The 288,358-nt window shown below is 38.1% G+C and overlaps 6 protein-coding genes across 10 annotated transcripts; 2 read left to right on the top strand and 4 right to left on the bottom strand.

Annotated features, from left to right (window-relative positions):
* Positions 1-65,045: 65,045 nt before the first annotated feature.
* Positions 65,046-79,007, bottom strand: iftap (intraflagellar transport associated protein). 3 transcript variants are annotated; one of them, XM_081356811.1, is made up of 7 exons: positions 78,867-79,007; positions 73,141-73,283; positions 72,883-73,049; positions 71,311-71,385; positions 70,232-70,286; positions 66,098-66,237; positions 65,046-65,972 (listed from the first exon to the last, which is right to left on the bottom strand). In XM_081356811.1, the coding sequence occupies exons 2-7, from the start codon at positions 73,271-73,273 to the stop codon at positions 65,871-65,873; spliced, it is 672 nt and encodes a 223-aa protein (XP_081212937.1). In that variant the 5' UTR covers positions 73,274-73,283; positions 78,867-79,007; the 3' UTR covers positions 65,046-65,870. The 3 variants fall into 3 exon arrangements, with proteins under 3 accessions (XP_081212937.1, XP_081212938.1, XP_081212939.1); XM_081356812.1 differs by lacking the exon at positions 78,867-79,007 and adding an exon at positions 73,423-73,466 and having other exon boundaries at positions 65,047-65,972; XM_081356813.1 differs by lacking the exon at positions 78,867-79,007 and having other exon boundaries at positions 65,047-65,972; positions 73,141-73,475.
* Positions 79,008-79,149: 142 nt separating this feature from the next.
* rag2 (recombination activating gene 2) lies at positions 79,150-80,742 on the top strand (the record flags this gene model as incomplete). The annotated part of the gene is made up of 1 exon (XM_081356810.1): positions 79,150-80,742. One exon carries the CDS (start codon positions 79,150-79,152, stop codon positions 80,740-80,742), a length of 1,593 nt encoding a protein of 530 aa, XP_081212936.1.
* Positions 80,743-82,924: 2,182 nt separating this feature from the next.
* Positions 82,925-88,006, bottom strand: rag1 (recombination activating 1; the record flags this gene model as incomplete). The annotated part of the gene is made up of 3 exons (XM_081355372.1): positions 82,925-84,672; positions 86,432-87,567; positions 87,693-88,006. 3 exons carry the CDS (start codon positions 88,004-88,006, stop codon positions 82,925-82,927), a joined length of 3,198 nt encoding a protein of 1,065 aa, XP_081211498.1.
* Positions 88,007-103,656: 15,650 nt separating this feature from the next.
* On the bottom strand, positions 103,657-108,636 carry LOC308685262 (uncharacterized protein). Its single transcript, XM_081356930.1, has 5 exons — positions 108,569-108,636; positions 106,952-107,176; positions 106,654-106,847; positions 105,068-105,259; positions 103,657-104,982 (listed from the first exon to the last, which is right to left on the bottom strand). The coding sequence occupies exons 3-5, from the start codon at positions 106,841-106,843 to the stop codon at positions 104,672-104,674; spliced, it is 693 nt and encodes a 230-aa protein (XP_081213056.1). The 5' UTR covers positions 106,844-106,847; positions 106,952-107,176; positions 108,569-108,636; the 3' UTR covers positions 103,657-104,671.
* Positions 108,637-112,254: 3,618 nt separating this feature from the next.
* accs (1-aminocyclopropane-1-carboxylate synthase homolog (Arabidopsis)(non-functional)) lies at positions 112,255-132,681 on the bottom strand. The gene is made up of 15 exons (XM_081356576.1): positions 131,788-132,681; positions 129,482-130,086; positions 128,237-128,296; positions 126,031-126,101; positions 125,848-125,917; positions 125,654-125,720; positions 124,253-124,350; positions 124,043-124,120; positions 123,127-123,227; positions 120,572-120,661; positions 120,200-120,245; positions 119,973-120,114; positions 115,696-115,838; positions 115,427-115,580; positions 112,255-114,486 (listed from the first exon to the last, which is right to left on the bottom strand). Exons 1-15 carry the CDS (start codon positions 132,383-132,385, stop codon positions 114,080-114,082), a joined length of 2,730 nt encoding a protein of 909 aa, XP_081212702.1. The 5' UTR covers positions 132,386-132,681; the 3' UTR covers positions 112,255-114,079.
* Positions 132,682-134,183: 1,502 nt separating this feature from the next.
* furinb (furin (paired basic amino acid cleaving enzyme) b) lies at positions 134,184-220,115 on the top strand. 3 transcript variants are annotated; one of them, XM_081356817.1, is made up of 16 exons: positions 134,184-134,655; positions 139,041-139,319; positions 182,036-182,134; positions 186,556-186,651; positions 188,510-188,638; positions 191,002-191,078; positions 202,725-202,813; positions 203,920-204,092; positions 207,458-207,670; positions 211,160-211,260; positions 213,513-213,616; positions 213,725-213,842; positions 214,033-214,212; positions 214,822-214,946; positions 215,422-215,550; positions 216,985-220,115. In XM_081356817.1, exons 2-16 carry the CDS (start codon positions 139,140-139,142, stop codon positions 217,635-217,637), a joined length of 2,466 nt encoding a protein of 821 aa, XP_081212943.1. In that variant the 5' UTR covers positions 134,184-134,655; positions 139,041-139,139; the 3' UTR covers positions 217,638-220,115. The 3 variants fall into 3 exon arrangements, with proteins under 3 accessions (XP_081212943.1, XP_081212945.1, XP_081212944.1); XM_081356818.1 differs by having other exon boundaries at positions 134,641-134,733; XM_081356819.1 differs by lacking the exon at positions 182,036-182,134 and having other exon boundaries at positions 134,231-134,655.
* Positions 220,116-288,358: the final 68,243 nt, after the last annotated feature.

Raw genomic sequence — 288,358 nt, 5'->3', positions numbered from 1 at the left:
GCTTTTATCTCATCCAGACTGGATTATTGTAATGTTAATGTATTGTACTTTGTTTTCTCACAGTCTTTACTGTCATGTCTTCAGACTTTTGACTGGAACAAAGAAAAGGGAACATATTTCGCCAGTGCTGGTCTCTCTTCACTGGCTTCCAGTCAAATATCATATCCAGTTTAATTAAAGCAATATTGTTTGCTTATAAAGGTCTAAAGCATCTAAAACATTAAACCCAGAATGGTAGGTGCAGGTTTCTACCTTGAGAGCTCATACTGGCCTCATCTCTTCCTTTTCCTGTCTGCTTCTCCCCGTCTCACCTTGACTCCTGAAGAGGGTGACACCTGAGCAAGGGAGAATCAAGCCCTGCATTTGCATTTACCAAAAAGCCTGTGTGATGAAGTGCTCTGACAGTCTCGTCACTTATGCAGCGTGTGCTGTAAAGAGTGGCTGGAAGCAAATATAACTCACACTCACAACCAGTTGACAATAAGCACACACACACGTACACTCACAGGAAGGTCTATAAAAACAACAGGCTGATTTAGATGAAGTGCAGATATTTCGTACAAACTGATTTCAGATCAGGCATGATTAAATAACCCACTTCCGCAATGTTTATTTCTTGCACGTTGACTTCCATCACTATGGCTGTTATGAATAGCATAGTACTCTTAGTATTTTGTTCAATACTGCAATAAAATTAATTTTGTGACATAAGTAGAGACACATAATACAATAAGTCGATAATTACTTTTTATATAATGTAAATTAGAGGTACTCCAAGTACTCTCTAGCAGTTAAAACACAAAACTGAATGCATTTTACGGAAGAACATTGTTTTGGTGCTTTGGCTCTGCATGACCCTTTAAAATAGATCATGCTTTACAATGAACTCTGTCAGAGAGCAACATAATCTGCATTTTTATTTATCTGTTTAAAAAAATACCTTACTCGTCTGTTGAGTAATAAAAACGTCATCTCTGCGTTGCTTTTACAGCATTTCAAATCCTCCAGTTCTCGCCATCACTGAAAATAATAAAATTCTCGTTTTATTACAAGCCATTGTAATGTTACACCGTAGGGGGCGCTATTATGCATCTCCAGAGAGAGTACAGAATCTCTGGATCAAAACGCAGGCGAAAAAAGAAGCAGAAACAAGCAATAAAAGCATTACTTATCAAATATTAAACAGCATATAAATCAAAACTGCCTAACATTACCGAATGAAATGTCAACCCAGGACGAGTTATAGGACTGTGCAAACTTTTGGGGGGTTGATAGACACGATCTAGGCTACTCCATCTATGATTGATCATCATTCTGAATCCGATTCAGACAACAAAAAAGCTTCTTTGAAAAAAAATTGCTTTTTTATGAAACTTACCCACATTCGAGTGTTAATAAAAGAGATGTTTAAAAGAAAACACTGGCAAGGAAAGAGTTAAAGATTAGCTTTAAGTGAACATTAAAAGGTAATCTAAATGTAAAAACATGGGAAAAGAGCATGCACGTATCTAAAACTGGCCTATATAAATCCAAAAAATCAACAAATACCATTGAAAATCTTTAAAGGTGCATTGCGCAACATTTCATGTTAAAAATACCCGTTTTTCTAACCCATGCTTAAACAATTGCCTGATGGGCTGAATGAGCCCTTCTCTGATCACTGCGATTGCCTCTATAATCCTGTACAGTAAAATAAATAAGAGGGATTCGGGTCGAAATTCGAGACTGGGCGTGACGTCATGCGCGTTCAGTTGCAGTGTTGCAGTTTCGCTTGTCGCCAGAGGGGGCATAGTTCTGCAAAAACAAAGAGACTTGCACCTTTAATATATTTTTATTTTTGATTACCAGTATGATACAAGTATAGTATGCATTCCTAGACTTGATACAAAAATGTCCAAATGCATGCAAAATAGCTATTTTATCTGAGATAATAACTGAACTCTACTTACTGAATTACATATGCACATATTTAATTAGATTTAACATACAGTATACTGTTTGAAACGTGTATTCATGCATAAAATGCAAAACAATACCTCATGGCTGTATCAAGTGTGTGTAATATGCTAGTATTCCACTGTGATCAGTCTGAAGTGCATTCAGGTATCTAAAAAGATAAGCAGCCAAACAAGTATTCCTGCCGTACCAGAAACCAGATCAAACCAGTATTTTCATTCTGAACATAAGAAGAGAATACTTTTGAAACGGCTTCAGCTGGCTTACTTTCAAACAACAGTGTTAAAGCAAAAATGTGGCTTGTTGTTTTTGCATGAATTATAGTGGCAAGTACACTAATCTACCATCCAGACAGCTTTACATATTTGTTTCCTTCTTATTGTAATATCAATTCCTTCTCTGATTTGGTGGGAAAGTGGTATAGAGATCCAGCTGCACAATACATTAACATACAGCGTATGTAAATAGATTTAGTCCTATATGTATGTTTATATTCTAAAACAATATTCTATGAAGACACTATAAAAGATATACAACCGTGCAAACATCTCTCGCATGCATGTAAATATCTCTTTCCTTTATTTCCCCTGTCTAAATTCACCCGGTTGAACACTTCCAGATCCATAAAGCCCTTGGCAAAATACAAAAATAAACCATGTCTACAACAGCATTGGCAACAGAACCTCAGGTGTGCAACAACACTTCATAGATGATTCATGATTACGATTTATACAGTCTTCACAGTTTATGATTCATTTAAAGGAATAATGTAATAATAAAAGGAAAAGGAAATGAAGAATGTTCTCCCCTATTAAGCTTTTGGTTAAACACGCTGCAGTTATAAAAAGGTTATATCATATATGTTTTTATTTATTTTTTCCCTGAAGTCCACTTTGTGTCACTTTGTTTTTTCCATTACAGTGTTATTTTTTTCTCTATCATTGTCCAGATCATTGCTGCTGTGCCTTTAAGAAACTCTGTATGCAAAATAAGAATTAAGCCAAATTCAGAATTCCTAGGTATTTCTAAATGATTCACTAAAAAGAACTGGCTCATGATAGTCATTTTTGTGGTTGCATTGTTTTTGATTCACTAACAATAATTGGCCCATTTGTGCGTGAATTGCATTATACTGATGGCATTGTATGGTTTTAATTCACTCAAAGGAACATAAGAGTCATTTGTTTGTGAATCAGACTAAACAGTCGCGTTGTGTTTTTGATTCACTAAAAAAGATCCAGCTCATAAAAGTAATTTGTTCATGAATCAGATTACACTGGTAACATTATACGTTCTGATTCACCAAAAAGATCCGACACACAAGATTCATTTGTTTGTGGTTTGGACTACACTGTTTGCACTGTATGTTTATGAGCTGGTTCTAAAAAGAACCAGCTCATAAGAGTCATTTGTTGAATCAGAGCTCACTGTTCACATCGAGTCATTTGTTTGTAAATGAGAATTAAATAGTAAAGCCTTGTGTTTTAGATTCACTAAAAAGAACCTACTCACAAGATTCATTTGTTCGTGAATCGGACTGCTATGTTTGTTTTTGCAGCTAACAGTGACAAACCAATAGAAAAATGCATTTTTATTCCATTGCGATTTACATCAGTCTTTTTTATCAGATCACATTCCATTTAGACTGCAAACTCGCATTTAAAGCTTAAAATATGATTTATGTTGCCGTGCCACTACACATTCAAAAAGCGAGGAAAGGTGGCTTGTTCTGAATCAGTGTTAAAGGGCATCTACCACTTTAGTGCCATTAGATGAACACGGCTCCATGTATCTCGGGAATGGATGCTTGCGCAGGTGTAAGTGTGACCTTTCACTGACCTTCAACAGACCTCAACATCACCCTCGAATCCGGCATCACACCTGTACGACACAACAGAGATTTATTCCTACTTTCCAGACCTCCTCTCTCCCTCAACATGCAAGGGCACGTTACCGAAAAGAAAGAGCATGAACGTATGTGCATTTTCATCCTCATCTCCAGCACGCGCGCACACCTGCCCACACCTGCATTCAAATGGCAGCTATGAATCTTCATTGCATCTATCGGTGTGGAAAGCGTCCCTTCTATAAATGACTATTGATGATGCCGCTGCATTGTAAGGAAAGCGACTACGGAGGCTTCAGGGAGAGAGAGAGAGAGAGAGAGTGAGAGAGAGAGAGCAGGGTCATTCTACTCAAGTCTGAATCTTAAGACAAACCCTGGAGGTAGCGACATCACCTTGATTTATGTGTGTATGATGTCATATCGGCCTGCTTAAATCAAATTGAACGTAATCCAAAACGCACAGATCAATGCTGAGACAGACAATAAGGTGAGCACATCTTTATTTGCCGCTGATATATAACGGTCATAATCCAATTGAAGTAGCATTAATTAGCTTCGGTTTGAAGTCTTGAATCATAATACCCTTTAATATATATCATAGTTGCCAAGGTTACAGTCTGTTACCGAACAGCCAAGTGAAATGATTCTATAGTTGCACAGGAGAGATGTAGGCCTCATTAGCGCTGATTATAAAGCGCTAAACTGCAAGAACTTGCTCTCTTTTCATTCCTCGCCAAGTAGTTTCCTCTTATCTTCTCTGATATTCCCAAATGAAAACTAACGGCCAGCATTCAAGGACTTCTGCTGCTCTCTGAAGGTTTTCTTCTTTTTGGTTTGCTTAAAACTGTGGGGCAAAATGCGTAGTGGAGAAACTCGTTGATAAAAATGCCACATTCTTTCCCGGATAACAACATAAAAGACGCCCTTGACAGTGTAAGTGAAGAAACAAAAACATCCTTAAGACTGGGTCACCGGATCAACGCCTTACTGCGTGCTGTGATGTCATTTCGCCGCCGCTTAACAACATCTAGCAAGCTTTTAGCGGCAGCTGAAGACAGCCTGCATGAACGCGGCTGCCTCACAGTCAACAGCAGCACAGGCAAGTCTTTGGCACGCTTTAGAAGCAAATAATGCATGCTAAGGTGAGAAAGAGTTACATCATTATTTCCAACACTTTCTATTGCATGAATTTACCAAATCATTTCTAAAAGGGCACTGAAATGTCACTTTCTTGCACTGCCTTGAAATGTTACAGTTAAAATCAGTCATTATTTACTCACCCTGCTATGTATTCGCTAATCTTATTTCCCTGGAACACAAAAGGAAAAGTATAACAGAATGTCAGAAGGATGTACCTTAAAAAAGTAGTTAATCAACAATAAAGACATCTTTCTGCCGTTGTTTTGATTTTAATTGCCCTGCCAACATTTTCACTGGCCCTACCACAAATTAATTATTATTATGAATTATTATAAATATTACACACTTTGTGGACAGACGGATGAGAGATAGATGATTCAAGAATATTACACATATAATAAATGAATAAACAAATAATGATATCCACAAAGAAATAAATAAATCTAAAACAATAATGTAAAACAACCGATATAAAAAAAAATTGTTAAATAAATTCATAAAATAAAATGTAGAACATAAAAATAAAATAAATCGACAGATTATTACACATGCTTTCAAGACTATTTTTTGCAATTTTGAGAAAACCTCATCTATGTTAGCCAGCTAGCATTATCTTGGCGACAAATCAGCAGAAGTTGCAATGTAGAAAACATAGAAAAACCAAACGTTATACACAAAGCTATCGTTTTCATATTTGGAGCTTGACAGCATCTGTCCCCTTTCATTTGGTGTAACGAAGGTGACCACGAAGGTGAGGGTCAGTAAATGACGACAATACTTTGATTTTAGGCCGAACCAACCCTTTAAACCATGAAGCAATTCAGCCCGTCGTAGTGCTTTACATCTATCCTAAGGGGTTGTTCTCTGTAAAGTGCCTTTGCTGAGAAATCCCGACCAGAGCTTACACGGTTTTCCTTCTGCTAAGTCCGCAGTGTCAACCACAGGTGACTTTATAAAGTGCGACGGCGGATTCCGGTCCCAATCAAGACCTTATTACTGTACCAAACGCACAAATCTTGCCTTGCAATTCACCAAACCGTTCGGATAGCTCCTGTTCTGTCTCTTTCCCTCTCTCTCTCTCTCCTCATTTGACACCACTAAGGCTGTGCGCAGAGAGGAAAGCAATCGTGTCAGGGGAGATTTTTGAGAAACCCTAGCAGAACCGATGGTTCTCCATTAAGGTAATGAGGCCCCAGGAATGGCCATGTCGGCTCTCTCATTTGCGCCGTCTCCAACTCCGCTGCCTGCTCATGAGGATACATTCTTCGTTCCATAATGGCCTTCTCAGTCTTGCTTTTCTCCCTCTCTACCTCCTCCCACATTCCTGCCCTCGCCTAATACAACTGGAGAGGGAGGGCTGAGATGCAAGAGTCCGCCCCATCGATTCCCGCACATCATTCCCAGAGGTTACGTGGGAAAGATGGTGGCAGATGACACTCGTGTTTGCAGAGGCCCTGTCTCTCCCTGAGAGCGGTGTCTTAAAGCTGCCCCCGCAGATCAATTTGGGAAGTGTTAATTTAGTAATGCCAGGCTCAGTTTAGCACTTTCCTCACTGGCGTATATGTCAACCGCGTCAATCGATCACAACAGGATTCTCCCAGCTCTCTCCCACACATAAACACACACACACGTCAGCTGAAATAGAGAAAAGAGATCTACCAAACATATCTTCCTCAGAGGTACAGTACAGACGTGGAGGGTGTAGGAATGACAAATGTGTGCTGAGGGGCGGCTACTCAAGACGCTCGATGACTATTGCACTGGAAGCAACACCAGGGAATGAAGAAAGCTATTTTAAAGTGTTTTTCAAAGGCAAGACGCATCACTAGAGTGTTATTTTTGTCAATGCAATCATAACACACTGTATAGGGACAAATGTTTGTGGACACTCAAACACCACAGCCATATGTGCTTGGTGAAGATTTCATTTCAAAACTTTTGGTATTAACAGGGAGTGGGGTTCTGGATCCCCTTAATGATTCCGGTTCTTTAACAATCCCATTAATTATTCTCTTAGTACTTCTGAGGAAGAAATATTTGGAAAACATGAACCAAGTCCATTGCTTTTTTTTATGTTAAAAAATAAAATAACAAAAACTCAGCCACTGTTCAATGCCATTACAAAGCTGGGAAGATCTAGGATGATATTTTAATATAACTCCAATTTTGTTAGGCTGAAAGAAGAAAGTCATATACACCTACTGTAGGCTTGAGGGTGAGTAAATTATGGGATAATTTTCCTTTTTGGGTGAACTATTCCTTTAAGTTCACCATAACACAGTAGGTTGTATACATTAATGTGTTTGATTCACTGACAAGAACCAGCTCATAATAGTAATTTGTTCTGGAATCAGACTACACTGGTCATGCAGCATGGTTATGAGTCATTAACAACTCATTCATAAGTTGTTCATTTGGGAATCACAAAATACCCGGATGACCTACGTACTACATTTGCCAAAATGCATGCACTACTTCTGACTTAACCTTCATTTTCCAATTTGATGAATGAACCAATGGTATTACATCTGCAACTTTTAACTTTCTAACTATTCCTTGACTCGTATTTTGATCAGACTGTCAAAAAAATCATTAAAAACGAAAAGTGACAATGTAGTGTTCTAGAAATGTCAACTGCAACTAAGTAGTACACGGTATTCATTAGTGTAGTAGACTAGTATTCCAAACATAATGATACAGCCTAACAAATAAAGCCCACCAGCCTTGTTTCTGGGCATGCCGAGAGGAGAATTGATCTGTTGTACCATGTGTGCGGTGGCAGAGGCCTGCCATGATGGCGAGGGTTCAAACACTATCGATTCCTCAAGGGCCATGGGAATTGGCAGACCGAGCAAAAGCTGGATAAGTACTTCATGCCCCAGCAGCTAAGCTAACACTATAGTCTAGACTATCTACCTCCAAATATACCACTTGATTGTTTGGTTAAGCTGGTACCTGCGCTGAAACATTTAGAGTCTTCTGAGTTAATTCCAGAGGAATGGGCAAAGACAAACAGTAATGAAAGGGTTTATGCATCACTTTGTTTGACTGATTCGTAGAACATGTTGCATGTTAGAAAGATACACCACCGAGCAAAAGGGTAAATCTCTAATCTTCTGTAATCTTTTAGCATGATAAATTTAGTGAATTAATTAAGGTAATGACTGAAATCAATAGCAGTTCATAATTACTTTCAGGGGAAAAGGCCTCAAGTGTATATGGCCTACTAATTAACTGAATTCCACAGTGGTTTGGGTGTTAAATTGCCTTTATTCTTGACTTTCTTTGAAGGAAAAAAACTGAAATGTCAAGATCGAAGAGCTCTTGATAGATCCCATATGTGAAATAAAACAGAACGGAACCAATCTTGTTTAAGAAAAACACCATATTAATTTCATAAATAAAAAAGGGGTCTTGACAAACCAAATCTGTAGTTGTTCCAGCCCTTTCCTCTTTGAGCAGATGTTTTTATGTCCCACTGAAGTTTGAATTTATTTCTCTTTCATTGGTTAATCAAAAGGTCATTACCGGGTCATCTAACCCTTTCGGTCGTCCTTTCTTTATTGCTGTAATCTATTTGCGTCCTGCGCCCCAATCCTGCTGATCCACGAGACACGATCGTTTCTTTTTGTGGCGTATCGTTAGTCATTTTTATAAACCTCTGAAAGGACGAGCCAGGTTTTGATCAGAGCAGAATGAGGATTGCCGCGTCGGAGGAACCATCAGTCACAATGTCATACATGTTTAAAACACGCAACATGGACGTGATGGATGTTCTTCCCCAGCAAACTCATCGGTGAACTTCCACAGCAGTCGGCAGATGAGAAAGATCCATTATCTCTTCTCGTTGAAGGTCGGCCAAACGGATGCGGCCCACATCTCGAGAAAACACCCCACGTGGATGAGGCGGAGCAGAAAACATTTCCACTCACCTAACAGGTCTCTCCAGGAAAGCGAGATTTCTCATTTTTGCAGCTGACAGCTTCTCTGCGGTCGTAGGCGCCCCTCTTGCTCCGGGACTCTCGCCGTTAGGTGCTCCATTCCAACTCTGAAGACTTCTGCCGGTATTTTATCAAGTGCAAAAACCTGCCAAACACACAAACGGAGAAGATTCGAGGCTGCCGCAAGTTCAGCGTGCTTCGAAAGAATGATTGTGCCCTTGTCCAAAGTAAACTCAATTTCAGACTTGGACAGCCTGTGTAATGAAGCCCAGAAAGAGAGCGGTCAAGATAGAAAGCAAAGAGAAACGGAGAACACAATAAGACTCCTCTGATGAGTCGAAAGTGAAGAGATAGAAAAGAGAAAGTGATCGAGCCTTCAAGTGAAGTACATCAGGTATTTTCTTTGACCCCGCTTGTACGGATACAACCGACACCTGGTTTAATGAAAGTAAAAGTGTCAAAGACTCTCCAATAGTTACCTATAGGCGGTCAGCGGCGACGTTGCATCCGTTTTCACAAGCTGCAGTGTACATGAACCGGTAATAAATATTTATCTCCTAATAGCATCAGTGCATTTTCAAAGGGAATGATGGATTCCCCTGTCTTTGCCCACCTTGAAAAGCCGCCTCATGAATATTTAACATGCTCCTCCAAACAATTTTCACATTTTGTCATTGTTAATAATGCATGCCATCAAACATTCCACAAGCTTTTTTTTAACCCATAGATGCATGTGTGAGATTATAAATTTAGGAAGGAACCCCCAACTATGCATTTCTTACATGCACTAAACTGAAGAGAGGATTACTGTACATGCATGTTTCAAAAACACTCCACCGGCAAGTCACGTAATATCACACTTTGTACATTGCACATCCATTTGCGCAGCAGTTTTTAGTTTTTTGGGGGTGTTTTTGCCTCGGACCAGGAGAGAGATGCTTTTTTGTACAAAAGCCATTTTGATGAAGCCAAGCCTCCCTCACCCAGAGCAGCTGTCCCCCAAATTACCTCTCTGGTGCGTTAGCAAGAGGTCTTTGGCAGATTCCATCATTGGCACTGACAGAAACACCATGGTAACCCAGCCAAAGGGGAAACCATGCAGAAAAATATGGAAATTGCCACTTAAAGCCGTCCATCGGCCCCCTTGTCAGCATTCGGGCCTCTGCACTCTCGTATTGTCTAGCGCTTGTATCTGTTTGTCCATCGTCCAGAAACAGCACTCAACTCCACTCCAGGCGCTTTTTGTGACATCGCAGTCAGGCACGAAGAGTGTGAAATAGCTCTGAAGTGTGTTTTGACAACCTTATTGCTGCGGTCAGAGAGATAGGGGTCCAAATGTGGGGCTGGCTAACAACTTATCTTAGCAGAGCAGACCCCCTGTTTTTCAGGAGAATAAGAAGCGGGTAACTGCTGGTAACAACGATACTTATATTTATGCCTGTGCCTATGCCTGTGATTTTAATTCGATTTTGAATTACAAGGTATTTTCTCTCTCAAAAGTTTTGCTTATTTTTGAAATCCTAAAACTTCACATTTATTTGGAAAGGGTTTCCAACAACACATATATTTTCAAAACTGCTTTACAGAAAATGCATGTTTCAAATATTAATCCACTGTGAATCTTTTTTAGTGTTCATGTGGGCTATACGCTAGCCCTTTTTCAGTGCTGAGAATCAATTCATATAGAATGTTCGGACAATATTCCTGTTTCTTCAGACCTAAATGGCTGGTCACGCAAAGATACAACTGCAAAATGAAAAATATGCGGTTTAGGGTCCAATACGCAGTCGTGCTTTAAATTTCCCCAGTGTAAATTCAAAAAGACTATTTCTTTCTTTAGAAATAAACAGCATAAATTCATAAATAAATGCTGCCTCGTTTGGTTGAGCAAAAGCCAAAAAGCTATTCAAAATGACTTTTTTGCAACATAATGGTGAAGGGCAGACGGATGTCTGTATATGGAACAACTTCAGCTGTGTAAATGTATTTGTCAGGGGTCATATTTATGAGTATTATCAACAGTTCCATCCTAATTACCGGCATCATCACAGGCCATTGCTACCAGTGTGGTGCCCTCAAACACAATCCGTCTGTCCTGTGACACCAGGGATAATTTTGATATAGCACGTAATGAGTGAAACGAGAAAAAAAAACGGGAGCAAGAGAGGGAGGCCAGCTCGAACAGCGCAAACAGATAAACAGAGACCATAATGGCAGGAAGCCGGCTCCAAAAAAGGTCCCCTATGTTTGTATGTAATGCAATCTAATAATTAGGATCAAATTCCATTAACGGAGGCCTGTCTTCAGCAAAAATTCTGCTTCATTAGAAGGAACGAGCAGCCCGCACCCCTCCCAAACTCAAATGCGCACCCACGCGCATTTTGCTTGCATGCCCTCCGCATCATACGCAATGCACTGAAACTGTCAGGTATAAATTTCACCTTGTGCATCTCCCAGCAGCCTAATTACCATGCTAATGAACAACTAAAAGCTGCAAATTAGGATGGGAGTAGCATTGGGGCTGTACCACTCTCTGCCTCCCAGTACCACCAGGATGAAATAAGCACCGCAGCTGAAAAGCAACAGGTCATTCTATGGTAGAGGAACTGGATTTATGAGCCAAAGGATCTAAGGGCCCAACCGGTGATCAGGTTTCAGCCCAAACAAGCCACCGTTGAAAAACCTAACCCTAATTTGATTGGTCTAGTCCAGATTTATGGACTAAGACAAAGATTAATTACATCAAGGATCAAGGATCTAGCCAAGAATGTGTTTGTCGAAAACAGAGCATGTGGAGTCAAGACTGAAAGCATGTAAACAGAAATGTAAACAATTTCTTATTTATCTCCAGTTTATTTACTGCTGATCTTACATCTCTCCACGGAGTTTGTGTCGAAAAATAATTAGCATTTCACGGTTTCTCACAGTCAGAGAACAAGGAAACATCAACAGAGAGGGAGGCTAATGTGTACTCTGCCAAAGACTTCCAATTTTATGTAATCAATATATCAAAACTGCTTAGAAGAAAGAACATCATGGCAGTAGTATATCCGTTACTAAAAATTAACCAATACCGTAGCAATTTGTGGTACAGACATGGTATCATTTGGTAAAACCATTAACCGTATAAAAGTTTGGGGTCGGTAAGATTTTTTAAAAACGTTTTTTAAAGAAGTCTCTAATGCTCACCAAGGCTGCATTTATATGATCACTACAGTAAAACAGTAATATTGTGAAATTTTAGTTTTATATTGTATTATTCCTGTGATGCAAAGCTGAATTTTCAGCATCATTACTTCAGTCTTCAGTGTCACATGATCCTTCAGAAATCATTCTAATATGATGATTTGTTGCTCAAGAAACATTTCTTACTATTATCAATGTTGAAAACAGTTGTGCTGTTGTTATACATTTATCTGAAATAGAAATCTTTTGTAACATTATGAATGTCTTTTCTGTTACTTTTGATGCTTGCTGAATAAAAGTAATTTCTTTTAAATAGGTCTTACTGCCCCCAAATTTGTCAACAGAAATATATATATATATATATATATATATATATATATATATATATATATATATGTAAAATACTTAAATATATCAATATAACATAATACTTAAAGAACAAAATGATATTACCATAGTAAACCATTAAGTGTTTTTGTAGTGTTTTGATAAAAAGCATCTTTACCTGCAGTATAGTCATTCACAAGCTGCATGGTTTTGATCTTAAGCAGGTTAGTTCACCCAAAAATGAAAATTCTCTCATTAATTACTCACCCTCATGTCGTTCCAAACCTGCAAGACCTTCGTTCATCTTCGGAACACAAATTAAGATATTTTTTATGAAATCCAAGAGCTTTCTGATCTTAAAACAAAGACCTTCTTTATCAATGGCAAATTACAGGATGCATTTCCAGATTTTCTTTCAATTGATCCAAGGAAAATATCCACCTCATCCAGCGCTCCTTTTGTTCCCCTGAATTCTGAAAATTTGAGAAAACAAAAAAAAGGTATGCTAGATTCATGAAAATAGTTCTACTTGAATCGAATCTAATAAAACACATCTAATAGATCTCACAACAGCATACAATTTGTCATGGGGCACCAAAGTTTACTGTATTTGTGAAAAAAGACATTAATATTTGATCGGAACTTGAAATAACTCCTTTTGCTTTGGTAAAGCAATAGATTGGCAAACTTCATTGCATTAAACATTACAGAACAGATGTAATCTCACTCTAACACACACACATACACGCACATACAGCTAAGCTGCATGAATACAGCTTCCCTGGGATAAATGTCAAAACAGACATAAAATGTGAGCGGATGCAAATTCGCATCAGTCTCATTGGTCGGGTTGATCCGTTCACGATTTACAGGGTGATTCAAGCAGCGCAATGCTCACAGTGAATTACGGTGACAGAGATTCAAAGAAAACAACTGTAATCCTTGTGAAGTGTCGCACTGCATTTGTGGCGGAGCATGTGAAACAACACCGATGTTCCTTTGAAACCATTTTGTTCACAATTGAAGGTATTGCATTCTCTGTAATAAGAACAAGCCACCATGCTGTCTGCAGCAACCGATTGTTTTGTATCTTGTTTACAGCGAGGAAAAAAAGTACTTGTTTGAAATCAACAGCGGAGACATGGCCTCACTGTCACTCGAGTGCCAAGTCCCCCAGTAAATCAATTACAAGTGTATTTGCATACGTTGACGTTTCACAGGAGTGGGATGTGAGAGGGTTACAATCTACTCTCTCGGGGAACCCGTTTGTGGGGAAATAGAAAGAGGCTGTCAATGTACAGGCATGTAAGATTATGATTTGCATAGCCATGATTCGCATTAACCATGTTGCCTTAGCAGCAATTATACGCCACTATACCAGTTCAAAAACACTGACAACAAAACACATTGTCACATCTCAAAAGTGCTGTTTCCTTGCATTTTAATAGCTGTATGGGTTCATAGTAAAACAAGTTAGAGAACACACCTACAGAAACTGAGAAAACTGTGAGCCTTGTGCTGCTTCTGGATCAATAAAATTCCTTTACGCCCATATCTCATTGTCATAGCAGCTCAGCCAACTGTGTAAGTCACCAAACTGTGTGATTTCAACTCAGAATTGGATTGAATCGGTTTTGCACCGCCTAAATCCACGCTGGGGAGAGTATTTAAGTTTGGGCAGAACTCAGGGACTCAAATAAATGAGGTTCAGGAAGCCTTGATTTAAACTAAGAGTCCCATTGATGCTAATTACTCTCCTTAGTTATTTGCCACTGGTAAAGCCTGTGATGTGACTTAACATTCCCCACTGACAGTAAAATAAGCTGCTTCTTTCTTTTTTGTATGATTGTGACATATTCGGCCTTCCCACTCCATCAGGGCGGGAACCCAGTCACTGTTGTGCAATCGTTTGAGCTTGAAGTGATAGTTCAACCAAAAATTAAGATTTTGCCATAATTTACTCACTCTCATGTCGTTTCAAACCTGTATGACCTGATTACTCAAGAAAACACACGACAATATTTGGAAAAAAAAATCAACTTTTCATCCATACAAAGAAAGTCAACAGGGTCCAAAATGTAAAAGGGTCCAACTTTTTCAAAATATCTTCTTTTCGGTTTCACAGGATGAAGTCACACACTAAAAGGTTAAATGTGTAACAATGTGAAATGTGTAATAAAATAAATTAAAATAAAGTTTCACACTCCGCTAAAATAGACAGAATTCTACTTCATGCTGCTAGCGATGAACAAATTACACACTTCACCTTTAAGTAAACATCCACTCTCTTGTTGTTGTTAGCAAGCAAAAGTCTTTGTTCGGTTTATGAGATAAGTACCACCTTCTGAATAGTATAGTATGAAAAAACAGGCTTTGATCGCTGTCGGTCCACACAAAACTGTACATTTTGCCCCTTGATTCTGTTAGCAAACTAGTCTGCAAACTCTTCAAACAAGCCCCTAATGTAATTGTCCACTTTGTGGCTTAGAGCTGAATCTTGCAGTGTAAGGAAAATTGTTCAGTTTATTGCCGGTCAGGGGTCAGCGTCAGTCATATTTTGTTTGGCAGTTTGTGCTAACAGCTTTGTTGTGAAACGGCGAGAGGGCAAGCAAGAGATCAGGGCCCTCATCGCAAAATTGTTTACTCGTACCAAAAAAAAAAAAATGATAGACTTCATGGGAAACCCTCAGGATTTCAGGGCACTCAAACTAGAACATAGTTGTAATGTTCCTAACATTTTACTTAAAGTTAATAGGAATACCTGAGATTTCAGAAAAGCCATTTGCCAACAAAAAAAGAATTTATCAAATAATAAAGAGTACCTACATAAGGAATTAAAGTGTTCTATTGTGGAAAAAAAGCATGATTTCATAAGGGTTGTATGCCTAAAATTGAAAACCTTGAATCCACAGGAAGTACTTACTGAACGTTCAGGACAGCTATGCTAGTTTTCTTAGAATAACAGAATCAACCATGATAAATATGTCCATCAGTCTATAGTTTCCTTATAAAAAGCTCCTTTATGTTTGAGCATACCGACCCTTCGGTACGATTCTGCGAATCCAGCAACAAGAGCACAAAGACAGCTGGACTCATGATCTGGCAGATTGTGGGCCGACCATAGCCACATGTGTTCTCAAAATTACTTCATCATCATTCATTTTCAGAGAATTGCCATATATTTCATCAGCTAATGGCTTGCTAATGTCAGCAAAATTAGAATTGAGGATGAGGGCATTTCAGGACTGCACTAATGTCTGGTTGGGGTTAATCAAAGGTTAGCATGAAGATGCTTTGGCGTTTGACACGGTAGCTATGCATTAGCTGGGCATAAATCATGTGGCGAATCAACCCGGGGATGACAAGAACAGCTTTGCAAGACAGATCAGCACAATTCCCTGCAAACAGGACAGGACGAGGGTTTGAACTAGCTTAGCCCAAACTACATCTGCTGGAGTAGGCTATAGTGGCTAGCAAAGGTGATAAAGCAGTTCCTCCAGGGATTGTTTAATCCATCCACCCTCTCAGCGCCGTTCAATAACTGGAAGGCCCATCCGTTTGTTCGTTCATTACCAGCAGAGAGAAAGGGAGGGACGGACTCCAAGCTTTTTTGTTCCAAATATTGAAACGGGGCCGAAGCTACTCTCAGCTATTAAAGTCTCAATGCATAAGTGGAAGTTCAGCTCACGCTGAAAGCCAAGGCAAATGGAGTGGATACTAAGCCTGCTGAAATACAGTGAATTTGAGTCGGCTGCTAGAAGTGATTAATGGACGTGCCGTCTCGGAGAGGACGAAGGATTACTGCGCTGTCTAGTAACAAGTGATTACTTGCTACGGAGGTGAGTCTTCTTTATTTATCCTCATGTATCATCTAACACTTCTTTAATGAAGACTTGACAGGGTTGTTTCAGAGTCTGAAGGCAAAAGATGAAAGTGTTGAGGAGGAATATATCCCAGCCATGATTTTGTGCCAGCGGTCAAAGGTTAAATCGGCTAAGCAGCAGAAGTCAGACAGCGGGGCAGCTTTGTCGTTTAGGTCCAATGGCGTGAATTATGGCAAGTCACCATTGATTAAGTTTCTCTTTAAAAATACTGCACAAGGATCTGGAAGGCAGGGGCTCTCCTTCAGAAGGAAGGAGAGTGAATTCCCATTTAAGAACATGGATGTAAAATTCCCAAAATCAATCAGTAAACTTCTTGCACTTGGTTTCCAATACCCATCCCTGAGAATTAGGTTTTGGGTTAGAGTTAGAGTTAAGTCTTCCAGGTAGAATTGCATCTCTGAGTGCAAAAGAATACAATAATGGTTAGTAACAATATTAGAAGCTACATGGCTATACCTTAAAAGACAATGAGAAAAGTATCCAAATCCCGCTTGTTTTAGAGGAACAATTTGGCAAAAGCAGGCAATTCTAAAAAAGTGTGTTTGACCCTTTACTCTCAATAAATTTGGGAAGATGTGCTCTGAAACGATGTATCAACATAATCAGAGTCTGTTATTGTCTTTTGCAAACTCCACTCTGAAGAGCTTGCACATTAACACTGTTAGAAAGCATGTATTAAACAGGAATCCAAAAAAAAGCTAGCACACACTTCATCATGAGTGCTACACTGTTATTCACAGTGCTGTGCTGCCCCCTACCAGGTCTGCTGGGTACTGCAACACTATAAGCTGAATGGAGAAGATAACAATGAACCATAATCCAGTGGTCCTGTTTCCCTCTGAATGCATTAAACAGCCACAATCAATTTGGGAGATACCGATGCACATCACCTAGATTGCAGCAAGCCCCCAGCTGGTGGAATAGCAAACATGTACCATTATTTATAGCATTCTGGTGAAATGCATTTGAGTTAGAGCCAGGTAAAGCACAAATGTGAATTGATCTGGGCAATCACATTGATGAATGAGGGAAGAAAAAAGCCTGGGATTTCAAAGCCAAAAGCTCCTACTTCTGGTGCTGCCCTCTTTGCTATGGGTTTTAAAAGACAATGCTTAGGGAGCCCCATCTGTAGGGCCACAATGCAGTTTAACTTAAGCAATTTACTGTACACAAAATCAGTCCCAATAGAAAAACCGGAAGTTAAGTGCCTTGCTTCAAGGCCAAAATTGTATTAGGGTAGGATTGTGATCCCTGGAACTCCTGAGTTGCTTAGGTACATCTAACTGGGAGTGAACGTACAACCTTACTGATCTGTATCTACCAACCCTTCCTCCCGTTTCCACCACCTTCATAACTCTTCAAGAGACTGTTGCATAGCTAGACAGCCACCCATGGGCAGAATTAGATTTTTATGGGATCCAGGGCTGTTTTCTGGCCTGTCCAAATCCTAATCTTAACTCGTAAATGAGAAACTGCTTGCAGCAACTATAAATCTTACTTGAAGGAGAGAGGTTTTGAGGAGGGGGAAAAATCTCTTGTTAAAATCTCTGGCTATCAAAACACCATACGAGTGTAGAAAATGAAAATATTCCAGTAGCACTTGGAAGCTTTATAAGGAGAACTTTATCACTTTGTTTGCACATTAAATAAGTTGATAATTGCATTCATTCATGCTGTCTTGAACACTTCAAGTGTTCCCATGGGCAGATGACCATGAAGCAAGATTAATCGTTGAACAGAGTCTGATTAAAGAACCAAAGGCTTCTCCATCTCCAGGCCTCCTACACACATCCTTTTACTTTGTTCATCTTAATCTACAAAACAAAAGTGAAAGCACTTTCATTTCCTTCGACCAAAAAAAACTTTTGGAAGCAATGAAGATTTTTAATTCAAACACAGAACAAGGCTGCAATCTGTAAAACATGCCATGGATTACTAAAACGTCCTTTGTTTTCTCTCACACAGGAAAGCAACAGATGGACTTTCTAGTTCAGTCCATCGACTTCACAATGGGAAAAAAAAGCCTGTTGTTTTCCCTCTCCACTGATGACTCGCTAAGTGAGAGGCTTTCATGCCGTCTGTGTCCCTTCTCCCTGGGTGAATGTCATTGCATTAGGACCCTTCAGAGTGGATCAATCGTACCACATGACATACATCAAGTGGACAATTAACTCTGGTCTAACATTGAGTCCCCTGAGGATGCTGGACAAAGAGGCTTACAATTAGGGTTGATCTCCAGTGAAATATGCATGGTGTGCTGCAAAATGCTGATCTGAGAGCAGCTTATATAGTTAAACTTGAACCTCATTACAAAAAAATGACAAAGCTGGTTTGACATCAGTGGCAAAGGGCAGACTATGACAATTTACGTGGTAAACATGACTCTGAAAGCAGATTGCTGAGCACTATCTGTTAAAACCGATGGTGGTGCAATAATTCAATCCGCTATGACCGCACCATAGCTCCTGATGGAAGGTCCGTCATTCCTGGTTCAGAGCACAAGCCATATTTCTTCATGAACTGAAAGAGCATCAGATTATGAGCGGAAGCAAAATAGAAATCTGACATGAGAGAAGGCAGCAGAGATACGATAGAAACAGAACAGCTTAAAATCAAAGCCCAAAGGAAAGCCAGCCTAAATTCCCTTTCACATGACTTGCATTAGGTTTTCACTGTAACATGCCTGTTGAAAAAAGCAGATTCAAATATATCAGTGCACATTTCTGATGTTTCCCTTATCTGACCCATACATTTCTGGTCTAAAGAGTCTCTACTGCTGAGCTGATTAGTTGAATCAGATGTGTTTGATTAGAAGGAGTTTGAAAATATGTAGGTTTGGTGTGCCTCCTGGAACAGGGTTTGGAAACACTGTAGACTAAGGTGTTTTTTAACTGCGCTCGTTAAAATCACAAATGATTTACTCTTAGCTTCTGACCAAGGCTGTATCTCAATACTAGTTTTACTTGATCTTAGTGCTGCGTTCGATACTATAGATCACACAATACTCTTAGATCGGCTACAAAACTATACCGGTGTTCAAGGACAAGCATTAAGCTGGTTCAGATCATACCTATCTGACCGCTACCATTTTGTCTATTTAAACGGAGAAAAATCGATCATAACTCCAGTAAACTATGGAGTGCTGCAAGGATCTGTGTTAGGCCCTCTATTATTCTCAATATATATGCTGCCACTTGGAAATATTATAAGGAAACATGGAATTAGTTTCCATTGTTATGCTGATGACACTCAACTATATATTTCATCACGGCCGGATGAAAACGCTAAATTATCCAAATTGACAGAGTGTGTTAAAGATATAAAAGATTGGATGACGCACAATTTTCTTTTATTAAATCCAGATAAGACAGAGGTAATACTTATCGGTTCAAAAAACCGCCCACAAAACCTCTTACAATACAACTTTAACATAGTAGGGTGTCCTGTTACTTTATCCTCTACAGTAAAAGACCTGGGTGTTATATTAGATTGTAACTTGTCTTTTGAAAATCATATTTCATATGTTACAAAAACAGCCTTTTTTCACCTTAGAAATATTGCTAAATTACGTAACATGCTATCTGTTTCTGATGCAGAAAAGCTAGTTCATGCATTCATGACCTCGAGACTAGATTACTGTAATGCTTTATTAGCTGGTTGTCCTGCATCCTCAATAAACAAGCTACAGTTAGTCCAAAATGCCGCCGCTAGAGTTCTTACTAGATCAAGAAAGTTTGACCATATAACACCAATTTTATCATCACTACATTGGTTACCTATAAAGTTCCGTATTAATTACAAGGTATTGCTACTGACTTATAAAGCCCTAAACGGCTTAGCTCCAGTTTATTTAACGGATCTTCTATCGCCCTATAATCCATCGCGCTCTTTAAGATCACTAAATTCGAGGCTTCTGGTCATACCTAGGATATCCAGATCCACCAAAGGAGGGAGAGCATTTTCACATTTAGCACCAAAACTCTGGAATAGCCTTCCTGATACTGTTCGTTGCTCAGATTCGCTCTCCCAGTTTAAAACTAGATTAAAGACGCATCTCTTCAGCCAGGCATTCATATAATACTTTTAATCTTACAGTTAAATCCGGTCTCTACTTCATAAACGCCAGAGGAGAACTGGCCCCCGACTGAGCCCGGGTTCTCCCAAGGTTTTTTTTTTTCTCCATTAGGTCACCTGATGGAGTTTTTCGGTTCCTTGCCACTGTTGCCTTTGGCTTGCTCAGTTGGGGATACTTAAATTGATTAATCGATTCACCAGTGCTATTGATCTGCATTACCAAACGTGGATGTTTTACACCAGAAACAAACACTGATGTACTATTTTATTTAATACTGTGAAGCTGCTTTGATACAATCTGTATTGTGAAAAGCGCTATATAAATAAAGTTGACTTGACTTGACTTGACTTTGCAGGTCTTTCCTAGTCTAAGCTTGTTTAGAGGGCTTCACAAGGTGGTCTTTAGCAGGTTTAGATAATCAGACCATCTGAAAAGTGTCCAAAAATGCAGGCTGAGATACCAACTAACCAATTTAGCCTGGTTTAAGTTCTTTCAGTGTGAATAGTATCATGAAAATGAGATGTTACACTCTCAGATTAAAAGGTACAAAAGCTGTCACTGTGGTGGTACCTTTTCAAAAGGTACACTTTTGTACCTAAAGAGTGCATATTAGTCCCTCAAAGGTACATATTGGTACCAAAAGTGTACATATTAGTACCTAAAATGGTACATTTTAGAACCTTTTTGAAGGGTACTGTCCCAGTGACAGCTTTTGTACCTTTTTTTCTAAGAGTGTATGAGACTCCTTGCTAGCAAGAAAGCTGGAAGTGTGCACAGTAAACGGTGAAAAGATAAACAAAATCATTGTTTACCTTCAACTGCCATTTACATGAATGGAGATGCTAACTGACAACCTTTCCGTTTTGTTCCTTAGCGCTTCACTCCTTAGTCATGTGAAAGCGCATTTAGACTTATTATACATGAGCAGTAGCAGAAAACGCAAGAAATAAGACTTTAGTGTTTGAGTCAAGGATAAATGTGGCACATGGTGAAATCCTCTAGGAGAATGTGATGTGGAGAGGAGGCAAAGAAAGAGTAAAAGTAAAGTATGTCTTGAGAACAATGTAAAATAGATCAAGATACTCTGCGAGTCAGCCAGAGACGTACACTAACTATTTAGCCTGTTCACTTCACTCAGCCACGGCAGAGTCCTTACATGACACCGTCGCTGATCCCTGGCCTGTTTGAAATCATCTTTATAGACTGGGACGCATCACCGTGGTAACGTCTGCCCGGCCACCGCTGTCACTCCTGGACAGAGGAGCCAGCGCAACTGAGAAGTGATTGCTTACACACACAGCAAACATTAATCACACACCCTCACAAACACACACACCGACAGCTCAGCAGCTGAAAGCGGTGGGGAGAAATTGGGAGGACAAGGAGAGATGGAGAGTGAGGCACAGAGAAAAAGAAGGTGCTTTAACAAAAGGGAGGGCATGAGTGCTGCAAGCAATGCTAATATCTAGTCTTTTACCGCAGCTTGGCTCAGACAAGACTCAACAGCAGAGATCTCAGAGCCCTGTCATAACAGCAGACCTAGGCCTGCACTAATGTCTTTACATTAAACACCATGTTCAACAAGGTCAGAATATGTACGAGCGGGGACACTGATTAATCACACTAAATGGATTATGGACCTCTAATTTTCATACGTCCACTGAATAGAAGCTAATTGAACGCAGTGAAGATAACATATGAAGCAAGACTGTAATAAGAATGAGCTTCCGTGCGAAGCAAATTGATTGCTATTATGAAACTATATAAAATAATGGCAAAAAAAAAATTGTCACTGAACGAGACTTAACTACAAATAAACAAAATAAAGTGCATGACTGAGTTCTGGCCTTTCTGTAACATTCGTAGACTTCAGATTCAGATATCTGTGTAATTGACTTTCACGGTAAAGCGATGCTTAATTAATGGGAATTCTGCTGTGCGTTTGTGGTGTTTATGGACCTTGACGAGAAGGATCGATACACATGGAATCTGTATGAGGGGAATTGGCACTCTTCTGAGTAGTTTGGTAAGAAACATAGTCAATGCAAGTATGCAGACACGAATGCTTCACACTGAATGGCAACACATTGAAAGCATTCTTGTTGTTGTTTTTTAACTGAAAAAAAAAGCAGAAATAAAATATAATATATTAGATAAAAACTTGAAATACATGAAAAGTTTGCAGCCTTGGCAGCTACTAAAGTACTAAAATGAATAAAAAAGTAAATAACAAAACTATTTAAAAACTAATAAAAATTACAAAAGCACATAAAATGACTAAAACTTAACTGGTAACTGGAAACTATTTTTTTTATATATATAAATACTATATTAGTATATATATATTTAACTAAAAAAGACTGATTGAGATATTTTCATTACCGTTATACATACTTTACATCCATTCTTCACACACAAACCTCAAACTTTTGTTATTGTTTTTTGTAATTTCATCAGAACAAGCATCAAAATTAAAGATATATTTACAAGAAAGCTATATACAAACTTAAATATATCACTAGACTGAATTAAATATCAATTCAATCAATGTGACTAATTGTTAGACACAGTTGAGAAGCACAATTTTAAGGGCAAATCCAAATAATTGATTTGCTTCAAAACCATCTACTTTACATGGCAACTTATTTTAATGTTAAATAGTAGTTATATGTTTTATGTCAGATCATAGTAGATAACAGATAATCTAACATCCAATAGTTCTCGCAACAAAACCATAGGATTTGTTCCTCTAATGCTTTTTAAAACATGTAACAGGACAGCAATTTGTACCCTATTCGTGGAACAAGGTGTCATGTATACACCCACACAGACTGCTCATGGGCAAATAAACATCCTACATGCAGTAATCAAACAACACAAACAAAACTTGCACATGAGAGTTTTTGTAGAATCAAAGTGATGAAAACCTAGAGTGAAAAAGCACAACTCCAAAATTTGACTTCTGTTCCCTGACCACAGTGCCCACGTAGTCAGATTCAGTGGCCGACCGTCTCATACCCATCGAGGATGGAGCGAGAAATACATATTTAAAGCGATTTGCTGTCTGAATTCCATCATCCATCAAATTACCGCGGGTATTCACGGTACAAGAAAATTGTGTGTTGATGCGTTGTTCTGCCCTGTAATCTGAGTGTGTTCCCAACCTGTCACATAAGAAATGTGAGTCACCAACAACGCTGCACACAATATAGTGCCCCTAATTACCGATGTCGCCTATTTCTTCCTGTCAGACGTGGCTGAAGAAACATCCCAACTCAGCTCACTCATACCGCTTCGTTTACATGCTGTTCTGGGACCAGCCGTAATTATCCGAAGCCTTAAACTATTACGAGACCTTCTGCAATTCTGACCGCGGATCAGATAGGAATGCGAGCCAACTCCCAGAGGGAGGCAGACTGGATCTTTTCTTTTCCTAGGGCTTAAGGTCAGTGGCGTTCTGCCTGACTGGCTCCAGGATTGGTGTGGATTTTTCTTTATTAATCCACAGCTCCTGATGTGGAGAAGTGACAGTCTCAAGCCTGTCTCCAAGCCAATTTCTCAAGCCTACGGATGGAGCTGTGGGTCTGGTCTCGCACAGGAAAAAGGAAAATGTGTGAACAGAGAATGGAATGGAATGGAGAGAGAGAGAGAGAGATGAATGTGACAATAAGGCTATTACTTTGTGAAAGGTCAACTGTGATATGTGCTCATCAGGTCCCATGACCCTCTGTTGATACTGCCCAGTAGAGCAGTATCTAAGTGCATGATGTGTGCCATTTTATTTTACTAATGGACGAAAATAAAGGGGTTGAGTGTGTGGGTCGGGTTTTGTCACTGTATCCAAATATCCCTGCAAAGCTAGCAAAATCTCAAATTACTTACATTATGAGGAAAACAGCTTAATTAAAAGACGAAATAATTAGGTCTGCCAATCAATTACATTTTTTAAAGCAAATGAACGACATAATATGTAGTATAGTTGATTGAATTAATCATAAGTATCAATATTTAATACATTTTTAATTGCATTATTTTGTTTATAATGAATTGCTGTAAATTAACATTCAATCAAAAATAAACAACAGCACACCAGCTCAAGACACACGACGACACTAAATCGTCCTGTTACTCTAGCTATCATTACAACAACAGCATATCTTGGTTCTGTGAAAACCAATATTACTCAAGTATGGTGCAGAAACCTGGACATCCATTTTTAGGCCTTCCCGTTTAGGTCTCTCCAGCGCTGGAAAGCTTTTCCACTATTAACACTGGTCCTAAAGCCTGATCTTAACCCTTCTTTTCCCAGTGAAATTCCTCTGACCTTATCTCTTTTGTAATGTCTCTCAGCCATCTCTCTTTCAACAATCTTTATTCAAATCTCCCTCTCTCCTCCCCTATCATGAGTGGACACGCCCCCTCCTGCTGATTGGCTACAAGTGTGTTGAGGTGCTCTGTCCGATCCACTTTCAACAGCATTTCTCAGAAATCACTTACTGTACCTTTAAAGGGTTAGTTTACCCAAAAAAAAATAATTATCCCATTCTCAAGCCATCCTAGATCTATATGAATTTCTTCTTTCAGCACAACACAATCGGAGTTATATTAAAAAATATCCTGGCTCTTGCGAGCATTATAATGTGAGTGAATGGTAACTTTAAGCCCAAAAAAAGCACATCCATACATCACAAAAGTAATCCATACGACTCAAGGGGGTTAATAAAGGTCATCTGAAGCAGAGCGATACATTTTTGAAAGAAAAAATGCTTATTTATTTATAACTTTAGAAACTAGAATCACTGGCTTCCAGTAACAGCCGTACGCAAGTCAAGATCCGGCCGAAGAGTGACCTCTGACTCGACGCATGACGTATTGACGAATGCGGAAGCGCAGATGGTAGACCAAAACTAAACACCGGTCACGAATTAGAAGTCCAAAACAAGAATTTTTAAAGAGAAGTGTTGGATGAGCTTGAGTTTGTTGCCCTATTTGTTTGCATACGGCCATTACCGGAAGCCAGTTATTATAGTTTATAAAGTTATAAATATGGATTACTTTATGGATGGATGGATGGATGGATGGATGGATGGATGGATGGATGGATGGATGGATGGATGGATGGATGGATGGATGGATGGATGGATGGATGGATGGATGGATGGATGGATGGATGGATGGATGGATGGATGGATGGATTTTTTTTGGGCTTCAAAATCTAAGTTACCATTCACTCACATTATAAAGCTTGGAAGAGCCAGGATATTTTACTCCGATTGTGTTTGGCTGAGAGAATAAAGTCATATACATCTAGGATTGCTTGAGGGTGAGTAAATGATGGGATCATTTAAAATTTTGGATGAACTAAACGGTTCTTTATATTATTCAAATGTTCTTACCATTAAGAAAAAAATCATTCTTTTACGAGCGGTTCGCTGAAAGGTTCTTTGAGGAACCAAAAAATGGTTCTTCTGTGGCGTCACTGTGAAAACCCCCTTTCCGAACCTTTATTTTCAGGAGTTTAGTTAGATAGAAAACATCATTAGCTCAGAATAAAAACAATATAAGATAATGGAAAGTCCCCATGATAGAAAAGCATTTTTGTGCGAGTTTGAACGGGGTAAGGATGAGAGTGAGAGGGGTTAAATAAATGAGAGAGAGGGAGGTTAAATAAATTAAAACAAATTTGGGACAGAGCAGATTTAACTTTTAAAAATAACTGTTTATAACTATATAGCAGATATAACAGTTTCGCCATCACTTTAGTTTACACATATGGCATAAAGACACAAATAATCTAAGACGACAAGCTCTCCCTCTCTCTCTCAGGATGTGTGTGTGTGTGTGTGTGTGTTAGCAGGAGCTGTCTAGGGAGATTAAGTTCCTCTCAGCAGGCGTGTATTTAGTGATGTCAGCATCCCTCCACATCACACACACTTACAGAGAGTTTAAAGAAAGTGGTCAGCTGCAGAGCTGTGGGGTCTGTTATTGACCGCTCAGTCCACATACAGTCCAATCTAGTAAGATTTTTCAAATGACCAGGCCTCTTTTAACACCATTTTCTCACTTGTTAAGGATGAGTAATATTATCCATTGCAAACCAAGACAGATAAACACATATTCAACAACATAAATTGGTCTACAAGCTGCAAAAAAAAATAATAATAATTTTTGAAATCAATATTTTTGTCTTGTTTTCCAGGAAAAATATATAAACATCCTTACAGAAGAATTGAGCAATATAATAAGATGACAGAAGAACTGTTTTCAACACTGATGATAATCATATGAAGTGTTTCTTGAGCATCAAATTATCATATTAGAATGATTTCTGAAGGATCATGTGGCACTGAAGATTGGAGTAATGATGCTGAAAATTCAGCTTTGCCATCACAGGAATAAATTACATTTTTAAACATATGTAAATAGATAAAAAAAATTATTGTAATGATATTTCACAATATTACTGCTTTTACTGTATTTTTGATCAAATAAATGCATCCTTGGTAAGACTTCATCATAAGAGACTACTAGTCGAAAATGTTATAAAACGTGTGTGAAATGTTTTGAATTTAAATATTCGCAGCTTATACATACAAACATGTTGAATTTCAGCCCATAAAAATGCAACAAGCTTTTTTGTTTCAAAAACATTTGTCATCATTTTACTTCCATATATAATACGAATATTCTTAAGTTCAGAAGAATTACGTTTTTTTTCTCTCTCTCATTAGCATGTTTTGTTTGTTTTAGGCAAAAATCTAATTAAATGAAGATTTGTTACAAAAAAAAACTTCAAGGCATTAAAATCCAAGATATATTTTCTAACACAGTTTAAAGTTAATGTATGTTATTTTAACCTGTTCACTAAATGAAGTTCAGATATGAAAAACAAGTTAAAAAAGTACTGATTTCTAAATTATTATTATTTATTTATTTTTTGCTGTGAATATATTCATAGCTTCTCTCAAGCTCCTCCAGATCCTCCACAAGGACCCTCCTCTGAGTTCACGGATGATTAGCTGGCCCTGTTTTTGAAACCGGCACTTTAGGAGAGCTAAAGGGGTTCTGCTCTCCCTCACTAACTGGGTTCCGCTCTGAAAGCCCAGACTCCCCAGGATGGTGCTGGCCTCGAAGGACCAAATGCTCATCCTAGTAAGAAAAACAAAACAAACAAAGACCGCCCTCTCTTCACCTCCATTTTAATGAGCACACAACTTGGTCTGCAGGAGATTTTATACTTCTCTCTTTTTCAGGGATATATTTCAAATAAAGTCAACATTAATTTAAAATCCCCATTTACTTCACGTTTCTGGAGTGCCTGATTCATCGTAGCATGTTATATTCTAAAGAAGAAAATAAATAAATCATTCTCCACACTGTGAAATGATTTTCATTTCCAGCTAATGACAACTGATGTAACTTAATGTAGTAAAGGTTATGGGAACTTGTTCAGACTGTCCAACACATTCTCATCCTTGGGCATCATATACTGACACTTTTGACATTTCGTCGTCATCGAACGCACATGGCACCCTTTAGCGTCAATATGAGACGCACAGAGCTTTGTACGGTTATGGGTAGGTTTAGGTCTGGTGTAGGGTTAGGGTTAGAACACTAGGAGGCGCCTTCTGGCCCATTTCTATCTGCGTCTCATATTGACGCTAAAGGGTGCCATGTGCGTTCGATGTCGACGAAATGTCAAAAGCGTCAATATATGACGCCCTAGGATGAGAACGGGCTGGACTGTCAGTCCAAATACGATTTCTGTGCATGAGATGACTGAAATCCGATCCTATTTAGCAAATGTGAACAGCAACATTTTTTGTAAAAATTCACATGAAATCTGATTTCTACCAGTTTGTTTCAAGCTATGTTCATATGTGGTTTAAAAATTATGGATCCACTAATGAAACATGGGTGTGAAAAAAAAATGAGATGAAGGAAATTTTTGTCAATGCTATGCTCTCTAGCAAATGACCGCGAAACTTTGCATTCCGCCAAGAAACTAGAGAGATCTAAGATATTCGAACGAACGCAAAGTTTCTTGGGGAACACAAAAAGTTTTGCGAGCGAACGCAAAGTTTCTCGGGGGAACGCGAAACGTTTTGCGAGCGAACGCAAAGCGTCAAAGTTGAGATATGTTTAACTTCATGCAAATGAAGAGTGATTTTCGGGAGCGCCAACCAATAGGAGTGAAGTCAGTGGAGCGCACATGATCCGCCACTATATCCTGTTGTAAAGTGTCAGCGACAAGATGGAGAAGTTAATTCGGTGGTTCTCGCCGTGCTGACTCCTAGCCTGAAATAGCCGCGGTGGCAACAAGCATTTTATGTACTGATTGAAATGTTTGTTTGTAGCGACAAGAAAACTGATTCATTGTCTACAACATGGAGAAACATCTGTGAATTTCATCCACAAACATTCCTATACAACCACTAGCGACCGCATCGCCAGCCACTGGCGACATGCAGCGATAGAGTTGCAGGCAGTGATGGGAATAACGGCGTTATAAACAGAGCCGGATTAACGCAAAGGCAAACTAGGCACGTGCCTAGGGCCCGATTGGCGGGATGGGGCCCAGACAGAGGGACAAAAAAAAAAAAAAAAAAGTACAAATGTCCTATCTACAATTTATTTCAATATTTATTAATTCACTATAAATAGTGACGATGTTTATCTTAACCATAGACTGTTACATTACTGCAGTTAAACCAATTAATGTGTGCCGGCTTCTGAAAGTATGTGTAACGAACGCATCCATCAGATGCTGCGAGGCTAAAGCCTAATAAGCACACAAAGAAGCACAGCTCATAATGCAGGTGTGAGAGTTGTCGTCATCTATTTTGGAGTGATTGCAATGTATTCTAAATATAAACTTGTACTGTAGATCAGCGTCATTTCTGGAAAAATCATTCACCGTTTTATTACGAGTTTAAAAGAGCGCGAGCGTCATTAACGTGCCCAGACGCGACGCTTTGAATTTGCGCGTACAATGAATAACATCGCGTCGGGAGCTGACTAGTAAAAAAGCTACAAAATTAAAAGACAAGACGTCTGTATTCTAAGTTAAAAAGCCAACACACTACAACATTTTTAAATGTTTCAAATAGTCTAAAGGATCTCATATCTATGGGTCTATCTTCTAAATTCTGCTGATGATTAGATTCCTGACATTACGCCAATAATTTCACTTTATATATTTTTTTCTGCTCAGTAGCGATCGTGTCTTTCTCTTCCACTTGATTTGTGTATAGCATATTTAAGGTAGCAATGCAATATAAAAGCACTTATGCTCATCTACTGAAGTGGGATTCTGGAACTGTGAATAAATTGAATAAAACAGCAAAATAACAACAACAACAATAACATCTTCATTAAACAAAAAAGAGATTACCGTAGATAAAGTTTGATTAATATGTACAGTACCGGTAAAAGTCTGGACCCATTACTATTTTTAATGTTTTTGAAAGAAGTTTATTATTATGCTCTACAAGCCTGCATTTATTTGATCAAAAATACAGAAAAAAAAATATATGTGTTAAATATATAAAAAGTGATAGTGAAGACTTTTTTAAAACAACTCTTTAATAATCAAAAATCCTGAAAAAAAGTATCACAGGTTATAAAATAAATATTAAGCACCATTTCTAACATTTGATAATAAATCAGAATGATCACGTGGCACTAAATTCAGCTTTGCATCACAGAAATATAAAGTATAGTAAAATAGAAAACCATTATTTAAAATTTTAATAATATTTCACTTTATTATTTTTCTGTTTTTTTTTTTATCAAATAAATCCAGGCTTGATGAGCATAAGAGACTTCTTTCAAAAACATTAAAAATAGTAATGTGTCCAAACTTATGTACTGTGTAAGTAAAAATATACTGCTTTTAAAATTAAATGTTGTATAAATAAAAAGGTTAGGAATCATATTTGTTTCAAGTGTTTTTTTTATTGGGGGTGGGGGGCCTCCAACATGAATTTTGCCTAGGGCCTCCTAATGTCTAGAACCGGCTCTGGTTATAAATAAACGGCGTTACTAACGGCGTTATTTTTGTCAGTAACGAGTAATCAAACTAATTACTGTTTCCTCCGTTACAACGCCGTTGCCGTTACTGTCAATAAAAATGCGGCGTTACTATAATTGAGCTCACTGAAGCGGTTTTCATCCGAGTAGGCTCTCTCTAAGCCAGCGCGCTCGACAGTGCGCGAGAGAGACTGAGTGTGTCCACGTGCTCGACAGTGCGAGAGAGAGACCGTTATCCGAGAAAGCGCTCGACAGTGCGCGAGAGAGACCGAGTGTGTCCGAGAAAGCGCTCGACAGTGCGCGAGAGAGACCGAGTGTGTCTGAGAAAGCGCTCGACAGTGCGCGAGAGAGACCGAGTGTGCCCGAGAAAGCGCTCGACAGTGCGCGAGAGAGACCGAGTGTGTCCGAGAACGCGCTCGACAGTGCGCGACAGAGACCGAATGTGTCCGAACAACGAGCATAAATACTTGAATACTTTACTTTATAAATAAATTACACATTTCAGCATTAGAATAATCTCTGTAGCATATTGGTATCATATGCAATGTTTTAATTAGTTTATATAGCCTAACATAAACTCCAAAATAACCTGCAGGGAACGTTCAAACATGGCTATTTGTTTGACCGGTTGTTAACACGACTAGAATTTGGCTAACCTCTGATGATGACGTTCTCTGTAGGTTATAAAAATAAAGCCCCAAAAGATTATATTTTATTATTATTATTTATGTTGGTACATTGTTCAGTATTATATTGAGAGCACTTTTTGTTAAACTTAATATTGTGAGGAAGAAAATACTTATAGGCAATACAGTCTACCAGTTGTAAAGGTGTGGGAGTTTTATCATTTTAATGATATGCACTAGTGTATGTGTAAGAAGGCTATATTTTCTATGACAATTTATTTATTTTTGGTACATTTCTTAAGAAGCATGTTCTATTTAGTGTCTATTTAATTCATTTAACATTTCATATTGGGGTATCCAAGAAATTTCTTATATTTACACTTTTTTTTTTTTTTAAGTAACGCAATAGTTACTTTACCCGGTAATTAGTTACTTTTGTAATGATGTAATTCAGTTACTAACGCAGTTACTTTTTGTGAGAAGTAACTAGTAACTATAACTAATTACTTTTTTTAAGTAACTTGCCCAACATTGCAGGTAGTGTGAACGCAGCTTTATTGTTACCAGGCCCCCAAAACGCTGTCGTCATGTAAATGAAACGATCAAAACGCAAAAAAAGTTTTAAGTTTTTAGTTAAAAACGATGTCATGTAAACAGCCCCTGATTCTTAGGAATCAAACCCATAGGCCTGTTGCAAATGAATAAATGCTGGTTCACAATTATTTTTTCAAGACTGCAATATATTACATTACATTACATTACATGGTTTGCTGGGCTTTAGTGCGAATGTAAAGTGGACCAAGTAAAGTAAAGTTGCAAATTGTTAAATTGCAATTCATGATCCAGGATAAAATCAAGTTTTCTCATTGAATATCTAGCATCTCTGAAATGCATCATATTACATGGTAAAATGGGTTTAAAATGCTGTTTCATGTTAACTCTAAAAACCAGTATAGATTAACACAAGCCATTTAAATGTGTCATTTAAGAGCGCGCATTTAAGGTGCTTCGCAATAAAAGATGCCAATAAAAACACCAAGAAACACGTAGACAGAACCATAACGTGACATTGTTATATTCACATTTAGCCCTGAGCTACTTTCAATTGTTTCAAAATGTCCGGACTGATAAGATTTCAGTGGAATGAGAGTATGAGGCAAAGCATAAAGCTTTTCAGAACAGATAATCAGATTTACCGCTCGTATGTTTTTTACGCCACCCAAGATTGCATCTCTAATTCAGCATGATAGGCTACAAAAAAAATCTGGAATATCTTCTTCAATATCTTAGAAAATGAGAGGAAATAACTTGCAATCTGATACCCAGAGGACGGAAACAAAGAAGAAGAAAAAAGAAAGATGAGATATTATCTTTCATTTTAATTATCCTGAATATTGCATTGCTTTTTCCGAATGAAGCTCGTTCACGGTTCACGGCAATGAAAGGATATGCGAGAAAGGTGTGAGGAGGAGTGGAGTGTGTTGGCTGAGGGACTTGAGTGTGTGTGTGTCTGAAGCTCGGCCTGCACAGTATGACTAGCACAGACTGTCACCTCCAGCGGAGCATTCTTACCTCTGACAGCTGTATGCCGACACCATCCACCATAACGCCCACTGAGAGAGTGCAGAATGATGGAGGAAAAGAGAGAAGAGCAAAAAAAGACTAAAATGAGTGGGGAGAGAGGACAGGTTTTTTTTTTTTTTTTGCCGTTAATTTTTTTTGCGTATTGAGTATTATTGAGTATATAATTGAGTATTAATGCATATAACTAAAGCATAGTATAATATATAGTTTAAGCTTGTAAGAAAGAAATGTTTAAACAATATTTATTGCATATGTAATATTTATACAAAATATTCAAACTAGGGCTGTCAATCGATTAAAAAATTTAATCGCGATTAATCGCATGATTGTCATGAGTTAACTCGCGATTAATCACAAGTTTTTTATTTGTTCTAAATGTACCTTAAATTAATACTTTTCAAGTTTGTTATACTCTAATCAACATGGGCATGGATAAATATGGATGCTTTATGCAAATGTATGTTTATTATTGAAACCATAGTCAACATAGAGCATGAAGACGAGACATATTTCAAAGGTCATAGATGTTTTTCAAAGAACTTGTTCATGTCTATTAGACACATATAGAAAGAACAAAGAAATACCAGGTTCCCATTACTTCTCTTTCTTTGCACTGAGCAATTCACTAACACAAACATGTTGAGATTTTTGCATGACAGGGCAGCTCTTCTGAAAATGCTAAATGTACATTTATTATTTATTATTACATTAGTGTGTCTCTCTCTATGCCCATTTTGATGAAGCTAAATTCTCAATAAAACTGTTTTCATTGGTATATTTTACTGTTTCTGTTGTCAAACAACGGAATGAATATGAAATAGTGACTGAAACGCGACCCATTAAGACATAACCAGCTCTCAGCGCGCGCGCGAGAGAGAGAGAGAGAGAGAGAGAGAGAGAGAGAGAGAGAGAGAGAGAGAGAGAGAGAGAGGGGTGCGCGCGTGCTGGGAGAGCAGTATACGACCGGCGGTACCGGTAGATTCTAAATATGGTTTGGGCGCTTTTTTGAAGGGAAAAAATCGCTAAAGGGGTCTGCAGTGTCGCTAAGTTGGCAACACTGTGTATCTCCATTTCTCCAACTAGGGGTTGGGCCACGGGTCAAACAGAAAATACGCGCTGCGTTAATCGCGCGTTAAAAAAATTAGTGCCGTTAATATGATTTTGCGTTAACGCGTTATTAACGCGCTAACTTTGACAGCCCTAATTCAAACACAAATACAGTAAAATCAGCAAAACAGTGAAAAATAGCTGTTTTCTATGTGAATATATTTTAAAGTGTAATTTATTCCTGTGATCAAAACTAAATTTTCAGCATCATTACTCCAGTCTTCAGTGTCACATGATCCTTCAGAAATCATTCTAATGTTGATTTGATACTCAGTTATCATCAATGTTGGAAACAGTTGTGCTGCTTAATATTTTTTGGGAAACTGTGATACTTTTTTCAGGATTCATTGATGAATAAAAAGTTTAAAAGAACAGCGTTTATTCAAAATAGAAATCGTTTCTAACAATATAAATCTTTACTGCACTTTTTTATCAATTTAACACATCCTTGTTGAATGAAAGTATTAATTTCTTTCATAAAAAGAAAAAAAATACTGACCCCAAACTTTTGAACTGTAGTGTATATTGTTAGAAAAGATTTCTATTTTGAATAAATGTAATTTATTTGAATACATTCTTTCTTAACTTTTTAACGTTCTCCTTTTTCCAAAGCGCTCGGGTGGTTGCGCTCCGGAGGCGTCTGTCGTTGCTAAGCTTGGTTCTTGTCACGTGACCTGCGGTGCGCTTGCGGCATTCTGAAAAGTTGAGATGTTTTTATCTCGATGCGGCGCGGACGCGCTTGGAAAAAACGAGCGCGTCGCACCGCGACCGCGTCGCTTCCATTATGAGCGCGCATACCGCGCGGCTACATTTGAAATAACGAACTTGCGCGCGCAAAAGACGCGATATGTGAGCAGGCCCTTATTCATCAAAGAACACTGAAAAAAGTATCACAGGTTATAAAAAAAATATTAAAGCTACACTGTGTAGGATTTTCTCCCATCTAGCAGTTAAATTGTTTATGACTACCAACTGAATATTACTTTCTAGCCCCTCCCATTCCACTGAGTGTCAAAACGCGAAAGGCGAAGCTTGAATTTCCAGGTATGTCCCTCTTTGGCTAATGTATTTTCAAGATGGAGGCGCAACATGGCTGCCGCCAATCGAGCGACTCGCTCGTATGTATTCTAAATGGCAGATTCTATGCTTACAAGAATGCTTGATTAGTTGGTAGAAGTAATTACACATTAATGAGCACATATCATTTTGAAAGAACAAAGTGTTTTTTGCTAAGAATCAACTTAAAAAATTACTCAGTGTAGTTTTAAGCAGCACAACTGTTATATATATATATATATATATATATATATATAATAGTTGTATTTATTTATTTAAATATTAAAAATTCTCTTTGCTTCTGAGGAAACAACTGAAAATCAGGCCTCTCGCTGGCTTCTTTGGTATATTTTTCCTTATTTCTCAGATGCTGCTATTATAGTGCATCGTTAAGTAGGACAAATACTGCTGTGTGAAAAAGATCAGAAACTTCACATAAAAGTTTAGCAAGTGGACGCCTTGATTTCAGGGGCATCACACGGGGAATAGAACAAGACGGCAATCTGTGTGGAGGTATTGCATTTGTCGGGCCACATAAATTCCTCTGTGTGATGAATAGAACTGAGAAATTAAGGTTGCATTCAGGCAACAAACAATGTTGTATATTTTGCCTCATGAGACGTTAGAAGAAGTCAGAGGCCATCTTAAATACCATGTATTTTAAGAATAAACATGAATTTCACGTTAGATGCCACAGGAAGACGTTGCGTTACAGTTGCTGTTTTTGGAAATGGGGGAAATGAGTAATTGGAACTGGCGTGTTGCCTCCTTGCGAGATCAAACAAAGAATTTGGGAATCAAAAGTCACCTGAGGCACCAGTGTGTGTTCTGATAAAGACCGCCCCATCCTCGTCTTTCTCCTTCAAACAGTAATTACAAACACCCTTCTGCTGGATTCGCCTGGATATGCGAGTGGTTGAAGGAACTCCATGCCTGTTTAATGTGATAAGATTATTTAATCAGTTCAATTATATATTCATATTAGGTGATTAATCATGCATTAGTATTCGCCCACAAGTACTTTCATTTTACATGAATTGCCCACTGTGTGAAAAAAAAAGTATTTTCTACTGTACCACATCTACCATAAATAAACATGAGTACTTTATGCCTCAAATCATTACGCAAACCGTAAACAATTATTTAAAGATCTCCAGCTCTGTATCTTCACTCGTCCTTCCCAGAATGCACTGCAAAGTGATTTATTAAACTGAAAGATAAGGGTCCAACAGAGCACATGGCGCTAAAAAAACTGGCAAAAATTAAATATGAAAAAGTCTAAATTAAGAATTTGGCTCCAGCTGAGGCTAATGTTCAGCGTCTGTACCCCCAGAGCCAAGCTGCAGTCAGTCTCCCTCCTGATGGTTGGCGGCTTCTGTACAACATGTTCCCAATGAGCCTTAAAAATTCGCTCTGCAGAGAAACTCAGGAACATATTGCCATTGAGAAACAGCTGTGGTGGGACTGTTTTACTGCCAGAATGCTTATAACTTACACTGACCCCAAAAAGTATTTGGACACTTAGGCCTAAGTCACACTCAAAAATGTACGAAGGTCATAGCATCAAAAACAAATATTGCACAAGCTTTTTTCAACTGGTTTCAAAATGGTTTTTGAAGTCAGTTCTCAGTCAGACATATTTTGCTAAATGTTATTTATATATATTAGGGCTGCACAATATATCGAAATGATCAAAATTGCAAATGTATTAATCGAGATATGCATATCGCAACGGCTTGCAATAACTGGGGTCCTGAACAAAAGACAAAGAGAAAATCACTCACTGCTCTTGGCTGAATAACTTTTGTAGCTTTAATAATAATCAGTATATATATTTAATTCATACAGTGAAAACTAAGCATTGTTTTATTTTTACATGTGATTATTCAGTTTCTGTTGTTAAATAAACCTAATGTAGGATAACCTGAACCCCTTAACCCTGTGGTTTACACTGATGTTAAAGTAACACTTCTTATGCTACAGTAAAACCCTGTTGTTCATTTTCAGAAGTTGTAGGGATGTTTTCTTGTCACAAAAAGAATGTGAAACGTGTATGTATGTTATTTCATTTTATATATATTTTAAAGATAATTTAAGTTTATTTTACACACTTTAAGCATTATCGTATCACATTATTTAATGAGTTATCACATTTTTCTTCAATATCATGCAGCCCTAATATACATTTATGTATATATGTATATACATCTATATCATTAGCCATGTTGCACTAAACCTGTATGACTTTCTTCTGTGAAAGACAAAATGATGGAAGCTTCAACAATTATGCAAAAGCACCAGAAAAGTAGCCCGTATGATGGAATTATTTAGTGCATATAGTCTGAAGTCATCAACTGACATGATGATGTCTGTTAACCGCTATGATTAGATCATTGAGTCAGTGGCTGCGTCCGAAATCTCATACTCTCTTATAGGTACTAATTTTGAATAAGTAATTACTTTGCAGCCACTAAAAAAATGTTCTGTATAGAATGAATGTGTGTAGAATGAATTAAGGTGTTAATGAAAGTACTACATTTGCTATGTTGTCATTATCATGTGACTTCACTGTCATTCACAAATCCTCTCCCGTGGCCTCATGAGATAGTAAAGTGTCCATCATGTGCACACTTCAGAATCTCGCCGGAAGAAGAACTGTAAGTGATTAGATGAGTAGGTGAATTTGGACATACTTCATTTGTCACATACTGTTTTTCGTCTACTGTATCCTAGGGAAGTGTGTGTTTTCGGATGTAGCCACTCAGTTAAATTTGATGTATGAATCATTCAGACCAGTTTTGTTCAGACAAGAAAGATTTAGACTCATCACTACTTCTCCCATGAAAGCACCCAGGACAGTCAGGAATATTTAGTAACATTTGTTCCTTTTGCAAACTTTAAGCTTCAACGGTTCAATTATCAATCAATGTAATTGTATGGGGGGAAAACAACCTGTACATCACAATTTTTATTTTTGTTCCACAGAATAAAGTTACAGAGGCTTGGAATGACATGACGGTGAGTAAAATGATTTATAATTAATCATTTAAAATAATTAATGAACTATTCTAAATAGTTTTTGGGGTCAATGCATATAAAACCCTATCGGTAAGTCTTATTACACTGCTGTTAAAGTTTCATTTCACGTTAGTCCTCTATTGGAGTTTAGTGCGGTGGAGAGCCCGGAGCTGCGGTGTTTGTCGAGGAGGGTTAAGGGGAAAGACGACTTCTAATTACATTTAGCCTCATTAGTCGGACCCTCTGACTCTGCCTCGCCATCAAGTTAATGTATGTGGCCCTTCAGTATTGGGAAGGGAAAATGGATTTGCACTGCATTAGTTGATGAAATGTATAAATTACATTATGAACCACAATGTGATCTTAATGTCCCTCATTCAGCCAGAGGGAGGGCTTTTACAGCAGACTCCGCCCACGGCCGTGGTCAAGAGACTGTCCTTCTCACTGGACAAGAAGGATAACTAAAGATTTTTAGTTTGAACTGAAACTTACATACTTTGTGTAACTTTTGGCCCTCTAACAGTTAAAAAACAAAACTGCATGCATTTTGTGGAAGAACATTGCTTGGTGACTTGCTCTGTGTGACTGTGCGGATGAATATGGTTATCCTACTGCTCATAAAATATTCACTACTAGGCCCTGATTACACTTAACGTGTTTTTTAGGTTCGAAAACGCGAGGCACACAGCACTGCCAACTGGCCTCGATCACACAGAACTGGCAGTGCGCTGCGATTTTGTTGTTGTTGTTGTTGTTGCTAAGCAACCACCGAGTCAGCTGTCCTGTCAGTCTAATCACGAGTGCTCTAAAAAACAAACGCAATGACGTTGGCCGCTTTTTCCGCTCGAAGTTGCTTTTTTTTCAACTGTAAAAACACGAGGCACAGCAGGCGGTAAAACGCGAGGCGCCTGGGGCGCATAAACAGCGCGCAGAACGCTCACTGCCATAGGAAAACCATAGAAAATAGGTGCCTCTCACTGCAAAAAGTTAGGTGTGATCGGGGCCTTAAGAGATATAACCAGATTAGATCTCAAAAGGAGAAGGATCTCAAGCTGACTAGCTGAAGACGTTACCGCAACTATACCCATTAAAAGACACAGTACTTCCTTGAAAATAAATTCCAGCACAGCGCTGCAAAAGCCATAATGAAATGAGCCTTCACAAAGTAATGCTTCACAATAAACTCTGATAGAGAGCTACAAATGGAAATGTATTTGTTCAGTAATATACCTGACTCAACTGTCGAGTAAAAAAAACAACATCTCTGCGTCGCTTTTATAGCATTTCAAATCCCTTAGTTCTCGCCATCTCTGAAAAGCCAAGTCAATGTTGGTTCTTGTTTTATTACGAGCTCTGTCGCGCTCTCTTTTTTCCAGCAGAGTCTCCTCTGATCGGCTTTTTTTTTTTAAACGGGTGATTCTGTGGAGGTTCGAGGTTTAGCTGCGTTTTGACAGCTAACCAATGCCACTCCCACACCATCCACAAAGTAGCCGGAGCAACTGTTCTCAATTTACGGATATGACGAGATACACACAGGTGGGTGAAGCATGTACACAATTCCCCACAAAAACCATCCTGACAGGTCTAAAATTATAATATGTAAATACAAATAAAAAAAGTTACATACATTCAATAATATAATACTACAATATTTATTTATAATTAAATATATTTTGATAATTATAATAATATGATAATTTGATGTGTACATGAATCATATTAAACTAAATATATAATTAGTCATAAAAGTTCAATATACTGTATATTAAAAAAATGCCCAATATACAGAAGATTTCTTGTTTAAATAAATGCTGTTCTTTTATACTTTCTATTAATCAAAGTATCCTGAAAAATGGTTACAAAAAAACTATTTTCGACATTGATAATAATAATAAATGTTTCTTGATCATCATATCAGCATATTATAATGATTTCTGAAGGATCATGTGACACTGAGAAATATATGCAAATAGAAAACAATTATCTTAAATTGTAATCATATTTCACAATATGTTAATGTTATTATTACTGCATATTAATAAATAAATTCAACTGGTGTGTTTTCAAAAAAAGTTAAAAAAGCTCTACCAATCCCAAACCTTTTGAATGGTACTGTATAAATTTGAACTTAAAATTGAATACAACACCAGAAAGACAGACAGACAGATTATATAACACATTTTCTTTGAGCAACCCATAAATTATAGCAAAGTCATACAGTCATAGACATAGTCATTAATGATGGATTGTCAGCATCCAATGACGGCAAATTTGGAGTGTTTTGACTAGAAAGGCATGGAAAACAACTATTTAAAGATCTTTCAAACCATCAAGACCACTCTGGCTTCACGTTATGGAGTCAAAACCCACTCAGAGACCGAGAGCATTCAACCCACACAGATATGGTCTGCAAATCGCAGGACCAACATGTCATTGGTGACAGTGTCAAGGTGAAAACCAGGGGTATAAATGAGGAAAAACATTCATCTTGCCAGGCCCGGAGTGGGTAATCGGGAGAATCGGGAGTATTCCCGGTGGGCCGCTTCACTTTTGGGCCGGTCGAGGAATTTTTTTTTATTATTTTTTTTACATTTCAATGTCACATTAGTTACATTAGGATACACACGTTCCGCATTCTGCCACCACAGCGCGCAACTCACATGGGTTGTACCATGTGAGGGAGTTCTCCCCTCCCCTCCTATAGAAATGGTTGGGTCCATAGCCCGTCTTTTCAAAACGTTTTCTCAGGGAGGCTACCGCGGCTCCGCCGGCGCCTACTGAGCTGGGCCGGGCGTAACGGTACGCGTCAGGGAGGATGGATGGGAGGAAGAGGCCAGGAGGTAAGCTATGGAAGCTTTGTTTCCGCCACAGAATAAAACATTTTAAAAGATAATTGCGACTTTTTATCTCGAGTTTACATCTCGCAATTCTGACTTTTTTTCTCAGAATTGCGAGATATAAAGTCAGAATTGCCTGAAATAAAGTCGCAATTGCGTGTTAAAAAGTCAGAATTGTGAGATATTAAGTCAGAATTGCCTGAAATAAAGTTGCAATTGCGTGTTATAAAGAATTCTGAGATATAGAGTCAGAATTGCGTGATATAAAGTCGCAATTGCTTCTTATAAAGTCAGAATTGCAAGATATAAAATCAGAACTGCCTGAAATAAAGTCGCAATTGCTTATAAAGTCAGAACTGCAAGATATAGAGTCAGAATTGTGTGATATAAAGTCATAAAACGTGTTATAAAGTCACAATTGCGAAATATAAAGTCAGAATTGTGTGATATAAAGTCGCAATTGCTTATAAAGTCAGAACTGCCAGATATAGAGTCAGAATTGTGTGATATAAAATCATAAAACGTGTTATAAAGTCAGAATTGCAAATTATAAAGTCAGAATTGTGTGAAATAAAGTCGCAATTGCTTATAAAGTCAGAACTGCAAGATATAAAGTCAGAATTGTGTGATATAAAGTAGCAATTGCGTGTTATAAAGTCAGAATTGCGAAATATAAAGTCAGAATTGCGAAATATAACGTCAGAATTGTGTGAAAAAGTTGCAATTGCTTCTTATGCTTCTTATAAAGTCTAAGTGAATTATTATTTAACCTTTACATTATTTGTTAACCCATGGTATTAATACTAACTACACAATAGTACGAGCTGAACTGTTGCTTCATTTATCCAATTTTAAAAAAGTGCTAATTTGGAATTCCACCATGGAAAAAGTGGGCCGGTCTTGGGCCTGAAACTCCTGGGCTGAAAAGTGGCCCCACTCCGGCCCTGCATCTTGCTCTCTCTCCACCCCTTTGACTTTTTCGAGATGTCTTTGGCTTGTTTACATTATTCAAGTCAATATGAGATTTCTCAGTGAAGAGATGCCTGGCCTTTCAAGTGATGAATTTAACTTTAACTGTTTGCATTTTAGTCCATCTGTACTTTAATACAGATACACAAATATCCAACCCACTTAAATTAAAGGGGTGGTTTAATGCCCTTTTCACAAGATGCAAAATAAGTATCTGATGTCATCAGTGTGTGTATGTAAAGTTTTAGCTCAAAATACTCCACAGATATTTTTATATAGCATGTTAAAATTGTCACTGTTTTAGGGTGAGCAAAAACGCACAGTTGTGTGTCTGTTCCTTTAAATACAAATGAGCTGCTGCTCCCAGCACAGAGGGCGGCGCTTCAAGAGCTTGTGTCCTTTTACCTCACACAGACATGCATTGAAAATTTCTAAAACTTTTAGGCCCGGTTTCACAGACAGGGCTTAGACTAAGCCAGGATTAGACAATAGATCAATTAGGACATTTATACTGATATATTTTTAAGATCAGTCAGTGCAAGTTTATTTCAGTGGAAACAGCTCAGACTTACATTTTAGTCTAGGACTAGTCTTAAGCCCTGTCTGTGAAACCAGGGGTTAGCCTTTTATGTTCAAACCGGATTCAGAAAGATGGAGAGACTCAAGAAGAAGTGAAACCATGTAGACAGCATTTCTGAATGGTTAGTTGCTGAATTTATGTAGCTTATGTGTAGTTATCTTCTAGTCATTGATTAGCATATTCTGTCATGATAATCTATAAATCGTGGGGGCGGAGTTTATGTAAATTTTAGGGTTCAAGATGTCACTAACCCGGGAGGAATGTTGTGTAGTCCCTACCAGCCGTTTGTTGTAGTCCTTTAAAAGCAATTTCTTTAAAAGAAAATATCTCCCTTTGCTTTGAACTTTGAGCATCGTAACTTTGCAGATGTTGTTTATGATCAAACAGCAACATTACACACTAACTAAAGTTAGAAAAGTGAAATCATAATCAACCACCCCTTTAAAATAATCAAATGTATTTAATAAAAAAATGTGTGGTATCATCCGTTTATGACAAACCACCATTAACTTTAATTTGAAATTTGGAAATTTGAAAGCTATAGTGTATAGACTAGACCATTTTAAAGGATGGATGCATGTGACTGCCACTATTTGTAACCAAATGCACTCTTAAATAAATATGCCATTTGTGATTCATATTTGAGATTACAAAAATAATAATAGAAAACCCTCCCAAAACAATGACAACAAAATTGTATATTGTTCTCACCCGAGCTCAGCAGAGCACAGATGAAGATGAAGACATTGACATGCATCACGTAAATGGCTGATGGTCTGGGAAAATAAAGGTTTAGGCGAAGACGCCGCAACTGCACACGGCGAAACACCCGCCGACCCGCAAACACATCACAATTCCAGCAAACAAGCACAAGCCATCTCAGAGAATGACAGATTACCAAAAACACACACTGTTGACAGGCAAATACTGTAAACTCGCTCACATGATGAATAGCGTACACGGTATCAGATTATTGCAATGAGTAATTTAATCAGCTATCGAGTCAAAACAACCCACCTCCAGTTATTTACACACAGAAGGTGAAAATGAAAAGCACATGCTTGATTTCTAGAAATAAAATTATGGGGGGGTTTCACTATTTCCCCTTTTTTCATTGCAACTTCTTACAGTAAGACCAAATACAGGTTTTAAAGGCAGTCAACAAATGCAGTCTTACCTGACTGTGACATTTTGTGGTCAAATAGTTTTATAAGAGCAATGACCGCTGACCCAAACAACTAATTTTCTAGTTGTGCAAATTACGTCTCGCAGACCCAGACTTTTGAAATAGAGAACAGCATTCGGTCCAATTAGCAGCTTATTTGGTGACATTTGGGTTCTGAAATATACAAGAATAGACACACACACACACACACACACACACACACACACAAAAAAAATTATAATGTCATACCAGTCTCTGTACACATTTTCCTTTTTCTATTTCCAGTCGTCTTTTCCAAAATTAGCCTAATAATAAAAGACATTACTTTTCCTTTTTTACTCTTCTTCCCTTAAAGGGATAGTTCACCCCGTTTGGTCGACATTCTTCAAAACATCTTCTTTTGTGTCCAGCAGAAGAAAGAAATTCATACCGGTTTGAGGGCGAAATAAATGATGGCAGAACTTTCATTTGGGGTGAACCATCCCTTTAAAACTGACTTTAGCAGTGTCATTTATTTTATATTCCAAACCCTTTGAGATTGTGCTGAGCCGAATGCTCTCTCAGCATGGGCACCCTCAGTGTCAGATAGCCTTTCGTCATTGTTGTTACTCTGCGGTTAAGTGAAAAGAGCTGCGACGCTCCAAAATTACAGCTCTGTCCCTCTCACTCGCTTTCTCTTTCAACGCGGCAACATTCACCGCTTTTTCTAACAGCGGGAAATGCGAGCATCTTTTGTTGAAGGCCTTTGTCTTTTCAGAGCATGTTATCAGCGTACGACACTTTTCAGACATCACAAAATAGGTATTTAATGGGAGTCCTGTCCAAAGACAAGACCTAGGACAATACATTTGAAATTGTGTGCTGAAATTCATTCGAGAGCATTTTTCATGAAAACAAGGGAGATATTTTGTCTACAAAGACTTATTCAAAATAGGAGTTAATAGTTAAATGGATCACTTAAATTAGTGACATTCATCATTTTGTCATCTTGTGTGTCCCTTTTTCCTTTTAATGTAATGTAAAGGAATAGTTTACACAAAATTCAGAATCTGCCATTATCATTATCTACCTCACGTCATTCCAAATCAGTAGCCTATGACTTTTTCTTGACAAGAAAAAAAAAATAGATCAACAGACCAAAAAATATAAACTGTCAGATCTCATTTGTAGGGATTTGCCAATACAGATTAGTTAATATTTTAAAGGTGGTATCAGTGATTTCAGGCCCAAATTTTTTTTTATCACATTCAGCAAATTTTTCCTAACGATCCGCTAGCTGCCCGCCCCATAAGCATGCCGTCAAATAAAAAGGCGTCTCTGTAGGCAGCCTAGGCTCTGAGATCTGCACACAAAAACAAATGGTTTAGCCAAACACTCAAAACCAAAACAAATAGTGTTCCAACCAATCACTGACAGGGGGAGGGTATTGTGAGTGTTTGGCTAAACCATTTGTTTTTGTGTGCAGATCTCAGAGCCTAGGCTGCCTACAGAGACGCGGTTTTTTTGACGGCATGCTTATGGGGCGGGCAGCTAGCGGATCGTTAGGAAATATTCGATGAATGTGATAAAAAAAAAATTGGCCCTGAAATCACTGATACCAGCTTTAACTATATAAACTATAACTGGCTGATATGCCATTTTATCTAAATTAATGAAAAATAAATAAAATGCTACAAGTGAATTTATACATCACAACATCCTAATGTAGGCTACATTATGAAAAATGCATATTCATTTTGAGATTTGCTAAATATTGCTTTTAAAAGTTTTTTAAAGATTAACTTTGAGTTAATCTTTTTAAAACGTTTAAAACGTGCTAAATATTGCTTTTAAACGTTTTTTTAAAGATTAACTTTAAGATTAACTTTAACTTTAAGTGAGCATTAAATAAAGGCAAAGGTAATCTAAATTTTTAAAAATAGAGTAAATTACCATAAATATCCAATAAAACCCCCCAAAAATTACAAATCTGTAAAATATTTCAATACATTACCATTTAAAAGTTTGGGGGGGTTTTTTATGTGAAAATTTCATTTATTTACAAAAGACACATTAAATAGCAATCAAAAGTGACACTTAAGACTTAGATTGTTGCAACAACAAAACAAATCAAATAAATGCTGTTCTTTTGAACTTTCTATTCATCATAGAATACTGGAAAAAAATTATTACGGTTTCCACAAAAAAAAGAAAAAGAAAATCAAGCAGCATAACTGTTATCAACATTGATAATTAAAAAAAATGCTTCTTGAGCACCAAATCAGCTTATTACAATGATTTCTGAAGGATCATGTGACACAGAAGATTCAGTTTTGCCTTCACAAGAATAAATTACATATTAAAATATATTCATAGAAAACAGTTCTTCTGAATTGTAATAACATTTCACAATATTACTGTATTTGTGATCAAATAAATGCAGCGTTGAGGAGCAAGAAGACATGTTTACAAAATCTTACCGAACCCAAACTTTTGAACAGTAGTGACACCAAACCCCATTGTTTGCTTCACAGAAGTTGAAATTTTAATATGAAGTATTCAAAAGATATTTAAGAGTTGCATTCGTGGTTTTAACATTCTGACAAAGCTCTTCTTTTGTACATGTTCCACAGCAACAATTTACATTTTTGGTCGAACTGTTTCTTTAAACAAGTCGTGTTGTACTAGTCACATCACCACTGAGCTGCTGCATCTAGTAAATGCAAAACAGTGACTCATTCCAATTTCACAGCGAAGTGCCACCGCACACGGGCGAAAGGACATTCTCATTCTCTCGAGGATGGTGCAAATGCAAAAAAAAAAAAAAAAAAAAAAGTTTCATTTATCAACGAAAGCAATCGGGCCAAGTACAGTCACACTCGTGGGTTGGATGCTATTGTTGGTGTTTACATCTTAAAAACAAAAGAACAAGTCACCTCTCATATTTCATTTCTTTTGAACCGCTCCATTCGCAGCGCTCATAACAAAAAAAGCCAAACACAAATCCGCAGGAAGCGTATAAAGAAAACTTGCCTGCTTTGATCCATTTTAGGAAGCAAGATGTCACCTTAGTACCATCTTCACCCCTAAGCATTTATCAAAACTTTATCGAAATGTCAAATGGGCTTCAGAGATTTAAGAAAAACAAATATAGCCCTTTCAGAAAGCAGATTCTTGTTCCCGATGCTGTATTTAAGCCACGTTCTGAAACAAAACAGCATCGGTGGCCTAGTTATATCGCTTTGCATTCAGCCCTCAGCTCAAAATTCAATGGTTTCGGGTCTCTGCGGGATAACGTCTCTATGTTAGCTTTAAATGAAAAAAAAGAAAGAAAGATGTATGCCATAAGTCCCGTGGAGGAAAGTAGGAAGTGTTTGATAAGGTTGTGCCTTTTTAAAACTATCTCTCGCTTCACTGTCAATAGTGCGGCTGTCTTTAAAAATTGAATGATAAATCCTGGCTTCTTAAAAATGATGATCCCCTCACGACAGCTTTGAAAATAAAACACATTATTCAGTATTCTTCCTATTACAATATTAGGCAAACTTTCCCCTGTCACGGGTCCGGCCAGCAGGGCACACTTTTGCGTTCAGAATCAATACATCTTCTTTGTACTCATTGTCTTGAAGTGCTGGATGAGTGACAGATGTTATCCTCGGATGCCAAGCACAGAGGTCTCTCAAGCAAGCCATACAATCGGAACAGCTGCCAGAAGCCCTTTCCATCCCGTTCTAAACAGAGCAAAGGCTGTTGGAAAGGAAGTTTGGCAATAACAACCGGGCCGCCACAACGTCCTTCGGTTTCAAAAGCAGCCGCTCAGAGTACTCTGCCATTAGCGGCTGACAGGATAAATGCACAGAAATGCTGCTGTGCATTCGCTTTGTGTCTCACAGTAGCAAAAAGAAAAAGAAAACAAAAAGAGTGAAGTGTTTTAGAGCCTACCTACATTTAAGCCATATTACAGGCATCATGCGCTTTATATTGACATGTGGACATGTTTCAGGCCCACTTAGACCCAGGTGAAGTGCTTTTTCAGCAAATGACACTGCTGACATACAGTATATGACATCTATAATGCAACAACGTTCAGTGGGAAGAACTGATGGTTTCATTTTTGTTTAATATGTTTTCATTTCACAGTTCACCAAAGACAAATCACTAGATTTGTTAAAGATTTGGGCTAGTAACTGATATGTCACAAGTAAAAAAGAAAATAATAATGATTAATATATTTAGTTTCACTCTAAAAGCCCTGTTACAAATGGTCACTGAAGAAACATTTACATTGGCAAACAAAGATGGACGTGCTATGGATTCATTAACATAACCATAAACAGAATTTAAACATAGACCGAATACTATGGGCAACAAAGCATCTCTAAAATGCTTTTAAAATGGTAGAACACAGAAGTCTTAAAGGGCACCTATTATGCAAAATTCACTTTTACATGGTGTTTGAACATAAATGTGTGTTGGCAGTGTGTGAGCAAAACCACCCTAGAATGATAAAAATCCACCCAGTAGTTTTTTTACTATCTCAATAAATCATAAGCACTGTCTCAGAACACCCTGTTCTAGATTTCCCTCACTGTGACGTAGAAATGAGCTAAGCCCCACCGACGTGATTTGATTGACATCTGGTTTTGGCATAGACCCCGCCCTCGGTGATCTGTAATGTCTCCTAAGAAGTGTGTTGTGGGATGTAAGAATGGACATACTAGTCTTCACTGACATCAGAGCCACTGAAAACGCAGCGGATGGATTCTATTTATGAAGAAAAGGCACCACTTAAACTTCCTAAATACGAGATTCATTTTCTGACTGACTGTTTAGTGAACGAGGGTCAAAGTTAATCCTAGAGTGTGGATCGTTGCCTACAGTTCGCGATCCAACGTCACCTCCAGAAAAAGTAAGTGTATTTTATGATTTTTGAGCAAATAGTCATTTCAATCGATGTCAGCAAGTTCAACAACAAATGCGTCTAAAGCTATTTATTGTCGTCGTCAACTCGTCATAGGATGTCTCAACAAACAACTTCAGACAGTTTTATGTCACGTAGGCATTTTTTTGCAGCATTTACAAATGTAAATAAATTAAGGTCTGCTCTATCTCCATAGACAGTAGGCTATATAAACGTCTCCCTCCCCTTAAGAAATAAATAAAAAAAATTGTTTGTACTTCACAGTAGTGTGTGTGTGTGTAGTTTCAAAAAATTGCGCGAACGTTATCACAGTTCGTGTGTGTGTTGCACATCCATAATGGCAAAAGGGACGCGATTAAAACTTTGTAAGTACATAAATGTATCAAATAACCATTCCGATACGTTTAGTCCATTCTCATTCGTGTTTATTCTGTGCCAGAGTCTCTTCATCATCTAGGTCCAGCAGGGCGGGGATTATGCAGCTCATTTACATTTAAAGTGGTACACCAAAAACAGGTCTTTTTAAAACAGGCCCCAAAAATGACATTTTCAAATGGTTATAATAAATTAACTGTGGCGTATTTTGTGCTGAAACTTCACAAATGCATTCTGGGGACACCCAAGACCAATATTACATCTTCTAAAAAGGGGCATAATAGGTGCCCTTTAAAATTGCCTTTCAAAAAAGTAGCCATTTATCATTGATAATACCAGTAGGCTAATTATATCAATAGCGACTTATCAGACATTGTGGCGAATAATTACTGGTAATTTTTACGGTATGTAGGCTATAAAAATAATAATAATAGTAAAATAAAATAAAATAAACATGCAGTGCTTAAGAACTTTTGGTAATTTGCGTACTAATTTGATAGAGTTTTTGGCGAAAAATGTCTTTACCTGCAAGTAGAGTAGAGTCGTTGTTGAGTAGCTGCGCCAGCGGCTGTTGTTGAAATTAAAGATCTTCTACATCCCTGTCAAACTTATTTCCAGGTTTTGTGAATGATTGTCGATTAACATTCACTTAATACAGCGCTCCTTTTCTCCCTTCCGTTTTGAAGTAAGTTTTACTGTTTCATTGGTAGAGAAACACTACTTCAAACGATTCAGTGCGTGACTGAGTTGATAAAATGACTCAGATTAGCGAGCCGATTCAGACCGTCTTAGCCAGTTTATTTTCAGTTTATTTTCAACTGAAAGGAATCGACTCGGAAGATTTGTTCATTCACGAATCGTCCACCGCTAGTTCAGATTCCAAACAACTGACTGGGAAAAAACGAACACGCAACTTTACTGTTGAAATATAGTGAATGAGGTGAAAATCTTTCGCTACCTCGTCAGGCAAGGATTTATCAGTAAAATTGTAGCACGAGCCACATTTTATTCGACACATTTTAAAATTGGTGCGTTAAATCGCCGCCCGCCAGGAGATGGCGCTCTATGGAAGTCTCTATTTGGGAAGTAGCCAAAGATTATACAAGGGGTGGTTTCTTTCAAACATTGTAACATTAAAGAATATCTTTTCATCTTTAATTGTACTAATATAAGACACTTTAGATTCAAGTGTCAGATAAACTACAATTATATTTGAGTATGCGTAATCTGAGCAGCCTTTAGAAGCTGTAACTTCAATAAAAGCTCACATTCCATGTCAAGGCATGAAAGCTAAGACTTTTGACAAAAGTGTTACATATAACCTGAACAAAGTCACTCAGTTATTGCTCTAGACGAGGATGAAAGCATGCAGGGGTTTTAGGCCAAAATGGGAGAGAGGAAAGTTTCTTAAAGAACAAAGTGCACTACAAAGTGGCCTCACAGAAGGAAAAGTATAGGAAAATGTTAAAGTAAAATGCCCATATATTCCATCACACTTCTTTGGGTGTTATTTCAAGATTAAGGGCAGAATCTCAAGGAGATGTACGATGCCATTTCCTGACTCTGTTCCTCAGTGCGCCGTGATATTACAGAAAACAAATAGGCTTGAAGAGCAGAAAGGAGGGGAGGGGTGCCGCTTTGTTCGTGCGTATGTGTGAAGAACGCATCCCTTCCTCTCCCATGAAGGTTGCAGAGCAACAAGATTAAAGGATTGTCAGTCAGCACTCCTAAATGCGAGAGTCTTCCTCCAGAAACAAGAGAGGAGAGAGATTGCAAAGGGCGGATGGAGAGAGGTGTGAGAGAGAAGTGCAGCGAGTGGAGATATTGTGGAGGAGATAGAGGAGTAATTTGGGTGAGATGGACGGAATGATGATATGTGAATAAAGGGGTGACGGACACTAAAGAGACGGAGAGAGCGAGGGATGGGGGAGAGAAATCGCAATTGTGCAACATTTGACACCTCTGCAGAAAACACCTTGCCAGCCTGTCAATCACAGGGGCTCTGTTGATTGATTTTCTCCTGTTCTCAATCAGGTTCTTAAGAGGGTCCTTCTTCTTCTCTTTCTTTGTTTGCCTGACAGCTTTTCTTCCCCATCTCTTTACCGCTCAGGCCCTCGCCCAATCCAAAATATCACCTTATCCTTTGGCACGTATCAATCAGAGCCATAAATTGGATACTTGGTAGAAAAAAAAAACATGGTTAACTTAAAAAAAAAAAAAAAAATATATATATATATATATATATATATATATATATATATTCTCGTGTTTTAAATCAGTTTAAAGTAATTTAAGTTGAAATGACAAGCATACAAGTTGATTGTACTTAAAAATTTAATGCAGCAACTTTTTACAGTGGGAAATAATTGTGATGAATGCATTATTATTATGCTATTCATTAAATCATCATTCATTACAACATTTTTGTACAATGATGTAACAAGCCACTTAAAGTAAACTAGGTGTGTTTTTTTAATACAGTTGTTAGAGCTACATGTGATATAAAGTGATTCAACTGTGGTAGATTTAGTTCAAGTTAAAGTTCAAGTTAATTTTATTTATAAAGCACATTTAAAAACAGCCACAAGACTGACCAGAGTGCTGTAAAAAAAAAATAATAATAAAAAAAAAACATTAAAATCCAAATATAAGCACTTAAAGGCAGAGTACTGACACAAATCCACAATAAAAAACACCAGTTAGTAAGCCAGGGAGAACAGATAAGTTTTTAAAAGAGACTTTTAAAAGGTGGCAATCTAATCTCTAAAGGCAGGTTATTCCATAGCCGTGGCCCAATTAATAATGAATAATTAGATTATTATGCAATTTATTAAATCAAAATTCTCGACAATGATGTAACAAGCCGGTAAACTAGGTGATTTTTTTCACACAGTTGTTATGTAGAGCTACACACAACATAAAGTGATTCTTTAACTGTGGTAGATTTAGTTAAAGTTTAATAAAAACAATTAAGGCAAATACAGTAAGACAAAAGAACAAAAAGAGGATGGGGAATGAGAAACATTGGTAACCTTTTCATCTTTGGCTTAAAGGTTAATAAGCAGCACACAAAACCAAAAACTTCCCTTCTGCCTCATTTACAGAAAAGACAGGACACCTGCAGGTGTGTGTAACTTCTTTCTCTCTCTCACACACACACACACACACACACACACACACACACACACACACACACACACACACTCACACGCACACACACGTTGTGTTTTATTGGGACTTTCCATAGACATCATTATTTTTATACTGTACAAACTATATATTTTATCCCCTACCCCAAAACCTACCCATCACAGAAAACATTCTGCATTTTTACAGTTTCAAAAAACATCACTTAGTATGATTTATAAGCTGTTTTTCTTATGGGGACCAAAAATGCCCAAAAATTCCAAAAATGTTGGGTATTGCCATCTCAATAATCAATTTCCCTGTTTTGTGTTTTCCGTTAAGTTCCAATTGATTTTATTGTATTGGGCACCAAAATATCTCTCAGAATGCTACAGTCAACATTTACACAAACTAAAAGAATAAAGTTTCTTTTTACATATCAGGGTGAATCTCAGAAAACATGTCAAGAAAAAATCAAAAAGTCTCAGACACTTCTTTATGGGAATATACAGTTCTTGCTTTCCTTTTTCACCTGTTTCACCTGTCAACAAGGTTTGCAGTTTGCAATATATATATATAGTAATTTATGTGTCTAATCAACCAATCACATGGCAGTTGCTTCAATGCATTTAGGGGTGTGGTCCTGGTCAAGACAATCTCCTGAACTCCAAACTGAATGTCAGAATGGGAAAGAAAGGTGATTTAAGCAATTTTGAGCGTGGCATGGTTGTTGGTGCCAGACGGGCCGGTCTGAGTATTTCACAATCTGCTCAGTTACTGGGATTTTCACGCACAACCATTTCTAGGGTTTACAAAGAATGGTGTGAAAAGGGAAAAACATCCAGTATGCGGCAGTCCTGTGGGCGAAAATGCCTTGTTGATGCTAGAGGTCAGAGGAGAATGGGCCGACTGATTCAAGCTGATAGAAGAGCAACTTTGACTGAAATAACCACTCGTTACAACCGAGGTATGCAGCAAAGCATTTGTGAAGCCACAACACGCACAACCTTGAGGCGGATGTGCTACAACAGCAGAAGACCCCCCCGGGTACCACTCATCTCCACTACAAATAGGAAAAAGAGGCTACAATTTGCACGAGCTCACCAAAATTGGACAGTTGAAGAGTGGAAAAATGTTGCCTGGTCTGATGAGTCTCGATTTCTGTTGAGACATTCAGATGGTAGAGTCAGAATTTGGCGTAAACAGAATGAGAACATGGATCCATCACGCCTTGTTACCACTGTGCAGGCTGGTGGTGGTGGTGTAATGGTGTGGGGGATGTTTTCTTGGCACACTTTAGGCCCCTTAGTGCCCCTTAAATCTCCATCAACTGCAAGATGCTATCCTATCAATATAGGCCAACATTTCTAAAGAATGCTTTCAGCACCTTGTTGAATCAATGCCACGTAGAATTAAGGCAGTTCTGAAGGCGAAAGGGGGTCAAACAGTATTAGTAGGGTGTTACTAATAATCCTTTAGGTGAGTGTATATGTATATATGTATATATATATATATACTTCAGTAGTTTATACATTATATATATTAAATGTATAAACTACTGAACACAGAAACATGTACAGCAAGCTCTGAGGTTGTCACATAATTTATGTTTCTATGGAAGCCAGCGGTGTAATTCCAAATTCACACACATTAAAAATGTGTTTAAATGCTGATTCGCCATGGAAACAGGAATGAGAGGAATGATTCAATGACTATAAATAATAAATAATATTAATGATGATTTAAAATTAATAATTATGTAAGATTCTCCAATGTTTCTTTACTAAATAAATGCATTACATTGAATGCTGCTGCTTACAAAGACATCTTTTAAAAATAAACGTTTCTATATTACTTGTAATGAAAACACGTTTAAAACAAAAAAAGAAGAAAAGTAAATATTCACTTGTGGTCTCCAACTTTTGGACCCCACTGTAAGTATGCTATATGCTAATGAAGCTAAATTGAAAACCTGATACACAAACCGACATAGAGCAAGAGAGAGATTGAAGATAAGTGTCTCTGGCTCCCCACACACATACAGATCTGTGTTCGCATGATAAATTAAGATATGAAAAATGGAAATATTTCATTTTCCACCTCAATCCCCTTTCTGAGGAATGTAAGCGGCTGTTCGGGGCCGGAGGGGATTTGTCATGTGATATGCGAAGGAATCGATGGACGAGGGACTTGAGGACTGTACATTTACTTAACAAGATGAGGACCATCTCAGCCTCCGCACTATCAGATACCGTGTGGGAGAACGAGAGACACAGCCAGCTAATTGAGGAAGGAAAGAGAAAAGAAAAAGCTGAATAAATGATACGCACATAGAGGAGAGCATGTTGCGATTCTCTCTTTCTCTTTCTCTCAGCTTGACGCACTTTCGCACCAGCCCATTTAAAACCTCTCTACTGTCAATCACCTCGTCCAATCATTCAGTCGCCATGGCGAGGGCAGGAATCAATCACCTAGGCGTCCTCTCGGCTGGGATCTCAATCATGCAGTCTGTGAGCCTGGCATTTACCAACAGATATTACATACACGTATAAAATATATGACACAGATTAGATATGTGATTACAGAGTCGGTCCCACCTTGCCGGGACCAGAACAGCGAGATCTAATCGAAGGGCCGGGCTGAACACGGCCTGTATTCAGTTAGGAGGAGGGGACTACTGAAGCAGGGAAATGAAAAAGAACCTGGTCTCATTTCCTGTGCACTATCCGGCAACCTCCGACTCACCGTTAGGGGCCTGAGAGCTTATATATGCAGGTGATACATATCGCTAAGGATGCAATTTTAAATACAACTCAAAATCTCTTCCCTTTTCTGTCATGAGGTCTGTAACAAACTATGTTATTTAGTAGTTGTGACACCCTGGTAATTGTGCGACCCTGAAAAGGCGAGAGCCTTAGCATCTGCTTGAGACGTGCGAGTTGCATATATTGTTGAGAACAGAATTAAATAATAGAGGTGTGTGCGTGTGTGTATATATATACATATAAAGCGAGTACTGCAAGTTGCTGTTGTGACGTCACAATCGTCTTGCACTGTGGTCTATGGAGCTGCTATAGTGTACGCATGAGTAGACTCGCTCCCTCTGTCAAAATCAAGGGGTTGAGGGTATGTCCAAATAAATTTCCCTCGTCCACTTGACGGAATTGAGAAATCTGTTCAAAATGGTGGCTTAGGGAAATTCGCAAGTGTATGCAGCCTAACTAGCAAGATCTTAACCCCTTGGCCTTGGTTGAATTTTTAATAATGAAAATGTGTGTGAAATGTTTTGAACTGAAATATTCACAGCTTACATATATAACCATGTTGAATTTCAGCCCATAAAATGCAAGCACGGTTAATGCAGTGCATTTTTTTTTCAAGTAGTGCAGTTCAATAAGCTTTATTGTTTCAAAAACATTTGGCATTATTTTACTTCCATACTGCGATCTTCTGGCGAGATGCTGGAATTCATTCGGCGTGACCGTTACAATGCATTATGGGTATTCTCTAGCCAATGAGTTGTAAACTCCTTATTACGGTGCATTATTGGATTGAATTAGTGCACTCGGTAACGTCCACTATGGTTTCGGACACCACTTCAAATGGCTGTCCCTTCAAATAGTGCCCTATTTAAGGGTATAGGGGGCGATTTCGGACATATATGTTCCGCATATCTTTTCATATGATCTTGATAAATTCAATTTATATGTTGCTTTTAAGTTATAGTTAGTTTGTGATTTGTTTACTTTTTTTAACACTTACAGACAAGGACAGGAAGCTATTTAGCACTAGTTCAACAAGAACAAAGGATGAGCATCAATGTAATTTATGCTATAAATAGACATCATCCTGCTGCTGATATTTGTCTTGCTTTTCTTTGTCAACAGTACACAAAATGCAAAGAAAATAAACTGATACAGTCAACCTCAACAATTACAGGATCCATTTTCTTCTTAAAACTGCAGTGAACCAAAGACAGTCTCAAAAACACGGTTTAAAATCGCTGGTGTTTCTGACGTCACAAACTACCTTGTAACCAATCAGGTCAACGTGTGATCGTCAACGAGTGGACCTCTGAGCTTGTGTGAGTGAGTGGAGGCGGGGCTAATTTGCATATTCATATGACCATGTACACTAAATGAGGCAAGAGTGTTGAGATACATTCAAGTCATTTTAAGGCATGAAGAATTTTTTACAAGGAAAATTTTGGTGATCAAAGATGAGTTTTGAGGGATAAAATTATTGACTACAAGGGGACTTTAAGTAAACTAAAATATCTCTATCTAGGTCACTCTTATGACGATGGCTGCGTCTGAAATCGAATACTCTCTTGAGTAGGTACTACTTATTTAAATTAGTAATTACTTCACAACCGCTAAAAAAGTATGTAGTATGAATGTAATCCATACACAATACATTCGCCTTCTTGTCATTATCATGTGACCTACCAGCATCAGTTACGTCACTTCACTGACATTGACAAATCCTCTCCTGTGGCATCATGAGATAGTAAAGCACACTTCAGCATCTCGCCGGAAGAAGTAGGTCACCCGGGTACCTTTTGCTTACTCTTTTATGAGTGCTGTGAATTCAGAATTCAGAATACTTCTTTTGTCACATACTGTTTTTCGCCAACTATATAGTAGGGAAGTATGCGATTTCGGATGCAGCCCGAGTCTTCATTTTATGCAAGTGAAAAGTACTTTTGTCAAAAGTACTACTTATTTCTTTAGATGTAAAACCTGCAAAAACTAAAACATTAAATACATTGCAGATGCTATAAACCCTTCAGTCCATATTTTATTGGTCTTACTTGGTCATAAAAGTTACGTTTGTTCAAAACGGGTCAATAAACCAATGAAACTTCAAAAAGAACTTTGTGTTTTCTCTTTAGAGTAGAGATGCGAGTCCCGTAGTCGCTGAGTAAATGCCACCGAGACTATCTCTTGACAGGATTTATTTTGATGTGCTTTTGCATGGTTCTTCAAGATTACAATGTCTGTTTTTACCCCACACTCAAAGGTTTGCCCAATGTCATCCCTTGACTATGTGACTGGGAGGAAGTGGCGAAAAGGAGGGAGAGAGCAAAGGAGAGAGTTTTGGAAGTTCGCCATATGCTGCGTGACGCATTTCCCCGGCTTGCACGGACTGATCCAGCACCAAATCCCAGCTCACGGAGGTGCTGAGCCCCCATGTCGCTCCCTCTCCAACTGTGGAGGGCAGCCGCGTGAAGGCGGCCAGACCAACGCCGCCTAACTGGGCCTTGGCAAGGTGACTGCCAACCCTAAGGGGAATGAGAGAGAATTTACATAAACTGCTTTGGAGATCATCAGACCTTCCCCTCCTCTATCTCCCGTCCCTCTTTCGCTCATTCTCTCTCTCTCTCCCCTGCGGCATGATGCTTTATTATCAAAGGCTTTTATTGCGCCATGATTTCACCTGTTGTAAATCAATGCAACCTGAGTGCCGGACACAGGAGTGGAGACGCATATGGCGGAATACAATCGAATAACACACAGACAGTGTTAACTCCTGTTTTCCTCCACTGTAAAACCTGATGAAAGGAAACTGGCATAAATCTCAGCACCGCCATTCCATTAATCCAAGCTCTCCCACAGGAATCCATCAAGGGCTTTGGCACCGAGAGCCATTACTGCAATAATGCAGTGAGGAGAAGATGAAAAAAATAGAATACTCAAAGGCTGTACTGTTAATTTAGTCACTGTTCTTCCAAGACCCGCCGTTCAGGAGTGCACTCAACCTTGAGCCAGGCGAGTTTTGTGTTCCCTGACGTTCCTGGCAGATTATTTATTCATGGAGGCAGATTGGCAAAGGCGTGTAAGTCATGACAGTACACAATCCCTGTGCACTGATACTTTTCAAGATTCTTTTTAGTCTTATGGTAGCACAAGGCACACTGCTCTTGTTTGCACTAGTAGAGTGCTGGAAAATTACATACTTGTAGGCCAATATGGAAGTTAGAATCACCCTGGTTCCCTTGACAACAGCCAATAGGATTTTTTCTATTGATTTTGGGGTAAGCAGACAATGAACTGTGGCCAAAAAAAGTTTTTGTTTACTTAACCCATGGTAATCCTCACAAATTAACACAACTATAAACTATAACAATTGGTACTAAAAAATCTTAAATTAGGGGACCGTTTACACAACACCGTTTTCAACTAAAAAAATTAATGCGTTTTGGCCGGTCATTAAACTTTTGAAAAGGGGATTCATTCAAAGTGTACGTTTTTGAAAACTATACCATCATTGTCTCAGTGTAAACTACAAAAACGCTAATTTTTCTTTACAAAGTGACATTGCCATCTGGCCTGGCAGCATTAACAGCGTTTTTGGTCGTTTTCACAGATCCGTGTGAACGGGGATCGCTTTGACAACGTTGATGTCTGTACACGAAAAACACAAAGGAAAAACTTTTTTAGTTTTCATGTAATACCCTTAGGGTATAAATAAACTACAGAATGGTTGCACTACTTCAGACAATTCTTTCAAAATCTTCAATTTCTAAAGTTTGAGGTAGAATACTTCATGTATAATGCACATGTATAAACACAAAAAGGCTGTAAAAGCAGACTAGTGAGTAAATTAGTTTTCCTGTTCGGTGTAATCCCATTGAATTTTTTTGCAAAATTATTAAATTACACTCTTGATAGCCCTAAAAATGCAGTTAGCTAACCTACAAGCTATACTAAAAACGCAGCTAACTACATTGCTAGCTGTTTGCATAAATATCAGAACAATTTACGGCATAAAGCAGACTGTCCTTTGCAACCCATATGTTATGGAGTGAAACAGGATATTCAACAAGAAAAATCTGATTTGAACCTAATTTTATCCATCTGGAATTGACTGGATAGTAAACAGTGTGCCTAAAAGGTCAATTTTGGGCTCATATTGTCTTTAAAACATAACTAATCACTATTTATACTGCAAAACAGCATCAAAATTAATCGATCTTGCCAATGCTATTTGATAGAGCACTGCACAACAACGTAACTAAATGCATTTACAGCAATAGGTCATCCAAAACATCCACAACATAATTTGAATATTCAGTTTGGAGTGAACTATTCCTTTAGGTTAGTAGCTTCAATGCTTTTAATTTCTAACTCTCCAACACTGGCATACACATGTACGGATAACCAGCACCCTTCGGTATGTAAGTAATTAGCATCTAAATGTGATTTCATTCGGCGCATGGATGCAAATGGCGTCCATTCCATACCCAGCAGGCTCCACATCCCTCAGCTCTGTAGAAGAATAAGGCAGAAAATGGAGGGGAATTGAACCTTTGGTGTCTGCATCTGTCTGAATTAATGTTTCAGCTGTACTACTGGGCTGCCCACTAGCTGGCCGCATTATCGGAGGGAATATTCAGACGAATAAGCTCCTGCCAGCAGATTTTCCTGAGGTGTACGCCGTATGTTCTGCAATAGTATGATTCATCAAGGGCACTGAATGCTAGTCAAGGCCCCAGAGGAAGCATTTATACATTACATGGATTTGTTGGGCGGCACAAAGTTTAAAACCCTCTGTAAGGACCTGATTAGCCCTGGATGGTTGATTTTCAACAGCTTAGCCAAACTAAGACTAGAAAAGACGCATTTAACAGTGGTTTTCTGTGATTACAATTAAGGCCGTTTTACATGCTACGCAATAACCGCAATTTGTTCATTGTCAATAGAACATTGTGTACATCTTAAAATGGAATAGCATGCACAACTTCTGGCGCCAAACAATGAAAAAGAAAAATATATTACATGCCATTCACAACCAATCAAATTATGGTTAGCTTTTATGTGGTCAAAGAACAACATGGAGGAGGTTTCATCCCAGCTAACAAAAATAATGTTCGAAGAATCTTTTGCTAACATTCCCACGTTAAAACATTTTTCAAACATTATTAACGTTACATTTGAATGTTCTCTGATCATTCTGAAATAAGTAGTAACATTCATAAATGCTAGAAGAACATCCAACTTCAATGCAATTTATAGGCAACCTACAGTAATCACCTCACTCAGAAAGTCAGCATTTTTTGGTTAGTTAGCACGTAGCTGAAGAAGCTAGTTAGCATCCTTCTGAACCAGTGGTGGACTTAGCTGTTTGGATTCTAGAAGAATCAGTATTAGGCATTGCGTCTGTGAGGAAAATGTTAGGTCAAGGGGTTAAAGTTGCTAGATGTCAGATTTTAAACCTTATATTTTCAGGTCCTGCACTAGCTGAGCAACTGCCTTTGAGATTAATGGGAATGGTAACAGTTAGCTTTCTCTAGGTGCTATCACTTTATTTTTAACATAAGAGCGGGAGTAGTAATTTTTAACTTGAATGTGCAAGGCTTCCGGTGTCAGTCACTTCAAGTTATTTTAGCTGTATAAAACAGGGTTATGCAACTTGATTTTGTAAACTGGTATCTGTTGTCATAATTCAACAGATCAAATCAAATTACTCATAAACGCTCATAAACGCTCTTGTTTGTAGCGTTTTACCGTTTACTCCAGTTTGTTGTTATTTAGCCGCTAGTCTCGCGTAGCCAGACAGCAGACGTTCTGGACTCTGTAGCGGCTTTCATTGGCCAATGACTGCCCAGAGGCCGTCTGACTGACATGTAAAGCAAACCAATCACCGTTCGTTTTGTTCAGCGTCATGTTTAGGGGTGTGAAAATGTAACATTGATGTCCCGACAAAATCCAACGTTTAGTTGATACTGATAAGCGCTCATTGTCACAGTTGTTAACATGATGGCTTTCTTCTTCCATGAGGGGGTTTGGCATCACAACAGCTTTGTTTCCAGGCGGACCGTTAAGAACGTGACACACGCGTCTCCCGGACATCCTGTAGAATTAATCAGATTACGACTTTGAAACTCCTGAACTTTCCAGTTTTTTGTGCCTTATGCTTCAAACGTTCAGCCAATGGTCCGTGGGTGTGATATCTGAGGCTGAGACTATTTAACAGCTAATTTAAAGGAAGTCTTGTACATTCATAGTAAATAGTTTACTTTCGCATTGAATAATGTGTGTAGGTATATAGACCTTCTTGGAAACTATAGTAGGCTGCTTTTATTTATTTTTTTTTTTATTTTTTTTCATTTAAATGTATTCAAAAAGTTTTAATTATAATTCAGTGGTCATTTTAAATGTAGAAATTGAGCCTTGTGTGTTCTCTTTATGTAGATTTATGTAAATATGCTATATGTGTTTGTGGATGTGGGTTACTTGGTTGGGCTCAGCTCTGCAGATGATGCTCCTGGAAGACAGACAAGAACAGTCTTGAGGCCAACTAGCAACACAACAGTGACACCCTCAGGAGAGAAATACTGAAAGAATATAGCCCACATCTCACTCAAAAAACACACATGGCTGCTAATAACTCAAGAGGATGCTGAACGACAGCTTTAATCAGGGGCAGAGCACAGGCACTCAGAAATAACAGTTAAAAGAAAGAAAATGCAGAGTGCAGAAAGGCTCGCTTGGTCCGATATGCTCAAGCTATTTAGAAATGATTGGCATGTTCAATTAAAGCAACAGTTGCTGGACGCTGGTTGTGATACTGACCGAGCAAGTTAGTAAATTAGCATATGCTCAATGATTCGAGAAATTCAATCAGTGAGGGGTCGTGGAAATTAAAGTCACATTTGGTTCTTCTCAACTATGTTAAAAATAAAATTGCTTTAAAGACAACGTGGAAATAAAATTGGTTTATTTACTATCTTAAGAAATGTCCCTGATTCCTGTCCCTGCACAATTCATCAATGCACATTATTCTTTAGAAAAAAAAACACTTTCTTTCTGCACAACTAAAACATGATTTTGAAAAATCATTTTAGAGAGATTGCACTAAAAAAAGACGTTTTATTTATTAAAATATATATTTAATAAATACATTTAATATATATACATTAAAATGACATTTAAAAAATGTATAATTAAATTATAAATTATTATAAAAATGTCCCTGATTTCTTAAGATTTTATGTATGATCTAAAAGAAATCACAAATTTACAATTCCCTAATATTCTCTGGTTTTCCATGACTGGGAATATTCTAATAATATAAAACTTTGACGCATACTGTAGGTCAACCATAGCACTGGCTAAAGTTAAGTTGCCTCATCCCAAAGAAAGTTTCTTTATCCTTCGAATCATTCCCTTATTATGCGTGGATGAGCGTGTCCTTGATAAATCCTTAATTTAATTAATGGATAATCAAAACTTAAACAGCCTATTAATGAGCTATTAGGGATATGATTGGGTTTTGCATTCCTGAGGATGTAGAACAAAATGGTGAATCTGGCAGCCAGCCTGGAGCAGAGCAACAGTTTAAAGAAACATCTTTTAACTGGTTTCTTAACTTTTTATCACCTGGGAGAGACTGTTGGTGCCCCACAAAACCCTTTTTTTTCTCGTTCTCACGCACCTGTTTCATATTGCGGGGGAAGGAACGGGGTTGCCCTCTTTATCTCTCCTGCAATCTCTCTGGTTTCTCTAACTGAAAGAGTTGAGGTTGTGACAGCGGGAACCCCACCTGGCAAACAGGAGCATCCACCTGGTACTGTAGGCCACTCGAGTCGAACCCTGCCTGGAAAAGGTCTCGCAGACTCACACACACATCAGAAATCTTTCTAAAACAAATCATGAACAGATCCAAAGCTGCAGGCATGGTTTGAGCCGAGATAAAGTGCTGCCGTTGCAGTGGTCTGCGATCTTCCACATGCTCGTTTTCATTGCTCAACTATTGCTTAGCAACAAGGCCAAGTCATAGAAACTGCTTTAAGCTGACTTCACAAATCAAGGAACATGAAGACAAAGTGTGCAATAAACACTTATTTTACAGTGTCAGTGTATAAAAGCATTTATTTGATTACATATTGTTCAAGACCGAAGCAGAGGCATGGGCGTTTATGGTCTTTAATGGGAAATTATTTACTCGACCTCATTGTTCAATGCTGTTATTTTTCTGTGGAACACAAAAGAAGTTTTCTTCCGTAAAACAAAAAGGCCAATTCACACTGCACCGACAGACGCCAACCAATGCCGTCAGTCAGTACGTCACTTCTCAGACATTCCATGACACGACAAAGGGGTTAATTGCTTTGTTTCCACAAAAAAAAAAACATAATTTACCAGTTTATTTACAATGTCTTAATCTCGAACTCACGTTAATGAGAGCACCACAGCGCATGCGTTCTGTGTTGACACGAGAGCAGACGTTGATGCATGAACAGGCGTTGGAGATTAATATTTTGTTATAATTTTGGGGGGGTTTCATGGATTACTGTCTTTATACCTTTTTGGGGCTTGAAAATGGTAGTTGCGTAGCTGTTAATGGAGGGACAGAAAGCTTTCAGATTTCATCAAAAAGATCTTTATTTGAGTTCTGAAAATGAACGAATGCCTAACATATTTTGGAATGACTTCAGGGTGAGTAATTAATGACATAACTTACGTTTTTGGGTGAACTATCCCTTTAAGACAACAAATATGGCACCTGGGTTGCTAACTGTAACATCAAATGTCATTGATTTTCACTTGTTTTGTGACCAAAAACATCATTGTCAAACCTGCAACATATTTGAATCGAGAATAAGTGTCATGGATGAATTGCTTTGAGGGCGAATCATAGCAAATAAATCCCACAATGACTTCAGAGCACTTGGAATATAGCACACAAGTCATATGGACAACTTTTAGGGTGTTTCACAGAAACAAATAGCATCTTATTAGCCTAGAAATCTAGACGCACCCTAGCGGCAGCAAAATGTATTTTGCAGCCAGGGCAGTCTAGCAACTCTCCATTGACTTTCGAGCTGGAAAAACCTAAATTGGGTCAGGCCAATCACGTCGTGTATAGAGTAGGCGGGGCGGGCTTAACATAATGACGACAGAGTTGCGACGGTTCCCTCCCACTTGAAAACAAAGAATGGCGGCTGCTGGCGAACATCTTTCGAATCGGCTTTGTCCGCGACTCTGGAGGACTTGGAGTTAAGTTCTTCTTTGAGAAAGAGCAAAGAACGGCACTTAAGTCATTCTTAAAAAAGGAAGATGTTTGTAGTTTTGCCAGCCAGATACGTTAGCTTCGCTGTTGGGAAAACGCTCTGGTTGGTTGAAGCGCTGTCCTATTGCGTGCAGAGGGAATTTGAAAGACAGCCGTTTATCCCGCCCCTCGGATTGAGCCGTGTCTATGGTGAGTTGCCGGACCAAACATCTTGATGTAGGTCTGGCTTGCCAGGCTAGCATCTTATAGGTTTGGAACTAAATGAGAATGTATATTTTAACAATCATGTTAACTTTTAAAATCAGTTAAGCTCTTTGCAGTGCTCTGAAAAGGTCTTGATGTCTACCAATTACTTGCCATGACAGAAGCAGACATTACAAATGCATGGCTGAAGAGACAGGGGACACTTTAAATATGCACACTTAAGCTCTGTTCCAAGTCTAGTCAACTAACTGCATAAACAGCAAGATAAGTGATATCTTAACAGTCACAGAACCTCATAAGTGAATGATGTGCAACGCTCTACATAGGCAGCAACTCACAAATAGTGTTTTGGACAACAGACTTGACTGATTTCAGTGAAGTTTGATCAAAGTCCCTTTCAGGCAAGTCATTTCACTCGGCGGCCATCTTTGAAATGCCCCTCGGGCAGCTATTTCAGTCAATGCAAGTGCAGCTCCTCTCTTTGAATGGAGAAACATCAAATTCTCCAAGCTTATGATAGCTTTTCATATTTCCATATTGGCTCTTTTATTTAGAAGGCAGGACTTATTCCTCCATATTACATATTATACTTTGTCCCATGCATCCGAGAGCTTAAAAGGATGGATGCAAGGTAGGAAGGCATCATGGCACGTTCGAATCCAATGTTAGTTTCACTTCCTGTCTCCTGAGATACCTTCAACTGACAGATTTTTGAAGGCACCATAGATGTATCCTTCGCTGCCTTTGATATCCCACAATCCTGTGCTTTCCATTCTGTGACAGTTGAGCTAAAAAACAAAGATGGCGTCTGAAAGTTGCGGTTGGTGGTCAGTTTTTGCATAAATGTAAATTTTGACCAACATTTTCCACTTTTTTAAGTCATTTCTAGTGAGAAATTACTATTACAGTAATTAAATTTTTACTTAGTTCTCATCTTCTCACACACACACACACACACACACACACACACACACACACACACACACACACACACACACACACACACCTATATTGTGAGATTTCCTGCTGTGTACATACATATATCATTTATATGTCATTTAAATGCTTAAAAACGCCCCCTCTGTAGGGATTTCAGGTTTGGGAATGTTTTATTGATGAGTTCTATTGATGTTTTAGTACAGGTAAACAACAGTTAAGTGTTGAAGAGTACTATTTTTTTGTTTCTTCAGAAACATTGGGTCACAGGGTAACAGGGTACAAAGAAAAGGAACTTTGAAAGTAGGGGAAATGAGAGGAAACATGCTGGGAAACAGCAAGACAATTCTTTTACGGCACGTACGGACATTCTCTGAAACGTCTAAAACGATCAAGTCAAGAAAAAAAAAGGGACAGATTCTTTTCATAGACATGTTGTGGGCTTTTATTCACGTTATGAGGTTTGTACGGAGAACAGAAAGAAAGTCCCTGAGCGTTTTGTTCAAGTGAATAAAACACAGTTAGACAGAGCGAGCAATTAATTACTTTTCCAAGTACATCAGAAAAAGAGTTACACCACAGGTCGCCTATTTGAGCTGTTGAGTCAGAAAATGAAAGCGTCTGAGCTTAGCTAGTGGTAAAATAATAACAATAATAATCATAATGACTACAAAACGAATACACATCATACGGTTTGTTTATGCAAAGTGCTTTTAAAGTGAATATACACATTAAAACATGCTCCTGGTCTTTTTATGAAGGATTCATCAAAGCAATTTTGTCTTCACTCAGAAGCAAGTCACTTTATGGAAGAAAAATGGGTCGTTTCTTAGTTTCTATGAACTAACATTAGTTTACTGAGTAGTACAGTTTCTGAAAACGGCAAAACAGCTGATCCATCGTTCTTTGGCGAAATGAAAACATTTCTGATCGCCTCAACGAGGACTTGAGAGATGTTAAAAGCATTTACAGCTCAAGATGGTCAGCCGTTCTGTTCCTGGATCACGTATTTGTGAGACAGCACAACGTTGTCGTAATCAAAGTCCTCATCCAGATGGAAAGGAACAACCTCTTCACTTTCATCCTGGAATAAACATTTTACAGGTTAATTCTGAATTTTACAGAGTCTCTGTGAAATGCATCAGAAAAGCGCATCTCAGTCTCTGAGTTACTGCCTGAGCTTGACTGCTCTCAGAGAGTTGTGTGTACCTGATTCTCAGCGGCACTGGGTGTGTGTGTCATCTGGTCTGTGAAAGTCGAGGAGATCTCCAGCAGTGTGTGGTGACAGAGCGATGAAGAGGAGACAGCTATCAGATCTTCTTCAATCTCACCTGGCAGTGCACATGTACCTGACAACACACAACAAGACACGCATGAATAATCATTTTCTTTTACCCAAAGCCATCCATCAGCAGTCATTTACAATCAGTTTCTTCTTTTACAGAGAAACTTCTGTCATTATTTACTCACTCTCATGTTGTTCGAAATTCTTTCATTCTTTCTTCCCGTGGAACACAGAAGAAGATATTTTGAAGAATGTTTGTGCCGCCGGCGATTACAATATAATGAAAGTGGATTGTGACTGATATTGTCAAGCTCCAATAAAGAAAAACAATACGACTTACTCACTCTATGTATGATATTATGAGTCTTCTAAAGCAATTCGGTACATTTTTGAGAGAAAAAAGAAAATTCCAGTCATTATTTGCTAAATATCATCCCCTCCCTTTTATGCAAAGTGAAATTTGCACAAAAACATAAAATAAACTTTTGGTGTAGACACAAGAAACTTTCACGTTAATGGTTTATTGTGCGCACATGACATTTAAAAAAATAAATAAAATGACATTCAACAAAAAAAAAAAATGCATTTTGAAAAAAGTCTCTGCATAGGGGAAGATTTATTTATTTTTTTGATAAGATTTTTGGCAAATAAATTAAATGTCGTAAAAATGTTTTTCGCACACATCAAAGTTTCTTGTGCAAATGTAAAAGTAGAAAAAAATATTTTAAATATATTCAGAAAAACGTTCATGTTTGAGGTATCTCGTGTGCACAAGAAAGTCTGAAATTTAAATTTTTAAAAAGTCTCATCGTTGGGGAAGATTTTTTATTTAGACAAGGAGATTTTAGGCAAATAACAAATTAAATGTCGGAAAAAAATTTTTTTGCACACATCAAAGTTTCTTGTGCAAATTTAAAAGTAGAAAACGTTTTAAATATACGCAAAAAAACGTTCATGTCAGAGGTATCTTGTGCGCACATGAAAGTCTGAAATGTAAACTTAGAAAAAAAGTCTCATAGGAGAATTTTTTTTTTATTTTTGAGATTTACAAAAGTCACAAACAGTGAAATTTCTTTTGCAAATGTAAAATTTTACACGCACACAAAAAAAATTTCATGAAGTTTTCATGCATGTTTAGATAAAATTGTTTAAAAAGTTGTCACGTGCACAAATAAATGTCTGTTTTACTCAGCAAATGTCTCTAGGAGTTTTGTAAAATCTTCAAACATGTAGCACACGTCACAACAGATGTGACAACTGATGTCAAACACAACTGATTAAACTCATCTTGTGACTGATTCATTGAACGCAAACAAATTAGATTTGTGCTTGCGTTTTTAGTTTTTTATTGTGCTTTTTTGTCCCTTTTAGAGCCTTCTGGAAAAGACATTCAGCAAAAAAAAAAATTACGTTCTAATGAAAACAAATGTGTTAGGAGTCTGGAACAACATTAGGATGAGTACATTTTGATTGAACTTACACTTTATGTTAAAAAGGAAGGATTAATGTGCCAACAAGCAGTTTTCATTTCCTGCATCTCTGGATTTGTGCAGTAGCTTATGTGTGAGTGAGAAAGACATAAGGCCTGGCAAGAGCTCGATTGATGCTGATGTTAATTAAACAGCTAATTACTGGCACAGTGAAAGTCATAGTTTCAGCTGCTGGGTGAGGACCAGGCGTCTGGGGTGTAGCATGCATTTCTGCGTGTTTGTTTGAGTGTATACAACACCATGTGTGTGTATGTTTGTGGACTGCACACCACTAAAGAAACCCCACTCACCCACGGCTTTCAGAGCAAGGTGGTCTCAAAAACAAGACCATTAACCAGCTCACTAAGGAAACACAGAAAGAAGCTTCACGCAGCTAATGAATCTGAAGGCTGTTGTTGTGATGCCATGTCGTGAACCTCTCTGACCAGCATGCGGAGGCGTGTTTCATTAAAACCGTAGGTACCCTGTAGCTCTTTTTGAGCTTTGATCCGCTTTAACCAGAACCGCCTTCCCCTCAACCCATTTTAAGATTCATCTGGATGGCCGACGCGTCACTGAACCCTGAAGTGAAGACCATTATTACTGTTTACCTGTACTGTACGTTTCTAGAGTTCACATCAAGGTTATTATAGTTTTGAAAAATTCACTTTACCTTTTTTTCTTTCATTTTGCAGTTGGGTTTAGTTACTTTTAATGGGGAATAAATCGTTTTTTATTTTGTTACTATTTTTAGTTTTTATGCATGCATTATATATCGTTTCATCCCTTGCAACGCCACAAATTGTTCTCGTTGCGCATTTCTAAGCAACACACAGAAACAGAAACGCAATAACTATAAATTATGCATAATTAGATGCAACTAACCCTAAACCAAACCCTAACATATAAGTAAGTACATGTAGTTAATTAATATTACTCAGTACTTAAAGGGATAGTTCACTTTGAAATTAAATTTTGGTATGTTTTAGCTTACCTCAAGGGCATCCAAGATGTAGGTGTCTTTTTTTCCGCAGTAGTTTCAATTTTGATATTTTTAGGTCAAACCGTTCTTGTCTGTCAGTTGTAAAATGCAGGTCTATGGTCACTGTCTCAAAGAGCATGCACAGAGTCCAAATTAAAACAATTCCTCATATATAAATACTGTTCGTTTTCTCACACAAATCGCTCGTTTCGTGTCTTAGGCCATCAATGTGTACTTACGATGGGGAATTGTTTAAATTGGACGATGGGGAATTGTTTTAATTTGGACTCTGTGCTTGCTCTTTGAGACAGTGACCATAGACCTGCATTATATAACTGAAAGACAAAAACGGTTTAAACTAAAAATATCAAAATTGAAACTACTGCGGAAATAAAGACGTCTACATCTTGGATGCCCTTGAGGTAAGCTAAAACATACCAAAATTTTATTTCAAAGAGAACTATCCCTTTAAATGCATAATTACCCTGCACCTTAAAATAAAGTGTAACCCAACACACTATAGTTATCTTTTATTCTTAAATGAATGAGTGTTTTTGATGGAATCCATTTGTTTGAGTGAATGGTTCAATGATTCTCTCATAAAGACGTCACTTGTTTTGTTCCTGAATGAAACGGCATTTTTGAACAAATCAATTTGGTCGACTGAATGATTCACTTATAAAGACAGTCACTTGTTTTGATCCTGAATAAATCAGCAGCTTTAAACAAAATGATTCAGTCAGTGTATTCATGATTCAAATGATTTACTCATAAAAGGCATTAAATTCATCATGAAAATATGAAACTGAAATAATGTTCTCTGTAATTCTATTTAGTTTTCATTCAGCTGTATTGCACTTTTATAGTTTCAATCATACATTTTTTGCCAATTGCCATTTTTATTTTGGTTACCAATTTTACCATTTTAATACCATTTTAGTACAGTTAGCAAACTTGCAGCAATAAAATGGCTGGAAAGTATTAATCTTATTCAACTATTTTATTTATTTTTGTATTAAACTGGTCATTGGAGTTTAAATGAGCCTCTCAGGCACTCAAGAAAAGAGCGACTCATTACAAGCCTGCACAGCGAGCGCTAAGCCTCGCCAAGCGAACGCTTGCCCCCGGCTCTAATGATGAGGGAGCGGTTTAGAATTTGCATGCATTGAATATGTGTAATAAATGGTAATATATTTAAATCAAGCTGTATGACAGCTCTAATTACAAAACATAGCATGCACATGATATCCACTAAACCCTATTAAAGGTAAAGTGAGACCATGCAATCCGTACATATGCACATGAAAAGAATATTTATGCGAGCATGCCGCACTTAAAATACATCCATACAGGTGATGCCAACATGTCGATGTATATTATGTGAATATTATGTGAATTTGTGATGGATCCAATTCCATTTGAAGCTGTTGTGAAATATGAAAAAGATGGCAAGAATTCACACCGATGTGCTTTACATAAGAAAAAAAGTGTAAAAACTTAAATAAAGACTCCAAATGTGCATCTAGGCCAGTGTAATCTAGCTAATCTAAACTGACTCGGTGTAAAGTGACATGTCTTTAAATGATGTTTTTTCGAGAAATAAACACCTGTAGCGTCAACATTTTCCTCTTCGTCCTCCGAATCTCCCAGATAATTGTCAAACTGCCAAGGAAAGAAAAAAGACAAAACAGTAATTAAATATACATTTTTACAGACAGTTATTTTAGAATTGATTATTAGCTTCACACAAACGGGTGCTCTTCACACAGAAAAGTTCATTCACAACTAACTTAAATAGAGTTTGACATTTACATACTGCTAAGCTAACATCACATTACTATAATAAGCATAAACATATAGGCCTAGCACACACCTATTAGGTAAAATAGTCCATTTTCATTAAACTGATTTATTAAACTGTTTTGGCTAACAATTGTTTCCAATAAGTTTGATAGTAGCATGTTGCTAAGCTATGACAACAGTTCAGTGTTAACAGTTAGCTTAGCATACGTTGATAATCTTAAAAAGGCACTGTACAGATAAATAATATGTAAAATACTCCTTTTATTTTAGATTAAAGTCTTGATTCACTTGATTCCAACAAGAGTTTAAAGTTAACATTAGCTTAGCATACTCTAATGATCTTAAAAATGCATAGCACAGACGTAAAAGTCCTTTTTACTCAATTGAATTCTTGACTATTTCCAACACTTTAACGTTATCGTTAGCTTAGCATACTCTGAGTTTAAAAATGCATAACACACAAATGTTGTCTTTTTTTATTAGACTGAAGTCTTGAGTTTAAAGTTAGTGTTGGCATACTCAAAGGTTAAAATGTGTAACACACAAACATTAAGTAAAATAGTTATTTTATATTAGATTGAACTTTTGACTTTATTCCAATAATTTAATGCAAGTGTTAGCTTATCACAATCTAATGAGCTTATATACACATAAACAGTAAGTAAAATAGTTCTGAATGAAATAAGAGCCTGTTTATAGGCATCTTGCATGAATTTTCACTAAAAACATTCTGAGATTGCATTCTCTGTGGAAGATATATGCAATGCTGCCTTAGAATATATGCAAAATAAGTTTTCTTCAAAGGCAGAATTATGTTGCTTTCAACCTTAAAATATTGTCTCTGTAAGTAGCTTGTTAGGTTTCGAATGTCCTGACCGTTTACCTTCACAGGTCTGTCTGGAGCAGAGCTTGATGGGCCGCCCAGTCTTCCTCCAACACAGCCGCCATCCAACAGCACCTATACAAGCACACAAACTCATAAACTCACTATCTCATTTCCTTTAATGATGCTCTGAAATGACAGCAGCTATGAGAATTGGTGTGATTACAATCAAAACAACATTATAATCAATACAGCTCTTTTTCTCTCCTTGTGGCGGAGAGCTAAATAATGCAGAGGCTTCTTTTTTTAGCATTGACTGCCCTGGGATGTTGGCTGATGTGCTTTGCGTTATTGACAGTAACTGGTGCTGTGGCTCGCCAGAGCCCCACTGAGATCAATACGCAAGCCAGGCGGGAGTCTTAAGCACCGTTCACACACACACACATACCGATAAGCAAAACACACATTGCAATGAACCCATTCAATACACTGAGAGGAGAATTCCAAAAGCCTTGAGGAAGAAATACACCAAAAAGAGGGAAAATAAAGAAAAATGGCCAATGGCTTGCCCACAGCTACAATGCTAACTTGGTTGCTAAGAGGTTTTAAGCTATAATTGCTATAATAATTTCTGAGTGAAATTAAACATGTTGATATGTGGTTGCTAGGTAGTTGCATTCAGAAGAAAAATGAGCGTGCTTACCAGTACAAAAATCACCACCATAACGCAAGGCTGTTATGCATGGTGGCCAGAGCATTGCTATTGCTAAGAGGTTCTAATTGGATTTAAATATGTGGTTGCTATGTTGTTGCAAGGCTGTAAAAATATGAGTGGCGCTTAAACATAGAAAAATCATCATAACTCTAAGTTGTTAAGCATGGTTGCCAAAGCGTTGCTATATGATTGCTAATAGATTCTGTTTGATTGCTAATAGATTGTGGATTTTATCCTGTTGATGTGTCATTGTTAGGCCATTGCATTCTGATAAAAATATGACTGGCGCTCATAGGATGTTTTGCATGGTTGCCAGAGCGTTGCTATACGGTCACTGAGTGAATTTTAATGTGCTGATATGTAATTGCATTCTAAGGAAAATGTGAATAGTACCCTGTTCAGTCTCTATGAAGCTCCTCCTTCCAAAAAGTGTAATGTGCACTGATTGGCCAGCTGGACCAGTGTTCAGTGATTGGTGTTTCTGAAAAGTCACGCCCCTTACCATAACCGCGAGTTTCAACACACTACTAGCGCAACTCAACTACGCCTTTTTTTGAGTATGCCTTGGGCTGGAAATTTTTAATAAGGAATATTGTGACGCGTTCGTTCCCAGAAGAAAACTCAAGGTTACAATCGAGGCGTTTCAGGGAGTGCAGAAACAGTGCTGGACAGTGAAGGACCTGTGTGTGTGTGTGTGTGTGTGTGTGTGTGTGTGTGTGTGTGTGTGTGTGTGTGTGTGTGTGTGTGTGTGTGTGTGTGTGTGTGTGTGTGTGTGTGTGTGTGTGTGTGTGTGTGTGTGTTAAAGCAGAAGGCTTAATTATTTTTTTAAACTTTGACTGAAGAGAAGGAGAGGTCTGCCTGAACCTCTCCCAGTAAAGACTGACGGTTCGAGCGGTTTGAATCTATAAGGCTGTGACCTCTTCCTGATCAGCAGTCGGTGAGCAGCCATTCGCCTGTCCCATCCTTCGGTATACGCTCTCCTCCATCTCTGTCACTCCATCCTCTCTTTGTCGCTCTCGGCTGCTGTCCATCTCTCTGTCTCCATGTCCTCTAGGAGCAGTCAAACGCGTATCCCTCACGTTCTCTGCAATGGGAAACGACAGTGAAGACCACAGGCGAAGGGTTTACGGACGTATCCGAGGAAAGAAGATGTATGTGGCGTTCAGTATGCTCACCTGGGGTCAGGTTCGTGAAGGTGGACAGGAACTGCTCATACGTTTGCTCCGGGGAGTTGCAGAACTGCTCCAGAGCTTCAGTCATGGCTTGGTCATGGTTGTCCACAACCGAGCCATTAACTAAACCTGTCATCCTGTCAAACCTATCCACATTGAAAAGAGATACAGAAAGAAACAGAGAAAGAGATATTAAAAGAGATATTTGTTTACACCACGCAAACCTTGAAGAAAACCAGAGAGCCTGAACCAAGCCAAATGAAAAGGAAGTATTGGTATAAAAACCTGAGAAAAAGAATGATGAGGGGATTCTGCTAGGCTGCACTTTTTTACAGGTCACTTATCATAGCGATATGCATTATAGCTGCATTAGCCCTGATTGGAATAAAATTATCATTTTGAAGTTCAGCTTAATTACAATCAATGACGGCTGGGGAGGGGGGCGGGCAGTGATTGCCGTGACATTAAAATATAATGAAGAATGGCGTGATAATCGTCAGAAACTACGAGCTGTCGCCGTGTCATTCATCACGAACACGCCCCAGGGAGAGCCTTCTTCAGGCGGCACAACATTAGCAGGGACAGAAACAGGTGCTACACTAGAGTCTAATTACTCTCCTCTATCAATAATACAGCGCAAGTCCTTGCAGGGCTTCAGGCGTCAGCTGCACTGCTGGTCCACTTCTTCCTTCTCTCATGGAATACAGCTTGTGCCAGCACAAATCCCAAAATGTTGGCGTTAAAAAACTACGGTCAGGATTTACTAAAGACACGCAGTAAAAAATTAGCGATGAAAGCAGTGGGCACAGTTATTGCATATGCATTTGTAGGAGTTTCTCTTTCAGGTGCAAAATTCATGGGAGGAGAGTATTTAAATGAATCACGCAAGGTGATTTACTAAAGTTTGCCCTCGTCAATTTACTGTTGTTTGCGCCATTATTTACCTGCCAACCTTAAACCAAACGCTAACTGGTAGATTGCGTTGGTTATTATGGAACTGATCTGACAGCGTCTGTGTTCTTTTATTTTATCAGAACTTTCCACTCCCATCGGCGGTTTTGGAATTGTGCTCTCACGCTAATTTGCCCTGTTTAGTAAATCTGGCCCATAGACTGTTAGTACTACACGTATGGAATACCCAGATTTGCTAAAAAGTGCAGTATAGGAAGTTTGCGAAGTCCTGTATTCCACAATGTTCTGCATTTAATTTGACTTTCCATTTCAGTCATATCAGCTTAATTTTATATCCACCTAAAAAAAGGTTAAAATGTGTATCCTTGCATGCATACTGTTTTTAAAGAATAATACAGTGTATATCAATGTTGTTTTTGGTAACTAAATTGTTTATGTTTATTGAAATAAAGCTGAAATATAAATATTAGATGAAAAACTTAAAAAAACGTACAAAACAAAAATCAGAAAGGTTGCATTCGCAACAAACTGACATAAAACAGGTTTAAGTTAAAGGTGGTATCAGTGATTTCAGGCCCAAAAATATTTGATCACATTCATCTAATCTTTCCTAACGATCCGCTAGCTGCCCGCCCCATAAGCATGCCGTCAAAAAACCGCGTCTCTGTAGGCAGCCTAGGCTCTGAGATCTGCACACAAAAACAAATGGTTTAGCCAAACACTTTTTGTTTCAAACACTGATTGGTTGGAACACTATTTGTTTTGGTTTTGAGTGTTTGGCTAAACCATTTGTTTTTGTGTGCAGATCTCAGAGCCTAGGGTGCCTACAGAGACGCCTTTTTTTGACGGCATGCTTATGGGGCGGGCAGCTAGCGGATCGTTAGGAAATATTAGATGAATGTGATCAAATATTTTTGGGCCTGAAATCACTGATACCACCTTTAAATGAATTAGCCAATTACAATTGAGCCATCTCCTGGAAATTAGTTTTTGCAGGGTTGAATGTCTGATATCCAATCATTGCATTTTGTGGTCCTACGCCTTCTGCAGACGATATATAAACATATAAATACATTTAGACCACTTTACTTAGTGATTGCTATCAGGATGTGAAGAGACTTTCAACCAGCATAACAAACAATGTTTCTGGAACAAATCACCTACCCTGCTTTTAATGATTTAAACAAATTGATTCTTTAAAATGAATCGGACACCAAACACAAGAAACTGCATGCTATATTATTATCAATGAGGTAGTCTGAAAGTGATATCTCCGTTCATTAAAATGCAAGCATTGTAGTTTTGTTGTGTTGTGTTGCGTTTCAGTCTCCCTTCCGTCTCTTTGTGACAGAGCTGGCAAACAACAGCATTTATTTGCCTGCGCCGTATGCAAATCCGCGAAGGGACTCAACAGGTTTATTTTACAGCATCTGTAAGTGTGAACACCGGCATGTAAGTGCACTTGAGCGGGAGGATAAAGCTCTCCTATGCGCTTGGAGACACCGGAGGAATTCTTTCTGTGTGTGTTGCGCCTCAGGGGAGTCGCTCATCCTCCTCTTCATGGCCCTGCTCTTCAGACACAGGTGCTCCGCTGTTTGTGTTTTTCACTGTTCTTCCAGGCACTCGTGGTTACGGGTCTTTGTTTTTGCACTCTCGCACACACACACACACACACATTTCTCGGCCTCCAAAACAAACACGCAACTGCACGAGGGCTCTGAAACACAAAAACATTATGCTAATGAGACCGGCACAGCTGTTCCCTTCTTCTCCCTCTCTCTCTCTCTTTCTTTCAACACCAGTCGCCTAATTTCTTTCATTCCTTTAAAGAGCCGCCAAGCAGAAACAGTTAATGCAAATATAAGCCTGCGGGAAATAAGGAGTATTTTTACAAATCCGAGCTACCCCTCCTGCCAAAATGTGATGTGTGACTCACGCATTCTGTATTTGGTGTAATGAGAGTGAATCATTCTGCTCCTCACTGAACCTGATTGCACACAGACCACTCAGATACACAGAGGAGACCATTTTAACAGCACATTACATAGAGACGGGCTACACTGTCACAGATGCGATTATGAAGAGTGTGATTTTGGTGTCGAATGCAGGTCATAAAAGAACCCGAAATCTGTGTGATGGCAACGTGCAACGTGACACAATCTCAGCCAGTAAAAGATATTTTGAGACTTTACAATTCGAGTGCTCTCATATGCATTAATTCAAGCTTAACTAATGCACAGATAATCACATGTTAATGTAAGACTCATGAGGAACTAAACCACTCATTAATGATTACTCCATCAGCAACTAATAAAGAGTCTAAATGATTGACAGATTAAGTAATATATGAATTGCTATTGACTAAACGCTTCATCATGTAATAATTCCTTAACACAGGGGTCTTCAATGTTTATCAAGGACCCCTTAACATAAAGGTAGGGTACTTTTTGTTAAACTGGTTTAAACTCTCTTCACATCCTGATAGCAATCGATAACAGAAATGTTCTAAATATTAAAACATAAATATATCTTCTGTGGAAGTCTCAGGATCAAAAAAATTTCATCCAATCATTGCATTCGGCTTATGCAGCGTTCACACCATGTCCAAACTGTAATTACGTTCTACCCTGAGTTGATCACGTCCTCAAACACGTCCATGTGAACACTATCAATGGGGAAATGAATCTGTAGCAGTCATGTTGTGCAAGTAAGAGCTCTGTTAGTTGTTTATGTTAATGTTATGTGCTTTTGAGACATGAGGTGATTTAACGCCGTCTCTTGTGACGCTTTGCACAAACTGCTGTGCGTTCATGTGTTTTGAAGGATGCGTGACTTTGGAGACGCTCTGAAGGGAGGGTGGGATCTCATGCTTTCAAAGCTAACTTGCTATTGCTAGCCTCTCTGCAACTGCCTACCTTTAACTAATAGTGCAAATGAATGCGTTAATTGCCACAATTGGTCAAAGCTATGTACTTCAACTTTCAGTTGTCTGCTTTAATTAATCATTAGCTAATGATTTGCAAATTTGGCACGACTATTAACTAATTGTTAAGTAATATGGTTATGGGTTTAGACATCCCCTCTAAAGGTCTGTAGGGCAGTTGCACAGTGAATGTAATGTCACAGAATGTGTTTGAAGGATGGGTAAGTTGGGCAGCACACAAATATCAGCACACCAGAATCTGAACTACTGACCGCTGTTACACCGTGATTAAACTTGACGTGACCATTATCGCGTCACCATTATTATCACCATTGCAAGTCCATTTGTCCTTCGTAACTGAAGTCTTGTAATATGAAATATAATGTGGCATCAGTTTACTGTGGGTTGTGTGGCGTCGCACCACATCCAGTGTAGTATCATTTATTATAATGGGTTCTATTGTCTTTGTCCGATCTAGACACAGTGTTATGAAAAAGCAGTGCTTGGCCGCATGTTCTCAGTATCCTGCTTTTAAATCCAGCTGGACCTCAAGATTAACCTGACATATTCCTGTGCCATGAACAACAAGGTACTGGATGGGGCAGTTCATCTGGCACAGTGGAATCCCGGTTGTAGACGGCTGGAAATTGAAATCCATGGCTTAGTGTGGATGTCAAAACCAAAATGACATATTACTTAATTAGTTTATGTGCCACAACAAGTAAAGACATAACATTATAATACCTTTGCAAATCATTAGCTAATGATTAATTAATGCAGATGACTGGAAGTTGAAATACATGGCTTCGACCCATTCCGGTAATTAACACATTAATTTTACGCTATTAGTTAATACTAAGGAATTAACATATTATGACACATTTAATTAATAACAATTCATATATTACTTAATCTATTAATCATATAGAATCGTTATTAATTGCTGATGCAGTAATCATTAATAAATGGTTTAGTTCTTCATGAGTCATACATTAACACATGATTATCTGTGCATTAGTTAAGCATGAATTAATGCATATAAGTTGTGTAGTGACAAAATGTATATAACTTATTATTATTAATATTATTATAACTGAAGTGCCAATCACGCTACATAGTGTCACCATGGTAAGTTTACATTTTGGAAGATAAAAGTTACATCTGGGAGATCCATAATGTATGAAAAAAAACAGCAACTCAGCTGATTTGCAAACTGACAAGTGAATGAATCATCAATTGAACTGTAAAACACAAACATAAAGTCCATATACACAAGCCAATAATACACCGAGTTTGTACTTGTTTTCATTCAAATTTGTGCGAGTTGTGTTCAAACACCTGTTGTTAGCAGCAGTTACAGGCAGTTAACCTCAAGATGAGCCAGTCAACCTTCACAAACACTGAACCTCAGCCACTGTCACTAAACCATTTGCTTTAATATCTCAAATAAAAGTTAGCAGCACCAAACAGCTCCCAGATTTCGGAGTGCATTGACCAGGAGGTAAGAAATATACATATTATAAGGATGAATATTGTTAAGACTATATTCTAGATATGCAATATTTGGACTGTGGTAGGCTATTCTGGTGCCATATAGAGTAGAATTAAAATAAGCACGTAGGTTAATGACGTGTTTTTATAATATAATTATTAAAGTATGTCGTGATTTAAAGATTGTTATTTTCAACTTGTTGTAGTGTATCACTAGTGTTGACAGCCAGCGCTTGCTTAACGTACTTGTTTAATAACGTTAAATAAAAATTCTCTAATTTGATTAGCTACCTAAAGACATTAAAACGAATCTAAAACGTGTAAAAAGAAAAAACGCTGCTAGCTTTTAGAAGACAGTAAGAGAAAAGGAGAGAGGAAAGCTTATAAAATATCTCAGACGTACCGTTTAAATGTAGAACGAGAACCCCCAGTTTCGCATTGGATGCTGGGTAATGTAGTCGTTTTATTGCAAGCTTAACGCGATCATCTAAGAAAAACGGCAATAAAGAAAACTACAACTTGTTTCCTGTGGGAATGTTTCTGTGGTATTATGGAAACAGGGAAAGGGTTATATGGTTCCGCATTTTTTTTTCATACTGAATTTTATTATGTAATATTTCATTTATCATTAAAAATAATGTTGTTGTTGTTTTTTTATTATATTTCACACAGCTCACTGCAAAAAGATGTCATTAGAGCCTATAACTGCTGTGAACTGTGCTGGCCTCGTGCAGCCAGGCTTCTCCTTACTAGAGCTGGAGGGTGATGTTTACCTCTTTGGTCAAAAGGGCTGGCCGAAACGCTCATGTCCAACTGGTGTATTTGGTGTCCGCATAAAAAACGGAGAGCTGAAGCTGCGAGCCATTTCATTTTCAAACAACTCCTGTTATCTACCTCCCCTCCGATGTCCTGCGGTAGCTCATTTTGAGCCTCGTGATGGCAGCCCTGAATGTTACCTCATTCACGGTGGCCGAACTCCCAACAATGAACTGTCTTCAAGTCTCTACATGTTGAGTGTAGACAGCAGAGGATGTAATCGTAAAGTCACATTGCAATGTCAAGAAAAAGAGCTGGTTGGAGACGTCCCTAGCGCTCGTTACGGCCACACCCTCAGCGTGATCCATAGCCGAGGGAAGACCGCCTGTGTTTTGTTTGGCGGCAGGTCCTATATGCCCCCCACCGAGAGGACCACGGAGAACTGGAACAGTGTGGTGGACTGTCCACCTCAAGTCTTTCTTATTGACCTAGAGTTTGGTTGCAGTTCAGCCCACACCCTCCCCGAGCTCACGGATGGCCAGTCATTTCACGTAGCTCTAGCGAGAGAGGACTGTGTCTACTTCCTGGGCGGTCACATCCTCAGCTCCGATTGCCGACCACCTCGTTTGATCCGCCTACGTGTGGAGCTTCTCCTAGGAAGCCCTGTCATCACCTGTAATGTTCTTCAAGAAGGTCTCTCCATCACCAGTGCCATAACCTCTCCCATTGGCTATCATGAGTACATTATTATCGGCGGGTACCAGTCTGAGACTCAAAAGCGCATGGAGTGCACCTACATTGGCTTGGATGATGTCGGAGTCCACATGGAGCCACGCGAACCTCCACAGTGGACCAGCGAAATAAGCCACAGCCGTACTTGGTTTGGTGGCAGCCTGGGCAAAGGAAGTGTCTTGTTTGCAGTCCCATCAGAAGGAAACCCAACCCCACCAGATGCCTACCATTTCTACCAGGTAAACTTCCAGAAGGAACCAGATGGAGAAGCATCAACTCAGGGATGCAGCCAGGAGTCCACTGACTTTGAGGACTCTGCACCTTTGGAAGACTCTGAGGAGCTCTACTTTGGCCGAGAGCCTCATGAGCTGGAGTATAGCAGCGATGGAGAGGGTGACACCTACAATGAGGAAGATGAAGAGGATGAATCTCAGACAGGCTATTGGATCAAGTGCTGCCTCTCCTGTCAGGTGGACCCCAACACCTGGGAGCCCTACTACTCTACTGAGCTCACCCGACCTGCCATGATCTACTGCTCCAGGGGTGAAGGTGGACATTGGGTCCATGCCCAGTGCATGGAGCTCCCTGAAAGCCTTTTGCTTCGCCTCTCTCAAGGCAATAGCAAGTATTTCTGCTTGGATCACGGAGGCCTGCCCAAGCAGGAGATGACTCCACCACGCCAGATGTTGCCACTGAAGAGAGTCCCAATGAAGATGACCCATCGCAAGGCTCCAGTCTCACTGAAAATGACCCCAGCTAAGAAGAGCTTTCTGCGAAGACTTTTTGACTGAATTGTTGATGTTCTGGTCTGTTATATATCATGATATAATATCATTTTACATTGTTTTTGAAGTTTATTTTGTGTTCATTTTAAGAATATTAATTGATTTTTATATTTACAAAAATTGGAGAAGTGTATTTTTTCATACTGATAAAAACAACAGAAATGAATGGTTAAATCAATGAAAATGCTTATGGCAGTATTAAATGCATTTTTTTTTTTTTTACAAGTCTTGTTTATTATTACTAAGCTGATGATTTGTTGCTTTTTTAAATGTGTGGAAAAGATTGCAGAGTATGATTTTCTGTTTTAATAAAGATAATTACACAGAGTTTACATTTTAACCTCATGTTATGCTTATAATTATAATATATGCACATATTATGCAGACACATTAGATAAGTCAATAACGTGTGTGTGTGTGCATATATATATATATATATATATATATATATATATATATATATATATATATATATATATATATATATACATATGTATAGGTATATATACACACAGACATACATGTTCTTGACTTATCTAATGTGTGTATATATATTTATATATACACATTCACATTCAAGAACATACATATATACTGTATATGCATGTTCTTGAATGTGAATGGAACATCCATGTCAGTCTTATCTACTCTATTTGTCTCCAACCACATACAAAAGGACACACACACAAAAAAATTACAATCTCAATTAAATTTTTGGTGATTTTTTTTTTTATTTACCAGATGGAACTGGAGAAAAAAAGTCATTTATTACAAACCAATTATATTCAGTTATTAAGAAAAAGTCCATAAGTTCATGAATTACAACAATCACTGTAATGTTCTTGCACAATGAAAGAAAAAAATAACGATAGGTCATTACAAGAACATCACCAGTGCCTTTGTGCAAGTCTACACAAATTTTGTACACGTGTAGACAAGTGTTTGCGAACAGTGCAATGCAGTGTTTCATTTCAAATTAAAAAAAGAACATAAAACAATTTAAACATATGTAAAGTTTTACACACACTACTTACATCATGTTTTTAATAGAATGATGTGAGGTACCTTTGGTTTATTTATTTTAAAAACTTACCCAAAGTACAAAGAAAAAATTCAAGCATTTAGAAATGTTGTATAATGTATAATATCAAAGAATGCAATGACATAATTCAAATCATGACAAAGAAATCAATCAAGTAAAGACACAAAGAAATCAGTAAAATCACTTCATAAAGAAATCAATCAAGTAAAGACACAAAGAAATCAGTAAAATCACTTCACAAAGAAATCAATCAGTTCAAGTCGAAGTAAGAAATGGATCACTGAAATCCTCTCGTTTTAAGAGAATACAATAAACACAATGAATTAAACCTAATACTATTAAAAAATAATAATAATCGGAAACATAATTAATAAATTGAGGTACAAGTTTGAGATGAACAGAGCTCATATCTCTGAACTGCAACATAAAGAAATTCTGACAATAGTCAATAGGTTTTATCGAGTAAAATACGCTGCCATTTCTTCAAGAATATTTGAAAATGTGTTTGTGTGAATGGATATGGTGCAAATGTCCTGAGGGACCTGTAGGATTGAAGACTGAGGTAGAAATATAAGGTAAGGTCTAAATAACTGTGCAAATGCTGTAGCATAGTGTCTATGGGAGTCATTTGTGGACCAGTTGAGCACCATTCAAAACACTGCATTGATAAAATAATCCTTCTCTCTAGACCTCCTGCAAAGAAGACAATTTGTGTTTTCTAATTTCATTTTGTCTTTGTCCTGTGTGATATATTAGTACAGCCATCATAAATGTGGGGCTCCTTTAACACAATTTCACTGACTTACAACTCCCTCATAAGTTTTCATAAACAACCCTTCTGGATGAATTCGTGAAGTTGTCACAACCTGGCAATACAATGAAATCCCTCATATTTCACAAGCAGCAGGAGATAAAACACAGACAATTTGTCTGTCAAATCTGGGGAGAAAAAAAAGCTCTGCCCATATAATTTTATCTCTGCCATAAAACAATTTAGCTCACGTTTATGCACTGGCTTCAAAAAAATAATGAAGTGAATAATAAAGCCATTAAACGTGATATTACATCTCATCTCAAGAAATAAAATCAATTACTGAACAATATTTTCATTAGCAAGAAAAACGGTCCATTAAAGAAAGTCAAAACTCAAAAATCTGGAACTTCAAGAGCCACATCAAATTCATCTGTGGTTTCTTCTGGGTTGAATGTGGCTTGCATTGCTTTTGCTGAATTCTTATGAGCCTCCATAAACTTCTGAAGAGACTTGGAGGTGTACAGCCAGTGGTGTTTCAGTACATCTTCAAGTTCAAACGTTTTGGACTGCCTCGCATTCATCTTCCGAAAACGTCTGAACAGCTTGTTCCCAGACTCATTGCCTTCACTGGCCCATGCTCCGATAGACCCGTCTCTCTCAACAATCTCAGGAACATGCGCCAGAGTCTTGTGGAGGTAGTTGGTAATCTTTCCATCATAGCGGTACTTAAATGTGGTGGAAAGGAGGTCAGCAAATTGCTGAGAGTTGTAGCTATATCGACAGAGTTGGTCCGGGCAGTCTCGGGAGGGACAGGTGGATCGCCACACAGGCTTCATCTGGATGTAGAGTTCCATCAGTCTCTGTAGAGCCTCACGTCGTTCCTCTGAAGGAACCAACTCACAGACCACCTCCACAGCCTCGCGTGTCATCAGCCGGCGCGCATAGTTTCCATTCATCCTCATCACAGGCTTGAGTTTCAGTTTGTTTCTTAGCTGTTTGTCCAGGGTTGACCGCCAACGGCGGCGCTCCTCTCGACTCGGATTGCTCTTCTGGTAGACTTCGCCGATCTCATCCTGAAAGATCTTATAAAATTCAGTCGCATTGCCAATGTCGCAGTGCAGGGCATCCAGAGTAGGCTGGGTCTCCATGAAAGGCTTTGCGGAAACCCCTTTGACCCGGTCACGGAGTTCATCGGCGGACTCTGAGAAAGGATTTTTCCTCCAGATCTCGTAGCGCTCAAGATTTTCATCGTGGCTACGTGTGATGGAATGAAGCACCATGTTTTGAGAGGCTTCAGCTCGGGTTGAGTCGCAGAGTGTGCATACATAAGTGGAGCCTGATGCTTCTAGCCCTTCCATTTCACGAACCATCTTCTCATCGTAGCCTGTACCCCGGAAGAAGAATCTAAATGAGCGTAGCAGACCACCAACAGATATGATAAGTCGACTTTCCATCATGGCTTTCCGCTCTGCTACCACAGGTCCCAAGATTGCTGTCAGGGTCTCGTGGTCAGACTCATCCACAAACATGAGGCACAAAGGTCTACAAGAGAGCTCAGAGTTTGGCTTTGGTTCCTGGAAGATGGTGATGCCATCATCCTCACCCTCAACTCGGATGGAGATGGACATGATTGTGAAGGAAAACCTCACCGCCTTCTCAGGAACCGCTGGACCGTTTCCATGCTTCTCGCTGACATCTCCCATACCATCACATGATTCTTTCACCACCACTGTAAAGCCAGAGGTGCAAATGCTGTCATCTAGCCCCCTCTCTCTGAGTCCTTCCATTATGTCCTCCTCCAGGTCTTTTAATGCAGAAACCAGTGCCACATCGTAGCGGAATCGTCTGGAAATGGTATCCGCAGGGACATCCTCAACAAAGGTTGTCCAACCGGAGAGGCCATCAATGATGCCCACATCCCAGGAGCTGGAAACGTTTTTTAAAGCTGGCTGCCATTCAAATTGGTGGAACCCGGGGAGAAGCTCTTTCTCAGCATTGCGTAGTGTGTGCAGGGGCTGGAATATCTGGCGGCCACTAGTGGCCTTCACAGTGCGATACATCTTGTGGTACTGACTGCAGCTAAGGAAGGTGTTGACCCTTATAGCCAAACACACTGCAGGATGCAGACCAAATCCCCTGCCTGAAAGAGAATACAGAGGGAAAACAAAACTGTGTGAGATGGAGTCAGAAGTTTGAATTCACATAACTGTGTTTCCAGAATAAACTCAAAATAAGTGAGACTGTGAGCCTGAATGTGGTTATGGACTGATTTCAGAGCACCAGCAATTGAATGCAACAATATCTGTAATTCCGATTATAACTGCAGCATGAAATATGTCCTAATTGTTCTAGATCAGAGAGATTATTAATGCTTAAGTTAGAAGAGAGGTGACTCAGCTGGGCTGGAAATACTGATATTGGCTGCTGATGAAAACAGGCACCAGCTGGACCCTGTTCCCCTGGGGGGTTTAGACTGTATCTATGTCATTTGCAGATACAAGGGCTACTGATGTTGTTTTCATCCTAACAGGCTCTTTACAAGAATTGTTATTGAGTATTGAGTTTCACATACACTACCAGTCAAAAGTTTTGGATCTGTAAGATTTTTAATGTTTTTAAAAGAAGTCTCTTCTGCTCAACAAGGCTACATTTATTTGATAAATAAATTTTTTTTTAAAGTGTAATATTGTGAAATATTATTACATTTTAAAATAGCTGTTTTCTATGTGAATATATAGTAGTGTAATTTATTATTGTGATCAACAGCATCATTACTCCAGTCTTCAGTGTCACATGATTATTCAGAAATCATTCTAATATGAGGATTTGATACTCAAGAAACATTTCTCATTATTATTAATGTTGAAAACAGTTATTTGCATTTTTATTTCAGGATTCTTTGATGAATAGAAAGTTCAAAAGAACAACATTTATCTGAAATAGAAAGCTTTTGTAACATTAAACACTACCGTTCAAAAGTTTGGGGTCAGTAATAATTTATATTAAATTTTTTTGGGGGGGAAGGAAATAAAATAAATCATTACTTTTATTCATCAAGAATTAATTAAATTGATCAAAAGTTACAGTAAAGACATTTACAATGTTACAAATGTTTCTATTTCAAATAAATGCTGTTTTTTAAACTTTCTGTTCATCAAAGAATCCTGAAGAAACATTTTTTTTCAACATAATGAAAATATTGATAATAATGTTTTCTGAGCATCAAATACGCATATTAGAATGATTTCTGAAGGATCATCTGACACTGAAGACTGGAGTAATGATGCTGTAAATTCAGCTTTGATCACTGAAATAGATTACATTTTAACAGTTATTTTCAATTGTCATAATATTTAACAATATTACTGTTCTTTTCTTTTTTAAATCAAATAAATGCAGCCTTGGTGAGCAGAAGATACTTCTTTTAAAAACATAAAAAATCTTACCAATCCAAAAATTTTGACTGGTAGTATATGTGTGTGAGTGTGTGTGTGAGCACATTCAGTAAAGTGGTGCTTATTCTATTTAAATTGACAGTGAGGCACATAGGAAAATAATTCATGATTTTTTTTGTCAAGATAGCCTCGTGGATGTGTTTAATTTTTCATATCTAGTTTCAGGTAGTAGCCTAAACATGAACATAATTGTGTAAAATTACATGTTAAAGCTGTTGTTCCATGAAAAATGAATACAATTAACTGCAGTCAGGCATTGAAAATTAGGCTAGTTCATTATACAAAACAAATGATGCCATATATTAGGTTGTAAAAACGTTATTCTTGGTTGCTCTCAAGCTTATGTAAGTCAATAATGCATTATCTGTTCATTCTATTTGTATTCATCTGACAACAACTGCTTTGACAGTCACATATTGTGGGTGACGTGTTTCTTGGCATTACCTTGCATCATAGCTTCCAGTTCATCTGCTTGTTTGTGTTCATTCCCGGCTCTCAATGCCAGAAGGAAGAGCGTCAAACAGACAGACTTCACATCCCCTCCTTCTTCCTTTTCAGCAAACACCTTCACCTGGTTCTTCAAGTCTCTCAGCCTGTGTTTTTGAGCCCGACGGGTCAGCGACAACAGGTGCTGTCTAGGGCGCCCACCTTTGTTGACTGGCAAGTAGCCATTGAGATTTTTCTCTGAAGGTGTTTGTTCTTCCTGAGACTCTTTTTCATGGTAGTGGTTAAGGCAGTGTTCCCTAAAGGAGTCCAATCGGACCCAGTCGCTGCATCCTTCGCTGGGGCAGAGCAGAGGAAGAGAGCTGAGGGTGGCAAGGAAAAACTTGGCTGGCCTGGTCAGGTGGGTTGGGTTCAGGTGTTGGCTACAGGTGGGACAGTTCGGGCCCAAAGCTCGACTGTACCTTACTATGCAGACCCGACAGAACAGGTGCCGACACGGTGACTGGACAGGGTCGGAAAGCAGGTGATCACACACTTGGCAAGTAACAGCACGTAGCAAGTCCGCTGGGACTTCGGGAGGGATGAGCTTAGTGCTCAGATGGTCCCTCTGGCATTGTGTGATATTCTTTACCCATTGTCCTCTCTGCACTGATAGTTTTAACCATTCTTTCCCACCTGATCCCACAGGATTCTCTGTGGTCTGTCTCCACAATCTATTGGCACCTGAAGTTTCTGGAGAATCCCTCTTGATTCTCTTTGGAAGGCTGTGTGCACCTTTAAGTGGTTTGGCCCGCTTCCTTCCCATTCGCTGAAAAGAGATCTTTTTAGGGAAGCAGAGGTTGCAGTTGGAAGTGTGGGACTTCCAGTCTGGGATCCGGGTCCTAGTGAAAGAACAGAAACCCCCTCCCCTCATGGCAGCAGTCCAGCATCTGTGACAAAACAAAGACGGATGTACCGTCTCCATGTCGGTTGTCACATCCACCTTGAAGACCTTCAAGATCACCTCCGGCCAGGTGACGAACTTGCAGCCCATTTTGCGCAAGGCACACCGGCTGGACTCTTCCAAGTCTCCCTGGACTTCATGCGATGGACCTTTAGTCTTCCGTATTGTGAGGCCACAAAGACGACACAGGCTTCTGCAAAAGACGCAAGAAAAAACTAAGCTTGACTCTGATTAACAATGATGCTTTCAAATACAGTATGCACAAGTCAACTGAACATCCAGAATTCATAAATCACTCAATATTATCATTAGACTCACTTGAGAAGATTCATATGTGTATCAATCTCCTGCAGCTTAAGGTCCACTCTCTCTCGAGTGCTCTCCACGTTTTCCTTACTCTTCCCTCCAAAACAGAGCTTCATAACACTGCCTGGAGAGCCTGCCATCTCCATCTCCACCTCCACCTCAGGCTGGTTTTCCTTTTCCACCGGTGTTTCATTAGACAGAGGGGCCTTCTCCATGGACTTGACCCGAAAGAGCTTAAACTTCCATTCCGAAAACTTAGGATGAGACAGTTCGTCAGGCATGGAGGCTCTGGGAGCATCTTCAGAACTCCACCTCCCTTTCTCCATGGCGTCAGCTTAGATTCCGCTGCTTTCAAGAGAGAGAAAAGAAAGTGAGAAGGAATAAGATTAATTCTTTATGAATCGAGAGTTTATGAGACTATGAGATTATGAGATTAGTTTGGCTGCCAAGGAATATTCTTAGGTGTAATAGAAAAAGGGGGTTTCAGGATTACAAATCCACAAAAGAAGAGGAAAACATCATTATTTCCAAGGCTGTGACACAATCAGACAGATTTACTTAAGTCTGCTGGCATTGTTTGTTAAAAGCAGCCCTGAAATCCCAGCCCAAGTGTGAGAGCTTTGCTCTGACCCAGAGTACAGCATTATACCATAAGTGGCATTTAGTGCCTCTGTAAAATGCATGAGACAAGCGTTAAGAAATCGATCCACGGCTGAAAACTTCATTTCTCTCCTTCCTAACACTCTCGCTCAGGGACCCACCATGTCCCTTTTTCTATCCCTCATCTTTTGTTTCATTCCCCCCCTTTGTTAAATGGACACCTCTAGGGCTGTCAATCAATTATAATAGTCATTTACTGTGCTGAAACAGGAGTTTAAGTCCGTAGAGGAGCTTGCTGGCATTTAACGGAGAGCTCGAGAGAAAGAGAGAGAGTCCAGTCTTGTGATGCACAGCCATTGACTGAAGTCGGATGAAGAGAAATTGTAATGCCAGCCATTCCCTATGAATCAGACCCTATCCTGTGTTTCAACCATGTCACTCACCGAGTACGAAGATATGCATAAACAGGCAAATAAAAACAAGGACTACTGTAGCTCAGAAGTCACATTACTCGGACTAGCAGTAGCTGTCAAACCCTTGCAGATTCACAAAACAACTGTCACGATGTGACACTCCTCTCTCATCCCATCCGCAAGAAGGCAAAACGGTCCTCTTCCCTGATCAATAAATCAACAAGGGCTTACCATAACACTCCCATGGTGAATACATGCTGGCATTTTCTCTTTTTTATCTCTCTCTCTTTTTCTTTTTCTCCCTCTCAGCTTGTGTTTGCACCCTGGGTTTCTCCAGCTATCAGCTCTGAAGTGAACTATTGAGACATGCACACACAAAAACAGCTGAGAGCATTCAGTTTGTCAGTCAGCTGGGTTGTCCTACCTTGTTTTTGAGACTCAGCTGGTGAATTCTCCCCTGGGGTCTTTCCGCATGGGGGCACAAGGGAGGCCTAGTGGGTTTCTGTGTGCGGATGTCTTCCAGGCTCTCGATTTAAGAGTGCCTGGCTGGATCTCAGTCACTTGATGCTCCTATAAAAGACTGTGTCTCTCCATAGGAAGAGAGTCCTATTTATACCTCACTATGGGGTCCCTAACCGACACATTTTAGCACCTGAGAAACATTGGAGGTCTCGGGACGGGGGTGGGGGTGATGCTAACCACATTCACACACAAACACACACACACACACACACACACTTTTACTAAGCTACCTAATGAGGGCATGCCATAGATTTCTTGTTAGTTTTTACATTATGGTAATTATAATAGGCATACATATTAACTCTAACCCTAAATTAGAATAATTTTTCCAAATCAAGACATGCCTAAAGGACAAATTGTGTAACATTTAGTAAACTTCTTGGACATTTTTTTAACAAACTATTTTAAAGTAAACCCTTATACACATATACACCAATGTGAGACATCATAGACCTAACATCTGAACAACCGTCTATAGACACTGGCAATACACAGCATAATACACAGGCAATACACAGCATAAATCATGCATTGAGACACACAAACATATATACACATTCTGCATAGTAAATGTGTCAGTACAAGGCACATGGATACAAACTAACGCATCCCCCTGCTGTTTTCCCCCGGTGCTCTCTGAAACTCATCTCCAGCAGGTGGTCCAAGCCAACATGCTGCAGCTTTGCTATTTGATCCCCCTCTATATAGAAAAACAGACACCGTTAAAACACATCAGATCAAAGGAATACATTTAAAAGAGAGCTGACAACCATCTACTCGAGGCTGACTGACTAAAATGTCCTTTATGGTATATTCAAAAGTTGGAAAAGCATAGCAAATATAGGGTATAGTCCAATTGCATTTCACAATTTCAGAATCCTGCTGAGACATGGTTATTTTTCGTTGACTTTATAAACAAATTATCCATAGTAGGGGAAACTAGGATGTCACTATAATGAGCATTAACTCTACAAGTGGGCCTTGGTGCAGTCCCATTATGATCTGTGTTGGCGTCATTAGCAAGTATGAATTAAATGGATTTATTCGTTGATAAATAAAGCAAGGGTGTATTTGCAGAAGAGTTATTATGCTGTAATTGGTCCTGTGCATTTCTGAGGCGATTCTGTCTGGACTTCTGACAGACTAGTCATTAAATAGTCACCAAGTGCCTGCAAGCATTGGGTGGCCTTTCTCATCTGAGAGTCACAAATTCTGCAAACCAAACAAAGAGAAAACATCATAAATAAACAAGAGAAAACAGCATAAATAATAGGTCATTCTACAACATGGTTGCTATTTGTAGCCTATATAAATGTATAAAAAATGACTGACTCTGTTAGTATTTACAACAACAACCATAGAACGACCCATATAATACTAAAAATAAATAATTATTTAAATTCACAATATTTGAATACCTTTAAATGGACGAACAGACAAAGAGAAAAAAAAAAAAAAACAGAGGAAATAAATAAAGCCTCATTATTGTAGGAGTAGGCTAATAAAGGGACGGAAAGTCATTTTTATGCAAAATACTTTGCTTTCGGCCAAATTTTAATAGCCAAGTCTATAAACTGAGCAAAATTAGAAAGGTCATTGAAAATGCCAATTTTTACAAGTGCTCATTCATCCTAGAGGACTTAAAGAAAAAAAAGTATTTATCACGATATGTCACATGTGTGCATGTTTATTGATATAATCTGTCATTATTTACTCACCCTCAAGTCGTTCTAAACCTGTATGACATTCTTTCTTTTGAAGAATAACCTACAATAGAGGTATTTTGCTAAATGTCCAAGCTGCTCTTTTCTATACAATGAAACTGGACTGTGATTCACACTATTAAACAAAACAAAAAAGTGAGAACAGTACATGCAATTTTTGTGTTTTAATAAAGGAAAAGTCTAATGGGTTTGGAACAACATAATTTCAGGGTGAAATTTGCACTTTAAAGCAGTAGTTAGGCCTGCCAGAGCCTTCTGTCTAACCTAAAGAACGAGACAGAAAAACAGAGAGAAACTGTAGGTCTGTTGCCATGGCGAAGCAAACAGAGCTGCAGATGTCCATCTAACAAACAAGCGGTGACCCCTAGAGATCCGCGCCTCTCCCCGCCTGCTAATTGACTTGTTATTGATAAGCCCAATGGCAGTTTGATTTATGTGAAAAATGTCTTCAGTCGACAGCCACCTGGCATTAAGCAGGGTGTTTATTCTCCACTGAATGTGTGAGTTTTAGGGGATAAGTTGTTGAGGTGTTGTTATCACCATCTGAGGGGACACCTGCATGTGGGGTCAAAGATGTTGGTGTCAACGCAGAGGGCAAAAAATCAAACTGCACACCAATCAAAAACTTTATTTGAGTGAGAAGGTGGATCATTGACACACATCTCTTAAAGATCACAAATCTTTGTTTAAACAGCTTATCGTCCACGGACATTTATGTGATGTTATGACGTCAAGCGGCCATTTTTCGTCTTTATCGTAAACACCTATCCCACAATGGCATGCAGTGCTAGGAAGTACATAGCTCCACTGCTAACAAAGCATTGTTATTATAAAATAGCATCTGTAAGCTACTTGCTTGTTTGGGGTAGGGTTGTCAAACGTAGCGGTACTGCTAGAAAAAAAAAGTTATCGGTACCAGCATTTCTGCAGTAAGCTTCTGGTAGTACCGAGTACCGGGAATATACGGTACCCGCAGATAGGCGTCGCTAGACGTGTTTGTTTGAGCGCACTCTGAGTGACAAAGGTTTCTATTAACAGCGTGTTTTTACAAGCGTTGAACATTGCAGCCAATCGCAATCATATCTGTTGAGCACATGAATGCAACAGCCAATCAGAGATACTAATAAGTAAGTTAGTCAGAATATGCTGAAATATTTACTGGTAAATTTTACTGGTATTGGTACCGACTACTAAAATGTTAGAACCATGATAACCCTAGTTTGGGGGGAAATGTTTAGCATGTCTGGCTAGTTAGCCTATAGCCCTTTCTGTTGACAAAAAAAAAAACACATATTTTGGCCATCTAAGCGTATTCTGCGTAATTTCACAATAAAAACGTAATTTCACAATAAAAACTCACAATAGTCGATAATGAAGTGCTTAGCTGTATGCAGTCTTGTGGTGATATTTGCGGACCAAGTGAATAGTCCAAAACTGAGCATCCAAAATGGCACATTTCAAAACGCACATTTCCTGTGCTAACCGAGCACTTATGCTACAACTATATTTCTCCGGGTATATCTGATTTCCTTGTTTGAAAATAGCTAAATCTAGTGGTTCTAGAAATGACACTCATTATTAAAACTCATCTTTTAATTATAAAGAGGCATAAAACCTAAAAAGCTATCATTTTAAAGTAGCTTCACAAACAATAATGCAATGCAATTAAAATATGTAAATACATCTGTGATGTTTTTCCAAAGTGGATGAGGCCCTGTTTCAAGGGGTTAAACAAATTAATTCTTCGCAGACCTTCCTTTTTCCTCTTTCCTCCATCTCTGCTTCCTTAAAGTTTATTTTGTAAATTAATATTCCAAGCAGTGGCCCCGAGTGAACAGCCATTAGTCAAAGTTAGCTGACAGAAACTCTCCCTCTCATCACCTTCCCCTGAGCTCTGCCTAATAATCATTAATGCAATTATCAGGACACACACTATTCATTACTGTCCTTCCATCCCTCTTTTTCTCTCTGTCTGTCTGCCTGATCTGAAGGGTCTCTCTCACGCCATGTAGCCGGGGCCTGGAAAAAAATAGACATGCCATTGTTTCTGTCTGGCCGTCTCTTATGCTGCCTTCAGGTTCTGTCAGGTTCTTTACTGTCACTCTACCGAAATTTAATTAACTTCCAACATTGTGCCAGTCTGTGTGTCGTATAGGCTTTTCTCATTATCCAATGATACAGAATTAGACTCAATCTACTGCAGAGAAGATGGCGTTTGTATTCCTCAAACATGTAGTAAGACCTGCATGTGTTTGCGTGTGTGCTCAGGAGATCACCAGATGCACGCTATGTACTCAAGTAAACCTTCAACGACAAACCCCGTCAGCTTGAATCCGGGACAGTCGGGTGAGAGAGAGTGGAGGGAAAGGAGCCGGGTGTCTTCAATCAAAATAACAATGCTCTTTAATTCTGATTTAATTAAATCTGCTTTTTCCCCCCCGAGTGAGGCGCAGGATCAGACAGCCGCTGGAGACTCGCAGCCCCACAAAAGTCTCTCCTCCTCTGGGTTTGTGTTTAATCATTGCTTCTTTACACTCCGTCAGAGAGCTTTTTATTCCAAACTAATGCTGGTTTACACAGCTGGCCTTCTGAAATAGAAAAGCTTAGAAAAGTGAACATTGAAACTACAGGATTTCGACTTGATCAGCACACAATGAAATGTACATGTACAGGGTCTCGACTTTGCATGCACACGAGAAACTTCTTGTGCCCTTGAGAAACTATTCACATACACAATTTCTTACATGCTTACGCAATACAATTTTGTTTTATATATACTATAAGCTATTTCCTTTGTGCGTCACTGCCATCTTACTAATAAGAAAACAAGAGCATGGATGCACATTAATTAATAGAGATCTATTTGTTCAAATTTGGCTTTCCTTATAGGGTAGTACCTCTAATACCAAGGGCTAATGTCCAATCTAACGCATCGAAAGGGGCTAATGGCACAATACGGCTGTGTGCATTGTCTTATTTGGCATGTTCAAGGGTCTATGAAAAAGAAGAGTACTGTAAAAATGTGTTCAAAATCTGGCTTTCGTAGAGGCAGTATGTCATATTTCAAGACCATAAATCTGCTTTAACGCATACTCTTTGGTGAAACCACACCGTGCGAAATGGGCGCAATAGGTGGCTCAGTGTGCATTGTCATATATGCTAAGTTTAATGGTTTCTCATGCGCACATGAAAGTCTGTATATATAAAAAAAATTATTGTTGTTGTTGCAAAGGTCCTTTTAGAGGCTCTGTAATATGGTGCTAAGAATATCATGAAAATAAAACCAAAATGCTTATAACCTGCATTTTTGCATAATGAAAAACCGCACCTTGAATTCATTCTATCCTGTTTGACAATCACTAAACAGTTGCCATAAAAACACACATTTTGTGTGATAGATTTATTTTCATTAAATTCTTAATTTTCTATTATAGAAAAAAAAAACTAAATAGGGGCAATGCAAATATTTGTTCCATACTCTGCTTTCTTTTTTCCATACTTTTCCAGACGTGGTATTATGCAAATTACGTAAATTATGTAAATTACTGATATCAAATTCCATACTTTTCTATACCTTTCCAAACCCTGTAGTGAGACCAGCAGATACACACATATATACTATATACTATATACTATATATATATATATATATATATATATATATATATATATATATATATATATATATATACACACTAAACAGCTGTCTTTGTGTTCCGGTTGTCTTGTGTGTGAGAATGAAAAGATGAAAAGAGCAGCCCTGTCTCGTCATCACAACTGAACCTCGTTTGTCCCTCCAAAGCTGATTCCGCAGGAGTGACAAACGACGTCCGCTTTCCGCGATTAAGTCTGCTTATTATTTTCCTGTCCTTTAACTAAAAGTCTATTATGAGAAATGGCAGGGCTGCTGTGGCCTTTTCAGAGGCGCTGGTGTCACACCGCAGCCATGAAGACAATAGACCCCCTGACAGCTGTTAATTCAGGGCCACCTTAAACAGTCTGATCTTTAAATCTACTCGCTCTGTAATCATACTGGAGGAAGGAGGGGTGAGGGTCCACCTGTCAGAGCACAGAACTGTGTCCAGGGCACCGCGATACGGTCAGGCAGGGCCTGAGATCGTGGCAAGTGAGCATCTGTCAAAATATATTGTTTGTTTACAGCAAGAGATGGCCGCTGGGATAGCATATGGCGGCCGCTGATGGGTACAGCGTGGCAGTCGATCAGAGACGGAGAAGCCGAGCAGATGCTGGGTGAAGGACTCAGGAATGGGCCGCTTTGTGGCACCCAAGAGGAAGATATCATTGCTCAAGCGTTGCTCAGAGTTCTCATTTATGCATCAACCTAAAAATAGAGAAATAAAAATGAGACATGCAGTAAGAGTATATAGCACTATAAAGTTAATGTATATAGCAGCTTAGGTAATTTGATCTTGAAATTTGAAATAAAAGTAGAGTTTGAGTATAAAAAAGTAGTATTTTAGTTTCCACCTCAGAGAATTAGAGAATAAAAAAGTAAGTATTAAAAGAACAAAAAAACATATAAAAGCTAATTGTGATATAAAGTTTAAAGTATAAAAATGAATACATGAACATTATAAATAAATAGGTAATTGTGAACAAGTTTAAAATATAAAAATAAAATCTGCAAATGTGACATTAAGGTAGAGTGGGGAGAAAAAAAAGTCTAAGTAATAAATAAAGTTTTAAAAAAAGATAATTACAGGCACAACTAGAAAATATAAAGTTGCAATCATGACAAAGGCGCATTTCAATCTATGATAAACAACCAAGAAGTGATTTTCCTTTCATAGGGACGCTGTCTTGGGAATGGCATTATGAGTTCAGAGGATTGATGAATCATGGCAAGTTTGTTGTGACTCCACATTGCTGACAGTGGTACAATTACTGAAGCGATGCTTCCTGTTACAACCACACTGCAAAATCAGCCACTTATTGTAATGATGGAAGGAAACAATTCTTCCCCTTTCTGTCTCCCACTTTCTTCTCTACATTTCCTGTTTCCTCTCTCGGCCCCCTGGGGAGCGCATCGTTCTAATAAAAATGGCTTTTCATTCTCTTCCACTAAGCTGATGGATGAAGGAGGAACGTGTGAGTTGTTTATTCTAAAATAGGAGACTGAAATAGATTTGATTTGTGGTAAGCAGCTTCCGAGATCAGGCCAAAGTGACACAGCTGACACAACGGCGGACGATAATCAACAGTATACACGTTTGCGTGGTTGTAGGTATGAGTATGTAATGCCAGGAGCATGTGCTGGCCATGTTGCAGCCACTCTCAGAGTCAAGTTGACATATAATCTCTGTCTACACTACTACAAATCAAATCCTTTTATTCACTATCACGGTAGACGAGATTTGTCGCTTGCCTTACCCTAGCCTGTCTGTCTGATTAGCATTGCCTGTTTGATAAAGGTCTCTAGGCCTCTGAAATGAAGCAAGTTGACAAAATTGTGTTTGGAATGAGAAACCAGCAAACAATTTTTGGTTCTTTTTTAAGGTCTGTTTTTGGTTAGCCAGGAAAGTTTTCTTAACGGAAATAGGGAGGTAGTTTTTGGTTTGTAGTACGTTATTCTAACGTTCCCTTAACGTTATTCAAACATTCCCAGAACATTCTTTTGTTTTTGGTTAGCCAGGAAAGTTTTCTTAACGGAAATAGGGAGGTAGTTTTTGGTTTGTAGTACGTTATTCTAACGTTCCCTTAACGTTATTCAAACATTCCCAGAACGTTCTTTTGTTTTTGGTTAGCCAGGAAAGTTTTCTTAACGGAAATAGGGAGGTAGTTTTTGGTTTGTAGTACGTTATTCTAACGTTCCCTTAACGTTATTCAAACATTCCCAGAACGTTCTTTTGTTTTTGGTTAGCCAGGAAAGTTTTCTTAACGGAAATAGGGAGGTAGTTTTTGGTTTGTAGTACGTTATTCTAACGTTCCTTTAACGTTATTCAAACATTCCCAGAACATTCTTTTGTTTTTGGTTAGCCAGGAAAGTTTTCTTAACGGAAATAGGGAGGTAGTTTTTGGTTTGTAGTACGTTATTCTAACGTTCCCTTAACGTTATTCAAACATTCCCAGAACATTCTTTTGTTTTTGGTTAGCCAGGAAAGTTTTCTCAACGGAAATAGGGAGGTAGTTTTTGGTTTGTAGTACGTTATTCTAACGTTCCCTTAACGTTATTCAAACATTCCCAGAACATTCTTTTGTTTTTGGTTAGCCAGGAAAGTTTTCTCAACGGAAATAGGGAGGTAGTTTTTGGTTTGTAGTACGTTATTCTAACGTTCCCTTAACGTTATTCAAACATTCCCAGAACGTTCTTTTGTTTTTGGTTAGCCAGGAAAGTTTTCTTAACGGAAATAGGGAGGTAGTTTTTGGTTTGTAGTACGTTATTCTAACGTTCCCTTAACGTTATTCAAACATTCCCAGAACATTCTTTTGTTTTTGGTTAGCCAGGAAAGTTTTCTCAACGGAAATAGGGAGGTAGTTTTTGGTTTGTAGTACGTTATTCTAACGTTCCCTTAACGTTATTCAAACATTCCCAGAACATTCTTTTGTTTTTGGTTAGCCAGGAAAGTTTTCTCAACGGAAATAGGGAGGTAGTTTTTGGTTTGTAGTACGTTATTCTAACGTTCCCTTAACGTTATTCAAACATTCCCAGAACGTTCTTTTGTTTTTGGTTAGCCAGGAAAGTTTTCTTAACGGAAATAGGGAGGTAGTTTTTGGTTTGTAGTACGTTATTCTAACGTTCCCTTAACGTTATTCAAACATTCCCAGAACATTCTTTTGTTTTTGGTTAGCCAGGAAAGTTTTCTGAACTGAAATAGAATGATAGTTTTTGGCTTGTGGAACGTTATTCTAAAGTTCACAGAACGTTCATTTATTTCCTCCCAGTCACAATCAATGTTTTTTATATGAAATTGATTTAAATTTCAGACATTAAAAATATATAAATAAATAATAATTTGACAAAGTAGGATATCATTACATTTATTTCTTAACTCTTGTACAGTTTAGCGGGACATGCTTCTTTTGGTCCGTAAACACAAGAATTTCTTGATTAGGGTTAGGGTTAGGTTCTCTTCAATAAGGGTGTCAAATCTCTCCGAAATCATATTTAATCTCATATCTATGTTAATTAGAAGTAATTATTCAATAAAGAGATAGATTAATTAATGATAGTCAGTACACCAGTAAAATGTACACGAATACTAACGTAACCTCGGTGCGTCGCTAGAAAAAGTTATAAAAAGAACGGTTCCTAGAATGTTATCATTTGGTTCTCAAAAAAAAAAAAAAAAAAAAAAAAAAACGGAAACCAAATACTAACATTAAGGGAGCAATCTGTGTTTGGTAGGTAAAAACATCAAAACCTTGCAGTCAAACAGATGTAAAACAGACGAGTGACACGTAGTACAGAGCTATACTCTCTCTTCGCTATTGAGCTGATTATCAGCAATGCACATTTCAAAACACGCCCACGTGCTCATACACTTATCCGCCGCAGATCCGCCCCACAGCGCCCACTCTCTGTCATGAAGCTGTCCTTCACAATTAGCAACAGACAATCTTGAAGTGAGCTGACTTAGAATGGAAACACGCAAAACAACTGAGAGAGTAGCTGAGGTTAGCACAAGAGTGTCAGCAATGGCACACAGCTCTGATTTATCCTGTATCCACATGCTTGTGGATGAGTCAAAATGCATACAATCTTAGCTAATCATAGCAATTACTACAACTCTATGAAATTCATAAGCCTTTGGATGTACAGTATACAGCACTGAAAAATGTATGATATGAACGCGAACGCTAGCTATGCAAGTTTGATTTCACAGTGTTATTCTAAAATGTGTCAGAACAATTTAACACAACAGAATTGCACTCTTAACAGGCTTTAGCATAAACGGCTTCGAAGCAAGCTTGATTTAGATACATTATTGCAATTCATAACACAAAAAAGTTGCATTCTAAGTGGTATAATGGGCTTTAACGTAACTGTCTGCTTTTATGCTAAGCAAACTTGATTTAGATAGGCTATAGTACATCAACAAAGTTGCATTTATAGCGGTTGTGACCTTTAGCGTAAATTGTCTACTTCTGCCAAGAAAGGTATAATTGGGGTTTAGCATCTGCCATACACTAAACAAGTTTGATTTAGCAACACACAGCATTTAGCTACGTTATAGCAATTCATAACACCACAAAGGCGCATTTTCAGCAGTGGGCTTTTTACCTCTAGCTTTCTGTCAGCTTCTACTCAAGCTTGATTTAGCAACATGAGCTTGCTTTCATGCCAAACTGCATCCCTAAAAATGTGTCATAGCAATTCATAACACAACAACGTTGTATTTTTAGTGGTATAGGGGGTATTAGCATAAACCTTTTCTTCAGTTTTTTCTACAACAGTTTCAAGAGAATGTCAATGTGAGCTAAACAGTTGAAATGTTTATAACTATAGCATCCCCAATAAGATTAGTGTTTAATTGAACTCAATTACCCTATTAAGCGCTAAGGTTTGTTAGCGCAACAACAGTACATAAATGCATACCAAACAGGGCTGCAACCTTTGCACTGAATTGAACAAAGATTTGTGTCTATATTTACGTTTAACCAGCAAGCAACACCCTGCATAACAACATGCTAAAAATCACTCATAGCATACTAACAGCTACATTAGCACCACTCACATTTTCTCCTGAAAATCTAGTTATTTGTCGAAAATAGTGAAGCCATAAGAGGAAAACATACTGTATAAGAGCTAGTCTTTCTTTTTCCTGAGACCATGTGACAATGATAGGCATGAACTTCAATTTATTGGCAAAGTTACACATTTCAGAAAGCTTTTCTGCTGTGTAAGGATGTTTCGTTCCCATCAAAAAGCCTATAAAAGAAAATACTGCCAGCACTGAAAATATGTACCAGGAAGCTGATTTAGATCCTTTTAATACAAGCAGTTGTCAGTGGACTTGCACAAAGGTTTTACACAAATCCTTAATCAGCATTTTTAGGTAGAAATGTCTTCGGTATCGACCTTTACTCGCTCATCAAAACACAAAGTCAAAAACAAAACAAAAAGTCACATTTCTTTAAAACTCTCACGATTACTGTTAGCTATAGTGTTTGCTAGAGCAATCATAGCTATCATTGCTAACTTCCAACAGTAACCGTTCACTTGTGCAGCGATACGGACATAAATGATACTTTAAATCATGTAGCTATTCGAAAAGAGGTGTGCCAATACTTACTGATCAGACTTACATGCTAAAATATAAGCAAGTAACATACATTTTAACACATTAGCAACTACTGTACCTAGCATTGTGACAGTCTTGCTACTCGCATTTTCTCATCAAGTTCACATTTGTAAACAGATTGCCAGCGTAACTATTGTTTTAATTATTGTAAATAACTATTAGCTAAAAGTGTATGCATTAGCACCTAAGCTACTCTATTCCCCTGATGATAAAAAATCCAGGTGACAGATTGAGGGCTGTAAGGTATTGAGATTTGGTTTTGTTGGTGGAATAGCTCAATCCCAAAGCTCTTCCCCTGGTTCCCCACTTCCAGATAAAAAAGCTTTAGTGTGCTAAAAAGAAACGAGTATGATCAATAACAGCTGTTAGTGGTGTAGATGATCAGCCTGACACCTTACATAAGACAAGTCATAAAAATGATCAATGTAGGGGCCAGTCTCACAGGCATAGATTGATTTCAAGTCTAAAGCTAGACAAGATTAACCATTAGCAAGGACACGAAGTGGAAAAACTAGCCTCATCTTGCACACAATCTGTTAAGAAAGACAAGAGAGGAGGTTAAAGGGGATTTTTGCAAAGTGAATTGTACTTCAAAGTCCATCTTAGCAAGGGAACAAGGACCTGCTGGGAGACAGGTAGTCAAATATAATCCAAATTTAAGGTGACACTCGATGGATTTTATCCTATTTTACACTCATCTCCTCTGTCATATCAGGTTTTCCCTCTTTCCATCTCTCATCACACCATTTTTTTATACCAATTTATCTAGAATCGGTGGTCTCTCTCTTGTTGTTTGACTCTTTGTGGTTAAAGCTGAAAGCATGCCTGGTAAACCATTAAAATAAAAAATTAAATAAAAAGTCCAATTACACCAGGCTGAAAACATTTTATAAAAAGCTAATGAATATTTATTATTTATTATATTCCAGAATAATGAATACTGTCTGGTTTTTAGGTGACATTTTGTCCAAATGTGCTCGTCTGAACAGATGAAGCAGTCCACAGGTGTAGGCACACTTTTTTCTCTTTCGCTACTCATACACGTACAAGCAAACAACCTCTCTGCATGAAATAACCTTCTTGATTTCATTATTCTTCAAATAGGAAGAAATGAGACATGGAATTGGTATCTTTTCACAAGACACGTTACAACACTGTCACCAAATGGCGATGTCATATAATTACACCTGTTTCGAGCACAGAGTAGAGAAAATAAACACACACACACACACATGCAGAGGGAGAGAGAAAGCACTGAAAATCTGATTAAGGTCGGCTCGCCTTGGCAGCCTGTGTCTTTATTTATTTATCTCAGTAAACACACGCTCACTTTATTCTGGGAATGTGAAGCGTAGCATAATTAGCTGAACATGGCTCCCTAATTGGGCTTTAATTGATATGAAGAGTGTCGCCAGGGCTGAGGCCTTGCGTAGCAACACATGCTGAGCAAGTGGGCGTGGCCTAACTGCCAATCAATCCCACTGGCACGGCTGATGAGGAGCCATTAAAATGGCCGCCTCCAACCAATTACTGAGTGAGGTTCAGTTTACAAGCAGAACACAGGTATTATAATTGTGGATAAATGTTTATAAAACTAGAATGATTCTAATAATACTATCAATATACTGCAATCACTCGGTTTAATTGAACTAATTTCTGCAAAGCACCATAGTTAGCAATTTGCTGCAGTCCATTTAAAGTCAGATCTGAGATAGCCTATTCCTACTTGAAATCTCAGAATAACGATATAGAAATAAACTCAATGGCATATTGCTTGCACTTATTTTGCAGGAGTTAGATTACTAACAGAGAAGCTCATTAACTGTGTTTTACATGCCCATCTTTGCAAATGTTTGCTAAATAGCTTTTATCATAGCAGATAGGTAAAATATGTCCTTATATTAATGTTTTATCCATTTGAAACTGATTGATCATGAAAACAGGGAGCCATATATTGAGCCATATGATTTTGAAGAGCAGGCCTGAAAAGTAAAAGGGATTTGTGAAAAAGAGAATCAGCTAAAGAGAAAAAAAATAATAAAAAGTTTCAAAAATGTAAGTTTTAAATAATAGCAACGTTGAAGGAAACTAAAAAAAAAACAACATGATTTGTGCATTACTTCACCACTTGTCCAAATTGGAAATTCTGATTTACGAGTTAAATGGAACACAGTAATATTACTACTGTAAAACAATGGCTATGTCTCAACTAGCACACTTCCCTTAATACAAAGCAAGCAAGATCAGAATTAGTGTGTTAGTATGCCAAAGGCACCATTTCCAACAGTATGTATGCTTTTTTAATCAATTATTTATTTCCCACAACATCTCTTGCATTGACATTGAGGAGTTGTGACAGTTCTATAGAGTGTTTAAAAACAGCAACATATGCTGCATATGTAGGCTACAGTTGAACTAGGCTACTAACACTAACATGGAAATGAAAACAGTATGTGTCAGAAATAATAAAATATCATTTTATGACATTGTCGTATGTAGCCTACCAATAAAGTGAATACAAAGTCTTTGCAGGGAACAAGGACCAAATACCAAATTACCACAGTATTTTTGTAGTAGGCTAACTACTGTAGGAAATTTGGCTGTCCTGTTATAAGGGTAATCAGAAGTTAATTTTGAACAGTAGACCATGCCCTGCCCCTGACCAACGGGGGACACTTAAGGCCAGGCTAAAGTTAGCAGTCTTTTAAGTGGAAAAAGAGGTGCCAGCCTGGGAACAAACGATCATAAATAACACTCAAAAGCGTAGCCTACACCGCAGAAAAAGAGCACACCTGCTTGTCAGCATTGTGGACAGCGAGTTCCTCTGCTCTGACAGTTGCACTGCACTGAAATTCTCCTCAAACGAGCATTTAAGTGGCTTCTTGCATCCAGAACACACACAGCACACCAACCGTCGATGTCAACCGGTGTGCTCTCAATCTCCCGGCGTTACAACCTTCAAGGACACTCGAGTTGTGTTCTGACTGAGGGTCAATTAATCGCTTTCCTGATAGTAAAAATAAAATAAAAATTCTGTTGATTTAATAAGCACTTTGTTAAGCACTTCTAAAAGGACGGAACCGCATTTTAATTAGAGCCGTACCTGATTAATGCACAATTAACACAGCCAGTTCATTCATCTCGACGTGGTGGGATCAGAATGTAAACACAAATAAAATAAAATAAAAATCAGAAATTTTGCTTTAATAACTAACTGAACTAAATTAGTTTAGGTTGATTCACTAAAATTAGCCTACTAAAAACAAGCAGAAATAAATTCAAGCTAAATTAAAATAAAATTTATATTTATATAAAATATAGCAAAAATAATATAACAAAAAGAATTTAAATACACGTATTTACGTATTTAAATACAAAATATAACCGCTTCTAATTGTCTCAGATGTTTGACCCCACCACCAGACAGACGGACAGATGGACACTGACTCAACTTAATGTATTCATTTCATTTATTAAAAAAAAAAAAGTACAAAAAGATTAGTTTATATAGACATGATGCTCTTTGTACTATCACCAGTAGAGAGCACTGTTGACACTTTTTTAAAAAAAAAAAAAGATCAACTCTAGCACCATCAAGTAGTGTTGAATTCTGCATTAGCACCTGGGAGTCCCTCACATTAAGTGTTAGCAGTATAAAAGTGCTTTGAGACTATTTGAATCAGGATATTCTGTAAAACTGTAGAAAACTCTGGAATAAAAAAAAAAATCACAACTGCCAAATTAGATAGAACAAAAGGTGGATCTTTAAAGTGTGTCTTGTTAGAAGAACATTTATAATTCTTACGGTTTTTCAAATGTTTCAGTAATGAAATTAGTTATTCAGAATGTTTATTATCAGGTATCAAGGAATGTGTTTGAGGTGACCATAACAGTACACTGCTTGAATGATTCCCATCGCAATCTATTTCAGCCATTACGCTGATAAATTATTGCTAAGCATCACTTTAATATAGGTTTGCAAAAACAAATTTAGTGTTTTTTTTTTTTTTTAAGATAACTGACATTTAATTATTTGTACATGCATACATACTTTATGTTAGATGCTTAAAATGCATTTAAACTCATGCATTTAAGTTGACCTCCCTAGAAAAAATAATTCGCTCATTGACAACAACAGGCGACTATGAAAAGTTATGGAGAAATAATCGTTTGAAGATCCTTTCAACTTTATGTTTCACACTTAGATCGTGAACTCTAAATGAGTAAAAACCACATTTCGGGGCATCCTCGTCCAAGTACAGCTGTGAAATCACTGCCAAAGCCGGCACAGAACCTTAATATATCCTGTAGCTTTGTGTCCCATATCCTGGAGAACAGTTACAGGTTTCTTATCCTGGTCCTTGACACCTGTTTTGAGACATTATGCTCTGCTCATATATTTGGCTACAAGACCAACGAGATGAGAGTCTCTTCTCTTGTGCATTTCCTTGCTACCTCTTTCCTCTTGTTCAAGGCATTGACATGTACCTCCTGAAGTCAGGATGAGACTTGTGCTGTGAATGAGGGCAACCTTCACTAAGCGATCGTGCGTGTGCAAGTTCTGGGGCCTTCCACCACATATCGGTGGACTTTATTAGCTCCGGCAGAATGTCAGGAACCACAAACTTCTCCGCCAGGAAGACTACAGGCAACACAGCCAATAGCAAACTCCAACCCACCACTCCCAGCCAATAGGACAGTCCAAGTCGAGTGATGTCATCCCTGATCTCACCAATATGTTGATGGGTGAAAAGCGCCCAGCTGAGAAAAAAGAAAAATCCTGTGGGGAGGAAAAAGAAAATGGGGAGAAGGTTAAAACATGTCCATTACATTGCAAAAAGAAAGCTAAATATGGAGGTACTGACCTGTAGGTACTAGCGTGAGCATTAGCAGGGTGGTCGGGTCAAGCGCCTGGCCTGCCATCAGCAGTGAGCGAGTGTTGGAATAGGAGCGCACCGTCTGAGACGTCCAGCACAGGCCGAACATGAGACACAGCACTCCAGAGCTCACAGACATCAGGAAAGCGACCACAGCAAACACTCTCTCAGCCTCCAGAGCTGTTGAAACCAGACCAAAACACCTTTAATATTCAAGAATATTATATACAGCGAATGTGGTTTGGTATAACCTGCTCACTAGGGCCCAAGGAAGGGGGTACCTCTATTAACACTGAATTTAAGTGATGACCCTGTCCAGAAACTAAACAGTTATTGAGTTTAGACTAGAGTTAAATTATTTTATGATGATGATTCTACACTGAATGGACCCTAAGTATATAAATTACCTAATTAATTCTATACAAAAAAGACAACATTACATACAATCATTTATATATAAACGCACATACACATTTATATTATGTAATGTTAATGCAACATATATCTTAGTCTAACATATGTATATATATATATATATATATATATATATATATATATATATATATATATATATATATATATATATATATATATATATATATATATATATATATATATATATATATATATATATATATATATACACACACACATATATATACACACACACACATATACATATATATATATATATATATATATATATATATATATATATATATATATATATATATATATATATATATATAAAATACTATCCCTTTAAGAACATCCAGCATGAAACCATGACAAGTAATTTCAGTTTGAGTGCTCTTGAAGAACATCACATTATGAAACTATTTAAAACTGAACTGATCTGTCATAACGTCATCCTTTTCATTTGTCTTGTTATGAAGAAGAAATGAACTGAGGGGAAAACCAGACAGGCTACAACTAATAAAACATGCAAATATTTTGAGTTCAGCATCTCATAGCCTGTCTGCTGCAGCCCACCGAAGTGTAGAAACCCCACCAACACAAAACCATATCATTACTTTACATCAACGTTGGAATTTTCAGAAAAATTCAGGAGATGTTTTCACAATTCCTCTCATTTGGCTGCTCTGTACTTCTCAGCAGGTCAAAACTTGCAAAAAATGCCACAATTCCACTAAAGCTTTCAGCTCCCATGATCAGACCGTATGGTATTTTTAGACTCAAAAAAGCAATGCTAGCAAAGGACTAAAAAAGTAAGATACAACAGGAATGCATTATTAATAACGTATCTTTTATAGAAGCCACATGAATGCAAGTTTCTAAGACCCAAAGCAGTTTTATAAAATGAATGTAGGCCACATGAGGGCTACTGAAATGTTTCTGTCCCCCACGTGTATTTAGACAGGTCAAAGCCAAGTTAAAGAGCTTCGGAGGCGTCATGAACATATGGTTTTAGAAGGAGCACTAGTAGCAGTCATGATTCACTTCTTTCCCAATGCAAGATAAAATATGACTAGAAATATATATATATATTGAATGACACTTCTGAATAGCTTTCATTCCCGAAGGTATGTGAGAAAAGCAGACACATCACACACCTTTAGTAATGTCCTCGGTGGACCAGCTGTTGTCCGGTGTGGTCTCATTCTCTGAGGACCACAGACCCCTGTCATCCAGCCATTGAGGTGTCCAGATCGCATAGCTGATACACAAACAGCCCATCAAGCCAAGACATGATTCAATAAATCGAAAACGACTCCTCGAGTCCACCAGTTCTGGTCCTTGCATTGCTCTGATAATTAAAAACAAATAATGGTTAAACCTAATATTAACTGAACAAAGTTGATATTTAGGCTGGAAACAATACAGTTGTTAATCGCTGATGGGTTTCCTTACCTTGACTGGCTGTGAAGTCTTTATGAATTCAAATGATTTGATTCCACACAGTACAATGACAGTGACTGTTCACGTTCAAATATCAAATGAGTCAGAGGCGCAGAAACATGAGATTTAAGAGGATGTACAGATACGTTCTCACTTCCCCCTCACGATGCTGTAATATGAGACTGTAAAGATTTCCCTCTGCCTACAGTGGAGACCCACTCGCAATGGAAACTCCCCCTTGCATAAACATACACAAAAACACAGGGCTTTCTGGGGGAATTTAACCACTCGCGTTATGAAACCGTTACAGAAACCCCTGTGAGTCAGTGAGGTTTGGAAAGTGAAAATGATATTTTATAAATCAGTCCACAGTGCTCAGAGAAGAATGTGTAGCCTATATTTGACTATACTTGCATCAAACATCGAGAACTGGATTATAAGAAACATACTATCACAAACTATATAACATACACACACATATATACTGTGTATGTGTATATATATATATATATATATATATATATATATATATATATATATATATATATATACTGTGTGTGTGTGTGTGTGTGTGTATATATATATATATATATATATATACATATATACTGTGTATGTGTGTGTGTGTGTGTGTGTGTATATATATATATATATATATATATATATTAGGGGTGTAACGATACACCAATGCCACGGTTCGGTTCATATCACGGTTTTGGAGCCACGGTTCGGTTCATATCACGGTTTTGGAGCCACGGTTCGGTTCGGTTCGGTTCTGTTTGCTGTGGGGGCAGGGTTCATGGCAGGGCACAACCAGCAATAATAACACTAGATTCACTTTTAACTTAATAAAAACAACAACAACAATAATTTAACTTAACTTTATTCATTTTATACATTGGCTTCATGTTTTCTTTAGAGCAGTTAGCACACCTGAGTTAACTAAAATGAAATAGCCTAAATGTCTCCACTGACTAGTCAGAAATAAACTGCACACCTGTGTAGGGTTGCCAACTTCAGAAAAGTAAAATGCGGGACAATTGTGGTTCTTTATAGGAAAATGAGGGACACTCAAAATATTTACTGTATCGCACAATGTACATAATTTCAGTGTCTGCAAACTGTAGTTAAGTATAGGCTATGTTTAAAAGGTTATCAGACAAACACATTTGTATTGCTTAACCTATTTATGTTCAATCTAATTCTAAAAATAATTTTAATGTCATACAAAAAAATATATGTCACATTACAAACAAACCACCATTCAAAATAACCGCATTTATCTGAAATGGAAAGCTTTTTTAACATTATACATAGGCCTACAGTTCAAAAGTTTGAGGTTAAGATTATTTTTTGGGGAAAGTAATTAAAGAAAGTAATTGCCTACTTTTATTCAGCAAGGATGCATTACATTAATCAAAAGTGACAGTACATTTATAGTGTTATAGTGGACAAAACCGTTTTAAACAAATAATAATCAGAAATGTTTTGTGAGCATATTATTCCCTCAGGTAGATTACATATTTTCTTGCGTGGCTGGATGTTGGACTCGTGAACAATAATCACGTTGTTTGCATTCGCCAAAAGTGATTTGCCGAAATCAAAACGTGGACAGTGAAAGGAAATTACCGTTAGCGCGAGACGAGTCCGGCTTGAAGCGGAAGCGGCCAGACGGCAAAGGATTATGTTCGCAAATCAAACAATGATTAAAAAAAGCTGTGATATGTCATCATATTGGATGATGACAGGTGTCGGTGATCATTCTCAAGATTCGTGATCAGCACTGCTGCTGTTGCTGCTGTATCAATATCAGTCAGTGGTTGTGACCGCAGGGTCTTCAATCACAATATGCCGTGGCGCGGAGTTGCCATCCTGAAGTGCGTATGTAAACTCCCGAGCGTGATCGATCACCCAAATCACGTGACATGCACTTTATTTAGTAAATAATATTATAATAATAATATTTATTAAAACTACAGCTCTTATTAGTTGTTAAAAGTGTACTCATTAATTACTATTTAATCAAATGTCAAGGAAGAAAAAATAGTTTTGTGACAAAGTGAAGTGAGAGTTGGGCAGCAGGGGGCGGGGCGCGTTCGGTTCGACATGAGAGTATCGCGGTTCGAACCGTGGCTGTTGTATCGCGGTTTTTCGGTTCGGTTCGAATATCGTTACACCCCACTGTGTATGTGTATGTGTATATATATATACTGTGTATGTGTATATATATATATATATATATATATATATATATATATATATATATATATATATACACATACACAGTATATATGTGTGTGTATGTTATATAGTTTGTGATAGTATGTTTCTTATAATCCAGTTCTCGATGTTTGATGCAAGTATAGTCAAATATAGGCTACACATTCTTCTCTGAGCACTGTGGATATATATATATATATATATATATATATATATACACTGTGTATGTGTATATATATATACTGTGTATGTGTATATATATATATATATATATATATATATATATATATATATATATATATATATATACACTGCTCAAAAAAATAAAGGGAACACTTAAACAACACAATGTAACTCCAAGTCAGTCACACTTCTGTGAAATCAAACAGTCTACTTAGGAAGCAACACTGATTGACAATCAATTTCACATGCTATTGTGCAAATGGAATAGACAATAGGTGGAAATTATAGGCAATTAGCAAGACACCCCCAATAAAGGAGTGGTTCTGCAGGTGGTGACCACAGACCTCTTCTCAGTTCCTATGCTTCCTGGCTGATGTTTTGGTCACTTTTGAATGCTGGCGGTGCTTTCACTCTAGTGGTAGCATGAGACGGAGTCTACAACCCACACAAGTGGCTCAGGTAGTGCAGCTCATCCAGGATGGCACATCAATGCGAGCTGTGGCAAGAAGGTTTGCTGTGTCTGTCAGCGTAGTGCCCAGAGCATGGAGGCGCTACCAGGAGACAGGCCAGTACATCAGGAGACATGGAGGAGGCCATAGGAGGGCAACAACCCAGCAGCAGGACCGCTACTTCTGCCTTTGTGCAAGGAGGAACACTGCCAGAGCCCTGCAAAATGACCTCCAGCAGGCCACAAATGTGCATGTGTCTGCTCAAACGGTCAGAATCAGACTTCATGAGGGTGGTATGAGGGCCCGACGTCCACAGGTGGGGGTTGTGCTTACAGCCCAACACCGTGCAGGACGTTTGGCATTTGCCATAGAACACCAAAATTGGCAAATTCGCCACTGGCGCCCTGTGCTCTTCACAGATGTTGCAGGCAGCAGAACGTTCTCCACGGCGTCTCCAGACTCTGTCACGTCTGTCACATGTGCTCAGTGTGAACCTGCTTTCATCTGTGAAGAGCACAGGGCGCCAGTGGCGAATTTGCCAATCTTGGTGTTCTCTGGCAAATGCCAAACGTCCTGCACGGTGTTGGGCTGTAAGCACAACCCCCACCTGTGGACGTCGGGCCCTCATACCACCCTCATGAAGTCTGATTCTGACCGTTTGAGCAGACACATGCACATTTGTGGCCTGCTGGAGGTCATTTTGCAGGGCTCTGGCAGTGTTCCTCCTTGCACAAAGGCAGAAGTAGCGGTCCTGCTGCTGGGTTGTTGCCCTCCTATGGCCTTCTCCATGTCTCCTGATGTACTGGCCTGTCTCCTGGTAGCGCCTCCATGCTCTGGGCACTACGCTGACAGACACAGCAAACCTTCTTGCCACAGCTCACATTGATGTGCCATCCTGGATGAGCTGCACTACCTGAGCCACTTGTGTGGGTTGTAGACTCCGTCTCATGCTACCACTAGAGTGAAAGCACCGCCAGCATTCAAAAGTGACCAAAACATCAGCCAGGAAGCATAGGAACTGAGAAGAGGTCTGTGGTCACCACCTGCAGAACCACTCCTTTATTGGGGGTGTCTTGCTAATTGCCTATAATTTCACCCTGTTGTCTATTCCATTTGCACAATAGCATGTAAAATTGATTGTCAATCAGTGTTGCTTCCTAAGTGGACAGTTTGATTTCACAGAAGTGTGACTGACATTGTGTTGTTTAAGTGTTCCCTTTATTTTTTTGAGCAGTGTATATACACACACACTACTGGTCAAAAGTTTTAGATCGGTAAGATTTTTAATGTTTTTAAAAGAAGTCTCTTCTGCTCACCAAGGCTGCATTAATATGATAAAAAAAACAATAAAAAAAATATATGAAATATGACAATTTAAAATGTAATTTATTCCTCAGACAAAAGCTGAATTTTCATCAGACATTACTCCAGTCTTCAGTGTCACATGATCCTTCAGAAATCATTCTAATATGCTGATTTTATGCTCAAAAAACATTCATTATTATTATCAGTGTTGAAAACAGTTGTGTACAATTTTTTTTTTCAAAATTCTTTGATGAATAGAAAGTTCAAAAGAACAACATTTATTTAAAATAGAATATTTTCTAACATTATAAATGTCTTTACTGTAACTTTTGATCAGTTTAACTCATCCTTGATGAACAAAAGTATTGATTTATTTTATTTCTTTCCCCCAAAAATAAAATTAAAATTCTTACTGACCCCAAACTTTTGAATGGTTGTGTTTAATGTTACAAAAGCTTTCCATTTCAGATAAATGCTGTTCTTTTGAACTTTCTATTCATCATAGCATCATGAAATAAAAATGTAAATAACTGTTTTCAACATTGATAATAATCATAAATGTTTCTTGAGCATCAAATCATCATATTAGAATGATTTCTGAAGGATCATGTGACACTGAAGACTGGAGTAATGATGCTGAAAATTCAGCTTTGATCACAGGAATAAATTACACTTAACTATATATTCACATAGAAAACAGCTATTTTAAATTGTAATAATATTTCACAATATTACTGTTTTTGTTTGTATGTTTAATCAAATAAATGCAGCCTTGGTGAGCAGAACATACTTCTTTTAAAAACAGTAAAAATCTTACCGATCTAAAACTTTTGACTAAAACTTTTGACCGTGTGTGTGTGTGTGTGTGTGTGTGTGTGTAATCTGTGAAAACGACTAAAAACACTGTTATGCTGCTAGGCCAGTAGTTAGTGGTCACTTTGTAAAGAAACACTATGCGCCTATAGACTTAACACGTAATACGCATGCACATGGCGTCACAGTTTTCACAAATTCACGTTTTTTTTAGTTTACACAGAGACGATAACAATAAAAACTTGCACTTTTAAAACGTTTTTTAAAAGTTTGCATTTTCAGGTCCCCAAAAAAACAAAATGCATTTCATTTAGTTGAAAACGGTAGCATGTAAACGCTCACTTCATCCTTCTTTTGCTTTTATTGTCATAGTGGTGACACCAGAGTCTGAACCACAGTAACCATAGGAATACATCACGTGTTGCTGTGTCGTCACGGCAACGGCTAAACGGCACAGGAAAGAAAAGCTCTCCGGCAAGGTGGGCTCACCGGAAACCCCTAAAAATGGTTACTTCCTGTTGCTTGCTTTCTGCCACAGAGCTGAGATCAGTTTTGCCATAGTCTTACGAATACATGTGAGACAGTTCGTTGTAAAGGAGCAACATAACACAATGAAAATATAATTTAACATAAAACATTTTAATTGACGATGAATTCATTCGTTCAGTCAGGAGCCCTTCAAACATTTAACACCAATGAAGATTTCAGACACCAAAACAGCTTCCAAAGAAGTTTTCCTTAGAAACTGAAAAAAAACCCTTGATGGTGTCAAGAACAAGGCATTTATATAACAAATTCATCTTGTAAAGATAAGTAGTGCTGGAAAGTAAAGAAATATTTCAAACGTGAACTTTTATCCCAAAACTGAGAGCATAGTCAATTAAAAAGCTTTTTTTTTTCCCCAACAAAATATTTTTTTTTTAAATCAATTTAGAGGGGTCATAATATACATTATCATTTCACCTGAGGTTCACTTTATAATGTTAGTAACATTTCATCTTTCTTTTTTGTACATTTTGCACTCTCTCTGACACTTAATTAGGTCGCTCGCAGCATTCAGTCAATAAAAGTTTTTAATTTAATAAAAGTCTCTTCGCAAAGCTGCAACAGATTTTTTTTTTTTTTTTTTTTTGCAACAGCTCAAATTGTTAACATTTTACTGAAAAGTTCAGGGGTCTTGTAAAAATAAATATCCGTCTCTCGTTTCAAATGTTGGGATCTTTAACAGGATAAACTTACTTGAAAAGCAATAGCATAAAATATTACGCCTTGACATAGACTATCTTGAATAGACTTTAGTCTTGCTGCACTATCAAATACAGTTTCACTTATATTAATGATATATGCAGTAATGCTTAAAGGGATAGTTCACCCAAATTTTTTTATTTTGTCACCATTTACTCATCCTCATGTTGTTCCAAACCTGTATGAGTTTCTTTCTTCTGTTTAACACAAAAGAAGATATTTTAAAGATTATCAGTAAACCAGACACTTGACAGTAGCCATTGACTTCCATAGTATGAAAAAAATAAAAAATACTATAGAAGTCATTGGGGCCCCATCAACTGTCTGGTTACTGGCATTCCATAAAATATCTTTTGTGTTCAACAGAAGAAAGAATCTCATACAGGTTTGGAACAACAAGAGGGTGAGTAAGTGATGACAATTAAAATTTATGGGTGACCTATCCCTTTAAGTAAATTCCTCTTATTTTAAGGATTTCCTTGACATTTTAAGGAGGAAAATTAATAATGGGATTGTTTTTGCAGCGAATAGCACTGAGAAGCAAGTTTTAGGTTCTGAAAGTTACAATATATATTTTCATTTTAAAAAAAATAAGATCAGTTCCTTATGATAAGACCCATTTAAATCAATTTAAAGACAACAGATTGGATACTTAGAATTTGAAATGAGCGCAATTAAAGGGCCAGTCTCCAATTACAGTGATGGCCAAGGTAATAATTGAAGTATAAAAACACATCCAAGAATAACACCACCTTCTTACACTGCTGTGGTGACTCTCCACAATTCTGTTTCAATCTCTAATAACAGGGTTTGCAGTGGTGCCGTTTCTGCAATAACAGACTTTGTCTTTAAACTATACATAAGGTGAACATACCATTCATTAAAAAAGTATTTGTTTTGTAACTTGTTTCTACCAAATGTCACTCTATTTCCTGGCTTTTTCTAGCAGGTCTGTGAAAACATCCAATTGTGTTGGGTCCTTTCCGGCAGCCAGCTCAGGCTTGTGCTTCTCCAGCCAATCAGACGAGCGGATCTGCTGCCGCAGAGTACCAATCAGAGAGTCCAGACTCTCTGAGCGGATGTCGGATTGGCCATTTATAATCACAAAGCTCTCATCAGCCAATGAGACAGGCTCTGCCTTAATGTGCACAGTGTCATGTTTGGTTTGAACGCTTGAGTTCTTGAGTGTTTGTTCTTTGCACTCATCTATTGTCTTAGCGTCTTCCCTCCTCGCTGTCCCGCCGCCGTCATCCCGTTTGTCTGTCGTCCGCTGTGTTTCAGGTATCAAAGAGTCCCGAAGCTCTTCTAATGCATTTTTAATTCTCTGCACACCTGAAGAACAGTGATGTGAGAAGAATTAATGCCAATGTCAGATAGTTTGGGTTAAGCTATGCCACTTATTTAAATTGCTGCACAACACTTACTTGCATTTTGATAAATTAGGAAATGGGTTTTTATTCAGAATATTTTGAAGTTATAAGCGATTTTCATCAATGTGCAAAATTCATTTTTAAATAATAGGAGTATTTGTCATAGTATTTCCTGCTTTGGAGGCAAAACTTAGTCATAAGTTTACTCCCTGGCACAGTTTACCCCAAACCCTGTGAAACACTTTACCCCACAGATACCTTTTTTGGATACCTTCTTATCTTTCAAATAAAAAGGTCTTAAATAAGGTCAACAGATAAATAAAAATATACTAATAAAACGAAAAGGTACAAATAAAGCAATGACAATGACAGTGGCAACTTTAACCATTGAAAGGATAACTATGACAAAGGTATCGCTTTCCTTATTCAAACTGATTTTTTTTATGAATATATGATGTACCTGAAGAATGAAAGCTGTGTCAAATACTTGAATATTTATATGAGCAATATAATGCCCATAGTCATGCGAAATATCTTCATATCTATATCAGCAAGCATAATTTTGCATGAAAATATTGTTTCATTGAAAAAATTAAACATTACTTTCATATATATTGTCTTTCAATAATCCAAGGACTTTTTAAGTACCTCTTCAAAAATATGGCTACTTTCAAGAGTTTCCCAGGATATTTCATAAAGTCAAAGTACTTCAAGCACCTTGTACGAACCATTTAATAATTGTATCATTATTAATATTAATAAATAAAATGGTCACAAAAAAAAGAAAAGCAAATTAGTGACACAGCTCACCCACTGACACATCTTACCCCACTCCCCCTAACTACATATAAGATACTACAAGAAGACCGGAACTAAAATGTAAATGAGATTGATCAACAAACCTAGCTGTAGTTTGTGCTGTTGATCAGTGAAGATGATTCTGAACCAGCCTGGAGACCCACAGCTGAAGGCCTGACCGCAGCTCAGCAGAACCCTGTGCTTGAGGAAACACCTCCACACAGACAGCTCCTCGGCAAACGTCTTCTCCTTCAGAAACTACACAAACATCACACACAAACTCGTTGAACTTTAAAGAGTTTAGATGCAGACATCTGTTCTAAAGCTGCTGTGAGAGGTTATTCTGTAGTGTAAACGCCCCCTGTGACCTCACCTTACTCAAATCTGCCCAGATGAAGAATCCCCCTCCCCTGTGCAGGAAAGGTATGTCCAGTTTCTTCAGCTCCTCTGTCAGGAAGATGTGAGCCTCTCTTAGTCTGCGTCTGTTCTCCGGGAGGAACTCACTATTCAGCCAGTCTGGAAACAGCAAGAAAACTCCCTTAGTCATTTTCTGTTGTGAACGAATCATTCTTTTGAGCAAACTATTTGTTCATGAATTAGGCTCCTATGGTTCTTGAGTTCAACTCAATGACTTATGATCCAGTAGCAATGGTTAATTGCTCACTGGAAGGAAAGATTATTAGGAAATAAGGTGTTATATTTTGGCATTTCCATGGACCATAGACCATTTTAATTATACTTGTATGGTGCATTTTGGAAGCTTGAAGGCTAACATTTTAAAATGGAATTCATTCCTGTTTCAAATAGTGGAGCGGCTAAGTGCTTATGCTTGGCAGAATCGTTCAGTTTATGATACAAGCGTGAAAATTGGCATGAGCAGTCTCCATGGGTCACTTGACAAGAAAATTGTCCGAGCCACTTGAAATTTCAAGATGGCGGCCATTTTTCAAGATGGCCGACACCTTAGTGGAGCAGTTAAGTGATATAGTGGTTTATTTGGTGATACAAGCATGAAAATTGGCATGAGCAGTCTCTGTGGGTCACTTGACAATAAGCCACCTACAGCTACTTGAAATTTCAAGATGGCAGCCATTTTTCAAGATGGCCGACACCTTAGTGGAGCAATTAGGCTTAAGAAATCATTTAGTTGGTGATACAAGCATGAAAATTGCCATGAGCCTAATTGCTCCACTAAGGTGGTGGCTAGTGCTGCACGATTAATCGTATCGCAATCGCAATCGCGATGTCAAGCCTACGCGATTATATGACGCAAAATGTTGCGATTTTATATTAAATAAACAAATTAGCGCTGTTAACGCACTTATTAATGCAAATGCTTTTAAACCATTCATGCGCGATAATACATAAAAGAACGAGCTGCCTGTGAATGTCCTCCACACACACACACACACACACACATACACATACACACACACACGTGCCAGTATCAAGTTCTCTTTCGCGGTAGAACGAACAACACACGAATGCCAAAATGAACGCGTTGCCTGTGAATGTCTGACTGTGACACACAGAAAGACTCGCGCTAATATCGTGCCTGCGCACAAAACAGCATGACAGAATACAGTTCTCTTTCGAGCTTGAACGAACAATAACACACACAATTATGCCAAAATGTCTTTTTGTCGAGTGTCTTCATAACATAAGAGTAGTCTTATGATGAACATGAAGAGTTGTGATGACTCGTGAGTCGTGAAAGAATGAGGCGCGTGTGAGATCCGCGTCTCTGACAGCGGCTGGTCTTAAAGGGATAGTACACATTAGCCACTAATTACATCTGTCGCTAAAGTTATTCTATTTTTTTTTTTTTTTGCTTTTTTTTTTATTATTTTTCTTTACCCCTGACATGTATGGTTATACAGTCCCCTCCAAAAGTATTGGAACAGTGAGGCCAATTCCTTTCTTTTTCCTGTAGACTGAAAATATATGGGTTTGACATCAAAAGATGAATATGAGACAAGAGATCAACATTTCAGCTTTTATTTCCAGGTATTTACATCTGGATCTGATACACAACTTAGAAGATACAATCTTTTGTTTGAACCCACCCATTGCTCATGTGACCAAAAGTATTGGAACATGTGACTGGCAGGTGTGTTTTTTTTTTGCCCTGGTGTGTCCTATTACATTGATTATTCAAACAATAAATAGCACTGAATGTCTGCGCTCAGTTTCAGATTTTGGTTTTACCTGTGCAGAGTGCATTTATAATTAGACGTGTAACCATCATGAAAACCAGAGAGCTGTCTATGGGTGAAAAACAAGCAATTGTGAAGCTGAGAGAAGATGGAAAATCAATCAGAGCCATCGCACAAACATTGGCCATAGCCAGTACAACCATTTGGAATGTCTTGAGAAAGAAAGAAACCACAGGTGTACTAAGTAACAGACCTCGAATGGGGAGACCAAGGAAAACATCAGCAGTTGACGACAGAAACATTGTGAGAGCTGTAAAGAAAGACCCTAAAACAACTGTTAGTGACATCAGCAACAACCTCCAGAGGGCAGGAGTGAAGGTATCACAATCTACTGTTCGCAGAAGACTTCATGAACAAAAGTACAGAGGCTACACAAGAAGATGCAAACCTCTCATTAGCAAGAAGAATAAGAAGGCCAGGCTGGAATTTGCCAAACAGTACAGAGACAAGCCTCAAACATTCTGGGGCAAAGTTTTATGGACTGATGAGACAAACATTAACCTTTACCAAAGTGATGGAAAGGCTAAAGTTTGGAGAAAAAAAGGATCTGCTCATGACCCTAAACACACAAGCTCATCTGTGAAACACGGAGGAGGTAATGTCATGGCTTGGGCTTGCATGGCTTCTTCTGGGACGGGCTCATTAATCTTCATTGATGATGTAACACATGATGGCAGCAGCAAAATGAACTCAGAAGTGTACAGAAACATTTTGTCTGCCAATTTACAGAAAGATGCAACCAAACTGATTGGGAGATCCTTCATCATGCAGCAAGACAATGACCCAAAACACAGTGCCAAAACAACAAAGGAGTTCATCAGGGGCAAGAAGTGGAAGGTTTTAGACTGGCCAAGTCAATCTCCAGACTTAAACCCTATAGAGCATGCATTTTACCTGCTTAAAAAGAGACTGAAGGGAGCAGCCCCCCAAAACAAACAACAACTGAAAGAGGCTGCGGTGAAAGCCTGGAAAAGCATTACAAAAGAAGAATGCAAAAGTTTGGTTATGTCAATGGGTCACAGGCTTGATGCAGTTATTGCAAGCAAAGGATTTGCAACTAAATATTAAGTCTTATTCACTTTAATCTATTTTAAGTTAATCTGTTCCAATACTTTTGGTCACATGAGCAATGGGTGGGTTCAAACAAAAAGTTATATCTTCTAAGTTGTGTATCAGATCCAGATGTAAATACCTGGAAATAAAAGCTGAAATGTTGATCTCTTGTCTCATATTCATCTTTTGATGTCAAACCCATATATTTTCAGTCTACAGGAAAAAGAAAGGAATTGGCCTCACTGTTCCAATACTTTTGGAGGGGACTGTATGTACTCTTGTATGTAAATTATGTTTTGTTCTTGTTAAAATGCAATAAAAAAAAAAAAATCTGTCGCTAAAGTTAATCAAAGAACAAAGGGAACAGAGAAAAACACTCACTGCTCTTGACTAAAGAACTTTTTTCTTTAGGCTGATTATCACTAATCTGTGTGTGCATTTATTTTCCTTGAGAACCAAGCAAGTTGACTCATGAAACTATTTGTTTATTATATCGCATATCGCAATCGTAATCGCAATATTGACCTCAATTATCGCAATATGACATTTTCCCCAAATCGTGCAGCCCTAGTGGTGGCCATCTTGAAAAATGGCCGCCATCTTGAAATTTCAAGTAGCTGTATTGTCTAGTGACCATCAGAGACTGCTCATGCCAATTTTCATGTTTGTATCACCAAATAAACCACTATATCACTTAACTGCTCCACTAAGGTGTCGGCCATCTTGAAAAATGGCCGCCATTTTGAAATTTCAAGTAGCTGTGGGTGGCTTATTGTCTAGTGACCATCAGAGACTGCTCATGCCAATTTTCATACTTGTATCACCAAATAAACCACTATATCACTTAACTGCTGCACTAAGGTGTCGGCCATCTTGAAAAATGAAAAATCTTGAAATTTCAAGTGGCTCGGACAATTTTCTGGTCAAGTGACCCATGGAGACTGCTCATGCCAATTTTCACGCTTGTATCATAAACTGAACGATTATATCACTTAGCCGCTCCACTAAAAGCTGAATTTTCAGCATCATTACTACTCCAGTCTTCAGTGTCACATGATCCTCCAGAAATCATTCTAATATGCTAATAGAGAGACAATTTTCAAACTTCTGACCAGTAGTGTAGATACTCTGAGTAAGAATTAAGACAGTATGGCAACATTTTGGAATTCCACAACAGCATAAAAAACTTTTTAATATAGAAAAAGAGAGGGTTTAGTCCATAAAAGCATGGGGAAAAAAACAACCAGAAACATTACTATCCTTTTGAAATAATGTGATTTGGGACACACTAATACTAATCTTGCATAATAGACAGAAAAGAAAATATGGGAACTGTGAATTGTGAAAATGTTAACAAAGCAAGGGAAAAAAAAGTGTGTACCTCTATCTCGGAAAAGCTGGGCCATCTGGTATTGTGTGAGTCCCGGGACTCCGTGGAAGGCGCCCAGCTGATCCAGGGCCTGTACCAAATCTCTGTTCTCCGAGTGGACCACGCCAACTCGCATCCCTGCCATTGCAAAGTCCTATATTTGTACATAACAGAAAGTCTGAATGCAGTGCTGCAATGCCAAGAATCCGAGGAAAGGCTTTTCTGACAGTCCAAATTACCTTACTGACGCCCCACATAACATGGGTTCTCTGGGGATCTGGCAACCTGTGGAAACATTTGTGTAGTTTGTGATGATTAATACAAACACACTCACACACACCCTGAATAAAAGAAGTAATTTCTGACATTACAGTAAAGATTAAAATAATCATTAAAATTTTAATTTGGACAACATTTTCCTTTATGGGTGAAGTACACTTTTAAGTGGTTTGACTTGAATTCATTAAAATATTCAATTTAACTTGACAACTAATGATGTATACTTCAATTTAAGCAAAGGGCATATCAGATAAATATACGCAAGACTAAGTAAATTAGAATAAACAAAACACAGAAATAATAGAGAGATAGTTTATGTGCATGTCTCTCACCCGTCCAAGCTGAGAACGCTGTGAAAAGTGTCTGTCTCGCTGAACACAGAGAGCATGTAAATCTCATCTATGATCACATGAAGCTGGTGCCTGGAGCATGTGAGAGAGAAACAATGCGTAAATGAGTGCAGTTGAGGCTAGAAATTAAAATTCAAATGACATGCGTGAACACAAATGCAATTTCTCATCAATAATGTGCAACTTAATGAAGCATATGAAAACATTTGGAAAACAATGTGTGATCAGAGACCCAGTTAGTTAGCCAACCAAAAAATGAAAATAGATTTTTTTTAAATCGTTTACTCATCCCCATGTTGTTCGAAAAAAAAAGAAGTTTTAAACCCTGCTCTCACTATTCGCTTTCATTATATGGACAAAGAACAGCATAAGCATTCTTAAAAACAGCTTTTGTGTTACACAAAAGAAAGTCTAAGTTCGGAATAAGGGTGTATAATATATGATCATTTTAAATTTTGGAATCACTATCCCTTCAATATTTTTATATTGACAAAATTTCACTGGCTTCCAGATATCAAAGATCTGAATCTGAATGAAACGCTAAGCGCTGGTTTCACGGACAGGGCTTATATTAAGCCAGGATTAGGCCTTAGTAGGGGTGGGCGATATCTCGATATTTAAAATATATCGAGATATTTTTTAAACATCGATATCGATATATTGTTTATATTTATAAAAAATGTCGTTATTTCAAATGTAGGCGCGTTGCTCGTGGCCAGCGCGCTCATAATGTAAGAGACGCCGGCGCGACCACAACATTGCCCAACATCAAATGGCAAACGTAATGCAAGCGGAACGAAACTGCTCGTTATTATGTGGTTGAAGGACCGTTTATCAGTTTGGACCAAAGCAGCACGAGCCAATCGTGATCATGCGACACTGTTACTAAACGCTGCTAATAAGAGATTCAGTAAAGAAAGCATTTGAATTCGCCACAGAAGTAATAACATCGCTGCTAGATCTAGTGAGAAACATTCACATTTCTCCGTTATTAACAGATCAAACAGCTCTGACGTGGAAACCAGGAGAAACATTGTGCCATGAATGAACTATAGTGTCCACAGATCAGCAACATTCACCATGGATTTACTGTAGTAACACTAACTGCAACCATGGAGGTTTGGCAGGAATAGTAGGCTATAATGCCTTCAAGTAACATTACGTCGGTTTTATTTTGACATTATGAATACAATTGCCTCCAATGTTAATCTGAACAGATCAGCAACATTCACCATGGATTTACTGTAGTAACACTAACTGCAACCATGGAGGTTTGGCAGGAATAGTAGGCTATAATGCCTTCAAGTAACATTACGTCGGTTTTATTTTGACATTATGAATACAATTGCCTCCAATGTTAATCTGAACTAAAATAAACCTTTATTTATAACTACTACAACATTACATTCAATTTTTTCCAAGGAGCTGTTTTGTTTTATATGCTCCTAGAGTCAATTATAGCTCCAGAATTGCTCAAAGTAAAAAAATATCATACTTGATGTTAGTTTTAATTATAATAAAAAAAGAAGAAAAAAAATATATTATTTAAAAATGTTGCAGAAGCACTTGTTCCTATGTGAACTGCCTACCTCTTTGCACTTCAATAAAAAAAGACTTTGTGGTATTTGGCATATTTGTTTTTGCAATAGTTTTTGGGGGGTTCTTTTTCCTGTAAAGATAGAGATATATTTTTTGCTCCATATCGCCCAGCCCTAGGCCTTAGTTCAATTAGGGCATTTAAGTATCTTTAATAAACGTACCTTAGAAAAAACATTTCTGGTTTGCATCTTGAGACAAAACAATGACACTGGCATATTTTAAGATATGTCAGTGTATGTTGCTTTCAGTTAAAACAGCTCAAAAATGCATTTTAGTCTGGGACTAGCTTAAGCTGTGAAACCGGGGGTAAGTGCGTTCGACTTAAGGCTGCACGATTATGACAAAAATCATAATTGTTGATTATTCCCTTGAAATTGTAATTGCGATTATTAATTATGATTATCATAATTTACATTGAATGTTTTGAATAGCTTTATGCCATTGTTTGAAGCAACTGCATGTCATTTTGTTATATCAGAAAACAAGCTCAAAACACTCTTCCTGAAAAACTTTTTTTTGCTTTTCTATAGCATTAAGCCTCAAATGCCAAATATATATATTTATTTATTTAAAGAAACCAAACCAAAGTAAAAATAAATAAAAAATAGATAAGCTGTAGAAAGAAAAAAAAAACACATCTTAAGCACACAGAATATTGTAAGTGAACTTTTTTTGTGTAATTGCACCTTTAAACGATTACATAATTGTGGCATACGTAATTGTAATCGCGATTACAAATTCGATTAATTGTGCAGCCCTAGTTTGACTTGAATCAAAGCACTGTTAAGAGCGATTAGAGAGCCGATGGCTCCATATGCTTTCGAATCGCTCTCACTGGACTTTGATGTCATACATCGATTGGTCTGTGCAGTGCCGCTTCAAGTCAAACACACCTAACTGTTTTAGTTCAATGCTTGTGAGAAACTGTTTGAACTCACATTTTGGCAAACTGTAGAAAGCTGGTCATCTCTTCAGCCGAGTACACTTCTCCAAGTGGATTCTGGGGGTTTAACAGGATAAGGGCTTTGATGTTCAATCCCTATATAAAGAAAATAAAATTTTTAGAGAGCCATACATTGAGTTTTAAGTGTGTACATTTGTTTGTATCTTTAAGTTAAAGTGTCTTCATTATGTATTTGAAAAGCTCCTAACTGTGTTATGGAGGTCGCCTACAATAGGTTTCAATACATTAAAAGGTCAGAAAACACTTGAATTTTCTCATAATAAACATTGCACATCACCTCATTTCTCAAGAGTCTGAAAATGGTTAGTTCGGAGATTCAGTCTTTACATATCCCTCCTTTCCGAGAGACTGCTCTTATTGGTCAGACAACCCAGTCTGTTGTGAACTTGTGATTGGTCTACCGTTTACAATGAGTGTCGAAAACGAAACGGCGATCACCATATCTGAAGTTCACCACTGGATCTTCCTCAGCACTTGATACACAATGATACAAACCGTAACGACAGTGTCAATTCCAACGCAAGTCCTCATCCGCAGTGCTAAAAATGACCTTCTCGACATGTTGACAACACAAACCTAACTCTTCCAGGCTTCAGCTACAACTACAGAGTTTGAGGGTCAAAGCAGACGTTGTTCACAGGCAGCCAATGAGGACCATAGGCTGGCATTATGCAAATTTGTTACATTGTTACATACGTTTGTAACAGGATTGCTGACGACTCGTTTCGGCAGTTCAGAATCTATTCTTTCTTTTGGAAGACAATAAATGTATTTATCGTGCACTTCTTAAAAACTTTGCAGACCTTTTACATTCACAAACATCTACATTACACACTGCATGAAAGGTAATAATCAAAAACGCATAATAGGAGCGCTTTAAATAAAATAACCTCTTTTTGGGCATCTTTAAGGGAGTTCTCCAGTTTCTCAACAGTTAGCTGGAAAGGTCTGACATCACTTCCTGTGAGCTGCACAAACACAAAAACATACAAATAGAAAGATAAACAGAATAGCCACACGGAACAAAAATAAAACAGAAAACCACTGTAACATGTCAGTGTTACATTATTAAATCTTACACCTGAGCTTTCGCTAAGCACCTGATTATAAAGTGGCACATGGTGTAGTATGACACTGCTGTACAAGCCTACGTCCTCCGTTATAACACCATAGAAGGGCGACGGGATGAGAATGGCATCTGTAAAACAAGCACACACAAAAAAAATGAAAAATGTCCTTCAATTTGAGATTGATGCACTGTTAAAGAAAATCACTGAAATGGAGAAGCTGAATTCATTCGGCTGAGAAAAATCGACTGTACAAGTACTTTCTGTATGAAGATATCTTACACAGAAAAGTTAAAAAGACTGCAGTGAGTAACGCACAAGACAGGGAACGCATCAGCAATCGGTCATGTCACCGACACTGATGGTTATCAACCTAATTGAATCTATTTGAACCAAACTAAACAATTACTGTCTAACCTGCCAAATACAAGCGCTGAAAAGTGATTTAGAGTTGTTCCATGTGTCCCCTGTGGTTGGCTGATGCTTTTTTCGAGTTAGAAACAGAAACTGATGTGTAAAATTCCCAGATAACTCAACACAGATTCAGTTCACATAATATATATATAAAAAAAATAAGAAATCAAAGAACTTCAAAGTCCAAGATCCATTGAGAAAATGTTACTTTACATGAGAATCTTCAGTAAAACATTTTCTCGATGGATCTTGAACTTTGAACTTGTTCTTTATATCTGTAAAACAAGCACACATTATCAGGTAATATTTTCAGACACATATGGTCACTTATTTTGTTTAATTTCGCTCAATTTTGATTTCAATTTTTACACAATTACTAAAAAAGCTAAAATTTTCAAATTAAAATATAATAAAATGTACATATTTTCTCAAATCAATCCAACACTCTGGAAATACTGTAGAAATTGTTTATCCATATCCAATGATTTCAATATATTTTTTAAACACAAAGGAGAACTAACGTTTTGTTATTCGGAAAGCAGTCAATGCTACTGGTCTATGCTAGTCATTTCAAAATGGCTAAATATGAACTGATTAATTAGCCTGGCCAATATACCCTACCATTCAAAAGTTTGGGGTCCGTATGATTTAAAAAAAAAAAAAATAATAATAATACTTAGATTCAACAAAATGCATTAAATTGATCAAAACTCACAGTAAAGACCTTTATAATGTTACAAAAGATTTCTATTTTAAATAAATGCTGATATTTTGGACTTTCTATTCTTTAAAAGAATCCTGAAAAACATATTTAGCAGCACAACTGTTTTCAACATTGATAATAAGAAATGTTTCTTGAGCAGCAAATCAGCATTTAGTGTGATTTCTGAAGGAAAATGTGACGCTGAAGACTGGAGTAATGATGCTGAAAAATCAGCATATTCAGCAATTCATAGTAAGTATGAGATTGAGAAGACAAAAAGTGCAGTTGTATTCTGTAGTGATCAGATGGTCTCATACCTCCTGGGTCGCAGAGCGTTGCTGCTAAAGCCGAGAACAGAGACCCACAACCGTTCATAACAACAACCTGCAAAAAAAAAGAAAATAAGCATGTGGACTGGATTTCTCTTTCTAAAGAAAGAGGAAGACTAACAGAAATAACACAGATGCTTTAATAACATCATGCTGATGTGTGCAAAAGCAGAAAAACTCACATTCTCTGGTTTTAGAGGTTTGGGAGAATGGCAGTAGTCTGACAGGAACTTAGCAACTTCCTCTCGAAGGCTTTGGGGGAAAAGAATTCAGACACAAGAACATCAATACTGTGAAATAAAAACCTAAGCACTTGATTTCAAGGAATTATAGTTTCAACACAGTTGTGAGTTAGGTAAACTTACAAACTGTGGCCTTTCCAATCGTGGTATTGTAAGAAAGCAGGGTCAATGTGAAGCATGTCAGGTCGCATCAGCTGTCGGAGAAACCAAGAATCACAATGTGCAACAAACATTGAAAAGTGATATCCAGGCACTGAGACAATTCTTTATATTTTTGTGCATGCAAAGATTTTTGAAAGGCTTTCTTTTTGTAATAACACTTTATTATTCTTCTGAAGACAATGCAAGTGGCACTTGCATGTCCAAAACTTAATAGAGTGGTTGCTAAGACATTGGTATGCTGTTGCTAAGGTGCTCTGAGTGGCATTTAGCTTGTTTTTATTCATGGTATGCGGTTGCTATAGGGCTCAGAGGCATTCTGAGAGAAATTCTGAGACATATACTGAGAGATATTCTGAGAGATATTCGGTTGCTAGGGTGTTTTGGGTGGTTGCTCACTGGCTAAAATAGCACATCCTCAAGACTCCATGATATTGTGATAAGCCGCTTTCCGACCAAGTAGTTACAGGAACTTAATTCTTGGAACTGTCCACTTCTAAACAGTTCTAAGAACTACTCTCCCCCAAACTCGGTTTTGCTGTTTGCGTTCGCACTGGCCAAGTGGCCATAGGAACTGGTAAGAGGGGTAAGGAGTGACGCAAGCACGGTGACTTTTATTTTGACGGTGCGACGGACCTTTATTTTGGCGGCGCTGAGAACGCCAGAGCAAACAATGCTTGCATTCTCTGTGTTTATTAGTTAGCGATCTGTCTAACAGTACTGTTTAATATGTTATTAGATAGAATTGTTATAGAAAGTAGACAGTATATGAAAAAATTATTTATTATTTATTATTTAGGTTATTAGCCTATGCCGTGTGGTTGATGTCCAGTGTTGCTAGCTGGGCAGATAAACAATCATGTTTGGCTTGGTCCCCTCAAAGCTGCGTTGGATTTTTTCTTCAGCATAAAGGTTTAGAGACCCATCTATCACTGTTTTCCATGTTTGTATAGTTAGTTTATGGAGTAAATATATAATGTGTTTACATTCTAGCTGTTTTAAAAATGGCGGGTGCTGGTGTTCCGCGTGCGTTCGGTCAATCAGCGTACACTAACATCACGGGTAGTTCCTATAGTGCTGGTTTAGACCCTACTCTGAAGTAGGACCTAAATTAGTTCCTCCAAATGATGTTCCTAGAACTAAAATCGTTCCTGCGGTGCGAACACGCCGACATCCGGGTACTTCAGCCAATAGTTCTAGGAAATGTTAAAAGGTTCCTCCGGTCAGAAAGCGGCTATATATAGCTCACATTCTTTTTCTAAAGTAAGGGAGTGCTTACATGACACGGCTGTGTGTGAAATCGCCCCCATAGCCTTAAATGGTGCACTATTTGAGGGGACAGCCATTTGTAGAGGTGTCCAAAACCAAGTGGACGTGGACGTTATTGAGTGCACTCATTCAATCCCCCAATGCACCACCAAAACGAGTGTACAACTGATGTATGTTCAACAGCTAGAGAATACCCATAATGCACTGAGAGAGTCACGCCGTATTAATTCCGTGTCTGACTAAAAGATGGCGCCCGCAGCTGAATCATCCATTCATTTTCCAAACTGCTTGTCTAATGTGGTTACAGCGTCATCTCATACAGGCATAAACCCAACTTAATTATTACATTCCTTAATTAGGGTTTCCATGACAGAGTTAAAGATAACTCTTTCCATACTACTGGAGCTACCAGTTTGCAAAGTTTCAAATGATTATTAAACAGCAAGCACAAACTACGCAAAACTTTAGCCCTTCAAGCACACTCATTGTCTGAATTCACTCACTCGTTTACATTCACTCCTCTCAAGTGAACTATATATATAATATAATGTAGGGAATAGTGAATGAGGGAAAAAGGGGGCGATTTCAGGCACAGCCACGGTTTTCAACTAAAAAGCTGTCTTCCTTTACAAAGTGACATCGCCAACTACTGGCCTGGGAGCAGAATACAACCTTTTTTGTCATTTTCGCGGAACCATGTGAACGGGATCGTTTTGACAACGTTATCACCTGTATGCAAACATTTTCTAAAAAACTTAACTTTTCAGTTTTTAGTACATCGTTGTCATGTAAGCATAAGTTTAACAGGTTTTATTCACCCACCAGACGAGAAAAAAAAAAAAAAAAAAATGAAAAAGGATCTTTGCTAATGAATGCAAAACAAGTAAATCACATCTCTTACCCTTTTCTGTAGGAGGTCAAAGCATAGCTTGTTTTCACTGGTTCCCAAGTTTATAATGCCCTGAAATAAATAGAATAAAAAACCACAGCAAATTACCACATAGCAGAAGCTAGATAAACATACACACACACACAAAAAAAAAGTGTATTAAAATGAGAAAAACCACACAGATTTTCAGTTGAGTTTCCTAGAAGTCCCTAGAAGTCCCAAGAGACTTGTGGCCACTGCGTCAACCAAAGCAGTGCCGTAAAACCAAGACTTGCTTTATACAAGGCTTGTAATATCAGAACAAGCGTGAACTCTCAGACAGAGACCAAATTAAGCAAGTGACTACAGATGGGTTGTTGACATGAAATGCAGTAATTTGTCTCAATAATCTCTAATATAAGCAGATTTTATGAAATAATTAAATCAGATATTACATGGAATATTATACTGTAATTGGAATATTGTTTTAAAAATGTATGTCAAACTGCAAGATGATTTAAAATAAACTAGTTAAAAAAAAAAAGATTATTAAAAATTGTACAAAAAGGACAGGCACAGAAATGTTCATTTGAAATTAAATTTTGAAAATATGAAATGTTCAGTTAATTTAAACTAGGTATAGCCCCTCCTTACTAACTCATTCTTATTCATTACTATGATTTACTACCATGTGGGCCTGCACTGTGCAGTAAAATGTTTTTTTTGTTTTGTTTTGTTTTTTACTGATGGTGTACAGTATGTCTGGATTTGGAAAAATTAATTATACATTTTACACCTTTATATACTTACACTACGTTCAAAATTGTGGGGTTTGCAAGACATTATAAACGTCTTTAATTTCAATTTTGATCAATTGAATGCATCACTGCTGAATATATATAGGCTATATTATATATATATATATATATACATATATATATAAAAAAAAATTGTACTGCCCCCAAACTTTTGAAGGGTAATGTATACATACTACCCTATCTATCCATCTATCGGTGCTGTCTAATTGATAACTAATCACATCTAACATAAAAGTTATATTACATATTTACAAACCTTTATGTTAGATGATTTGACAGCACATACATATATAGACTATGACACAATAAACTTTACCTAAATTTTTATGCTGATATGATTTGTAATGCAAATAAAAATGCATTAAATTAAAAATGTAAACTTGCAACATTTTCATTCAATTTTGAAAACACTGATGATGAATAATAATAATAAAGTGGTACTGTTTCCAGGGAGACTAACATGAGGGTTTGAATTCTCGTCGTATTTGTTGTCATGATACTGGTTGAAGCCTTCCTGCAGGATTCCCTGGTGCAGCCGCATGCTGTTGCCACGGCGAGACAGGTATGGGCTGTACTGGGGTGTTTGATCACCCCAAAGCATGTTGGGTACAGCTTTGGCACTGTTGGGTATCAAGGTTTGTGAAGAGCTGGGCACAGGGGGCATTTCCCTGCTGGTGATGGGGCTCTGGTCTTCCGTCCCACGTGCGGAGCTCAGGACTCTGGTCAACATGGACATAAGCCGAAATTCATGTTCTCTCTCTTGCTTCGCTCGTCTCTCCTCCTGCTGCTCCCTCCGTTCCTCAGCCCGCGCCTCCTGCCGCATCCGGGCCTCCTCCAGAGCGAGGAAACGCTCTTCTGCTGTCTGCTGCCAGCTTAGATACCCAGCCATAGCGCTTGATAACCCCCCATCTGCCCCGCGAAGCACCCGCCGACGCTTCCTCTGATGGAACGAACCGGAAACCCCTTCCTGTTCACCATGGCTACCTCCGTCTCTCATCGCCATGGGAGCAGTTGCCGGGGATACACCTGCGCCGGAGGAGCCAGTCATGTTCTGGTCACTGCAATCTGTGGTGTGACATATATATAAAAAATTTACATTAAATCAGTCCTGTTTAAAGTAAAAAATATAATAGTAAAAAACTCATCAACTGATAACATAATTAAGGATTAAACAATCCTCTCAAAATTCTATTAAAACAACAGTTGGTGTGATAACATGCCAATGCTGTCGAGAACATCTGCGGTGCTGAAAGTAAGGCACTGGATAGCACACAGTGCCAACAGCAGAGACAACAATTCACTTGGCATAAACACTGCAATGCCTATGCACTTTTAAACCACACAGTCCGCCTAAATGATTATGGATTATCAGTTAAAACTGTTAGGTCAGGTCCATAGATATGTATAGACTTCAGCACGTATTCAGCGTGTGTCACTCGTAATGAAAATCAATAATGCCACAACATCCCACAGGTGAGAATGTGTTGGGTTTGTGCTATTACATGCATTAACAATATTACAGGTTTTTACTATGGTAGCCTACTTATTAATGGATTTACTTTTACTATGGTAATTTTTTAATGTTGTGTGCTGCTGAAGTCTTTTGCAGATATAGATATTCATATTCCAAACCTCTAAGACTTTTGTTCATCTTCACAAAGGAAGAACTTTCTGATGAAATCTGAGCCAGTTCTGTACTCTCCATTGACAGATACGCAACTACCAGTTTGATGCTTCAAAAAGATCATAAAGAGATTGTAAAACTAGTGGTTTAGTCCAAATTTACTGAAGAGACTTGATTGCTTTATATGATGAACAGATTGAATTTAGGCTTTTTATTCACATTTAATTCATATGGATTAGTTTTACGATCTCTTTATGAACCTTTTGAAGCATCAAAGTGGTAGTTGCGTAGCTGTCAATGGAGGGACAGAAAGCTCTCAGATTTCATCAAAAATATCTTCATTTGTGCACCGAAGATGAACAAAAGTCTTACGGGTTTGTAACAACATGAGGGCGAGTTGATGATGACAGAATTTTCATGTTCGGGTGAACTATCCCTTTAAAAATCTTGATGTTTTTCAACTTCAAGGCAAAAAAAAATAAATTAAATTGAGCAAAAAAATTAAAGTAACTATATATTGCTACAAAAAGATTTCTATTTCAAATAAATGCGGTTCTTTTTTATACCGTCCTCTGTTTATCAAAGAATTAAAAAAAAAAAAAAAAAAAAAGTATTATGGTTTCCACAAAAATATTAAGCTGCACAATCAGTTTCAGCATTGATGATAATAAATGTTTCTTGAGCAGCAAATCAGAATACTAGATTAAGTTGTCATCACAGGACATAATTACATATTTAAAAAATATATTATAATAGAAAACAATTATTTTAAATTGTAATAATATTTCACAATATAACTGTATTACTATATTTTTTTATCAAATTAATGCAGCCTTGTGAGCATTCGCGTATTTTTATCATTAATTAATAGAATAGAGTAGATTAGAATAGATTATTACACACCAATTGGTAATAGTGTTACATCACATGCCACATGTCAAACCTACTGTCTCCTCAAATAACCCTTATTATTGAGTCACACTCATTTATATCTTTCTATCCATATAGGCAACAAGTGCCTGTATTGTGCAATATCTGTGTATACTGTGTTTGGTTGCTGTTGTTGCACTGAAATCACTGACATATACATCCATAAACATCCATGTTTGTTTATCTATTCATCAACTGATTGTGTATGATACCTGATGGGGAACAGATGACATGCGTGTTTCCCTGCTCTCCGTCCATCTCAGCCTGTTCGTCTGTGTTTGGACCAGCATTTTTGTGTTCAGCACCGGCTTCATCCTCCTCATCAACAGGTCCGAACTCGTAGAGCATCTCGGGAGGGCCCGCCGCTTCATCATCCGAGCTCATCACCTCCGTCTTGATCTCCAGGATTTCACCTGGTCTGGGCGGGTTAGTCTCTGACCCCTGCAGCCCGATGACCTGGTTCGCAACCGAACCGCTCCACAAGGGCAAAGTAGAACCCGAGGTTGCGGCCGATCGGTTACTCTGAGCCCTCTCCATCAGCTCGTAATACCTCGCGGATCTCAAAGTCTTCTGTTTGTACTCAAGCTTCAACTTTTTTATCTTCTCCCTGCATTGATCCCCGGTCCGGTTGATGCCCTTCTGCCGCAGAGTGCTGGCGATTCTGTTGAACACATGCTGGTTTCTGAGACAGGTTACCAGCTCGGTTTGGACCGGCACGTCCGACCAGATCTGCAGCAGCTCCAGTACCTCTGGTTCGGACCAGTTGCTGCCGCGTTCGTACTTTTTACCGTACACGTGAATCAAATGCATCGCAGCACTACAAATAAAGCTACAGTGTTATATTTATAGATTGCTGCAAATATGTTCACGCATTGGTATGGCACCGCGTGTATGTGACTAAAAGCAAATGCATTAAAATATTACAACTCCAGCGTGTGTTACTGTAATCAATCATCTAGAACGCGCACTGGTCGCCTACTTTACCCAGACCGGAACCAGATTCCTTTACTTTCTAAAACAGTCTTGGTGCATTTTCAGCTCGATGCTTTTGTTCTTTTTTGAAACAAGTCCTGATACATCCGGGTTCACGGCACATGCGTGCTGTCCTTATTCCGGGATAAATTTGGACCGTGACAACAAAGAACGGCGCTGCGCATGCGCTGAAAGAGGCCCGTTGAGGAGACTCACTTGTTGCTCGGGCGCGCCATCTAGTGCTAACATTAGCATTTTGAGCCACTGCGCGATATTTATTCACATTTACTTATTAGCGAGATCGTGGATTGGCATCTGTTTATATTATTGTATTAGACAACAAACAAATTAACATATAATGACAATTAAACTATTTTTTCCCCCTAATTTCCTCAGTGTGTATTTTATATTAAAGTTACAAAGATTAATGTTGTAATAAATGTAATGCTTATTGTTAGTTAATGTTTGTTAATTAATGTTAACTAATGGGACATTATTGTAAAATATTGAAAGTTTTCTTATGGTGATTTTTATTATTGCAGTATTATTCCTACTGGACATACCTTCATTGTTGTGCCCCTGATATTGCTCCAATTGGATTGCCTGTGAAATATTTGTTTTCTCCTCCTTTTTTCTAAAAGAGATTGAAAATGTGATGTAAATAAAGCATGGTTTAGTATTTGAGGGAGCTGCAAGGTTAAGACAAGGTAACCTGTTTATTTATTTTGTTAAAGGATGCAATTTATTTTGTAGAGATTATTTCATAAAAAAAAAAAAAAAAATATATATATATATATATATATATATATATATATATATATATATATATATATATATATATATTTTTTTTTTTATTATTATTCATTTTATACTTGGGGCTTTTCACTCCTAGCCTATATGAACTATAATAATCCTGTACATTTGCATTTATTCTTCATTTACATTTTTTTTGGTGATAACTTTGGCAATAAAAAAATAAATCAAAAAAAGTTTCAAAATAATAATAATAAAAAAAGAGCTGCAGGGACTAATAAAATCAGCTTAGCAGGAGTAGAGCTGGGTCAGCGAAGAGGAATCCTTGAGTGAAATTCTGTTTTCTTTTTATGACTTGAATGCTACTGCTTCTGGAGTAAAAAATATTGACAAAACTGTTAATCTAATTTATGTCTGTCAAAGCAAAAACGATGCTGGTGATTACATGTAGCCCTTGCTCCACATTGAGAAGGATCCAAATATAATCTAATTCATTCACAGCACAAAAATTATAATTATGTTATCATTTACTAATACCCTCAAGTTTATGAATTTGACTTTCATTGAGTGGAAAAATACTCCATAAAAATGAACAGTTCCTAACCTTCCTAACATTCCCAACATATTTCCAAAGTCTTCGAAAAACATAAGGATGGGTAAATAATGGCAACAATTTAAATTTTTGGGTGAAATGTTTCTTTAAGAATTTCATTTCGACGCTAAAAGTAACGTTAAATACATATTTGAAAGAGCTTTTGCGATGAGGGAAAATAATAATTATTTTATTGAAACAGTGTGTCTGAATCCTGCAGATGGAGCCCAAGAATAGCAGACCACAAATAGTCCAGAAGCCTCATACCATGACGTACTTCCTGGGAATTGTAGGCCATTTGTGATTAGTAGAGATTTGTGTACGGATGTATCCCGTTATTTCCATAGAACAATAAAGCAGACGCGACCGATGACACATGACACCGGCACAGGGGTTTTCATTTTATTTGCAAACATTTAGATAATAAGTATAGCACGGAGATCTGCAGACACAAGATTTATAAATAATTAAAATAAAGGAATAACGTTACATTACAGGAAGACGCGCGCACTGTTGAAAGTTTCATCGATCTGCGCGCGCTCGCCGCGTGATGCTGAGTTGAGTTCGCGGGGTGTCGCGGAACGACGCGAATATACTCCGTTATGGTTTCTCAGAGGATATACTTAACATTTCTGTCGTGAATGGAGTTCATTCCGGAGCTGTGGAGAGAAATGTGAGCTCGTTACCGGATTCCGAGGCTGTGTTGAAGCGCAATGACAGCTCGGTCTGTGCTCGAGGAGGGGTCAACGGTCTCATTTCTGAGGTAAATGACAGTTCGTGTGTCGTCTTTATTTAGCTAACGTTAATCTAATAAGAACGGAAAACTGAGGTGAAGTTAACGGTAAGAAAGTTTTGATTTATTGAATTTCTGCCATGGTAAGCTTTTACGTTTTCGCCCAACTTCTGAGAGACATTTCTTACAATTTGAGTGAAATAATTTGTGAGGTTTTTTTTAATCCCTTTTTATTCATTCGTACAGTAACGTTAGCTGCTATATTTGTGTTTTTTTTTTGTTTTGTTTTTTTTGCGACTGGCAAGACAACTCGACCGTTAAGTTTTGCCTTAACGTAACGTTACACATTTCGTTAAACTGTTCTGAGATGTAGCTATTATTTTGTAATGTCAAAAAAGGTGACTTAAAGACATAACGTTACTTCTCTCAAAAATGATAATTCGGTCATCCTACTCACCCGAAATAACGTTGTTCCAAACCAATAGCCTATGACTTTATTTCCAGTTAACACAAAAGGAGGAGGAGATGCTCGGCACAGTAACGCTCACCGTTCACTTTCATTGCACCTGTTTTCCATACTACTAATATGAATGGTGACTGGTCTCTTTTTGTCTTCCACTAAAGAAAGAAAGTCATTCTAGCACATACCAATATTTTAAACGTACACACAATCCGTCATAGATGTATCGTCGTATTGCACGCTCAGTGCTTTCAGCGTAGCTAATTGAATGATTTCCGTTGGTCTGACTGATTTACGGTGCACGTGAGCTCCTCTTAACGCGTGAACCCAATGAAAATTCATAGCGTTCAGTGCAATAAATGAATGTAGTATTGTGCTATTCTTTGTGTCATGTAGTTCATATAATGACTGTGATGATCCTCAGAATAGAAAAGCATTATTATTAAATGTCTTTTGACCTCGAAACATTCATTCTGTTGGCAGGTTTGATTATGAAACATGTTTTGTTTGTTTTTTACCCACAGGGTTTTTTTTATAACAGGCAGTGTGGTAATTTTCTGTATTGATCCTAACAAGAGAGAGAGAAAACAAAGAGGTAACGCTAGAGATAAACAGTATTTGTGCGCTGTCTGTCCCTCTCTAATGAGTGACTAAGCACTTCGGTTCCTGCCCTTACGCCCATCATGGATCATAAAAGGTTTAGTTGTAGTTGTGTTTGATGAGGAGTTACTGAGGCATAGTAATTACTGTTCTTTCTTCCCCAGAGAGCACGCTATAAAAATTTGGCCCTCCTAGCCAGCATACAGTAGCATCGCCGGCCGGTACTTCGCCTCTTGCAAGCATGCAATCTGTCAGATCCTCAGAGACAGTTAGATAATCGTACTCTCCATTCGATTCAGGCTTTAATGGGAGCTCAGAGTCATTAAATATGAAAAATAAGTCATTTGAAGTGTTGAACGAGATTGATGGCCCGACCTCCAAAATGTTATACGTGACTGGCTTCACATTTGAATGTCATTTTGGCTTTGTGACCTGTTCCTGAGGCACCAAAAATTCATGATTTACTAGAAATGCACAGATGTTCAGTTCTAGGAAGGCTGTTGATAACCAATTATTTTGATTCCGTTTCTGGTCAGTGTTGCGGTTGCAATGCAATTACCAGAATTCCCTCTGGACTGGTTCCACGTTCTGCTTGTAAGCTGAAAAAAAGTGGTCTTCTGTGTTTTTTTCCAAAACAAAAAGCAGCACAAAGACCTTGTCAGACCAAATAAAGAGAAGAAAGGACAAGCCACAAGCCCTGTTTGTATGTCAGAACAGCAACAGACTGTCAACAGCCTTTCTGTCACATCTTACATATGTTGCGCTCTGAAGGTGAGCCCTTCATTACCTCTAACATTTATCCATTAGAAGAAGCTTTCACAAGTGGCTGCATTATTAAATTAGTCTTGTTGAGACAGGCGAAAGATTGAATAAGGGGGATTGGTTAACCTGAAAGGGAGTTATTTGACAATACTGAAAATGTCTTATGTTTCAGAGTGCTAGAGGCGGTGAATAATTTTCCAAGAGCTGACCTCTCATCCATTACCTTTTGTAGATTTGTCTTAGCTGCTAATTGACTCAGTCTGCTTAAAATGAGCTTAATGAAATCTATTAATTGGTTCAAACAATCGATTAGGTTTAGATATGACAGACATTGCTTTAAAATGTGCAGGTACAGTATCTCTCTCTCTCTCTCTCTCATTTTCTGTGCTTGCGGAGGTGTGACATTCACAGGTTTCATCAGTAAGACACACATGGTTTTCTCCTCATTCCTCTCCAGCTCACTGCACTGTGCCAGCCCTTAATGAGCTCTGTAATGCAGATTTTAGACGTGACGATTTGTTTGTTTCTTCAGCAGGCCTTTTACCAAGATCCTCACTTCTTCCTACCAGGAGCCGCTATTTAAATGCTAAACTCTGCATTGTAGCCGTCATACTCTGAGGAATTGTTTTGCTAATGGCACTCTCTTGTTTTAAACGACATTGTGCAGGTTGGCGATATAATTTTAACACTATTCCTAGACCTCATGTGTTATGCCTTTACTCTAGCAGGAAAATACTATGAATTTGCACGCTTGCTTTCTTTGAAAGCACACGCCAGGCTGTATTGTTCATGCTCTGTTTTGTTGTAGAGGGTGTCTGGGGTTGTACACCGTGCCCTGAGCCAAGCTTTGAGCTTATTTACACAGTCAGCAAGAACTGAGCTGTCTCTAAGGAGCTGCTCAACTCTCACGGGACTCCCTCTTGCTGTCGGAGAGAGCTTCTCTGACGGATGGTGCAATACTCAAGCTACATGGTCATCATCCCAATGTATATGTCAAACCTTGAATAAAACACATTCTGTCTTTCACAGACCCTGACTGCTGTTCCTAAAATGTTCTTCAGGTAGAAGAATTCAAGGGCATTCTAAAAGTAGTCCATACTTATACTGTATGTTACCGGCAAAGTGTGAAATCCCGGTATTGTATAGAATGCCTGATGGTTTTTGGCAAAAATACATTACCTAATTCTATACATTACCTAGGCATTCTATAGAATGCCGGATTACACACTTTGCCGGTAACATATACACTACCATTCAGTAGTTTTGAAAGAAATTAATACTTTTATTTATTAAGGATGCATTAAATTGATCAAAAGTGATAATAAAGGCATATATATATATATATATATATATATATATATATATATATAATTTTTTTTTTTAAATCTATAAATTATATAGGCCTATATATATATATACATATGTATATAATATTGTTATTATTATTATTACTATTATTATTTTTCATTTGAAGTCATACTATAGCTTTGAGAACAACATTAATTTGATTTCTGAGAGAATCTTTTTGACCAGTTTTGTGCATTGAAGCAACTGATTCAAAAGTTCATTTATCCAGTTCAGAAGAATAACTTGTTGACAAAAACTACTTTTTATTAACATTCCAGAGCTAGGGCAGATATTAAAGTCCAACTGAAATCAAAATTGACCCTATTTACTTTGTTAGCGCATATTACTAGTCTTGTGGTGAACAATTAATCCGTGCAAGTAAATACACAGAAAAAAATTGTTTGCCGTCGTAATCTTTAATCAAAGTCTGACAAGTTACAGTACTTCCGGTCTGGAATGGCGTTCCTTCTCTGATGACGTAGGTTTGACGGCTTGGTTTGGGAAACGCTTAACCACTCCCCTCAAACCGTTAGTCTGTAATGAGCAGAGATGGAGAGGAGGAGCGCTAGAGTAAAACCCTGCCCTCTGTTCAATATTCCTTTTCACTGGGAAATACGTCACAACACTGGAGAAAAGTCGTTTGCAACTTCCGGTTCACGCGGACTTTAAGGTTTTCAGTGAATAATTATTTGAATTTCCATCTATATCTCACACACAGCTATTAAATGACAGATCACACTACTTTTATGATACTTTCATGGTGCTTTTATGCCCTTTTGATATATGAAAGCTTGTAATTTTCCCTTGTGATTGCATGAAAGAGCATAGAAAACACTGCATATTTTTATTTCACAGAAGAAGGAAAAGTCTTCTAGGTAGGAAAGGGGAGGAAATGATGACAGGATTGAATTTTTTCGGTGAACCGTTCCTTTAAGACAAGCAACATCAGCATGTCCTTTTTTGTGAACTTGCTCTAGATACAAGCACATAGCAAGTGGGTACAAGTTGTGCAACACACATTCTCCTCCTCGTCCTACAAAGTGTTGTTTGTATCCCAGTTTCCCTTTGTGTAGTGCTATCAATAGCACTCAAGACACCTTTATGAAAATATATGACTCGCCACGGTCCCTCTGAGGATGTTTTCTGACAGAACAGTTATGCTTAGATAACCTGAGCTTTATAGAAAACGATGGGCCTCCTGGTGCTCTAGTATTTCTTTTCTGACACTCTGTCTTATCTTCTCCAGGTTATTACAGTGCTGAATTTACAGTGCAACCCACAGATGCATTAGAAAACAAACTCCATCTAGAAGACCAGAAGGCTTGGAGACGAAGCACTCCTGTTCATGGAGGGCCGCTGGACCCTGCCGCTGTTTCTGGGGGCGTACCTGGTCCTCCTGGCTTCTGAGGTACGCTTGATTACAGGCCAAGGCATCTACACCAACACGTGGGCCGTCCACATTGAAGGGGGAGCCGAGGAGGCTGAGAGGATTGCACAGAAACATGGATTCATCAGTCATGGGCAGGTGAGTGGTATCAATGCTTTATCAAAAATTCATCTCCTGTTTCTTGTGAGAGTTGCTATGTTTGTGTATGTGGACATAATGCTGCATGAGGTTTGTAGTGATGTTCTAGTACATGATTCACCTTCTTGCTGTCAAGCTCTGTTGCTTTACACAAGAGAAAGACTGCACAAACACACATGCTCACACAATTGCGACGGCCCCTCCGAGAAGTCCCTGTAGATGCTTGTCGAGTCGCCTTTCCCTTGCATCTGTCACTGTTCAATTCTTTAGAATGGAGATGCGTCAGCTGTGATTGGGGAAATTAATTTCGGCTTATGTTGTATTCTGTTTCCCTGCTGCCCGCATTGTCTCATTTGTCTCGCCAGATGTTCCCTCTTCTGTTGTTATGGTATTAAACGCTAAGCTGGGAAACGAAAAGCAGGAATGTATCTGACAGCTGAAACATTGTATGTGAATTAATCCCTGTGAGTGCAATGCCCTCTGAGCTCGCTGTGAGGAGTCTGTGAATAGCACATGTGGGAGGACAGGAGTGGAAAGAGCTGCCAAAATGAAGCTCTCCTATCCCTTCTTCTCCTCTCCTTTCTCCTTCCCTCTCACATTTAACCTACTGTAAATCAGACCACAAACAATAAACACTTCTAACTCTGCTGAAATCCAGATTATAACAATTTAAAACATTTCTTGACCAGTAATTCTTTTTACTTTTTACTTACCCACCACGAAATTATCAGTTCTTATTTTTATCATGTAAGTTTTTACAGAAATAATAATATATCTTTATTAAATGCTTTGTTCTTATTTTTTCCAAAAAAGAAAATTTGCAATAAGAAATTAAACCGCAGTAATGTAACTCCATAAAATCTTCTGTCTTGTCTGTCTGAATTCTCCTTTGGGTCTTCTTGTGCTTGAACAGACAAATACACACAAAATTGTCAAAATGTCTGTCTTGGCAGGTATTAGGGCTGCACGATATTGAAGAAAAATGCGATATGGGATAACTCATTAAATAATGCGATATTCGATATGCGATACGATAATGCTTAAAGTGTATAACATTTACTTAAATTAGATTCAAAATTATATAACCTACATACGTGTTTCACATTCTTTTTGTGACAAGAAAACATCCCTACAGCTTCTGAAAGTGAACAGCAGTGTTTTACTGTAGCATAAGAAGTGTTATTTTAACATCAGTGTAAACCACAGGGTTAAGGGTTTCAGGTTATCCTACATTAGGTTATTTAACAACAGAAACTGAATAATCACATGTAAAAATAAAACACTGCTTAGTTTTCACTGTATGAATTAAAAATATATACTGATTATTATTAAAGCTACAGAAGTTATTCAGCCAAGAGCAGTGAGTGATTTTCTCTTTGTCTTTTGTTCAAGACCTCAGTTATTGCAAGCCGTTGCGCTATGCATATCGCGATATATACATTTGCGATATTTCGATAATTTCGATATATTGTGCAGCCCTAGCGGGTTTCCTCGTAAACACGGTTGGTTATTAGTGTTGGGCGATGTTCTACATGGTCATATCATCCTATCGTCAATAGTTTACTTATTTGATTATTAATTTACTTATTTACTTGTTTATTTATTCATTTATTTAATTATTTACTTTGTTTTATAATCATGGAGAATGATACTCTTTTTCCATCATTTTGCAAGCAAAGATGGAATTGGTGTTGAAGAAAAATGTCATGTTGCTTAGAAATATTTCATCTAAAAGGCGAGGCCTTTTCATTGATGGCTGATTTGTGCTGTGTTCGGACCTAAAGACTGTTATTAGGCCTATATAATTTTAGTGATATTATAATTATTAGTAGTAGTATTAATAATAATTGGTAATTGTATTGTTATTATTGTCTTTAAAGGGTTTTGTTTATCTATCCATCTATCACAAGTCACCTCTCAAATGTAAGCTGACAAAGCTGAACTAATTAAGTCACTCATTTTTGACCGATACAAACCAGCGATTCTGATACGCACATCTCAGAGCAGTAGCAGTATTAGATAATTCAGTTTTAATTCCTCTGTTTATGCAGTGTCAGAAGTCAACCAAACACATTAAAATAACTATTCTGGTGGAACCTCAATTATTCCTCTGATCCAAAGTCGTGATATTACGCTGCATGAAAAACAAATAACTGGTGTCCGATCAGTAGGAAAGGGCTCTACCTATTAATAGAAGCATGCATGTAAAAGTTTCCATTGGAAGAATGTCACATTAATGGTTATGTGTGTGGGGTGACAAAAGGCAAACAGTGCCCTACAGTGCCAGTGAAAATTAATGTGAGCAAATCTTGCCATTTTTTTTATGCACACCGTTTCAAAAAACTGTGCACTTGTGTATATAATACCTTCAGGGTAAACATGTGTTATCATTTAGTTGTTGGTCATAGCACATGCATAGCATGCATGAATGTCTTTGGCCATTCTATCAAGGCCACCGAATTCTTTACTTTAAAAAAAGCATCTCAAGACCCTGTATTTTATTCTATTCCATAATGGTCTGTCTAGCATCTGAGGTGATTTTAGGGCCTATTTACACTTGTCACTTCATGTGTAAGATAGGCCTAGCTCTCTGATTTGTTCAAACTGTTCCATTTACAGTTGGCCTCATAAATGTGTTTCCGATAAATCCAATCTTCAATTCCCACACTATATGCAAAATGATGCAGTGCCGAACGTTGAGTTTCATTTGCTGCAGTTTGCACCTCTGCTTGCTGAAGAGAGATGCTCATCTCAGCAGGCCATATCTGTGGAGATGCGTGTCGCAGTCATGCTGTGGTATCTGGCTACTGGGAGCTGATAACACTCTCTCACACCTTTATTTCTTGCCATTTAGGGAAGAGTAAATTTACAGATGCCAGGCTCCAGACAAAAATAAATAAATTAAGGATCCATTGGCTCCTATAAGGGAAAAAAATAGGCGCCAAATACTGTCACAAAGAATTGTTCTTTACACAGAATCTGAGCCAGTGTCACAATAAAAATGTCAGCATCACTTGGCCAATGAGTATAGTTTGGCCTCCTCTTATGCATCCTATAAACGTTGTAGTATGTCTTGCACACACCCAATCTATTTTCTTCATTAGTAATATCTGAGAGGTATATTTGGTGAAAGGCAGGTCTTCATATGCTAATATACGGGCGTTGTTGAATTGAATTTTTTAGCTAATTTAAAATATTAGTAAAATATAAGGATTATGTGATATAGTCCATATATTTAGCAAAATGCCCCTTTGTATAGTTTTTTTTTCTTGCTGACTAATGAGTTTATGAGCATTGAATGGCTTTTCTGAGGTAAATTTGACGTTACGTAACAAGATTGTTCTCAAGCTGTTTTATACACGTTCTTTTCAAGGTCAAAATGCTGATTGAACATTCAGGACACTTTACAGAGCACCAAAACGACATTTATTGCTTGTGTATTTTGTGATAAAATTTACAGAATTTTAAAGCTGAAAACAGCATGAGTGATTCAGTGGTACCAAGGGATGCACCGAAATGAAAATTCTGGGCCGAAACCAGCAATTCTGAAAAAATAAAAAAATAAAATTCACTGTCCAAATATTTTTTGGAGCCACCGTAGCTTTCATCTATTTTCTCCTATTGTCTTGAACTTTAAGAAAAACAAAAATTTTACTTTAATGTAGGTATATGAGTGCTCTTAAACAAAAATGTGAGTGTAGATGACCCTTTAATGACTGCACAAACCACCATTCTAGGTGCACACGTAGACGCATAAAGTTTGATTTAAACAGCTTGAAAACTTTTTTCACTCCATCCTTGTTAAAAAGCTTGCATTGTGATAGATTGTAATGTGTGTACGTGCTCTTTTTGTGTTTGCACAGAATTTCTGGCGTTCATTAGTGTGGCATAATGAACAAGCTCTTCCTGCATCTCCATTTATTTATGCCTGACACTGACCTGTCAATCAAACACGGGACACTTTCACACCCAGCACGGCGGATTGATTTTTCATTATTCATTTCAGACTCTCAGACAGATTGTGAGAGTCCTTGAAGGATCCCTGTGTTCTGAGTTGAATTTTTGATGCCATATGGTGCTTTCTCTCGTCTCCATCTCTCTCTCCTCCATTTGATGTTATTTTTTTCTGCTCAGATAGTGCAACTTTAGCTAAGAGATTTGCGATGCAGCTCTCTGGGTAAGAAGACGTGGCTCGCTAATCTGAGCCACTGCCGTGGCCGTGTCTTGGCGTGGAGCTTCCTTGCATTAGAAATCCTACACCGCTGAAATGATATTGCTTCAAAAATGTGTTCTATAGAGGGAGGAACAGAAAGCGAGAGGCTGTGATGAAAAGTAGAGAGATTGTGAAAATGGGAAGAGAATAAGTAGGAAGAAAATTATTCAGAGAGAGCTGAGCAGTAAGGCTCTGAGATAACAAGAAAGTTGAGCAAAAAATAGACAGGATATAAAGACCAAGATATTAGACATAGACCAAAATACTGCAAGAAGAGATGGAGATTGTGGCCTGATTAAAACAAAAAGTAATAACACTTTTTATTGAGTCATGCTTGGTTCAGACAAAATGCACCTGTTTAGTTTGTAGTGTCTTTGGTCGCCCCTGAGGCTCAACATGAGCCCAAAACAGTGATTACGGCTGACAAAAGTGACGTCAGGTCAACAAATGACCCACCCGAAATGACAGAAGACATCTTATTCATCTATGAAAGCTCCTGTCACTCTCCTCTGAAAAACATGCAAGACATTTATCCAAGACCATAATTGCTTGATTGCCTGTCCGGAATCCTGCGGGGAAGGCTTTGGCCTGTTTGCAGACGAGGATGGAGATAGATGGAGATGAAGGAGCGAGAGCGGGGCTTAAATGTCATGTTTCTAGAGCTGTCATCCCTCAGAGCGATAGGATGTTCCTGTGAGGAGGTGGAGGAAGGTGGAGGAGACTCGTGGGGTAGTAAGACTGAGCTGCACACGCTCTCATGCTGGAGGCTGTGAATGTCACTGAACAGGTGAAGAGTGTGTGTGTGTGTGTGTGTGTGTGTGTGTGTGTGTGTGTGTGTGTGTGTGTGTGTGTGTGTGTGTGTGTGTGCATTGTCTCTTAAGCCTGCTTTCAACACCTTACCAATCCCTGGCCATAACTAAAGCAAAATTCCTGCTGAGCAGGTAATTGTACAGTTCAGTTAAATACATCTTGACCTGTTCCCTGTCATTTCCAGCACCAGTTCAAGAGCTCGCACAAGTGCACTGTATAACACTGTGTCCTGTATAACACTGTGTCCATTCTGGCTGACCATAGTCGTACCTTGTGGGATGAATTTATGCTGCTGCCATCCGGGCGCAGATACAGTTTGCCACGATGCAGAACAAACAGATTAAAAAGGTAATTTATCCCGACTGCCATCACCATTGTTAACAATACCCTGTAAATTCAAATTTAAATTATGTTCTTTGGTGGTTATGTTCATTGTTGTTGTTTGATTGTTATACTGTTACTGCTGGCTGCAATCTAAATTGCCCCTCGGAGATAATAAAGTTACCTTGTACCTAACTACACGCACCGCGACAAGCGATAAAAGGTATCTTTTCCATGTTAATCAGAGTTTTTGTCCTAACCAGCCGCGACGGCGACACGCGACGATTGTAACAACAAACACAAAGTGTGGCAATGATATCTCAGGTACTGTTTATGTGCTTTATTTAATGTTAAAAGCGTGGAATGTTACTCTGAATATCATTTAGTGCTCCAGCTTTGTAGCTGTAAAAGCAACAATGGATAATTCACCTCAGATCTTGAAATTAAACAAATGGAAACAAGAACGTTCAAACTGTGAACAAACAAGTGTATTATTTGACAAAGATTGGTTTAGTAACTCAGTAGCCTATGTATTTTATATTTGTGAATTTGATCATGTAGCTACTAATCCATTTTCTTGCGAGTGCCGTCAAGATTACTCTCTGGTGCTGTGCACTCGCCACGAGACTCCGCCCACACACGCTGTCCTGATTGGCTGTGGGTTTTGATTGATTTTGACGCATCTCACAGTCGCATCGCGTCTAGTGTGGACAGACAAATTATTTGTCGCTGGAATCTTATCGCATCGCGTCTGGTTAGGACATGGTGTAACACACAAGCTGAGTCAAATTGACTTTCCCATCTTCATGACTACTAGACATTTCAAGGTCCGCCTATTGTCCACAGACCTGCCACTTTTCTCCACCACTGTTGTAATGAGCATACCTGAGGAATGTAGACGTTCAGATGGGGAATAAGGAAAAAAAATTAAACAACTGGTTCTTTTCACTGACACTAAAAGGAATGAGTTTAGGGAGCATTTCAGGAAAATGAATCCTCAACCTGAGAGTTGTGAACAGCTGCTGAACTCATTCAGCGGAAAAGAGATAAAATAATTAGCAGCAGAGTAACGCCATATGCTCTAGTTGTGCATTAGGGTGGTTCGCTGCTGTAGCTTCAGAAACCATTGACACCTTCTGTGTCTTAAAGGTCAGTAGTCATTTAGCATACCTTTTTATCTGTAATGATTTGCTATACATAGAAAATGGATAAAATATAGCACCCTGATGGGTTTTTATCCACTACCTTTTGCTTTTCTACCGCCTGAGGTCCCACAAGTCTGCCACTCTACTTCTTGTCCCCAAAAAGCATTTTATTATATTTCCAGTACCCTTAAACTATTCCAGTTGCTCACTGGGCTAAACCAAAGACTGTAGCGCTGAATGCCGAAGGCATTGTTTCAGAAAAGAAGAGGAGGGTTGGGGATTTGCATTTGGAACAGGATTCTAGCATTTGTGAGGGTTTAATTTGGGATTTGAGCAGCTTTTCATTGTCCTGACTGCAGTTGGTGTTGTTTTTGCAAGTGCTGCGTTAATGTTGCGTGTGTGTGTGTGTGTGTGTGTGTGTGTGTGTGTGTGAGAATTGCAGCTTAACAGGCAGCTGATCAGCACACTTTAGTGACGCATTTCACCCATCTCTCCCCACCTCTCTGCGTCTGCACACAAAAACACTCGTGATTGCTCCCATCGCTGAGCACAGCTCTCAAAGGCCTCTCTGCGCTCATAGCTGTTGGTGAGGGAAATGGTGGCTGGTGTATTGTGGGCTGATTGCTTTTGCTACAGTGCCTCAATATCATTGTCTTCTGTTAGTTTAGAATCAGACAGGTCCTGACTCCTGAGATTTGGTACACAGATCAAGTCTTTGGTGTCTTGCCTCCAGTGATTTTAAAGTCCCACTCCGATCATATTTTGAGCTATTTTTAAACATTCTCAGTGGTCTTTAAATTATGATTATGCCGTTTTTAGCCAAAATCACAAAACCTGTGCCGTTTTCTGGGACTTCGCTTCAGCAGAGCGGCAGTAGCTCATTAGCAATTCGCCTCTGCGTTGTGGGCGGAGCCGTTGGCACGGAGACGACCCTCCCCCTCCTCTCCCCGTTGCTGAGAGCTCTATCTGAAAAACTGACTGACTCTCTCACGAGTGATGGGCTTGACACACGAGGGGACAAACGACTGCGACAGGCAAAATTTGTCGCCACCCGGCGTGTGCAAGTCTACTTGAACGAGCGTGGAATTTCACATGCACGAATGTCGCATGTTGCTTCGCTGGAGGGGGCTGGCTGCCCTCTCTCATTATGTAATGATGTAATTACTGACGGGATCAGTCTGTGTTCTCCAAACTTTAGTTTTGACGATTGATAGACGGTGAAAAGTGACTTATTTGTTACAGTATGTGTTCCAATTTCAGCGCCACTATCGGAGCTCTGTTCACAATGACATGCAACAGCTTGTGTGTGTGTATCTGACCCTGCTCCTGAGTAAAATTAAACACAAAACACAACTTCAAAAAAGCCCCTGTAAAACGCATTACATTACATTACATTATAATCTACATCGCTTTAACACAGATGAAGTTAAGTTAACAGGGTGGCCACATTATGCAGCACTGGCGTTTTTGCCCGGTAGAGGCAGAGGGGAGTATGAGCTTGTGGCCCCGCCCAGTGGAGTTAGTAGGTCACAACTCCAGTCTATTTTAGCCGGCATTTTAGCGTCTGCTACTGATTCACAGCAATTTGAATGCAGAAATACTCAGAAATACAACTTTGAGCTTATTTTTCTCAAGATATGTCCTCTAACATCAGAAAAATGCCACAAGAACATGTTAAAGGAGAACTCCGGTCAATTTTAACATTGAGCTCATTTTTTTGTACATTTGGAGTGCTGTCAATACAGAGAACAACGACAAAAATCGGTGTCGCCTACACCGTGTTATCCTCTTTTTAAAATTTGCACCCTGTTGACTTCAATGGGGCGATATTTAAACCTGCTTTTAGCCTCTTAAAGGTCCCGTTATATGCCCCTTTTCACAAGATGTAAAATAAGTCTCTGATGTCCCCAGAGTGTGTATGTGAAGTTTGAGCTCAAAATACCCAACAGATCATTTTTTACAGCATGTTTAAATTGACATTTTTTTGGGGCTCAGAAAAACGAGCTGTTTCAGTGTGTGCCCTTTAAATGCAAATGAGCTGCTGCTGGACGGCACAGGGGGCGGAGCTTCATGAGCTCGCGCTCAGTCTGTCAGGAAAAATTCATCTCACGGAATGATGATAATATCAGAAACTCTCAGTAACGGCGTTCATTTCGAGTCGGACAATAATGCCTACAGAGTCAGAGTGCTGTATAGAGATGAAACAGGTATGGTTTAGCAGTTTAATTACGGTTATTATAACGTATTTGTCATCTGCTTGTATGTATCCATTATTTATTAACAGCCTACAAGTCTGCTGTTTCGGACCAGGTCCGAATGATGATCAAACATGTACTGATGAGTTTAATAAAGTTTATTGTACATCACACAAAAGATGAAGCGTCAGTTTTACTTCAGAAAATAACCGTAAGAGCTGAGTAAACACAGTAGCCTAAGTTATAAGAAGTGCGCAAGTAGCCAGTAGAGTTGAGGGAGCATTCCTGTGGGCGGAGGTTAGTCTAAACACGGTTCTGGTGATGTCACTAAAGAAGGAAGTAGAGGGGTGTAGTCCAAACGAGCCGTTTTATGTAGTCAACTTCTGTTAAATAAAATATCTCGCTTGGCATTGAACTTTGAGATTTATAATTTTACAGATATTATTTATACTCTAACAACAACATTACACACTAACTAAAGTTTGAAACATGGGATCACGTAGAACGGGACCTTTAACATCCTTGATGTGTCATTACAAGTGCACAGGTCATGTGAGTGATTCCTTCCTTGTCGAGTTCACGCGCATTGGTTTAGTACCTATGATCACGCGCGTGAACTCGACAATCGATTACTATGGACTTCGACCGAAAACAGGATGTAAATACAGATATTTGCGCTGGCTGAATAAACATCATTTTTATCCCTATCTTTCACATCTACTGCAGTCAGATTGACTCGCGTTCACTCCGAAGGAATCACTCACATGACCTGTGCACTTGTAATGACACATCAAGGATGTTAAGAGGCTAAAAGCAGGTTTAAAACTTGCCCCATTGAAGTCAACAGGGTTCAAATTTTAAAAAGAGGATAACATGGTGTAGGCAACACCGATTTTTGTCGTTGTTCTCTGTATTGACAGCACTCCAAATTTACAAAAAAATTAGCTCAATGTTAAAATTGACCGGAGTTCTCCTTTAACACCTAGAAAAACATGATTTTCATCGGAGTGGGTCTTTAAGTGTTTGTCTGAGCGCACAAGTACACGTAACACCTAAAAGGGACTGATGATTTGGTGCTGAAAGACTAAAGGAAATGTATATGTGATGTTGAAAGATTCTCAAACGACTCCAGCATGATTTCAAATCATAAAAGTGGTTGAAACAACCACTGTGAAGATAATGTTATAGAAATAGTATTATTATAATATATCAAAACAGCAATGTGTGTCCAACAGGGAAAACAAGATCTCAAACTAGAAGAGTTAAGTTTCTAATCAGCATGTGGCACTCTGCAATTTCTGTGCAATTTCTCATTGTTTTTCTCAACATGAACATGAAACAATATAAACACGATAACCAAATGCCGACTCGAGTCTATGTATGTTCTGTATGATAACTGGCGTAGTCTCTGCTTTATTAGCGTTTTTTCCCCCGTTCGCGCTGCTTGAGCTTAAATGCTTTTGTTCTTTATATTTTTTTGTTTACATATATTGTTCAATGTTTTCAACTAAAAGAAAACCGTAAGATATATCATAAGCTTGTTGTGTATATTGTCTAATCGTAAGCTTGTTCAGAAATGGTGACAAAAACTTGAAAAATGCCCATCCCTAATTTACACAGGGCTCGACAATAAAGACTGCCTGGGGCCAGTGTGAACGACTCCACGACTGTCACTCTGCATCATCACGAAAGTTTATCATTTACACATGTCATTTACAAGCCGTACCAATTAAAATATTCAGTCGCAAGTTTTTTGTGTGCAACACACCCGAAGGACGCACACAGAAAGCCATGTCTCAGACACAAATACTCATTGCAAAAATACTGAATTGAGTTCTCTTTCTTGTCTTCTTGTGTTTGAATGGACATATTCACACAAAATTATGTCAAAATGCCCGTATTGGCGAGTTTCCTTGTAAACAGTCTGTTATGTCTGAAGTGAACATAAATAGTTGAGAAATAAAATGCATGTTTATCAGTATATTGGATCCGTGCAGCTCTTAAAGTGAGAGCAGCCTAATAAACCTGCAGCGGCCTCTTTTTAATGATAAAAAATCACTCACTGCTCTTGACTGAATTAACTTCTGTAACTTTAAGGATTAATTTATATTTAATTACACAGTGAAGACTATGCAGTTTTATTTTACATTTGTTTACTTTATTCAATTTATGCACCTGAAAACTACTGTTAGGCCAACCTAAAAAACCTGAACAGCACTGTTTATTTCATTTGTTTGTTTGTTCTATTGTATCTATTTGTTCTATTGCTCATAATTTGATTATTTATTTTATGACGGAGCATTTACTTGTCTTTAACAACATTTGAAATTCATGAGTAAAGGCCTGTTCACACCAAGGTAAGGGTGTAAATAAGTGTAAATATAACAATAAAGATATAGTTCTAAAAATCGTTCTCAGTATTAAAGAATAGCAGAGTTCACACCACAGCTATAACGATAACGGCACAGTATATCGTTGGAATCACTTTCAGAACGATTTTATCCACCTGATGAATTATAAAAACATTGACAGCCAATCAGAATCAATCCTGCTGTAACGAGCTCAAGCATTTAAAGTGACAGAGATGCACACGTTTAGAATAAACAGAACGATATTGTCTGCTGGTGTGGACGCTAATACAGTTATCTTTATAGTTATCATTCTTGGTGTGAACAAGACTTAGCCTATCAGTGTTGAGCCTTGTTACATCATTTACCCTCATGTTGTTCAATATTTGTATTCCTTATTTTCTTCTGTGGCATGCAAATTATTATTATTATTATTATTTATTTATTTTTTCACAAAATGAAAGTCAAACATTCTTCAGAATATCTTCTTTTCAAATTTTCATTTTTGGGTGAATTATCTATATAGCATATGTGACCAATTGTCTACAAGAAAAAAGTTGTATTAAACATTTTTAATATTTAATCTAAATGCAGTAAATTGCTTGCCTCTGAAATTACTTTCCTTTTTTTCCTACTTTTTTTCCTTTTTTCTCCCTGCTCTACATTCACCATGAATCTCCAATTAATATAAAAACAACTTCCAATCAATTTCTGATGGAAAAAAATGTCTCGGCCTGGGTTGTGAGCACTGTTTTTTGTTGACTTCATTATAGAACTCAGATAGCACATTGTTACATGTAATTTATTTACAATGACGTAGTTTTTTTTGTTTGTTTTTTTGGTCCCCACATTGACTCAAATTCTCAAATTTCTTTAATCTCAAAAAGTCTTTAGTGTCAAAAGTCCCCAGATGCAGACACTAATCCTGGTCATCATTCACGTATACACATCTTTAATGAAGAACTCTCACTGCCTGGCTGTCTGTTTCTGTCCTGTTTTCTCTATCTATCTACCTGCTGCCAAAATACTTTCAAAGGCTTTCCCCTCTGCCAACTTTTCAGAAATCATTACTCTAAGATGGCTGGAGAGCTAGAAAAAGTTGGACACCCTCCTCAAGGCTCTTAGCACACTAAGAAAAGAATACATATTGTTGGACCAGCTCTGCAGTCACAAACACACACACACGCACACACACACATCCACTCAAAGATGGAGCTGAGATGAGACAATATCTGAAAAGTCACGTTTTCTTTGACAGCATGGGTGTTGAAATGCAATCAGAGGTTTGTCAAGAAAGTTTAGAGCACAAATTTACCACAGAGTTCTAAGACTGTGCAAACAAACATACAGGGACAGTTCAAACAAAATGTGTTTGCATTCCCTTTTTTTACTTCATTTTCGTATTATTTTTACATTTATCAGTTACACTGACATCTTTGGCCATAATGCTGATTTCAAGTTATTTTAGTGGATCAACATCAACTTTCAAGTAGTGGGCCAATCAGAAGAATCTGTGGGCTAAGCATGTTTACAAATGAACAAGTGTATTTACATATAGAGAAGTGAAGTGTTTATATTAGCGATGGTGTACAGAAATGAATACGCCAATAAACACACCTTCTGTTCTATTCCGTTGCGCTCTATATATCTGTTTCTTAAGCATGAACACGTCCTCTGTGAAAGGCCCTTCAGCCTGCTGCATTCTCTCTGAACATCTGATCCCTCCCGGCAGTCTGGTATACAGAGGAATACAGGATCGTGCTGTTTGCTGCAGGGCCGGTTAGACTGTTTGCTTTGATCTGGTGCCGTGACCCGGAGCTTTCATTGCTTTTCAAGTCTGCCTGGGTTTTGACAAAATTCACAGCGGATTTCAAAAGCATTTGTTGATTTGAGAAGATGAGAAGTACGCGAAGAAGACACGTTAATTTTTAAGACTAATTATCCATCAGCCTCAAACAGCACATCCTCTAATCTTTAAAGGATTCATCTGTTTTGTGTAGCCCACAGCACTTGAGAGAAAACTTTTAGTTACAAAGCGCTTGATGAAAAAGTTCTCCCTTTGCCGACTCTAACTAGAGGAGAAGAGAGTCTGTCTTGCAGCTGGAGACGATTCTGTCTGATGTTCTGCAGGAGGTCGATGTGAGATTGATACGATCAGCAGAGATGGTGGAACTTGAAATATCATGTCCTGGCGAGCTCAGTGTGACTCAAGGGAGTCAATGTGGACGAAAGAAAGTGAGAGCACTTAAGCAGTGTGTGTGTTCAGTAACTTCACTGAGGCATCCATTCAGAGCATTCAGAACTGACTCGCAAGATTGTGGCATACAGAGTATGTTTAACATTTTTTTGTGTGTTTGCTGTTAACAGAGTTGCATGATTTCTTGAGTCATTTGGTTGCTAAATCTCTGTAAAAAGTGCTATTAGTGGGCACAATTAATTCTAAATCAATTCCCCACACACTGTAATGTATAGTTTCTACATTCAGGACAGAGATTTGACTTCTCATGTGCAATTGGAATTTATTCCTCATAAATAATACAGCAACCCAAAGCGGCTGGAAACGCTGGATGTCTTCATGCAGTGATGTCCTGATCAAGAAGCTGCATCATTTGCTTTCTGGCAGGAGTTGGATTTTAGACTTGAAAAGGAATACATGCATGTCAACGCCTGTGAAAAGACTTTCTTAAACAGTGTGAAAAGATTAGGGTTTTATTAACAAGAAGATAAAAAAAACTGTTGTTTATTTCCAGTCTGTTTCATCTTATTTGTTTGTGTTGTTACTTGACTGCACCTTTCTCCAAAGAGAGCTGTCAGAAAAGGAAGATTTCCATCAAGCAATCTGTCATTCTCCCTCCCTATCGCCCATCTTCACTCGTTCTATTACATGTCGCCTTTCTCTCTCTGTACCGGCGTTCCACAATAAAAGGAGATGAATGTCTCTCATTCTCTGTTGTATCGTTATTTCCATAATTCACGGTACAGATAGAGCTGTTCTGGGTGAGTGAGTCACAGTAGAGTGGGGTGGGAATGAATATTCATAAGGCCAGCGAGAGCACTCCCTGAACCAACCAGTAGGACTGCTCATCCGTCTCAACTCACGTGCCACCGCCGGGCATTGTTTGTTGCAAGAGGGGATGACATCATGATCCTTTGCTTTCTCAAACAGGTGTCTGGTTACAAATATAGGATTATTTAGGTCAGTTCATTTATTTAGATTGTTTTTTTTTTTGTTTTTTTTTTGCTTTAATGTGTATTATTTAATGTGAATTATTATTAAATATAAATATAATAAATTATTTTATCAACTTAAATTTTTTTAAAAATATTTTTAAGCACTGGTTTAAAGGGGATGAATTTAGAGATGTAACTTCTCTTCAGGTTATCTCATATTTCGTACTACTCTTATAACCTATTCACTCTAGGTGCTCTAAGCGATCCCGGGAGTCGTAACTTCTTGTTCACATTCGAATTGTTGTCAAACAAAACGGAGGCTAGCTAGACCCTCCCTCCTCCTCATCCCGTCTCCTCCCTCCTCCCCTCCCTTCCGGCATAAAGGAAAGTCAAAGTAGTCACTATAAATACTGATACTTCAAGCAATGTGTAATGTCGCCAAGTTAGATAAATGGTTTTATATATTGCAGAACAGAATGCAGAAAAAGAGAAACATTATCTTAAAATCGTCTCGCCACCTGAGGTTAGGTCTATAGCTCCCATACAACGACGCAATAATAGCAAGATAACGTTAGCTTCGCGTTTCCCAGTGAGCATCAACAACGGCGTCGTCGTAAACAAATTTAGTCAAAGTTGTCAACAGCCTATAAATGAACATTCAAATTCATAACAAACAGTGGATGAAAACAATCATTCACACAAATTGTCGCCCTACTGTGAATTTGCTTGATCATTTACAATAGAGATTGATCGCTGCTAGAAACATATGTTGTATTCACCAAAGTTAACGATGACTGCATAGTTCTTAGCTAATTACATCCTTGTGTTGGTTTGGCGAACATGAACGTCAGTTCAGAAATAAAAATGGATTTACCTGTTCTGCAAAAACAGAGCAACTGAATGTCGGATCGGAAGCCCTTCTGCCGGCGGAGTTCTCGCCTCCTTTCGAAGGTTTTTCCGATGTAAATTCGGTACTACGCGCGTTCCTCCTTGTCCCTCTTCTTTGCAATTTGTTCATCGGAACATCGTCTCTTTGGTCGTGTGTCGGCCATAATTCAAACTTCCCTCTTCATGCTTCTCTCTCCTCCACACCCACTTCATGTGTACGCGCACAACCCCCCAGACCCCACCCTCAAATACTTCTTGCCAGTGATTGGCTGGAGCACTGTTTGTTGTGTTTCGTGGTGCGGGTGAGCCCAGTTTGTTTTTGTTGCCGTTTGTGGAGCCTGTGGTGTCTAGAGAGACCGCGTTTTTTTTACAGTGTGTTCAGGGGACAGGCAGCTAGCGGATAGTGAGGAGATGTTTGCTGTATGTGACAAAAAATGTTTTGGCCTAAAAAACGCGTGGCATCGCTTAGAGCAGTGGTTCCCAACCTTTTATTGTCTGAGACCCCCTTTTTCCCAAGAAAATATTTTAGGGCCCCCCCCCCTTCACATTTAATGATATTATCGCTCTTGTTGGCTAGCAGCAAGGATGAAAAAATATGTTGTTTTCAAGCAAACGGTAGGCTATGTTTATTATAACCAGATATGTTTATGCACAAATAATAGCCTATAGCCTAATATTGAAAATACAATAACAAAAACATCAGTGGGCCATTTGTAATTTAAAAACGTAAGCCTAAGAGTAGCCTATAAATTGGCCCTATTTGAATCGCAATAAAAAAATATCAGTATTCACACTGGTGTGTAGGTAAAAAAAAAAAAAGATTGAATAGCCTATATAGGCTATTACAAAATTACTGCTGTCTGGGACCCCAATACTTGCATGTTATTTGTGAGGCTTTATCAATAAGTGTGAGGATCTGCTGGTCGTGAGTAATTTGGTCAATGGTGAAGAGATCTTTACAGGGTAAGACATCTTTATCATCCTCAAGGGTCAGTCTGGCCCATTTGTATTTGTTTTTTAAGGCTGTCATGGTTAAAATCCCATTTTTGGTCAGCCAGGCCAGGGAATGGATCAAATTAGCTAATGTAATATGATCGTTCTCCTTAAAGCATGCATTCCTTTTTTTTTGCGCTATAGCGATCGTTAATAAACATGCGTTTGTTAACAGAATAATGCGTCTTTTGGAGCCGGAATTACTTCTCTGTGTTTGGCTATGACGAGTCACGCAGGTCAAGTACCACTACTCCGCAGCGGCGGCGATCCGAACCAGTGTTAAATAGTCCCAATATAAACACTTATTATAGGTGTACCATACTGATTCAGAATAAGACAAAAACACGGTTTGGAAGATGGATTCATAATGAACTCGCTCATTATATACATTTTGTAAATTTTTAACATAGAAGAAGTTACGGACGACTTGAATGCTCATTACTCAAAACTTTTCAAAATATGACGCGACCCCCCAGAGAGCTCGCCGAGACCCCCTTGTGGGCCGCGACCCCCCTGTTGGGAACCACTGGCTTAGAGCACCTTCAAGACAGTTGCTGATGGATGTTAAATCCATAGACAGCTGCATGCATTCTTGAGAGCCTCAGAAACACAAACCTTGATCTAAAGTAAAACGTATCCATCATCAAATAGGCTCCTATAATATACCAATTACATAAAAGAATAAAAAAAAACAGTGCACATCTAAACACCAGCCCTTGCAGAAATGGAAAAGTTGCAGATCATTTTTAAATAGTTCAACTGTACAGAAAAACATCACACAATAATAATTACACACAATAATTCAAATCAATTACAGGTTTGAAATGTTAAAGACTAACAATAATACTGATAAGATGATAATACTACTACTAATAACAATTTAAACCGCACTAAGGATTAGCTGATGGGTTCATGAATATTAATCACGTCTGCGTTTGTTGCATTAGTTTCTGCTTGCTCATAAAGAATGAACCCAAATGAACTCTCGCTTTCTCTTTGAAAATGTGAGAAACACTGAGCGCTCTCAGCAAAGCGACGGCGAGTCGGGCGCCTGACACTTGTGTTTACTGTGCGTCAAATAGGGATGGGTATCATTAAGGTTTTAACGGTATTATTACTCTTACTGATATTGCTTATCGATCCGGTACTTTAACGGTATTCTTATCGGTTCTTTTTGCTATTAAAAAAAATTATATCTATGGCAAAAGAAAAAGCAATGCTTTAACTAAACGAATAAAACATCTATTTGTTATGCAGCAGTGTGCAGGCTTTTTTGTGTTTTATATACATAGGACACGATAAGCAAATACAAAGTACAAAAACAAAAAAATAAAATAAGTAAACAATAAAACAAAGATACAAATTATATACACAGTCCTTTAATTTCAGGAAGGTCTACTAACATTACTGTTCAGGTAAGTAATATGGCCTCAAAAGAAGTTTTCAGATGTAAAATAACACTGCATAGTTTATCATAGATAGATAGATTCATTCTTATTAAATAAAGTTATTCATTCAAGAGCTGTGATTGATTTTCTCTTTGCCTTTTGTTGTTTGATTAGCATTATTGGCTTAATCGTCAGTAGGTTTAATAGACTGCTGCCCCTTTAAGACAGAGTGCTTCTATCTATGTCCATTTAAGACATAAACTGTGTTAAAATGAATAAACTGTTTAAGAGAATCTCCAAGCCGGTCATTTTGACATATTTTTGTGTATATTTGATCAGTTAGACGCGCACACGTAGCACAAAGTAAAATTTGCTTGTCTCGTTGTGGACCGTTTTGCAGCGCACGCCGCCTTGGATACACCGTCTCTTGCGCAGATTTTTGTGCTCATAAAAACTCTTTTTATTATAAAACACATCCTGTAGTTTAGCAGCAGTAGAGAATGCATTTTACAACAATCACCGATTGTGCTGATTCTGACGTTAAGTTTGATTTTTAGGGAGAAATGACAGTGCACCGCTGTGAAAGGTAGGGAGTTGCGCTAGACAGAATGCGACTATAGGTTTTCATCTTTTTACCCTTAGATATCTTCTTTTTATAATCATTTGAAGCCAAAATGGCTCCTCGTGACAGTTCTCTCTCTCTCTCTCTCTCTCTCTCTCTCTCTCTCTCTCTCTCTCTCTCTCTCTCTCTCTCTCTCTCTCTCTCTCTTCTGGACTACGAATAGCAAAAATGCATCAAAGACAAATGGTTTAATATTATTATATATGGCTGGCGAGATAAAATTGGCAAGAGAATGTCTTTATAGCAATAGTAATATAGTACGTGTATTTTCTTAATTTCTCCAGTACCGATAGCAGAACCGATAATGTCTGAGCTTATCGATCCAGCGCTCTTTCATAATTCAGCACCTGGGCCCGTTTAATACCGGGTTTCGGTTCTATAGCGTCAAATACACTGTGCATTCATTGAGATGAACTGAAATAGTGCGCTTTACGGACCGCTTGATGGAGAGCAAAAATCTCAAGCGCTCTGTCAGCTGCGAACGGGTCCCAAACAGAAATACGGCATCAACTAGGCTTTATCATTAGTATCGCGGGAATACTGATTCTTATCGTGAAGAGACTTTTTACCGGTATATCACAAACAATAATATATCGCCCATCCCTAATGTGAATATCATCTAAGGTATTTTTTATTTTTTTTTCCTATTGGAATCGAAATTAGGGACCGATAAGAATCAGAATCGATAAACGGAATCAGAATCGTTAATATTCAAACGATACCCGTTGACAATTAATCACTCTAAATTAGCATTTATCTAAGTAACCTATTCTAAGAGGAAGATCCTGCTCTCTCTCCGCTGATCTATGCTTTTTTTCCTCATATATTGGATGAGGGATTTTGGGAATAGCCAGTCAAGGCCACATCATGCCTCATCCTTCCACTTTTTTCTCTCAAAAAAAGTTGTAGTTAGGAATTTATACCAAGGTCGTTCACCGGCATACTTCTCGTGCCAAAGTGCACCCTGATCTTCTCCTTTCTGTATTTTCATTTACGATTTTAGGTGCAGTGGCACCACGCCCCGTCTGGAGCACACGGGTACCATTTGTCTTCAGTGATGGATTTTTTTGTATCCCAAGCTTGTTATTTGAACAGTACGCACACATACACAGGATGTGCACATGGTGAAAATGACCTTGGTTAACAATGTAAAGTGAGTATGTCTGATTATAGGGTATTTTTCTGCCTTTGTAAAGGAGTTCCTCGCAGGAGATGCTAAATAATTACTCCCCCACTGCTTCTGTTCTCTGCAGCTTTTTCTTTCTCCTTTCACCATCTCTGCTTGGTCGCTTTTCTGCTTCACATTCTTTTTTTATTTTTCATTTCTTATGCGCACCAATATAACTATATACACTACTGTTACTTTGTACTTTGTAGTCAAACTTTGTACTTTGTAGTCAAACTTTGTAGTCAGTAAGATTTTTTTTTAAATGTTTTTGAAAGTCTCTTTTGCTCATCAAGGCTGCATTTAATTTGATCAAAAATACTGTAAAAACTGTAATATTGTGACATTATTTTAAATAACTGTTTTAAATAATTATTAGAATAGAAAAGCATTTATCTGTAAGTGCATTTACTGTCATTTTTGATCAATTGAGTGCATCCTTACACTAAAGTCATACTGTCCCCAAACATTTGAATGATTAATTGCATGGTATATTGATGCATATAAATAAATAAAAAATATTTGTTACATTAAGAGTAAACATTAAGCTGGTCTAGTTCTACAATCATTAGTAAACTTCTAAAAAATGCATTTAAATGATTGTGAAAAAAATACTTCTAAAGCAAAATACTATTTGTTGTATAAAATAATAAATTTTGCAAATATTCCATTTATCGCCCCACACAACTTTAAAATAATTAATTTCTGAAATAAATTCCTGATTTTGTCAAATAGATAGACACAGACTGACAGAGAGAAAGAAAAGTCATTGCACACACCCACAAGAAAGGGCTTTTTGCTCGGGGGCTCAACAGCAGTGTTTAGAGAAACTGCCCCAAGCTGCTTCTGAATACGGATCTTCATTCATGGTACAGTGATCTCAACCCGTGTTTCGAGCTTGAAAAGAAAACAAGTCTCTCGTCTGTCCATGCACACTGTTTTTCTGGACTGATGAATGCATCATATTTTTTTAAAAATACACTGAAAACATGTCTGATCTTCCAGGCCTATTTCTTTTCACACTGTCAACTGTATACTACAGAGAAAGTCTCCATAGAAATATGAAGTGTTAGAGGACGTTTTCAGTCTTATTACAGCTCAGCCATGTGAGAAATCCCTCCAGAGCTGTCATCTCTCAACTACAGCGGTGTTTCGCACAGACAGAAAGACTGAAGGAAATGCACTGGCTAGTTATTATAGTCATTACTGTTCTAAAAGCATTCACAATAAGCACCAAGCTTCAGGAAAGATGTTCTTTTCTCTGTTAGAAAAAAAGTATTTATGAATTGAGGTGGTATGTTTTTTTCCTCCGAAATATCCACAGGCACAAAGGGGATTTCAAGCGAAGCAAACGCTATCATCGTAATGATTTCACAAACTTTGCGTGGAGGAAGAGCTTTGCAGGCCATATTATAATGCTTGACATACATCTCCAAAGAAACATAATGGTTATTTTCTGTTTTTCAAATGTCACATCCCAGAAAATCTCGTGGGCTGTTTGGCTTTAAATATCTTTCTTTTTTTTTAGGCAGTGATATTTAAACAAATCTGAGATCTGATGTATGACTGTAATGTTCAGTGCTGGTTAATCTCAGCCTTCATTGTCATCTCCTTTGCTTGGCAGTGTATGAATTTGAAAATTTAACCCAATGCATTTCTAGATACTCGGGGCTGGGCTCTTTTGAGCAACGACCCAAAACACCCTAGCAACCACATAGCGATAAGCTAGAAACACATTGACAACACCATAGGGCCTATTTACACCTGGTCACTTCATGCATTTTTACTGATCAGATAGCATTTTGTTAAAACACTTCAATTGCACTATATGCAAATTTAACGAAGACAAAAAGCAACAGACATCAGTTAATTTTAAGATCAAAGATCACAATAGGAGAGAAAGTGGTGTAAGCACAGGTAAGATAATTTAGTCACTACTTTTAATAAAGATGATTGTGTGTTTAGCTTTTAGCTTGGCAGTTTGCATGTTGGCTTGCTGAGGAGATCCTCAGTTACTCATCTGTGGTGGGTCATATCTGGCGTTGCGTGTTGAAGTAGTGCTGTCATATCTGGCTACCAGAGCTGGTAGCCTAAAACGCTCTCGCTCTCTATATTTTACAGTTTTGTGAGTACATTTTCATATGTGGCTTTAAACAACCTGATGCATTTACACTTGTCCAGTTTCATCTGGAATGTGTTTCAAACCACCTCCTGAAGTGGTTTGAGTGATCAGATTTACACCCGCTCTTTTCACGATCGCATAGCTATCTGATCAGAGAAAATGCATGAAGTGACCAGGTGTAAACAGGCCCATAGTGTCTTTGCTGTGTTATGCATGGACATTTGCCAAACTTTTTTTTTTTTTTGGAAATGTGGAAATCAAGATATTAGACTCATTACAGCATTTTTCTTTTCCATTCAAAAGTATTGGTTTTTTTAAAAGTTTTTTTTTTTTTTTAATTCCGCAAGGATGCATTAAATTGCTCAAAAGGGACAGTAAAGACATTTATAATTCTACAAAAGATTTCTTTTTCAAATAAATACTGTTATTTTTAACTTTCTATTCATCGAAGACTAGTAGTGCTGCTGAAAATTCAGCTTTGCCATCACAAAAATAAATTACATTTTGAAATATATTAAAGTGGGAAACAGTTAATTCGAAATTGTAAATAATATTTCACAATATTGCTGTTTTATGTGTATGTTATGATGCCATGTTTAAGTCCAGTTATTTTCAAAAGGCCAGTTTGTGCAGACGCGGCTAGGGAAAGACTTTCTTACTCTTTCATGCTGAGCTTTTTTCCACAGAGGCAGAGAGAAAGCTTGTCAGGGTAAAAGAGGCTGAGAGAAGGGATGAAACCTCCTGTTTCTGAGGTACAAACACCTTTGAAATGGCTGACATTAAAGTGTGGATGATGTGGTCTCGCTCTCTCTCTTTTTTCTTTCCCTGTCCCATCATTCCCACATGGAATAGACATACGCACAAACATACACAGATGCATGTTTCATCTTCAGCTGGCACATCTACTGAGAGAATTATATTGGTGTCACTTTGAGGTTTTTTCTCTTTGAATGTCATCTGTATAATCAGGTCCCACCAACTGGAGAAAGTTACTGACCGCACTGGACTGCCGGTGGTTTTTGTCACAGTTGAAGTCGAAATTGAAAGGTTTCCTTTTAATTTCAAGGTCTTTTCCAGTACAGTTAATTAAGAAATTTTTAATAACCTCACATCATTAAAGCTTCAATATGTATGATTTTTGTTATAAAATATCCAAAAATCACTTGCACAGTGTACTTACAATATCCCAAAAGCTCCCAAAGATTTTTAATTTCAGAGAAATTCCAATTTTAAATAATGGCTCGTCCCTGTTCACTTGTCGCCTGTCAATGACGTAATATCCGCGTTATCCCTGGTTTCCGCTCGTACTGCTACCATGGCGACAGACGTGGACAACTGCGTTACGTCTAGCGGCACGCTCACGCTATTGTTGTTCGTTCTAACATTATGGACCATGGCAAGCAGACTTTGGGACAAAAGGAGAACTAAAACGAGGATCAATATCAGCATAGGGTTTTCGAGATGCCGAGAGCTCCATGTCCGTGACAAACTTCGACTTGACAGAGATGCCGCTCCTGCATGCACTTTATTAGACAGGTGAGCAAATGTACATAAAAATAAATCAATGTTATATGGCTCAACATGATGAAATGTTAGAATATGATCAGTATGTTATTCTAATGTTGATCTAGCTTACTGCTAGTCTCGTACAGACAAACTAACACATAGAATAACATTATAACTTTCAACACACTCAAATGCAGTTTAGTGTGATAGTGTGTAGACCAAGTGAAACAGCGCTGCGTTACCTCACAAGTTTAATTCATCTAATAAACTGACTTGTGTGAGTAGGAATTCAGCACTTGCGGCTAGTTCGGTCGAATGAAATGTTCTTATTCCTTTATATCCGCGGGACTCACGTGTGGCATTGATATCTGTCTCTCATTAGCAATCGTGCCCTGCTTCACACCACAATCATGTTAAAAACATCAATGTGTTCACACATCCATAAACATTATTAGATCCTTCGGCATGACGGCAAGTTCCACAATTCTGCTTATGCGTCATCAACCTACGCCTTTGTTATTGTTAGAGGTTAGCAACTCCTAGTGGAGAAGAAAATGACATATTGTAGCTTTAATATAAAGTAAAAGAGTAGACTCTCTGGTCATAATTAGGTCTACCACCTTTATGACACGCAAGTATTTAGAGATGCTCAGTATAATTCAAACTGCCATCATTCTGTTGGGAAACATATTCTATGAGTGTCTGTGCAAGCTGGTTAACCTCGGCCCAATAGCCATCAATCCTCGGATCACGCCTCCGCAAGTTTCACACTTGAATAAAACATCAACAAGCAGACCTTGTGTTTTTTAAAATCACACACACACCTCTGAGATTCAAAAGGAAATGAGCCACTGTGGAGAAACGGGCATAACTAACTCTTGCTCAGGGACATCTGAGCCCCATCGATTTGTTACCGAATCTCCTGTGTGTCAATGCTGAAGCGCACGGGGAATGAATCATTGCCATTACGGCATTTGTGTAGAGGACGTTTCAGAATAAGGTAAAAGCTGGTCGGGACAGGTAATGGCTCTCTGGAGACGTAGCAAAATATTGTCAGCAGACGTATTCCTATTAAGTCGATCTGAGTAATGAGCCCTTTTGAGCATTTACGCTGGGTTTGGGATGTAATTCTGGGTCTGTGGAAAATACATCTTCTTTTAGGAATTCTTTAAAAGGTCATAGTTTGTAATAAGCAGCATTTATAAGAGTGATCCCTGGGTTGATGTTAATGAATGCTCCAGATGGTGCTTAACATGACTCTGGAAATGAATTATTTCATTGACCTGGTGTTTTTTCCCCCTGTTTTATCTACAATTCTTTGTGCATCTAAGTTCATCCCCTACAATGTGCAGTGTGAAGTGGTAAGGTTTTGACCGTGTCAAAGTCCCTGTAAAGCAAGTTGGTTCACTCGACAGCTTTTTCTTGCCTTATAAATACAGCTTGTACATCTAATTGAAAAGAGAAAGACTGAAATCTGTAGTCAGCTGGGTTAAAAATGGGATTCAATTGCGTTTAAATTCAGTTGTCAGTCCAGAAACTTTGCAATATGTCGTTTGCATCATGAAAAATATATATAATATACAGAAAGCGAGCAAAGATCGCTGCCATTATAATCACTGAATCTGTCAATTGCATCGTAAGGTAAACAAAGTTGCACTCTTGTGAAAACTCTCATTATAATTAATGAAGCTGTGCAATAAATCTCTTATTGACATTGTGATTATACTTTGCTGGTTAATGAAAGGATTCACGAGTGTGCAGAACTTGCGATGAATAATAACTCCACCGTTTTGAGCAGATTCGGACTAACTTAAATGCCTCTGATTGGCCATTGCATTCACATGCTCAACAGATTTGTGTGTGATTTTCTACATTGCTCAACGCAAAAACATTGTAAATAAAAACTTTTGATGGTCTTCACAGAGCGCTGTCACAAACACTCACGGGAGCGGGAATTAGCCGACTATCAGCACGTACCAGTACTATAGAACAGCAGGTATCTCATTAAATGATCACATTAAATTATCAAATAAATCTTTGGCTGGACAAATATTCGTTTTGGTGGCCGCCAAAATATTTTCAGTGCAGGAAAAACCCTGGAATTCTTGGGTTCAAACCACTTGTTTGATTTGTTTTGAAGTGTTCGAAAAAATGGACAAAATTATAGCTCAATATTTTCTGGGTTCTTGTCGATAATGATAATTAGACGAAATTTTGCAGAGTATTTTTTGCTGGTCATGTTTTTTTTACTGAAACAACAATGTAACAATGTCATTGACAAAGTAGTATGTTTGTTATAGCCAATGCTGTTCTGGATGCCTCCAAAGATCTGAAAAAGGGCCGATCAAGATTGATTTATCTGGACTACAGGAATATATGCTAATATTTATTAGGGCTGCACGATATTGGAAAAAAATGACATTGCAATATTTTATTTTCTGCTATATATATTGCGATATGAATCTACCATATACAACTGAATAAAATTAACAGCTAGCTAACAACAACTTGCTTTGCACTGTCTAGACTAGGCTAAATGAAAGAATGAAATGAAGAAAATGCACAGAAAGTTCCAGTCTTCTTGCGCTTGATGTTTAAGCTGACAGGACTTAAAAGCACATGAAAATGATAAACTTTCACTCTCTATGATGGTTAAACTTTGCGATCAATCCACGAATCACAAGCGTTACCGCATGGATCATGAATCACGGATCAACTACGATAACTATTCTTGTCATCGCACATCCTGCGATGTGACTATCGTGGATGCGCACATCGCGATATTGTTACTAAAACGATACATCGTGCAGCCCTTATATTTATATTAATCAAAGTATGGCCTTGTATTGCTCGGTTTTTAAGCTTGCTCTCAAATTACAATGTGCATTGATGTCAGTGTGCTCAGTGCTGATTATTAATTTGCTCACATAATTATAAAAATTAGAGGGAGCTTTATTGTGACTAGGTACTTGGCCGGAGAAGCTTGAGAACCATTGGTTTAGACTGAATGTGGCTGTAAAGCACTAAAGCGAAACAAGCCTCATTAGTCACCATCAGAACGGTGTAAATCTCTGTCTGTCAGCCTCGGTGGTGTGTGAGAGGAAGAGAGAAAGCTGGAAGCAATTGCTTCATGAAATGAAAAAAGAACACTGATTCATTCAGGAGAGCTTAGCATTCTCTCACCTCTTCACTGCAACTCTGACCTGCTCAAGGGAGCCACGATATCCCTTTAGTGCTGGTTGTCATCTGCCTTACACTGGCTTACAACTGGATTTGAGGACTGAAAGCAACACCTAGATCAGTATGAAAATGCTGTTGCAAACAGGAGTGATTAGCAGATGCCAGATTCCACTATAGGTCAGATCAATAGATCAGCGTAGTTTTGTTGTGCAGGCTATTCCTGTGTACAACGCTTGTGGAATGTTTGATTGCCTTTTCTGTGCTCTGCTTTTAGATGAAAAATGTTTTCTCTGCGCCTTTTAATAAGACCTTTTATGTTTTTACTAATGTAGAGAGCTTCTTTCACAAAAAGGCAGAAAAAATAGTGTACAAATGCTAAATAAAGAATAAAATAGATAAACAAAAAGTTAATTAAAATAAATAAGCGAATTTGACATTTATTATGTTTTTCTTCACTGCTATTCAAATTTTGTGGTCAGTAAGGTTTTTAAGATGTTTTTTATGCTCACCAAGGCTGCAATTATTGTGAAATATTATTTCAATTTAAAATATCTGTTTTCTTTAAATGTATTTTATTCCTGTGATGTGATGGCAAAGCTGATTTTTTTAGAAACCATTACTCCAGTCTTCATTGTCACATGATCCTTCAGAAATCATTCTAATAGGCTGATTTTCTGATTTACTGAGAGCATTATCAGTGTTAAAAAGAGTTGTGCTCCTTTCAAGATTATTTGATGAATAGAAGGTTCAAAAGAACAGCATTTATTTTAAATTGAATAGCCAACTTTATTGAAATAGAAGACATTATAAATATCTTTACTGTCACTTCTGTTCAGTTTAAAAGTGTAGTAGGTGATCTGGTAAATGCTAACTTTAGCCTGCTAGCATTGAAAGCATACGATCCCAACCTCCCTGCAAATCGCCATTCGGACCGAATTAAGACTGCGTAACATAGTGATTGCTATCAATTTCAATATTCAACCAGCATTATTAAAAAATATATTCTTTGGAGAATCACCTAGTGCACTTTTAATGCATCCTTGCTGAATTTAAGTATTAAAGGTGCATTGCGCAAGTCTCTGAGTTTTTGCAGAACTATGCCCCCTCTGGCGACAAGCGAAACTGCAACACTGCAACTGAACGCGCATGACGTCACGCCCAGTCTCAAATTCCGACCCAAATCCCTCTTATTTATTTTACTGTACAGGATTATAGAGGCAATCGCAGTGATCAGAGAAGGGCTCATTCAGCCCATCAGGCAATTGTTTAAGCATGTATGGGTTAGAAAAACGGGTATTTTTAACATGAAATGTTGCGCAATGCACCTTTAATTTCTTTAGAAAAAAAATCACGGACCCCAAACTTTTAAACGGTAGTCTACATAAATCAGTGTAGTGGTCGATTTGGTATTTATTAAATATCAGCATCAGCTTTTCTGTTTGGCCGATGTGTTGGGAGCAGGACTCTTATTTTGACGGCGCTAAGAACACAGTGTCTTCATTAGTTATGGTCTCTGTTTAACTATTTTGTCTAATCTGTTGCTAGATAGAAATGTTGATATCGGCATCGGCCATCAAAAAAACAAAATCAGTCGATCACAAAATCAGTGTGCTCGTATGAAAGGTTTTTGTAACTTTATTCATTGAAATGTCCTTCAGCTTGATGTCCTTGATGTTTTTCAGAAACCGAAACCTATTGATAAACACAAGCTCCGATGAACCGTTAGCTTGGAGCGATGCCGTGTGATTGTCCTATCACGTGGAAACCCCTGATGGTATATAATGAGTTGTTTTACCAGATTAGTTCAGTCACCCTTTCAGTAGGGGTCTAGAAGACAGTGAAGATCTCACAGTTCCCACTGATCATTTCAATGAATCAAAGGCAGATTTTAATGACAGTAATAACGACTTCTTATGAATAATACATTGAGAGATTAACGTGTGTGTGTATGTGTGTGTTTGTGCGCATCTGAAACTCCCTCACATCTGAGTGGAGCTGAGCAGAGTGCTAATGATCTCTCGTTTTGTCCGTGTGTCTGTGTGTACATGTGTTTTTGGTTAGGTGTGTGTGTGTGTGTGTGTGTGTGTGTGTGTGTGTGTGTGTGTGTGTGTGTGTGTGTGTGTGCTCCAAACTTGGAATGCCTTTCTCCGTGTCATTAGTTCTGTCTCCGTTTCCCAGGTAATGACCCCTTTCCTCTCGGCAGCAGTCTGACTTTGTGACTGTATCATTCTGTCTGCCTCTCTCTTTTTGGCTTCAGACAGTCATTTGCCTTTTGATTGTGAGGTGTTTCTTGTGACCTTGGACTGCCTGGTTGCCCTTGAGGTATAAGAATGTTTTCTCTCTTGGAGCTATAAAATGTTATAGTCTGAATAATTCAAACATGTTTTCGTTGACGTAAATTAACTCTCCAGTCATGGATTTTCATTGTTGACTGATTTGCATCCAATTTTAGCCCATATGAAATTCCCATCCATTTGTTCTCAAACTGACGTGCGTTCACATTGTGCGCACAATGACATTGAGGATCTTGGGGTGTCTCTGTAATGGATAACCAATCAATCCCCGCTGCTGTACTGATTGCGTAAAATGACAGTGATGATTAGGTGAAATGGAATTTCATCTCGGTAACGATCGCCAACACCAGTCATCTGATCTGTGGTCAGGTGAGGGTTAAAGCCACCGTGACTTTTTCTGATAGCCTCAAATCTTCTTTTCTTTTTTTACTCCCAGGAAAGTCATTATCAAATGAGAATTTTGCTGTTGTCACACGGCACACCTGATGATTTGATTTCTTCAACACGAAGACGAGTGAGATTTGGGTAGAGAAAGAGAGGTGGAGGAAAGAGAAGAAAATAGACTGGTGGAGAAGGAGCGAATGTGCGGCGTACGTGTTGACTCACAGTCTGTGGGGAAATAGACTGGAGCGAGTGTGTGTGCGTGTGTCTTTCAGGGAAACAGAATAGAAACAACATGACTGCAGAAACAGAAAAAGGGTATGGACTGTTGAAAAGAAAAGTAAGGTTTAGATTCTGCGTGTGTGAAAGAGAATGAGAGAGAGAGAGAAATAAATGGCGTGTTACTGTGGCTGTGCAAAAGGTTTTTTGATATTGCGAGTCTGCTAATACGACTTCTGTTGAACTGATCTGTTGGCCTTGACTGAGGAATATTATATAAGCAAGCATTTGGGCTTTAGCACTGTGTTTTTAAATTATTAATTTGGTCTATAACATCATGCAGTGTGGTCCAAAAGCTTGAAACCACATTGAAGATCTAATTTAAACCTGTAAATGATCAAGGTTTTTTTTTTTGTCCATATAGTGGTGTCCATTGTATGGGCAAAAACAGCTGAACATTCTTCAAAATATCTTCTTTTTTTGTTTCACCTGACGTAGAATAAACAGATTGTATTTTATTTCTAGGTCCCAAATCAAGGGAAAGTAAATTTCTTACATTGAGCATGATTCCAACGCATTATTTTTAGGGAATCAAAAAGGTACAATGTGAGCAATCTGGTTCGATTCCTGAACGAATACCTTAACTATTATGAAACTGTTCTTTGTAGTGAATGAAAATATTCTGTGCCCACAGTGAAGACTGATTCACTGATTCGAATCACAAGAGTCTCAGCTTTCCAAAGATGTGTGACATGTTTAGCTTTTCATTTTTGAGTTGTTGTATGTCGAGCAAAAATATGCAGTGCATATGTGGACGACACATTTGAACATTATCTGTTATGAACTCTTATCAAACGGTTCTTCATAGTGAATCAAAAACATAGCCTACAGCATGAATTAGTATAGTTTAATTACTGACTCCAATTCATTTCTTTGTATCAAACTTCAGGTTTGTTTTGGAAGTATTCTCCAATATTCTAATTGTTAGATATAATGCAGTCTTAAACCATGTGTTATGTATTAATTCCTGAGGTCATTCACTCAATTCAATCACAATTTTGCATTTATAGTGGTTTATTGTAGCATATCGCACATTCCCACTGTGGAAGAGAAATCAGAGAAAAGGCATGAGAGAGGTAAAGCATCGGTGGATATAGCATACGGTGACATTAGATGACTACAAATATGTGAAAATCTGGCCCCAAGAAAAAAGTCACTCAGCAGGGGAGATAAATTACTGCCACCTTTGTTACAGTCATTTTTAAGATTGTCCACATTTCATTTTTAAAGTGCACCATCATACAGGAAGACACAGACCCGACTGGGCCTGATCATATTCCATAGCAAATTGCTATTAACAAGTCAATAATCAAGTTGCGATTATACATTTTTTTGTCTTACAGTACCTAATGTTTGTAGCCTTCTCCCTTGTGCCTGAATGTGATGCATTTCAATAATCCTTCCCAAGAAAATTCCATCCATGTTATTTCGATTGAAAGAGCATGCTTAATCCACTCATTATTCCAGCTTCAAAAGTCCACTTGGTGTCTCGGTGTCGGATGACAAATGCGACTTTTCAGTTGTGCACTTTTGTATTTTGAGTCAACTCATATAATATGATAACTTTGACTGAACGAGCAATCGTTATTATACTTCAAAAGGGCAAACCCTTTTGAAGTATAATAACGATTGCTCGTTCAGCATTGGCCGCTGACGTTAGCATTACTTATTTGTAGGGCTGAGTATTGACACAAATTTCACAATTCGATTCGATTTCGATTCACAAGCTTGCTATTCGATTCGATTCCGATTCGATTCGATTCAATATTGATTATTTTGGACATCAGGTACAATACATGGCAAATTTTTTCAAGGAAAACAAATCTCTTAACTAATGCTGTAAACTATGGGAGTCAGTTATAGCCTACTAGGCTTCATTAGCCTACTATAATATTGAAGTTACAAATTAACTGATTTGTATACAAACACTTAAATTACACTTTTATTTATTTTTAGAATAATAAAGTTATATGAAATATAAACATTTAAATGGTGGCTGTCATAAAAACCTGCCAGATTTATTCAAACATGCATTAAAAATTGAAGAACATCAAACATTATAATGAATATGTAATATGGTTCATATATTTAGCAAAATGCCCCTCTTTTCTAGCTAATTAGTTAATACTAAATAGTTAATTTTTCTAGCTGACTAACGAGTTTATGGTCACTGAATATGTTTTTTCTGAGGTAAATGTGACGTTACATGACATTGTTTACAAGCTGATTTACTGACGTCTTTCCACAGTTGAATCACTTCATTGTGAGTTTTTTATGAGCAGTCGGTTATCAGACAGGTATATGTATATTAATGTATATGAGAACATGTGTTGAGAGACGTTTATTCTTTGTATTTTGTATTTTGTGTTGTCTTTGTAAAAACTGCGGAATGGACAGAGTCCAAAACAAATTTCCCTTCGGGGACAATAAAGTATATCTTATCTTATGATTACGGCCGGGTTTTCTCCGATCGACTCGGGTATTACACACAATGTTACCCGGGACCCGAAGTAGGCTAATAGATTGGGACCCGACCCGGACCCGGCTGACCATTTAAAATAGGTTCCAAGGGTCTCGGGTCCTCCATGAAGACCTCTACTAGATATCACACACTTATGTGCTTTCATTGCACTCCACTCCCTCTCTATTTCTGCCCTTCCTTCTTCCTTCTTCCTTCATTTTATTCAAAAAAAATTTATATTATCAAAGAAAACCTCCATGGTTGAAAAAGGTCTCTCATCGCAGTTAGATTAATGTTATCCTTCGTGACTGCGGAGGTAGGACAGAAATACTGCTCCATCATCCCTGTCAGCCACTGTAAAGCAACTCTTAGATCTGAATGTGTGTAAAAGAGTGTTTCATTTTTAAGGGGAAAAACCTATGAAACACTGCCAGCAGATTCATATCCTATGCATCATCGACCTGAGGAAATATGCAGCGTATACTAATTTAGTTGAACATATTCTTCAGCCCTCTGGGAGGTTTAAAACTTATGATTCAACTATATGGATCCTCTTGAATTTGCTGCTGCAGTCTTTCTGGATTTGTCACACACACACAAACACACACACTTCTCGGTTAATTAAACATAATCCTTATTAAACATCATCATTCAATGTCAATCAAAGGGCATCATCGTGGTATTAAAATTTGTGGATGTGCTCGCTACAGTTATTTCACAAATACAGACACAGATATTGGTTTATTTTAGTCATATATGTTTGAACCAGAAACTGATTCAGAAAAAGAAGAGGAAGAGTGAGTTATACAGGCAGGCCCAGGTTTAGTCTGAATCAGAATCCAAAGAACAGAAACCACGGATAAACTGCCAATATCCTTCTCTGTCCCTCACCTGGGCCTTGACTCCATTCATTCTCCCAAAAAATGGGATTTGAAAAGGATGCTTGATAAGATTCCTATTGATCGAAGGCCATTTCTGCTTCAGTTCTGTATTCGTAAGGTGTTCTGTCTTCTCTGAATTGAATTTAGCTGTAGAACATCAGGAGCTCAATGTCAGTGGCTCCATCGCTTACTTTGGAGCCAAGTGGGGCAGCAAAGGCTGTTAAGATGATTTCCCAGAATAGTTTTTTTCCCCACACGTCCCTGCATCCAACATGAATCCATTCATTACCACTTACTGCGATTGCAATTATGAAAAATTGATTTTTATTGATTTGTGGTATTATGTAAACCAATTATGCAACTGTACCATTGATGGCAGTGAGTAACGTGATCAATAGCTGTCACATGTTTTTCAGATGAGATTTGGAGTTCTGTTTGGTATTGCTGGTTACATCAGTGGCCTAATTCAATAAAAATATCTCATGACTTTCTAAACATGAGACTGGAAATGAGCACTGCGCCCCTGAAAATCAATTTTAAGCAGGTGGTAGAAAAATAATTATTCTTATAATAATAAAAGAATGCTTGAGGGTGCAAAATTCTCATTTATTTTTATCATGTCTTTTCAAAGCAGCTTTACAAAAAAGTGCATGTTTCTACATTTGCCATTTTAGAGTAATCTGCTATCAGAGGTGACGGGCTGGATATTGGCGTAGGGGGTCACGATAGATGTGTCACGATACATCACAATATATTGCGATATATTGCAATAGCCTACTTTAATTTTTTTTTTAAATAATAGAGGTGAAAATACAACTTGCTGTGTACCACCTGAGGTATTCTGGTATGTGCATCACATTATACTGATAACTCAGTAAAATAATAATAACTTCCACTCCAATTTATTAGCAAAGCTATTTGCATTGCACAGTGTCACTGAACAGTGAACACACTGAAATGTATGAAGTGCATATTGTGTAGTCAGTAGCCTATGCTTTATATTTAACAATATTATTGCTCTGCCTGCATTGACACCATTATATGAGAACTGAACTGAGCTGATCGATGAAATCACTGTTTTCTCCAGAGCTGCTGTTTTGTGTCTCTGTTTTGTAAAAAAGCGCTAGACTGTATAAATAAAGGTGACTTATTGTCATGATTTCTGTCTTGTGTGGACTTATGTTATTTCCTGTTCTGTGCCATGTTTTGTAGTCCTTTGTAGTTTTTCTTGTTGATCAGTCATTATGGGTTAATTTGTCCCAGCTGTGTCTCGTTTCCCTGATCTGTTCTGTGTATTTAAGCCCTGTGTTTCAGTCTGTTCCTTGTCTGTCGTTGTTGCGTTATGTTTGGTTGTTCTGTTCAGTTGTTCTGTTCTTGTTTCTTGTGATCCAGTTTATGATTGTTAGAGTTTGTTTAAATAAAAGCTGCTGCAAGTAGATCCTGTATCCTTCCCTGCTTCAACCTGCAGCGTTACACTTATGCCCTACTATGCTGTAAACAATTTTTTGGTATTTGATATTTTAACTCATCTTCGAGTCCGAGTGGGGATCACAGCGCGCATCCATAGTGTTCACCATATGCCTTAAGCCGGGGTTTTCAACAACACTATACGGCCGCAAATCCTTACAAATGAAATGCACCACCGACTCCATTATGTTCTTTGCACAGCTGAAGTAGATTCTAGAGGTTGGAACATCGATACACTATTGTGGAAAAAAAATTGCAATAGTTAGCTGTAGCGATATTTTTGCACAGCCCTAGACGTGATTGTGTCCATATGTCCAAATTGTACAGTTCTAAGATAATACAAATCATGCATTTAGATTATTTAATTCAGACATAAACAATGATCTAATTAACACAATTATTGCAAGTTGTGATCATAATGATTAATTTGGAAGTGGTGCAACTATTTGGAGAATTGAAAATTCAATTGCTGGTGTAGCTAAAGCCAGTTAAGGCTTTTGGGGGAAAAAAATTTAATCTCTTTATTTTCCTTATTTTTCTGTCACTTTTATTCTCTGATGCATATTGCATGATGACTGGCTTCATGCAGCTTCTGATAGTTGGGGTGTTTAAAAGGTACGTTGCTGATGTAATATAATTTTCTGGGGAAAAAAACTAAGTTTGTCAGGTTGGAAGCATCAAATCTTTTGTTTGATGCAAGTAGTACTGAGCAAACACAACCACGATTGACACTGTATTTTACAATTTTTCTTTGTCTGTTAAAAACTTGTACTTGTTACTTTCGGACAAAAGTCTACATTCATTTCTGCTCTTTATGTTTTTCTCTCATTGTTGTCTGTACAACCGTTCATGGGATGAGAGGGATATGATAGCCATTATTTGAAATTTATTTATTTATTTATTTTCTCAAGATGACCTTTTCTCAAGATGATTTATTTATTTTCTCATTTTCTCTATGTGGTTTCATCTATTTCATATAAACCCACCCAAAATGACACATAAGCAAAAGTAATTGTGTTTGACCCTTTAAATTACTGAAATGTTCTCTTCATGTACAAGTAGGCAGCTCTTGACCAAAATAAGCTGCATTCGATAGTCTAAATTAAAGATTTAACATATGAAAAACACTTTTTTTTTCCTTTAACATCCTGTTTAGGTCCGAAGATTAGAGAGAGTGTGGAAAATGGCCATGAAAGAACCAGAAAAGTTGACTAACAAAAACTGGTTCAAAAGTGTGGAATATGACCCTTTTAAAAGTTTACATTATTTTTACAGGATGCAATAATTACAGCAGTAAAGCACTGTGGTAACATGTATGCCTCACTTCACTGACGTTTCTATGTGTGAACCTTCCTTTTGTAGTCCAATAACTCCTTCTTGGTTTGCTGTGCTAGCAGGCTGCCAGTAAAAGCGACCTCGCCATCTTTAGGTCTAATAAAGGCACAGTTTCTCCATATGTGTCATGTCCAGAGGAATTGGCTCTGAGGGCAGTGAGCTAAAAGCAGTGAATCTTTCAGATCTCTGGTCTGTGAGTTTATGAATTATATACTTGCACATCAGGCCAAAGAGAGTAATGATGTTCACTTTAACTTCTTCTGTAGATCAAAGTTAAATGTTATCCAGCTTTCTCTCCATCTCTCTTTTTGCTTCCATCTTTATCCTTCCCTGTCTCTTTTCTCTCTCACACACAAACATGCTAGAATGTGCTCACAAACACACTTATACACACAGAAGTAGTATTAAAATCGTATTATAGGTGTAATAGAGAATAACTGTGATTGATAAATTATAAAACGAGAGTGAAAAGAGGTAGAGTGTTGTGTGAATTGTAGGGCTGGGATGAAACGCGTATCTCCCGTTTCGATACTATCACGATACTTGGGGGCCGATATGATATGTATTGTGATTTTTTTTTTTTTTTAGAATTGTGATTCTACAACTATTGCGATTCGATATTGCAATTTATTGTGAATTTTGTTTTTTTTAACACTAGACCATGAGGAAAAGATAAATCATACACTTATACAGACTGTACATGATGTTTAAGATGAGTCATATTTACAAAAACAATTATTTCAGAAGCATCATACAGTACTACATCCTCTTTAATAAATGATTCAATAACAAATAAAAAATGTAACAGTCACTTGAAACAATGTAATCGATAAATGAGTTAAGCGCCAAGTTTATATCAAAAGCTGATTTACTCTATTCTGATCGCTATCGTAGACATCAGTGTTCATATTTGAACTTTTAAACATCTTGTATCACAGAAATAATGATACTATGAGGTTGAAAAGACTGTGAAGCTGTTTCATGACTACTCTCTCCAGGTCAGCGGCAGCGCCAACACAGATTTGAATGTTGCGATATGATTTTGTCAAAGTTTAAAAGACAGACGAATTGAAAGATCACCTGGGTGTTTGAATTGAGATCACAGTCTTTTAAAGCTGAATCGTGCAGCTCTATTGCCTTATCTCTCTCTCAGCATATGAGTAGCGCGAGGGCTTTTCAGTGCTTTCAGTCTCACATCGCTTTCACGTGTCCACTTATATTACGTCACTCAACACTCAAAGATAATGACACATTTCATCCTCTGTTGGAACGAAAGTGGCTAAGTTCTGTCAACCTCATCTACAAGCAAGGACAAAAATAAAGTAATTTAATTTGAATTAATATAGATTCTGTAATATATATTCAAAAAAAATCGCGATACCTAGGTGAACCGATTTTTTTCTCCCAGCCCTAGTGAATTGTGTGACACCTTTGACAGCACATGCATTGTGATTTGAGCTGTAAAAGCTAGAAGCTGATCTCAGCCTCCAGAGCGTTAGACCTCATCCTAGTTAACAACATGCGACAGGAGTCCTGCAGACTAGTGATGCACGGGTCGTCTCATAACCCGCGGGCCCCGCGGGTAACCCGCGGGTCGGGTTGGGGCGGGTAAAGAAATTGTCACTTTATTTGCGGGGCGGGTTGGGGCGGGTCATTAAAAACAAAATAAAATAAAAATCCATATATGTTACATGCAATGTCTAGCCTATATTAAATATTTGGGAATATCAATGTAATCATATTTTAGGTTCTTTGATAAGGCCGTAGCAATGCAACTTGCGTGATTTCCCCAAACCTTTGGCGTCACGTGACACAGCTCGCGCAAAGCAGCTCGCACAACAACAAAGACGGAGAAATAAAAGTGAAGATGGAATATGAGGTGCGGGAGAAATCGAGGTCGGGATTTTACATAATTAAAAGAAAAAAAGGTGAATGATGAATTAGATGAATACAAACGCTGCTTTGTAAATATTGAAAATGTTTAAATCATTATCTTATTACCTGATTTATGGTTCATATTCAGAATCGTCTGTTATTGTCAGTTTACATTGCCACTTTCAGGCTGAAATAAAGGCTATTTTCATTTACATTACAATGCCTAGTATTTCTATTTAATAGTCGCGGGTGCGGGGCGGGGCGGGTTGTAAAAATAGATACAGTGGTGCGGGGCGGGCTGGGGCGGGCCAAATAATTTCATAAAAGCGGGACCCGCGGGTTGGAAAAAAAGCCGACCCGCGCATCACTACTGCAGACTCAATCCGCCACACTGAGGCAGATCAGAGAAAACTTTATTGTTTACAGGTTGCTCTTTTATAGCCCAGGAGGCTTAGGCCATGTGTCCACCAAAGCGTTTTTCTCACGCGGCTGGCGTATCTTTTCAATTGTTTTCAATGGGAGCGCCGCGTTTTTAAAACGCCATGAGGTGCTGAACGTTTTTTTTACGCTGAAGTGCTGAGCACTAACCGTTTTTGACAGGTCGCCGAGAGTTGAAGAATGTTCTACTTTGGGTAAAACGCATTGCTCATCACTGTCACTTTTTACACAACTGTCCAATCACAGTGGAGGAGGGGCGGGACAAATACCACACTGACCAACCGCCACATTCTACTTGTACAACATCAACAGATGACAACAACAAGCATAATAACGGAACAAAATAATTTAAAACAAAAGCCAGAGAAAATACGTTACATTGTATCGACAATTTAATATAGAATCAACACAGAAACAAAATATGTGTGAAATTAGATACTAGTAACACTTTCGCGGATATTCCGTATCATAACAAGCAAAGCGTTTCAACAGAAAAAAATGCTGCGCTGCCAAAACGCACTCGAGCGGCCATAGCTCGACGTTTTCAAAAATGCTTTGGTGGACACATGGCCTTAATGGAGCTGTTACGTAACTTTAGCAAGGATGTTTATCATACAATTACTTGAGGAGTAATAACTTTTAAAATTGTATGATATACTATCTAGATACTACAAGTCATTATATGTTTATTTAATATTTATTTAAATTTATTTTTATATTTAATTACTAATTCTGTTACCACCCTGAAGAATTCAGGGAGCAAATTGTCAGTAGATTCAAACCAAACTTAAACTTTGTGAATGTTTTTGAAGGATTTTATTGAAGGAACTGGTTCATAAGGGTCATTTGTTCCTGAATTGGACTACACTGGCTATGCTGTATGTTTGTGTTTGCATTCTGAAGATTGCATGTGTTTTTGTTTATTATTTCCGTGGTGCCCCGATCTGTTTATCTCATCACATTCAAATCAGTCTGCAAACTCATAACTCAGATCAAATATAATTTGTTTTGCCGTGGCGCTGTACATTCAGCAGTTCAGCAAACACTAGTTGACATAAAGTAGGAGTATAGTAGCCTGGTTCTACCAGACTCTTGTACATTTCATTTGTACAGAGAGTCTGGAATCTCTCCATTGAGAAACGTTTACTTCCTTGTTGGCGGGTTCTCTGTTAAAGTTCAAAACTATTGGATCTGCCCAGAGTCACTCAGGATCTGCCATAGCCAATCGCTAACGTGTGGTCGTGACGTATGTCATGCGCCGAAACCGGCCAGAAACATTTACAAATTCAAAATGTATAAGGACAGTGATGTATTCAGTCAACTGTCGAAGCTGGGTCTAATCATTAACAATACGCCGCTGCGGTCGTTTCGGATCTGCCGCAAATGCTGTACAGTGATCACCAGGCTACTGCGCGATACGGAAACAACTTTTCTGCCTCCTTCACTTGGTCCTCCATTAGTGCAACAAGAGGGGAGACGACAACAACTATCGGCTTTGCATCCCTATCGTTCCCCTTAGCTAACTCATTCACCACTAGAACTGCCATGGCAGTCATTTTGACCGTTTTGAATTTTATATCTGCAATAACTTTGTTGAAAAAATAAATAAAATCCTGCTGGTACCTGACTTTTCCTAAAAGTGTCTGTATTTTCATTTAAAATGTTTTTCATATAAATTACCTATGTAAATTACACATAAGGCAAAAAAACAAAACAAATGAACATATTTACCTATTTCGGGCATAAACGGTCATATTGACCGCACTGAATTTCGCGGTATTAGGCCTATTATACCAATATACGCAACAATAAAATGTGGTAAAAAATACACTAAACATATTCAACAACAAATCATTTAAATGTAATGATATTCAGAACAGAACAAGAATGAAAAAATAACTAAAGCCAAAATGAAATGCTTTATACGCGAAAGTGAAAGTAAGCGGCGTTGGGCTCACGTAACTCTCTAATTAGAATCAAAATGTTTCAACATTTGCGATGTATTTGGATGCTAAACTATTCTTTATCATATAGGCTTTGAACTTCACTCGCGTTCCAATATCGACGGAAAAAATCATCCTCTTCACACGCATAAAATTGTACGAATTGTAGCCTACTAGTACTGAGAAACAGAGCAGTGGAATTTTTATATGTTAGGTTGACTATTTTATTATTATATTTTATTATGGCTATAATGAACAGGCTGCAATGCTGGAATATGGTGTGTGTGTCGGCGGGCGCGGGCGCGATCGAACAGTGGAAACATGAAAACATCTCCGTCATTTTGTTCAGGGCATCTACGAATATTATTTATTTATAAATTATAATTAAACTTGTTTAAATGTACAGTTTGGTGTTGTTTTGTTTTTAAAAGACATCCTAATACAATGAATGCATTAATCTCTCAATTGGGGATTTATCATTAAAGATATAGAGTTTTGAATAGCGATCAAAATGACCGCTTGTGGCAGTTCTAGTAGTTATGGAATTCTGGCACTTCTAGTGCTAGCGGAGTGAGCTGGAAAATCAAACTTTTCCCGAACCCCGTGTGGAGGAGGGCCACAACATCATGGCCACCAACAAAACTTAGCAAACATTGTTCTTGCTCCGGCTTTAACTTCTGTATATTCGGCAGTTTTGCAACAATGGACCGAATAGCTTTTCTCACATCTTTCTCCGCTGCCATTACTCCAACTCAAACTGACGCACTACATCAACGTCATCGTTCTCAGCCACTCCCTCTGTTCGCTGATTGGTCCTCCAAAAAAAGAATATACAGCTGCAGTCCCAGACGTAGTACTGAAGGAAAATGAAATTGAGCGGAAGTACGTAGGAGGGCGGAGCCAGGCTAGGAGTATAGAGCTATAACATAAAAATGAATATCAAAGCTCACATAATTTGCTTATTGAGAATTTTATTATTATTGAAATTACTGATTTTAGATTGCAGGCAACAGCTGGCACAGTTGTGACATTGTTGAGATCTTTTCAAGAGACAGTTTAGCAAAAGTCTCTACTTGCTTTGTTCTCACTGCTGTCTAGGATAAACAGCTGAGATATTAATGAGATCAGTGATTTTTCTTTTCTGAGAAGTTCCAGAACACCGGGCAAGACCCTGCCCAATTTAGCACTTCAGACGCTCACGCTGAGTCCTGCTGGTCTCGGAAAGCATTTCTGTCCTCGTGTGATCCCAGGGGACACCTCTGTAGTTTCAGCGAGACAAGTAGATGATGGCAGCAGAGGTCATGTTATTGATCACGAGGACATGGAGTGAGAGAGAGAGAGAGACAGAGACGGCAAAGGAAACTGAGAGAGCCGTCTGCAGTGAAGCATCAGGGGAACAGAAGCCCAGCAGGGAAGCATTTTGATAAATGAATGTCATTTTAGGAAGGAGACACTTGACTATATAGTGCAGGATCTATTCATTGACGTCACTTCTGAAAGAAGTGTGTGGGTATTTGGCCATCTAGAAGTTGCTTTCCGTGTTCTACTGGGAACAGAACAAGATGAGTAATGATAGAGGCATGATTCTCTCACATACGCACACACAAGCTCAAAGTACCCAGGGTTATGAGCTGCCCTGCTGAGTGCCGGATCCCACACATCAGTGTGTGGCGGTTCAGATACAGTGAAATTTTTGCTTCTGTGTGATGCTTTATTGAGCCGATGCACAACAAAATCACAGCTTCTGTGGATTATTGAAAGAAAGGCATATCTTTGCACTTATCCATTGCTTTACTCACATTTCAAACTGTGTATTTTGCTCTGTTTTGTGTGCAAAAAGTACCTGAAGCCGCCTTTCATAATTTTCACATAATTTGTCCCTCAGTGGGAAGATTTTTTTAGGGTGTGTGTATCTGTGTTTTTGGATCTGTTGCGTGTTTTGTAGGACTATAAGAAATAAATGTTTGTGGCTGAACCTGCAGCTCTGCTCTAAATGTGTGTGCGTGTGTGCGTGCGTGCGTGCGTGCGTGCGTGCGTGCGTGTGTGTGTGAGGGGTGGAACGGTACATGTAATCGTATTGACCCGAAACGGTACGGGTGTCACATTCGGTGCATAAATTTACACAGAGAATACACGGTATAAAAATAAATAAAACTAAAAGAGAGAGAGAGAGAGAGAGAGAGAGAGAGAGAGAGAGAGAGAGAGAGAGAGAGAGAGAGAGAGAGAGAGAGAGAGAGAGAGAGAGAGAGAGAGAGAGAGAGAGAGAGAGAGAGAGAGAGAGAGAGAGAGAGAGAGAGAGAGAGAGAGAGAGAGAGAGAGAGAGAGAGAGAGAGAGAGAGAGAGAGAGAGAGAGAGAGAGAGAGAGAGAGAGAGAGAGAGAGAGAGAGAGAGAGAGAGAGAGAGAGAGAGAGAGAGAGAGAGAGAGAGAGAGAGAGAGAGAGAGAGAGAGAGAGAGAGAGAGAGAGAGAGAGAGAGAGAGAGAGAGAGAGAGAGAGAGAGAGAGAGAGAGAGAGAGAGAGAGAGAGAGAGAGAGAGAGAGAGAGAGAGAGAGAGAGAGAGAGAGAGAGAGAGAGAGAGGGGCATGGGTGTGATCGAAAAGTCGCAAAGTGTTTACTTATATATATGTGTGTGTGTGTGTGTGTGTGTGTGTGTGTGTGTGTGTGTGTGTGTGTGTGTGAGACGCGGGCGCGATCGAACAGTGGAAACGGCAAAGTGTTTAAGTTACTGTTAATAAAAATTTTAAGGAAAACAAATATATTAATCTGAAATGTAGCAAATTAATTTTCAATTAATTCAGGTACAATTACCAAACATATCTCAAGGTCTTTTTGTCTTTTTATTAATTTAATTAATAAACTAATTATATAAAACTATTGTTAGTGCACTACAAATAAACTGGTTCTATGCCTTTACTTTATTAATAAAACTTATTTTAAAAATGCAAGGCTTAAGTAATTTATTTTCCTTTGGTGGTACAGTCTGAGACATGCACAAGCCTTCTGCATTTTTGTTTTGCTTTTCCCTCCATTGTACCGAACTCGTACCGAACCGTGATGTCTGAACCGAGGTATGAACCGAACCGTGACTTCTGTGTACCGTTCCACCCCTAGTGTGTGTGTGTGTGTTGGAGAGAAAGATGGCCAGGTCTGTGAGCAGGTGCTGGAGTTAATGAGTGTGTTTCCCTCTAGAGTGTAAGACCATATGACCTTGTGTGGTGGGTAAGACATGGCTCCTTTGGAATAACACTCTAATATATCACCTCCGTGTGTGTGTGTGTGTGTGTGTGTGTCTGCAGGTTTTCGGGGACTATTATCATTTCCAGCACAGGGGTGTGGTGAGGAGATCTTTGTCCGGCCATCACGGGGTTCATGTCCGACTGCATGCCGAGCCACAGGTAAAAACCAGCCCCACGCAAAGTCAAACACAAACACAACTGTACAGCTCACAAAATGAGATCGGAGGAGAATAGAGGTGAGAAAAGAGTGGGAGGTGATGAAACAAGAAGAGATGAGAGAACACGAAAGGTGAGGAGATGAGAGGAAAATGAATGAAAAGAGAAAGGGGGGAGGAAAAGGAGAAGATATGAGAGGGGGGAAGGCAAGATAAGAAATGAGGAGAAATTAAAAGAGAAAAAAGAGGAGAGAAGAGGAAAACAGGAGATGAGAGTGAAGATGACAGGAAGGTTTGAGATTCGATGAGAGGTGGAGGAAAAAAGAAGAGATGAAAGGAAGATATGAAAAGTTAGGAGACAAGACAGGAGGAGATGTGATGAAAGGGAACAAGAGGAGAAGAGATGAGGGAAAAGGGCCACAGACGAAATAGGATGAAATGAGATGAAGAGATGGATGTGAGAAGAGAAAATGAGAAGGAAGGGGGGACATGAGACAGGATGAGAGAGGGAGAGAAAAAAACAAGATAAAAGGAGATGGGACAATCTGGTGCCGATAAGTTATCTGAGAGCAGCTCAAGCGTCTCAGGCGACTGCGTATTTAGGCCGCTGGCTGCAGGCTCCCATAGATCTTCTGCTGACCAGCCTCTTATCTTCACTCTCTGAAGCTTTAGCCGCTAGTTAAAACTCTGTGCACGCTCCGGAGATCCAACTACATGGCTAATACTGATGCCCTTCCAGACCCCACCTGCCCACCAGATGCCAGCGAAAGACATCGACGACTCCTAACACTGATCCATGACAGCAGAGAACGAGAGAGGGGAAGATACAAGCTGGATTACTGCTCCCTTGTGTGCTAGCCTCTATTTATGCAAGGCAAACAGCGTCAGGGTTCCGCTCTGGGCCCATTTCTGTTGCGGTGGGTCAAGCGTTCTTGTTGCCAGGGTTCATCTTGGCACAAGCCTCACACGTACAGCACACACACATGCAACGCCTGCTCTGCATTCCGAGTTCAGCATGGTTTTATGCTAATAAAGCAGATTTCTGAAGGCTGCCGCTTGTAAGCACATTCCCTCAAGCGATGGGAATTTATACAAAATTGAATGCAAGTACGTGAACGTCTACTCCCTTGCTAACCGGAATTTCATTCCCTCGCAAGAAGTCAAATTGGAGTTCTCAGAAGTTTGCTGCTGAACGAAGGGCAGCAAAACGTGAAAGGAACAGGAAATGCATTCTTCCTCCAAATCTGACCTGGCCCTAGTCCACATTTGCTTTTTTCATGATAAATTTAGACCAGTGCTGGCATTACTGTAAAACAAGGGCGTAAAGGACGACTCACTCAAAGGATTTTGAGTGTGCGTGTGTGTGTGTGAATCTCCGTCATCTTTCAGCAGAACACTTGCTGTGAACGATTGCTACTTAAAAGTATATAATAATAAAATGATTTGTATTGTTGTATTGTATTGCAGTGGCTCAGTGGTTCATGTAGATTGTCTACAAACTGAAAGGTTGGTGGTTCAATCCCCGGTTCCACCTGATCAAGTGTCGAGGTGTCCATGAGCAAGACACCTAACCCCAGCTGCTCCCGACGAGCTGGATGGCGCCTTGCATGGCTGACACCGCCGTCGGTGTGTGAATGAGTGAGTGAATGGGTGAATGTGAGGCTATGTAAAGCGCTTTGGTGGCCATAGGTCTGTGAAAGCGCTATATAAATGCAGTCCATTCCATCCATTTGTTAGACTGGAAGGATTAAGCTCATTGTTTTGCACTGACATACAAAAAGTGCACATACGCAGCAGTTTTTAAATGATCCTTTGGTTTGGTTTGAAGCACATTACATTGCCATCTGGTAATGCAAATCTGGGATTTTAACAACTTTTTGAGTAGTGGTCAACCGATTTATCGCCAAGGCCGATATATCGGACGATATTTAGCATTTTTAAAATGTCGACATCAGCCAGTAAGCTTTTCTGTTTGGCCGATGTGTTGGAAGCAAGACTTTTATTTAGGGCTGGGTAAAAAATATTGATTTCTCAATTTTAATTGATTCTCATTTTTACGAACCGATATCGATTCTTAAATCCCAAGAATCGATTAGTCATCCTGTTCTCAGTTGACGAATGATTGGAACATTGTAGCGCCTAGCTCTGGAAAAAGTGGTATCGGTGCATCGCTTATATATATAGTTTTTATACATACACAAAACAGTCACATAGCATTTACTTCCTCATATCACCTTTCCATTAACCAATAGATGATTCGTTTTCTTCCCACAGTCACTGAAATAAAAAAGAGAGTAAATTACTACCTCCAAGCACACATCTAATTATGTAAACAATGCTGTGTGGTGAAACGCCAAAGTGTTGTTCAGGTGTCTTTTCCAAGAAGAAAGTTTCTTCTAACTTATCTGTGGGATTTTTTTTCAGAGAAGTTGATAGAATTGACTTAAGAATGAGAAAGAGGCAAGAGTTAATCGATTTAATCTGTGGGCTCTCTGGTCGTCCCCTTGTGAAAAGAAAAATGAATCCTGTATATGAGGCAGAGGGTCCGTGGACTTTTAAGCTCATTTAAAACAATTGTTTTGGAGAGAGTGCACTTCATATGTCCATAAGTCTTTGGGCCCTAATTAGATTTCATACTCCACTGCTAATACCTCTCAGTTAGTGTGAATGCTAATGTCTGAGCGCTGTGTTAGTCATGTCCATCTCATCACACAAAACTGCCCAGAGGACTTTTTTTTTGCTCAGAGGTTCCTCTTTAATAGCTCAATAGACTTAATGCAATTCTTAAGTTATGTTTCATGTAAGTGTTTGTCTCAGATGTTTCAACTAAAATTCCCTTAGAGAGAAAAATAGACAAACAGTAAGTGGATAAAGTGGATAGTATTGCTCAGATAATTTGATATAGAAAGAGATGAATGAGAATTATTTGAGTTCATATACAGATCTCTCACCTTTCAGTGGAGATTTGGCATCATTGCAAATCTGAGCTAAATGTGAGGCGTTTTGAGATCTCGTATGAAACACTAGACAAGAAATGTGTGTGATTACTGATCTTTTTTAAGGAGAAAATATTGAGAACCCATTTTCATAATTGCTGATTAAAGGGGTCATGAACTGCATTGTTTTATTGTTTTATAATGTTTCCTGTGGTGCACTTATAATTTTTACATAAAATTGTCATAATTTAGAAATAAAATGCATTTTTCCTACCCTGATTTTAGCCATCTTATTTGAACGCTCTGTTTGAAGGAGCGTGTCTGCTGTGAGGCTTTAGTAAAACGCCCACTGCTGTGATTGGCTTACAGCTTTTGTATATGAAATAGCTAAGTATTACATGTTTAACTCTCTCGAAATCTTTTAGCAAGTTTTTACTATTACAGTTCTCAAGGTTTACCAATCATGAAAAGTGTTAATTATAGCATTATATTTAGATCTATATCATTATATTTAGATCGGGGCATGAAAGGTTGCAGTGATGTGCATTGTAGTCGATCACAGACATGTTGAGCGCATGAATGCAGTGATCTCGTTATTGCAACTCGATTTCTGCACACTAAGGAATGCTTTCATCAAGAGATTCGTTGACTATAACGTGAGTTTTGCCGTGAGTCCAGAATAAACTTGCGCTGTTTGATTGCAAAGGGAGTATTCTTTGATCGCTTTCTATATGTAATTTAATCACAGTTTAAATAATAGATTATTTTCATCCTACTAAGATAAACAATGTGAATTTGACCGTTTCGTCACTGGTCTGATTTACTGACACAAAGAACATCTGAGTGTATGAATCATTATATGTCAGAAATCACTGGTCACAGATCAGGCATTAGAATTAACACAGACTTACATGTTGTCGCATTACTGTCGAAAAGTCGTTAAACTCTAGATTGCTGTCTAAGAGATAAAAATGATATATCAATGAGATCTTATTTATTTATTTATTTGGGTGGGACACAGAACCACATAAAAAAATAATGCACAAATGCTCGCAGAGCTAAATGAAACGCTATAAAGATCAGATTGAAAAGAACAGTGGGGGATAGTGTGAAATGTGGGTATTTTTAGAGTGAGGACAAGCTGTGCAGAAGGGACGTATACCTTGAGTTAAAGGTGAAAATAGAGAAGAGTGTGATTTTTATTTTATTTTTTTCAAGGATGTAGGTGTGTAATATTTGAAAAACTGCCTCTAATGTGCTTGTGTGTGTGTGTGTGTGTGTGTGTGTGTGTGTGTGTGTGTGTGTGTGTGTGTGTGTGTGTGTGTGTGTGTGTGTGTGTGTGTGTGTGCTTGTGTGTGTGTGTGTGTGTGTGTGTGTGTGTGTGTGTGTGTGTGTGTGTGTGTGTGTGTGTGTGTGTGTGTGTGTGTGTGCTTGTGTGTGTGTGTGTGTGTGTGTGTGTGTGTGTGTGTGTGTGTGTGTGTGTTTTCAGGTGATTTGGGCAGAGCAGCAGATTTCCAAGCGAAGATGCAAGAGAGACATTCATACTGAACCCACAGATCCAAAATTCCCTCAGCAGTGGTACCTGGTATGTTAAAAGTTACTGTATATATTTGTTTGTGGTTGTACATTGAGCTTTTAAATGCAATGTATCTAAAGTGCTTCTACAGTGGAAAGGCATCCACCCTTGATTTGTGAGCTTTCACATTCTCTCTGATTCTTTCCCGCTCTAAATCCCCCATGTCTGTTTTGAAATATATAAATATTATGTGTGCTCATAGTCTCAAGACGACATAACATCAAAATAGACCCTTTTTCTTGGTTAATAAATGTCTGCTCTTATTGTAAAAGAAAAATCAGTGCAAGGAGAAAAATGTTTGTCCGAATTTTTCATCACAATGTAAAAACTTTCTCAGCCTCTGAAACAACTTTTTTGACCTGACCAAGGACTGAACAGCTGAAGAGTTCATAAGAGGACGATAAAAAATATATATATATAAAATATATCCTGTCAAATCACAGTGAATAACACAAGTCCTACCCTATATTATTTCCTGCAGAATATTTAGTTTGACTCTAAAATACATCACAGATGTATTCAAATAAATTGGTGGCATACATAAGCCATTAATATATACATATTTATTATCAGGTTAGTCCCTTGACCTGCACACACACACATACACACAGGCAGTCACCAAAAGTGAAGCGAGCTAATGTATTGACAGTCACGTCTCGCTGACAGAGAAGACACAACATCATATTAACCTTCGCAGAATCTTTTAAATCATTTTATTATGTGATGACAGAGTCTGGCTCACTTGAGTATATAAAAAAACGTACACAAAATAATGACTGTGTGTGGGTGTATGTATGAATGCCCGCTCGCATCTGTGTGTCTTCAAATGTTTGTTTGCGTAACTGCTTTTAAAGCTGCGTTCTGTATTCAGAGCACACGCCGTAGTCTAAAACATATTAATGCGGGAACCGAACGACCAAAGAGCATCCTAGGCCAAGGATGACAAAACAAATGCGAGAGCTGGCGTTCTCCATTAGCATACGTATTTGTTAGAGTTTTGGCTCCTTCACAACCTTTTTTAATCCACATCTGTACGTGTTACTGTCAAACATCACCTGAAACGCTTGTGCTTTGTGTTTGTAAACTAGAAAATGGAGATCGTATCATTGTTGACAAGGGAATGAATGCTTTTTAAGTTGTTTACTCTGAAGAAGCAACACAGAATGATGAGCAATTTTATTCTGTCTGCTTATTTTTATGTTTTTTGTTGGGGAGAGAAGGTTTGCGAAGGGGCCAGTTACCTGAAGACATGCCCATTTAAGTTATTCATTGTGTTTTTGCACCCAATTTCCACATTTCTGTTTTCTGTTCGTCTTTCCACATTGAAGGAAATATTTAGCTGTGGCGTTTTAACAGATGGCATTGAACATAAAGCAAAGTGTGAAGAAATGAAATAGAGCGAGAAAAGGAGATAGAATGAGAACTTCACTGGGGAAAAAGCTGTCGGCTTAAAAGGAATGAGTTTCTGCACCTTGTTGGGATTGTTCTGCTGACAGGCTGCCATCTGGGAGGGAAAAGTGTGTGACCGTGTGAGCAGTCATCTTTCATTTGCATTAGCTCCAGCGGCTGGACCTCTCTCAATGGCAAGGGTAAAATATCAGCGTGTGTGAGTAAAGTACTGCAGTTTGGCTTTCCCCTACTGGGAGGTCTCGGTCAAATTGTGTGAGACTCAGTTAACTCCCCCTCCTCCCAGAATGGCTTGGAGGGCTCATGTTCCTCTGTGCCGCACACAGGAGCTTTGCTGAGTCCAACATTTGCCTTTGCTAGGGGGAAATAAAAGAACTGAAATATTATTTCTTGTTTTGCCCACCTCTAGTGAACTTGCATGTAAAATCTTAGTAATGGTTAAGAGTCTTTTTCCTTGCAGTTCAATCCCAGTCACGGAGATCTGAATGTTAAGGAGGCCTGGGCTCAAGGCTTCACAGGAAGAGGAGTAGTCGTGACCATCCTTGACGACGGCATTGAGAAAGATCACCCTGATCTGGCGAGAAACTATGTGAGCCATCTTTTTTCACAAACTGTAAAGAAAGCTATTTGAAGAGCAGGCATTGATATCTATATACTTATGTCAATATCAAAAGTTTGGGGTCAGTAATTATTTAAGGAATTAATACTTAATGAAGACATTAATTCTAGTTTTGCTAGTACACATTAAATTGATCAAAAGTGACATATATACAAATACATTACAATCGAAAACTGTAATTTTAAATTGTAATATTTCTCAATATTACTGTTTTTTTTAGTGTATTTTGGTTTAAATAAATGCAGCTTTGGTGAGCATAAGAGTCAAAAACATGGTCAATTACAATAAAACAATCTTAACCCCAAACTACAAACTTTTTAACGATAAGTGTAGATTTAAATAGAAATACATTTATAAATTTCTTTTTGTTGTAATTTTAACTTTTATTTGAAAAAACAATGAAATGAAAAGATTCCTTTTTGAACTACAGTAGAACAAATTAAATTAATTGAAATACAATTGTAAATGCAATAATTTATTAATAATTGTGATCAATCAATTATCAAATAGTCTGATATCTAATTTTTTTTTTTTTTTAATCATGCAGAAATCTCTATTTCTTATTTTTTTTTAGAAGTGGTGTGATAAAGGGGATGAATTAACTTTTTGGAGATATTTATAGCATGTTGTTGGCATGTGGTGCTGTTAGACTGTCAGCACTGTCAGGGTAAAATCTGTGAAGTTGCATCTTTAAATTCATAACATTAGAACAAATTAAATCACACTTCTTATAACACATCTTTCATGAGCGACCCATAAGAAACGCATCTGATCTGTGTGTGGTGGACGTGACCCTAAATCAGCCTAATTATACAGGGCTATTTTAAAGGACAAGTTCGGTATTTTACACTTAAAGCCCTGTTTACAGATCGTTTCTGATGAAATAGAACGGTTAAGATAAAATTTTGGACAAATGCTGCTGTCCCGAGAATTTTAGGTTTCTTTCGCTTTCCCCCCCACCAGTAGACTGGGTGTATAGGTGCACTCGAACACTCCTTCCTAAAACACATTAAACTTTCGTTTACAAAGACGTGAAACTCACCGAGTGTTCACTGATATGCTCACACAAAAATCGCTGCAAAATATGCTTTCCAACAGGTGTTTTACCATTCGTTGTAAAACTGTGGACCTATTTTTCCAAACGTCTCACACCCGTAGATTCTTCCGTTGAGAGCTTGAATAATAGACACTCCAGCCCAGTTGGTGGCGATAATGCACCTTTGCCAATTGCAAGCAAACCGCTGGCATTTCATTGTTTGCGATCCGCCGTAAAAAAAAAAAAAAAAAAACACGAAGAAGAAGAAGAAAACAACCCCTGAACCCCATTTCAGTTTCCGGCGGCGGAGTAATACCGTACCTCACAGCACATCCAATGCAAGTCAATGGAGGAGACAAAAACTACGATAAAACCTGTTGGAAAGCATATTTTGCAGCGATTTTTGTGTGAGCATATCAGTGGACACCCCTGACCACTCGGTGAGTTTCACGTCTTTGTAAACGAAAGTTTAATGTGTTTTAGGAAGGAGTGTTCGAGTGCACCTATACACCCAGTCTACTGGTGGGGGGGAAAGCGAAAGAAACCTAAAATTCTCAGGACAGCAGCATTTGTCCAAAATTTTATCTTAACCGTTCTATTTCATCAGAAACGATCTGTAAACAGGGCTTTAAGTGTAAAATACCGAACTTGTCCTTTAACAGTGATGAGTCATTCACATGGCCCGCATACTAGTCGGTTTTGAAATGTAATTTTGAACATTCGTGGTCCACTGAATTCTTAATGTTCTGATTCACAAGAACATCATTTCCTGTTAAAGTACTTTGCACAGTATAAATTTAGTTTCAGTAATATACTCAGGATTATGAAAACTTTCCATAATACCTAGTTTTGCATAGAAATTACACTCTTCACAAAGGCTTCATGAGGTATCTGGAGATGTTACCGAACATTTCCGTTCAGCCTTATTGTACATTCTATCCCATAATACTCTCTGCTCAAATTGTTCTTGCCTCAGGTGTCTCAGGGCTTTGTGGCATTTCACCATAGCCATCTCTACCAATTGAATTCAAATGAGCAGGCAGTTAGCTCCTTAAGAGACACGTTGGTGCGGCGGACATGACCCTGAATTAGCCTAATTATACCAACTACTTAATTATTCAAAAATGTAGTTTTAATAGTAGTGTGAATATCCAAATATGTCTGCGATGCCTAAAAATGCAGTCTAGGTAGGTGTGCATCTAAGCAATGCAAGAAAAAAATCCAGTGTATTCTCAGTGACAACTGAAGGTTGAGTTTTGCAGTTTGATCCTTTTGATTTATGCTGTGTTATTTTAAGGATCCCGACGCCAGTTATGATGTGAATGACAGAGATCCAGACCCTCAGCCCAGATACACACAGCTGAATGACAACAGGTAAGAATCTCTCTCTTTCTCTCCTGTCTTTTTCTTCGCCGTTCCAATCAGTGCATCCACAGCAGGGTTGCCAGATCTGTGGGGCTGCAACAAACATGCCATATTGCCGAAGCTCTTAGGTTGTAAATGTTTTAGAGGTTCTTTCAGGTAAGAGCCAGAATCTGTCGTTGTGAAAACATGCATACTGCTAACTGTGTTTGAAAAGCTAGCGAGCCACTTACCTAGATAGCATTTTTGGTGCTTTTGATCTAGGTAGGCTGCTCGCTAGGTGTTGCATCTGCTTCTCTCCTCTTTGGTAAACTGATTTAAGCTGTGATGGTACCACGAGTAACTGCCGCTTTTAGTGTTTTGTTAGGGATATAAAGTGGTTTGGAACCGCATTGTTTGGTTGGTTTAATGCTGTCAGCGAAGCACCTGTAGTTCAGAGACGTGCACCAACGGCTGTTAAATACTCATGAAAAATGCATTTCAGAGGAAATCTCATAACTGCACAATGTGCCGTCAGTTCCTCCATAGGGAGCTCTTCCTCAGACTTTTGCTTTGACTGTTTTTCTTTTTTTTGCATCTCTGTCTATCAAGTAGTTGCCTGCTGCAGCACCATTGAAATTAACTGACTAGTCTCTCTCTCGTCTTTCACTCTCCACAGCACTTTCCATTTTGTACATCATTATGTTTTAAGAGCATTTTGAGCACGATTTAGAGATGCACAATCTACAATCTATCTGTCTTCCGTCTTATCTTCCTCTTGCTTTGTAAAACGGCTCAGATTTAATTTAGCGCACTGAAACCGCTGGGATGTTTATTCTTTCTTATTGATAGACTCATGCCCATTAAGCGTCACTTGATCAGCTGTAATGGAGGGAAGATCCATTTAACCCCCAGACCGTTTCTCCATCCCTCCATCCTGAAGCCCATCTCCCAGCAGCCCATTACTCTGCTGTCAGGGGGATTTGCTTCAAATCTCTTGCACTCTGGGTTTCCTGCCAGAAATCTTTTTTTCCTGTTACTTTCTCTTGTTTTTTTCCTATTATTTTCATCTCGCAGCAGAAGCATGGAGAGGAAAGACTCCAAATTCAGTATCTCCTCAGAACAGTGCAGCTTACAAAGTTGCAGAAGCAAATCTTCTTTAACAAATCTGTTAACGCTGCCATAGTTGTGACGGAGCACCTCACTCAGCTTCTAACTCGCTGAAGTTACTGTCTTCATACCTGCTAATACCCTCGGCAACTTCTTAAAGTGTGACAGCCGCTCCGTGGCAACAGTGGAGCTTTAACAAGCATTCATAACCCTTTTGGTGTCCAGGCGCGCACACATATCATGATCAATCAGTGGATAGAAAAGGGGGAATCCATCCCCACACCTCGCCAACCCGACGCACAGAAAGTGCAGCACGTCTCGAGCCTTGGCTGTCAAGATCATTATCCTGAATCTGAGTCCATGAAATGAGAAGCAAAATGCATGACTGTGTCAATAACCAGAAACATTGAGGCGGTCTCATAGAAGGCAGATTACATCAGAGGGATTTATTCATTGGCACATTATGGATTCTCATCAAAATTATATTTTGTAAAGAGCAACCAAAAAACAGGCTTCTCTTATGAAAGGCGGCTTGTTTTTTCTTCTTCTTTGAATTCCCTGTAAAATCTGATCTTGAGATGAATTGGAGCCTCGGCTATTGAGAGTCATCAAGCGTTTTCACTGTGGTTAAATTGGAGATGGTGCCAGTGTTGCCAGATTAGCGTTCATGCATCTTTTGAAGACAAAAACAAATGTTTCTATATAGGCTATGTATTGACACAGGGGTAGGTTTCCAAATTGAAGAATAATTGTTGGCTTCATGGCTTTTATGCATGGACGGCTACCAGTGCTTTTAGAAGCAGAGGCTTTTCATTGTTTTGTCAGGAAGATTGAGGGGTAGTACAGCTTTTAAACCGATTATTTTTATTTATTTATTTTTTGCAGAAAAAAGCTTTCAGTCTGTCACTGTATTTTTCTCTGCAGTCTCACTTTATAAAGGAACTGAACACATTTTTGGTCCTTATCAAACTTGAATGAATATTGGACGCTTTATAGCTCAAGATTCTCATGATGATGTTGTTGTCCTTGATGACTGTCCTAAAATTTCTCAAAATAAATAAGAATTATGGCTGTCAGTCGATTAAGATGAATTTTTTAGTCTTATTTTGATAGCCATAATTAAATTATAAAGAAATAAGACATAGAATATGTAGAGTTTAAAATATATGTGGATTGCTCTACTAAAATGTTTTGTTTTAGGTGCTGATTATAGACATAAGTTGCCCAACAAGGCTTAACCAATTAACTTAACCAGCCAGATTTGCACAGTTAACCAGCTCACTATTAATGATTTGCCTATATAGGTTTATTCTGAAACTCTAACGGAGACACATTTGAGAGTCTTTTTCTCAAGAGAAAAATCTGAAAAAGCAGAAGATGGTTCTCCATCTGCTCTCCATTTCTATCTTCGAGAAACAATTGAGATCTCATATTAATACATAACATGTTCTTTCCTACGGGACATCGCCAGGTGCTCAAAATAATGCGCTGATCCAAAGACAGCTGCCGTTCTGTGATACGTTCTCAGAACGTGGCACCAAGAGACTATTTGAATCCGTAACTACTGAGAGAGAGATGAAAGCAAACACAGAAACTTAGAGAAACAGTTTCCTGTATTGAAGGGCATCGTAAGATGTTAATTTCTTTTATACGACCTTCATATTCTCTTTGTTCCTGTGTATAAATGTCTGATATCCAAAAAATGCTGCTTACATTTCTTTGAACCTACTCCACACAGGCAGTGCAAGTGAGTTGAATGCACTGAGTCATTTTAGCAGCATCATGCTAATGTTAGATATTCATCCAACTACTGAAGAGGGTGGAGGATGATGACGTACGTCTTTGTTTTAGTAGCCACGATTGCATACACCTGCTTTAATCAGAACCCCTATAACCCATTTCACCAGCACTCATCATTTCCAGGATTTAAGGCTTTTACAGTAGTGTTCAGTGGGTCTAGTTCATTTGGATTGAACTCTCTGACAATGATGATTGGACAGTAAAGTGCTTATTATATAAATAGCGGTGGCAGAAATGGTTTGGCATAGACTGAGAGCTGTAAGGACATTAAGGGTCTCTCTACTTTTCTCTCTTTGTGCTGTCGTTCTGATAAGTGAGACGCTTGCTGTTGTGGGTTAGTAGGAAAAATATGGGCGTACTTGTTCTTGTATGTTTTTTGCCGCTTGAACCACCGATTGCAAATAAATGTATGCATTTTGTTTTTCATTTAATTTTGGAATTTTAATTATACATGCTTATTTCCTCAATTTTTTATATTTAGAATACCTATATAATCTTTCCTTATCCTTAATCTTAAATGACATAATAACTGATTTAATCTGTAAGTGAATATTCATTTATCACACTGCACATTATAATATTGTGAAATAAAATAAATTATTTTAAATGCTATAAGTGTGGAATTGTAAAATAATAACCTATAAACCTTCTAGTAATGCCTTAGCAACCATCCAGAACACCGTAGCATTGTGGCGCAGGCTTTTCTGGCTTGACATTTATATGAATATCTTAACTGTTTATTTGTTGTCTTAATTCTGGTGTTTAAGTGACTAATCTTTTGCAATTGGGCAGAAGTCAGCTTGGAGACTCTTTGTTTTTTGTACATCAATATCCAGGTCTCATTGGCTTTATTGAATCAATAAACGAGACCTTTAAAGTCCTCCTCCTTCCTTTCTCTTTCTTTAATTCTAATAACGCATGTGATGGATGGATTGTGTGAGGTGGCTGTCAGCCAGAGGTCTAAATAACACTGGTAGGCTCGAATCCTCTGCCTCTCCACTCAACCCTTCGGCTCACGTGACCCAGACCTGCCAGCCTGCCTTTCCAGCGCTGTCGGGCCTCTGGAATCTCATCAGAGATGCTGGAAATCTGCCCTAGCATCCACTGCTCCGTGCCAGCCAGGCAATTGAAGCTAGAGACTAACCATGACAGGCTAGAGACGGTGCTTCTGAGTTCTGGAATGTGCTTCTGTAGTAGCGTCAAAGACTTGGCGAAGGTTTCGCCGTCACTTCCGTCATCTTCTCATTTCTCGTGCCATAGATTCTCTTTCTCTATTACTTGCTGATTCTCTACCTCCTTCTCTTTCTCCATATCCCTTTCTCATTCAGGACGTGTGTTTCCGAAACCCTGCCCGAGGGCTGAGATTAGATGGCTGGAAAACACACTAATCCTTTTAAGAGTGCTTCCTAATCCAGGTCTATTGAAGAGAGGAATAGAGATGCTCTACTCTACGACACATGGATGGATTCCATCAGTCTACCAAACAGCATACTGTACACAGACACATCACGAGTTTTCAAGGGCACACCTATGCCTCTGAGCAGGGGAATTGTAAATGCATGAATCAGGGAATTGAAAGGAACATCAAACAAGCCGATAGAGGGCTAAAAAACAAGGAGACAGAAAGAATTAGAGCATGTCTCCGGTCCTAGTTTCAGTGTGGTGGGATTGTTGCTGGCAGGGAAGGAAAAAGAAAAAAACTCGACTTCCATTCAAGTTCATTTACACTCTCTTCTCTGCCTCTCCCTGGTGGGTCTTAGACAGATTGCTGTGGTCTCCACAGGGAAGGTTGAGAAGGATTGTTGGTAATTTTGCACCTTAATAGCGGTAAGACAGGGAGGGAAGTAGAAAAGAAAGTGATCCAGTCCACCATGTTGTTTTTTTCTTCTGAGAGGTAAGAAGTTGTATCCACAAACACTTTGCCTTTAAATGGATGGACATTTTCAGAAAAGAAAATGATACCATAATTTATTCAACCTTTATGTCGTTCCAAACAACTTTTTTTCTGCAGAACACAAAAGAAGATATTTTGAAGAATGTTTTAATTCCCATCGACTCTAAATGTATGGACTTAAAAAAAAATAAACAGAGACAATAAAGAAAGCCATACATGTTTGGAACCACATAAGGTATTGTATTTTCCTGACTATAAGTTGCAAAAGAAACAGATACGTTGTTTCGTGTATGTAAATGTGTAAGTCACATTTTATTATTACATTCACAAATTATAAAAAATACTGACAAATACAACAAAATGTTTACAAACTATAACATTTATGAACACTATAAACAGCATAACACTTAATTTTAGTTACCCTCACAACAAATCCATTAAATTGAATGTATTCAGAATCGAACAGGAATGAAAAATAAAGTATAATACAAACAATATATATAAAAGTGAAACTGAAACTACCAGTGTGAGGGAAATGTGCTATACAAATAAACCTCTCTCATTAAGCACAAATCCAAATGTGTGCACTGTGTCGGCGTTACTTTGACGTTGATGTGTAGCCAATTAATTAACATTTTGCCATCTCCGTCTTTTTACAGTTTTATGGTTGGGCCATCATTTATGTAAAGGGTGACAAGGACACTTGCATCACATGTTAGCATTCTTTTCCACAACTACTCATCATCAAGTTGTTTTCAGCTCGTCAGCTTTATTGTGACGCATGGCACTTTAAAAATACTGAGACCACAGTTATCTGAATCAGTGTTTTTGCACCTCACTGAACTGTGAAAGGTAAATTAGCTGAACAGCATCTCTGTGGAAAAAGCTTTCTCGGTGGTAGGGAGCTCTAATCATCTGGAATGAGGTATCAGATTTATAAAGCCGTAGATTTGATCTGGTCACAAGGTGCCTAATAAAGTCTGATTGTGAAACATTACATTGACTTGGCTATGAAACAAAGCCTATGTTTGAGTCACCATCAATGATCGTTGTGAATGAATGAATGCTGGTGCCCCAGGTTTACATTCACCACTCTTTTAAAAAACAAACACTAACTTTTTACGAATTGACAGGCACAGGCTGTGCTGTCCACACTCAGGATTAAATGATAGTTTGATTGCTTTTATGCCTGAATGGCTGCCAGCCAAGTGACCTTGATGTGTTTCCTGACTTTAGAAGGAAAGACTTTTTCCTTTTTTGTCAGGAAGGACTGTTTATGATTTAAAAGGTTGTGTTATGGTCCTATGACTTCTTTCGAAAGTCACTGTGTAAAAGAACTGCCCTTATCCTTGGCTGTGCCATGACTCCATAATGATACCCATTAAGCCCTTGAGTTCAGGACACGGCCACTGATCCGTCTTTCTGACTGCATGTGGGTGTCTTTGAAAGTTGTGGATGGGAATATGCAAATTGAAGCAATATTACAGCATCAGACCTCTTACATGGTGCATTTCAACGAATAGTTTGATCATTACACATCCTTATAAGATTATATGGCCACTCACCTTTGAATCACTATCAGGCAATCTCAAGGAATTGATTTACACTTTTAATTGATTTGCTTTAAAGGGGTTGAGTTTAACCTACAGTCTAAAGCTGCATTCACATTTAGCATTGTTCGGCAAATAATTTTCAATAGTACGGAGCACCTATAAGTACATGGTGATGGAAAAAATATACGAAGAAAAAAATGTCAATGCTTTTGCGTTCTCTTGCAAAATTTTGCATTCCCTCAAGAAACTTTTGCATTCGCTCGCAAAATTTTTGAGTTTGTCTGAGAAACTTTGAATTTCCTCACAAAACCTTTTTTTGTAAGTGAGCACTGAGTTTCTTAGGGGAATTTAAAACATTTGTGGAAGAACTCAAAAGCATTGAAATATAATTTTTTCTCCCATCACATATGTTTTTTTTCCATCTCCATGTCCCTTTAGGGTCTCTGTACAGTTAAAATTCGCACAAATTGGAATTTCGTGTGAGGGCAAAATATTTGGTAACACTTTCCAACTACGTCAACTACGAGTCATTAGAGTATTAGTTGACTGTAGGGGTGGGCGATATGGCAAAAATATCATATCACGATTTTTTTCAGGAAAATCACGATTAACGATTTTATCACGATTCTTTTTATGTTGGTTTTACTATTTTGTGACTGAGAATTACAGCCAAACTAATATCCATATTTTAAAAACAAAGCTTTAGGTAACAAAATAAAAAAAATGGCAGACAGGGGCAAAGATAAAAATATTTGTCATTATTTTCTTTGTTATTAAATATTAAGATTAAAGATACACATTACATATACACAACTTAATATACAAATTAAATAGGCTAAACAGTGCTTTATGTTTTCAGCTACAGTATAGGTGTATTTAACAGTAGCATTGAAGTAATTAAATGAACAAATATGAAAATAAAACAAAACAGACTTCACTGTATAAATTATACATTGATACTTATTAAAGCTACTATTAAAGTTATCAGTCAAGTGATTTGAGTGATTTTCTCTTTGCATTTTGTTGTTTTATTAACATTAAAGGGATAGTTCTCCTAAAAATTCAAATTATCAAAATTTACTCTCTCAAGTTGTTTTAAACTTGAATAAGTTTCTTTCTTTTGTTGAAAATAAAAGTTATTTGGAAGAATGACCAACAGTGGATGTACCTCGGTGACTACCATAGTATATTTTTCTCCTATGGAAGTCAATGGGGACCAGCTACAGTTTGGATAGCCACATTCTTCAAAATATTAATATTAGAAAAATATTAGAAAATATTAGAAGGAAATTAATACAGGTTTGAAACAACATTAGAGTGCGTAAATGATGAGATATTTTTTTTATTTTTGGGTGAACTATCCCTTTAAGGACAAGCGGCAGCGTGTTTACTATTGCTACTGTCTCTTTAAGAGCTGCGCGCGACGCGTCTAATATACACACACGCATTTGACAAGCAGATTTTCTCTCAATTTTCTCAAGTTTGCTTTCACTTTAGACATAACCGACTTTGTTTATGTAAACCTTGTGTGTATTTAACAGTATAAGCACAATAAGACTCGAAAGATAACTTAACTTAGTCCAGTATCAGGCACTGGTAGGCAGGCTTTTAGTGCATGAGCTTCACATGTAACTTAGGCTACGCGCTGAGAAACGCACACGTTAGAACAGTGCATCAGCACGCGAATTAAATGTTTAACCGACAAGGCATTAACGCACATGCAAATTATGAACTTTTGTGAACTGCAGTCTCCTGTTCCGCTGCGTTAACATTTTATGTGAATATACGTCGCGTTGTTCAGTATGTTGGGACAGAGGCGCCAGAACAGATATAATGCACGATTCTACGATATTTCTTCAAAAGCAGATCGTGGAGACATTTTAATCGTCCACGATAAAAAATCGTCATATCGCACACCCCTAGTTGACTGTCTGCTTAATATCTGCTAACACTTTATTTTGTTTGTCTCTCAACAGACATTGTACTGACTATAATTGACTTTGCAAGTACATCAACTTATTCTATTTACTGCAACCCAAACCTAACGATCTACTCAGGGCCGGATTAACCATTAGGGCAACTGGGCACTTGCCCAGGGGCCCATGACATCTAGGGGGCCCTGACAGGTAGGAAATACACAGAAATTTAATAAAGTTATCAAACTCTTTACGATCTTCTTCACTGTATAAAGTGCATCTACGCGGGTTCACGCGACTTTCCTCCCTCCCCGCTGAACGCCAGCGATTACTAATTCGTGAAATGCACTCCCGCTGGTTGAGCGCGGTAAAGTTCGTTTCAGTTTCGATATTAGCCGGACATTTGTTCTATAGGGTCGGTAGTCTAACAAAGATATCAATAGCAAGATTAGTTTTAACATTATGTGACCATTGTATATCGACATGATGAAATATTCGTTCAAAATCATTCGTGCATTAATGCTGCATAATTATACCTGAGAATGCTTTGACGCGTTTCCACAGCGCACGATGTTTAAGGGAACGTCTGCCAATTCCACCAACTGCGTTAAACGTAGTCTATAATTTGTATTATTTAAAATTACTTTTAACATTTAAAAACAGACGTTTTCAAATCCCAAAGCTTGCAGAAGGTTCCTAATGTCAATACTGACTTTACAGCTATACAGCTTTCCTGGTAGCCTTGAGTAAATTAACATGTCTAAGAAAATGATTCATAAAACGTATAAATATCAGTTGAGCCTATGTTTATTTTAGTCACTGACACAGACGAAAATGAAAAGACTATCAGTCAAAGTTCAGCTTTAGGAGAGGTAGAAATAGGCCAGTATACGAATACTGAGAGAATAAGAAATATGAAGATGAGGAGAGAGCAGACAAATAATCTAATGACAAGGTTTTAAAGCTAGCCTATTTCTTATAATTTTTTGGCCTTCAAAAGTCCTAAATTGCACATATGTAGGTCAGAGAAATCAAAATTTTCTCGGGGGAGCATGCCCCCGAACCCCCCTAACTACGGGGGGCCTTGAGTCTTGTTGCCCAGGGCACAGGAAATTGTTAATCCGGCCCTGGATCTACTAATACTCTAATAAGTGTTATTTGGCATGTAGTTGCAAATTAATGAGGGTTAGTTGACAAGTAATTGCAAAGTTACTTATAGTTAGTTGAATGTCTAGCCTGACGTCGTCATACTCAGATTCTAGTCAGAATATTATTCTGATACTGCTCCATTGGGCTGTGATTATGGGGCGACCCAAGCGCTCTTTGGTGACGTGGATGATTAAGTTACTGTTGATCATCTGCCCATCATCATATAAAGCCCGCCATGACAATTTGATTGGTCCGAACAGCTCTGGTTCGAGCATAGTTGCTCCACAACGGATCAAGTCCAGACCGAACTTCCCGACCTCAAATGTTGTGGGCAGTGCTAAGTTCGGCTGGCATCAAGGCTATATAATGTCTAAAATAGACTCAAAATTAAGTTTAACCAAAGATTTCCCAACACAGAATTTGCATCCGGTTCAGTTGGTAATGCGAATTCACCATTTTGACCAACAGAAAAAAGTTGCTTGGTTTGAAAGTGACTTCTGTGTGAGGTGTGCTTCGTACATCGTTGTCATTACGCTAATAAAACCACACCTTAACAGTTAAAGTTAGCACAGAGTGTACTGAACAGTCTAGTTTACCTTGCTTCTACCTGACTAGTTGGCCATTCTAAGCCTTCCTCAAAATGGAGTAACATCTTCAAATAAAAGGTGTGCATAAAATCTATTTTACTGTTCCCTTATGCAATACATTATAGCTGCAAACAACCTCCTAAACAAGCTGATATAAAAACTGTATTGTTTATTCATGAGGTGCTCCCTGCTATCAACTATTCATCATGATAACTGTCACCGCACACAAGACAAAAGGTAGAAAATTATGATTATTGCAAACGAAGGCTTTACACCCTCAGTACGGAAGGTATTTGTTGTTGAAATTCAGGGCTGTTGCCCTTCATATGAGCATGGATAAATGTGTCTGGATTATATTTATTGTGAGGAAAGGGACATATTTAACTGCCTGCTAGGCTGGTTAACCAGCTAACATGCTTGTTGCCATAAAATAATTTTGATCTCATTCACAGTTTGAGAGAGATAGATCCTGATGGATGTATCCGAATGACTCGTTTTCGTCTCTATATGATAAAGGACTTCACCCTGAAGGTATATACTGTAATTCCTCATGCCCTGGAGAATACATTCAGACACAATTACAGTTCGTTTTCAATTACTTGTACACAGCAGGTTTTGTGGAAGGCTGAGAGTGTTTTCATGTCTTGTATTTGCTCAGTAATCAGAAACAGATCTTAACAACCTGCATATGGACACCTCCATCCTCAGCAATTATTGATTTGATGAAATGCAATACGTCCAGTGCCCTAATTAGAATCTATTATTGCCCACCTGAGCTTTACACACTTAAAGAAATCACCCATTTTTGTACCTGACATGTGAGTATAATGAGACCGATTTTATTTTATTTTATTTTAAACCTTTGATTTCACTTAATGGTTCAGTGATTTGTTTGCATTATCACTAAAAATGTTCCTGGATGTTCCCTTTGGCATTTTACATGCTTTGTTTTAAGAACTACTAAAATATCATTATCTATGATAAATATGAATAAATGTAATTTTGTAATTTATTTCTTTTTTTGTGTTTTTATAGCAACAATGGCTGAGTGCTTAGTGGCCAAGAGTATGAAGCGTATTCTTATGTGTCGTTTTTGTGTTGTGTTTATGTCTTGTTCTTGAGTGCTTTTTGCCTCTGGTAAAGAGATGCTGCCGTTTCAAAAACATCTGCAGTCTCATAGGCTCTCCAGTCCCACTCTGGGGTCCCTATCGTCCTCTTCTCTGCTTTGTCTCGAGGAAACAATGAGCTCCAATAGGACGCAGATGAATGGAGAGGATAGCTCTTGCAGTGCACATACAAAACCCAAAGCCTGCTGCTATTTCTTTAAACAGTGAAGTTCATCCCCACCATGACACAGAGCTGCTGAGATTTGTCTGCTGTACTGTAGGGACGATCAGACACACAAGTGACAGCCATAATCAGCCATTTATTTATTTATTGTCGTTGATGTCGCCTGCATGGATCTAATTAGATTTTAATTAAAGGATAAAGATAATGCATCTGTATGTGGGTGCACTGAGAGCTGCCTCTCCGTTTCGATGACAGCGCCCCAAGAATTTGTCTGTACAAACGTGGACTGAATTTGAATAGAGTTGAACTGAATGTGAACTGGATGTGAACCCTGCCAATGCCACACTGTTCACTAGTGCAAACTCTCTTTGTCTCTCTAGACACGGGACACGTTGTGCCGGGGAGGTGGCGGCCGCAGCAAACAATGGTGTCTGTGGAGTGGGTGTGGCCTACAATGCCAAAATTGGAGGTGAGTGAAGAATCTGAATGATTGGCGGTTAGACTTTTGCATATGGTAATAGGATCAATCAAAGAGGTCATGCATTATAACTATCCAAGCACTCTCTCATTTCCTGCCCTTTGTGCATCTGTCATCACGCTTCTCTGGACTAATCTAAAACGCTTTATCTTTCAATTATAAAACACATCTATTAAGGTGAAATATCTTTAAAATATTCTGGTCACATTGAGCGCCAGACATCGCTGCAGGCACACACAAATTCCATATCTCTTGTTTTAATAGTCTTTGTTGGAAAATATTTTTCCATCTAGATGAGGGTGATTACGGCAGAGGGTATTGCCTGAGCCTGCACGTAATTTCTGTGTTCTTGTGTGTGTATCTTCAAGAGAATAAGTCTGCCCGTGTGTGTGTGTGTGTGTATAAAGAGAGCAGATGTTGCTGATCTCTAATTGGCCGCTGGGCCGTGTGTGGGGGTGCGTGAAGTGTCTGAATCCTGTTGCTAGGATTATTATTAATCAAATAAATAGCCACAGAATCATTCTTATTAATTAGATGCTCTCTCCCATCTAACATCATGTTCTAGCTGGACACCACACTGCAACAAGCAATTAATCTCAGACTAAAGAAGTCAGACTTTTGAAAATGAAATTTTCAAAAAAATTCTTTTAAATTAATTAACATTTTTGCAATGAATTTGTTTTATACATTTTTTCTCACAATATATATTTATTTATTTACTTATTTATTAGTGTATATATATATATATATATATATATATATATATATATATATATATATATATATATACATATATAACTTTTTTAAGGGGTTCATCACAAGTGAATCATCATATTTGTGGGTCCTTGGCATCAGAAAGTTTAAAAACCTCAGTCAAGTCCCAAAATATTCTGGTCAGCTGTGGTTTTGTCTTTATACAGAATGTTCACTTTCAGTGCCAATAAAAAAAATTGTGCTGGAAACTTGTGCAACTTCCTCATTTGCTTTTCATTTTCTTTTCCAAATATCCATCACATTTACAGACAGTACATTTTTACAAAACCCATTTTTCCCTTCTCTCTGGTTTCTACATTAACGTGCTTCTGTTCTGCATGCAGGTGTGCGGATGTTGGACGGAGAGGTAACAGATGTTGTGGAGGCTCAGTCTCTGAGCTTGAACTCCCAGCACATCCACATTTACAGCGCCAGCTGGGGCCCTGAGGATGATGGGAAGACAGTGGATGGCCCTGCCAAACTGGCCAAAGAAGCTTTCCTGCAGGGGGTCACCGAGGTCAGATTTTACCACTGGAGGTCACCTGGTCATAGTACTGTTAGTTGCTAGTTGGCGTTTCTGCCACTGGAAGCCTTATCATTGTTGGTGAATTGCATAACTGGCCATAGCTTTTGAAAATCTGATTTACAAATGAGATGTATTGCCAATAACAGAAAGATTTCATTTTATTTTTACAATAATTCCTTCCTGCTAAAAAGCGTTTGTATATCAGTGCGTAATACGTTATAAATGCTGACATTTTCTGTCTTATCTATTATTTTTTTATATCTGCATGTTGGCAGAAACAAGTCCTCTCAACTATCTGATAGGAAACACATTGATGCTTATTTGCATAAATTTAAACTTTTCTCAATTTTGAGTCATTAGACACACATACAAATCACTTATTTCACTAGAAATCACCAAATCTCATTGAAAATGAATGACTTTCATTCGCAGTGTCGCCTCAAGTCAGTGTCAGCATGAATGCTCATGTTAGGTCATCCAAGCAGATTTTAGATTCGTTAAATGTGTCACAGCTGCCATCGGCTTCGATCACCACCGCCGACAGAGGAACTGGGCTGGACGGGGTGAGCGGTTGAAGATGTCAGCGCCTGTTTACATGCTTTTACAGAGAGAGAATTGAGAAGGATTGTAGAAACACAAACACACGGTTATAGAGAATACTTTATTTAGGGAGATTTCTGTGATCTTCGCAGGAGATGAGCATTTGTTTTCTGTTTTCGTTTTTGATATGTTAATTCTTTCTTGTGTGCCACACATACCATTATCCCTTGTGAGTTTATACTTTGATAGAATTTCAGCATACACAACGTTGCACTATGAATATGAATATCAATTTGTTTTATCCATGATAAAACAAGATGGCTGTCTTTTTCCATTTTTCTACTGTTTTGTAGTGTTTTATAAGGAAAACACTACTGTTAATTTTGCTCATACACTCCCATTTGTGGGTCGTTAAGACTTTCAAATGTTTCTAAAAGAAGTCTCTTATGCTCACCAAGGCTGCATTTATTTGATTAAAAATACAGTAAAATAGTATTATTGTGAAATACTATTACAATTTCAAATAAGTTTTCGATTTTAATATATTGTAAAATTTAATTTATTCCTGTGAAATCATTCAAATATGCTGATTTGATGCTCAAGAATCATTTCTCATTATTATCAGAATGTTGAAAATGTGCAGTTTAATAATTTTGTAGAAATTGTGATACATTTTTTCAGGAATGAATAGAAAGTTCAAAAGAACAGCGTTTATTTGAAATAGATTTTTTTTGTAACATAGTCTTTACTGTCACTTTTGATCAATTTAATGTCTTTGCTATAAAAGTATTAACATCTTTCAAAAGAGGTATTTCATACCCCAAACTTTTGAACAGTAGTGTATGTGCGAGAATGGATATAAACAAACCCCTAAATTCAGCGAATCACGCACCATTTGTGCTACCGACAGGAATGATGCCTCAAATCGTGCAGCTTACAGAGAAGAGGATATTACTGAGCGCTATTACTTCTCTATGCAATCAGACTTGTGATTTTGCCCGGGGGATGATAAAACAAGTGAAAAAAAAAACAATTGAAAGAGATACTTGAGCCAGATGTGCAAGTCTAGATCTTGTTTGTTCATTACAATATTATGTTTATTCCACTACCTTTTATAAACCTTGTGCTATCAAGTGTTTTAAAGCATATGCTCAGAATCTCTTTAGGCAGAATTTCACGGCAGCATTAATGAAAATTCGCACATCTTCACCCCGTGAGTGTTGACGCATTCTAACAGCTTGCGTTATCTTCGAAGTAATTTAGTAAAATATATTAAATGGAATTAAATCCAAACCACCTGCCTTTGTCTCGCTCTGCAGAAATTATGAGATTCGATGCAGCGAGAATAGAGCGTGTCGTGTTTGACAGGCAAAGGATCTGACCTTTTTAGGACGGCTGCCCGCTGCGAGTGCCGCTTCTGTTTCATCCCGAACGTGTCCTTGGTAATCACAGACAAGCTTTTGTCGGAGCGCTACAAAAAGATTTTATCTTTTGTTTCGTCTGTGAGAATAATGGCACTATGAAACAGCCGTGCAGAATGAGTTTGACTGCTGTTAATTTAGGTGGTGTTTAAAACTGATTTCCCCCTCTAGTAATTTACTCAAATTACGCATCATATAAACATCTGCCTCAGCACAGTGACTTTCTTTTTATTTCTCTGCACTAACGTTTTTTTATCCCCAATTTTTTCATTCTTAGAATTGTTCCTCTGAATATTTTGAACCAAATTGCGCCATCTCAAACAAACAAACAAACAACCCATTTATTGCCACAATAATCCTGAGTCAGTCAGCTGTAAACATTACCCATATGGACTGCAGAAGATAGAACAGAAACTTTAATCAAATTCTGCCGACGTGCTTGACTGCAGCGAGAGAGGAGACTAATATATGGGGAAAGAAAAGTGGAGCTTTGTCAGCTGTCCAGCCAAAATTACTAAAGCATTAAATACAGCAGATTTCAGAGGTCACTGTATTGGTTTTAAATTAATCATGACAGCCATAATTGGCTCGTTCAATTGGATTTTTGTGGGCTATTGTAATAGAGATGAGGCCTGTACGCACAGACATTAATGGACACTAACACAGATGTTTGATTCATAAATACATTTGTCTCACATAGCCAGACATTTGATTTGCATAAAGACTATCAGCAGCTTATTACGGCCAAGAATCGCCCACTTATATTTTTTTAAAGATTTGATAGACCATAGACCTCACAAATCCTGTGATTAGTTCTACCTTATAATGTTTCTATCAGCCCAGCAACTGTAAACTGCAGTTTGTTTTCCAGGCGGTAAAAACCTGTGCACCAAGTCTCAAAAGGCCGGCCAATCAGATTGGAACTGGCAGTTTTCAGTGTCCGCGTGCCAATTATGTGAACAGACTGTGGGATGAGACTATAATACATTTAGACAGCAGGTGTCTGTCTCTATTTACGCTACTGTTCAAAAGTTTGGGGTCAGAAAGATATTTCTTTAAAGAAATTAATACTTTTATTCAGCAAGGACACATTAAATTGATGAGTAACAGTAAAGGCATTTTAGAAATATTTCCTTTAGCAGCAAACCAGCATATTAGAAAGCTTTCTAAAGGTTCATGTGACTGAATACTGGAGTAATGATGCTGAAAATTCAGCGTTGCTTTGCATAAATTATAATATTTCACAAAAGTGTTGTTTTTACTGTATTTTTCATCAAATAAGTGTAGCTTTGGTGAGTAATGAGACTTTTTTTGAAAACATAAAAAAACGCCACGCTTTTGAATGAATTATACATGGGAAAGAGTGAATGACCAGGTTGAGTGCATCTGTTTTAGGGTCGAGGTGGGCTGGGCTCCATCTTCATGTGGGCATCGGGTAACGGAGGGCGAGAGCGGGACAGCTGCAACTGTGATGGATACACCAACAGTATATACACGCTCTCCATCAGCAGCACCACGCAGTATGGCAATGTGCCGTGGTACAGCGAGGCCTGTTCCTCAACCCTTGCCACCACCTACAGCAGTGGAAACCTCAACGAGAAACAGATTGTATGTATTTAACACTCACGTTCATATGTGCAAACAAATCTTTGTAGTCACACATTAGACTAGAGTCATATAATAAACTCATTTTTATTTGTATTTTCATGCAGAAACAGAAATGCATCTTCTCACAGAAAATCTTCTATTTTTATATTATATATATGTTACCGGCAAAGTGTGTAATCCGGCATTCTATAGAATGCCTAGGTAATGTATAGAATTAGGTAATGTATTTTTGCCAAAAACCATCAGGCATTCTATACAATACCGGGATTTCACACTTTGCCGTTAACATGTATAAATATACATCTATTCTTGTGATCTATTCTTAACGCTATTCTTGTGAGCTTTCTGTTCATCAAAGAATCTTGAAAAAAAATCATGATTTCCACAAAAATATTAAGCAGCACAACTGCTTTCAATACAGATAATAAGAAATATTTCTTGTGCTGCAAATTATTGATTTCTGAAATGAGAAATTAGGCATTTATATAGTGCTTTACTATGTACTGTTGTATACCCAAAGTGCTTTACAATCATACCAGGGGGTCTCCTCTAAACCACTACCAGTGTGCAGCATCCACTTGCCACAGAACAACGGCGCCAGTGCGCTCACCACACACCAGATAGGTGGAGAGGAGAGAGAGGGATAGAGCCAACTGAAAGCATGGGGATTATTATTTGGAGGTCATGATTGATAAATGCCAATAGAAGGACTTTGTCCAAGACTCCAGGGTCTCGCCCATACTCTTTGCCTTTGGATTTTTTATGACCACAGAGAGTCAGGATCTCAGTTTAATATCTCAACCGAAGGACGCTGCGTATTACAGTATAGTGTCCCCATCCCTACACTGGGGCAATAGGACCCACACAGACCACAGGGTGAGCACCCCATGCTGGCCTCACGAACACCTCTTCCAGCAGCAACCTGGTTTTCCTAGAAGGTCTCCCATTCAGGTACTGACCAGGCTCAACCCTGCTTAGCTTCAGTGGGCAGTTGGTCTTGGGCTACAGGGTGATATGGCTGCTGGTTCTGAAGGATCATGTGAAACATATACACACTTTTCTACAACCACGTCTCATTAAAGGCACCATATATAGAATAAATTCACATTTCAGCATTGCAGCATTTACATGTTAACAGCACACAGACAAACCTTCATTTCTTCACACAAATACTGCCATTCTCAGTTGTCAGCAGAACTGTAAATGTCAGAGCAAACAGCTTGTGTGTGCCAAATTTTCCACATGGTTTAAATGGCCACATCACGACTGTACATGGGGAAAGTGAGTGATGGAGTGCCGCCCCATTCAGCGTGCGGTGGAGATGAAGTGTCAGGCGGTGAAATGATTTCCACATCTGCTGCTGTGATTTCCTGTGGGCTATATGAAAAAGAGCTCAAGAACACCATGCCCTAAGGAGGCAAAAAATCACTTTAGAGTAGCGTCTGAAAACTTCCCCATCACAGGTGCTGCTGCTGCATGCCGTACACATCTGCTTTTCTGTCCCCAGCGTGTCCTCCAAGAATGGAAATGAGAAAAGGGTGTCTGAAAAAGCAAAGAGAGAAAGAGCAGAGAAATTAGACCAAGTGAAAAAGCAAAAGACAGAGACAGCAATTTTTGAATACCAAATATGCTGCATTGCAGAATCTTTGGATCTTATTTGCAAGTTTTGGTCTCGTTTTCAGTTACATACCATTGTTTTATCTGCATAAGCTGTATTTGAGAGTGTCTGAGTAGGCTTTTTAATTAGAGCACGTTAATTAGGCCAAAAGACGCCTATAAAAAGAAGTTCTAAAAGTCATCTTGATGGTCTTTGCCTTTGGATCATCTTGAGCATTTGAGCAACTGTGGAAGTCTTTTCAGAAAAATCTGTCAAATACTCAACTCATGTTGTTTTGAAGAATTACCTAGTCACTCTTTTCTATATAATAAAAGTGTATGAGGACTGGGGATGTCAATATCGATAAAGGCACCATAAAAGTGCTCCATATAGCTTGTTTAATATTTTAAGTCTTCTGTCATAAAATAGTCTTTGTTTGTTTTTTGTAAGTCTTTCAAGTCATAAAATAGCAGTTGTGTGAGGAACTGACCGATAGACAAGTTGTTATTCTCTGAAAAATTCCCCTAGCTTTTCTTGGTTCTTACATTTGTGTGCTGTTCATTTGAATCAACTGATTTAGTTACTTGGTTGATTCATTGATTAATGATTGATTTGTTCACTGAATTTGGAATGATCTAGTTAAGACTTTAATTCAAAGATTTGAAACACTGATTCATGATTTATGAATGATTTGTTCAATTAAATTAGTATGATCCAGTCAGTAATTTAAAAATCTGATTAATGAATGATTCTGAATGATTTGGTTGGGTCATTGATTCAAAGATCTGATTCATTGATCTGTGATTGAAAGATTTGTTTACTGGAATTTGAATGATGCGGTTGAATCATTAATTCAAAGACTTGGTTCAGTGATTCATAATTTGTGAATTTTGTTCATTGTAATTGGAATAATCTGTTTAAGTCATTGATTGAAAGATCTGATCAAAAGAACTAACTCAAAATATGACACATTTTTGATATTTTTAATAGACAAATAAATAGTATTTTAAAAAATAATTGCAATTTTTTTGATGTTCCTTATTGGAAATAAATATTGGATATTCAAACTGATAACGTGTGAACTTGGGTCTGTTTGACCAATTTAATTCAGTTGAATTCAAACTCACATTGAGGGGAAAATATGATTTCTTGTGCTGTGGGTAGTTATCCGAGCTCTGTTTGAATCTCTGATATGCTCATTCCTGTGAAAGTGATTTCAGACTCTCCAGGCAGGTCTATCTCTGCCAGCTCACTGAAGCTCATCTGAGATGTTTCGGGTGGCTTTAGAGTGTTTGTTTGCTTGATGTCAAGGCTGTCCCAGTATGTTTGACTGCGATAACTCCCCCTCTCCCTCTTCTGAGACCCCTGTTCCATTAGGATGACAAAGGCAATAACAGATTCAATTTGAAAATGGACGCAATCTTGCCGACAGCAGTGGGGTGGGATTTTATGTGTCTGTGTCTGTACATGTTTAAATCAGACTGAAAGGGACAGAGACAAATAAAAAAATGATAAAGAACGAGTATGTGTGGGTGTCTGGCAGGTACTCACCTGTGTATGCTCTGATGGTTCTGTAGCCTCGGGCTGGACTCCCTCTCATCCTGACCGTTGTCAATCACACATGTCCCCATGTCTCCTAAGGCATGATTAAAACCCCAAACCCTCAGGTGTGAGGTGCCAACTTGTTAAGTCTCCCAAGCTGTCACACATCTCATCACTGAAGCTGCAGTGAATGAGGTTTTTCCTTCCCTCTTGGACTTACATTGTTGTCAGGCACTTTGCAGGCGCCTCTGGCTGACAGGCGCCCACACCAACGCGTCATATATAGCTAGTCCTTTCTGATAACTGGCCAATAACATGTCTGACCTTTCCATATAACTTTGTTTGTACAGGTGACGACGGACCTTAGGAAGAAGTGCACAGATTCGCACACAGGCACGTCCGCCTCGGCTCCCCTGGCCGCTGGAATCATCGCTCTCGCTCTGGAGGCCAAGTGAGTGATGACAACAATGACACCTGTCTCTACGGACAGACATACGCACACATGTTCTACCCACTCCTGTCCATCATTCCCCCTCATCGGTTAGACTTCATTACCCCATGCACATCATCTTCAGCCCTCTGACACACTCTGACATTGCCTTGACATTGCTCATCCAAAATAAAGAAGGAGAGATGGAAAGAGACGTGTGATGGCTGCCAATCTTCACTCCTCGTTCAGGGCCGATTGACCCCAAGGCTTCTATACATCAAGTCATCATGCTCAATTAAAAGATCCTGCAGAGTATTTAATCCTGTATGCTGTAAGGTGGTAATTAGACATGGAATTCACGTCTCACACAAGCGTCGGGTTTCTTTGTCTTTTTTGTGTGTGGTGGAGTCTCGGGGCTCCTAGTTTGTACACAGTGTTTGTTTATGTGTGAGTTCGCCCCCTGCTGTTCAGGGCTGTAAAACCCGCTGGTGCCAGCTTTGACTGTGCTAGCCCCACAGTAAAAGAGACAGGAATGTTTTTGGTGAATTTTTTTCTAAGGTCCTAGATTTCTATTCTCTTTCTGTCACAGCTCTGCTCTTTTCATCAGGCAGAAGTCTTTGTGATGTCACACTGTAGTTGACTTTTGAACGTCTGTGTGTAAGAAAGGCAGTCATACTCATTTGAAATTGTGCACTGAAGCACTGAAACTGTGCTTGTGTCTGAGCCAGCGCTTGGCCGGGGGATCTTTGAACCTGTCTAATTTTACATTTTAATTTATAATATAACAAGCATTAAAAAATATATTATGTAAAATGTGTGTATTCATAAATATATTTGGGGTCAGTAACTTTTTTGTTTTTGAAAGAAGTCTCTTATACTCTTATATATATAGTATCATATGGTGTGTTTTTATATATATATATATATATATGAAGAGTTCAGATGCAAAAGCCTCTAAGTGCCATCAGAAATTTTCTTCTAGAATGATCATCTTTATCAAGCTCGTATATTTAAGTTCAATAATTTCACTTAAATGGCAATGTAAATTACCTATTAATTGTCATTTAAGTGAAATTACTGAACTTAAATATGCAAGCTTTATAAAAATGATCATTCTAGAAGAAAATTTCAGATGGCACTTAGAGGCTTTTACATCTGAACTCTTCATATATATATATATATATATAAAGAGACAGAAAGCAGGATTGGAGTGTCTGCCAAATTAATGCATGTCTCAAAGCTTCTAATGTAATTTACTGTTTATTATAGGAGTGATCTAGTGCTGCTTTGCATAAGTCTATCTGTATTGTTGTTGTTTATGAAACCTTTGAGTGGTGAGGACATTCTTCCCCCTTTCCATTAATTTTCTGATTCCTGGTTTGAGTCCAGTATGTTTAAAGACTCTGGCATGTTTTCCAGCACTGGCACTTCATCCATATAAAAGGGGTATCTGTTCGATATCTGTGCAAGTCCTTCTATGTACAGCATGAGAATTTCAGTAGTCTTACATCTATTAATCACTGAATGTAAATCACTGCATCTGTGCTGTGTCTTTTGGTTTATACAGTGTAAATTGTGCGTGTGACATGAATTTACCCAAGTCAAATTTACCCAAGAATTGACCAAAGTCATTTATTGTGAGGTCAAAAATATTGAAAGCTTATGAATTGGATCACCTTAATAAATCACCCTGAAAACTATACGGATGCCAGAGCAGGATGTTTTTTTTTATACTGTTCCCTTTCACCTTTATGCTAAATCCATTTCATTTGGGTGGAAATGGCTTTTCATGCAGGTATTTTTGTCAATCGCAAACGTGGTTTGCCCAGATATACCCTGTTGAGAAATAACAGGGCTTTTCAACCTTGCCCGTGGGGGGCACGAGTCCCAAAGACGCTTGTTTCCACCATGTAGAGCTGCAGCCGACAAAACGAATAAGCTGGAGTCGTGAACCAAGGAAAAACAGTTATAAATTGAATCTGATATTTGCTGCATTTTCAGGGAATTCAATTTTGGGTCTTTAGTGGGGGAGATAAAGGCCTCGTCTGCTGTTTAATTGCAAAATGATGCATGGCCCCCAGGACGGAATATTTCCATTTGCAACTTTCTGTGCCTCGGGTAAAAGCTTTAGTTATGTGTCTTTCAAAAAGACATCCTGTCACATCCAAGAGGGATAATTATGTGCAAATTATCTTTTGAATCTAAAAATAAATTTGTGGCCCTGCTGCCATGTAATTCTCATATTGCTTTTAATTTTTTTGTACGACATCCAGCATGAACCTGACCTGGAGAGACATGCAGCATCTCGTAGTAAGAACCTCACGTCCTGCCCACCTAATAACCAACGACTGGAGGACCAATGGCGTGGGCCGATTAGGTAAATGACAATTCACATGACCAATCAATTAGAGCTGCATTTATTTATTCATTGGACATGTCTGACCTTGTTACTTTTTCCATCTCTCTGTCTCTCTCTATGTGGCAGTGAGCCATTCTTACGGCTACGGTCTGCTGGATGCAAGTGCCATGGTCGCTTTGGCCCAAAACTGGACCAGCATTGGGCCGCAGCACAAATGTGTCATTAATATGCTGACCGAGCCCAGGTAATGACGGTCAAACACCTCATGCAGCACAAGCAATACATCAATACACCAGATAGGTAATGCCCACTAATGCTTGCTACCTGGGGAGACAGAGGTCACCTTTTAAGGACAGGCAAACTAGATTATATTATATTCATTATACAGTTGCTTGTGAGAGTGGAGTATAATTTCAGATGCTTCTGTGTTGTAGGGACATAAAAAAACACCTGATCTTTAGCAGAAGTGTAGAAGCCTGCTCGGGGGAGCCGGACTTTGTGAGCTCTCTGGAGCACGTGCAGGCCAGACTCACCCTCTCCTATAACCACAGAGGAAACCTGGCTGTTCACCTCATCAGCCCACTGGGAACTCGTTCCACGCTACTGGCTCCACGGTAAACACACTCAGACACGTTATTAGTTTGTTTTTGAAAGAAGTCTTTTATGTTCAGGGTTTCAAGGCTGCATTTATTTGATCATAAATACATTAAAACAGTAATATTGTGTAATTTTTTATGTAATTTAATTGTGCTGAATTTTCAGCATTACTTCAGTCTTCAGTGTCACATGATCCTTAAAAAATCACTCTAATTTGCTGATAAATGATTCTCAAGAAAATTGTTAATTGTTTAAACTGTTTTAAAAAATGTTTAGAAAGTTCAAAAGAACAGGATTGTTTAAATAGAAATATTTTGTAACATAAATGTCTTTACTTTTTTATGAATTTAATGCATCCTTGCGGAATAAAAGACTTTGGAAGTCACACAAAAGAATGGTAGTGTGTAATCAATGAACCGTACCATGCATAGACTCAACTATGCATAGAAATCAACTCATCAGCTCTAAAATAAAATGCCCAAGAAAACACATTTACACACTTTTCTGGCCACATACAAACACAATTCACACCATTATCTTCATGAAACATAATTATTTGTATTGTAAATACACAACTCAATTAATCTTATTGACACGTATCTTCTTTCTCTTCTGTTTGTCTTCAGGCCTCAGGATAACTCAGCCGAAGGCTTCAACGACTGGGCGTTCATGACCACCCACTCCTGGGATGAGGACCCTCGGGGAGAATGGACCCTGGAGATCGAGAATGTGGCTGGACTTAATGACTATGGTACTGCAATAAGCTTTTTTATAATCAGTATTTTTGTCTTGTTTTTTACTTCAAACATCCTTTAAAACAAGATCAAATGATGTGACAAAGGAAAATGGTTGGGAAGAAGATAAAATGCATTTCAGAGTATAAATCTTGAATTAAGTTTGTTTTTCTTACCCCACTGGCAAATAGCTTTTTCTAGTTTTAAAAAGAAATCTCACAAAATTTTGTTTGAATTATGCTTGAAAGAAAAAAACAATTTGCCAGTGGGATAAGAAAACATAAAATTAATTCAAGATAGATTCTCTGAATCTTGCATAAATTGCTTCTGAAGCATGTTTATCTTATTCCAAGGAAGTTTAAGTACTTTTACTGCAAAACGAGACCAAAAAAAAAAACACTGATTAAGAAAAGGATTCTTGTGCTGTGTGAATTCTATTTGGGTTTTTGTTGACGGTCACAGCTTCTTTAAAGTTCAAGGTCTTTTCCACAGGTGTTCTTTCTCAGTTCACACTCATCTTATATGGCACCGGCTCTAGTGCAACAGATCCGTCCATTTCCGATTACACCCGGCCTTCAAACAACAGCTGCAAAACCTTTGACACCCAGCAGATCTGCATTGGTAAGACACATGCCCTGGACCAAAAGGCATTCAAATAAACATACACAACCCTTAGTAGACAAGCTTTTATAGGTGAAGACATTCATGACCAGAAGGAAATATTTACACAAAAACACAGCAATTCCCTTGGCAAAACAAAGGAATTAAAAAAAAAAATTCATATGTCTCAGTATGACTAGCCATTGTGCTTAAGAATATTAATATTTGTTTATGAGTATAAATATTGCTCTTCAGAGTGATGCCAGAGAGCTTTAAATTAAATAAACGGTGCATTATTAAAGAAGTCGTACACTCCTTCAGAGGGCAGTAAACAAACCTTAATTTTGTTAAACGAATATTGTATTATTTAAAGTTGCTGTGGAGACTTGATGGATTTCTCCATCATGGCCTCATTGTGCCTGCAGTACTACAGAGTGCTCAAGGACAAACTTTGCTAAAAAGTTATTTCACTCATTTTTCATAAGGTGAAACTGTGACTGCAGGTACTACTGAATTTTACAAGGTCAATAATTTGTCCTATTAGGAAAAATAGGATAAATTGACCCTATTGACTTTAATAAATGTACCTGGTCTTATTCCAAAAACAAATGCAAATGCAAATGCTGACGTAAATGTTTAGCTAATGTATTGACAGTTTGCAGACCGTAATATGTACTTACTGTGTCGTATTTAGTGGCAACATATCATAATACTAAAGGGTGCAAAGTAAATTCCTTCAAATTTCTGCTTCATTGTTTTGACCAGGAAACTAGCTATAAATAGGTTGACAGTTGAACTGTAGTTAACTGCCACCTTGGCAGTAGTTGAGCTGATCATTTACCTAAATGGCCGCTATTTGCTTTCTGACACATTTCAGATCTCTGTGTGGTGTTAAAATTGCATAGCACAATATTTAACATGAATTAACAGTGAACACTCCATTTTTCATACATTGTATAGCATTGATGTTAATTTCTACATATACAAGTGTGTGTGTGTGTGTGTGTGTGTGTGTGTGTGTGTGTGTGTGTGTGTGTGTGTGTGTGTGTGTGTGTGTGTGTGTGTGTGTGTGTGTGTGTGTGTGTGTGTGTGTGTGTGTGTGAATGCTATGAATATGGCTGGTGTAGCTGGCATTATTAACAAACAAACAAAAAAGTTAATGATACCTATTGCATTAACTAATGGTAACTAATGTAAAGTGTTACCAAAATGTTTATTTCCTTATTCACTTTCATCACAACCTCTGAAACAACCATTTCTCTTCTGCTGACATAAACCGAGGCTGCGTGAGTGGGGGGAAAATAATATTAACCAATACCATAACCCACAATCCTTTTTGTTTCTCACAAAAGTGTCACATTACAGAAGCACAATATGTTTAAAATGCTATTTCGTGTTTTTTTTGCAGATTCGTAACATCCGCGATTAAGCGTTCTTCTGATCTCTGTTTTCCAGAATGCAGCACGGGTTTCTCGCTTTTCTTGCAAGGCTGTGTGAAGTCCTGTCCTCCCGGCTTCAGCTCTGGGCTGCAGGTGCTTAACTTGTCGCTGGACAACTGGGTGGAGCACTCTACCGTACAAGCGTGCTTGCCCTGCCACCCGGCCTGTCTGACGTGCTTCGGGTCTGGGGAGAACGAGTGTCTTTCTTGTCCCCCCCACAGTCACTTAACGGTCACTTCTTGCTTGCACCAGAACCAGGTGCAGCGGAAATCCCCCAGCATTCCTGTGCTCCAGCACGAGGTGGATCCGAGCTCGGAGGAATCCTTGCGTGAACCTGGGCTGTCCTCGAGACTGCCGGCGCTGGTGGCAGTGCTCAGCTGTGCCTTCATCCTGGCCACTTTCGCAGCCGTTTTCGTGCTGCTTCAGTTGCACTCCGGAGCAGCCAGCGCCCCGTTCTGTCGGAGGACCAAACTGCCGGTGACGGACACAAGCGGAGGGGGGATACGAGTCGGCTTTGGGTTTGGACTCAGCCGGGGGAAAGTGTCGTACCGTGGAATCCCCACTGTGTGGGGGGACGAGGATACGGCAATGAACTCTGAGTCAGACAGCGAAGAGCTGGAGTATCACAGCGAAAAGACTGCCTTTATACGGACTCAGAGTGCCCTTTAACGCCCCATGTTGGGCATTTTTTGTACATCTGTCTTCCTCGTACTGGGATACAGAACTAGTCTGCACTACTTAGACTTATAGATCCACTGCGAGATGTTTGTGTGTGTGTGTGTGTGTGTGTGTGTGTGTGTGTGTGTGTGTGTGTGTGTGAGCGAGAGAGAGAGAGAGAACGCTATATATGAGCTATAATGTTGCAGTTGTGGTTTGACCCGAATGTCATTAAACCTAGGACATCTCCACTGCGCTGAATGATTCCCTTTATTTTCACTTTTATCTGTCCTATTGGTCTGGCTCTATTGCCCTGAGATTTGAACCACTAAAGAGGATCAATAACATCAGTGGGTGTGTGTTTGTTTGCGTGCCACGGCGCGTAGATGTGTTTGTTGTGAGTGTGCAGGGTTTGAGTAAACTTTGAGCAGATTTTGTAACACGAAAAGGGCTGTACTTTGTTCCAGTCAACTTTTTATTAAAAGTTCGGACTGTTTTATGCACAAAACTTCTTGCACTTTCTATAACTTCCATTACTCCATTGGCATCATTTGTGCGATAAGTCCTTGCATCCTGAAAATAAAGGCTGCGTTCTGATCTCTCTGCTAGTCAAAGGCAGCTCCGGGACATTTCCGCTGATTCGATCAGGGATGATTTAACTGTGCATAACTTCTGTTGCAATAGAAATGTTGCAACAACATCAGCAGAGTGAACCATAACATCATGGAATTAGATAACACACACAACCCTCTGCCTGCTAAGAGCCTCCGGCACGGATTCAGAACAGTGGGAATCATAGACAAACGATCGAAATGCTGAACTGAAACTGTGCAGAGATCTTATCTGTCAGTCAAGCTAGAGACAGCACCATCTTTGGTTGACATGAGGAGCTCTCGGTCAAAAAAAAACAAAACGTGACAAACATCACATTTATGATTTTTTGTTAACTTTATTTTACAGTACTTTTTTTTTTAGATCATTTATGCTGTTTTTGTCTCTAAGCTAATTAGCTTGTTCTTTCTCAAATGGCTCAGTGGATATTTATAGTGGGTTTTCAATATTAATATTTGAACAAAAGGAAAACTTTGTCCCAGAGGTTATTTTAATGATTTTCACACCAGGTTTTGACTTCAAAACTCGTCTGCGCTAACACAGAGGAGCCTCAAGAGGAAATGTGTCATATATATTTCTCAAAAGGTCAGTGTCAGCCCTGAGATATGAATTCAACTCCTATTTGAGGAGCTCTTGCTGGGTTATTTCATAATCATGTGACATTTGAGTCGTACAGAAATACAATTGCACTACAAACCCTACGATCCAACTGATCCAGAAAGCTAGTAAACTAAGGCAGCTTGTTTACCGATTTGGAGAGCTGTTTTATAAGCAGCCACAAAGAATCCAAACTCATAATTAATTAAAATAGAGTTGACTAAGTATGCTGCTAAGCTAATCATGAAAATAATGAAAATATGAAAAATACACTCAAAAATGGGTAAAATAGCTCATTTTTAATGTAACTGTTTACTACATAAAGGGCTAGTTCACCCAAAAATTCAAATTTGCCCTCATGTTGTTCCAAACCTGTATGAATTTCTTTCTTTCTGCTGAACACCAAAGAAGATATTTTGAAGAATGTCGCTGACCAAACAGTTGATGTACCCTTTTTTTCCATACTATGAAAGTCAATGGGGACCAGCAACTGTTTGGTTACCCATATTCTTCAAAATATCTTCTTTGGTTGTTCATCAGAAGAATGGTTCATTTTAACAAATTTATCAGCATTACATTAAAGCATTTAACATTTTTGTTGCTGCTGCCAATACTGCAGTCATTAAATTAATTACAAACATCTGTTGCATTCATGTTTGATGCCATTTAAAAGTACTTGAATATCTATTGAAATGTTTTTTATTATTATTGATGCCAATTTGCCATAATTCACACAGCACCATCAGTCTAAATTAATAACACACACATTATGCACTTCGCTACAAGGTGTGCAGTGGAGGATCATCAATATTTCATGTGTACTTTATAGGATGGCCTAAACTTTTCATGCTTCCATGAAGGCAGAGAAAAAACGTACACGGACTGCTTTTCCGTTAGATCTCAGTTAGATCTCTCAGGGAGGAGAGATCTAGTTTATGGAAATGGCACATTTAAAATGCTTTCCGTAATTAGCTCAGCTGGGAGGGACAGGATCTCATATTCTGCGCTGAAAGCTTCTGCCTACTTGGCATTATAAGTGAGACTGAGGCTGCTACATACATACTAATTGAGCAATAAGACAGAAATATGGATGGTCCAGCTACTCGTGAGAGTGATGTCATGATGTTTCTCATCTTCACTGCTCTTCTAAAGGGAATATTGGAAATATATTTCTACCATGCTCAGCTCACTCCCATTGATTTGCCATCCAACCGCTAATGTAAGAAGCATGTCTTTGACTAATAGTACTAATAGTAAATTACTTACTTAAAACTCAGTTCCAAACCTGTGTTTTTAATTCTTATTGAGCACATAAGATGTTTTTAACAATGTTCACGCTGCTCTTTTTCATAGAATGAATACAAGAGCTGTCAAGCTCCAGAAATAACAAAGCATTATAAAACTGCTCCATGTTACTTGTGTGCTGTTTTCCAAGTCTTCTGAAACCATATTATATTTGTGTAACTGTAATAACGAGACAAAGAAACTATATCATTGGAATTTTTTATTTTTTTTTTCCAGCTGGTGAATGAGCCAATCAGAATCCAATCTAGAGCTTTAAAGCAGCAGACGACAAAACCACAGCATGCGTGGATGATAATATATAATTATCATTGGTGTGAACAGCCCTTTAAAAGCCATAGCTACTGCACGCACTTATAATAAAAGAACATTATCGTGCATTTGTGCGGACACTATATAGATATCATTAGTTAGATATAGACACTATATAGATATTAGGGGTGTGCAAAGCAGCCGGTATTTGTATCTGTATTTGTATTTGTTGAGGGGGGAAAAGTATTTGTATTTAGGGGTTCAAGCACGAAGTGCTGAACACCTATTGTAATTGTACTGATTTTTATTAGGGGTTCAAGCACGAAGTGCTGAAACCCTATTGTAATTGTGCTGATTTTTATTAGGGGTTCAAGCACGAAGTGCTGAAACCCTATTGTAATTGTACTGATTTTTATTATTATTATTATTATTATTCTCCCCTAAAACGCATCGTGCAGCCCAAACCGTAAGAGCTGGAACCTTGAAACTTGGCCAAATGGTAGTCCTCAATTTGGGGAGAACCTATCAAAGTATGACCCAGATTGGCCCATAGGTGGCGCTATAGCGACCAAAAGCGCGAAACTGCTCATAACTCCTAGACCGTATGTCGTAGACTCAAGTGTCCTATATCATTGGAAAGCTGGACGCCTGAAGGTCAAAACGTATATCTCCGATTTTATTTCAGGTATGCAAATTTTTCCGCCATTTTGAATTTTGTCAAAAACCTACTTTTGCGAACTAGTCCCTGGTTTTTCGCCCGATCGGAACCAAACCAGTGCAGAAATGTTCTTTGGAGTCTGAAGATCAATAATTATCGAAAAAAAGTCGAAATTTCGATTCCTGGTCGCTAGCGGGTGATAAATTAATGTTGTGGGAGGAGCCTATTTTACTAAAATGGCTATAACTCGAAAAGGAAATGAGATATCTTCACCAAACTTGGTACACATGTGTATGAGTTCAATTTGGGGTCATAGTAAAAAAATTTCGACGATTGATCACATGGTGGCGCTATAACATGAAAAAAACATGAAAAGGGCTATGACCACGTGACCGTTTGTCCGATTGACTTGAAAATTGGTATGCAGTGTCTTGGTCCAAGGTGCCATGTATGTCTATGAGGACATTGGCGTACCTCGAAAAACATGACAGCCATCGACCAATGAAATTTGAGCACCTATTAGACAAGGTTAACGGAGGCCGATCGGAACGATACTCGATGGGCATGTTCAACTCATGGCCCTAGAGGTCTGTAAGAATTTTGAAAGAAATCGGCCACTAGTTGGCGCTAACGAGTTTTATGGCTCTGTAATCACGTGGTGTTACACTTATTGTCACAAAATGCATATCATTTGATAGATCTGCTCATGCTGAACAACTTTGCCTCAAGAACCATTGCTGTCAATCAAACCGTTCATTAAATATTCGCAATTATGTTAAAAACCTACTTTTGCGAACTAGTCCTAGGTTTTTTGCCCGATCGGAACAAAACCAGTCTAGGGTAATTCTCTGGACTCTCTAGATCAATAATTATCAAAAAAAAGTTCAACTTTAGCATTTTTCGCATGGGTATATTGGGTCATAATGAAAATGGGCGTGGCAAAATGCATTTAAAAGCCTATAAATCCTAAACGAAAACTCAGAACTTCACAAAAATTGGTGAGCATATGTACCATAACAGTCTAAACAAGCATGTAAAATTTCATGAAGATCGTACGATAGGTGGCGCTATAACTGTTAAAAAGCTTTGAAAACCATATATTTCCTATGGTAAATTGCCTGTTTTGGCTGTAAATGGTCTTTTCCATCTATTATTTCAGTGGTTAAAAGCTTTACAAATAAAACTTAATGTCTTAAATGCTTATGTGCTTAAAGGCCTTAAATGCTTGAACCCCGATAAATGCTGCTTGCAGCTTTAATTATTATTATTATTATTATTATTCTGCCGTAAAACGCATCGTGCAGCCCAAACCGTAAGGGCTAGAGCATTGAAACTTTGCCAGATGGTAGTACAAAAATCGAGGAGAGGTTCAGAGATTATGACCCCGATTGGCCCATAGGTGGCGCTATAGCAACCAAAAGCGCGAAACTGCTCATAACTCCTAGACCGTATGTCGCAGACTCAAGTGTCTTATATCATTGGAAAGCTGGACGCCTGACGAACAAAACGTATATCTCCGATTTCATTTCCGTCATGATAGATTTTCCGCCATTTTGAATTTTGTTGAAAATCTACTTTTGCGAACTAGTCCCTGGTTTTTTGCCCGATCGGAGCCAAACCAGTGCAGAAATGTTCTCTGGAGTCTGAAGATCAATAATTATCGAAAAAATGTTGAAATTTCGATTCATGGACGCTAGGGGGCGCAAAATAATCGTTGTGGGAGGAGCCTATTTTACTAAAATGGCTATAACTTAAAAAGTAAATAAGATAGCTTCACCAAACTCGGTACACATGTGTATGGGTTCATTCTGGGGTCACAGTAAAAAAATCGCGACGATTGAACACTAGGTGGCGCTATAACATGAAAAAAACATGAAAAGGGCTATAACCACCTGACCGTTAGTCCGATTGACTTGAAAATTGGTATGCAGTGTCTTGGTCCAAGGTGCCATGTATGTCTATGAGGACATTGGCGTATCTCAAAAAACATGGCCGCCATTGGCCAATGAAGTTGAGCACCTATTAGACAAGGTTAACGGAGGCCGATCGGAACGAAACTCGATGGGCATGTTCGACTCATGGCCCTAGAGGTCTGTAAGAATTTTGAAAGAAATCGGCCACTAGTTGGCGCTAACGAGTTTTTTGGCTCTGTAATCACGTGGTGTTACACTTATCGTCACAAAAAGCATATCATTTGATATATCTGCTCATGCTGAACAACTTTGCCTCAAGAACCATTTCTGTCAATCAAACCGTTCATTAAATATTCATGAATATGTCTAAAACCTACTTTTGCGAACTAGTCCTAGGTTTTTTGCCCGATCGGAACCAGACCAGTCTAGGACAATTCTCTGGACTCTCTAGATCAATAATTATCAAAAAAAAGTTGAACTTTTGCATTTGGATGGCTGTAATAGGATCATTTATAAAATGGGCATGGAAAAATACATTAAAAAGCCTATAAATCCTAAATAAAAACCCAGAACTTCACAAAAATTGGTGAACTTATGTGACATAACATCATTAACAAGCATGCAAAATTTCATGGAGATCGGACGATAGGTGGCGCTATAACTGTTAAAAATCTTTAAAACCATATATTTCCTATGGTAAACTGCCTGTATTGACTGTAAATGGTCTTTTCCATCTCTGAATATATAATTTTCATATCATAATGTTAAAAACTAGTGCAATACAATTCTCTGGACTCACTAGAACAATAATTGTCAGAAAAAGTTGAACTACTTCATTTGGATAGCTATAATAGGTTCACTTCAAAATCTGGCCTTTACCAAGTGTCCCCGAAAGCCTATATCTCTTTAATGAATGTTCAAACCTTCTTAAAAACAAGTCAGAACATGTGAAATATCACTCTGAACATGCATGAAAATTTTCAGACAGATCTGACAAAATTTGCCTCTATAACAGTTAAAAAGGTGAAAATGATATGAATATAATGACATATTAAGCCAAGAAGTGGTATTTTACTGCCCCCTGCTGTTTAAAATAGTCATGTTGTCATATTGTTCTATAATTTATATTTAGACTTTATAAAATCACTATTTTAACATTTACAATTACATTTAGTCAAAAATCCATCTGTTAAATTATTAGTATTGACAGTTTGATCACATCATATATTTCAAATGTCTGTATCTACAATATAATGTGTGTGTGTAGTCTTAGGTTTCTGAATAAATTCTGAATGATCTGATTAATAGCTTACAAAGACTTTGTGAAATGTTTATAGACCATTCAAATATATTTTCATAATGACATATCCCAATAGCATTGAAAAAACAACATTTGTCTTGTGTGTGTGTGTGTGTGTGTGTGTGTGTGTGTGTGTGTGTGTGTGTGTGTGTGTGTGTGTTAACATGCATTATGGATTTAAAATGGAAAAACTGGTTTGCTTTAGTGCAGAAAAATGGTGAAAATCAAGAAGTTTAAAGTGAAAGTGAGCCAATATGTGGTCTTCTACTGCCCTCTGCTGGCCATTCTACTTATTAATGTCTACCCACATATGCTTTTGCATTCATTAGACACTAAAAATCACTTATATAACAATAAAACACTAAAAAATCACTTATATAACAATTACTATTGTAGCACAATCATATTTTGTCAGAGTTTATCACTTCATTTTTACTGATACTTCACATAATTGCTAGCAATGTGGTAAATCATGGTTAAATCACACTAAAAACATGGTAAATCAATAAATGATACTAGAATGTGGTGTATCAAGGTAAATCATACTACAATCCTGGTACATCATTCTAGAACATAGTATATCATGGTACATCATGCTAGAACATGGTAAATCATGGTAAACTATGCTAGAACAGGGTAAATCATGGTAAGCCATGATAAATCATAATAAACTATGGTAAATCATGTTAGAATGTGGTATATCATGGTAAATCATGCTAGAACATGGTAAATCATGGTAAACTATGCTAGAACAGGGTAAATCATGGTAAACTATGATAAATCATGATAAACTATGGTAATCCATGCTAGAATCACAGTAAACAATGGTAAATCATACTAGAATGTAGTATATCATGGTAAATTATGCTAGAATATGGCAAATCATGCTAGAATCATAGTAAATAATACTAGAATGTGCTAAATTGTTGTGGGAGGAGCCTATTTTACTAAAATGGCTATAACTCAAGAAGTAAATGAGATATCTTCACCAAACTCAGTACACATGTGTATGGGTTCAATTTGAGGTCACAGTAAACAATTCTATGGAGATCGGACCATAGGTGGCGCTATAACTGTTAAAAAGCTTTAAAACCATATATATCCCATGGTAAACTGCCTGTATTGGCTGTAAATGGTCTTTTCCATCTATTATGTCCGTGGTTACATGCTTGCTAAATAAATCTTAACTTTTGATGCTTTTGTGCTTAAAAGGCTTTAACTGCTTGAACCCCGATAAATGCTGCTTGCAGCTTTAATTATTATTATTATTATTATTATTCTGCCGTAAAACGCATCGTGCAGCCCAAACCGTAAGGGCTAGAGCTTTGAAACTTTGCCATATGGTAGTACAAAAATCGAGGAGAGGTTATCAAATTATGACCCCGATTGGCCCATAGGTGGCGCTATAGCAACCAAAAGCGCGAAACTGCTCATAACTCCTAGACCGTAAGTCATAGACTCAAGTGTCTTATATCATTGGAAAGCTGGACGCCTGACGAACAAAACGTATATCTCCGATTTTATTTCCGCCATGATAGATTTTCCGCCATTTTGAATTTTGTCGAAAATCTACTTTTGCGAACTAGTCCCTGGTTTTTTGCCCGATCGGAACCAAACCAGTGCAGAATTGTTCTCTGGAGTCTGAATATCAATAATTATCAAAAAAAAGTTGAAATTTCGATTCACGGTCGCTAGGGGGTGCAAAATTAACGTTGTGGGAGGAGCCTATTTTACTAAAATGGCTATAACTCCAGAAGTAAAAGAGGTATTTTAACCAAACCTGGTACACATGTGTAAGACGTCAATATGAGGTCACGGTAAAAAAATCGCGGCGATTGGTCACATGGTGGCGCTATAACATGAAAAAAACATAAAACAGGCTATAACCACCTGACCGTTAGTCCGATTGACTTGAAAATTGGTATGCAGTGTCTTGGTCCAAGGTGCCATGTATGTCTATGAGGACATTGGTGTATCTCAAAAAACATGGCCGCCATCGGCCAATGAAGTTTGAGCACCTATTAGACAAGGTTAACGGAGGCCTATCGGAACGAAACTCGGTGGGCATGTTCGACTCATGGCCCTAGAGGTCTGTAAGAATTTTAAAAGAAATCGGCCACTAGTTGGCGCTAACGAGTTTTATGGCTCTGTAATCACGTGGTGTTACACTTATTGTCACAAAATGCATACCATTTGATAGATCTCCTCTTGTTGAACAACTTTGCCTCAAGAACCATTGCTGTCAATCAAACCGTTCATTAAATATTCGTAATTATGTTAAAAACCTACTTTTGCGAACTAGTCCTAGGTTTTTCGCCCGATCAGAACCAAACGAGTCTAGGACAATTCTATGGACTCTCAAGATCAATAATTATCAAAAAAAAGTTGAACTTTTGCATTTTTCGCATGGGTATATTGGGTCATAAAGAAAATGGGCGTGGCAAAATGCACTCAAAAGCCTATAAATCCTAAACAAAAACTCAGAACTTCACGAAAATTGGTGAGCTTATGTGCCATAACATCATTAACAAGCATGCAAAATTTCATGGAGATCGGACTATAGATGGTGCTATAACTGTTAAAAAGCTTTAAAAAACACATATTTCCTATGGTAAATTGCCTGTATTGGCTGTAAATGGACTTTTCCATCTATTATTTCAGTGGTTAAAAGCTTTCTAAATAAATCTTAATGTCTTAAATGCTTATGTGCCTAAAGGCCTTAAATGCTTGAACCCCGATAAATGCTGCTTGCAGCTTTAATTAGGGGTTCAAGCACGAAGTGCTGAAACCCTATTGTAATTGTGCTGATTTTTATTATTAGGGGTTCAAGCACGAAGTGCTGAAACCCTATTGTAATTGTGCTGATTTTTATTAGGGGTTCAAGCACGAAGTGCTGAAACCCTATTGTAATTGTGCTGATTTTTATTATTATTATTATTATTATTATTCTGCCGTAAAACGCATCGTGCAGCCCAAACCGTAAGGGCTAGAGCTTTGAAACTTTGCCATATGGTAGTACAAAAATCGAGGAGAGGTTATCAAATTATGACCCCGATTGGCCCATAGGTGGCGCTATAGCAACCAAAAGCGCGAAACTGCTCATAACTCCTAGACCGTAAGTCATAGACTCAAGTGTCTTATATCATTGGAAAGCTGGACGCCTGACGAACAAAACGTATATCTCCGATTTTATTTCCGCCATGATAGATTTTCCGCCATTTTGAATTTTGTCGAAAATCTACTTTTGCGAACTAGTCCCTGGTTTTTTGCCCGATCGGAACCAAACCAGTGCAGAATTGTTCTCTGGAGTCTGAATATCAATAATTATCAAAAAAAAGTTGAAATTTCGATTCACGGTCGCTAGGGGGTGCAAAATTAACGTTGTGGGAGGAGCCTATTTTACTAAAATGGCTATAACTCCAGAAGTAAAAGAGGTATTTTAACCAAACCTGGTACACATGTGTAAGACGTCAATATGAGGTCACGGTAAAAAAATCGCGGCGATTGGTCACATGGTGGCGCTATAACATGAAAAAAACATAAAACAGGCTATAACCACCTGACCGTTAGTCCGATTGACTTGAAAATTGGTATGCAGTGTCTTGGTCCAAGGTGCCATGTATGTCTATGAGGACATTGGTGTATCTCAAAAAACATGGCCGCCATCGGCCAATGAAGTTTGAGCACCTATTAGACAAGGTTAACGGAGGCCTATCGGAACGAAACTCGGTGGGCATGTTCGACTCATGGCCCTAGAGGTCTGTAAGAATTTTAAAAGAAATCGGCCACTAGTTGGCGCTAACGAGTTTTATGGCTCTGTAATCACGTGGTGTTACACTTATTGTCACAAAATGCATACCATTTGATAGATCTCCTCTTGTTGAACAACTTTGCCTCAAGAACCATTGCTGTCAATCAAACCGTTCATTAAATATTCGTAATTATGTTAAAAACCTACTTTTGCGAACTAGTCCTAGGTTTTTCGCCCGATCAGAACCAAACGAGTCTAGGACAATTCTATGGACTCTCAAGATCAATAATTATCAAAAAAAAGTTGAACTTTTGCATTTTTCGCATGGGTATATTGGGTCATAAAGAAAATGGGCGTGGCAAAATGCACTCAAAAGCCTATAAATCCTAAACAAAAACTCAGAACTTCACGAAAATTGGTGAGCTTATGTGCCATAACATCATTAACAAGCATGCAAAATTTCATGGAGATCGGACTATAGATGGTGCTATAACTGTTAAAAAGCTTTAAAAAACACATATTTCCTATGGTAAATTGCCTGTATTGGCTGTAAATGGACTTTTCCATCTATTATTTCAGTGGTTAAAAGCTTTCTAAATAAATCTTAATGTCTTAAATGCTTATGTGCCTAAAGGCCTTAAATGCTTGAACCCCGATAAATGCTGCTTGCAGCTTTAATTATTATTATTATTCTGCCGTAAAACGCATCGTGCAGCCCAAACCGTAAGGGCTAGAGCATTGAAACTTTGCCAGATGGTAGTACAAAAATCGAGGAGAGGTTCAGAGATTATGACCCCGATTGGCCCATAGGTGGCGCTATAGCAACCAAAAGCGCGAAACTGCTCATAACTCCTAGACCGTATGTCGCAGACTCAAGTGTCTTATATCATTGGAAAGCTGGACGCCTGACGAACAAAACGTATATCTCCGATTTCATTTCCGTCATGATAGATTTTCCGCCATTTTGAATTTTGTCGAAAATCTACTTTTGCGAACTAGTCCCTGGTTTTTTGCCCGATCGGAGCCAAACCAGTGCAGAAATGTTCTCTGGAGTCTGAAGATCAATAATTATCGAAAAAATGTTGAAATTTCGATTCATGGACGCTAGGGGGCGCAAAATAATCGTTGTGGGAGGAGCCTATTTTACTAAAATGGCTATAACTTAAAAAGTAAATAAGATAGCTTCACCAAACTCGGTACACATGTGCATGGGTTCATTCTGGGGTCACAGTAAAAAAATCGCGACGATTGAACACTAGGTGGCGCTATAACATGAAAAAAACATGAAAAGGGCTATAACCACCTGACCATTAGTCCGATTGACTTGAAAATTGGTATGCAGTGTCTTGGTCCAAGGTGCCATGTATGTCTATGAGGACATTGGCGTATCTCAAAAAACATGGCCGCCATTGGCCAATGAAGTTGAGCACCTATTAGACAAGGTTAACGGAGGCCGATCGGAACGAAACTCGATGGGCATGTTCGACTCATGGCCCTAGAGGTCTGTAAGAATTTTGAAAGAAATCGGCCACTAGTTGGCGCTAACGAGTTTTTTGGCTCTGTAATCACGTGGTGTTACACTTATCGTCACAAAAAGCATATCATTTGATATATCTGCTCATGCTGAACAACTTTGCCTCAAGAACCATTTCTGTCAATCAAACAGTTAATTAAATATTCATGAATATGTTAAAAACCTACTTTTGCGAACTAGTCCCTGGTTTTTCGCCCGATCGGAACCAAACCAGTCTAGGACAATTCTCTGGACTCTCTAGATCAATAATTATCAAAAAAAGTTGAACTTTTGCATTTGGATGGCTGTAATAGGGTCATTTATAAAATGGGCGGGGCAAAATAAATAAAAAAGCCTATAAATCATAAATAAAAACTCAGAACTTCACAAAAATTGGTGAACATATGTGAAATAACATCATTAACAAGCATGCCAAATTTTATGGAGATCGGACCAAAGGTGGCGCTATAACTGTTAAAAGCTTTAAAACCATATATTTCCTATGGTAAATGGTCTTTTTCATCTATTATGTCAGTAGTTACATGCTTGCTAAATAAATCTTAATAACTTTTGATGCTTTTATGCTTAAAGGCCTTAAAGGCCTTAATTGCTTGAACCCCGATAAACGCTGCTTGCAGCTTTAATTAGGGGTTCAAGCACGAAGTGCTGAAACCCTATTGTAATTGTGCTGATTTTTATTATTATTATTATTATTATTATTCTGCCGTAAAACGCATCGTGCAGCCCAAACCGTAAGGGCTAGAGCTTTGAAACTTTGCCATATGGTAGTACAAAAATCGAGGAGAGGTTATCAAATTATGACCCCGATTGGCCCATAGGTGGCGCTATAGCAACCAAAAGCGCGAAACTGCTCATAACTCCTAGACCGTAAGTCATAGACTCAAGTGTCTTATATCATTGGAAAGCTGGACGCCTGACGAACAAAACGTATATCTCCGATTTTATTTCCGCCATGATAGATTTTCCGCCATTTTGAATTTTGTCGAAAATCTACTTTTGCGAACTAGTCCCTGGTTTTTTGCCCGATCGGAACCAAACCAGTGCAGAATTGTTCTCTGGAGTCTGAATATCAATAATTATCAAAAAAAAGTTGAAATTTCGATTCACGGTCGCTAGGGGGTGCAAAATTAACGTTGTGGGAGGAGCCTATTTTACTAAAATGGCTATAACTCCAGAAGTAAAAGAGGTATTTTAACCAAACCTGGTACACATGTGTAAGACGTCAATATGAGGTCACGGTAAAAAAATCGCGGCGATTGGTCACATGGTGGCGCTATAACATGAAAAAAACATAAAACAGGCTATAACCACCTGACCGTTAGTCCGATTGACTTGAAAATTGGTATGCAGTGTCTTGGTCCAAGGTGCCATGTATGTCTATGAGGACATTGGTGTATCTCAAAAAACATGGCCGCCATCGGCCAATGAAGTTTGAGCACCTATTAGACAAGGTTAACGGAGGCCTATCGGAACGAAACTCGGTGGGCATGTTCGACTCATGGCCCTAGAGGTCTGTAAGAATTTTAAAAGAAATCGGCCACTAGTTGGCGCTAACGAGTTTTATGGCTCTGTAATCACGTGGTGTTACACTTATTGTCACAAAATGCATACCATTTGATAGATCTCCTCTTGTTGAACAACTTTGCCTCAAGAACCATTGCTGTCAATCAAACCGTTCATTAAATATTCGTAATTATGTTAAAAACCTACTTTTGCGAACTAGTCCTAGGTTTTTCGCCCGATCAGAACCAAACGAGTCTAGGACAATTCTATGGACTCTCAAGATCAATAATTATCAAAAAAAAGTTGAACTTTTGCATTTTTCGCATGGGTATATTGGGTCATAAAGAAAATGGGCGTGGCAAAATGCACTCAAAAGCCTATAAATCCTAAACAAAAACTCAGAACTTCACGAAAATTGGTGAGCTTATGTGCCATAACATCATTAACAAGCATGCAAAATTTCATGGAGATCGGACTATAGATGGTGCTATAACTGTTAAAAAGCTTTAAAAAACACATATTTCCTATGGTAAATTGCCTGTATTGGCTGTAAATGGACTTTTCCATCTATTATTTCAGTGGTTAAAAGCTTTCTAAATAAATCTTAATGTCTTAAATGCTTATGTGCCTAAAGGCCTTAAATGCTTGAACCCCGATAAATGCTGCTTGCAGCTTTAATTATTATTATTTTTCTTCTGCCGTAAAACGCATCGTGCAGCCCAAACCGTAAGAGCTGGAACCTTGAAACTTTGCCAGATGGTAGTACAAAAATCGAGGAGAGGTTATCAAATTATGACCCCGATTGGCCCATAGGTGGCGCTATAGCAACCAAAAGCGCGAAACTGCTCAGAACTCCTAGACCGTATGTCGTAGACTCAAGTGTCTTATATCATTGGAAAGCTGGACGCCTGACGAACAAAACGTATATCTCCGATTTCATTTCCGCCATGATAGATTTTCCGCCATTTTGAATTTTGTCAAAAACCTACTTTTGCGAACTAGTCCCTGGTTTTTCGCCCGATCGGAACCAAACCAGTGCAGAAATGTTCTCTAGAAACTGAAGATCAATAATTATCGAAAAAAAGTCGAAATTTCGATTCACGGACGCTAAGGGGCGTCAAAACGTACGTTGTGGGAGGGGCCTATTTTACTAAAATGGCTATAACTCCAGAAGTAAATGAGGTATCTTCACCAAACTCGGTACACACATGTATGAGCTCAATATGAGGTAACAGTAAAAAAATCGCGGCGATTTGCCACATGGTGGCGCTATAATATGAAAAAAACATAAAACAGGCTTTAACCACCTGACCGTTAGTCCGATTGACTTGAAAATTGGTATGCAGTGTCTTGGTCCAAGGTGTCATGTATGTGTATGAGGACATTGGCGTATCTAAAAAAACATGGCCGCCATCGACCAATGAAGTTTGAGCACCTATTAGACAAGGTTAACGGAGGCTGATCGGAACGAAACTCGGTGGGCATGTTCTACTCATGGCCCTAGAGGTCTGTAAGAATTTTAAAAGAAATCGGCCACTAGTTGGCGCTAACGAGTTTTATGGCTCTGTAATCACGTGGTGTTACACTTATTGTCACAAAATGCATACCATTTGATAGATCTCCTCTTGTTGAACAACTTTGCCTCAAGAACCATTGCTGTCAATCAAACCGTTCATTAAATATTCGTAATTATGTTAAAAACCTACTTTTGCGAACTAGTCCTAGGTTTTTCGCCCGATCGGAACCAAAACAGTCTAGGACAATTCTATGGACTCTCTAGGTCAATAATTATCAAAAAAAAGTTGAACTTTTGCATTTTTCGCATGGCTAACAGGGTCATTTAGAAAATGGGCGTGGTAAAATGCACTCAAAAGCCTATAAATCCTAAACAAAAACTCAGAACTTCACGAAAATTGATGAGCATATGTGTCATAACCTGCTTAAGAAGCATGGAAAATTTTATGGAGAGCGGACCATAGTTGGCGCTATAACTGTTCAAACGCTTTAAAACCATATATTTCCTATGGTAAATTGCCTGTATTTGCTGTAAATGGTGTCTTCTATCATATAATGTTCATATCATAATGTTCAAAACCAGTGCAGCACAATTCTCTGAACTCTCTAGATCAATAATTATCAGAAAAAAAGTTTAACTTCTTCAAAAGGTGATTTTATATGAATATAATGACATATTAAGCCAATAAGTGGTATTTTACTGCCCCCTGCTGTCATTTCATCATACTACTCCCTAATATTGTTATAAAATTCATATTTAGACTTTATAAAATCATTATTTTAACATTTACAATCACATTTTGTCAAAACTCATCTATTGAGTATTACTATTGACAATTGTGTTACACTGAGATATGGAAATGGACGAAAGTAAATGAATGAAATGAAACGAAAGTATAACGGCATTTAAGCCACGCCCCCGAATACAAATTCATTCATAACTCGAAAACGGAAAGTCGTTGCGCGCTCAAATTTTGATGGTGAGGACCTCTCCGGGCTCTTGATCGAAACGTGTCGTCGCGGGCCTCGGGAGCGCGCCCCCCGCGCATCGCGAATCCGCGGGACCCCCGATTTTGAACGGCCATTACTCCCGACCCAGACCACCCCGAACATTGTGTGAGAGCTCGTTGGAAAGGGCGCGTCCTTGGCTAGCTTCGATTCAAATGTGGTGTTATTTGCCCTGGGCATTCCAGAGATAATAGCCCGAACAGATATGCCTTATAACAGTCATAACTCCCAGCCCCAATCGCCCAAAAACACCTTGATGGTCTCATTCAACAGGGCTCCTCAAGCACTATCTATGCTCTGAGTTTCAGAATTTTTCGCCTTTTGGTTCCTGAGATATAAGTAAAAAAAAACAAATTCCCATTCATTCATTCAAACACTTCAACTGTAAAATGTAAGCTATAATACCACTGTTGTCCACTAGAGGGAGCAGCAGGATTACGCATGATCTTTTAATTCGCTTCAGAATTGGGAAATAAACAAATGCTTTAAGAAGCAATCTTTTTTATTATGATGTTTTTTTTTTTATTATGATATTTGTATATATTTTATTTTTTTATTATGATTATGAACGGTTTGATTGACATTAGTGATTCTTGAGGCAAAGTTGTTCAAGATGAGGAGATTAAGATATTTTCACAATATCACATCCTAAAAACATTGAAAACATATTTGTCTTTGTGTGTGTGTGTGTGTGTGTGTGTGTGTGTGTGTGTGTGTGTGTGTGTGTGTGTGTGTGTGTGTGTGTGTGTGTGTGTGTGTGTGTGTGTGTGTGTGTGTGTGTGTGTGTGTGTGTGTGTGTGTGTGTGTGGATGTGTTTGTGTGTGTGTCTGTGTGTGTAAGCATGCTAAATGGAAAGAACATGGAGAAACTGCTTTGTTTTACTGGTGGATAAAAAAAGTCTTTCAAATGAAAGTGAGTCAATTAGTGGTCTTCTACTGCCCTCTGCAGGACATTCTACTTAATAAAATATTTTCATCTGTGCTTTTGCATTAGTTTTTGGACTATATCAAATTACTTGCATGAAAATCACCTATTATAACACAGTCATGTTTTGTCAAAGTTTATCACTTCATTTTTACTGAGCTCTCAGTTTGAACAATTCTGCCTCTCAGTGATTAATTTGAAATCTGAAAATGGTGTTATACAGAGGAGATTTGCAATTATCATTTTGTTACCTATCTTTTATTTTAAATATCTCCATCTACAACAAAATGTGTGTGCATGTGTGTGTTCAAGCATGGTTAGTGTATTAAGTATTATTGTTTAAGTATTATTGTTTTCATTTACATTTTAACCACCAGAAGAAGAACACTCATTGGTTCATTCTGCTCACTAAAATATTATTTTTCATTTTTTTTTTTCATTTGAAATATTGTTTAAACTTAATAAAATCATTAAAATAACATTTCAAATCATATTTTGTCTGTTTATAAATCCCACAGACTCACACTGGCTGCAATACTAATGTTTTTGTAAAACACAGACCTGATAGTCTAATCTGTGTGTATTGTGCATATATTATTGATATTATTACTATTGCAAATCATGTTATTGTAACTCATATCTTAATAGAATATTATTTGTAATTTTAATTCTTTATTTCTTAATTGTTTTTTTATGATTACTACAGATATTATCACCAAAGATATCAACTACACCTTCACTTTTAGTATTGACACGCTGCACACACAGCACAATCACACACTCACTAATGCATTCAAATAAATGTAATCTTACTGTGCTACTTTATTTGTACATGATTAGAATGAACAGAAATCTAAGAATATTTTTCTTCTTTTGTTAAAGCCATTTCAGACTCCAAGTAAGCATTATATTACTAATCATCTATTTTACAGGTGCCATACAATTGAAAACTGTATTTATCTTGGCATAGTTGAATGATAAGAGTTCTGGACATGGAACTGACATACCGTGAGCCTCAAACACCATTGTTTCCTCCTTCATGTGTAAATCTCCTGTTTGCAAAAGACAGCTGAAAAATGAGTGAATCCCACCATAACACCGACTGTGACGTTGGAGTCAGGATCATTAATATTTATACCCCCCAAATTTGCATTTTCCAGTCCATGTTCTAGGCCAGGCAGTGTTAATGTGGACCTGCACAGCCGAATCATCAGAAGATCTGCAGGTATTGTGAAGAAGCAAGCAAGGACAATAGTGAAAATGGCAGATCATGGATATAAATGTTATGTCTGAGGCTGTGCTGTGGATTTGAGAACTTTTCATTCCCTTCCCACAAAAGAGAACTGTCAACAGGCATGGTTGATGTTTACAACAGGATAAACTCACCATTTTAATTCAAAGCTGTTAGTTTGCTCTTAACGGAGGCCGATCGGAACGAAACTCGGTGGGCATGTTCGACTCGTGGTCCTAGAGGTCTGTAAGAATTTTGAAAAATCAGCCACTAGTTGACGCTAACAGGTTTTACGGCTATGTAATCACGTGATGCATATCATTTGATAGATCTCCTCATACTGAACAACTTTGCCTCAAGAACTACTGCTGTCAATCAATTTGTTCATTAAATACTTGCGATTATGTTAAAAACCTACTTTTGCGAACTAGTCCTAGGTTTTTCGCCCGATCGGAAATATACCAGTGCAGTACAATTCTCTGGAAGCTCTAGATTATTAATTATATAAAAAACTTTAACTTTACCCATTGGGTAGCCATAACAGGATCATTTAGAAAATGGGTATGGCAAAAAACACTCAAAAGCCTGTAAATCCTAAACAAAAACTCAGACAACTCACTAAACTGCCTTATGTGCTTAAAGACCCTAAATGCTTGAACCCCGCTAAATGCTGCTTGCAGCTTTAATTATTATTATTATTCCGCCGTAAAACGCATCGTGCAGCCCAAACCGTAAGAGCTGGAACTTTGAAACTTTGACAGATGGTAGTACAAAAATCGAGGAAAGGTTCAGATATTATGACCCCGATTGGCCCATAGGTGGCGCTATAACAACCAAAAGCGCGAAACTGCTCATAACTCCTAGACCGTATGTCGTAGACTCAAGTGTCTTATATCATTGGAAAGCTGGACGCCTGACGAACAAAACGTATATCTCCGATTTCATTTCCGCCATGATAGATTTTCCGCCATTTTGAATTTTGTCAAAAATCTACTTTTGCGAACTAGTCCCTGGTTTTTTGCCCGATTGGAACCAAACTAGTGCAGAAATGTTCTCTGGAGACTGAATATCAATAATTATCGAAAAAAAGTGGAAATTTCGATTCACGGTCGCTAAGGGGCGCCAAAACGTACGTTGTGGGAGGGGCCTATTTTACTAAAATGGCTATAACTCCCGATGTAAATGAGGTATCTTCACCAAACTTGGTACACATGTGTATGAGCTTACTCTGGGGTCACAGTAAAAAAATCGCGACAATTGGCCTCATGGTGGCGCTATAAAATGAAAAAAACATAAAACAGGCTATAACCACCTGACCGTTAGTCCGATTGACTTGAAAATTGGTATGCAGTGTCTTGGTCCAAGGTGCCATGTATGTGTATGAGGACATTGGCGTATCTAAAAAAACATGGCCGCCATCGGCCAACGAAGTTTGAGCACCTATTAGACAAGGTTATCGGAGGCCGATCGGAACGAAACTCAATGGGCATGTTCGGCTCATGGCCCTAAAGGTCTGTAAGAATTTTGAAAGAAATCGGCCACTAGTTGGCGCTAACGAGTTTTACGGCTCTGTAATCACGTGGTGTTACAAATATCCACACAATATGCATATCATTTTATAGATCTCCTCATCCTGAACAACTTTGCCTCAAGAACCATTGCTGTCAATCAAACTGTTCATTAATTATTCATTAATATGTTAAAAACCTACTTTTGCGAACTAGTCCTAGGTTTTTCGCCTGATCGGAACCAGACCAGTCTAGGACAATTCTCTGGACTCTCTAGATCAATAATTATCAAAAAAAAGTTGAACTTTTGCATTTGGATGGCTGTAATAGGGTCATTCTTAAAATGGGTGTGTCAAAATACATTAAAAAGCCTATAAATCCTAAATAAAAACTCAGAACTTCACAAAAATTGGTCAGCATATGTGACATAACATCATTAACAAGCATGAAAAATTCTATGGAGATCGGACGATAGGTGGCGCTATAACTGTTAAAAAGCTTTAAAATCATATATTTCCTATGGTAAACTGCCTGTATTGGCTGTAAATGGTCTTTTCCATCTCTGATCATATAATTTTCATATCATAATGTTCAAAACTAGTGCAATACAATTCTCTGGACTCACTAGATCAATAATTGTCAGAAAAAGTTGAACTACTTCATTTGGATAGCTATAATAGGTTCACTTCAAAATCTGGCCTTTACCAAGTGTCCCCGAAAGCCTATATCTCTTTAATCAATGCTCAGACCTTCTTAAAAACAAGTCAGAACGTGTGAAATATCACCCTGAACAAGCATGAAAATTTTCAGACAGATCGGACAAAATTTGCCTCTATAACAGTTAAAAAGGTGAAAATGATATGAATTAATGGCATGTTAAGCCAATAAGTGGTATTTTACTGCCCCCTGCTGTTTAAAATAGTCATTTTCTCATATTGGTATTGGTATCAGCCATGGTAAATCATGATAAATGATGGTGTGTGTGTGTGTGTGTGTGTGTGTGTGTGTGTGTGTGTGTGTGTGTGTGTGTGTGTGTGTGTGTGTGGTACAAATATAACAAAGGTTTTATTTTCCAACATGAAAACAAACATAACAGAGTGCTAGTGCACAAACAATAACCGACAATGATAATGGATGAGAGGGGAACTTAAATACACAGATCAAGACAAGGACAACAGGTGACGGTTATGATGATGAGGAGCAGGTGATGATGAGGAGGGTGATGAGGAGCAGGTGCAGGTGATGACGACAGATGGTGAATGTGATGAAGACAGAAGGTGAATGTGATGAAGGTGAATGTGACACCAATATCACTGAAACATTTGTGTGTGTGTGTGTGTGTGTGTGTAGCATTATTGTGTGTAGCATATGTAGCAAGTATGCATTATTGAGTTAACATGGAAACACTGGTTTGCTTTAGTGCAGAAAACTGGTCAAAATCATGAGGTTTAAAGTGAAAGTGAGCCAATAAGTGGTCTTCTACTGCCCTCTGCTGGCCATTCTACTTATTAATTAAATTTTTCCACATGTGCTTGCATTTATACTTGAATACACACTAAAAATCACTTATATAGCAATAACTATTATAACATAATCATATTTTGTCAGTGTTAATCACTTTATTTGCACTGACACTTCAAATAATTGCTAGTAATGTGGTAAATCATGGTAAATCATGGTTAACTATGCTGTGTGTGTGTGTGTGTGTGTGTGTGTGTGTGTGTGTGTGTGTGTGTGTGTGTGTGTGTGTGTGTGTAAGCATGCATTGAGTTAACATGGATAAACTGGTTTGCTTTAGTGCAGAAAACTGGTTTAAAGTGAAAGTGAGCCAATAAGTGGTCTTCTACTGCCCTCTGCTGGCCATTCTACTTATTAATGAAATATTTCAACATGTGCTTGCATTCATACTTGAATACACACTAAAAAAATCACTTATATAGCAATAACTATTATAACACAATCATATTTTGTCAGTGTTAACCACTTTATTTGCACTGACACTTCAAAAAATTGCTAGTAATGTGATAAATCAGGCTAGAAACATGGTAAATCAAAGTAAATAATCCTAGATTGTCGTTTATCTCTTGGTAAATAATACTAGAACGTGGTATATCATGGTAAATCATGGTTAACTATGCTGTGTGTGTATGTGTGTGTGTGTGTGTGTGTGTGTGTGTGTGTGTGTGTGTGTGTGTGTGTGTGTGTGTGTGTGTGTGTGTGTGTGTGTGTGTGTGTGTGTGTGTTGTGTGTGTGTGTGTGTGTGTGTGTGTGTGTGTGTGTGTGTGTAAGCATGCATTGAGTTAACATGGAAAAACTGGTTTGCTTTAGTGCAGAAAACTGGTTTAAAGTGAAAGTGAGCCAATAAGTGGTCTTCTACTGCCCTCTGCTGGCCATTCTACTTAATAATGAAATATTTTACATGTGCTTTTGCATTCATACTTGGACACACACTAAAAATCACGTATATAACTAACTATTATAACACAATAATATTTTGTCAGTGTTCATCACCTCATTTGCACTGACACTTCACATATTTGCTAGTAATGTGGTTAATCATGCTAGAAACATTGTAAATCATAGTAAATAATACTGAAATGAGGTGTATCAAGGTAAATCATGCTAGAATCCTAATAAATCATTCTGGAACATGGTATATGATAGTAAATCATGCTAGAATCATATTAAATAATTCTAGAATGTGGCAAATCGTTGTGGGAGGAGCCTTTTTTACTCAAATGGCTATAACTCAAGAAGTAAATGAGATATCTTCACCAAACTCAGTACACATGTGTATGGGTTCAATTTGAGGTCACAGTAAACAATTCTATGGAGATCGGAGCATAGGTGGCGCTATAACTGTTAAAAAGCTTTAAAACCATATATATCCCATGGCAAATTGCCTGTATTGGCTGTAAATGGTCTTTTCCATCTATTATGTCAGTGGTTACATGCTTGCTAAATAAATCTTAATAACTTTTGATGCTTTTGTGCTTAAATGCCTTAAAGGCCTTAACTGCTTGAACCCCGATAAATGCTGCTTGCAGCTTTAATTAGGGGTTCAAGCACGAAGTGCTGAAACCCTATTGTAATTGTACTGATTTTTATTATTATTATTATTTTTCTTCTCCGCTAAAACGCATCGTGCAGCCCAAACCGTAAGAGCTGGAGCTTTGAAACTTTGCCAGATGGTAGTACAAAAATCGAGGAGAGGTTATCAAATTATGAGCCCGATTGGCCCATAGGTGGCGCTATAGCGACCAAAAGCGCGAAACTGCTCATAACTCCTAGACCGTAAGTCATAGACTCAAGTGTCTTATATCATTGGAAAGCTGGACGCCTGACGAACAAAACGTATATCTCCGATTTTATTTCCGCCATGATAGATTTTCCGCCATTTTGAATTTTGTTGAAAACCTACTTTTACGAACTAGTCCCTGGTTTTTCGCCCGATCGGAACCAAACCAGTGCAGAATTGTTCTCTGGTGTCTGAAGATCAATAATTATCGAAAAAATGTTGAAATTTCGATTCACGGTCGCTAGGGGGTGCAAAATTAACGTTGTGGGAGGAGCTTATTTTACTAAAATGGCTATAACTCAAGAAGTAATTCAGTAAACTTCACCAAACTTGGTACACATGTGTAGGAGGTCAATTTGAGGTCACAGTAAAAAAATTGCGTCGATTGGCCACATGGTGGGGCTATAAAACAAAAAAAACATATAGACGCCTGACCGTTAGTCCGATTGACTTGAAATTTGGTACGCAGTGTCTTGGCCCAAGGGGCCATGTATGTCTAAAAGGATATTGGCGTATCTCAAAAAACATGGCCGCCATTGGCCAATGAAATTTGAGCAACTATTAGACAAGGTTAACGGAGGCCGATCGGAACGAAACTCGATGGGCATGTTCGACTCATGGCCCAATAGGTCTGTAAGAATTTTGAAAGAAATCGGCCACTAGTTGGCGCTAACGAGTTTTATGGCTCTGTAATCACGTGGTGTTACACTTATTGTCACAAAATGCATATCATTTGATAGATCTGCTCATGTTGAACAACTTTGCCTCAAGAACCATTGCTGTCAATCAAACCGTTCATTAAATATTCACGAATATGTCTAAAACCTACTTTTGCGAACTAGTCCTAGGTTTTTTGCCCGATTGGAACCAGACCAGTCTAGGACAATTCTCTGGACTCTCTAGATCAATAATTATCAAAAAAAAGTTTAACTTTTGCATTTGGATGGCTGTAATAGGGTCATTTATAAAATGGGCGTGGCAAAATACACTCAAAAGCCTATAAATCCTAAATGAAAACTCAGAACTTCACAAAAATTGGTGAGAATATGTGACATAACATCCTTAACAAGCATGCAAAATGTCATGGAGATCGGTCCATAGGTGGCGCTATAACTGTTAAAAAGCTTTAAAACCATAGATTTCCTATGGTACATTGTATGTATTGGCTGTAAATGGTCTTTTCCATCTATTATTTCAGTGGTTACATGCTTGCTAAATAAAACTTAATAACTTTTGATGCTTTTGTGCTTAAAGGCCTTAACTGCTTGAACCCCGATAAATGCTGCTTGCAGCTTTAATTATTATTATTATTATTATTATTCTCCCCTAAAACGCATCGTGCAGCCCAAACCGTAAGAGCTGGAACCTTGAAACTTGGCCAAATGGTAGTCCTCAATTTGGGGAGAACCTATCAAAGTATGACCCAGATTGGCCCATAGGTGGCGCTATAGCAACCAAAAGCGCGGAACTGCTCATAACTCCTAGACCGTATGTCGTAGACTCAAGTGTCCTATATCATTGGAAAGCTGGACGCCTGAAGGTCAAAACGTATATCTCCGATTTTATTTCAGGTATGCAAATTTTTCCGCCATTTTGAATTTTGTCAAAAACCTACTTTTGCGAACTAGTCCCTGGTTTTTCACCCGATCGGAACCAAAGCAGTGCAGAAATGTTCTTTGGAGTCTGAAGATCAATAATTATCGAAAAAAAGTCGAAATTTCGATTCCTGGTCGCTAGGGGGTGATAAATTAATGTTGTGGGAGGAGCCTATTTTACTAAAATGGCTATAACTCGAAAAGGAAATGAGATATCTTCACCAAACTTGGTACACATGTGTAAGAGTTCAATCTGGGGTCATAGTAAAAAAATGTCGACGATTGATCACTAGGTGGCGCTATAACATGAAAAAAAACATGAAAAGGGCTATGACCACGTGACCGTTTGTCCGATTGACTTGAAAATTGGTATGCAGTGTCTTGGTCCAAGGTGCCATGTATGTCTATGAGGACTTTGGCGTATCTCGAAAAACATGGCCGCCATCGACCAATGAAATTTGAGCACCTATTAGACAAGGTTAACGGAGGCCGATCGGAACGAAACTCGATGGGCATGTTCAACTCATGGCCCTAGAGGTCTGTAAGAATTTTGAAAGAAATCGGCCACTAGTTGGCGCTAACGAGTTTTATGGCTCTGTAATCACGTGGTGTTACACTTATTGTCACAAAATGCATATCATTTGATAGATCTGCTCATGCTGAACAACTTTGCCTCAAGAACCATTGCTGTCAATCAAACCGTTCATTAAATATTCGCAATTATGTTAAAAACCTACTTTTGCGAACTAGTCCTAGGTTTTTTGCCCGATCGGAACAAGACCAGTCTAGGGTAATTCTCTGGACTCTCTAGATCAATAATTATCAAAAAAAGTTCAACTTTAGCATTTTTCGCATGGGTATATTGGGTCATAATGAAAATGGGCGTGGCAAAATGCATTTAAAAGCCTATAAATCCTAAACGAAAACTCAGAACTTCACAAAAATTGGTGAGCATATGTACCATAACAGTCTAAACAAGCATGTAAAATTTCATGAAGATCGTACGATAGGTGGCGCTATAACTGTTAAAAAGCTTTGAAAACCATATATTTCCTATGGTAAATTGCCTGTTTTGGCTGTAAATGGTCTTTTCCATCTATTATTTCAGTGGTTAAAAGCTTTACAAATAAAACTTAATGTCTTAAATGCTTATGTGCTTAAAGGCCTTAAATGCTTGAACCCCGATAAATGCTGCTTGCAGCTTTAATTATTATTATTATTATTATTATTCTGCCGTAAAACGCATCGTGCAGCCCAAACCGTAAGAGCTGGAACTTTGAAACTTTGACAGATGGTAGTACAAAAATCGAGGAAAGGTTCAGAGATTATGACCCCGATTGGCCCATAGGTGGCGCTATAACAACCAAAAGCGCGAACCTGCTCATAACTCCTAGACCGTATGTCGTAGACTCAAGTGTCTTATATCATTGGAAAGCTGGACGCCTGACGAACAAAACGTATATCTCCGATTTCATTTCCGCCATGATAGATTTTCCGCCATTTTGAATTTTGTCAAAAATCTACTTTTGCGAACTAGTCCCTGGTTTTTTGCCCGATTGGAACCAAACTAGTGCAGAAATGTTCTCTGGAGACTGAATATCAATAATTATCGAAAAAAAGTGGAAATTTCGATTCACGGTCGCTAAGGGGCGCCAAAACGTACGTTGTGGGAGGGGCCTATTTTACTAAAATGGCTATAACTCCCGATGTAAATGAGGTATCTTCACCAAACTTGGTACACATGTGTATGAGCTTACTCTGGGGTCACAGTAAAAAAATCGCGACGATTGGCCTCATGGTGGCGCTATAAAATGAAAAAAACATAAAACAGGCTATAACCACCTGACCGTTAGTTCGATTGACTTGAAAATTGGTATGCAGTGTCTTGGTCCAAGGTGCCATGTATGTGTATGAGGACATTGGCGTATCTCAAAAAACATGGCCGCCATTGGCCAACGAAGTTTGAGCACCTATTAGACAAGGTTAACGGAGGCCGATCGGAACGAAACTCAATGGGCATGTTCGGCTCATGGCCCTAAAGGTCTGTAAGAATTTTGAAAGAAATCGGCCACTAGTTGGCGCTAACGAGTTTTACGGCTCTGTAATCACGTGGTGTTACAAATATCCACACAATATGCATATCATTTGATAGATCTCCTCATCCTGAACAACTTTGCCTCAAGAACCATTGCTGTCAATCAAACTGTTCATTAATTATTCATTAATATGTTAAAAACCTACTTTTGCGAACTAGTCCTAGGTTTTTTGCCCGATCGGAACCAGACCAGTCTAGGACAATTCTCTGGACTCTCTAGATCAATAATTATCAAAAAAAAGTTGAACTTTTGCATTTGGATGGCTGTAATAGGGTAATTTATAAAATGGGCGTGTCAAAATACATTAAAAAGCCTATAAATCCTAAATAAAAACTCAGAACTTCACAAAAATTGGTAAGCATATGTGACATAACATCATTAACAAGCATGAAAAATTCTATGGAGATCGGACGATAGGTGGCGCTATAACTGTTAAAAAGCTTTAAAATCATATATTTCCTATGGTAAACTGCCTGTATTGGCTGTAAATGGTCTTTTCCATCTCTGATCATATAATTTTCATATCATAATGTTCAAAACTAGTGCAATACAATTCTCTGGACTCACTAGATCAATAATTGTCAGAAAAAGTTGAACTACTTCATTTGGATAGCTATAATAGGTTCACTTCAAAATCTGGCCTTTACCAAGTGTCCCCGAAAGCCTATATCTCTTTAATCAATGCTCAGACCTTCTTAAAAACAAGTCAGAACGTGTGAAATATCACCCTGAACAAGCATGAAAATTTTCAGACAGATCGGACAAAATTTGCCTCTATAACAGTTAAAAAGGTGAAAATGATATGAATTAATGGCATGTTAAGCCAATAAGTGGTATTTTACTGCCCCCTGCTGTTTAAAATAGTCATTTTCTCATATTGGTATTGGTATCAGCCATGGTAAATCATGATAAATGATGGTGTGTGTGTGTGTGTGTGTGTGTGTGTGTGTGTGTGTGTGTGTGTGTGTGTGTGTGTGTGTGTGTGTGTGTGTGTGTGTGGTACAAATATAACAAAGGTTTTATTTTCCAACATGAAAACAAACATAACAGAGTGCTAGTGCACAAACAATAACCGACAATGATAATGGATGAGAGGGGAACTTAAATACACAGATCAAGACAAGGACAACAGGTGACGGTTATGATGATGAGGAGCAGGTGATGACGAGGAGGGTGATGAGGAGCAGGTGCAGGTGATGACGACAGATGGTGAATGTGATGAAGACAAAAGGTGAATGTGATGAAGGTGAATGTGACACCAATATCACTGAAACATTTGTGTGTGTGTGTGTGTGTGTGTGTGTGTGTGTGTGTGTGTAGCATTATTGTGTGTAGCATATGTAGCAAGTATGCATTATTGAGTTAACATGGAAACACTGGTTTGCTTTAGTGCAGAAAACTGGTCAAAATCATGAGGTTTAAAGTGAAAGTGAGCCAATAAGTGGTCTTCTACTGCCCTCTGCTGGCCATTCTACTTATTAATTAAATTTTTCCACATGTGCTTGCATTTATACTTGAATACACACTAAAAATCACTTATATAGCAATAACTATTATAACAATCATATTTTGTCAGTGTTAATCACTTTATTTGCACTGACACTTCAAATAATTGCTAGTAATGTGGTAAATCATGGTAAATCATGGTTAACTATGCTGTGTGTGTGTGTGTGTGTGTGTGTAAGCATGCATTGAGTTAACATGGATAAACTGGTTTGCTTTAGTGCAGAAAACTGGTTTAAAGTGAAAGTGAGCCAATAAGTGGTCTTCTACTGCCCTCTGCTGGCCATTCTACTTATTAATGAAATATTTCAACATGTGCTTGCATTCATACTTGAATACACACTAAAAAAATCACTTATATAGCAATAACTATTATAACACAATCATATTTTGTCAGTGTTAACCACTTTATTTGCACTGACACTTCAAATAATTGCTAGTAATGTGATAAATCAGGCTAGAAACATGGTAAATCAAAGTAAATAATCCTAGATTGTCGTTTATCTCCTGGTAAATAATACTAGAACGTGGTATATCATGGTAAATCATGGTTAACTATGCTGTGTGTGTATGTGTGTGTGTGTGTGTGTGTGTGTGTGTGTGTGTGTGTGTGTGTGTGTGTGTGTGTGTGTGTGTGTGTGTGTGTGTGTGTGTGTGTGTGTGTGTGTGTGTGTGTGTGTGTGTGTAAGCATGCATTGAGTTAACATGGAAAAACTGGTTTGCTTTAGTGCAGAAAACTGGTTTAAAGTGAAAGTGAGCCAATAAGTGGTCTTCTACTGCCCTCTGCTGGCCAGTCTACTTAATAATGAAATATTTTACATGTGCTTTTGCATTCATACTTGGACACACACTAAAAATCACGTATATAACTAACTATTATAACACAATAATATTTTGTCAGTGTTCATCACCTCATTTGCACTGACACTTCACATATTTGCTAGTAATGTGGTTAATCATGCTAGAAACATTGTAAATCATAGTAAATAATACTGAAATGAGGTGTATCAAGGTAAATCATGCTAGAATCCTAATAAATCATTCTGGAACATGGTATATGATAGTAAATCATGCTAGAATCATATTAAATAATTCTAGAATGTGGCAAATCGTTGTGGGAGGAGCCTATTTTACTCAAATGGCTATAACTCAAGAAGTAAATGAGATATCTTCACCAAACTCAGTACACATGTGTATGGGTTCAATTTGAGGTCACAGTAAACAATTCTATGGAGATCGGAGCATAGGTGGCGCTATAACTGTTAAAAAGCTTTAAAACCATATATATCCCATGGCAAATTGCCTGTATTGGCTGTAAATGGTCTTTTCCATCTATTATGTCAGTGGTTACATGCTTGCTAAATAAATCTTAATAACTTTTGATGCTTTTGTGCTTAAATGCCTTAAAGGCCTTAACTGCTTGAACCCCGATAAATGCTGCTTGCAGCTTTAATTATTATTATTATTATTATTCTGCCGTAAAACGCATCGTGCAGCCCAAACCGTAAGGGCTAGAGCTTTGAAACTTTGCCATATGGTAGTACAAAAATCGAGGAGAGGTTATCAAATTATGACCCCGATTGGCCCATAGGTGGCGCTATAGCAACCAAAAGCGCGAAACTGCTCATAACTCCTAGACCGTATGTCGCAGACTCAAGTGTCTTATATCATTGGAAAGCTGGACGCCTGACGAACAAAACGTATATCTCCGATTTCATTTCCGTCATGATAGATTTTCCGCCATTTTGAATTTTGTCGAAAATCTACTTTTGCGAACTAGTCCCTGGTTTTTTGCCCGATCGGAGCCAAACCAGTGCAGAAATGTTCTCTGGAGTCTGAAGATCAATAATTATCGAAAAAATGTTGAAATTTCGATTCATGGACGCTAGGGGGCGCAAAATAATCGTTGTGGGAGGAGCCTATTTTACTAAAATGGCTATAACTTAAAAAGTAAATAAGATAGCTTCACCAAACTCGGTACACATGTGTATGGGTTCATTCTGGGGTCACAGTAAAAAAATCGCGACGATTGAACACTAGGTGGCGCTATAACATGAAAAAAACATGAAAAGGGCTATAACCACCTGACCGTTAGTCCGATTGACTTGAAAATTGGTATGCAGTGTCTTGGTCCAAGGTGCCATGTATGTCTATGAGGACATTGGCGTATCTCAAAAAACATGGCCGCCATTGGCCAATGAAGTTGAGCACCTATTAGACAAGGTTAACGGAGGCCGATCGGAACGAAACTTGATGGGCATGTTCGACTCATGGCCCTAGAGGTCTGTAAGAATTTTGAAAGAAATCGGCCACTAGTTGGCGCTAACGAGTTTTTTGGCTCTGTAATCACGTGGTGTTACACTCATCCACACAATATGCATATCATTTGATAGATCTGCTCATGTTGAACAACTTTGCCTCAAGAACCATTTCTGTCAATCAAACCGTTCATTAAATATTCATGAATATGTCTAAAACCTACTTTTGCGAACTAGTCCTAGGTTTTTTGCCCGATCGGAACCAGACCAGTCTAGGACAATTCTCTGGACTCTCTAGATCAATAATTATCAAAAAAAGTTGAACTTTTGCATTTGGATGGCTGTAATAGGATCATTTATAAAATGGGCATGGAAAAATACATTAAAAAGCCTATAAATCCTAAATAAAAACCCAGAACTTCACAAAAATTGGTGAACTTATGTGACATAACATCATTAACAAGCATGCAAAATTTCATGGAGATCGGACGATAGGTGGCGCTATAACTGTTAAAAATCTTTAAAACCATATATTTCCTATGGTAAACTGCCTGTATTGACTGTAAATGGTCTTTTCCATCTCTGAATATATAATTTTCATATCATAATGTTAAAAACTAGTGCAATACAATTCTCTGGACTCACTAGAACAATAATTGTCAGAAAAAGTTGAACTACTTCATTTGGATAGCTATAATAGGTTCACTTCAAAATGTGGCCTTTACCAAGTGTCCCCGAAAGCCTATATCTCTTTAATGAATGTTCAAACCTTCTTAAAAACAAGTCAGAACATGTGAAATATCACTCTGAACATGCATGAAAATTTTCAGACAGATCTGACAAAATGTGCCTCTATAACAGTTAAAAAGGTGAAAATGATATGAATATAATGACATATTAAGCCAAGAAGTGGTATTTTACTGCCCCCTGCTGTTTAAAATAGTCATGTTGTCATATTGTTCTATAATTTATATTTAGACTTTATAAAATCACTATTTTAACATTTACAATTACATTTAGTCAAAAATCCATCTGTTAAATTATTAGTATTGACAGTTTGATCACATCATATATTTCAAATGTCTGTATCTACAATATAATGTGTGTGTGTAGTCTTAGGTTTCTGAATAAATTCTGAATGATCTGATTAATAGCTTACAAAGACTTTGTGAAATGTTTATAGACCATTCAAATATATTTTCATAATGACATATCCCAATAGCATTGAAAAAACAACATTTGTCTTGTGTGTGTGTGTGTGTGTGTGTGTGTGTGTGTTAACATGCATTATGGATTTAAAATGGAAAAACTGGTTTGCTTTAGTGCAGAAAAATGGTGAAAATCAAGAAGTTTAAAGTGAAAGTGAGCCAATATGTGGTCTTCTACTGCCCTCTGCTGGCCATTCTACTTATTAATGTCTACCCACATATGCTTTTGCATTCATTAGACACTAAAAATCACTTATATAACAATAAAACACTAAAAAATCACTTATATAACAATTACTATTGTAGCACAATCATATTTTGTCAGAGTTTATCACTTCATTTTTACTGATACTTCACATAATTGCTAGCAATGTGGTAAATCATGGTTAAATCACACTAAAAACATGGTAAATCAATAAATGATACTAGAATGTGGTGTATCAAGGTAAATCATACTACAATCCTGGTACATCATTCTAGAACATAGTATATCATGGTACATCATGCTAGAACATGGTAAATCATGGTAAACTATGCTAGAACAGGGTAAATCATGGTAAGCCATGATAAATCATAATAAACTATGGTAAATCATGTTAGAATGTGGTATATCATGGTAAATCATGCTAGAACATGGTAAATCATGGTAAACTATGCTAGAACAGGGTAAATCATGGTAAACTATGATAAATCATGATAAACTATGGTAATCCATGCTAGAATCACAGTAAACAATGGTAAATCATACTAGAATGTAGTATATCATGGTAAATTATGCTAGAATATGGCAAATCATGCTAGAATCATAGTAAATAATACTAGAATGTGCTAAATTGTTGTGGGAGGAGCCTATTTTACTAAAATGGCTATAACTCAAGAAGTAAATAAGATATCTTCACCAAACTCAGTACACATGTGTATGGGTTCAATTTGAGGTCACAGTAAACAATTCTATGGAGATCGGACCATAGGTGGCGCTATAACTGTTAAAAAGCTTTAAAACCATATATATCCCATGGTAAACTGCCTGTATTGGCTGTAAATGGTCTTTTCCATCTATTATGTCCGTGGTTACATGCTTGCTAAATAAATCTTAACTTTTGATGCTTTTGTGCTTAAATGCTTAAAAGGCTTTAACTGCTTGAACCCCGATAAATGCTGCTTGCAGCTTTAATTAGGGGTTCAAGCACGAAGTGCTGAAACCCTATTGTAATTGTGCTGATTTTTATTATTATTATTAGGGGTTCAAGCACGAAGTGCTGAAACCCTATTGTAATTGTGCTGATTTTTATTAGGGGTTCAAGCACGAAGTGCTGAAACCCTATTGTAATTGTGCTGATTTTTATTATTATTATTATTATTATTATTCTGCCGTAAAACGCATCGTGCAGCCCAAACCGTAAGAGCTGGAACTTTGAAACTTTGACAGATGGTAGTACAAAAATCGAGGAAAGGTTCAGAGATTATGACCCCGATTGGCCCATAGGTGGCGCTATAACAACCAAAAGCGCGAACCTGCTCATAACTCCTAGACCGTATGTCGTAGACTCAAGTGTCTTATATCATTGGAAAGCTGGACGCCTGACGAACAAAACGTATATCTCCGATTTCATTTCCGCCATGATAGATTTTCCGCCATTTTGAATTTTGTCAAAAATCTACTTTTGCGAACTAGTCCCTGGTTTTTTGCCCGATTGGAACCAAACTAGTGCAGAAATGTTCTCTGGAGACTGAATATAAATAATTATCGAAAAAAAGTGGAAATTTCGATTCACGGTCGCTAAGGGGCGCCAAAACGTACGTTGTGGGAGGGGCCTATTTTACTAAAATGGCTATAACTCCCGATGTAAATGAGGTATCTTCACCAAACTTGGTACACATGTGTATGAGCTTACTCTGGGGTCACAGTAAAAAAATCGCGACGATTGGCCTCATGGTGGCGCTATAAAATGAAAAAAACATAAAACAGGCTATAACCACCTGACCGTTAGTTCGATTGACTTGAAAATTGGTATGCAGTGTCTTGGTCCAAGGTGCCATGTATGTGTATGAGGACATTGGCGTATCTCAAAAAACATGGCCGCCATTGGCCAACGAAGTTTGAGCACCTATTAGACAAGGTTAACGGAGGCCGATCGGAACGAAACTCAATGGGCATGTTCGGCTCATGGCCCTAAAGGTCTGTAAGAATTTTGAAAGAAATCGGCCACTAGTTGGCGCTAACGAGTTTTACGGCTCTGTAATCACGTGGTGTTACAAATATCCACACAATATGCATATCATTTGATAGATCTCCTCATCCTGAACAACTTTGCCTCAAGAACCATTGCTGTCAATCAAACTGTTCATTAATTATTCATTAATATGTTAAAAACCTACTTTTGCGAACTAGTCCTAGGTTTTTTGCCCGATCGGAACCAGACCAGTCTAGGACAATTCTCTGGACTCTCTAGATCAATAATTATCAAAAAAAAGTTGAACTTTTGCATTTGGATGGCTGTAATAGGGTAATTTATAAAATGGGCGTGTCAAAATACATTAAAAAGCCTATAAATCCTAAATAAAAACTCAGAACTTCACAAAAATTGGTAAGCATATGTGACATAACATCATTAACAAGCATGAAAAATTCTATGGAGATCGGACGATAGGTGGCGCTATAACTGTTAAAAAGCTTTAAAATCATATATTTCCTATGGTAAACTGCCTGTATTGGCTGTAAATGGTCTTTTCCATCTCTGATCATATAATTTTCATATCATAATGTTCAAAACTAGTGCAATACAATTCTCTGGACTCACTAGATCAATAATTGTCAGAAAAAGTTGAACTACTTCATTTGGATAGCTATAATAGGTTCACTTCAAAATCTGGCCTTTACCAAGTGTCCCCGAAAGCCTATATCTCTTTAATCAATGCTCAGACCTTCTTAAAAACAAGTCAGAACGTGTGAAATATCACCCTGAACAAGCATGAAAATTTTCAGACAGATCGGACAAAATTTGCCTCTATAACAGTTAAAAAGGTGAAAATGATATGAATTAATGGCATGTTAAGCCAATAAGTGGTATTTTACTGCCCCCTGCTGTTTAAAATAGTCATTTTCTCATATTGGTATTGGTATCAGCCATGGTAAATCATGATAAATGATGGTGTGTGTGTGTGTGTGTGTGTGTGTGTGTGTGTGTGTGTGTGTGTGTGTGTGTGTGTGTGTGTGTGTGTGTGGTACAAATATAACAAAGGTTTTATTTTCCAACATGAAAACAAACATAACAGAGTGCTAGTGCACAAACAATAACCGACAATGATAATGGATGAGAGGGGAACTTAAATACACAGATCAAGACAAGGACAACAGGTGACGGTTATGATGATGAGGAGCAGGTGATGACGAGGAGGGTGATGAGGAGCAGGTGCAGGTGATGACGACAGATGGTGAATGTGATGAAGACAAAAGGTGAATGTGATGAAGGTGAATGTGACACCAATATCACTGAAACATTTGTGTGTGTGTGTGTGTGTGTGTGTGTGTGTGTGTGTGTGTGTGTGTAGCATTATTGTGTGTAGCATATGTAGCAAGTATGCATTATTGAGTTAACATGGAAACACTGGTTTGCTTTAGTGCAGAAAACTGGTCAAAATCATGAGGTTTAAAGTGAAAGTGAGCCAATAAGTGGTCTTCTACTGCCCTCTGCTGGCCATTCTACTTATTAATTAAATTTTTCCACATGTGCTTGCATTTATACTTGAATACACACTAAAAATCACTTATATAGCAATAACTATTATAACAATCATATTTTGTCAGTGTTAATCACTTTATTTGCACTGACACTTCAAATAATTGCTAGTAATGTGGTAAATCATGGTAAATCATGGTTAACTATGCTGTGTGTGTGTGTGTGTGTGTGTGTGTGTAAGCATGCATTGAGTTAACATGGATAAACTGGTTTGCTTTAGTGCAGAAAACTGGTTTAAAGTGAAAGTGAGCCAATAAGTGGTCTTCTACTGCCCTCTGCTGGCCATTCTACTTATTAATGAAATATTTCAACATGTGCTTGCATTCATACTTGAATACACACTAAAAAAATCACTTATATAGCAATAACTATTATAACACAATCATATTTTGTCAGTGTTAACCACTTTATTTGCACTGACACTTCAAATAATTGCTAGTAATGTGATAAATCAGGCTAGAAACATGGTAAATCAAAGTAAATAATCCTAGATTGTCGTTTATCTCCTGGTAAATAATACTAGAACGTGGTATATCATGGTAAATCATGGTTAACTATGCTGTGTGTGTATGTGTGTGTGTGTGTGTGTGTGTGTGTGTGTGTGTGTGTGTGTGTGTGTGTGTGTGTGTGTGTGTGTGTGTGTGTGTGTGTGTGTGTGTGTGTGTGTGTGTGTGTGTGTGTGTGTGTGTGTGTGTGTGTGTGTGTGTGTGTAAGCATGCATTGAGTTAACATGGAAAAACTGGTTTGCTTTAGTGCAGAAAACTGGTTTAAAGTGAAAGTGAGCCAATAAGTGGTCTTCTACTGCCCTCTGCTGGCCAGTCTACTTAATAATGAAATATTTTACATGTGCTTTTGCATTCATACTTGGACACACACTAAAAATCACGTATATAACTAACTATTATAACACAATAATATTTTGTCAGTGTTCATCACCTCATTTGCACTGACACTTCACATATTTGCTAGTAATGTGGTTAATCATGCTAGAAACATTGTAAATCATAGTAAATAATACTGAAATGAGGTGTATCAAGGTAAATCATGCTAGAATCCTAATAAATCATTCTGGAACATGGTATATGATAGTAAATCATGCTAGAATCATATTAAATAATTCTAGAATGTGGCAAATCGTTGTGGGAGGAGCCTATTTTACTCAAATGGCTATAACTCAAGAAGTAAATGAGATATCTTCACCAAACTCAGTACACATGTGTATGGGTTCAATTTGAGGTCACAGTAAACAATTCTATGGAGATCGGAGCATAGGTGGCGCTATAACTGTTAAAAAGCTTTAAAACCATATATATCCCATGGCAAATTGCCTGTATTGGCTGTAAATGGTCTTTTCCATCTATTATGTCAGTGGTTACATGCTTGCTAAATAAATCTTAATAACTTTTGATGCTTTTGTGCTTAAATGCCTTAAAGGCCTTAACTGCTTGAACCCCGATAAATGCTGCTTGCAGCTTTAATTATTATTATTATTATTATTATTCTGCCGTAAAACGCATCGTGCAGCCCAAACCGTAAGAGCTGGAACTTTGAAACTTTGACAGATGGTAGTACAAAAATCGAGGAAAGGTTCAGAGATTATGACCCCGATTGGCCCATAGGTGGCGCTATAACAACCAAAAGCGCGAAACTGCTCATAACTCCTAGACCGTATGGCGTAGACTCAAGTGTCTTATATCATTGGAAAGCTGGATGCCTGACGAACAAAACGTATATCTCCGATTTTATTTCCGCCATGATAGATTTTCCGCCATTTTGAATTTTGTCAAAAATCTACTTTTGCGAACTAGTCCCTGGTTTTTTGCCCGATTGGAACCAAACTAGTGCAGAAATGTTCTCTGGAGACTGAATATCAATAATTATCGAAAAAAAGTGGAAATTTCGATTCACGGTCGCTAAGGGGCGCCAAAACGTACGTTGTGGGAGGGGCCTATTTTACTAAAATGGCTATAACTCCCGATGTAAATGAGGTATCTTCACCAAACTTGGTACACATGTGTATGAGCTTACTCTGGGGTCACAGTAAAAAAATCGCGACGATTGGCCTCATGGTGGCGCTATAAAATGAAAAAAACATAAAACAGGCTATAACCACCTGACCGTTAGTCCGATTGACTTGAAAATTGGTATGCAGTGTCTTGGTCCAAGGTGCCATGTATGTGTATGAGGACATTGGCGTATCTCAAAAAACATGGCCGCCATCGGCCAACGAAGTTTGAGCACCTATTAGACAAGGTTAACGGAGGCCGATCGGAACGAAACTCAATGGGCATGTTCGGCTCATGGCCCTAAAGGTCTGTAAGAATTTTGAAAGAAATCGGCCACTAGTTGGCGCTAACGAGTTTTACGGCTCTGTAATCACGTGGTGTTACAAATATCCACACAATATGCATATCATTTGATAGATCTCCTCATCCTGAACAACTTTGCCTCAAGAACCATTGCTGTCAATCAAACTGTTCATTAATTATTCATTAATATGTTAAAAACCTACTTTTGCGAACTAGTCCTAGGTTTTTTGCCCGATCGGAACCAGACCATTGTAGGACAATTCTCTGGACTCTCTAGATCAATAATTATCAAAAAAAAGTTGAACTTTTGCATTTGGATGGCTGTAATAGGGTCATTTATAAAACGGGCGTGTCAAAATACATTAAAAAGCCTATAAATCCTAAATAAAAACTCAGAACTTCACAAAAATTGGTCAGCATATGTGACATAACATCATTAACAAGCATGAAAAATTCTATGGAGATCGGACGATAGTTGGCGCTATAACTGTTAAAACGCTTTAAAACCATATATTTCCTATGGTAAATTGCCTGTATTTGCTGTAAATGATGTCTTCTATCTTTTATCATATAATGTTCATATCATAATGTTCAAAACCAGTGCAGCACAATTCTCTGAACTCTCTAGATCAATAATTATCAGAAAAAAAGTTTAACTTCTTCAAAAGGTGATTTTATATGAATATAATGACATATTAAGCCAATAAGTGGTATTTTACTGCCCCCTGCTGTCATTTCATCATACTACTCCCTAATATTGTTATAAAATTCATATTTAGACTTTTTAAAATCATTATTTTAACATTTACAATCACATTTTGTCAAAACTCATCTATTGAGTATTACTATTGACAATTGTGTTACACTGAGATATGGAAATGGACGAAAGTAAATGAATGAAATGAAACGAAAGTATAACGGCATTTAAGCCACGCCCCCGAATACAAATCCATTCATAACTCGAAAACGGAAAGTCGTTGCGCGCTCAAATTTTGATGGTGAGGACCTCTCCGGGCTCTTGATCGAAACGTGTCGTCGCGGGCCTCGGGAGCGCGCCCCCCGCGCATCGCGAATCCGCGGGACCCCCGATTTTGAACGGCCATTACTCCCGACCCAGACCACCCCGAACATTGTGTGAGAGCTCGTTGGAAAGGGCGCGTCCTTGGCTAGCTTCGATTCAAATGTGGTGTTATTTGCCCTGGGCATTCCAGAGATAATAGCCCGAACAGATATGCCTTATAACAGTCATAACTCCCAGCCCCAATCGCCCAAAAACACATTGATGGTCTCATTCAACAGGGCTCCTCAAGCACTATCTATGCTCTGAGTTTCAGAATTTTTCGCCTTTTGGTTCCTGAGATATAAGTAAAAAAACTAATTCCCATTCATTCAAACACTTCAACTGTAAAATGTAAGCTATAATACCACTGTTGTCCACTAGAGGGAGCAGCAGGATTACGCATGATCTTTTAATTCGCTTCAGTATTGGAAATAAACAAATGCTTTAAGAAGCAATCTTTTTTATTATGATGTTTTTTTTATTATTATGATATTTGTATATATTTTTTTTTTTTATTATGATTATGAACGGTTTGATTGACATTAGTGATTCTTGAGGCAAAGTTGTTCAAGATGAGGAGATGAAGATATTTTCACAATATCACATCCTAAAAACATTGAAAACATATTTGTCTTTGTGTGTGTGTGTGTGTGTGTGTGTGTGTGTGTGTGTGTGTGTGTGTGTGTGTGTGGTTTGTGTGTGTGTCTGTGTGTGTGTAAGCATGCTTAATGGAAAGAACATGAAGAAACTGCTTTGTTTTACTGGTGGATAAAAAAGTATTTCAAATGAAAGTGAGTCAATTAGTGGTCTTCTACTGCCCTCTGCAGGACATTCTACTTAATAAAATATTTTCATCTGTGCTTTTGCATTAGTTTTTGGACTATATCAAATTACTTGCATGAAAATCACCTATTATAACACAGTCATGTTTTGTCAAAGTTTATCACTTCATTTTTACTGAGCTCTCAGTTTGAACAATTCTGCCTCTCAGTGATTAATTTGAAATCTGAAAATGGTGTTATACAGAGGAGATTTGCAATTATCATTTTGTTACCTATCTTTTATTTTAAATATCTCCATCTACAACAAAATGTGTGTGCATGTGTGTGTTCAAGCATGGTTAGTGTATTAAGTATTATTGTTTAAGTATTATTGTTTTCATTTACATTTTAACCACCAGAAGAAGAACACTCATTGGTTCATTCTGCTCACTAAAATATTATTTTTAATTTTTTTTTCCATTTGAAATATTGTTTAAACTTAATAAAATCATTAAAATAACATTTCAAATCATATTTTGTCTGTTTATAAATCCCACAGACTCACATTGGCTGCAATACTAATGTTTTTGTAAAACACAGACCTGATAGTCTAATCTGTGTGTATTGTGCATATATTATTGATATTATTACTATTGCAAATCATGTTATTGTAACTCATATCTTAATAGAATATTATTTGTAATTTTAATTCTTTATTTCTTAAGTGTTTTTTTTTATGATTACTACAGATATTATCACCAAAGATATCAACTACACCTTCACTTTTAGTATTGACACGCTGCACACACAGCACAATCACACACTCACTAATGCATTCAAATAAATGTAATCTTACTGTGCTACTTTATTTGTACATGATTAGAATGAACAGAAATCTAAGACTATTTTTCTTCTTTTGTTAAAGCCATTTCAGACTCCAAGTAAGCATTATATTACTAATCATCTATTTTACAGGTGCCATACAATTGAAAACTGTATTTATCTTGGCATAGTTGAATGATAAGAGTTCTGGACATGGAACTGACATACCGTGAGCCTCAAACACCATTGTTTCCTCCTTCTTGTGTAAATCTCCTGTTTGCAAAAGACCGCTGAAAAATGAGTGAATCCCACCATAACACCGACTGTGACGTTGGAGTCAGGATCATTAATATTTATACCCCCCAAATTTGCATTTTCCAGTCCATGTTCTAGGCCAGGCAGTGTTAATGTGGACCTGCACAGCCGAATCATCAGAAGATCTGCAGGTATTGTGAAGAAGCAAGCAAGGACAATAGTGAAAATGGCAGATCATGGATATAAATGTTATGTCTGAGGCTGTGCTGTGGATTTGAGAACTTTTCATTCCCTTCCCACAAAACTGTCAACAGGCATGGTTGATGTTTACAACAGGATACCTCACCATTTTAATTCAAAGCTGTTAGTTTGCTCTTAACGGAGGCCGATCAGAACGAAACTCGATGGGCATGTTCGACTCGTGGCCCTAGAGGTCTGTAAGAATTTTGAAAAATCAGCCACTAGTTGACGCTAACAGGTTTTACGGCTATGTAATCACGTGATGCATATCATTTGATAGATCTCCTCATACTGAACAACTTTGCCTCAAGAACTACTGCTGTCAATCAATTTGTTCATTAAATACTTGCTATTATGTTAAAAACCTACTTTTGCGAACTAGTCCTAGGTTTTTCGCCCGATCGGAAATATACCAGTGCAGTACAATTCTCTGGAAGCTCTAGATTATTAATTATATAAAAAACTTTAACTTTACCCATTGGGTAGCCATAACAGGATCATTTAGAAAATGGGTATGGCAAAAAACACTCAAAAGCCTGTAAATCCTAAACAAAAACTCAGACAACTCACTAGACTGCCTTATGTGCTTAAAGACCCTAAATGCTTGAACCCCGCTAAATGCTGCTTGCAGCTTTAATTATTATTATTATTCTGCCGTAAAACGCATCGTGCAGCCCAAACCGTAAGGGCTAGAGCTTTGAAACTTTGCCATATGGTAGTACAAAAATCGAGGAGAGGTTATCAAATTATGACCCCGATTGGCCCATAGGTGGCGCTATAGCAACCAAAAGCGCAAAACTGCTCATAACTCCTAGACCGTAAGTCATAGACTCAAGTGTCTTATATCATTGGAAAGCTGGACGCCTGACGAACAAAACGTATATCTCCGATTTTATTTCCGCCATGATAGATTTTCCGCCATTTTGAATTTTGTCAAAAATCTACTTTTGCGAACTAGTCCCTGGTTTTTTGCCCGATCGGAACCAAACCAGTGCAGAATTGTTCTCTGGAGTCTGAATATCAATAATTATCAAAAAAAAGTTGAAATTTCGATTCACGGTTGCTAGGGGGTGCAAAATTAACGTTGTGGGAGGAGCCTATTTTACTAAAATGGCTATAACTCCAGAAGTAAAAGAGGTATTTTCACCAAACTTGGTACACATGTGTAAGAGGTCAATCTGAGGTCACGGTAAAAAAATCGCGGAGATTGGCCACATGGTGGCGCTATAACATGAAAAAAACATAAAACAGGCTATAACCACCTGACCGTTAGTCCGATTGACTTGAAAATTGGTATGCAGTGTCTTGGTCCAAGGTGCCATGTATGTCTATGAGGACATTGGCGTATCTCAAAAAACATGGCCGCCATCGGCCAATGAAGTTTTAGCACCGATTAGACAAGGTTAACGGAGGCCGATCGGAACGAAACTCAATGGGCATGTTCGGCTCATGGCCCTAAAGGTCTGTAAGAATTTTGAAAGAAATCGGCCACTAGTTGGCGCTAACGAGTTTTACGGCTCTGTAATCACGTGGTGTTACAAATATCCACACAATATGCATATCATTTGATAGATCTCCTCATCCTGAACAACTTTGCCTCAAGAACCATTGCTGTCAATCAAACTGTTCATTAATTATTCATTAATATGTTAAAAACCTACTTTTGCGAACTAGTCCTAGGTTTTTTGCCCGATCGGAACCAGGCCAGTCTAGGACAATTCTCTGGACTCTCCTGATCAATAATTATCGAAAAAAAGTTGAACTTTTGAATTTTTCGTATGGCTATAATTGGGTCATAAAGAAAATGGGCGTGGCAAAATGCACTCAAAAGCCTATAAATCCTAAACGAAAACTCAGAACTTCACAAAAATTGGTGAGCATATGTGCCATAACATTGTAAACAAGCGTGCAAAATTTCATGGAGATCGGACAATAGCTGGCGCTATAACTGTCAAAAAGCTTTGAAAACCATATATTTCCTATGGTAAATTGCCTGTTTTGGCTGTAAATGGTCTTTTCCATCTATTATTTCAGTGGTTAAAAGCTTTCCAAATAAAACTTAATGTCTTAAATGCTTATGTGCTTAAAGGCCTTAAATGCTTGAACCCCGATAAATGCTGCTTGCAGCTTTAATTAGGGGTTCAAGCACGAAGTGCTGAAACCCTATTGTAATTGTGCTGATTTTTATTATTATTATTAGGGGTTCAAGCACGAAGTGCTGAAACCCTATTGTAATTGTGCTGATTTTTATTATTATTATTAGGGGTTCAAGCACGAAGTGCTGAAACCCTATTGTAATTGTGCTGATTTTTATTATTATTATTATTATTATTATTCTGCCGTAAAACGCATCGTGCAGCCCAAACCGTAAGGGCTAGAGCTTTGAAACTTTGCCATATGGTAGTACAAAAATCGAGGAGAGGTTATCAAATTATGACCCCGATTGGCCCATAGGTGGCGCTATAGCAACCAAAAGCGCGAAACTGCTCATAACTCCTAGACCGTAAGTCATAGACTCAAGTGTCTTATATCATTGGAAAGCTGGACGCCTGACGAACAAAACGTATATCTCCGATTTTATTTCCGCCATGATAGATTTTCCGCCATTTTGAATTTTGTCGAAAATCTACTTTTGCGAACTAGTCCCTGGTTTTTTGCCCGATCGGAACCAAACCAGTGCAGAATTGTTCTCTGGAGTCTGAATATCAATAATTATCAAAAAAAAGTTGAAATTTCGATTCACGGTCGCTAGGGGGTGCAAAATTAACGTTGTGGGAGGAGCCTATTTTACTAAAATGGCTATAACTCCAGAAGTAAAAGAGGTATTTTAACCAAACCTGGTACACATGTGTAAGACGTCAATATGAGGTCACGGTAAAAAAATCGCGGCGATTGGTCACATGGTGGCGCTATAACATGAAAAAAACATAAAACAGGCTATAACCACCTGACCGTTAGTCCGATTGACTTGAAAATTGGTATGCAGTGTCTTGGTCCAAGGTGCCATGTATGTCTATGAGGACATTGGTGTATCTCAAAAAACATGGCCGCCATCGGCCAATGAAGTTTGAGCACCTATTAGACAAGGTTAACGGAGGCCTATCGGAACGAAACTCGGTGGGCATGTTCGACTCATGGCCCTAGAGGTCTGTAAGAATTTTAAAAGAAATCGGCCACTAGTTGGCGCTAACGAGTTTTATGGCTCTGTAATCACGTGGTGTTACACTTATTGTCACAAAATGCATACCATTTGATAGATCTCCTCTTGTTGAACAACTTTGCCTCAAGAACCATTGCTGTCAATCAAACCGTTCATTAAATATTCGTAATTATGTTAAAAACCTACTTTTGCGAACTAGTCCTAGGTTTTTCGCCCGATCAGAACCAAACGAGTCTAGGACAATTCTATGGACTCTCAAGATCAATAATTATCAAAAAAAAGTTGAACTTTTGCATTTTTCGCATGGGTATATTGGGTCATAAAGAAAATGGGCGTGGCAAAATGCACTCAAAAGCCTATAAATCCTAAACAAAAACTCAGAACTTCACGAAAATTGGTGAGCTTATGTGCCATAACATCATTAACAAGCATGCAAAATTTCATGGAGATCGGACTATAGATGGTGCTATAACTGTTAAAAAGCTTTAAAAAACACATATTTCCTATGGTAAATTGCCTGTATTGGCTGTAAATGGACTTTTCCATCTATTATTTCAGTGGTTAAAAGCTTTCTAAATAAATCTTAATGTCTTAAATGCTTATGTGCCTAAAGGCCTTAAATGCTTGAACCCCGATAAATGCTGCTTGCAGCTTTAATTATTATTATTATTCTGCCGTAAAACGCATCGTGCAGCCCAAACCGTAAGAGCTGGAACTTTGAAACTTTGACAGATGGTAGTACAAAAATCGAGGAAAGGTTCAGAGATTATGACCCCGATTGGCCCATAGGTGGCGCTATAACAACCAAAAGCGCGAAACTGCTCATAACTCCTAGACCGTATGTCGTAGACTCAAGTGTCTTATATCATTGGAAAGCTGGACGCCTGACGAACAAAACGTATATCTCCGATTTCATTTCCGCCATGATAGATTTTCCGCCATTTTGAATTTTGTCAAAAATCTACTTTTGCGAACTAGTCCCTGGTTTTTTGCCCGATTGGAACCAAACTAGTGCAGAAATGTTCTCTGGAGACTGAATATCAATAATTATCGAAAAAAAGTGGAAATTTCGATTCACGGTCGCTAAGGGGCGCCAAAACGTACGTTGTGGGAGGGGCCTATTTTACTAAAATGGCTATAACTCCCGATGTAAATGAGGTATCTTCACCAAACTTGGTACACATGTGTATGAGCTTACTCTGGGGTCACAGTAAAAAAATCGCGACGATTGGCCTCATGGTGGCGCTATAAAATGAATAAAACATAAAACAGGCTATAACCACCTGACCGTTAGTCCGATTGACTTGAAAATTGGTATGCAGTGTCTTGGTCCAAGGTGCCATGTATGTGTATGAGGACATTGGCGTATCTCAAAAAACATGGCCGCCATCGGCCAACGAAGTTTGAGCACCTATTAGACAAGGTTAACGGAGGCCGATCGGAACGAAACTCAATGGGCATGTTCGGCTCATGGCCCTAAAGGTCTGTAAGAATTTTGAAAGAAATCGGCCACTAGTTGGCGCTAACGAGTTTTACGGCTCTGTAATCACATGGTGTTACAAATATCCACACAATATGCATATCATTTGATAGATCTCCTCATCCTGAACAACTTTGCCTCAAGAACCATTGCTGTCAATCAAACTGTTCATTAATTATTCATTAATATGTTAAAAACCTTCTTTTGCGAACTAGTCCTAGGTTTTTTGCCCGATCGGAACCAGACCAGTCTAGGACAATTCTCTGGACTCTCTAGATCAATAATTATCAAAAAAAAGTTGAACTTTTGCATTTGGATGGCTGTAATAGGGTAATTTATAAAATGGGCGTGTCAAAATACATTAAAAAGCCTATAAATCCTAAATAAAAACTCAGAACTTCACAAAAATTGGTCAGCATATGTGACATAACATCATTAACAAGCATGAAAAATTCTATGGAGATCGGACAATAGGTGGCGCTATAACTGTTAAAAAGCTTTAAAATCATATATTTCCTATGGTAAACTGCCTGTATTGGCTGTAAATGGTCTTTTCTATCTCTGATCATATAATTTTCATATCATAATGTTCAAAACTAGTGCAATACAATTCTCTGGACTCACTAGATCAATAATTGTCAGAAAAAGTTGAACTACTTCATTTGGATAGTTATAATAGGTTCACTTCAAAATCTGGCCTTTACCAAGTGTCCCCGAAAGCCTATATCTCTTTAATCAATGCTCAGACCTTCTTAAAAACAAGTCAGAACGTGTGAAATATCACCCTGAACAAGCATGAAAATTTTCAGACAGATCGGACAAAATTTGCCTCTATAACAGTTAAAAAGGTGAAAATGATATGAATTAATGGCATGTTAAGCCAATAAGTGGTATTTTACTGCCCCCTGCTGTTTAAAATAGTCATTTTCTCATATTGGTATTGGTATCAGCCATGGTAAATCATGATAAATGATGGTGTGTGTGTGTGTGTGTGTGTGTGTGTGTGTGTGTGTGTGTGTGTGTGTGTGTGTGTGTGTGGTACAAATATAACAAAGGTTTTATTTTCCAACATGAAAACAAACATAACAGAGTGCTAGTGCACAAACAATAACCGACAATGATAATGGATGAGAGGGGAACTTAAATACACAGATCAAGACAAGGACAACAGGTGACGGTTATGATGATGAGGAGCAGGTGATGATGAGGAGGGTGATGAGGAGCAGGTGCAGGTGATGACGACAGATGGTGAATGTGATGAAGACAGAAGGTGAATGTGATGAAGGTGAATGTGACACCAATATCACTGAAACATTTGTGTGTGTGTGTGTGTGTGTGTGTGTGTGTGTAGCATTATTGTGTGTAGCATATGTAGCAAGTATGCATTATTGAGTTAACATGGAAAAACTGGTTTGCTTTAGTGCAGAAAAATGGTCAAAATCATGAGGTTTAAAGTGAAAGTGAGCCAATAAGTGGTCTTCTACTGCCCTCTGCTGGCCATTGTACTTATTAATTAAATTTTTCCACATGTGCTTGCATTTATACTTGAATACACACTAAATATCACTTATATAGCAATAACTATTATAACACAATCATATTTTGTCAGTGTTAATCACTTTATTTGCACTGACACTTCAAATAATTGCTAGTAATGTGGTAAATCATGGTAAATCATGGTTAACTATGCTGTGTGTGTGTGTGTGTGTGTGTGTGTGTGTGTGTGTGTGTGTGTGTGTGTGTGTGTGTGTGTGTGTGTGTGTGTGTAAGCATGCATTGAGTTAACATGGATAAACTGGTTTGCTTTAGTGCAGAAAACTGGTTTAAAGTGAAAGTGAGCCAATAAGTGGTCTTCTACTGCCCTCTGCTGGCCATTCTACTTATTAATGAAATATTTCAACATGTGCTTGCATTCATACTTGAATACACACTAAAAAAATCACTTATATAGCAATAACTATTATAACACAATCATATTTTGTCAGTGTTAATCACTTTATTTGCACTGACACTTCAAATAATTGCTAGTAATGTGATAAATCAGGCTAGAAACATGGTAAATCAAAGTAAATAATACTAGATTGTCGTTTATCTCCTGGTAAATAATACTAGAACGTGGTATATCATGGTAAATCATGGTTAACTATGCTGTGTGTGTATGTGTGTGTGTGTGTGTGTGTGTGTGTGTGTGTGTGTGTGTGTGTGTGTAAGCATGCATTGAGTTAACATGGAAAAACTGGTTTGCTTTAGTGCAGAAAACTGGTTTAAAGTGAAAGTGAGCCAATAAGTGGTCTTCTAGTGCCCTCTGCTGGCCATTCTACTTAATAATGAAATATTTTACATGTGCTTTTGCATTCATACTTGGACACACACTAAAAATCACGTATATAACTAACTATTATAACACAATAATATTTTGTCAGTGTTCATCACCTCATTTGCACTGACACTTCACATAATTGCTAGTAATGTGGTTAATCATGCTAGAAACATTGTAAATCATAGTAAATAATACTGAAATGAGGTGTATCAAGGTAAATCATGCTAGAATCCTAATAAATCATTCTGGAACATGGTATATGATAGTAAATCATGCTAGAATCATATTAAATAATTCTAGAATGTGGCAAATCGTTGTGGGAGGAGCCTATTTTACTCAAATGGCTATAACTCAAGAAGTAAATGAGATATCTTCACCAAACTCAGTACACATGTGTATGGGTTCAATTTGAGGTCACAGTAAACAATTTTATGGAGATCGGACCATAGGTGGCGCTATAACTGTTAAAAAGCTTTAAAACCATATATATCCCATGGCAAATTGCCTGTATTGGCTGTAAATGGTCTTTTCCATCTATTATGTCAGTGGTTACATGCTTGCTAAATAAATCTTAATAACTTTTGATGCTTTTGTGCTTAAATGCCTTAAAGGCCTTAACTGCTTGAACCCCGATAAATGCTGCTTGCAGCTTTAATTATTATTATTATTCTGCCGTAAAACGCATCGTGCAGCCCAAACCGTAAGGGCTAGAGCTTTGAAACTTTGCCATATGGTAGTACAAAAATCGAGGAGAGGTTATCAAATTATGACCCCGATTGGCCCATAGGTGGCGCTATAGCAACCAAAAGCGCGAAACTGCTCATAACTCCTAGACCGTAAGTCATAGACTCAAGTGTCTTATATCATTGGAAAGCTGGACGCCTGACGAACAAAACGTATATCTCCGATTTTATTTCCGCCATGATAGATTTTCCGCCATTTTGAATTTTGTCGAAAATCTACTTTTGCGAACTAGTCCCTGGTTTTTTGCCCGATCGGAACCAAACCAGTGCAGAATTGTTCTCTGGAGTCTGAATATCAATAATTATCAAAAAAAAGTTGAAATTTCGATTCACGGTCGCTAGGGGGTGCAAAATTAACGTTGTGGGAGGAGCCTATTTTACTAAAATGGCTATAACTCCAGAAGTAAAAGAGGTATTTTAACCAAACCTGGTACACATGTGTAAGACGTCAATATGAGGTCACGGTAAAAAAATCGCGGCGATTGGTCACATGGTGGCGCTATAACATGAAAAAAACATAAAACAGGCTATAACCACCTGACCGTTAGTCCGATTGACTTGAAAATTGGTATGCAGTGTCTTGGTCCAAGGTGCCATGTATGTCTATGAGGACATTGGTGTATCTCAAAAAACATGGCCGCCATCGGCCAATGAAGTTTGAGCACCTATTAGACAAGGTTAACGGAGGCCTATCGGAACGAAACTCGGTGGGCATGTTCGACTCATGGCCCTAGAGGTCTGTAAGAATTTTAAAAGAAATCGGCCACTAGTTGGCGCTAACGAGTTTTATGGCTCTGTAATCACGTGGTGTTACACTTATTGTCACAAAATGCATACCATTTGATAGATCTCCTCTTGTTGAACAACTTTGCCTCAAGAACCATTGCTGTCAATCAAACCGTTCATTAAATATTCGTAATTATGTTAAAAACCTACTTTTGCGAACTAGTCCTAGGTTTTTCGCCCGATCAGAACCAAACGAGTCTAGGACAATTCTATGGACTCTCAAGATCAATAATTATCAAAAAAAAGTTGAACTTTTGCATTTTTCGCATGGGTATATTGGGTCATAAAGAAAATGGGCGTGGCAAAATGCACTCAAAAGCCTATAAATCCTAAACAAAAACTCAGAACTTCACGAAAATTGGTGAGCTTATGTGCCATAACATCATTAACAAGCATGCAAAATTTCATGGAGATCGGACTATAGATGGTGCTATAACTGTTAAAAAGCTTTAAAAAACACATATTTCCTATGGTAAATTGCCTGTATTGGCTGTAAATGGACTTTTCCATCTATTATTTCAGTGGTTAAAAGCTTTCTAAATAAATCTTAATGTCTTAAATGCTTATGTGCCTAAAGGCCTTAAATGCTTGAACCCCGATAAATGCTGCTTGCAGCTTTATTATTATTATTTTTCTTCTGCCGTAAAACGCATCGTGCAGCCCAAACCGTAAGAGCTGGAACCTTGAAACTTTGCCAGATGGTAGTACAAAAATCGAGGAGAGGTTATCAAATTATGACCCCGATTGGCCTTTAGGTGGCGCTATAGCAACCAAAAGCGCGAAACTGCTCAGAACTCCTAGACCGTATGTCGTAGACTCAAGTGTCTTATATCATTGGAAAGCTGGACGCCTGACGAACAAAACGTATATCTCCGATTTCATTTCCGCCATGATAGATTTTCCGCCATTTTGAATTTTGTCAAAAACCTACTTTTGCGAACTAGTCCCTGGTTTTTCGCCCGATCGGAACCAAACCAGTGCAGAAATGTTCTCTAGAAACTGAAGATCAATAATTATCGAAAAAAAGTCGAAATTTCGATTCACGGACGCTAAGGGGCGCCAAAACGTACGTTGTGGGAGGGGCCTATTTTACTAAAATGGCTATAACTCCAGAAGTAAATGAGGTATCTTCACCAAACTCCGTACACATATGTATGAGCTCAATATGAGGTAACAGTAAAATAATCGCGGCGATTGGTCACATGGTGGCGCTATAATATGAAAAAAAACATAAAACAGGCTTTAACCACCTGACCGTTAGTCCGATTGACTTCAAAATTGGTATGCAGTGTCTTGGTCCAAGGTGTCATGTATGTGTATGAGGACATTGGCGTATCTAAAAAAACATGGCCGCCATCGGCCAATGAATTTTGAGCACCTATTAGACAAGGTTAACGGAGGCCGATCAGAACGAAACTCGATGGGCATGTTCTACTCATGGCCCTAGAGGTCTGTAAGAATTTTAAAAGAAATCGGCCACTAGTTGGCGCTAACGAGTTTTATGGCTCTGTAATCACGTGGTGTTACACTTATTGTCACAAAATGCATACCATTTGATAGATCTCCTCTTGTTGAACAACTTTGCCTCAAGAACCATTGCTGTCAATCAAACCGTTCATTAAATATTCGTAATTATGTTAAAAACCTACTTTTGCGAACTAGTCCTAGGTTTTTCGCCCGATCGGAACCAAACCAGTCTAGGACAATTCTATGGACTCTCTAGGTCAATAATTATTAAAAAAAAGTTGAACTTTTGTATTTTTTGCATGGCTATAACAAGGGTCATTTAGAAAATGGGCGTGGTAAAATGCACTCAAAAGCCTATAAATCCTAAACGAAAACTAAGAACTTCACAAAAATTGATGAGCATATGTGTCATAACCTGCTAAAGAAGCATGGAAAATTTTATGGAGATCGGACCATAGTTGGCGCTATAACTGTTAAAAACGCTATAAAAATATATATTTCCTATGGTAAATTGCCTGTATTTGCTGTAAATGATGTCTTCTATCTTTTATCATATAATGTTCATATCATAATGTTCAAAACCAGTGCAGCACAATTCTCTGAACTCTCTAGATCAATAATTATCAGAAAAAAAGTTTAACTTCTTCAAAAGGTGATTTTATATGAATATAATGACATATTAAGCCAATAAGTGGTATTTTACTGCCCCCTGCTGTCATTTCATCATACTACTCCCTAATATTGTTATAAAATTCATATTTAGACTTTATAAAATCATTATTTTAACATTTACAATCACATTTTGTCAAAACTCATCTATTGAGTATTACTATTGACAATTGTGTTACACTGAGATATGGAAATGGACGAAAGTAAATGAATGAAATGAAACGAAAGTATAACGGCATTTAAGCCACGCCCCCGAATACAAATTCATTCATAACTCGAAAACGGAAAGTCGTTGCGCGCTCAAATTTTGATGGTGAGGACCTCTCCGGGCTCTTGATCGAAACGTGTCGTCGCGGGCCTCGGGAGCGCGCCCCCCGCGCATCGCGAATCCGCGGGACCCCCGATTTTGAACGGCCATTACTCCCGACCCAGACCACCCCGAACATTGTGTGAGAGCTCGTTGGAAAGGGCGCGTCCTTGGCTAGCTTCGATTCAAATGTGGTGTTATTTGCCCTGGGCATTCCAGAGATAATAGCCCGAACAGATATGCCTTATAACAGTCATAACTCCCATCCCCAATCGCCCAAAAACACCTTGATGGTCTCATTCAACAGGGCTCCTCAAGCACTATCTATGCTCTGAGTTTCAGAATTTTTCGCCTTTTGATTCCTGAGATATAAGTAAAAAAACAAATTCCCATTCATTCATTCAAACACTTCAACTGTAAAAAAAATGTAAGCTATAATACCACTGTTGTCCACTAGAGGGAGCAGCAGGATTACTCATGATCTTTTAATTCGCTTCAGTATTAGGAAATAAACAAATGCTTTAAGAAGCAATCTTTTTTATTATGATGTTTTTTTTATTATTATGATATTTGTATATATTTTATTTTTTTATTATGATTATGAACGGTTTGATTGACATTAGTGATTCTTGAGGCAAAGTTGTTCAAGATGAGGAGATGAAGATATTTTCACAATATCACATCCTAAAAACATTGAAAACATATTTGTCTTTGTGTGTGTGTGTGTGTGTGTGTGTGTGTGTGTGTGTGTGTGTGTGTGTGTGTGTGTGTGTGTGGATGTGTTTGTGTTTGTGTGTGTGTCTGTGTGTGTAAGCATGCTTAATGGAAAGAACATGGAGAAACTGCTTTGTTTTACTGGTGGATAAAAAAGTCTTTCAAATGAAAGTGAGTCAATTATTGGTCTTCTACTATGGAAGCAGGACATTCTACTTAATAAAATATTTTCATCTGTGCTTTTGCATTAGTTTTTGGACTATATAAAATTACTTGCATGAAAATCACCTATTATAACACAGTCATGTTTTGTCAAAGTTTATCACTTCATTTTTACTGAGCTCTCAGTTTGAACAATTCTGCCTCTCAGTGATTAATTTGAAATCTGAAAATGGTGTTATACAGAGGAGATTTGCAATTATCATTTTGTTACCTATCTTTTATTTTAAATATCTACATCTACAACAAAATGTGTGTGCATGTGTGTGTTCAAGCATGGTTAGTGTATTAAGTATTATTGTTTAAGTATTATTGTTTTCATTTACATTTTAACCACCAGAAGAAGAACACTCATTGGTTCATTCTGCTCACTAAAATATTATTTTTCATTTTTTTTTTGAAATTTTTCAATATTTTCCATTTGAAATATTGTTTAAACTTAATAAAATCATTAAAATAACATTTCAAATCATATTTTGTCTGTTTATAAATCCCACAGACTCACACTGGCTGCAATACTAATGTTTTTGTAAAACACAGACCTGATAGTCTAATCTGTGTGTATTGTGCATATATTATTGATATTATTACTATTGCAAATCATGTTATTGTAACTCATATCTTAATAGAATATTATTTGTAATTTTAATTCTTTATTTCTTAATTGTTTTTTTTATGATTACTACAGATATTATCACCAAAGATATCAACTACACCTTCACTTTTAGTATTGACACGCTGCACACACAGCACAATCACACACTCACTAATGCATTCAAATAAATGTAATCTTATTGTGCTACTTTATTTGTACATGATTAGAATGAACAGAAATCTAAGAATATTTTTCTTCTTTTGTTAAAGCCATTTCAGACTCCAAGTAAGCATTATATTACTAATCATCTATTTTAAAGGTGCCATACAATTGAAAACTGTATTTATCTTGGCATAGTTGAATGATAAGAGTTCTGGACATGGAACTGACATACCGTGAGCCTCAAACACCATTGTTTCCTCCTTCATGTGTAAATCTCTTGTTTGCAAAAGACCGCTGAAAAATGAGTGAATCCCAGCATAACACCGACTGTGACGTTGGAGTCAGGATCATTAATATTTATACCCCCCAAATTTGCATTTTCCAGTCCATGTTCTAGGCCAGGCAGTGTTAATGTGGACCTGCACAGCCGAATCATCAGAAGATCTGCAGGTATTGTGAAGAAGCAAGCAAGGACAATAGGGAAAATGGCAGATCATGGATATAAATGTTATGTCTGAGGCTGTGCTGCGGATTTGAGAACTTTTCATTCCCTTCCCACAAAAGAGAACTGTCAACAGGCATGGTTGATGTTTACAACAGGATACCTCACCATTTTAATTCAAAGCTGTTAGTTTGCTCTTAACGGAGGCTGATCAGAACGAAACTCGGTGGGCATGTTCGACTCGTGGCCCTAGAGGTCTGTAAGAATTTTGAAAAATCAGCCACTAGTTGACGCTAACAGGTTTTACGGCTATGTAATCACGTGATGCATATCATTTGATAGATCTCCTCATACTGAACAACTTTGCCTCAAGAACTACTGCTGTCAATCAATTTGTTCATTAAATACTTGCGATTATGTTAAAAACCTACTTTTGCAAACTAGTCCTAGGTTTTTCGCCCGATCGGAAATATACCAGTGCAGTACAATTCTCTGGAAGCTCTAGATTATTAATTATATAAAAAACTTTAACTTTACCGATTGGGTAGCCATAACAGGATCATTTAGAAAATGGGTATGGCAAAAAACACTCAAAAGCCTGTAAATCCTAAACAAAAACTCAGACAACTCACTAAACTGCCTTATGTGCTTAAAGACCCTAAATGCTTGAACCCCGCTAAATGCTGCTTGCAGCTTTAATTATTATTATTATTATTCCGCCCTAAAACGCATCGTGCAGCCCAAACCGTAAGAGCTGGAACCTTGAAACTTGGCCAAATGGTAGTCCTCAATTTGGGGAGAACCTATCAAAATATGACCCCGATTGGCCCATAGGTGGCGCTATAATGACCACATTTACTAAATTGCTCATAACTCCTAGACGGTTTGTCCTAGAGTCTCAATTTTAGCATCTCTGTGATCCCTGGATCCAGACGGACAAAATGGCTATCTCCAAATCCCGATCCGAGCAAAAAAAAAAATTTCTATGGGCAATTTAGTGAAAAACCTACTTTTGCGAACTAGTCCTAGGTTTTTGGCCCAATCGGAACCAGACCAGTCTAGCACAGTTCTCTGGAGTCTCTAGATCAATAATTATCGAAAAAAAAGTTGAACTTTTGCATTGGCCTGGCTGTAACAGGGTCACTTAGGAAAGGGGTGGGACAAAAAAACACTCAAACGCCTATACAACCTAAGGGAAAACCCCAAACTTCACAAAAATCGATGAGCAGATGTGTCAGAACATGGTGAAGAAGCATGCCAAGTTTCGTGAAGATCGGACAATAGGTGGCGCTATAACTGTCCAAAACGTCTCTTCTTATTAGGGGTTCAAGCATGAAATGCTGAAACCCTATTGTAATTGTGCTGATTTTTATTAGGGGTTCAAGCACGAAGTGCTGAAACCCTATTGTAATTGTACTGATTTTTATTATTAGGGGTTCAAGCACGAAGTGCTGAAACCCTATTGTAATTGTGCTGATTTTTATTATTAGGGGTTCAAGCATGAAATGCTGAAACCCTATTGTAATTGTAAGGATTCGTAAAACGCATCGCGCAGGACAAACCGTAAGGCCTAGAGACTTGAAACCTGGCCAGATGGTAGGCCTCAATTTGGGGACAACCTATCAGAGTATGACCCCGATTGGCCCATAGGTGGCGCTACAGCAACCAAAAGTTCAAAATCGCTCATATCTCTTAGAACGTTTGTCCCAGGATCAAGTGTCTTATATCGTTGGAATCCTTGGCTCAAGGCGGACAAAATGGCTATCTCCGATTTGGATGTAGGCAGGGAAAATTTTCTGTTATGTTGACTTTTGTCCATAACCTACTTTTGCAAACTAGTCCCTGGTTTTTTGCCCGATCGGAACCAAACCAGTCTAGGACAATTCTCTGGACTCTCTAGATCAATAATTATCAAAAAAAAGTTGAACTTTGGCATTTGCGTGGCTGTAACAGGGTCATTTAGAAAAGGGGCGTGGCAAAATACGCTCAAAAGCCTATAAATCCCAAAGGAAAACTCAGAACTTCACCAAAATTGATGAGCATATGTGTCAGAACATGGTGAGGAAGCATGCAGAGTTTCATGGAGATCGGACCATAGGTGGCGCTATAACTGGCAAAAAGCCTTCATTCTTATTAGGGGTTCAAGCATGAAATGCTGAAACCCTATTGTAATTGTAAGGATTCGTAAAACGCATCGCGCAGGACAAACCGTAAGGCCTAGAGACTTGAAACCTGGCCAGATGGTAGGCCTCAATTTGGGGACAACCTATCAGAGTATGACCCCGATTGGCCCATAGGTGGCGCTACAGCAACCAAAAGTTCAAAATCGCTCATATCTCTTAGACCGTTTGTCCCAGGATCAAGTGTCTTATATCGTTGGAATCCTTGGCTCAAGGCGGACAAAATGGCTATCTCCGATTTGGATGTAGGCAGGGAAAATTTTCTGCTATGTTGACTTTTGTCCATAACCTACTTTTACGAACTAGTCCCTGTTTTTTCGCCCGATCGGAACCAAACCAGTCTAGGACAATTCTCTGGACTCTCTAGATCAATAATTATCAAAAAAAAGTTGAACTTTGGCATTTGCGTGGCTGTAACAGGGTCATTTAGAAAAGGGGCGTGGCAAAATACGCTCAAAAGCCTATAAATCCCAAAGGAAAACTCAGAACTTCACCAAAATTGATGAGCATATGTGTCAGAACATGGTGAGGAAGCATGCAGAGTTTCATGGAGATCGGACCATAGGTGGCGCTATAACTGGCAAAAAGCCTTCATTCTTATTAGGGGTTCAAGCATGAAATGCTGAAACCCTATTGTAATTGTAAGGATTCGTAAAACGCATCGCGCAGGACAAACCGTAAGGCCTAGAGACTTGAAACCTGGCCAGATGGTAGGCCTCAATTTGGGGACAACCTATCAGAGTATGACCCCGATTGGCCCATAGGTGGCGCTACAGCAACCAAAAGTTCAAAATCGCTCATATCTCTTAGACCGTTTGTCCCAGGATCAAGTGTCTTATATCGTTGGAATCCTTGGCTCAAGGCGGACAAAATGGCTATCTCCGATTTGGATGTAGGCAGGGAAAATTTTCTGTTATGTTGACTTTTGTCCATAACCTACTTTTGCAAACTAGTCCCTGGTTTTTTGCCCGATCGGAACCAAACCAGTCTAGCCCTTAATCGCTGTTAAAAAAGGACAACATTTAAGCTGTTTGGGGTCATTTTGACCCCAAACTTTTAAAGAGCAATTGCATAAGGAAATATACATTTTTTATATGGAAAACTATATATCATTTTTTTTATTTACTTCTCAACTATACATTTATGCTGTGTTTTTGTGGAAATTTTGAAGTTTTTTACCTATTTACTGCACAATTACATAACTAGGCCATAAATTGGCTCATGAAAAATGATTTTTTAAAGAAAAAATCACTTAAATGATGATCTTAATTAAATCTAAATAGTTTTTGGACATTGCTCTATGTGTTAGAGATAGAATACTGACATCTGCTGGTTTGTGGAAAAACTTTAGAAATTATAATTAAAGAAAGAAAGTGCAATGACCACATATATCCAATAGAGGGCCATAGAGACTCATTCATTTTCACTTTATTGTTTGTGATGCTTCAACTTCTCCTCACAACTTTGATATATATATTTTGTGAATATTTATTTAAACATTTTGAAATACATAAAAAAATCTGTATTTTTGTCAGAGTTAGAATTTGTTGTTGTTTTCTGATATATTTTGAATTATCTGCTTTTGCAAATTATTATACATACATTTGCAGAACCATTACAAGTCACCACTATGACATGACTGTGGTGTGTGTGTGGGGTGTGTGTGTGTGTGTGTGTGTGTGTGTGTGTGTGTGTGTGTGTGTGTGTGTGTGAACAAGCTTGTTCCATGTTGCATATGTGACATTTTTCAGATTTATGCCAGTTTAGTTGATTTTATTTGCCAATTTCTATAAAAATGCTCTCTGTTGCAGTGACATAGATGTGTGTGTTTGTGTGTGTGTGTGTGTATGAGATAGAAAGTTCGTTCCACTTTGGGTTTATGCTCTAGGACCAGACCTTGATTTAAATGTAATTTTTTTTTAGATTTATGCCAGTTTTGTTTATTTTATTTGCCAATTTCTATAAAAATGCTCTCTGTTGCAGGGACATACACGTGTGAGTTTGTGTGTGTTTGTGTGTGTGTGTGTATGAGATAGAAAGTTTGTTCCACTTTGGGTTTATGCTCTAGGACCAGACCTTGATTTAAATGTAATTTTTTTTTAGATTTATGCCAGTTTTATTTATTTTATTTGCCAATTTCTATAAAAATGCTCTCTGTTGCAGTGACATACATGTGTGTTTGTGTGTGTTTGTGTGTGTTTGTGTGTGTGTGTGTATGAGATAGAAAGTTCGTTCCACTTTGGGTTTATGCGCTAGGACCAGACCTTGATTTAAATGTAAATTTTTTTAGATTTATGCCAGTTTTGTTTATTTTATTTACCAATTTCTGTAAAAATGCTCTCTGTTGCAAACACATACATTTGTGTGTTTGTTTATGTGTTTGTGTGTGTCTGTGTGTGTGTGTGTATGAGATAGAAAGTTCGTTCTACTTTTTATTTATGCTCTAGGACCAGACCTTGGTTTATATGTATAAATTTTCAGATTTATAATGGATTTAATTTTATTTTTTTGACAAACAAAATAAAAAAAAGTCATTTTTTTCATTTTCCCATTCATTTTCAATGTGGGGTCATTTTGACCCCAAACAGCTTAAACGGTAAATTTTTTTTTACACACCTTTAGAACAACCAAATCAAGCCCAGTTTTTTTGTGCATGTTTAGATAGGTTATTTAGGAAAAGTCCCAGAGTTTCATGCCCCTGATATGAAGGTAACATTTTTAAAAAATGAAAGAAAAGTCCAGTGGGGTCATAATGACCCCAAACAGCGATTAAGGGTTAAGACAATTCTCTGGACTCTCTAGATCAATAATTATCAAAAAAAAGTTGAACTTTGGCATTTGCGTGGCTGTAACAGGGTCATTTAGAAAAGGGACGTGGCAAAATACGCTCAAAAGCCTATAAATCCCAAAGGAAAACTCAGAACTTCACCAAAATTGATGAGCATATGTGTCAGAACATGGTGAGGAAGCATGCAGAGTTTCATGGAGATCGGACCATAGGTGGCGCTATAACTGGCAAAAAGCCTTCATTCTTATTAGGGGTTCAAGCATGAAATGCTGAAACCCTATTGTAATTGTAAGGATTCGTAAAACGCATCGCGCAGGACAAACCGTAAGGCCTAGAGACTTGAAACCTGGCCAGATGGTAGGCCTCAATTTGGGGACAACCTATCAGAGTATGACCCCGATTGGCCCATAGGTGGCGCTACAGCAACCAAAAGTTCAAAATCGCTCATATATCTTAGACCGTTTGTCCCAGGATCAAGTGTCTTATATCGTTGGAATCCTTGGCTCAAGGCGGACAAAATGGCTATCTCCGATTTGCTCGCCCTTCGGCGCCAATTTTGAGTAAATTGCATTTTTTTGAAAAACCTATTTTTGCGAACTTCTCCTAGGTTTTTTGCCCGATCGGAACCAAACCACTGCAAGAATATTCTCTGGAGGCTGACAATCAGTAATCATCCCAAAAATTCAAAATTTCAATTAACGGTCGATAAGGGGAACCAAAATATTTGATGGCACCAGGGCCACTTTTACTAAAACGGTTATAAATTGTGAACAGAAAGAGATTTTTTTGCTAAACTTGGGATACATCTTCCTGAGCTCAATCTGAGATCACTTGAAAAAAATGCCAACAATTGTCCACTTGGTGGCACTATAAAACGGTTATAACTTGTGAACGGAAAGAGATATTTTCGCAAAACTTGGGACACATGTTCATGAGCTCATTCTGAGGTCACGTGAAAAAAATCATGACAATTGGCCACTTGGTGGCACTATAAAATGGTTATAACTTGTGAGCCGAAAGAGATATTTTCGCTAAACTTGGGACACGTTCATAAGCTCAATCTGAGTTGACATGAAAAAAATCGTGACAATTGGCCACTTGGTGGCGCTATAACAGTGAAAAAAATCATAACAATTGCTATAAGCGCACCCAACTGTTAGTCTACTGAAAATTTGGCACGCAGTGTCTTTGTCCAGGGTGCCATGATAGTCTATGAGAACATTGGTGTATCTCAAAAAACTCAGTATACGTCATTGGCACAATGCCTTGAAGGAGCCTTAGAAGTTTCAAGCCAGTGTTTTTTCACAGGAGTGACCTCCTAAGACTCCTGAATCCTTGCCGAGTCCAACAATACCAAACATGACAGGTTTCGCCCATAGACTGTAAAAAATATGGACAAAGCGTCTGTGACGTCACCCATAGACTTTCTGCAGAACGGTTTTGAAGCCTTTTATGGGGGGTATGGGCGGCGCCATCTTGGAAAATCTTGGGAAATCCTAACCCCGCCCACCTTCTGACGCAGCGCGCGTCACTCAGCTCGCTCTGCTACTCCGGTTATCTCTGTGTATATTTTAGGCAACGAAATATGTTATAAAACACCATACTAACTCTTTTCGTTTTCATTTAAAGAAATCTTAATATTATAGCCACACAAATGTGGTTCAGGCAACGCGTATTGATTATATTCACTGCACATAGTTTGCATATTTATAAAAAAAAACTAAATATAAAACACAAACCTGCCTCTTTTCGTTTTAAATATAATATAAAAATATTAAACATTTTAATATGGTCCAGGCAATATGTGCATTTGTACTAAACAACAGATTTTGCAGTAAACAACATATAGATCATCTTCGTTGTGTTAAAATTTAAAATGACAAAACTCAACCCAGTCTCTTTTTGTTAAATTTCAGTTGTGTCAATATTAGCCATTATAAAAGTATAAGTAAAAGGTATAAGAAGCTATACAAATAAAGCAAACAATTCAGTCAAACACACAAAGTCAGCGCTCGATCTAGTCTAACAATACAACAGTAAAGTTAAATAGTTTATAAAGTTATGAAACTTCCCCTCAGCAAAAACGATTGGCCAGGGAACAAATTATAGTTTCACGAAACCAAAAATCGCCCGTTGGATATAAACAAGATGAATTATATCTCATGTTTAACCACTACAGAGACCCCAGGGTCAGCGGCGAACGACTAGCCGAGGAAAAGCTGTTCCAGGCAGGGTACATGCGCCGAGCGCCCGGTCATCATCGCTGGATCTCACAACTGGATAAAATTTTCATAAATCTTTAAATAAACCACAAATTTGAGCTTTAAACAACTACATTCTCGCCTGAAAAACTCTTAAAACTACATTTCATGATACAGAAACCGTAGTATTATATTTCAACTGTGTTAAAAAATGGCGCTTCTTATGTTGTCATTCTCCTTGGCGCAGCCTAAGCTGTCAATCAAGCTGTCAATCAAAGTTAACCACGCCCTTATTTGTCATACATTTTATATCTAAATACTATCTAAACTAACGAGTTAGAAAAAAATTCACTACCCTCGCCATTGTCAGGCACTCGGAACCTATCGAAAAATACAATAAAAGTCCATGTGACCAACCTGTAAAAACATGAATTTATGCTGTGAAAACGGACATTTTAACATGGGGGCTATGGACATTTGCTCCCTTTTGGGACCTTCCCCTAGCAGATTTTCGATGTATTGCAGTTTTTCGCACTTCCGGGTAGGCTTCATTTTTCAGATGAGAATGTTGCCCCTTGGTTTCGCCTTATGGTTTTTGTAAGTGTCATTTAGAGCTTTAAAAAATTGTGGTTATCTTCAAAGCCGTTAGTCCGATCAAGACAAAAAAAAAAAAAAAAGCTAAACAATAACACCAAAATGTTAAAATTATGATAGGGACTGACAAAAAAAATAATTATATCCAATCAATTTCACCCATGGATCATTTTGATGCTCTCACATGTTTGAAACGAACAATTGATGGATTGTGATGAAATTTGTTTTAAATTGGGACTGGCGAATCCCTGTCCGTAGAGCTAGTAAGTCCCGCCCATCCGTAAAACCCCACTGGACCTCTAGGTTGAAAAATCGTCAATGCAAGTGAATGTAAGAAAATAATTCTTTTCCGGTCCAGTTTGAATTGTGCCATGAATGTGAACATACATTGTCTGTGAATTTTTTATATAATTTTTCATTTTACGAGTTTGACAGTATATTGTATGATTCTTTGGCTAGCAGTTGTGGAAAAGACATAATGAGAAAGACTACATGTCGCCTATGTGACGTCACCCGATAACACATTTTTCCTTCCACTTGTCAAATCACGGTGCTAATGCTGCGATAATCTATGGAGACAGATCGAGATGCCTGTGTGTTTTGTACCCAAATGTCACCATTCAAACCAAATGGGTTGTTCTTTCTTCAGATTCCCGTCTGATGTAAAAACTAGTTGTAGTCCACAAAGTGCTCTCACACAAAGTCTAACCGTATCAAACTTCTACCCGCTAAATTGTAGCATTCTTCACACGAAAAATTATATTAAAAATTCACAGACAACATATGTTCACATTCATGCCAAAATTCAAACGAGACCAGAAAATAATTATTTTCTCACATTCACTTGCATTGACGATTTTTCAACCTAGAGGTCCAGTGGGGTTAGCGGAAGGGGCGGGACTTACCAGCTCTATACTGTCAATGACCGTTTGCAAAGACCCGCCCACTTTAGTTACTGTTGCTATGTCTGACAAGCGACGCCACTCTCACACCACACCAAGTTCTCACGCAGTGAAAAATACACTGCGGATCAGAGAGGATACTGCGCGCTGACAGACAAGTACTTTTGATATGAAACAAAGTCTCACCTTTCAAATGTAGTCATTTTTTAGAGACATTTAAACAATAAATACCGTTTTGTGACTCTTTAATGTGTCTGACAGATCGCTGTAGACTCGAGGCTCAGTTAAAGCTGCTCGTGAACCGATCATCTCTTCATTCTAGTTAATTTATAGCATTAAAATAAACATAAATGAACATATAAGGAATGTTGTTTTAAAGTGCTATGACGTCAGTACACTTTGTTTTTCAAATTGAAATCCTCCAATGTTAATCTACTAACTCTCCTGACTGCTTTGTTGGACAAAATGGCGGATTATGATTAGTCAGATCGCCTGTCATTCAAACTCCATGCGAAGGGTCAATTGAGAATGCCCATGCTCACAATCCTGATCTAATCGACAACTTTGCAGTTGCACATAGGAAAGCCCGGAAAATCCCACTATAATGTAAGAGAGCATCTTTTTTATGTATTTGGACCTAGGCCTAACAATGTGTTATCGTGCGCTGACACCATGTTTTTTTTTTTTTTTTTTTTTTTTTTTTTGAGGCTACTCCTGATTTTGTTAGTCATCTCATCTCTTATATGCTGTGTATGATCATATCCTGCCCTATTCATGGTAGCCTACTTGCAGACATTGCGTCATCAATATCATTAATTGCGTCATCATACTTAAGGGCCCAGTGTTGACTGGTTACGCCACTGAATATAATTGTCTAAACTCCTTATCAAAATTACATATTTACAACAAATTTGACACATATATATGGGCACACTTTGAGTACTACTAATAAAAGTGGTGGAGATCAGGCAAGACTGTAAGAAGACTCAGGCAAAAAGGTGCTATAACTGTAAAAACGCTTTAAAACCATTTATTTCCTATGGTAAACTGCCTGTATTGGCTGTAAATTGACTTTTTCATCTATGATGACAGTTGTTAAATTCTTGCTAAATAAAACTTAATGTCTTTTGATGCTTGTGAGCTTAAAGGCCTTAAAGGCCTTAAATGCTTGAACCCCGATAAATGCTGCTTGCAGCTTTAATTAGGGGTTCAAGCACGAAGTGCTGAAACCCTATTGTAATTGTGCTGATTTTTATTATTAGGGGTTCAAGCACGAAGTGCTGAAACCCTATTGTAATTGTGCTGATTTTTATTATTATTATTATTATTATTATTCTGCCGTAAAACGCATCGTGCAGCCCAAACCGTAAGGGCTAGAGCTTTGAAACTTTGCCATATGGTAGTACAAAAATCGAGGAGAGGTTATCAAATTATGACCCCGATTGGCCCATAGGTGGCGCTATAGCAACCAAAAGCGCGAAACTGCTCATAACTCCTAGACCGTAAGTCATAGACTCAAGTGTCTTATATCATTGGAAAGCTGGACGCCTGACGAACAAAACGTATATCTCCGATTTTATTTCCGCCATGATAGATTTTCCGCCATTTTGAATTTTGTCGAAAATCTACTTTTGCGAACTAGTCCCTGGTTTTTTGCCCGATCGGAACCAAACCAGTGCAGAATTGTTCTCTGGAGTCTGAATATCAATAATTATCAAAAAAAAGTTGAAATTTCGATTCACGGTCGCTAGGGGGTGCAAAATTAACGTTGTGGGAGGAGCCTATTTTACTAAAATGGCTATAACTCCAGAAGTAAAAGAGGTATTTTAACCAAACCTGGTACACATGTGTAAGACGTCAATATGAGGTCACGGTAAAAAAAATCGCGGCGATTGGTCACATGGTGGCGCTATAACATGAAAAAAACATAAAACAGGCTATAACCACCTGACCGTTAGTCCGATTGACTTGAAAATTGGTATGCAGTGTCTTGGTCCAAGGTGCCATGTATGTCTATGAGGACATTGGTGTATCTCAAAAAACATGGCCGCCATCGGCCAATGAAGTTTGAGCACCTATTTGACAAGGTTAACGGAGGCCTATCGGAACGAAACTCGGTGGGCATGTTCGACTCATGGCCCTAGAGGTCTGTAAGAATTTTAAAAGAAATCGGCCACTAGTTGGCGCTAACGAGTTTTATGGCTCTGTAATCACGTGGTGTTACACTTATTGTCACAAAATGCATACCATTTGATAGATCTCCTCTTGTTGAACAACTTTGCCTCAAGAACCATTGCTGTCAATCAAACCGTTCATTAAATATTCGTAATTATGTTAAAAACCTACTTTTGCGAACTAGTCCTAGGTTTTTCGCCCGATCAGAACCAAACGAGTCTAGGACAATTCTATGGACTCTCAAGATCAATAATTATCAAAAAAAAGTTGAACTTTTGCATTTTTCGCATGGGTATATTGGGTCATAAAGAAAATGGGCGTGGCAAAATGCACTCAAAAGCCTATAAATCCTAAACAAAAACTCAGAACTTCACGAAAATTGGTGAGCTTATGTGCCATAACATCATTAACAAGCATGCAAAATTTCATGGAGATCGGACTATAGATGGTGCTATAACTGTTAAAAAGCTTTAAAAAACACATATTTCCTATGGTAAATTGCCTGTATTGGCTGTAAATGGACTTTTCCATCTATTATTTCAGTGGTTAAAAGCTTTCTAAATAAATCTTAATGTCTTAAATGCTTATGTGCCTAAAGGCCTTAAATGCTTGAACCCCGATAAATGCTGCTTGCAGCTTTAATTAGGGGTTCAAGCACGAAGTGCTGAAACCCTATTGTAATTGTACTGATTTTTATTATTATTATTATTATTATTATTCTGCCGTAAAACGCATCGTGCAGCCCAAACCGTAAGGGCTAGAGCTTTGAAACTTTGCCAGATGGTAGTACAAAAATCGAGGAGAGGTTATCAAATTATGACCTCGATTGGCCCATAGGTGGCGCTATAACAACCAAAAGCGCGAAAGTGGTCATAACTCCTGGACCGTATGTCGTAGACACAAGTGTCTTATATCATTGGAAAGCTGGTCGTCTGACGAACAAAACGTATATCTCCGATTTCATTTCCGTCATGATAGATTTTCCGCCATTTTGAATTTTGTCGAAAACCTACTTTTGCGAACTAGTCCCTGGTTTTTTGCTCGATCGGAACCAAACCAGTGCAGAATTGTTCTCTGGAGACTGAAGATCAATAATTATCGAAAAAAAGTTGAAATTTCGATTCAGGGTCGCTAGGGGGCGCAAAATTAACGTTGTGGGCGGAGCCTATTTTACTAAAATGGCTATAACTCCAGAAGTAAATGAGGTATTTTCAACAAACTTGGTACACATATGTAAGAGGTCAATCTGAGGACACGGTAAAAAAATCGCGGCGATTGGCCACATGGTGGCGCTATAACATGAAAAAAACATAAAACAGGCTATAACCACCTGACCGTTAGTCCGATTGACTTGAAAATTGGTATGCAGTGTCTTGGTCCAAGGTGCCATGTATGTCTATGAGGACATTGGTGTATCTCAAAAAACATGGCCGCCATTGGCCAATGAAGTTGAGCACCTATTAGACAAGGTTAACGGAGGCCGATCGGAACGAAACTCGGTGGGCATGTTCGACTCATGGCCCTAGAGGTCTGTAAGAATTTTGAAAGAAATCGGCCACTAGTTGGCGCTAACGAGTTTTATGGCTCTGTAATCACGTGGTGTTAGATATATTGTCACAAAATGCATATCATTTGATAGATCTGCTCATGCTGAACAACTTTGCCTCTAGAACCATTGCTGTCAATCAAACCGTTCATTAAATATTCATGAATATGTTAAAAACCTACTTTTGCGAACTAGTCCCTGGTTTTTTGCCCGATCGGAACCAGACCAGTCTAGGACAATTCTATGGACTCTCTAGATCAATAATTATCAAAAAAAAGTTGAACTTTTGTATTTGTATGGCTGTAATAGGGTCATTTATAAAATGGGTGTGGCAAAATACACTCAAAAGCCTATAAATCCTAAATGAAAACTCAGAACTTCACAAAAATTGGTGAGCATATGTGTCATAACATCACAAACAAGCTTGCAAAATTTTATGGAGATTGGACAATAGTTGGCGCTATAACTGTTAAAAAGCTTTAAAACCATATATTTCCTATGGTAAACTGCCTGTATTGGCTGTAAATGGTCTTTTCCATGTCTGATCATATAATTTTCATATCATAATGTTCAAAACTAGTGCAATACAATTCTCTGGACTCACTAGATCAATAATTGTCAGAAAAAGTTGAACTACTTCATTTGGATAGCTATAATAGGTTCACTTCAAAATCTGGCCTTTACCAAGTGTCCCCGAAAGCCTATATCTCTTTAATCAATGCTCAGACCTTCTTAAAAACAAGTCAGAACGTGTGAAATATCACCCTGAACAAGCATGAAAATTTTCAGACAGATCGGACAAAATTTGCCTCTATAACAGTTAAAAAGGTGAAAATGATATGATTTAATGGCATGTTAAGCCAATAAGTGGTATTTTACTGCCCCCTGCTGTTTAAAATAGTCATTTTCTCATATTGGTATTGGTATCAGCCATGGTAAATCATGATAAATGATGGTGTGTGTGTGTGTGTGTGTGTGTGTGTGTGTGTGTGTGTGTGTGTGTGTGTGTGTGTGTGTGTGTGTGTGGTACAAATATAACAAAGGTTTTATTTTCCAACATGAAAACAAACATAACAGAGTGCTAGTGCACAAACAATAACCGACAATGATAATGGATGAGAGGGGAACTTAAATACACAGATCAAGACAAGGACAACAGGTGACGGTTATGATGATGAGGAGCAGGTGATGATGAGGAGGGTGATGAGGAGCAGGTGCAGGTGATGACGACAGATGGTGAATGTGATGAAGACAGAAGGTGAATGTGATGAAGGTGAATGTGACACCAATATCACTGAAACATTTGTGTGTGTGTGTGTGTGTGTGTGTGTGTGTGTAGCATTATTGTGTGTAGCATATGTAGCAATTATGCATTATTGAGTTAACATGGAAACACTGGTTTGCTTTAGTGCAGAAAACTGGTCAAAATCATGAGGTTTAAAGTGAAAGTGAGCCAATAAGTGGTCTTCTACTGCCCTCTGCTGGCCATTCTACTTATTAATTAAATTTTTCCACATGTGCTTGCATTTATACTTGAATACACACTAAAAATCACTTATATAGCAATAACTATTATAACACAATCATATTTTGTCAGTGTTAATCACTTTATTTGCACTGACACTTCAAATAATTGCTAGTAATGTGGTAAATCATGGTAAATCATGGTTAACTATGCTCTGTGTGTGTGTGTGTGTGTGTGTGTGTGTGTGTGTGTGTGTGTGTGTGTGTGTGTGTGTGTGTGTGTGTGTGTGTGTGTGTGTGTGTGTGTGTGTAAGCATGCATTGAGTTAACATAGATAAACTGGTTTGCTTTAGTGCAGAAAACTGGTTTAAAGTGAAAGTGAGCCAATAAGTGGTCTTCTACTGCCCTCTGCTGGCCATTCTACTTATTAATGAAATATTTCAACATGTGCTTGCATTCATACTTGAATACACACAAAAAAAATCACTTATATAGCAATAACTATTATAACACAATCATATTTTGTCAGTGTTAATCACTTTATTTGCACTGACACTTCAAATAATTGCTAGTAATGTGATAAATCAGGCTAGAAACATGGTAAATCAAAGTAAATAATACTAGATTGTCGTTTATCTCCTGGTAAATAATACTAGAACGTGGTATATCATGGTAAATCACGGTTAACTATGCTGTGTGTGTATGTGTGTGTGTGTGTGTGTGTGTTTGTGTGTGTGTGTGTGTGTGTGTGTGTGTGTGTGTGTGTTTGTGTGTGTGTGTGTGTGTGTGTGTGTGTGTGTGTGTGTGTGTGTGTGTGTGTGTGTGTGTGTGTGTGTGTAAGCATGCATTGAGTTAACATGGAAAAACTGGTTTGCTTTAGTGCAGAAAACTGGTTTAAAGTGAAAGTGAGCCAATAAGTGGTCTTCTACTGCCCTCTGCTGGCCATTCTACTTAATAATGAAATATTTTACATGTGCTTTTGCATTCATACTTGGACACACACTAAAAATCACGTATATAACTAACTATTATAACACAATAATATTTTGTCAGTGTTCATCACCTCATTTGCACTGACACTTCACATATTTGCTAGTAATGTGGTTAATCATGCTAGAAACATTGTAAATCATAGTAAATAATACTGAAATGAGGTGTATCAAGGTAAATCATGCTAGAATCCTAATAAATCATTCTGGAACATGGTATATGATAGTAAATCATGCTAGAATCATATTAAATAATTCTAGAATGTGGCAAATCGTTGTGGGAGGAGCCTATTTTACTCAAATGGCTATAACTCAAGAAGTAAATGAGATATCTTCACCAAACTCAGTACACATGTGTATGGGTTCAATTTGAGGTCACAGTAAACAATTCTATGGAGATCGGAGCATAGGTGGCGCTATAACTGTTAAAAAGCTTTAAAACCATATATATCCCATGGCAAATTGCCTGTATTGGCTGTAAATGGTCTTTTCCATCTATTATGTCAGTGGTTACATGCTTGCTAAATAAATCTTAATAACTTTTGATGCTTTTGTGCTTAAATGCCTTAAAGGCCTTAACTGCTTGAACCCCGATAAATGCTGCTTGCAGCTTTAATTATTATTATTATTATTATTCTGCCGTAAAACGCATCGTGCAGCCCAAACCGTAAGGGCTAGAGCTTTGAAACTTTGCCATATGGTAGTACAAAAATCGAGGAGAGGTTATCAAATTATGACCCCGTTTGGCCCATAGGTGGCGCTATAGCAACCAAAAGCGCGAAACTGCTCATAACTCCTAGACCGTAAGTCATAGACTCAAGTGTCTTATATCATTGGAAAGCTGGACGCCTGACGAACAAAACGTATATCTCCGATTTTATTTCCGCCATGATAGATTTTCCGCCATTTTGAATTTTGTCGAAAATCTACTTTTGCGAACTAGTCCCTGGTTTTTTGCCCGATCGGAACCAAACCAGTGCAGAATTGTTCTCTGGAGTCTGAATATCAATAATTATCAAAAAAAAGTTGAAATTTCGATTCACGGTCGCTAGGGGGTGCAAAATTAACGTTGTGGGAGGAGCCTATTTTACTAAAATGGCTATAACTCCAGAAGTAAAAGAGGTATTTTAACCAAACCTGGTACACATGTGTAAGACGTCAATATGAGGTCACGGTAAAAAAATCGCGGCGATTGGTCACATGGTGGCGCTATAACATGAAAAAAACATAAAACAGGCTATAACCACCTGACCGTTAGTCCGATTGACTTGAAAATTGGTATGCAGTGTCTTGGTCCAAGGTGCCATGTATGTCTATGAGGACATTGGTGTATCTCAAAAAACATGGCCGCCATCGGCCAATGAAGTTTGAGCACCTATTAGACAAGGTTAACGGAGGCCTATCGGAACGAAACTCGGTGGGCATGTTCGACTCATGGCCCTAGAGGTCTGTAAGAATTTTAAAAGAAATCGGCCACTAGTTGGTGCTAACGAGTTTTATGGCTCTGTAATCACGTGGTGTTACACTTATTGTCACAAAATGCATACCATTTGATAGATCTCCTCTTGTTGAACAACTTTGCCTCAAGAACCATTGCTGTCAATCAAACCGTTCATTAAATATTCGTAATTATGTTAAAAACCTACTTTTGCGAACTAGTCCTAGGTTTTTCGCCCGATCAGAACCAAACGAGTCTAGGACAATTCTATGGACTCTCAAGATCAATAATTATCAAAAAAAAGTTGAACTTTTGCATTTTTCGCATGGGTATATTGGGTCATAAAGAAAATGGGCGTGGCAAAATGCACTCAAAAGCCTATAAATCCTAAACGAAAACTCAGAACTTCACGAAAATTGGTGAGCTTATGTGCCATAACATCATTAACAAGCATGCAAAATTTCATGGAGATCGGACTATAGATGGTGCTATAACTGTTAAAAAGCTTTAAAAAACACATATTTCCTATGGTAAATTGGCTGTATTGGCTGTAAATGGACTTTTCCATCTATTATTTCAGTGGTTAAAAGCTTTCTAAATAAATCTTAATGTCTTAAATGCTTATGTGCCTAAAGGCCT

This window comes from Scardinius erythrophthalmus, assembly GCF_964197995.2.
Source record: "Scardinius erythrophthalmus genome assembly, chromosome: 24".
NCBI lineage: Eukaryota > Metazoa > Chordata > Actinopteri > Cypriniformes > Leuciscidae > Scardinius > Scardinius erythrophthalmus.
Note: the sequence above shows the minus strand (reverse complement) of the source record. Positions and strands in the feature narration are given on the sequence as shown.

Bases quoted from the DNA above. Each gene is read 5' to 3' on its own strand.
- iftap (XM_081356811.1), bottom strand. From the start codon at position 73,273: ATGACAGGTTTAGTTAATGGCTCGGTTGTGGACAACCATGACCAAGCC. The intron at 71,386-72,882 runs GTCACAGCCTTA...GTGCTTGTATAG, and splicing joins CGACTGCTGATCAGGAAGAG to GTGCTGTTGGATGGCGGCTG. The intron at 65,973-66,097 runs GTACACACAACT...TGTTTATTCCAG, and splicing joins CCAGTGCCGCTGAGAATCAG to GATGAAAGTGAAGAGGTTGT.
- LOC308685262 (XM_081356930.1), bottom strand. From the start codon at position 106,843: ATGCAAGGACCAGAACTGGTGGACTCGAGGAGTCGTTTTCGATTTATT. The intron at 105,260-106,653 runs GTGTGTGATGTG...TGGTTTCAACAG, and splicing joins CACCGAGGACATTACTAAAG to CTCTGGAGGCTGAGAGAGTG. The intron at 104,983-105,067 runs GTCAGTACCTCC...TCCTCCCCACAG, and splicing joins GCTCACGCTAGTACCTACAG to GATTTTTCTTTTTTCTCAGC.
- accs (XM_081356576.1), bottom strand. From the start codon at position 132,385: ATGCATTTGATTCACGTGTACGGTAAAAAGTACGAACGCGGCAGCAAC. The intron at 130,087-131,787 runs GTATCATACACA...GTCACACCACAG, and splicing joins TGTCATCTGTTCCCCATCAG to ATTGCAGTGACCAGAACATG. The intron at 115,581-115,695 runs GTGAGGTCACAG...ATGTTTGTGTAG, and splicing joins TCTGGGCAGATTTGAGTAAG to TTTCTGAAGGAGAAGACGTT.
- furinb (XM_081356817.1), top strand. From the start codon at position 139,140: ATGGAGGGCCGCTGGACCCTGCCGCTGTTTCTGGGGGCGTACCTGGTC. The intron at 207,671-211,159 runs GTATGTATTTAA...TTGTTTGTACAG, and splicing joins ACCTCAACGAGAAACAGATT to GTGACGACGGACCTTAGGAA. The intron at 215,551-216,984 runs GTAAGACACATG...TCTGTTTTCCAG, and splicing joins CACCCAGCAGATCTGCATTG to AATGCAGCACGGGTTTCTCG.